Source organism: Accipiter gentilis, chromosome 15, assembly GCF_929443795.1.
Source record: "Accipiter gentilis chromosome 15, bAccGen1.1, whole genome shotgun sequence".
Lineage (NCBI taxonomy): Eukaryota > Metazoa > Chordata > Aves > Accipitriformes > Accipitridae > Astur > Astur gentilis.
The window spans coordinates 4,700,675-4,989,032 of record NC_064894.1 but is presented as its reverse complement, the minus strand read 5'-3'; the positions used below and the strand labels follow the sequence as shown (position 1 = coordinate 4,989,032).

Here is a 288,358-nt window from a genome sequence, read left to right as displayed (position 1 = left end):
GTCTTCTCCAATGCAGTGTTCTTCAGATCAGAAGGATATATATTATGTATGCATTGAACTAGAGGTTAAAGTCATGTCTAGAATGGCTATTGTTTGTCCTTACCATCTATTTCCAGGAGATGTGCAGGACTGCATGGTCTCAACACACTTGGAAAAGGTCTAATGAAAGTTCTTCTTTACGCTAAGAAGATTTGAAAACTCTACAGCCTAAGCAAGTAGGCTTCCTGACAAGATTATTCCGTATTATGTACTTGGTTTTATCCTAAACTGACTGTAATTTGTTAAGATATGGTACACAAAGAAATTAAACTATAAACTTTAAAGCATCCATCAATTTCAATTTGATTTATTTAAAAAAGCTAAATTATGGGTTAACTCAGAAGGTAATACAATTCAGAAAGAGAGTACTTGTGATACAAGGAGTCCCTTCATACATTAATTTTCATTTTTGGTGAGATGAAGTTTGAAATTAGATTCAGATTGCAAATTATAGCTTTGTATGGGCTCCCTATTGCTAGCTCGTGAAATACTTAGATTCCTGAGGATGAAGCAATTTTGCTTCCCACAATAGACTGCAAAAGCCTTATTTCCCACTGGTAGAATAATAGGTCTGCAGCTTGAAGTGAGAGTGAGCCATGCCTTTGCTCCTTGACTTGGTCACCAACAGGGATACATTAAACTAAAACACATAACTGAAGAAGAAATAATGTCATAAGGTGGGTTTCATTTTAATTCAAAGCTTATGCTTTTCACCTCCCCGCTGCAACTAACACCACAGCCTGAATTCTGTGAAGGAGGCTGCCCATCACTTAATGCCGTACACATACCTTATTTACCTTTCCCTATACACTGCTGACTTCTTGCTTTGTACCAGTTTTCGGGCTCCACAACGCTCACAGACATAGCGGGAGAAAGGTATTTGTCTCCTTGCATAAACTGATGGACTCATTTAGCGGAAAAGATCCATTCCATTTAGGGAAGGCAGAGGGAGTAATGTTTATGGCAACAAAGCAGATGTGTGATGCCCTGGAGGTAACATATTAAGTTTGAAAATGTCTTCCTGCTGTCTCCTAAGCATCCGTAGTTGTATTCATCTGTTATTATTACCTTTCTTGGAGCGGCAGGGAGGAAGGCTGCGTGGAACCGCACCTCAGCAGACACTGGCAAGCGCCGGTCGGGACCAGGTCTTTTGTTGGGCAGAGGTTCATGAGCTGAAATCATGATCAGCCAAAGCTTAAATACCAAATGAAACTGTTCTGCTCTCTCCTGCGGCTTCAGGCAAAATGAGCGCTGTGTGGGGAGAGAAATAAAATGAACTAAGAAAATTTCCCAGAAGAAGAACGGAGCAGATTAAAAATGAACGACAGTGAAATTCTCCAGAAATGTGGAAAGTGACTGGAGAAAGTTTGAGTTTGGTGTCTGGTGCAGAAGAAGACAGATATGAGACTATAGTTCTGACTTTTGCTCGTTCTGAAGCATTTTCTGTTTTTAATAGCTCACAATTAACTCAGACTGATAATGAAATTGTGTTACTGCATAAAAAAATGAAGAATAGTGGTGAAATGAAGCAAGTGTCAGATGTGCTTCCAGAGTACAAAACAGACTTTGCAACTGACCACATCTTACAATTGTAGCAATTTATATTTCTGAACAGAGACCAGATTGGGACTGGGAATTGGGACAAAAGATTTAGCGGGAAGTTTCAGCAAGACCCAGGATTAATCCCCAACAAAACAAACTTAGATTTTTCTAAGTAAAATTGAAATCCAGCCTGGTATGAAGCCTCCAGATGTGACTAGCTCTTTGACAGTCAAGAGTCACACATGTTAATAAAAAAGATGCAAAACTTGACGCTGGAGCTTTCAAAAAACAGAAGCTGTATGCCCTTTGGCAAACATCACAAGCTATGACAAGGTCTGACTTTTGGGAACTAATGCAAGCATTAAGGTGAGGTATATTGCTCAGTGAGAGTTTACAGAGAGCCACTATAAGGGTGCACATGGACATGGAGATTCCACAGCTTTGCTGGGTAACATGATCCCATGTGTGACCGCTCTCAGGACGAACACCCCATGTTCCAGCTTGTGTCCATTGCCTCCTGAGTTATTACCATGAACTCTCAAGAAGACTCTGTCTCTGTCTTCTCTACCCTTCCATCAGGTTTGATGAGATCCCCCCTGAGCCTTCTCTCCGCCAGGCTGAACTGTCCCAGCTCTCATGGCCTTTCTTCATGTCACAGATGCTCCTGTCCCTTAAACCTCTTAGTGGACCTTCACTGGACTCTCTCCAGTTTGTCCATGTCTCCCTTGTACTGGGGAGCCCAGAACTGGACCCGGCACCCTAGGTGTGGCGTCACCAGTGCTGAGTAGAGGGAAGGATCACCTCCAATGACCTGCTGGCTAACTCTTGGTTAAAGCATGCAAGTTTGCTCTATCCGTTATCGCACTCGACACAAGACCTAGAGGTCACCATCGCAACGGTCACGCAGCTGCCTTAACGCAAGCAGGAGGAAGGTCTTTTTCACAAACCACACCACATAACTGTGGGACTAATCACTGCAGTCTATGTTAGAAGCCAGAAGTATAAATTCGTTTAAAAAAAGGATTAGATGGATTCATTAATACAGGCCTATTGTTGCCCGTTCAACAAGATAATTCAGACACAAACCCCAACCCAGGATGCCGCTAAGCTGCCAGCTGCTGGAAGCCGGGAGGGCATGCCAAGGGGAAGGAGGACGTCTCCCTTCTACGTTTCCTCTTTGTAATTCCTCTATTTCATTGTCCTCACTGAATTGCCGTGGAAGGATGAGCTAACGTCTAGCCTGAAAACAGCAAGCTCTCATTGAATTGGAGAATAATAAACCTCAGGTGTATCAGCAAGGGCCAGAGGTTGGGTGGGAAGTGACAGGAGGAGAGCACTGAATGGAGCATATCTGACAGCATCACCACCCCTCGGAGGTGTTCAGTGATGCTTTCCTAAAGGCATGAATACATAGGGCCACAAAAATAACTCCAGGGTTGACTGGTACAGGTTGTATCTTTTTGTTTCTCTGTATGGCTGACTGCATAGGGCTTTAAAAAGGGTGTGAACACCGACGGGGTGAGGGGAAGGGTGCAGCCAAGTTCTGGAGAAATTGCACTTCAGTGCATTTATCTATGTTAAGATATTCTTCATGTCACTCAGAAATATGTACGGTGAAGGGCCCTTCAAACCACACTGTGAAAAAATATGCAACATCCCTGCACACCTTGGCAAAATGTGCTGCTGGAGGCAGGAGGGAAGGCTGGCTGGTGGCTGCTCCGACTTGCTGGGGTAGGCAAATTCTTACGCAAATAGAATACAAATTAGGGAGGATTTGGCGGGGGGGGGGGCAGGCACACTTGTAAAGCACTTGACAGGAATGAAGTGAAGCAAAGACCCGAGCAAAATGATGTTCGTGTCAATCTGATTTCCAAAAAAAAAAAAAAAACCCTCCAAACCTGTCTGGTCCCAGCCAAAACATGGATCGCTGATTGCCAGAGCTGTTGCAGGATGAGACTGCGGAGGGTGATTAAGGCTCATAGCAGGTGGCTGGGGTGGCATATTCCCAGACTTTTTACCAATGTAAAAAGAAGCCCTCAAAAGGAGACGTAATTTGGTTTGAAGGCAACAGGAAAGCAAATGTTAAGGTATTATAAAATCATTTTTTAAGGAAAATAGGGAAGTCGTCATTGCCATGTTTTATATTGGCCTCAGATGAACAGCAATATGGAAGGAGTTGCTTCAGTTTGTCACATGTGCCGAAGACAGGAGGTCAAGACACGTATAAAATCCTGGACTGGTAACAACAGAAGAAAATCAAATCCTTTGTGCAAAGTACATTTACTTGTGCTTTTGGAAAAACACAACCCAGTTGTCTGAGAACTGCTTCCCTCTATTTCTGCTAGGGCTGAGCTAGCTGGCAAAGTATTAGCTGCTTGAGCCACAGGTTAGGGACAAAAGGCCCGGATTAATGGCAATTTTTGGAATTATCAAGAAATCCATGTTATCCCCATTTAAGGGAAAGCAGGAAACAAAACTTTTCAGTCAACAGAAAATCGAAAACAAGAATGCCTGCCCGTTGGAAACCAATGCCAGAGCCGCAAGGAATCTGAAGAAATACAATGCAAAAGAAAAACGTGGGTATGACTTGGAACCCTGGAAAAGTCCAACTCTTTATCCAAATGAAGCTGCGCAGAGCCGCTGTGGGAACTAGGGACACAGGCAGCAGCCCCCTCACCGTCACCGATGAGGCTGCTGCCCAAACTGATGTATATGGTAGAGAAATGGTTGATACCTTCTTCAGGCCCCAAAGGGAAAGAAATAAGAGGTATGAAATTAAGCATTTTGTTGCAAATAACTCACAAAACCTCTTCAGGCTAGTACAGACAACAAACATATAATTCAACCCAAGAAAATAACAATACCAATCGCTGCCCTGCTACCACACAGAGGCAAAGGAGAATTTTTAAGCAGGACTTCAGGGAAGGCGGTAACACAATTTTTCAGTCCCTCCAAAAGCATGGGAGAAAGCATAACATTGTGTGTTAAAAAGTGGAAAAGAGCGAGCTCTGATGAAAGGTACTCTTGAGGTGTTGACGTTCTTCCTCCTGTGGAAGGGAAACCGTGAATATGCAGTCTCTCTTGCTTATTCCAATCCGCTTCACATGGTTTGTCTTTTTTTGATTGCTCATAAATTACTTCTCTCTGTGTTAATCAGTTTGTCCTGCTTTATTTACATATACTTTGCCTCCTCTCATTTTGATGCGCCGGTCCTCCTCAACCTGAAAGGAGGAAGGCGCAATTAACAGAGCTGAACCTAAGGAGGCAGCCATCTCTCCCTGAATCTCGGGATTTGTGCCGAGGCATCGCGACTTCGCTCCCGAGCAAGAGCTCAGTGCAGGTGACCTCCCAGGAGAGAAGATGCCAGGGACACGGAGTCAGAGTCTTCTTCAAGGATAAGCACCGAGGTGCTACCCCGAGTCCTGGAAGCATTCCCTTTTGCCCCAGCTTAATCTGCATTTCAGCTCCAGGCCAGCTCTTTTTGGTACCCACAGCAGACCTCTACAGAGCTGAAAACCAGATTAAACTGCAGCAGACAGCTTTCAGGAGCCGAGCTAGGGTTTTTTTAAGGCTTACTGAGGTATCTCTACATTACAATGCAAACTGCACTGTAGATACAGTTTAAGTATAAATCGCTTTATTTACACATATCCCTGATCTCGAGAAGAAAAAGCCAGAAGGCATGCAAGGCAATTCTTCTTGCAGGAATTTTACCAAAGAGCAAATCCCTATTTCCCAGGGGTCAGCTTTGCTTTAGGGACTGATGCAAATCAACACCTCCGGCAGAGAGCAAACTATTTTGCTGCTCGTGCAATTCCCTCTCTCTCTAAGCTGATTCTGCATAAAGTCATGGCATAACTTGAAACTCATGGTCTTAAGAACAATAACTTGAAGGCTGTGTTTAACACAGGAAGCGTGCGATGCCTGACATAATATATTTATTCATGAGCTATCTAATAACTGAGGAAGCATATTTTACCATAATGCTCAGATACAGAAAAACAAACACTCTTTGTAGTTTTGCACTGTTTTGCTTGCTTCGGTATATTGATAGTGCTAATGACCACAGTTTGTGCCTTTTTTTGCTAATCACAGAAAATCCCTTCTTTGATGATATTGTGCTGTGACGGAATGATAAGAATGAGGGCCGTGCACCAGAGCGCCGGGTTCCTCCGCAGAGCAACTTTGAACTGCCACGGCAGAGAAATGCGGTGTCACTGCCGCCAGCTCCAGCCCCAGGGAACAGACAATCCGGCTCTGCCAGCGAAACCAGGAGTAGCTAAAACTGGGGAGAAAGCAACAGCAAAGCATCATAGCCAAAACCCCTGGGCGACAGCGGTTTGGAGGACCTGTAGGTATGCATGCTGCTCAGGGCTAGGGGAAAACATGATCTGATTGCAGCAATTATGCTAAAAAAAACCCCAACACTAATTCTTTATCACTGTGTGATAATTTGCCCCTTTTGGAATAACACTGTAACATGGCACCTGTCCGTACAATTTGGGGGGGGAGTAGACCCTTTCTGTTCATCTGAAACACATGTAAGAATGGGCTGGACATAGTATGTCATCACCCCACCAAATTATTACTGGAGGAAACTCTGCAGTTTATTATGCATTTAATTTCTAAGTTGTTAACTTCTTTGCCGGAAATTTTGGGCTTTACCTTAACTCCCCAGGGATCAAAGGCCATTTTGCCACTACTCTCTATGGCAGCAAGTCTAAAACGTTTTAAAACATCCTAACTTGCTGGAGCAAGCATTCCCCTCATATCAACGTGCATCGTGCACAGAAGCTTGCTTTCAGAGCTGTAGGAGGAAAAATCTGCGTGATCTACTGATACAAGCTGCACTGTAGGAGCAGAGAGACAAGAACAGATTAGACTGGCGTATACAAGCACCCTCCCAAAGAGGAAGATAAGTTTTCCTCTGTGCTGGCAGTGAATGAGCAGAATTTTCCATTTGCTTTCCCAATAGACGGGTGCACCTGAGGTAAAGGTATACTACAAATCTGCCCCTTGGGAGACTGATGCTGTGTTTTCTGATGGCCCGTCACCTTGCTACTTTCCCTTGATTTATTTGAGCAGTGGTGTGTGTCTATCTACAGGGTGCATATTTAGAGACAGTGAGAGTATCTACTCAATTAATACGGATAGACATCCAGGAGCGATATTTGGCTGCTTGGAGGTACGCTCTCTGTTTACTCCTAAGCATCAGTTTGGATGACAATCTCTCAAAGTCATGGTCCAAAAGAAGTCATAGATGATTCATATGATTTTAATCTTATTCTTGGTTTCAAGTGCCTGTATGTCTTATTCCATATCTAATTAGCCTTGCAAAATCCCAGTTCGTAAACACTAATTGGAAGCATGCAAGGGTAAGTGTTCATGTAAATCCTCCTCTGCATCTTTGGATGTATCAGGTGCTACAGGCTAACAAATCTGACACTGGAAAAATGCCCGGGAAGTTTTGCCTATACAACTGGAAAATTTGAGCCTGTATGTGGAAAGAAAAAGGGTGTTGTATTAAAGCTGGTTTAGAATAGGAGTCAGAAAGAGTTACAGACAGGTTGAAAATTGCAGATAGTACAGGGAGTAAATTGATAGTAAACCCACAATTTGTAGACCCTATAATTAGCAGTGGTAGCATAATACAGAGATAAATTAAATAAAATTTGTTAGCGGAGCGGCCAGCTCAGGGGACTGATAATAAGACTGTATTTTGAGCTTAGTGTCTCCTGCCAGCGAGTCACTGAATCTGAAAATGCCAGACTGACAAATAGCAAAGATCGCTACTATCTGATGCGAAATTAGTTTACTGGTTCAGTCTAGTGTTTCGCATCCAGCATGGGCCCTGTTGTTTGCTGACTCCAAGAAGAGGCCAAAGGCTCAACGGATGGAAAATGAAAACTGCACCTCCCTGGAGAAACACTTGCCTGAACAGGTATGAAATAAACTGCTGAGGATTAAGAAGCAAATTTTCTTGTTTTCTATATGTACTAAATGTGATTTTAAATATACAGTTGACACTCCTAGTGCTGTCAGTCAGAGCTTTTGGGCAATTACTAACAAAACTGAGGACATGGCAAGAACTCATCACTGGGAAGTGGAAGACATAAAATTTAAACTCATTGTATTTTTAAACATCAGGTTGATGAATTCTAGTACAAAATACCAGGAAAATAAGCTTTTGATATCAAGGTGTAGAGAAGATACCTTCTGAAAGAAATGTTCATCCAAGTTACTGGCTTTATGTTATCAGCTTTCTGCAGGGGTATCTAAATAATACTGAACTGTATTATAAAGGACATCTGCCTATTGGTGTAGGCAGACTGTCTTTTAATTGTGAAAAATGCATGATAGTAAGGAAACTTCAGTTACTAAAGCATGATCTAAGTCAGGAGAGAAAGGGAACATCCTTCAATTACTACTGTATTATGCAGAAATTATTATGCAGAAAATAACTGAAGAACGACCTATGGCAGTGACTTGTTAAAAGCCTGGGGAGGTGCGATAATTTCACATACGTTTCTATTAAGAACCAATCAAAACTCAATTTAATGTGGCCCTCCTTCTTATCACAACTTTGGTCGGGTTCTTCTGTGGCAGGTAAAGCCCTAAAATTATTCTTTGGAGTTACTGCCACTCTACCTTGCACGTCACCTGGTCTATCCTTTCCGTAAGTTCTGCTCCTCAATACTTCTGAGCCCGTCAATTTACTTGGCTGTGCTATGCTTCGGCAATACCAATGATAGAGTACCCCTCCTGCAACAGCTATGCCTCCAATTCATCAGTCTTATTATATATGCTTCCGGCAACGTTTATTGTAATAGACATTTCATATTTCTTTTCTTTCTCCTACCATTCTCCTTTCTCTATCACTGCCCCTTGCAACCTGTGCCTACAGTTCAGGTCTTTATGGGCCTAGCTCTGATACCACTTTACCCTGGACAATTTTTCACTAGAAAATTGACTCCTGATTTACAGTGGGGTAAATAAAACATGGCCTCAAGCCTTTTGTCTCGAGATTTCTATCTTTCTCATCATTAACACTTAAAAATGCTATTGGGAGATTTCTGCTGATACCTTCAGCTCAGATGCAACACTCCCTCCTTCCCCCAGGCGTCCCACATTAAAAAAAGAAAAATAAAGAAGATGCATTGCCTTATCTTTCTATGATAATACAAGAAGCAGAAGGAGGGGTTTGAGATGCCTTGAGAGCATTAAAAAAGTTGTTTGTCATCTCAAGTGATGGAAAGGACTTAGTCACCGTAAAGTCTACTAACCATAAACCACACAAACTTCACACACATTTTGTGTTATTAGTATTACAAAGCATTTATATAGTGCCATACATTTCCACAGCCATTTCTTCCAAGCAGATAAAGCACATTCGCTTCCTCGGAGAGCCTGCAATCTAAATAAGTCAAGACAAATATTGTACGTGATAAAAATAGAGGACAAAAGTTCAGGGGGAATTGATGTGTGGAGACAGCTGATAAGGAGAAGAGTGGAAAGGGAAATGATTAAAGATTGCTGTTTGGGATCCTTTCAAAACTAGGGAGAGGCTCAGCACACTACAGAGTCTATGGCAATAAATGCAGTACTGGTAAGACCTTGGTTGCATTTATACTTTGAAATGTATTTTATATAGACGAAGTGCTGCCTGGCCAAAATGGCTCCTTCTAGTCCAGATGAATTATACATAAAGTGAGTCTGGATGAATTATACATAAAGCGGGCATTGGTTTGGATGTAATGTTTGTATATGCGACCAATTTGGGATTTCAGCGGGTCTGATTTTCAAATGGGATGTACTAATGCATACAAATACTGCCTTTTTGATAGGGATTCTCAAGCTGGACGCCCAAGACAGAGGCATTGGGTACCAAGGAGAAGGTCACAATTTTCCAGCAGGGTTTCATCGGCTGACGAGAGCTGCTGGCTGCCCCCATCCAGGAAACCTGCTGATCCAGGGGAAAGCAGAAAGTATTTCAAAAAGTGCTGCTTCGGCGTCCATGCCCAGCAGATGGGGGGGATGCCCCCCAGCTCGAGCCAGGGGGTGCACGCAGCCATAGCACCTGTGGGGCACCCAGTGCTCGTGGGGCGCCCAGAGATGCTCCAAGCGCTGGCGTCTGGAGCAGCCCATCCTTCACATCCTCCAAAGCCGGTGCTGCCATGCTTGCCCCACCATTTGCTCTCAAGAAATTCATGACAGGGCTCCACTGCACGAGCAGGGTCTCACTGAGGTCTGGCACCGTGATTTCTAACTTTGGTTTATTATTAATTAAGCTTCTTTCCGTGACTTGCTTCAGGCAGCATAAGCAGAAGCGCAGCTATTTGCATATGCATCCTCAGGGCATTTACCCAAAGTCATACGGGTTATTCAGAGATTCAGAATACCTACTTAAATGTCTCAGATGAAGCAAAACTAATGAATATCTTTAAAGTTTGTCTATATCTATAAATCAGTGATCCTTATATTGGCGCATACTTTAAAAAAGGTTTTGTGGGGCACATAATTTGCAATATGGATTGGGAAGCAAAACCAATGTAAGCACAGGAGAAAAAGGAGTCTTGCGGTTAAGTTGAATATGCAGAAACAAACACGAAAGGAGGACGTAAACAACATCAATACATACATAATTCAAGAAACATTGTCTGAAAATGCACATTTCACTTTAAAAAACACTTCTAATTATGAAAGCCACAGGGAGGAGAGGAGGAAAGAGAAGATGTCAAATACTAGCATTTGATTAGGCCTGCTTAAGAGAAGTAAGAGCTAATATTTGGGTCCAGATCCTTTAAGTGTATATTTTTTTGCATATTCTTATTATGCACATAGTAAGAATTATGCATAAAATACACAACCAGAACTAGCCAGATACTCCAAAATATATCTCCATAAGCATAAAGGGTTGGGACCTCCACCTTCTTGACGAGCCAAGCCAGCGTCTAATTGTATGAAGTGCTGATCTCTTCCTACAAAATGCTGATTACCTTAGGCACACCACAAGAGAAAAGGAGTCAGTGAAAACTCCAGCTAAAGAAACAAAATGGTCTCCCCTTAGATTGGACAGAGTGTTTTCAAACCCGCAGGGAAATAGTATTCCTCAAAACAGCAGGCATGACAAATGGGAACTAAGAGCCGGGTTTAATCCATTCACCTCCTTTTAAATAACATGCCTACAAGTAGAAATTGAAAAAAGAATGAGTCCAGAATGGATTTGTTTCAAAACTGGAGACGCAAAGAAATCCCACGTTTATTAAATGTGGTGTTCTTCTTGGGAGACAAAGTGGCAGCACAGTGTGGAAATGTAATAGTAGCATTTGACAGAGATGCAGTTCGTCGCTGTTTTCCTACTTTAAAGAAAGACCTCCCTCCAACTCGGATTGCATCCCAGCAGTAGATATTAGGGGTCTTTCCAATTTCTAAAGCTTTTTGAAATTATTTTCAATACCACAATGTGTTCAATTTTTAATGCAACCCTCCAGTTCATGCTTGCTTCTTTACATGTCTAATCGTTCCTGAGAGAGAAAATCCTGCACGTGATGAGTGAATCCACTGCAAACACGGACAAATCATACTGAGCAAAAGGTTTTGAGGTGGCATTTACCCCACGCAAATGGACACTACCCACCAAGACGCTGAGTTGTTTCCTGGGTTTCTAACTCATTAGGCTGAGGGCATTTCAGGGCAGGGACGGTCTCTCCCTTTTTGTTTCCAGAGAACATCTCTCAAGGGTGTTCTAGTCCCAAAGAGCGACTTTTGGTGCAACTACATGAAAAGCTGCTGAAGAGCAGTCATAGCTGAGGTAGTAGCGATTTGACCTTCTCCGTTAACAAGGCTGGTCTCAGGACCTTGCAGAGAAGGGAAGAGGCGAGGGACCCGTTAGCTGCTCCCTTTTCTTGCAGCCTGAGGTGTTGCCAAAGGGATGCTTGCAATGTGTAGTGAGGGACCATGTCAGGCATAACCTCTCCATCGGCTGTGGTATGCACGTCTCCCGTGAGAAGCTGGGCTTCTGAAAAGAAGGCAGGCGTTCCCCTCCCTTACACGTCTGCCATCAACCGTGGAGCAGCACAAAATGAAGTCCCTTATGGTGCAGGCACTATTATCAGCTCCAGCAGGTCCCAGCCCCGCTTTGCTCATTTTGGAAAGTCGTGTATTAGGGGTGTTTTGCAAAGCTGGAGCAGGCTTTTAATGGCATAGAGCCAAACAGGAATTTGCAGCTCCTTTATTTGGGGCACTGGGGCTGGATACAGGGAAGGTGTCTACATGTGAACTAGTCACCCTGGGGTCAGTTGATGTGATTAGAGTGAAATGGGAGGGGTGGGAGTGTTAAGATTTGTTTAGCTATGTGTTTCAGTATTAGAAGAACTGTGCTTCCAGAAGCAGATTTGTAGGATGGCAAGCAGTGTCCCATCTGCCCGCAGAGGTACTGGGAGTGCTGGGTACTGCAGAAGGGTGGGTGATCAGAGAAGACCTTACCGCGTGGGAGCAAGTACAAGACCAAGGACATCCACATGCACGAATGGCCCTGATGTGGCGTTTGCACGGCTTCAGAGAGGCACTTTGGACAACAGTAAATCCGAAAACAGTAACCCTTCCTTGTAAGGTGGGGGCTCAGTGTCCTTCTGTCCCAGCACCGGGCAGCTGGGACACCACGCAGGGCAGGATTGCTCCCTTTTGCCTGCTCCCTGCGCTGCCACACGCTCTGGCCCCTGGGGCTGCTGCCGTCTCGGTCCGGCTCACTGCTACGGAGGGAACAAGCACAGAGGAGTCCGCCGGGAGCACTCGAGCCTCCACAGCCGGGAGAAGTTCCTCGGGGAAAGGTAGGACAGAGGAGGGGACAGGAGCCGGGCAGCGGGCAGGCTGCAAGGAGCGACAGCAGCCCTATGACTTCATGGCTTCAGAAGAAAAAACTCTTCCAAGGAACCCAGGAGAGACTGGGTAGAGTTTGTTGCAAAGCAGAAAGCTCACAGAAGTTTTTGGACTGAGAGCAAGCCTCGATAAAGCACAAGGAGACAGGGGATAATTGCTTCTGTGTTCTTCACAGTAATCCACCTTACTCTGAGTTTCTTGATTTAAGACATTCAGTGTTTTTGTTTCTCATATGATTTGACCTGAGACACATAAAACTCACTGGTATCACTCTAAAGACACCTCTAAAGGCAGGTAAATTTACCTCCTCGTTCTGGCCAAACTGCAATCCTCTCTCAAGCACTCCCTCAGAAATGGGAGACACGGGTTCAGACGTCTCTTGACTTTATGAGCCTTCAGACCTGTTTTTCTTCTCTCCCTGGTGAGCACTGTCGCCGTTACTCAATATTAAGTCGGGAGCGTTATTTACTTTTCTTATTTGAACAGCTCCAAGTTGCAGAAGATTAAGTCAATAACCATGGGCCAAATGATATAATTAATTGATGGTCACTGAATAAAAACTTCTGGTTTCAATTCCAGTACTTATGCATTTTATTTATACCAGCCACTGGGTACAATGCAGAAATTTTTTTTCCTAGTGGAGACTGTCCCTGCACTATCCCCTGCTTTCATCTGAGTGTTGCAATCAGTAAAGTTGCAGAGTTATGATTTATTTCTCTGGCTAAAGCTTGAACTGTGTTTGGAAAAATGCAGGAACTTAGACAGTGAGAGATTTTTGGAGTGCACACGATATTTTCAAGGCCTACGTTCAGATGTGCGCTTCACTATTCACCTAATTTTAGGTAAGTGAGTAGCCTCATGTAGCTGAATCTAGGTGAAATGTAATTTGATTACTTGTAAATAACTTTTCCTTTATTTTTACTTTCTATCTGCTTGTTCTGAAATTACTTTGGGAAGAAAACAAGAGATGCCTCAACTCCAGTGAAGGTGGAAGCTATGAAATGATCTGATATCATTTTGTCAAAGATGGATGTTTTCAGTTACTACATTTCATACAGCTCACCAACACACTCAGTGAACATTCAATAAACCTAAATAAACAGACAAATAAAGAATTCATTACATAAAAAAAGAAAAAACGTGACACTGCACTTAGTTTAGCCCTGTGCACACTCCATCTTAATTTAGCACAGAAACTGCTTAATTGATTTTGCAATCTGCCTACACCTATTGTGGGTCCAAATGAGCATTTCCTTTCATGCTGTAAAGTAAATTCTCTGTAAATTCTCTTTGCTAAGAGAAGCAAATATGTGGGTCATAGACTTTCACAAAGATGGGAAGAACAGCACAGTGAAATGCAATCTATAGCGTTGCATACAAAATTCAAGAAGGCATAACACCTAGGGGAATGATGCACACAAGAGAGGAGAAAAATATCTGTGGTTACTGAGCGTTTGGTACTGGCAATGACTCCTGGGGTTCAATCTCACCAGTCTTCAGCCAGAACCAACTTCCACCTACAAATTGCCCAGTGGTGCAATAGTCACCATCTCATTTTCTGCCTTGGCAGGAGATGAAGACTTCATGAGGAGCTCACATCCCCTTTCCAGGAGGGGCTGATGGAGCAGCACCCGCTGCCCCTGCTCCTCTCCCCTTGTGTCTCTGAAGGAATTAGCTTGGGGTCTCTTACAGTAAATGTCCTAGAGAGCAAAAAGTCTGCACATCTGTGGCTGCATAGTGATTGCCCCTCTAACATTAAGCCCTGGCTCCTTTTGTGTCTGTACTCTCTCTCTCTACCTGCCTTCTTTTTCACACATCTCCCTCAGATTAACAGTGGTTTTAGGTACCGCTAGGTATTTTTAGAGATGCTCTCACCTATGCCCATGTTCTTCTGTTGAACTTAAAGAAAAAAGAAAGTCAATGTAGAGCTGGAGGCCCCACCAAATGACAACACAACTCTGGAGGTAACTAAAACAAATAGCGCATCTTTTGGATATGGCAGAAGATTCAGATTGCCTTCCTGTAGGTTTATATAGAGCCAATTGGACGGATTTATTTCAGAAGCCAGAAGCAGAAAACATTTATAGACATAGAAATGACTGATGATGCTGCAAGTGCTCTCTCCTGGCGTTGCTCCATTGTTTGGCTTAGAAAATGCTTTTGACAAAGCAGAACTACAGTCTGCGAGCAACTTTCTTCATGGGCGATCAATTTTAACAACAAATATATTGACCAGATTAAAAATCCAGGTAAATAAACTACAGTCATACTCTTATGAAACACAGGGCCATTGCAGAGCTGCCTCCTTGTCTTTTAGGTAAAACCTTTCTTTTGGTAATCAAGTTCTACTCGGACCATTAATGGTTTATAAGCCGGCTGTAAGCTACGTACAAGTTGTAAAGTCCCTATTCATACTGCACACGCTATCAAGAAAAAATTCACTAATATCTAATGTACACTTCCCTTTCCTGTAAGCCTAACCAGATCAGACCAAATGCTTTGATGAAGTATTAAGGGAAGGAAAGCTGTTCAGTTGTCTCTTCTGTTTGCTATTTAGCACATCGCTGCTCTAAGTTGGTAGAAGGTCTGTCTGGGAACAGACAGTGACAAACCAAAGTTGCCGATGTCTGATCGCAGAAGCCCGTGCAATTATGATACACCCTTTACTAGACAGATGCTTCGGTCCTCGCAGTTATTCTATGTGCAGGCTGGTCTCTGCATCCTTGCTTCTCCATGAAACGGACTTCATAGAAACACGATCGCGGTTTTTGTGTCATTCAAAAAAGTCATTTCTATATTCTGTAAAGACTCTTATACTTAACATACATGAGGGTTCAATTTTGCATCAGGGGCCTTGACTTCCACATACTCGTTCTTTACCACAGAACTTCTAACTATCAGAAGCACCATTTTATTATAATACGGATATGCTCTTTCATTATCCATATGTTGTTGCATATGTTAGTATTTCCTCTTTCCTCTCCCAGCTTTAGCGTGTGCCCAATCCAATTAGTCCATGCTCAGTTTGTCTGTGTTTTGGAGTATCACAGGAAGATCTTATCAAGAGCCAATATTACAGTATCATGTGTTAAAATGTGATTTCTTGTTGCTTAAAAAGTCCAAATAAAAATAGATTTTACAATCCACTTCGGAGTCTCCAGTTCTGGCTGTATCATGTAAGTGATAAATTATTCACTTTTATTTTATGGAATTTCTTATAATGTAATTACAAGAAAATCTCAAATTGTATTTATAAGTGATAGAGTGATTAAGATTTTAAATATCTCATTTACATGCTGGTGGTAATCTGTTCATGAATATAAGATAAGAAGTTATTGGTTTATGCATTCTGTCTGAACGAAAAGTATTCACAGAATTTAAAAAAATATCTATAAAGCTACCCTTTCTTCCCTGACTTTTTATCTCCAGATGTACAGAAACACAGTTTTGATTCCAGAACATGCTCTGCATTTAGATAATAATGGAGCATAAGATAATAATAGAGCACAAGCTCTGGCTGAAGCGTAATTCCAGCTCTTCTCCAGTTCTGGCAGACACACAATTTCCATACATGAAAATAATGACTGTAGGAGCCATAAAGGAAATTCTTACTGGTACACACTGTTACACTGCCATGACATACAACTCTTGAACTTTAATTCATTTTTCAGACATGTTAAATTTATGTCCCTACCTTGCAGTATCGCACGTGTTAGCCCATTCTGCAGCGTTAGTGTTTCCACATGCGGTACGTGACCATCACTACCGTAGCCTCAGCCATTCAGCACTGTCTTTGCCAGGTTTTAGGGTAAAGTCAGCTTTGCAGAAAAGGACCTCAGGTGCCTGGTGGACACCAAGTTGAACAGCAAGGTGCCCTTCCTGCCAAGAAGGCTAACAGTATCCTGGGCTGCATTAGGAGGAGTGCTGCCAGCAGGTCAAGGAAAGTGATCCTTCCCCTCTGCTCAGCACTGGGGAGGACAAGCCTGGAGTGCTGGGTCCAGTTCCAGGCTGCCCGGTACAAGAAAGACATGGACATACTGATATCTGGATACATGGACATATCTGATTCTCATTACCTGTTCACTTAGCACTCTGTTTATACTTTAATCTTTAGGGCTCTTACCACTTTCTCAGTCAACCTGTTGACCATACTCCAGACAGCAGTTTAACTTCACGAAAGAGAAAACATCATGATAGTGTCAGATGGCTTTAACGTAACTTTGTTTCCTCACCAAGAATAAGCTACATTCTGTTTCTCTGAGCTCGAAAGTAATGCAAGGAATGATCTGTCAATTAATGATCACCCCCTGACGTTTTATCTCTTGTTTTTCTTAGATTTTTATGTCACATCTTCCCTTGCGAGGCCAATACTGCTGCCTTCTCTCCAAGTGCTTCGTCTACAGCTTCTCTCAAAGACACAAAGACCTTCACAAAATGTACACGTATTAACACCTCCACCACCATTTGCTCTGCATACACCTTTGATTTGGATGGCAGCACAGACCTGTCTTTAAAGTAGAGATTGCTGTTGTTTTAGCTACCTTCTCGCCATTGGCATGTCAAACTTCTCTGAAGTGTGGCAGAGTGGTTACATGCCTCCATCTTGATCCAGAGATGTATAAGAGATCTAACCCATTCTGTAGCAAAGTCTGGCATACGGTGCATACTAGATCAGTTTGTGTTTTACAGTGTTGAATTTTTCTATCACTGTGGAAATGCAATAAATGAATTAAAGTTTTTCCTCACCTCCTATTTTCTGCTTTGCTTGATTTATGGATTAGAAAAAAAAAAAAAAAAAGCACAGGTACATTCTGACAGATACCCTTTCTCACACATTTTGTAATTCAGAGTGCTATGATGCAAGTGATAGGTTTTCTGGAAGAAGACTTTATGGTGAAATATGGAGACCATTCTGTTAGAAACGAGGGGCGCATTTCTGCTCTGGTGACAGTGATGCCAATCAGGACTGTGCATCTCCTTTGAAGCTGACAGAATAATGGCTAGAAACAGTGGAAGAGTGAAAGCCCAGGAATTACCCTAGATTAATTTTAGGGTGGAAAGTTCACCCTGCTGCACTGAGTCTTGCAACCAATGCAGGAGAACCCAGCACTTTCTTACCACTACAGATCTCCAACAGTTGATCAGATAAGAGACAATAGATAAACAATGGAAAAGAGTTTCTGAGGTGATAGGGTTGCAGTAGCCTTTTGGATGAGACCCACGGGGCAGTTTTTATTCCCTCCCAAGCTCAGATCCTGTCGTGCACCAATGGGCCGAACTGCCCCACAGTGCCATAGCTGGGCTGCACCCAGGTGTGGGGCTGGCTGGCCCCATGGCTCGGTGACCACTGCGGGGTTGGCCCCAACCTCATCGGCTTGCCAGCCCCGGCTCCCTGCAGCATCACCCACCCCACCAGAAACCCATCAATGGGGGCATTCAGCGTCCTGACAGATTGTCCCATTTTTAGGATCTTTAGCTCCACCTCTGTTAAGATTTGAATAACAAAACCAGTCAGTTTTAGAATCGCAGAATCATAGAATGGTTTGGGTTGGAGGTCACCTTTGGAGGTCATCCAGTCCAAACTCCCTGCGGTGAGCAGGGACATCTTCAACTCAAAGAATCCCCTCCCTCGACCTGCTGGTCACGTTTCTTCTGATGCAGCCCAGGACACGGTTGGCTTTCTGGGCTGCGAGTGCACATTGTAGGCTCATGTCCAGCTTTTCATCCACCAATAGCCCCAAGTCCTTCTTGGCAACCAGCACTTCTTTTACTTGTCAGGACTCTGAAACATTGCTGCTTTTCATGCACTGAGAAACCTTTGCTGGGATGATTACAGCAGAGTCAATTACTTGTTTGGGGGTAGGTGTTGCTATCAAATAAAAATAAAATGCTTGTTTCCACACAGACCTTCTTCTTACTTCCCCATCCTTATATTTCCGTTGCAAGTGGAGCTGAATTCACCACTGAAAAATGAATTTACCATTTGTCATAAAAGCAGCTTACAAGGATTACCTAAACCGGCACCGGCCACAAAGTGACCTGGACAGTGGCTTGCAGGAGAGGAAAGTCCAATATTATGTTTAATGGCAAAAGGTTCTTTATGTCATTATTTTAAATGGAATTCAAAGTAAGGAAAGTTGATAACACAATATGGTCTTTCACTTCATCAGTGTTTCTGAGCAAGAATTTTCTAGTACTTTCTTACTCAAGACATTTAGCCTGTTTTCTGCTGGCAAATCATTCATCAGCAAGCTTTGGTCTTAAAATATGGTGGGTTTGTTGTTCCAGAACAGTTTTACAAACAGATTTCATCCTCCTGAGTTCTTAATTTAGGATATTCGCTATTCACTTTTCATCCAGAGCCCACCATAATTTCAATTCCCTGACCAGAGTAGAAATTCAGCCTGTCAGCCAACTTCCTATAAAATAAACATATGTGCTACTTATTTTTTCATCTTCTTCTGCTTCCTTTTCATATTTTCTTATCTCATTTCATTTTCAGTGGCTTTTCCCCCTACCTCTCTTTTTAAGTGCCTCTTTTGCTTTTTTCTTTCTCCTTGCTCCTTTTTCATTCCATCCTCTCCCAGTCTCACATCCAGCATTTTCTTGAGTCTCACACAAGTTTAGAAAAATATGTTTTCAAACAAGTTTTCCAAACTCATATGAGACTGTTTTCAGAGGAGAGAGGGTTTCCCAAGTCCAGTGCCTTTTCTCTGGAGACAGCCACAAGGGCAGAGTTACTAAGAAAATCCAGAAAGCATCAATTTATAGTTGCAGACCCAGCAGTGCTGCATACAAATGTGCCTTATTTTAAAGAAAGTAGTAATAAACCTTTATCAGCTGCTGAAATCTGAGGATATATATGTATTGGTTGCCTATGGCCAACTAAACGTGTTTAGTACATGAAAATTCTCCTAGTAGGAAGAGCTCACTTGAACATATTACTAAGAAAAATACTTTGGCAGTTTCCTGAAAACCATCGGCTTGTTGATGGGCCATTGTCAGAGAGCAGAGGATCCTGCTGAGGACCTCAAAAAACCCCAGTATGATATGAATGGTTCTGGCGAACAGTCCTTTCCATCTGTCCAGCTAATGTATCTGAACTCAATAATGAGCGACACTGCATGAGTTGCAAGCAATAATTTATTAAAGCATATATGTCATGGGAAAAGCAAGCAGTGATCAGCTCTACTTTCTGATCAATTAACAGCACTCAGACAAGCAGAACTCAAATTATTTTGAAACCCCAAATGAACCGATCTAGTCATTAGGAAGTCTGTGGTGTTGCTTCATGCAAGCAGCTGTTCATTTTATCATATTTACTTTTACAAATTACTGTTATCATCCTGCAACCTTAGCTTTATGGCTCTTTGGAAACTACCCAAGGTTTGATTTTTAAGGACTCTATGTGCAGTTTAATCTACTTCAAGAGAGAATATTGAAAATTTTGAATGGATTGGAGTTGCAGTAGGAAATGTTTTAACAGCTATTTGCATGTAACAAAAATACTATGTAAGCTCGCACAGACAGTCCTTCCCCAGCCATGGACTTTTGGATCAGGTGGTTTGGGCTAGCATGGCAGGAAAACCCCTGTGAGCAGGAAACACCTGAGAGCTGCTCCCTTTTAAACAGCCTGAGATCCATACCTCAAAATGGCCTGCAGAAACCAGTCCCCGAGGCCAAACAACCCTTCACTGCACGCGTTTCCATTGCCTTCATGCTACCATCATTTGTTTAACCCTCAGTGCCTCTGCCCCTCTCCTTGCTTTCCCAGGATCTTGAGTAACCCTGCAACTTCCACTCATGGTCAGATGACAATCATCGTCGGATGACGGGAGGCAACACGGGATTCGACTTCCCGGAAGAATGGGAACAGAGCCTTTGAGATGGGATGTGTTTCAAGTGGGAAGGAGATAATGCATAAAAAACAACCTCTGTGCTTACTACAGCAGTGCCTAAGAGCCCTGGCAAATGGGATCGCGCTGCACGGCTGGCCAGTGACACCAGTGTCCTGGCCCAGCTGGAGAAGCCCAGACCAGTGCTGAACGTGGCTGTGAGCTACAGCACGAGGCAAATCCTACTTCTTTTCCAGGAGTACTTCTTTTTCTCTTGTTCTTACTTTTATCGTTACTGTGGTTGTTATTTTAAGAGCAACGACTGGAAGGGAAGAAGGAAAACGAAAGGGAAGGGCAGGTGGAAAGGCGTATAAAAGCCAAATGAAGTGAGGAGGGAAAGAAGAGAACCAGGGCAGAGGGAAGTGCCTAATGAACCTCTACGTGTTGCCTTCCCCCTTGGTGAAATTTAACTTTCAGGCACTCCTGGATCCTTTCTTTCCTTTCCTATGTGCAGGTGCCTTTTCAAGATGGATTGCTTGGCATTCACTGATTTTTTTCCCCAATCTCTTCATTTGGCAGCACTTGCTGTAGCTACTAATGCCTGTAGCCCAGGAAAAACAATTCCGCTGCAGAAAAGTAGCTTGTAACTCTATTATATTGTAGACAGACAGAAACTTTGGGGAAAGAAACTGCACTTTCTGATGTGTGCTCTGTCATCCCTTAGTGATGGGGGGATCCTGAGTTAAGCTAGAGGCAGCAGTGATGGCAGGAGGGACTTGACCTGGGCTGCCATGTAACTAACAGCAAGGCACAAGCCAGTGCACTTGTTTTATTAGATACTTTTTCATCCTGAAAAAAAGCCGTCAGTTTTCTCTAGGTAGGCAGCTAAAGCATGCCTGCTTGCACACGCTCTACTACAGGTGAGGTTAATTCAATATTATCTTTATTTTGTATGTGTGAAGCATTGGCTGCTGAAAAGACAAAAAGCTCTGTAGGTCTGGTGTTACCTTTTGCTGAAATGCTGGATGGAGCTGCACTTTGTTAAAAGAGACAGAAATTATCTACCCAAGGGAAGAAGTCCATCTGTCTGAGCCTGCGAGAGAAATTCAGTCTTTAATATGTGTCTTTCTAAATTATTTATTCCCATTTGGATACTATAAGCTTTCCAGTCACTGGCTGGCTGTGATTTCTAAAGTACTGCTCACTGCAGGGATCCTTGTTCACTACCTTATTTCCAGTTTTCTTGCTTTCCCTTTGTATAAGGGGAATTCATTGTTGAACCAACCTGCATTTCCATCCTCCCCGTGCCCTGCAACGAAGCGCTGCGGCTCTTCCAAAAAACTCTGCTCCCGCCCGTCACCTCCCAGGACCGCACAGTAACGTTGCCTTGCGCTCCTATGGGTGGTCTTTTGGTTTAATTTCCCTTAATGGTTTTTACACAATATGGAGTTATGCCAGGATCAAAACACACGCAGCAGCCCGTTCCTGTTGCTTATATGCCTCATAGCGATACAAGTCTCTAACAGAGACCCAAGCCACAGGCTACTTACAAATAGCTGGGCAGCGCAGGTCTGAGTCATATATGTAAAAATTTCTTTTAATCTTTCTCTTCTCCAGTTACGCAATTAAGAGCAGAAAGTGTGTTGACAAGACGACCATTCTCGCTGCCATGATAAAAGGTTTTAAATCCTGAGTGGCACTTGTATTGTTCCGCATACAGCCTCTGTACACCACAGCATTACTGCCCCTATGCCTTTATTTACTTCCTCAGCCATTTACAGTCAGCGGTGGCTTTGCAGACCGCTAGTAATTATTACTTTGGTTATTAAATGCCAGCAATATGCTTAGTGCTATGATGGACACCTGAGCCGCAGCCCTCCGAGGCGAAATCCTCCTCGCAGGAGCACAGCGCCCATCAGTCGAGGCTCTGCACTGCTGGGCTCACCCCGAGCTGAAGTTCAAGCCGTGTTGGTTCCGACGTTTGACCGAAGTAAAGGGATCAAGGAGAGGCGCAGGTCGCCTTGGGTAGCCAGCAGCAAGAGGAGGGCTGGAGAGGACCCCGCGCTACTCTCCCCGGTACCCAGGCAAGGGACCCTGCGGATGCTCCAGCAACCTGGGCCAAACCTTGGCAGAAACCTTGGTTCCACGCTGAGCTACGAGGAGAAGAGAGCACCAGGGACAACCAAGCGGCAACTCCGGAACAGTTTGTTTTGTTTGTGTACCGTCCTGAGGCAGCTTCGGCCAGCCTGTTTACAGGGTAAAGCCAGAAAAGTGCCTGGCTCCTAGTGCAATGGCCAGCAGAAGACTTCCTGACCTAGGTGACAAAATGCCAGCACAGACACGACTATATCGACAACGAACGCTGCGACACAGCCCCAGCTTGGCCTCAGTTTTGAGACCTACGCCTTGCTCTTACCAAGGCGAAGCAGCAAAAAAGCCATCATTCATTAGAACAGAATTTAAAAGACTTTGCATTTTCAACAGAGAAAACTCGAAGGGTTTTATATAACCTTGCAAAGGAAAAAGGTTTGGGGCAGGACAGTGTGAGAAATGAAATTCTGTCTGGGTAAAGCATCCTTGCAGGTGTGTGTTATGTGTTGGTCATGCAAGAAGAGCCAGTCTCACACAGCCTACACCTTACTACCTCCTTCACCTCTAAATAAGCTAACGGGCGTTTTAAAGGTTGCATTGCCCTGCATCTTAATAAAAGGGAATTATCCTCCCAGGCTGCAGGTTGTCCAGGCAAGCAATAATACATCTTCCTTGGAAACAAGGGCCATCACACCACAGTGTTACTGAAATGGCGTTTTCCAGCCACACAAAAAGACCCATGTGGGAGAGACTTGGCCCCCAAAGCTATAATCTAGAAAATGCATTGTCCTTCCAGAGTCTGATAAAAGAGATGCAAGGACAGATTTGCCTGGACAAGTGCTAAGCAATGAGCTGAGGGCGGGAAGTTCAGACATACGTGTGCCTACGTTTTTTGAGAAGCCCCACCATTCCCCATTTCCACTTTCAGCTCATGCATCATTCACTCAGCACTCACTTTTCCACATTCACATGATGCACTACTATAATATCATGCAATTGGAAAAGTTTTGACCCTTTTCAGGAGAAAGTAATTTTTAAAATGTATTATTTTTCAGCTGTTTACTTGGGTTAGCTGATCATTTCTGCTCACAAATTCTGCTCGGTCTGGACCTCCTGTGCAATCGTGTATAACCATGGCTGGAGAGTGGGCTGAAGAAAGAAGAAGTCCTAGAAATTAGCTGCTTCCCTGATCAGTCTCTGATTTGTATCAAAGGAGACATTTGCCATTTCCAGTAATTCATTAACTCTCTATTGTTTCGCAGTGCATACAGCAAAATCTTTGTACAATGTTTTACCATTAAATCCCTTGCTGCTATTTGTGGCTCTGCTGCTATTCAAAGGGGTTTTCAAGGCTCTAGCTCACATCCCCATGTACAGCTTCTTATAACGGCCAGCACTATGGGAATCAAAGACTCCATTATATCAATAGATGGTACCTGTCACTTTGTAACATGCTCTTTATGGCAGGATATTTATTTTTCAAAGATGTATTCCTCCCGCTGTAATCCTACATGTTCCTCCTTTACACTTGCAACGTGCCAGGCTTTAAAGCAAAGGACAAAGCAGCTGAAAATAGGAGTCTTTCCACCCACCCAGCCCATTTCTTTTCAGAGAGTGAGAAATTAAAACACAGGGCTTTGTGGATGAATTGCTGTCAGAGTAATTTGATAACTAGGATCCCAGTAGAAGCTTTTATAACAACATTAATAAAGATGCGCTAGCACTGAGATCCCTGCGTGCCGCATACCAATAACACCAGTTAGAATTATTGCCTTCAGATAATAAATCACACTTTTTCTAGGAGACAAAAAATTATTAATTCTGTCTTCCCTTCCCCACCTCCCCAGGATTCAATAACGGGAGGGTTTTTAAAAAAAAGCTGCTCAGAAGCACAATCCTGCTGGATCTCTGCCTGCTTGATGGCTGCACCTCCGTGTCCTGCGGTGCAGTTATTCACTTAGAAGAGGCAAAAAAACCACCCCCCCCGTAACTTTGACATCTGTTTTCTGCTTCATTAAATAGCGGGGCAGGTTTTGTTAGCCACCAGCAGTGGTGCGGGCTGGGGCTGGAGGGAGAAGTGCCTCCCAGCCTGGCTCGGGGGAGCTGGAGCCAGAAGATGCAGCATCTTTTCTCCTAAACCTCAAGGACGGGCAGAAGAAGGGGTGTCTGGAGGACAGCCCAACACATCCATCAACGCGTCCCCAAGACACGAGAAGCCAAACAGGAATGACGGCAGTCCTGCAGAGGCAAGGCCAGGTGTGTGTGCCGTGCGGGGGGGGTCTCCGATCGTCCCCTCCCTCCTCCTCCGCAGCTCCGAGCTGCCGCAGTCGAGCATCGAGCTAACCAAACCTTCGAGGTGGCCAAAGGAGCCGACTCTGGGCTGGGAAGGTCCGGCAGCGAGGAGGTGGAGTTTTGCAGGGTCTGAATCTCGCACCTAGCTCCAGGATAATTTTATTGGGCTTATTCTGGGATGTCTGATACGCCAGGACACTTTGCACAGCACGTGCTCCACAGAAAGCACGCTTGCTACCTGCAGCCTGGGGACGCAGCAGAGGACAGAGGTGCCAGGCTAATGCGGCGCAGGAGGAGGGATGCTGGGCGCTCGTCTCAGGGGGATAAACAGCAGCTGGGCTGTGAATAAACGAGGTGAAACCCATTTTGCTTCTCCTCCAATTCCCACAGCAACCACAGCTCTAATGAAAAAAGACCAGGATGGCTGAGTTTTAAGCAATTATAACAGCCTGGACCTGGTGTTACAGGCCAGCAGCATCGACTCCTCTGGGATATGAGATTCCCTATCTATCCCTCGCTTTAAGCAGTGCCAGTCAGAGGAATATAAGACTGGAAAGGAGCTCCTGAGCCTTTAATAGCAGTCACTTGCCAAATATGCTGGCTATACTATTTCATGAGCTGACCAAACTTCGTTTTAACGGTGACCGGGTTTTATGCCACCACTGTCCTATTCCAGATCCTCAGTATACACTGATAATCAGAAACATTTTATGAAATCCTGCTTAAATGTATTTCCAGTTGTTTCTACGTGCATGATATTCTTTGGCTTAAATAGCTTTTCTTCTCTTGTTTCTCCAGAATTTAGTGTCACACTGTGTTTGCAGGGAACAATTACCTCTTTTTTTTCAGCTTTGGAAAAACGTAAGAGAGCCAAGCCCCTGCCTTTCCCTCCCACATCCATCCCACCGTTTGTCCTCTGCAGCTCCTCTGTCTTTCATGAATGGGGGTGCCACCAGCGTGCACAATGCTCCATACAAGGTCTCATCATGGTCTTCTACAAAACCGCCTGAATGTTACTTTCGCTCCACTGGGAACAAGTCATCAGGGATATCCTCAGCCTGCATTTGCCTTTCATGGTTGGATCACACTGATGACAATATTTATCCTGACTGGCTCAGTGACCTAGTGCTTTCTACCCATTTCCATTTCCAGCTGATAAATTCCCAGTTTTTAGTGCAAATTCTAGACATGAGTCTAAATGATCTTGCTCTCCATTCCGCTGAAGTTTATCGCATTGTCTGCTTCTTTGGGATAGTTGTTTTTTCTGCCTGATGTCCTCATCTTCTGCCATACTGATGATGCCTCCCATCTTCATGTCACCAGCAAATTTCAAAAGGACCCTGTTACTATTAGCTTTAAGGATCATTCATGAACCTCTATCCCAACTTAATATTTCTATATTACACATGTTTTTCCATGTTAGTTGATAATTTACTTAATCAGATAGTTCCTAATTTTTTTAAGAAGAGCGTCAATATTTTATTCTGTTCCTTAAAGAGTGACAATTCCTTTATATCTGAGGCTAATTTATATTTTGGTCAATACAGCAGTTGTTTAGCCTCCCTGTTCTCCTCAGTATTAGCACTTTCCTTCTCCGTACTTTCCATCCTCCTATCTTCTGTACTTCCATTACGGACTGTCATATTGCTGTTTATTTGATTTTTTCCCTTTTTTTATATTAGATCTGCAGGCATGGATGTTAAAGAAGTCTCCTCCATCCATTTCCCTTCTTTTCCAAGTTAAAATTCTTGTCATCATTTACGTCAGCTTCACACCAAGAGAAATAGTGCCCCAGCAGAGAAACAACTTTCTATTTTTGCAGTGATACACAGAATCAACCATTCAGCATATTTGTGTGAGTGATAGAAATGAAAATGCACCCAAGTGGTGCTTTTTTTTTTTTTTTTTTAAATTCGGGGCACATATCCCAGGAAGACTCTGAAATCTGTACCATTTCCCTGCATACCACTGTAAACATGTCCACAATATGGTATTTCATTCACAATTCGCAATGGATTCAAGCGACTCTCAGTCCTGGAGAGGCTATTATGCAGCAGCATAAAAGGGAGTTTGAGGATGCAACTAGAGAGGGGCAGTATTTATAACACTTGCACAACTGAAAAAAACCTTTAGATTTTCAAGGTAGAGGAGGAAGACCCCTGTGAAACTCTGGGGTTGCGTCAGTTGTGGGGCTGGCCCAGGCTGCCAGCACCAGCTGAAATTGGGGTGAGCATGGGTGGCAAAGAGAGGGGACCCAGTCTTGGACGACAGCACGTGCCCGGGACCAAGAGGTCCTGGCCAAACCTGGGGGGGTGGAAGCCAAGTAGTACCTTTGACTCTGTTACTTGCCGTGAGTAGCTGTCATGCTATCCCATTGCTGTGGCTATTAAGAGAAGAGAAAGTACATGTGGAAGGACCCATAAGACCCTCATGCTGCGTTACAGACACAACTGCTGTTTGTTTGTATATACAGCCACTGTTACTCTTCAGCTGACAAATTTGATTTGTGGCCCTTAATATCTTCAAAGTAATGCTCTTGCTAATTGTAGTCATGCTATTGATTTTCATAGAGGCATTTTACTCCATATGAATCCATCGCTTTTAAGCCAATTAATCATGCATCGCTAACTTAACTGCAATGGTGGTTTTAATGTGAATATTCAAGTAGTGTTTCACTTCAGGGTTTGTCAACAGCTACCATCTGAAGACAATTTCAAAGCCTTAAGAAAGTGCTTAATATAGTTATTGGATGCTCACCAGTTCATAAGACCCTGCCCCAGCTGCCTCATATATTTTATGCAGAACAAAATCTTCTAATTAAGTAGATGAAAGAAAAGAATTAACATACCACCTAGGGGACTGAACATACATGATTATTAAGCAGTATGAAAAAAATGAAAAAGGCATACCCGTCTTAAAAAAGGGATTAAAAACGAGCTAACTGGGGGAGCAAACCTTCATTACACTGCAACAGGGAAATGAAAGAGAGTTTAGGCAGACCTATTGCTGCGTCTGACGCTGCAGGGATGTGCTGGAAGTAAGGTACAAGATTTTTGAAGCAGTTGTGTGTGCTCTTTAAATTCCTCAGTCCATTTCCGTTTCCCTTTTCGGGACACCGTTGGGGAGGTTTTCTCAGAACCCCCGCACGCTTGCCGTGGATGCAGTGATCCTCCCCACCCGGCAGGCACCAAGACCCGGCGTCCCACCCCCATGTCTGGCTGATGCCGTCCCCGTTAGAAATGAAGGCCGTGATTTTCAGTCCAGGTCCGACAGGAACACAGGGCAAAGATGCATTCCCCTGACCTTCCACAAACAGTCTCAGCAGCCCTCCCGTCCTGCTCTGTGTCTAAGGACTTCTACTGCTTCAGCAACTATATTTGCTACTGCATCAATGGTAGTCAAGTCAACTGCACCATCATGCCAACCCACGTCCTTCTCCCAGGCCATATGCACAGCCTATACGTCTGGGAAGCAGAGGGATGATGGACAGAGCCAGAGCATTGATTGCATCCAACCACCCCAACCATAAGCACAATTATAAAAGTGCTTGCTGGCAACCGCTTTGGGATGGGGACCACGGGAAAGAGGTATTTTCATTCCAGGTTTAACGTGACAATCTTAAAGACAGAAATGACAGAGCTACTGTGGTTGGTCCATCCCACCTTCCCTTACCTCCAGCTTTCCTTGCCTGACTGCAGAGGCCGTTACCTTCACCAGGACTTTTTCGAGCTTCTGCCAAAAGCAAATGTCTTTGACCACATCAGGATAGTTGTTTGCTCTTTAATGGGCAACAGTCACATTAAGGATATGCTCTAGTGTAACTCAAACACAACGAGGGAAGTAGCTGTCACCTCAATATCAGCAGCATAGCCAGAACTGGAGAGTTAGTCCATGCTAGACTGGTCTCATACAGTCACAAGTCTGAGAGTGGAGATCTTAAACTAACTTAAGCTAAAGAGGAGAAGACTAGAGCGTGCAATTCAGAGCATGCAAGACTGACTTGATTTGTATGTGCAGTCTTGGAGTAATTTTTGAAGAAAAAGTAATTAAACATACGAAGATGGATGGAAGATTAATGCAAGATACCTGTCAGACGAGCCTAGTATCTTTCTTGGAAACTATAATTGATATTTTTAACTATTCCTATTATGCATTACTAAGACCAAAAATCTCATTTATCTAGACATCTGTGAAACATCTGCTATACAGCCACCCAGGAAATTATTTTGTTTTGAGAAGAATAAGTACAAGCCATGTAGCATGAATAAGGATGCTTGAAGGGAAAATGTCAACAGGGTGGGCTGGAAGGGATGGTACAACGTTGGAAGGGATGGTACAAGGCTGGAAGAAGATGATGAGCAAAGTTTTTCAAGGACTGGCTCTGGTTTAGTTTTAGCAACATTAATAGTGCAAAAAGTGGACAAGTGGTAACAAAATTTGCCACGTACACCATCCTCAGTATGGGGGACACTGTCTGTCACACAAGGAGAGATAGTTCTGAGGACAGGACGAATCTCAAAGGAGTACCATAACTTAACCATAAGGCCATGCACTTCAGCAATAATAATAAAAATGTGCGCTGTAGTCTGGGAGTTCCTCAGCAGGCACCAAACATAAAATAATGTGTGGATACATATGTGTGTGTGCACATGCATACTTATGTAAATATAATATAAGTACACTTGTACATATACACAAGCACACGTGTGTATTCACAGATGTCCCCACGCCTTGCAGCCACGACAAAGGCAAGTGAAATGTTGTGGTGACTCCAAGAAATCATGGACTGTCATTGGGGTCTCATACAGTTCTAGTCACTTGTGTAAAAGAAAGTTGGATTTTAACTGGACTAGGCACAGGAGAGAATTTTTAGGATGAGCAGAGTTATTCACTGTATTTAGTAGAGAGGACTAGGACACCGTGGTTTGCTATGGTGAGCAAGACCCTCAGGAAGGACGAGGCTCCTCTATATTGGGGGGTAAACTCTAGGAAGGGAAAAGCTATGCCATATAAAATACAATACTGACACAACAAAAAAATGGCACAAGCCAGCCAGGAAAGAAATGAGACTGGAAATCAGGAGGTGGTTTCTGACCACGGGAGCCAGCAAAAGCCACAAAGTGAGGCTGAGGTGGTCTCAGACGGGATTTGTGACCCAGGGTGCTGGGGGACCAGAAGATGTAAAAACCCATTGTGGACTTGTACAGGTAGGAATGTCACAGGCCTAGCAGCACAGATGGTTTAGTGGTGAGACAGCTGTAGCTTGTGATGTTTGGCTGAAGGGTGCTTCGTTCTGTGATGACACCAAGACCGACTTCAAGTGAGCCCAATTCCATTGCAAACATCTCATGCAGCTTTATTATCCATAAATCAGTTAGCATATTAAAATACATTACAGGAAGAAATCCTTTGCCTAGGGCCTTTAATAAAGCTTTTAAATGTGCTCTCTTTAGTTTTGTTGCTTCCTGTTTGAAATATATAAATGAATAATCAGTACATCAATTATTTCTATCTATTTTCTAGTCAAAATGCAAAATATCTCTGGCGAGTACCCTTGTTTATTAATTTCTGTGTGATGTCCAAAATAAAATTAGATAATTAATAACAATTATACTTATTATTTAACAATTATACTGAAGAAAAGTCTTGAGGCCTCCACAGCAAATGTTACACAAAAATTGTGGAGAGATAAAGGAAGCATAAATAGCACTTTGCTGCAAGGGACACTAGAGTCTTCCTCAACATAAATGGTGAGAAATAATTAGGGCAACTTACCCAATTCTTTATCTATGTGCATAATAATACAACATCCCTGTTGTATTTGAGGCACACTGAGACCATAAACTTGTGGCTATGAAACATAAATACTGTGCACTTACATCCAGTATTGTTCATAGCAGTTATCCTGAAACTGTATACTCTTCTTTCAGACCACCCTTCTTGGACAGAAAGAGGTGAGATGCATTTGTACAGATAAGTAAGAATACAGGAATACAGGTTCATCACCACTGATTGTGTCTAACCCTCTAAAACATTTTTCTTCTGTGGCATTGGCAATTATTATTTCTATAATTTATTATAAAACTAGAACTATTCCAGCAGGATTGGTGAAGATACTCCAGGTTTACATTCAAGATTGAGAACAGAACCAGAACCACTATTTACGATAGAAAACAATTAAATGAAGCCTATTTCCTTCATATGAGTTATCCATGAATGGATTTAAATGTCATTGGTTTACCTTTATTCAAAATTTTCTAGTGATTTCAGTAGACCCATTTCAGCCCAAGGAATTTTGACAGACAATGGGTGGCAATTCACCTTTTTCATGGGGTGACTAGACACAAACCAAAGACAATATTCTTCTGCAGGCACAGGAGAAAATGGCACCTTTTAAATGCAGAAGGAGGGTCTACAAAGTCTTTATGCCAAGAGAAGCCTAAGCACACCCTCGCACAACTATTTAACTCTTTCTTCTTAAATGAACAAATGCTTTTTTATGTAAATATTCACAGAAAGTCAATTAAAAGTTTTTTACAAGAGGAAATTCTTTTCACTTGAATGAGTAACCACACTTTATATATAGATATAGATATAGATATGTGTGGGTGTGTATATATACATATTTTCAGTATTTTCTCAGTGTGAGTAGATATGCTCAACTCAATGGAGTCAATTTTTCCCAAGAGGGAGCTTCTGGCTCCTTTACAGATAGTAACAATGTTATGCTCTGAAGTGTTATTACACTTCCAGAACTGAAGACATGTCTTGATAACAAAAGTTAAGATTTTTGTATATATTTATGAAATTCTACTTATCTCTGTTGGTAGTAACATATCCTCAGGTACAGAAGAAAATGTCTTCAATGCATTAATATTGATAGTATTATTTGCGTCTCAGAATTATGAATGCAGGATGTTAAAAAATCTTAAGTACTAAGAAGTGGTATGTTGCTTCAAAGATAATCCTCCAGGGATAAATCCCAAATGTCAGCTTTAAAAAGCTTCACATAGTGCATAAACATAAGAGCAGGAGGGCTGCAGGGAGCGAGGTAAAGAAGTTGCATTGTTGCTTTGCAGATACAACTCTCGTCTAAACTTTTGTTGATTTATTTGGACTTTGCATTTTGCATCTTTCAAAGGGTGGAAGAAGTTGACAGGAGGCTCAGTTCTGCCTAGTTCGGTCTATGAAACTGGAGATGTAAGTGGATGAGAAATATAAGAAGGGACTTAAAAGAGATTGTTTTTCTTACTTTGTCTTTTTTTTTTTTTTTTTTTTTTCCCTAAAGGACAATTCGGCGCTGTCTGAGCTGGAGAACACTAAACCCCTACAGTCATAAGGACCTTCTCACATCTGAAAATATTGCTACTGCTGCTTATTTTTCTCCACACTTCCCCGTTTTACTGTTCTTCAAGGTTTGCCGCAGAGCCGCCAGAGAGAAGCATCACAGCTGGCTAAATTCAGACCATTTAAAGTTTTTCAGGGGAAAAAAAATGAAGGAAAAGGTTCCCCCCAAATTGCTGTTTCTTCTTCTATGTTCTGGTCAAACTCAAATAGCTGCAAACTGAGAGTCACAATATTATTGCACACTATTATCCACTAATAGGAGATGCTGAGATCAGCTCTGGTGCAGCCCCATGGATGCTCTCTTGGTGGCATCTAGAAGGTAACTGTGCAAGGCTCTCTGTCACCCCAGCACTGCCGGGAACACTCCCGGTTGCTTTTGGACAGTGGCTGAGACCAAAGGGCCGAAACATCTAAGAAAGGACTGAAAAAAAAATTTTGTAAAAATCAAGTAATATCAAGCTGGAGACGGACCAACACAGATGGGAAAGTAGCAGAGGGAATGACAATGAGATGGTTTGGAGCAGGAGGAGGAGCAGCGACCCTGCTGGGGCACTGCCAGGCATCGCATCCCGGGGGGGTGCGGGAGCAGCTGGCACCCAACCAGAGACCCACAGCAGCAGAGTGGCACTGGGGGGGACAACCCCCCTCCTCAGGGTGCACGCATGGCCTTCGCGGGGTGCCGGGCAGAGGCAGGGGTGCGTGCACGGCGGGATCACCCACATCTCCCACAGGAGGGTCTGCACGTGGGCACCTGCACCCACACACAGGGCATGGGGTGTGTAATCCACACGGCCCGGGAGGGGGGCTCTTAAATGTTGGGGTTATAAAAGGATGCTTGGAAATCTGCAGGCATTTATTAACATTTTGCTTGTGTCTAGTACTGTGGTTTATCTGATGTGTTGCTGGTTTCAGTCTTGAACATAGAGTTCATTGACTGCAGGTAAATACGTGCCGCTAGTAAATCAATAAATTGCTTTAATCCCAATTTGATTTAAACCACGTGAGCTGAGCAGTTTTTCCTTGCAGTAGGGCTGCATGTGCCAGCGACGCTGTATGAAGCCAGGACTGTGGTCTCCATAGCGGCAGCAGTGACCGTAACAGTGGGGACGCTGTCTTCCACGAGCAATTTTAGCAACTAACCTACCTTCCAATGTTCTCCTGATGGTGATCACCAGAGTAAAGCTATGCACCATGCTCTTCCTATTGAGGTCCAGGGTAATACTTTTTTTTTGTTTTTCCAGTTCCAAAGAAACATTTTATCCCTCTTTCCAGTTGCCTGTAATGGTTGTGCGGTATTGGATTATTTCAGATAGAAGTTTCAGCAGTGACTAAATGAACTTGTGATTCTTAATGACAGCTGTGAGAGCTCGTGTCTTTGCTTCTGTCATTCATTGTGTTGCTGGACCATGACTGAAGAAGCAACCACAATTTGATCAGTTAGAGAAATGCAGTGAAATGCAGAGTAAGACCGACTATGTGCATATTGAAAAGGTACCTAAAATAGGCCCAAGCCACCCTTCACTCTCTCCTGCCTGCTGGACAGTTAGAATTCAGATCCAAATCAGAGCATCTTCTACATCATGAAATTCTAATTTTCATACTAAAAAGCACAAAAGAACACTGGCCTGTTCCTATTATGCAGCATTATACACTGCTGACGCTGGGGTGCTCCTGATTAAATGTCAGCGTAAGCTCTGCGTTGTGGATATACTTCATTGACGTGCTTGAGTATATTACTCAGGGATTTTAGGACAAAGACTACAAAAGAATTTCAGGCCTTGAAATGTTCTGTTTCTGGGCAAGTTTCATAAAAGGGACCCAATTCCCAGCAGCTGGTGATAAAAATCTCCATTATAGACCTAGCTAAAATAAATAGGCAAATCCGTATGGTCCAGATCAGCACACGTCTGCCTGGGTGAACCATCACATTTAATCTATAGATAGAAGAAAAACGATCAGAAGACTGTATCTCGCGGAATGCTTAATGAACTTTTCCACTGGATTAAAAAAGAGAGAAAAGAGAAGGCTGCTTTGCTGACTGAATTGTGACAGAGGGGAACGAGGCATTTCTCAGGTCCACCACGAGTTGACTGGAAGTCAGCCTACCTCCATCGAAAATAGGTTTTTACGTGGAGTCGAGCAGTACGCCATGGCTTCCATCCTGCTTCCCAACACACCAGTGAATTTGCCCTAATTTCTTTAGCTACAAACACGAAACGTACCACCGCGTGTTTTTCCAAAGTGGGAGCTGCTCTATTTGAGCAGTGACCCCGGAATATCCCGAACCTTCCGCTGCGGATCGACTCCCTCTTTTGGGCCAGAGGTGCTCCCGGCGGCTCTTTACGGCTCGCCGCTTGCCGGCTGATGTACTGTGGCAACAGCAGCTGCCAAATCGATAATTCTTCGCTGATTAATAACTGATTTTCCACTGACCGCCACGCCGCGTTAGCCCCACTGGAGCAGGCGGCGCAGGTCACGCGCTGCCGCAGCTCCGCTTTTCGTGTGCCAGATGCGAAAACTATACGAAAACTCCCTTTTTTTCCTCTTTTTTTTCTTCCCCCCCCCCCCCCCCCTTTAATATTTTTTGCCCCCTCGTTCCACACAGCCCTACCAGCGCCCACGCGACGGCGGGAAGCGCGCATCCCCGGCGCCGCCGCTGGCCGGCAGGTGGCGCTGCAGCCCGCCCCTCGCGCCGCCCGCCGGCGGGAAGCCGAGCCCCGCCCCTCTCCCTCTCCCTCACCCTCTCCCTCTCCCTCACCCTCTCCCTCTCCCTCACCCTCTCCCGCTGTGGCGGCAGGCTCCCTCAGGGGAAGGGAGCTGCTGAGGGCGGGGGTTCCCCGCAGGCTGAGCCTCGGTAAAGGGCTTCCTAAGGGCCCTGCTGAGCGGCGGGGGCGGCTGTTGCCTCGGTTCGGGCCAGATAACGTTCTGCTGTAAGGCAATGATTTTCAAGCCCGTGGTTCGCGTCTTCCTGACAGACTCCACGGTTGACTTGCAGGCTGGGTTCTGTTTTGGACCGGTTTATTTATCTTCCTTTCGGTTTTGTCTCACCGTAGGGGTGAGGAAGGGGCTCCCAGTAACTCCGGGGAAGCAGCAGGACATTCCCCAGTCAGGCATCCCGGGGAAGTCTTAGAATCCTAGAATCGTTTAGGTTGGAAAAGACCTTTAAGATCATCGAGTCCAACCGTCAACCATGCCCGGTAAACCATGTTCTGAAGTGCCTTGTCTACACTTTTTTAATGCCTCCAGGGATGGTGACTCCACCACTTCCCTGGGCAGCCTATTCCAATGCCTGACAACCCTTTCAGTAAAGAAATTTTTCCTACTATCCAACCTAAACCTCCTCTCCTGCAACTTGAGACCATCTCCTCTCGTCCTATCTCCAGCCACCTGACAGAAGAGACCAGCGCCCACCTTGCTACACCCTCCTTTCAGGTAGTTGCAGAGAGCGATGAGGTCTCCCCTCAGCCTCCTTTTCTCCAGACTAAACTACCCCAGTTCCCTCAGCTGCTCCTCATAAGACTTGTGCTCCAGGCCCCTCACCAGCTTTGTTGCCCTTCTCTGGACACACTCCAGCACCTCAAAAGGACAAAGTCAAGGACAGAGGATGGTGTGGCGGATAATGCTGAAGACCTCAGATCAGCCGAGATGGGCTCTAGTGCCTCACTGCACTGTCTGCAACATGGGGACTGATACTTCTCTTTCATCATGGCCATGGGTCCTGCAAGGATGCTGGCCAAGTACTCCGGCATCCCCCAGCTCTGTGAAAACACACAGGGCTGTTCCTGCTCCAAAAGGCTGGAGAGCTCTTCAGGCAGGTAACCCAAAAGGAACTCCCGCATTTTGCAAACCTCTGCGGCAGGATTTCATGAGCATCGCTTTTGGAAGAGCCTGCCCCTGCTAACACTGCCGGGCACACGTATGCTGGAGGCTGCAGGCACGGCCGCTTCTCTCCCGGCCAGCCTCTGCCTGCATCTTGCCTTCACCCACAGGCCCTGTTCCAGGGCATCCGGCCAAGAGCATTGCCATGATGGACAGCCAGAGCAAACGGTTCACAGGGGTTAAAGCCAAGATTGTTAGACCATCTAATCAAATCTTTATTTAATACAAGCCCTTAAATTTACTCACGGTCTCCTCTCCTGAACCCTTGACACGTGCCTTGCTAAAGTTTGTCTTCTTGCACGGTGTCCAGCATGGATAACCAGAAATGGAGAGTTCACCACCCACTTCTGCTGCATCAACAGACTATTCAGCTTCACCATTTCAGATGGGCTTCATTTCCCATTTGATTTCATTCCATTTTATCCACCTGCCTGTGGTTCTTATCACACCTTTCCCCAGGTTTTTCTTCTCATGAAGGTATTTATAACCGTAACCAAGGCAGCTTGGGGTCTTTCTCATAACCCCCTCAGCGGGAAGGCTTGTCCTTTGCTACAGGGCAACCCCTCTGAGCCTTGCTTCAGCTTCATGAGGCTTTCTGCACTGCTTACAATTTTTCAGCAAATTAATGTGACTGCCCTTACTTACTTCTTGCAGAGGAACAGCATTTGTGTGTAACATGTCGGATGGAAACATGCACCGCGATGTAAAATCAAAGGTCCTGAGTCTCATTCACATTAGAGACCTTTAACTAACTCTGGCAAATTACATTTCATTTAGATCCAATGTACGGCTCCCCTAAAATGTTGGTGTTGGAAAAGCGCCAGACTGTAAATAAGGAGTTGACTCTCAATTATTTTTATTGACTTAATACTAAACCACTGACCATACCGTTAGGGTTACTGCACTTTTGCTTCTTTTGCATTATTAGAAGCACACACTGACTAGCACTTGCATACCCCAAGTCGACAGTGCACACGTCCTAGTATTTTATAGTGGAGTACAAAGATTTATTTCCATCTTCTTTTATTTAGTGAGAGCAGAGGTGGAGTTCCTGAGGGGGCTGCTGCTCCGTGTTAGAGTGGAGATGGGAGACCTGACCGACTTCTCTCCAGCGCTACTTTGGCATAACTTCATTCACTCCTTCAGTGGATACACGCCTGATTTATGTCAGCATTAATAAAATAAGAATCAGGCCTGCTGCTTGTGCCCTAAATTTCCATTACCCCGGAACACTTCACGAAGACATCTCTGCTTCTGCATTCAGAAATTTCCTTTGTTCCCTTTCAACACGCCGTTAGTAACAGCTAAACAGGGGGGCTGAAAGGCGATAAATACATCTGCATTTCTAAGCACGGCTGATGCTTTCTTTCCTTAAAATTACTTACATGTGGCATCTACTTGCCTGAGTCATTAATTCCCCTTTTACAGAGACTGCCTCCATTATTTTTATGCTTCGTCCTTGATGTTTGCTTACATTGTCCCTGTTTTCCATGTCAGAGAGCACAAGGTGCTGTACCCCATTAAGGATGACTAATACATGGACAAAGAGGAAAAAAGAGAGAGATTAAAACAGAAAGAAATGCATACTAAAAACATTGCAGAGTACTTAACAAAAAAATCCTGCTGCTCCCATGAAAGCAGTCTGGGAAAGGAGACTATTAGAAAGCGAATGCACACGACTGAGGTGGAACTACAATTAAACCACCAGAGTAAAATAACAGAAAATGTGGTAGTGAGGTTAATAATAAACTCCAGCCATGAAAGCACAAAGTGTAGAAAGGAAATTACACTGCCAGTCATCATCTCTTTATTAGGGAACTCATTAAAACCAGAGCAGTACCACTTCTTCCACTGGAAAATTTGGATGGGCACGAGCGGGTCCCTCCTGGAAAGAGGCGGCTGCATCCAGGAGAGCTCTGTGTGAGCGCAGAGGAGGGAAGATCCTGCTGCAGATGCTAATATAATATTTTCATTAATTGGTTTATGCGCTTACTGTGCATGTGCCTCACAAACACAGCTTATTGCTCACTACTACTCCCTTGGCTTCTTTTTATCTCATTCTGCCTCGCCTACCTTGCAATTTAAAGGCCCATATTTCAATTTCATGACAGGACAATCTGTAGCAAAATCTTCTCTCCTCTCTGCTTCAGTCATCCTGGCTCATCTTATTCTTGCTTCGCCAGTACTTGGCTCTCTTCATACTGCCTGTCTTTCCAGCTTCATGCTTCGCACTCCCAAATCCCCTCCTTAAATTCCTTTTTCCCCTTCTCTCCTCCTGCCTCTGCCTTTACTTAGAAGCGAACCTGCTGCCCTTGGCTCCGTCTGCAGCTGGGTCATGGTGTGTCAGGAGATGGGGATGTAAAAAGACTGGAGAAATCAGGAACCTTGTGGTGGGGAAGAAGGGGACTAGGGATGGGGATGTGCATAAGTGTGGCTGCCTGCACAGTTTTTGCCCAATAAAAAAGGCAATAACAGCGAAAGAAAAATCTTGATGAAAACAACACATTTGCAAAAACATTTCAGGTTTGTTTTTTATTGAAAGTGAAAGCTCTGTCAATAAAATTTGCTGAGACTCAGAGAGTTTTAAATAATTAGAATAACTTTTCTGCACCTAATTTGAAAAGTGCAAGGGTTGCCAAAATAGACGTTGCTTCCTTGTATTCCTCTGTGGTTATATTATATGCACACACTTAAACATGCATTCATATTGGGAGCTTGTAATCCTTAGCTGTAATTCTCCAACTAGAAAATCTCAAGATAAGGATACCGGTGCAAAATTTTACAATGAAATATTTTTTCATATTTTTCTGTTACAAAACCATTTTAAAACAGTATAGTTGCAATGCCAAATTAAAAGTCACCTTGAAATTGCTTTAAACACAAATGTTAAGCACTCAGGGAGGCTTGCAAATTCAGAGTTGGGGCTGGGTGCACCATTCCCAGTGACCTTCACAGCTCTTTTAAAACCTTGTTCAACGCTGTGAACAGTGCCTCTGTTTTGAATAGGAGATTCTTTCTATGAACTTCCTAGATGTAGAAACCTTCTGCCTCCATGCTTATTTGCTGTACAGTTCTGTATTTTTAGATGGTAAATAATTTGGGAGAGGGGTCCTATTTATGTAAAAATATCTATCTTTCTGCATGAATGGGACACTGCACTCACCATGAAAATGGGTAACTTCACACGTGGACAGTGGGATTGAGTGCACCCTCAGCAAGTTTGCAGGGGACACCAAGCTCAGTGGTGCAGCTGATTCACTGCAAGGAAGGGATGCCAGGAAGAGGGACCTTGACAGGCTTGAGGAGTGGACCCATGAGAACTTCATGAAGTTCAACAAGGCCAAGTGCAAGGTCCTGCACCTGGGTCAGGGCAATCTCCCATAGCGGTATAGACTGGGGGATGAATTGATTGAGAGGAGCCCTGCAGAGAAGGGCTTGGGGATACTGGTGGATGAAAAATTGGACTTGAGCTGGCAGTGGGCACTTGCAGCCCAGAAAGCCAATTGTATCCTGGCTAGCAGGTTGAGAGAGGCGATTCTGCCCCTCTGCTCAGCTCTGGTGAGACACACCTGGAGTACTGCGTCCAGCTCTGGGGTCCCCAGTACAAGAAAGACATGGACCTGTTGGAGCAGGTCCAGAGGGGGGACACGAAAATGGTCAGAGGGCTAGAACTCCTCTCCCGTGAAGAAAGGCTGAGAGAGTGGGGGTTGCTCAGCCTGGAGGAAAAAGCTCCAGGAAGAGCTTCTCACAGCCTTTCAATATACAAAGGGGGCTTATAAGAAAGACAGAGAGAGACTTTTTACCAAGGACTGTAGTGACAGCACAAGGGGCAATGGTTTTAAACTGAAAGAGGTTACACTGAGATTGGATATAAGGAAGAAATTTTATACGATAAGGGCGGTGGAACACTGGAACAGGTTGCCCAGAGAAGTTGTGGGATGCTTCAACATTGGAACTGTTCAAAGTCAGGTTGGATGGGGCTTTGAGCAACCTGGTCTAGTGGAAGGTGTCCCTGCCTGTGGGACTAGCTAGCTGATCTTTGAAGGTCCCTTCCAACCCAAACCATTCTATGAACACCAGATGTGTAATACTCTCTCTCCTGTCCTGAAGAGGGAAAGAAAAACTGAGTATAAGGATGCAGGAAGCCAGCTGAAGCTGTGGCCCCCCCAGCACTCGCAGCCCCATCCCTGACCGGGCTGCCCAGGGAGCGTGGCCCTGCACACCCTGCTCGTGCCCCAGCCCCAGCACAGCAGGCCTCGATGGGAGTCCACCAAGGGTAAAAGGAACAGGCACAGCCAAGGGAAAAGTCAGGAGAAATATTTATGAGAGCAGAACTGGCTAATGTTTCATGGTATCTCGTTTTCTGTTTGGGGGATACTTCTGAAGCAGGGGTGAGGGTGAGCGGAAGCTTCGTTTCCAAGAGCTGCCTTTTGTTCCAGCTGTTTGTTGGACTTGCCACTGGCAGGATTTGGGCTTGCATGCTGGTTTTTCTTTTGATTTTTGCTAGCTTGCCGTGTCCTGGGGGAGTCTTGGAGAGCTGCTTCCCTTTCTTCTGCCCTTATTGCTGCTGCTCTCTATTTTCCTGCAAATTCTTTTCTCTGCTGCCGCAATGGGTTTTCTCACTTTGAGTTTCTTTCTAAGGTTTTCAAGGCTGCAATGGCCCCCAGTACGAGGTCTGTGGAAGGAAATGAGTTTGTATCAACCAAACGTGGACAACAGGAAATGTGATCAATGCTTAAAGTCATCAACACCCAGCTCACAGCAGTGTAGTGGTAAAGCCAGATTTTTAATCCTCAGATCATCATAGCGCTATGCTGTGGGGCTGACCTAACTGAGCCCCCTCATAGAGCACATGGATTCCATCAAGTTGGGTGGGCCATGGGGGTCCTGGTGCTGGCAGTGGGCCTTGCAGCCAGTGGTATGGTCACCCCCCTCCTCCGCTGTACTCCTGGCCATCCGGCCCCTTGAAAGGCTGGCCAGAGAGGAATGGGCAGGGATGCGAAGGGGCATGGTGCGAGAAGATGCCTCCCACTAGACAGGCTGTGGACATGCGGGCCATCTCCCAAGAGAAGCACTAGAACCATCGGTTCATAAACTGAGGGGAAAAAATTAAAATGGCTGGAGAAAGCAGACTGCATATTTCATTTAATATCCTCACCATTAGTGAGAGCCTCACCTTTAGAAAGGGAGAAACACAGTGTCAGCGCTTCCACAGCCTGGGGGGGCTCCAAGCAATACCTGCTGCCGTCCCAGGAGGGAGCACCAGGTGACATGAAATCCCATTTTTTTCTCCCTCTCTGGCCCTGGGATTCCTGTTCTTACTGCTGTCCACTTGCTGGTGTCACTTCAGTCAGTGTATAGAAATCACAATTTCTTTCTTCCCCTCATTTCTGGCGTGACTAGCGTATATCCTCATGGAGAGGACATGCTTCTGGAAGATGACAAATGTGGGCTTAAGCCATCCCAGCTGGGTTTGGCCTGAAGGTAATTGCTGAGCTACTCAGTCAAGGAGAGGCCAGAGCAAAATGAGCCTGGTGAACGCTTGAGTCAGCACACAGAGCTGCATCCCCAGTTAGGTGGCTGCAGGATGGTGTTGCAGCTGACAGGAAAGGTTTGGAGGTGGCATTGGGTCAAAAAATTGGCCTTAAGAGAATCAGACCTTTCATAAGCTCTAGTCTTAGTAGTAGATGGTAAAAGGGGAAGAATCTCTGCTGTGCTTTTCAGCTGACTGTATGGTGGTATAGCCTCTGTATTTAATTCTCCTCCAGTTAAGCTTAAGCTCGAGGAGAAACACTTGAAAACATGTAAACAAGAAGTGACAGAATCCAGACCTTAAACACCTACCCTAATAGCCTAAAAGAAAGCTTTTAATAAAGGCGAAAATAATCTTCCGACAGAAAATAAACCTTAGGAAAAGAAAAAAAAGTAGGCAAAAGCTGAATATATGCTGAGATTCAGGGGAGGCAGGAGAAGGTTTTCCTTTGGGATTGGATGGGATCCAGAAATCATACTTGAAAAAAAATAACTGTCAAACCTCCTCCCGAAATTGTGCAAGCATTCTGCAGTCCCTGAATGCCTCCAGCTTCCCCCTCCTGCAGTGGACGAGGTTCTCACTATATGGCCTTCTTCGCTATGAAATTGAAATTACTTAACTATAAATTGCTTTCCAAACAGTGGCTGGCACCTTGTATTTTTGTCAAAGTCACTGGTGATGTGTCCAGGTTTCCTGGAAATGCATTCAGAAAGACTTCTATCGATTCAGACCTTCACACAGATCTGTTATTCCCAGCAAAAATCTCCAGGGGGTGAAGTTTGTGTTTTCAGACCATGCTCATGCCAAACAATCCTGTAGCACCAATCAGACAGGGCACTTGACAAAAGCGGTTTGGGGAAGATAGAGACATTTCATTTGATGGAGAAAATAATGTAAGAAAATTCTATTACTCTGGATGTTTAATTTGATTTTCTTCCTCCTGGTTTCACCTCACCCCTAGACCTTACTCTGGTGTGAGGCTGGGATAAGTAACTGAGCCTGACTATGGCACACGGTAGAGCTGTGAATTATTTTGGCCGCAGCCTTGCAATGAACCTTATGCAGGTGTAGAAGTCTATCATCTGCATTGCCGGATTAAGGAACCAATGTAAGGTGAACCCCTGTGCAAGCTGATGCAGGGAGCCTGCCAGTTACCTCTGAGGGTCCTCAGTCGTCAGAGGAAAGAGTGGAGGTATGAGGAGCTGCAGGGGCACAGAAGTCCTACAGAGGAGGGAGCTCTTTGCCAAGCCTCTGCTGGAGTTGGAGGAGAAGAAAGTGGGCTTGCCCAGGACCCATTTGCCTTTTATTTTTAAGACTAGTAGGAGTGCTTCTGGTAAGATGCAGATACATTTTAAATTTGAGGTTAATAAAATTCTATTGTCCCTTTATGCTCTGCGTTAAACGAGAGCACTGAGCACAACTCTATTTTGAACAGCTTTGATAATGAAACCTCAGGCAAACAAGGATGGGAAATTACAAAGGAAAAAGCTTCTCCTTGGGAAGGTGTTCCTTAGGCAGGGATGCGTGTCTGTCTGAGTGCTCTGCACCCGGGCATCACCTCTGGGTCACCACCAGTGTTGAAGAAAGAGGCAGCACAGCTGGACCCGGAGCTGCAGTCATGTCTGAAGAGCCCACCTTTGGGCAGGGCTCACTGAAGGAGGCAAGATGTGAAATGTAGGCAAAGCCCTGCAAAGCTTTGCATTTTGTCTTTGAATATTTTTTTTTCTGTGACTGGGGAAGAGTTACTTGTTGAGGGGACACAGATAAAGCAATTGGGTCTCCTGGGTTTCTGGGCTGAACCTTGAGCCAGTGCTGTTTAGATTATTCAGGGGGCACCACTTCAGTAATTTTACTCCATGAAAATTTCTGCAAGCAGCTCCCATCAGAAAAGTAACATCACTCCCCCTATACTTACTCTACCTAATCTTTATTTTTTTGAAATCTAGGAGACTGGACAACCTTTGTTGTTTGTTCTTATTTAATATTGTACATCTTCCTTATATCGCTTTAGCATCTGCTTCTTTTTTGTTGTTGTTGTTTTCTCCCAGTTGCCATGTTAAGAAATCAGGCAAGCAAGTTTGATTTCCAGAAAGCTATAAGCAGTTGAAGAAAAGGTTTTAATAATGAAAATGCCTGTTTTATTGCATTGCTGTCTAGAGCAGCAATATCTAGAAGGTATAAAAAGCACGTAGCTCCCTATCGAGGAGAAAAGGTCTGTTTATCACCAAAAAAAAGCCTATTTAGCATTGAAGGAAGTATCTTAGTTAGCTTCAAAACCTCTGATGCTTCCTTTAGTTTTCTACCTCTCTGCTATAGTCACTTATTGTCTGTGTCTGAAATTAGATTATGAATTCTTTGTGACTGGAGCTTCTTTATGTGCAACCAGTGCTGTGAGACCTTCATCCTGGTGCATTCTGAGTAATTATCTGTTCCCTGGAAAGAGGTAGTGCGCAAACGAGGTTGAATGCCTTTATTTACCCTACAGTCTTATGAATTACACAATAGGAATGTTCTATTGAAAGCTTTGGACAAACTGGCTGATGCTCTGACCCTGTTAAAATCAGTGGCAAAGCTACCACCAAACTACCAAATGGCAAAAATTTCATTTAGAAATTCTAAGGACCTTTAGCACCTGACCTGACATTGTGAACGGGTAAATCTGCATTGGTACGGAGAGCCTATGTGTGAGTAAAAGGATTTCAGGTGCATGTTTTGCATCTATCACAGGAAAACACTCTGGCATAAGAAGGAGAAGCCCTGTTAAAAAAAAATTCTGCATAACAAAAAAGTAGAAGCATAAATTTGACATCAGTCAGAGAAAGCTGGAAGAACAAGAGGAATATGAAAAAATAAGGATGATCATTGCTACGTGATGCATCCAAGTACAGATATTAACTAGCTTTCAAAAGTATTTTTATCTTATGTTCTGCCTGGGCAAACTTCATTCATGCACGCTATAAATACAGGTAGAGGTGAAGGCAATGAATTATGAGGAGAGAAAGGACTAGCAAACCCAGCGCTTAAAATGATACATAATTTAACACTTAATCCTTTAAAGGATTCTGAGAAAGAGAAATGATTCAGACTTTACAATAAATAGTCATCTATAAAGGACTGATCTTCTCATGGAATGACTTTGGTGACTGTGACTCCATCTCTACATTTTAATCTAGCCAGCAACTGTTATAATAGTGAAGTTAATATATTTGTCACATGGAGCTCAGGGTGGAATTTGAAATCACTGGGCTGTGCTTGGTCCGTGGGGGTTTATATATTGCATTGTAGATGAGGTTTTCTGAAAAGTCTACCCAAATATGCATAGCATTTCAAAAGCAATATGCGTGACTGACCTTCCATGAAGTTCCTTTTTTTCCTTTATTAATCACAAAAAAAGCTATTTTTGACCAGATATTTCATGCAATTAATTTCAACAAGAGCACAAGAGCAGAGGATGGACTATCTAGACAGGCTAGCTGTATTCATGTCAGCTGGCTTTGAGGAAATTTCTCCAAGAGTATTTTAGGACTTATTCTGAGCAACCTCTGAACTGTTAATGATGATTTCTGAAAATTGCAGGTGGACAGGGTGTCCCAGAGGGCTGGAAAATTTCAAACAAAATCTATCTTAAGAGCAAGACTAGGAAGAAATCTATGGGACATACAATGATGTATGAGTTTAGCTTCCATATCTGGAAATGCTGTCACTAAACAGTCACTTAATAACCAACAAAACAGACAATATATATTTTTAAGAGCAAATCACGTGATAACATTCTAACAAAATTCCTTAACCTGGTTAGAAACCTAGGAAAAACACAGAGAACGACAGGAAGAATTTATATCGACCATACCACAACTTTTGACAATCATCTCATACAATGTTCTTATAAGCAAGCCAAAGGAAAATGACCCCCCAAAAATTGAGGGGGATGTACAACTGATTGTGAACCACTGTTTGAGTTTGTCATTCAGTGGGTTTCTTAAACGTGATGATACAAGAGATGGGGCCCTCTAGAAGTTTGTTCTGATCAGTTTGGTTTTATTCTGCTGCAGAAAAGGATCCAGAAGATGACAATGGATTGCAGTTGAAAGTGCAAAATATAGCCCTGTTGCAAGACATTCAAATGCCCTTCTGGGATGCATTAACAGGTATAAAATATAGGAAGCGGTTCTTTTACTCAGCTTGGCACTAGTGACCTCAGCTGGAAAACTGTCTCCATTTTTAGGCTGGGTATTTTTAGAAGAATGTAGCTCTATGAATCACGCAGCTCAGAGGTGACCAACACAAATGGTAAGAAATGTGACTTCTTGGGAATGGGTGAAAGAATTAAGGCTGTCTTTTCTAGAAAGAAGATAAGGGTGATGTGAGTTTTCGCATGCACAAAATATGTACTCCTCCTCCAAAATCAGGAGGAAAACAAGTAATCTCAGTTGCTAAGAGCAAAGGTAATTTAGATTAGATGTTGTTGTTTTAACTGAAAGGACAACTGAGCATTGGTTACCACAGGCACTGCCGGCACCCTCTACACTGAAAGATTTTAAGAGCAGCTGAGGATGGTGTAAATCTGTTTGGTTTTTGTCTCAAGGATGGGAGAAGACTAAATCAGGGCTGCTTCTTCTGCTGACCGTCCGTAGATTGCTTGGACAATTTCCCCAGCCTGCTGCCAGCAAGAAGCCAGCATGACCTGGGTGAGCAGTTTGGGGGTGGCAGCCTCTGCCCAGCTCCGGGCTTCACAGAAAGATCTCTTATACGGTGGGTGCATGTCAGCTTCCCCAACCAGAGAAGGACCAGAGCCATTCCAGGAGGACAGTGGTTGGGAGCAGGCTGTTGCCAGGACTGTTTGTCTGCTTAGAGCTCGTTCTCTGCTCAGGTCTGAGGATTACCTTGAAAATGGGGGAGCCAAGTATAGGTTGTGTGAAATACGAGGGTGGCAGCAGTATACACCCAAATCTGTGACAGAAGGAGACGACTGAGCAGCTGTTCCTGGTCTCAAGATATGCATATTGAAGTCCTGGGACACCGGGTGGTCCATGGGCCTGGGGTTCAGTGCTTCATAATTGACCTACAGAATCATGATGCAGCTATTCCCCATTAAAGATATGCTAATAAAGCTGGATGGTAGCCGGGGAAATATTCTGAACTTTGGCACTGATCCGCTGGTTGAAAATGTGTGGAAATCATTAGATGGAATGACCTCTTGAGGTCATTTTCAACCTTACACTGCAGAGATTTCTGTGAAGTAGTGGAATAATTTCACTCCTCTTTGGAATAACAGCAGGACTAAAAGTGGAAGAACAAATAATAGATAAAAAAATTATATAGTTCCAGTATTCACTACTGATAGAACAAGTTCATGAGGCTTTTCTCTTTATGCTATACATAATAGAATGTCAATGAAGGTTTGGAAGAGCTGGTGTGTTCAACTATGCCATGTGAGAATTATACAATATCTCATTTTTAGTGAAAACTTCTGGCAACTAGCTAAACTATGTTAAACTGGATTACTTGAGAATCACAAATAGTGTCATTTGAGAGGAAGGTTGTGACAGGTACAACTACTTGCCTTGTCTTTCCACAAAGGATGAGATGCCTTATTCTTCTCAAATGCCAAAACCGGTCAAGGTTTTCTGAAAGAATAATATTCCTTAAAACAATATAATAAACCCAAATCCTTAAAGTTCCACCTGCCAGGGAAGAAAAGAAATGAAAGTTTCTGCATATGGTATCTCACTGATACATACTGAATTTCAAGCTGCAGGGCAAGAAATCTGCTGTGGAAAGACCTAAATTTCATGCTCTGGGACTTCACGTCTGTGAAAGCCATAGTATCATTACATTGACGCACACAGTTGGATAAGGGCATATTTTTACTCGGGACCTGCTACTTGTGTTTATCAGAGGAATCCCCTGGCATACAAATGCCTGGCACAGCCCCGCTCTCTGAAGGAGGGGACTGATCCCGCTGACAATATGCCCCAAGCACTATCTGAAGTTACAGTCCTACGTGCAAGCCTCAGCGAAGCACAGCAGGGGTGGCCCATCGCTAATGCAGGATGGTGCTTCAATCCAGCCCTAATTATTAAATTGCAGTGTATGCTACCATGCTTCTGTATCCAGCCTTCACCCTTAAAAAGATAAGAAATCAAAGTGTTTGAACATGGTGAATAGGAGTGCAAGCTGTTTACATAATCACTGTTTACATTCTGTTAGCGGTGACAAAATCATCACGAAAAAAATTGTCAGTGTTGATAAAGAGCATATCAGTAAACAGCAGATTAAGCAGGACACAGAGCGCCTTACAACCCAATTATACATAATTTGCCATGGACATGGTTTGAGAAAGAAATGCACACAATGACTTAGAGAAAATTGCTTAGCTTGGCCACATCCTTATTAACAAAACAGCAGTGCCTGAGGGCAAACTGTCCTTGGAAATAGAACTCCTGGGAATAATAGCATGTCCTCATCCTTTGCCTTGTGATGAAGAAGAGCCCTTTCTTCCCACTCCTGATCCCCGCTGAGGTATGAGACGTGCCCCCTCTCCTTGGGAGAGCCAGGGTCTACATCGCTAATCTGTTACAGGCATTCAGCAGCTTGTTTTTTGGGATCTATGCAGCAATGTCCTCCCACCTTACAGCCAGGGTACCGCAGATTTGGGAGGCTGCGATACCTTTCCCATCCCTGGTCTGCTGTTTTATCCAACGAGCATTCCTGCATCCTGCCCAAAGTCTTATTCCCACTTTTTCCTGCGCCCATGCATTGACTGCAAGCACAGAGTCAAATCAAATCGCCAGAGAAGTGAGTGTATGAGCTTACCAGCAGTCTCAGGAAAGTGTCTGCTGCTGTATTTTATCACAGCTGCCCGTGAAATTTGTGCGTTTTGTTCCACCACACCTTCAGCAATGATCCCATGGGGCATTTTGTTGATCGTATTTCAGAGTGACAGTCAGCTTACAATAAGTTTTCAAAATCGTAACTTACCAAGGAGGAGAAAGATCGTGACTTGTCCATTGTTTTCAGGTAATGAAAAAGGGATTTTAGAAGACTTTTATAATTCCATTAAAATAACAAGAATATTAAGAACAGATTGACAAAAATGACAGCCTAAAAAAGACTGAAATGTGCAATGTCTTTTCTCATGACATAATCCTTCCTAAATGGTGAACTAAGATCTATTGCCTAACAATCTTTAAAATGAATAACAAGAGAACAGGGTAGAACAGGAAAAGAATCTTTTAAGGAATATTTGGATGAGCTGGAACTACTCAAATTACCATTCCTGTGACAAAATCTCAGAAATCACTGAGCACTTTGTGAGTTTGTGGGGAATGGGGGAAATCCTGAAGAAGAACAAGGACAAGGGCAAGGACAAGAAGAACCCTGAGAAGGACAGCCTTATTATCACCTTCAGAAAGGAGGGAGTAGAATTATGTACGGAATACCTGGCTAGGGAGCAGTCCCATAGAAATGGACCTATAGTAGATAACAAAATGAATCTAACTGTTCCAAGTATCGTATGGAAGGCATGGGTGGTAAATACTGTCCTTCACATTACACTGGTTAGATCTTGATCAGAGCAATATTGGAGTCCAAACTTGAAGACATACACAGATGTAATGAGCAGACTTTATTTATTATGAATTAAAAAAATAATTTCTAGGAAAAAAATGCTTTTTGCAGAAAAGCAGAGATGAAGGGCAGCTATTGTTGCTAGTTGTGGAAAAGGTTGCTATAAATGGGAAAGTGGTCAGTTATTCTCCATTTGCACTGAGGCAGTAACTTGTGAACATACAGTAACAGTAAGGCTTATGTTAAAAATCAAGACAACATTCTTACCGTCAGGACAGTTATCCTGATGGCTGCTGGATTATCATCATGGGAAGTTTAGGCAAATGTCTCCTGGCTTGAGATCAGTGGTTGGACTACATGACCTTTTGTGCCTGGCATTTCTACAGCTTGTTTCTTCCTAGCACATACCTTGATTTTTAAAGCAATTGAGTTTGTGCCACATTCAAATTCCAGCTGCAAGCTCTTTGTTTTGTTGGCCATATGCTTTCGAGCACAAAGCACCGTGCTGTACTTGACAAGCTGGAAGGCTCCGGGGACATCCTGCTGGAACAATGCAGAGAAGAAATACTGGGAAGGTGAGTGAAAAGGGAAGGAGGAATATACTAGCTCTGCGGCTCGGCGGCAGTGTTACAAATACCTCCAACGTAGAGCCAGTTCCTCAGTGTCATTGAGCCCAGCTAATGATGGGCTGAGTTTGCAAGCTCAGCGCAAGGATACCGTGTAACGTGCATATTTACGGTATCATGACCACTGCTAGGGTTTAATGAGAATTTCAGTGTGGGAGAAGACACCATGAACAGATGGAAAGGCAGCAGTAATCCACAGACATATTGACGAAGCATGCAGGCCAACTGGGTGCTGACCAAGCCCAGCTGTCCCTTTTTATGGTCTGGTCTATTTGAGAGGAAAAAAAGAGGCAGAGTTTCAAGTAACACTCCCAGTGCCTGAGTTTCTGGTTGGTGTTGATACAGCGTGACCCTTTTTCCACCGCCTGTCTTATCCATAACAAAGATGCCATCTTCACTGTCTTTGAAGTACCACCATTCACAGCCTGCACCAGGATGCAGCAAATTCCTCTTTCTTTTCAGTGTTGGATCTGTACAGGCAAGCCTGTCTCAAGGAAAAAAATGTGAGCTTAGGGAGGAGATGGTCTGAAAAGGTGCCTGCTCTCCCCTAGCCATGATAAATACTCAGCTGTTCTGGGACTGTAAGGTTATGGGACAGAGACGTGCCGTTTCACATCGCCTCCCTAATGTCTCCTACATCTTATACAATTACTGCATACCACACATATAATAGTATATGGTAAGGAAATATCCCCAATTTGGCCAGCCAGCTCCCCAAACTCCCTGGAGGTTTGGGGAGGCAGGTATATGCTCTAGGTCTTTGAAGTGATCTGCCAGTCTCCAACTGCTCACACACTACAGTGCCATAAAACATTCATCACCTCAGAGATGCCGTAAACCACTTATCACCTCAGAGATGCACTCTGAACACCAGTTTTCAAAATACATCTTCATAAAAACCAGAGCAGTGTCAGCCAGTTATTTCCATACGGCAAGGGCCTACCCAGAACTAAATATACTATGAAACCAAGTCCCCAGCCAAGACCAAGAAACTTTCCTGTCTGCTGGTTCACAACGTGAGGTGTCACGCAGCTGCCTTGCAAGATGGCTTGCAAGCCTTGTCATAGAGTACCCACTTACCACGGTGATTGCTAGCTGTCTCGGTGTCACTGCTGTCAGCCCAGGTCAGGGTTTGGACAGTGAGATAGAAAATAGTAGATTCACGCAGGGCTGATTTAGTCTTCAAGTAGGGCAAAACGTGCGTGCCGAGAAGTTTCTTTGCATTTGACAATGCTGGTTTAAGCCCACATCTGATTATGCTAAAACAATTAATTCTGTCAACAAGGCTTCATGTAGGTCTGAAACATAAAGGTGTGGGAGGCTCCTTTATGATTTCAAGAGAAACTGGAGCAGACCCTTTGACTTCTCAAGGACAAAAAAACAAAAAAATCATCAACTTGAGGCTTTTACAAAAAAATCACAACATGGTGAAAGCAAACATTTTCTTTATGAGTAATAACTCCAGGGAATAACCTGGAGTGGTTCCTTTTCTGAGGGCATTTCAGTAAGTCGCTGTTTCAGACCCAAAGAAAAGCTTTATCCCTGAGCACTTGTCTGCTTGGGGTTTTTTTACTGTATCATGTAGTCTACTAGAAGATTTGTCTCCTTACAAGCTTGCTTGACATATGCTAGGACACTGGTGCTACAACAACATTATCTCATTAATATAACATTACATTACAAACAAAACATGGAATAAAACATTCAGCCCTCTTCGTATCAGGACCAAGGGTCAAGTAGCCTTTTTCAACCTTACGGCTTTTAACTTTAACTTTTTCATACCCAGGGCCTACTCAAAATATAAGCAAACTGACCAGGTGCCAGGACTCAGGGGGAGCTCAGGGGTTTCTGATATGAGTTATACAGATACAGGGGATGGGTAGCCAAACAGCGTAAGGATGATCTCTTCATATCTGAAAAGGTAGATTTAAAAAAGGATTGAAGGTACAAAGGCTGAATCGTAAGGCAAGTGCTTGAAAGACACCACTTTAAGGTTCAGCAGGCTATCTTAGTTGTAGTACTACGGATTCTTGAATGCCTGAGTTTGCAGTTCTGCTAATATTCCTGGAACTTAGGTTTTTTATGCGTGCCGTGTTCTAGGCTGAAAAGCAAATAAGCGCTTTCCCCTCTGTGTAATTATGTTACCCCTGGAAGTTATCTCCAGAGATTACATCTCTTGCTCTGCCCCACCGACTTTTGCCCCTTGAGCAAATGCTGTAGTTGTGAGATGTCGCCTGGAACATGGCTCAGGACCTCACTGGCACAGATTTCAGAGGTGTTTGCTGGCAGCAGATGTTTGGTAAGAGCATTGATTTCCATCCATACCCGTGCCTGGAGGACCTCCCCTGAGCAGATTCTTTGCACATCTGTTTCCCACCTCTTCCAGTCTTCATCACTGAAGCCTGTGGCACAGAGGGATAATTGAATCTTTTCAGCAATGAGGATTCAGCTCTGCATTTCAAACTTATTTTGCCTTACACACTTATTTTCAATTAAAACAATTTTTATTTTTGTGACGGCTTCCGTTAAGCTATGCATAGTCTTGTTCGCTCTGCATGTCCCCCTCGCGCTAAGTCACACCATGTCACGCCTGCCTCACCCCGCTCTATCCATACGTGGCATTTCAGAGCTCTGGGAGGCAGGTATGAAACCTTGCTCTTACCAACTGCCTGTGACCACAATGGTCCAAATGGGCATTTGCAGTTATTCTTTCCAGGAATCTGTCGCTGGTTGCTATAGTGATAAACAAGTTGGGTTATTAGGAAAGGGAACAAAGCACTAGAGAAAATTATTTCAAAATGTCCTGTGTGCATACATTAACATGCAATCTTGTTCTTCATTGTCAGCTCGGGCAGCTGGTTTCTTGTTCCTGGAACAGCACAGACCCCCATATACATTATTTCAGTCAGCCCAGCCCAGTCTCCACTGCCTGTCTTGTCTTTTCTGACAAGTGCGCAAGTGTGGAGCCCTCACTTCTGAGTTGGATGATTAAATTTCTTGGGGGCTTCCACAACTGGATAGTGTAGGAAAATGTGCTCTCTTAGAAAAAGTGTTAGGTGATCTAATGAGGCTGAAATAAGTCTAAAGGAGCAAAAGAGGACAGCAGAAATTATGCTTTTGCTGTGCTGCTGCTTCCTTTTTTTCCTCCTTTCTTTGCCCCTTGCTGATGCCAAGATACCTCTGTGCAGACACTTAGGGTGGCGATCTGTGCCCGTCAGATGGCAGAACATTGCTTTCCCTGTAGGATGCCTGGCTTAAGCATTGGTCTTTTGGGCCTTCACTAACATATAATAAACCCGTTCTCATTTGAATCCCTAGATACGCACTGACTCCACTGAGATCAGGCTTGTGCCCTTCAGAGTGCTCAGTAGACAGTGGATGTTCTTTGACACTCCTGTGACATGCAGCCCCAATGCGTTTTTCCTGGCTAATCGCACATTTTGATTGACTGAGCAATGCCAAAAGGTGTAAATTCAAACACTAGAAGCCACACTGCATATATTTAATTCAGACAGGCAGGCTAGTCTTTTGCCTGCTATGATTTGAGTCACCTGGTATCTGGTTTTACCGATCACAGAAACGAGGCTGATGAGCCACCTTTGCATGCCAGAGCTGATTACCCACCTTCAGTTATCACCAGTCACTGCTGTTGAAAGAAAACCACAAAACAGTCCAAAGAAATGAACCATCCTTGAGTTTAATCTATTCAATTACAGCCATGTGAAATAGGAACTATTTCTCTGCAGTTTTTTATCCACTAGTTAAAAATAATTGCACATTTTTATATCTTTATCCAACTGATTTTCCTTCTGCTTCCCACAGGACTGTAATAGTTCCATCAGCCGCAGAACCTACAAAACAATAAATTTTAATAGCTTTATTTCAAATGCTATCCATAAGTCTGACCATCTTTCCAATATCTGAAAAAGAACAGTCTGTAATGTTATACCTATCTTGAGCAAATCTTGGTGTTCAGAAACTGAGGGGAAATTCAAATGGGAGCAAGGAAAAGACTTGGCCAGATTGTCCCCCCCCACGCTGCCCCGGGCATGTCCAGCTGAGAGGCTGGGTAGGTAGGCAGGGTCCCAGGAGAAGCCTCTGGATGGAGCTGCCTGATGGGTGGGTGACCCCCAAGGGGTATGGGGGAGAAAAGCAAAAAAGAACTGAGTTGTTTTAGAGGAAGGGGAACAGTACAGCTACAGCAACTCTCCTGCCATGCCTATCCTTTTCTACAGATCTTGGGAAGACTGAAACCGATGAAGAAGAAAGAAACTGGGGCACGCGATTGCTGGCTAGCATTGCAATTCCTTATGACTGTGTCCAGCCAGCGCAAGACTAAGAGTCTGCAGTGTGCTCCAATTTGAAAAAAGCCTCCGTGGGCCTGCAGAGAATGTTCCCAGGGATGAGATTTCTTCTGTATATATGTCCATATGCACACTTGCACACACACGCTGCTTTCTAGCACTACGTCAAGCATTCTCCTGCCAGAGCCAGACATCCTCCGCTGGTAAGAAGTGCAAGAAACCGATATAGAGGTAGTTTTTTTTAAAAACAAATGAAAAATTGGGTGCCAAGTCCTGACACATCTCTGACAAAAATCTTTGGAGGACAGGCACAGCAACCAGCAATACCATAATAGATGAGCCAAGCCATAAACTACTGCAAACAAACAATTCTGGACCAGATCCTGAAAAGAAAAGCCTGCCCACACACTCTGATATAACCCAGAATATGCACTGTACTGCATATTGTGTGTGAAACCATAGGAACAGCCTGAGTCACACGATGATTGGTACCATCCATCACAAGTTAGAAACTCGTCCTTTGTTTCAGAGTCGCACCTGAGGCCTCAAATCAAATCTGACAATTTTTATAATAAGCAGTGCTAAGGTGTTTGGCAGAAAAAACTATCTCTGTAGACAGTTTGTCCCCACAAATGGAGTGGTTATTTGACTGGGTTCCTCCAGTTTCCAAAGGAAGAACATTTTGCTTTGCTTATCAAGAAACAACAGTTCAATAAATAACATTTGGCTTGTATGTAGTGCTTTCATTATCTTTTACCTTTCCATCTAAGATAATCTATACCTAAAGCTAACAGAAAATGCTGCTGCATTATTTGGTACCACACCCTGATGTACCTGACTCATGACCTCCGGAGTCTGTTCTGCGGCACGTGAAAACACGCTACAACGGTTCTGGGGTAAAAATGTAGTTATTGCGATTTGTGATCAAACAGCCAAGTGTCTCATATCATTAACGTTACAGATCTTGTGTACAGTTAGAAGCAGTAAATACTATGTTAGCAAGTGTACAGAAACATGTAGTTACCAGCTTTCAGGAACACAATTAAAGAGACGGAAGAACACCAAACAGTTCATCAGGATACCTTCCCGGTGCTGAGTTAGTGTTTGTGTTCCTTCCTAAACTGCTGCAATTACGTTAGCTATTCCTAGTGCTGGCTTTATTAAGGTCTTATAGCCATAAACTATTAAGTATTCTTTCTAGGCTAAGCTCTGAATATGACACGCAAGACCACTAGAGATAATATTTTTCGATGAAAAAGAATATAAAGCTAAAAATAGTATTTTTAAATATTATAATATTTTTGGCTATAAAGAATGTCAAACACATCAGCTTGCAATCCTCCATTTCTGGGTTCTGCCCCAGTAGCTTTTTAGGGTCCTGACATGGTGTCATGTAATATCTAGAAGTGACTAGCTTTGACTTAATATTTCCAAATGACTACTGACTTTCAAACGAGAACAGGCAATAGCTTCTTGGTATGTTGCTTTGATACATATGTTTGCATTATTTGAACGAATTATCTCTGTAAATAGGATTGTACTGTAAACGAGAAAACAATGGTATGTTCAGCCATCAGAGAGAGACGGTGTTTAAATGATTGTCCTCTAGATAAACTGCATCAGCACAAAATGGGCAACTGTAATTTCATGTCCGAGATGTTTTTGATTTGGATATATTGAACTATTTATGCTCACTGCGTTCCTCCGTACTATTTCATTAATCACATAACAACCCTTCCACTCCTCCACTAAACATGCTAACTCTAATTAGCTCTCTGCTACACAGATGTTTCCTCATTTAGATGTTGGGTGCCCGGTCATGTGTCACCTTCACTTTCACATGGATTTCAGCTTCTATTACATCACTTCAGCGTCCTTTCTGTGTGTGAGCCCTCTGGGTTAATACATCCTTTTGAATAACAAACGGATTGCGGATAGATGTGAATGATAGATACACATGGTGTCCACATTATCTGCATTTGTTATACACATGCAAATGTGAAGTATGCATATAAAACAGAAGCGAAAGCAGTACTTTTAAGCCAAGGAGGCTGGTGGGAAAACTATGACTGATTTCTCTAACCCGCGCTATTCCTACCAATAAGTCAATGTATCAGTGATTAGAATAATCACTCTATTTCTGATCTCAAATAGTCCACAAGTGGGCGAGACCATCGTCTGATCTATACAAGGGTAAATGTTTTAATCAGAGAATGATGGAGAATTCAGTAATTTGTGAATACCAGCGCTGTGCCTCTGTGTTTTTATGCAACACGCAAGTTTTAAAAGCATAACTCAAGCTGTAAGTAAGTGTTTAGTTATGACAGCAGGGAGCGTTGAAAAATGCGTCGGAAACTTCCCCGCTAGGAAAGGGTTCGTAAGAGGTTTTAGACCGTGCATTTCACGTGTGTTGCTGCACCTGCCGAATGCCTTTGTCTCGAAACGCAGACAGGTGGATTATTACGACATTCTCCTATACGACTGCTTTTTAAAAAGGAGCTCTCAAGTCCGTCCGATCTACGGGGAAGCAGCACGGTAGAAAAACGGGGAAAACGCGGTTCGGAGGAGGGCAGGCGCGCCGGGAGGTCGACACCGAGTGAGAGACACCGAAGGAAAACGAGGGGAGCCACACAACCGGCCGCCTTATTTACAACTCCTTACTCCTGCGGAGCTCAAAAATATTCCTCCGTTAAAAAAAAAAAAAAAAAAAAAAAACAAAAAAACCCAAACAAACCAAAACCAAACCCCAAACCCGAACAACAAAACCGAAGCGAGCACCGCTGCCCGCCGCTACTCGGGCACCGCACCCCTCCGTCTCCCGGCCCGTCGGGCGGCCGCCGCTGTCCCACCGAAGGCGTCCCGGCCCAAGTTGCCGCCGGGGGAAGGCGCCCCCCCACCCCGGCGCCCACCTCCCCGCGGGCGGCAGCCGGGGCGGAGCGGAGCGGGGCGGGAGTTCCCCCACCCCCGCCACACACCCACACCCCCCGCCCGCGGGGACCCTCCCTCCCGCCTCCCCGCCCTCCCCTCCCCGCCCCCGCGCACCGCCAGAGCCGCCCGGGGAAGCGGAGGAGAAGGAGCGTCTCCCCAGAGCAACCCCCGCCGAGCTCCGGCCGCGACGGCACCCCCCTACCCCTACCCCTGCCCGGCGATGCTGAGGGTGAAGAACAAGAAGAAGAAGAAGGAGGAGGAGGGGGAGGAGGAAGGGCGGCCGCTCGCGGCATAAAGAGGCGCGGCGGGAGCGGGGCCAGGCACCTGCCCCGCCGGGCTGCCGCAGGGCACCGCGGGGCGCTCCGAGCCGCCCCGCTCGGCGAGCCCCCGTCGGCCGCAGGAGGGAACGCCGCGCTCCCCGGCCGCCGCCGCCGCCGGCGCCCCGCGGAGGAGCGCGGACGGACGGGGCGCAGGGGCAGCCCCCGGCCGCCCCCCGCCGGCCATGCGCTGAGGGCCGCCGCGCCCGTCCATGGGGCGGCGCTGAGGGGCGGCGCGGCGGGAGGGCGCCGGGGGGGGCAAGGATGAAGTCGCTGCTCTTCAGCCGCTTCCTCCTGCTGCTGCCCTGGGTGCTCATCGTCATCATCGTGCTGGACATCGACAGCAGCCGGGCGCCGCTGCCCGCCCTGGCCCCCCGCGGCGGCGGCGGCGGCGGCAGCGGTAGCGGGGGAGCCCGGCCGGCGGCGGCGCGGGCGCCCGCCCCGCGGCGGCCCGAGGCGGCGCTGCCCACCATCTATGCCATCACGCCCACGTACAGCCGCCCGGTGCAGAAGGCCGAGCTCACCCGCCTGGCCAACACCTTCCGGCAGGTGGCGCGGCTCCACTGGATCCTGGTGGAGGACGCGGCGGCGCGCAGCGACCTGGTCAGCCGCTTCGTGGCGGGCGCCGGCCTGCCCTGCACTCACCTCCACGTCCCCACGCCGCGCCGCTACAAGCGGCCGGGGTTACCCCGCGCCACCGAGCAGCGCAACGCCGGCCTGGCCTGGCTGCGGCAGCGGCACCAGCACCTGCCCCCCCCGCAGCCCGGGGTGCTCTTCTTCGCCGACGACGACAACACCTACAGTCTGGAGCTCTTCCAGGAGGTGCGTCCCGGCCGGCGGCGGGGTGTGTGTGTGTGTGTGGGGGTGTGTATGTGTGTGGGCGGGCGCGGCAGCGGCGCTCCACCGCCGGCCTCCCCTCAGGCGCCCGCCGTTTCCCGCCTCTCTTCGCCCTCCCCTCAGGCGCCTGCCGCTTCTCGCCTCTCCTCAGGCGCCCGCCTTTTCCCGCCTCTTTTCGCCCTCCCCTCAGGCGCCCATCTCGCCTCTCCTCAGGCGCCCGCCGTGGCCCTCCTCTCGCCCCCACCTCAGGCGCCCGTCCCGCCTCGCTGCTCGGGGCTGTGCCCCGTCCCCGCTTTGCGGAACCCTCGGTGCCCCTCACCTAAAAGCCGAGCAGGGATGAGCCAAGCCTGCTTCCCGGCGCGGGCGCCTTGCAGCGCCCCGTCCCTCACCCGGGCTCCCCAGCGCTGCCTGTGTGTGACCGCCCCGCTCTTCATTTTGAGTTTCTTTTCCCTCCCCGCCACGTTCCCCCCCCCCCCCCCCCCCCCGCCAACTTTGTACTGCTGTTTTCTCGCTTTCCTGCCGAGCGAGGCAAGTTTAGTGTTGCTATAAGGGATCCTGCGGTTTTGTTAAAACTAGGATGAAAGGCGCTCTTTGATATTTGTTTTTTTCAGGCTGCGTCCCTCTCCCTGTAGGGCAAACTCGCATCAAGAGTCGCCATCCTTCGCAGTTTTTCCTTGGCGCAAATTAATTAATCCACAGCCGACTCCTTCATGTGGAGTTGCCCCGTCTTTTTGAAGCCTTTCGCTCTTAAAAGCAGCGAATCGTTTGTGTAGTAACTAAACACCCTTTCAGGAGTCTCTTTTGTGAAGGGACCTGGTTTGGTCTTTATTGCAGCCCCCCGGTGAAGGGCTTTGCTCCTTTTCGGTGGGAATTGGCAAGCGCTCGGGGGGGAGAGGATATCCAGCTTTCTTTCCGAGTTCCCCCTGACAGGAAGGAGGGGTGTTTAATAAGTGGACATAAAACAGCAGAAGAAAGATCATGTACATCCTCCGTGACAGCCAGAAGAGTAACCTTGGCAGGGAAACGAGGGAGGGAAACGGAAAAGTAGACTGGCTGCAGCTAGGAAACGTACAGGACTTCAGATAAACTGCGGTCCGTGTCTTCCGCTGGTGGACAGTACTGTGTTTAGTGGTGTACGCCCATATTCTGCAGTTTGGAGGCATTGTGCTTCCGCACGTGCATTACATTCGGTAGGTTAAAATGAACACGATGCACAGAAACGTGAAGCGTGTGAAATTCCCTAGAGCGAGTTATTTTAGAAATGCTTATGTTAGTTTGTGTTTAGATTTGTAATGCGTCCCTTTCCGTTTCCAGTATGTGGGCAGGTGCAGGGTCCCTGTTCAGCAGGAATCCTCTACTTCCTTTGCCCATTTGGCATTCAGCATTGAAACTGCTAATTTGAAGATCTTTGCCTGGAGGCTAAACCTTTGTTGTAATTGATTTTCTTAAAATCTCATGGCTGTGCTTGGCACATTATAATGAAGAGTAATTCCATGTACCTGTCTTTGATGTGATGGGAGTGTCCACCGCTGTTTGGGGATGTAGAACTAATATGATTCAATCTTAGAGAGTCTGGAAATTGATGCAGAAAATGTACTTTGCCACAATGAGTAGTGTGGGACAAAATATATTTGGAGATAAATCTCTACTTTTGTTTCGGGGTTTGGTTTGCAGGTTTTTTTTTTTGTTGTTTTTTTTTTGAGTACCAACATTAGGGACAAGCTAAAGGAACAGTATTGGTAAGCATATCACTTGTGACCCACAGCTACTGAAAGGGGCTTCAGTCAGGTTTATTCTTTTATCGTTTTGTGTATTATTCTTCTAATTGCTGTGAGTGATGAAACAAAAAAGTACAAATTGCCTCTCTAATCGGCTAGAAAATGCAGGAAAGCAAGGGGATAAATCTGTCTGAAGGGTTAATATTGAAAATTGCAAGCAGAACAGGCAATCTGTGTTTCCTTTTGCTAACAAGAATGGTAACCTCCGGCACGCAGCTCCGCAGTCCTAAGGCTTCTCTTTCACCAGGGTTCAGCTGCTGGGGAAGAGGTGTTTATTCTGAGCCTTGTGTTTGCAGGCAAATACAGGTGCATGAATGAGTTTTCCCTGTGAAAAGTGGTGGCTGGAAGGCGGCTCTGCTGGAGGAGTGGAGAAGGAGCTTTTGCTTCAGTTACCACTGCAAGTTCCCGTGACTGTTTCCTGGGGTCACTGACGAGCTGTACACAAGGTCTCTGGGATGCCACTGGTAGTAACATGGGGAATGCCTTGTTGATGTGGCAAAGTTAAGGGAAGTCCCTTGGCAGGCTTTGCCAACGGTATGTGCCTTTACGACGAGTGGGAGGTTGTGTTTGGAGGGAACCAGTAGTCTCGTTTTCAGTCAAGGCACTGCTTGGAGGTTGTTTGGTTTTTCTTGTTAAAAAAACTTCTGTCTCTTTATGGATTCTGGCTTGATGGGTCTGTGTAAATCCTGATCTTTCCTTCCAGAATTGACTGATTTATGAGGGTGAACTATGCTTGTCTTCTCCAAGCATGAAGAGAACAGCTTCAGAATGCTAGGTGTGCAGATGGAAACTGGTAGTAATTCCTGTCATGAAAGCAGTGGTAACAATACCTGAGAGGGATTTTTCTTTTCAGTTTGTTACCCTGCCAGGAACAATTCTCCAGACCTGCAGTCACGTAATCCCAAAGGAGGTCTGATAAACTGTAGTCTGCTCACTGGGGAGGGTAGTATAAACGTAGAGGGACGAGACAGGAGCTCTGAATTCTGGTCCTACCACCATCCTGTGCTGGCTGGCTCACCTTCAGCGTGTCACTGACACAGGCCTGGGGACGTGTGGGTCCCAAAGTGCCAGCAGCAATGTCTGCTAACATCTGCCCACAAGTAGTTAAGTACATTTGCTGGCTTATGAAATAGTAGGTCTGTCTTGTTTGTAATGGCTCTCTTCTGCGTCAAAGTTGGTTTCAGTAACAGCAGTGAGGGCTTGGGAAGGTGGGAACCAAGGCTAGTTAGGACCATAAAACCAACATGACAGAAGCATTGGTGTTAGGGGCACGTTTTGCTCAGAGGTCAAAAAAAGCGTGACTATGGAGCAGAAGGCGTGCCAGGGAACTGCATGCCAGTGAAGGGATATGTTTAAGGCAGCTCCTTTGCTGTGGGTTTCCCTAGTGCCCTTACAGAAAACGGAACCTTTTTAACAAAGGAAAATCAGCAAAGGCTTTATTGTGAGTGGAGGTGTATAAGCCGTAAGGGCATGATCAAAAAGGAGTGTGCTTTGACATGAAATGCCATGGGATACTTCTGAGAGTTTTTGATGAGGAAATTCTAATCTCTGTCCAAAGTACTTTTGTCTGGTACTTACAGGAATGAGTAACTTATATTTGATATGGAATGAGCTGGGCCCAGTAGACCTGGGCAAAATGTGTTTCATGGAAATCAGGGGGGGGGGGGAAAAACCAGTTTACAGTAGGTTTTGCTGGAAAATGTCACCATCTGTAGTACATCTGGAACCCCTGGTTCTGTTTATAATTTTTTTTTCCTAGGATGTACAATGGCATATGGGCATATAGCTTAATTTTTGACTGGAAAAACTATGTCTTCAAAGTCAAACTGGGCAGGGTGTGATCAGGTTTAGTTGTCTTTTCTAGAGTAAGGTGGAGAGCCTGGTTTGTCTCTCTGCTCAGCATGGGCTCAACTGAGCATTTTGTTATGAAAAGCTCACCTTCCCTGGAAAGGCTTCAGGGAAAGGACCAATTTGTTTAGTGATTGTGCAGTTCTTTAGAGTACTAAGTGAGGCTGCAGCAACCATGAAGAAATATTTCCAGGAGTGGAGGTGTGGCCTTTTAAGTTATTCCCAGTTGTTTCCGCTTGAGAGTATAATGGTGGTCAGGTGAAAAACGGTGCTTTTACTTCAGTGCTGGTGATTCTGGTATATTGTGTTTTGTCATTTATTATTTTGGGATCCAGACCTCAAAAATAATTTCTATTTTTTTCTGCTCAGGTATGATCTGTTCACTTGGAGGGGTCCATCTGCATCTCTCCATCAAAAACAACGGTCTGCTTTCTAAAAGTATATTTTATCAGTTGAACATCAGCCTGTGTTCATAAAAAGCCACTGAGAGGCCTGAAATCCCAACTACTGTATTTGATACGCCTTACAGATGTTTCTACATAAATCGTCATAACTTCTATTTTTTACTATAGGCTGTTCTTTTTGGAGTGACTCTGTTACAGTTTCTGTTGCGTTTGTGCTTCATCTTATTCCTGAATACAAGTTATTGTAATATTGTGACTGATGCCTAGCAACTGCCAATTTCATATTTTTAGACTGCCAGAAAGAAAACCTTACAGAAAGCTGGCATTCCACCTTCATAGGGAAATTTTAAAAACAAGATTAGCCGAAGTGCTTGAAACCGACGATAGACATAGTCAAGTTCCATTTCCCTTAATTCTTCACATCATTCATGCGTTTCTACATGTCGGGTATTTTCTCTGCCCTTTCCGTATTTCGAGTAGTTGGCCAAAGGCCACCACCACTTCCTTGGTCCGTGTATGGATACATATGCAAGTTGGAGGAATTAGTGTTGGAGGTCCACGCTGCTGTTGATTGTGCAGGCTCCCCTGAAGCTTTTGAGGGTGAGGGGTGAGCTGCGTAAGGTGTACAAAGAACTGGAGTAAAGGTCTTCAACATGTGTGAGAAAGTGAGCTTGCTGCATTCAGAAATGGATTGATTTTTAGAGATTCCTGCCTAGGTTATATCTGTCACCTTTGCTTGTATTTTGCTCAGACACCTAAACTGAGATATATGTGAAATTAAAATGCTCATATTTAAAACTATGATCTCCCTCACTGCCACCCCTAGCCCTTTGGTCATTGGTGTCTAAAATTTCATAACAAGATTCACTGGGTGCCTAGAGCATGCAAGTGTGACATATACCACTATCTGGTCTGAGTACAAGGCAAGGGTTTGCAGACTGAGTCTCCTTAGAGGAACCCACACTATAAGGTGTAATTTGAATACAGCCTTGCAGCGTGAATTGTCATTTCTAAGGGAAAAAACCTGCGAACTTTTGTTTTAAGAGCTTAGCAGTTAGCCCTGTTGCCCACTGAGTTGGGGACCAGAATGCAATTTGCTGTAGCTGTTGCCTGCACAAGAATGCCCTGACTATGATGGTAGAGTTGAAGCTGGAAAGGAGGGAGGAGGAGAGAGAGCTCAACCCCTGCTTCTGAAGTTGAGGTTTCTTTGCAGGTAACTCAAGATTCACGGAGCCACAGAGAAGGTAAGAATATGATCGGTGAAGAGGACAGTCAGCTCGATTGCTCTGCACAGGAGTAACTTAAACATCAAATTAAACAAAAATTCCCTAATATTTTGAAGGTATGCTATTGCTTATGTAGCGGCCTAAATTGTCCAGGTAGGATCATCCTCAAATCAGCCAGATGGGAACAAAGATTCATGAAGAACTGAGGGGAAAATAGGAAACATTTTGTCTTGGCTAATGGATGTGACCACCTCATTGAAGGTTAGGGCTGTCCAACTCTGGTAATTTTCACAGTGGCACTGCAGAGCAGAGGGCAAGTTGTGTGAGTGATTCGGACTGAAAACATTTTCTTATGCCCCCGTCCTTTGCTCTCCCGAAAGGTGTGTATGAAGGTAGCAGATATTCTCATGGCTCTTAACAGTTTGTAGCCTGGAAAAAAAATATTTGTTATTAAAAATAGAACAGAAATACTTGCAGGTGTTACATGTCACGCAGGCTTCAGTTTCCCCATGATCATCTTTGTAAAACATTTTGAGAGCAACTAAAAAACGATATTACAGAAAAGGTGAATATTTAGTATTTATTCCAGCTTTGACCAGGGAGGGGTGAGTTCTCCTTTAATAATTTTTACATAACTGTCCTAATCTTTGTACACTGTATTAAGCTAACTTCTGTGGTTTTTTTAATGGATATATTTATGCAAAAGATTTAGAAGTAGTATAAGTGAATCTGTTTATCTTTGAAAACATGGGGTTCTTTCATTGTATCTCTTGGATCTGGTTGGAAAAATCAAGTTTTTGCTGGAGTCTTAAAAATAACAGTAGTCTAGACAGAATTTAATATTAGCTGGCAGTCATTAGTTATTTTCTTCATAATAAAAAAGGATCTAAATATGAGTTAGCAGTGCATTAAATACCTTTCTAGTATATAAATGATTTAAGAATACATGACAGATTTTAAATGCACACTGACATTCCCCTTCCACATAGACATGTAATACCTATGCTAAAGAGGCTGGATTAGAAAAGACTGGTAGAGAAACAATGGAACAGCTTAAAAATGAGAGGAAACAGTGACAGAAAAAGCTGTTTGAAACAGATTTATCCAAGCGAAGGACTCTGGGTTACAAAATACCAAGCACACTCTGTTTCTGCAGTTTGACAGCAGTCTTTTTCTTACCTGTGAAACTGATACTGTTACTGTGAAATTAATTATGAGTGGTCAGCAGCTGTTCAGAGGTACAGTGAACACGACCTAGTAGAATAACAGAAAGTAGGATGAGAAAAAGAATTGGTAAGTAGAAGGGCCAAAAGGAAACATGAATAGCAAATGTTTTGGAAGTCTTCCCAATCCAGAGAAATTGGCTCCTAACTGCCTTAGTTAAATTTAGTACAGTTTTCTCCTGTAGGGAAGCAATATTGACATTTGTGCCCAAGGATGCTGGCATAATTTAGAAGCATTAATCATTGTATCCGATATGTAAAATGTTGCTTGAGAGAACGGGGAGTTAATGTATCCTCCCTCTGCAGTGTAGATTTGGGTACGAGTCAGCAGAGGAGGTTTAAGGCAGACGTTTGGAAAAAAGCTTTCTAATAGTGAGGATGGTGAAGCACTAAATCACATCACCTGTGAGGGTTGCAGAGCAGGCTAAATCAATGATTGACAATTTTTTTGACTTGTAGACCCTTTCTACAAGTTTTCCCATGGAGACATGCCTTTTACAGTCAAGTTCACTGACAACAAACTTGCTTTTTGAAGTTACTATCCCCTAAGCATCGCAGTCCCTGAACCACAAAAAACACTGGCACAGATTTTCTGTGACTCAGTACCTCCTTTGAAGTAATGGTAAGTAGGGCCAGAAGCTCCATTTAATGCCTAAGTAAACGGGCATAGCGTTGTTGCAGCTGAGCTAGTCCTCTGTCTTGTAGTGCAGTCACGTAAGTTTTGTTGAAGCAGAATTTGGCTTTAAATAACCTGTGAGTAATGCAGGATGCCTGTGTGAGAACTGACAGGGAACCTGGCTGTGCTTGTGCTTTTAACCCATAACATTTTCCCCTGTGGAAGGGTTGTAGTGAAGGAGCTCTAGATCCCATCTCTGGTAATAATAAATTGGAATTTTGCATAGAAATGTGTGTGAGTCCTGCGGTGCTGGGGAGTCGGGGGGTGAGCCTGTACGATAACCTGTAGCCTGACCAGTGCAGATCACAAATTACACAGGGGTTGAAGTGATAGAGAATGGGGAGAGAAAAAAAGCTTACTGGGTGTGGCAGCCAGGTTTGCATTTGCTGAGAGCTTTGAATCCCAAATAGAAACGCATCAACATCATGCTGCAAAAACACTAGGGTGGTTGTTCCAGTCTGGAGGCCTTTTCACTGTAGGAAGTATGGTCATGTTTCCTTCTGTTTGTCATTTGCCTTTGTTCCCCTTGGGCTTTTATATTTTGTTACTGGCTTGGTATCTTCCCTGTCCATCAGTCTGGTGCATCCCATTAAGCAGCTTTTCTTGATTGACTAATGAGATGTTATTTTTGGCAATGCTTTTATCACTGTCTTTTATGGCTCAGCTACATTTTCTGCATTTTCGTTTGTTATTCTTTAGTGGTTCCTCTGTTGCTACTGTATTTACTGTTACATGCCCATCACCTCACTGGGATTTCTTTGGTCAGTTTTTACTCCTCCCTCCTGTCGTTTCCTTGCCCGCTCCTTACCAATTGTGCCCCCCTCTGCTTCATTTGGGTTTGTTCTACCATCTTAGAGTCCTTTTCTCATCTTCCTCCATCCAGTACATCACTCTTCTCCTATGCCAAAGATCCCCTTTCAAATAACCACAAAGTAAATAAGAGGACAAAAGCATTGCTGGAGGGATATTCATCCTATCTTAAGATAGCTCTCTAAACCAGGCAGGATGAATCGCGTCAGTAAGTTCCTATCTCTGTTTGTTAACTATAGAAGTCTAACTAGGATAGACCAGATGCTTAACTTACAGAGAGTTAAGTGTAAGTAAGATGAATAACCATTCATGTAAGCTACTAGGGCTTAAAATGCTGAGTATTAAGACAACATGTGCTACTGCACATTAAAATGACAGATGGAAGAGTAATTTAGGAAGCTGTTTGTAAGTTATAGGATTTTGGCAGTTGTTTAACCCACAGCAATAAAGCTATTTAGAATTAACATGTTTTTGAATCACCTTTTTGTGTCCCAATGATTAGCAGCATCAAATTCCAGATGCAAGCTGGCCTTTTAATCCAAGTAATAGCTTTCTTCCCATCATACATAAATACAGCCTTAACGCATCAGTATGTTAACTGCAGTAATGCTATTCTCAGAAGATTAAAAGAAATATTCCTACTTTCATCTGCCTAGCATATCCTGCAGCTGTAAGGTATTTCAGAATTAGCATAAATACTGGTCTAGATGTGCTCGTTCAGTTTTTACTTAAAGGGATTGCTGTATTCTTGACACCCACTTATTTCATTCTCCAGAAATGTAACCTGTGAGAATAAAGAAACCCAAGGACAAAATACAGAGCTCTTTAAAGGGTTACTTACTTCCCTCTGATGTGTGGTGGCTTTACTGACTTAACTTGTAGACACTGAGATGGACCCAAGACTGTAATAATTAAAACTTTCTGGGTCGTTTCATGAGGTCAGTGAGATACTTTTCCTTGACAAGATTTTTCCTACGCATTGTGTATGGTAAAGTATTACCGTAAATCAGTCTGGTTCTCCTAGTATAAATGCTGGGGCTGCTATTGACCCAGTTCAGAAGTCTCCTGTGATCTGCCTCGTTTTGCAGCACAGCTGCCCAAATGCTTACTGTGCAAAAAGGCAGGGTACGGGCTTACTGCACATTAGCTAACCCTCTTGTAGCCAGAGCGTGCCTGCGCTTGTCTTGAGGCATTTTATGTTTACCATGGCTACAGGCAATTGGCATGGGGTAGCTAAAATGCTGTAAATCAGTACACTAGTAATTTGTTCAGGTATCCATACCCTCCAGAAAGTATTAATGGCAACGCAAAAAAGTTACTGGGTGTCTGTGTTCGTCCTGTGGTTAATATTGGTGTAGCACAGTTGGGTGTATGTGGCTTGAACATGCCTTTGAAAACCTATTGGAAACTTGCCTGTGTAGACAAGCCCAACAGGGTGATGCCCTGTGTCCATGTTTGATGTGTTTGGATGTTAATACAAATCACCGATAGAAAAATTTGCAAAATGAATGTATCATTCAAGCCACAGTTAAAAACTCTTCATAAGGAGATTTGACTGATTTCCATATCCAAGCAGTTAATTGCCAGCTCTGCATTTCCTAAATGGAGGAGTGGGAGAGATTGGAAAAATAATCTTAAGCAGGGAGAACAGTTACAGACAAACACATTTAACAATAATCTGTAGAGAGATTCATGGCAGTCTCTCACTGGCAATTAAATAGTCAATGGTTTGGATAGAATACTTATCACGAGAAATCCCTATATTGCCAATTGTATACATACCCTGTTCTTACACAGTATGGAGTGCTGCTGCTGAGTGAGAGGGTCTGACTTGCTGCAACAGTTACTAGGATGGAAGTGAGAAAATTTTGCTAAACAAAATTAGAGGTACACAAAGGGAGAAGGTGCTTGCCTCTCTTCTGTGTGCACATACAAGTTTGTGGATTTTTAAATAAGTATTGTATGCCTTCCCTATGTGAAGGTTCTCCTAAGAATCTGCTGATGTTTCTAGCTTAGAAATGTGAACAAGAGTGACGTGATGTCTTTGTTTTTTCTGGTGCATCTTCTGGGAGTCTAGATGATATGCATGATAAATCTTTCACCTTGGCAGAAAGAGAGGGAAGTGTTTAATATTTAACCAAGGTTGTCTTTTACTTCAACATCTATTGATAGGGGACTGCAGTTACAAATATGTAAAACTGTGTTTGTTTTTGCTAAGAGGAGAAAGGGATAACCTTTCCCTAAGGAATAGGCCTCAACTACCAACAGAAGACAAGAGATTGTTTTAAAAATCCATCAAATTAAGCCCACGTTACACTGAAATAGTTTAATATTTGCTTAAATAGGAGCATATTTAAACACAGTAGTTAAAACAGTAGCTTTTGAATCGGTGTTGTTAAATTGTGCAAGTTGGTGTGTCTGTGCACTTGTCTTCTCAAGTTCTCACGCCAGACTGTCAGTGATTTTCCCATGGGGATCAGCACATCAGGGTTCATGTCATGTTATCTCCCGTTTACTGAAGAAAATGGTCTACTAACCAGTGAACTGGATTCACTGACTCCCAGTCATGCACGCTTTTTACAAGAGTGATTTTTTTAGTATTTGTAGATTTCTCTAGGTTAGATGAGGATCACGTTTCCAGAATTGCAGTTAGTTACAGTTACACCATTGGGAAAAACTCCCATTACTAATGGCAAACTACCAGAAGCATCCTGCCTGACCTGTTTTCTGTCCTTCTCAGAAACTTAGCAGAGCTTTTCAAGAGAAAATGTAGAAGTTAAAAAGGCTTAGCTCAAACTTAATCTATTTTTTTTGTGAGCCTTTAATAGATCTGAGCTGCATCTGTTGTACAAATCTGGTATGTTGAAGGTAGGAGTCCTGTGTCACAATTTCCTTTACTCAGTGTATTTGTTACCAGTCTCAAAGTAATTGTACTTGTCTTAATGAAGTGTGTATTTGTTAATCATTATTGTAATATTCTCTCTTGCTGGGCTTGTATGATACGTCAGCAATCTATAGAAATAAGCTTACTGCAAGAATGCTATAGTCTTGCAGACGAAAAAGATCTACTACACCTTTGAAAACCCAAACAAACAAGAAAACAAATACTGTTTTTTCATGGCTTTTAAAGTTTTTGTTATAAAAAAATAATATGAATAGGATGTTTTCAGTAGAATTGAGGTGCCTCTGGGCTAGAGAGCTGGAGATTTCACAGAAAATGAGTGGGCACATGCAGCTTTCAAATACTTGCTCTGCTCGGCTGAAATCTGTAAGCTAGAATTGCTTTTAAATACCTAGTCTTGATGATTAATGTGTAGGCTTTCCACCAACATGTACAAAAAAAGCCTACTAGGAAAGCGTGCATGCAGTCACACTGTGCCTACCTCTTGCAGATGCGTACAACCCGCAAAGTGTCGGTCTGGCCCGTGGGACTGGTAGGAGGACGACGCTACGAGCGCCCAGTTGTGGAAAACGGCAAAGTTGTTGGCTGGTACACTGGCTGGAGAGCTGACAGGCCCTTTGCTATTGACATGGCAGGTAAGTACCAGGTTTCATGATACATGAATGTTTCTCATAATAATTGTTCTTACATTTTTTATGAGTGGGACAGAAACAGATGGCTCGGTGTAGGCAGCTTTTAAACTTCTGAAGCACATCCGCTGTATGTAGCCCTTCAGCACTAAATATCCTGAAGTCTTAGCTTGCCCATCTTGTCTAATCAAGTTGCTGCTTGATGATATCTGAACTTACTTTCACTTGTTTTTAATTTTATGTGGCAACTTGGCTTTTATGTTGTATAAATTGTTTTGTCTGAAACAAGTTAATTGTAAATTAATTCATCCAATTAATTTTTGCAAGGAGCCCCTGCCTTTCATTGTGTCATCAATCTACACCAGGCAGTATAAATGCAGATCCTTCTTAGACCTTGTGTTGCAAAATGCTACTTTATCATGAAATTACTCATTTTTTATTGTTTATTTGGAATGACGGTGATAACTGTAGATGGATATAGTTTGAAACACTGAGCTTAGGGGAAAAATCACTGACAGCTATAGCCTAGTAGATGAAGGCAGAAAAGCTTCAAAATGGATCTAATCAATCTTCTGCTGTGAAGTTAGCACACCACATAGCTCTGTCTTGCTGTCAGTCCAGGCTTAGACAATCTTTTGTATATATTCACAACTGCCACATGAATCACCACTGTGCAGAAGTCCAATTTCTGATGTAGCAGCAGCTAGTTTCCCAGCAAATGATACAATATTTGCATTTAAGCATTTTCTGTTTTCAGGAAGGAGAGGGAAGGGGAAAAGTAGGAATACAAGGGCAAGAACAGGGTAGAAATAGCCAGCCATTTTCTTTTTTCTGATACCCATGTGTTTTGGGGGAGGGAAAAGGACAGTGCTTTCTCAAGAGAATATTTTTATATGGATTGAAATGTTTGATTAAAAATATATACAATACTTACAGTACAATTAGTTTAAAAGAGTAAAGGAGAACTAATAGTTGTTAACACCTCAAAGATAGAAACATGAACAGGTGAACTTTTCTGCACTGTAGAAGCATTTGAAGTTAATAGTGTTACCTGGCATGAAAATAAATACTTGAGTGTCCAGCTAGAGGCATTCCTCAGGGGAGAAGTATGTATGTCAATCCCCAAACCTGTGCAGCCTGTTGAGGACTGCAGCTGTGCATTTTAACAGTCTCTGCCTGTGGATATATAGATACATACTGATATTATGCTGTAGAAGTGGTTACTTATGGGCATTATAAAGATGATAGCATGGTTCATAATTCATTAGCAGCAGGCAAAAAGCTGAGGGACTCTAACCCAGACACGGAGGGATATGTGAAAAGTTCTTAAGTTGTTGTTTACGCTTTGCAGTTGCTGGCTGAAACACTGGCATGAGGGAATAGCAGCTCCATTAGCAGCATCACCTGCTCAGACTTTTATCGAAGCCACGGAAGGGAGGGTTATAGAGACAAAGATACAAGTGTTGAGAGTGTAGGAGTTATTACAGATCCACAAACAAGGAGTTACTACTTTGTGAGAGAACTTCTATTAGCCTTCAAAAAATAACTGAAGAAATTAAATTACATTTTTAATTTCAGTAAGGAGAGAAATGGATGCTGTATAGGCTGGTAAAAAGTTATGTTAAATTTGTGTCTTCATTTCCCTCAGGAATACAGTGGAAGAGCACAGACAAACAGAACAGAACCTTTAAATCCAGAACTGCATAGGTATCTGAACAGGTGCAGTCTACAGGATGATGTGTTAACACTTTGTTTTCCACCCTTGCCACCCCGACTCCCCAACATACCCCCTGGGGACCTGGAGGACTTGCTAACAAACATAAGTCCATGCTGTAGTACATCACTGGCATTCCGCTATCTGCTGGCGCCAAATATACAAGCAGTTTAGGTTATACCATATGCTGCACATAAGGAAGATCAAGGTTCCCTCTTGAAAATACTACCATGGAAAAAAAAAATAGGTGCATATATTAAACTGCTCAGCTGTCTACAGCTGTCTATAATTAATGTTCTGATTCCCAAGACATTGGTAAGGAGGCTCCTTTTGGTTTACAGAACTATCTCTTCTAGTGATTTTCACAAGAATTTGATCATGAGGCTGGATGTGAAAAGAACGACTTTTTAAAAGGTTTGGGACCACTGATTTAACTTGTGCCTGTTCAGAGGAAGCGCATCCTTGCTTTTAAGCACATAAACTTGTTATTCTAAATACAGGCCCAAATTGCCTACTGCAAGTGGAGGCCAGTCCTGCTGATTTCCTTGGGATCAGCTCAAAGACCCTACCTAGCTGGCCAACTTCCCTAGTTTCTTCTTTGAAATGTACTCACAGCAATCCCATTAGATCAGTTCAGTGAACATTGGTTATTTCTTTTGAGAAGTTTGTGGATGACACTGCTATTCTCCAGTGCTAAATTGCATTCAGAAAGCAGAGTAGCTGTTTCCTGTGTTGCTTCTTGTCTGGCAACCAATATGCCATATGAATTAGTTCTGGTGGGTTTTAAGTTCCTTCTCAGTTTTAACTGTAGGTGAGTTCTAGAGTTTGACACAGACTTCCTTACCCTCAGGGAAGAAATGTGAGCGAGAACTGGGTGTTGTAAGCAAAAAGTGACTTGATTCTGAGGTAGGCACTGTGTTATTATAGACCTTCTATATTAAATGATGCCATCAGTGATTTATTTTTGGCTTGTTCCCAGTGTCAGAGTTTTTGGCCACCCATGAGAACAAGTGAGATTGTGATTCTCCTAATGTCAGGATTGTTCCAGGAAGACAAATGAATGTTTTACATTAGCATTCCAGCAGCTACTCCAGTCACAGAGATGAATCCATGGCTGTGAATCACTGGGCAAGCAGATTTTGGACTTGTGGTCCAGAGCTCATTCACTGTCCCCTAAGTTCCTCTGCTAGGGCCTGAGCAAGCACCCTTTTTTTTTTTTTTTTTTTTGGATTTTGCTACAGTTGTGAGATCTGTAGTGGATCTTTCTTATGGTTCCCTGAGAAAAAAAGCTAGTCTATTAATGATACTGCAAAACAGCGTATTTTGTCTGAAAGAGCCACTGTGGGAAGTTGCAGGTACAAACAAAAAAAAATTTGAGTGGCTATGGCAGACACCACACTCAACCCCTCCTCCCCCCCCCCCCCCCAAAAAAAACCCCAACCACCCCCCCATCAAAGGGTAACAACTATTTTAAATTCTGAGTTTGAAATTGAGAGCCTCTTTCATGGTGAATTAACTGTCAGCAGATGCCTTTGTTGTGAACTGCAAAAACTCCTGGTTGAGCATCTCTGCCTTACTGCAGCCCACATACATAGTATGTCACAGGGAGAAGATAACTTGAAAGAAGTGGATCCCAAGCCATGGCATGTTCAACAAGCCAGAGGTAGTACCTTGAACTATGTAGAAACCAGTATATCCATTTCAACATCAGCACTGAGCTGGTGCTCATTTACACACTCTGGAAATGATAAATGCTCTCAGTTTCTAGCTTGCCTTCAGCTAGTATCCTATCTAGAGCATTCAGGAAGTAAAGGCATTAATCACAGCAACAAAATCTTTAAAGACTGGCTCAGTCTAACCGGATGAAGAAAAATGGTTCTGCCTTTTAACAGAAGCCATTGGTCTAGCAGAAGTCAAGGTGTGAATTAACAGAAACAGCTTCCATAGACAGAAGTACAGATGTAATCTTTGCTGTGTCTCCCAGGTGTCTTGTCCTCCAACAAATTAATTTTTATCTAGGTGGCTCTTCAGCCAATTAGATTTAATGTACAGCCCTGCATTAAACACAAAAAACCCAAAATACCTCTTCATACTCCGGTTATGAAATTGCCCTGTGGCATTTCATGCGAACTTTAAGCCCAATATGACCTTGTAGGAATAACGGTCATGTAAAAGAATTGTATGTGTGTAGAACTGTTCAGTTATGCTGTGCTGGAGGCAGTAATCCCAGATTAATCTCTGTTTGGGGATAGAATTCAAAATAACAGTGTCTTTTCATCTATTACTACAGGATCATTATCTACTGAGAGAAATTACTAGTGCCAGTCTGGTCAAAACCTAAGCCATCTCCTCAGAACTAGACACCCAGGAGATAAGCCTCCTTGAACTGTTTTATCTTTTTAAGTGGCTGACTTAGTTACAGGATTCTTTTAAGAAACAAAGACTGCATGACCACTGATCAAAGAAACAACCTCAGGTTGGTCAGTGCGCTGTAGTCCATTTCCTTGCCCTGTGCAACACTCAGTTTAGTAATTTGACTTTTATTTGATGCCTGAAAACGTGGGGGATTTTTGATAGCACCCTAAAATGGCAGTTTGCAATAGCATGGTAGCAAGGGCACGTTACATGCAGGGGGCACAGCCCATCTGAAGATCTGTGCATAGCAGAAATCTACCCTCAGAACTGAATCCAGTTTTCTCAACAGAGGAGCAAGCTTTGCAACACCAGAACCTAGGAGAAATTAAGGTATGGGCTATGGGGGTGAGGGAGCCAAGCCGAGACACACCAAGATAAGCAGCAGAAAATCTGCATGTCTCTTCTGCTTAGAATGGGATTCCTTCTCCACTCTAAAAACTAGGGCACTACATTAACTTTAGTGTTTTCTCCTTTATGGATGACCAGCTTAAATCTTAAAAACTACATCTTAAATCTCTTTAAAAAGAAACAGCAGCTCACACAGCTGATCAGGGCTCCAACAATGCCTTCCCTTGCAAAGCTAACGTTTGTTTGAGGGGCCCAAAATACCAATCATACTAAAGCCCAGTTGCACTAAAAATTTATACTGAGGAAAAAAAAAAACAACCAAACAACCCCTTACCAAAAATACTGAACTGAACCAGGCCAGTTTGTTCATCAGTGGTAAGTCTATGGTCATCTTTCAAAGTGCAGAAAGCTGGCTTTATGCGCTGCAGCTGTCTGTTGCTGAGGGAGTTCAAACTCCCAACCTCAGCTCTTCACAAATGATTACGGGGCTAGGAACAGCCCTGGGATGGAGCCCTCCTTGTGCTCCCTCACAGCCAGGCTACAAGTCACAGGGAGCAAGAAATGCCTGTCGCTGGCTGAAGACAAACACCTACCTGGGAAGAAAAGTCCAAACTGCCATTCTTTTGCCTGGTACCACTTTGCCTAAACCCAGCAGCTGCAGCAGGGAACAGCTGGATCCCAGCACTGCTGCTAGCAGGTGGTGCAGGCTGCAGAGCTTAACCAAACAGAGTGAGGACAGGCCACAGCCAAAATCTCACACCTCCTGGAAGTCTTGTACTCACTGGAGTACTCTGCAAGGTGTGGATAAGCCCTTTCCATCCAGACACCTATTCTTCTTTATCTTAGGCAGGATATAATGTATAAACTGAAATGTGTTTTCTTCAACTGTGTCTGTCAGTGAATTGGGACCTCAGTTTACATCGAACCTGTAGTCTTCATCTGCAGTGTCCAAATCTTTACGGTAAAAAAATAATATTAAAATTTAAAAAATATCACTTTCTGGTATCTTCCTGTGCTTTGCTACAAGCAAGAGCACAATAGTTAAGATAAAAAGTGGTTTCAGTGTGCCACCTTTACATGTGATGCAGTAATTACTTCCTTGTATTTTCTTCTCTAAAAGGCTCCCATAAAAGCCATAGATACATTCAAGGAAAATAGAGCAGCAAGGTAATTCTAGTAAAAAAAGGGATAGATTTATACTCCACCAGAGAAAGTTATACTCATTTTTAAATGAGAAAATTTTAATACTGGCTTTGGAATTAAATGTTCTACAGTTTTCCAGAACAGATGTCAAAACTGTTACTACTGCTGTCATAAAGGGACAGCTGGAACCACTCTGAACTGACGAAAAAAAGGATTGCTTTGGTAGGCTTGGCAATTAGACATGAGGAGTCACAAACATAATTTTTCTTTACAAGTGTATCAGTTGAGTTTTGAGTCATACTTAAAGCAGCATATATGCGACTGAACCTTGCTGAATGAAAACTGGAGAGTTCTATAAATAATGGCAAGTTGGAGACTCATGAGAGCTGCTTCAGAGAGGGCGAGTTTGTTCAAACTAATGATTTCTCAGTTTGCAATCTCCCTTTGAGGGACCTGGCATATGTTATTAGAGGAACGCATGGCAGAGAGAGGCATGTGCACTGATGAAGCCCTTTCAGTCACGCTGTGCAATGCGCAGCTCAGCTGCAGGCTGTCCTGCAGACTGCTGCTGATGAAAATGATTTGGAAGTCCACAATAACTACATGGTGTACAAGGCAAAACATGAGTAGAACTTGTCTTTCAGCAACAATAACATCAGAACTCTCTAAAGGCTAAAAAAATCTCTGAAGACCACAGTTGTTACATCTAAGCAACATATTTTAACCTTTTTTTCTGACTCTCACCTTTAAACTTAGAAGTTTTTGTACAATATAAATTTTATACACTTTTTACCTAAAATACAGTTTTATTAATTAAAAGTAAAAAGAAAGGATAGTCTGAGATCTTAGCAATACCTGATTTTTCAGGCAAAAAAGCGTATATTCTCTGCACGATGGGAAATGGATTAAACACATTGAAAATACGGTGCAATTAAAAAAATGCAATTGCACCTTCAGGGCAAAACAAAACAAGATAGGATCTGCAAACCTACCAAATGTATCGTCTATCCATATAATCAAATCTGCACCTTTTTAAAAAGAGGATGGGAGATTTCTAGGCTTAAGTGTGACTTGCGTGAAAATGTAAAGCCTGAAGGTTTTTCTTAGCATTTTTTTTTTTTGCTCCCTCTCTCCAAGGATTTGCTGTGAGTCTTCAAGTGATTCTGTCGCATCCGAAAGCTGTATTCAAGCGCCGTGGTTCTCAACCAGGAATGCAAGAATCTGATTTTCTGAAACAGATAACAACAGTGGAGGAACTGGAGCCAAAAGCAAACAACTGCACAAAGGTACTGATTTCCGCACTTACTAAAACGCTTTCCTATCACCTCCATAGATGACTGTACTAACACAAATGTTGTTTTATAGGTTCTTGTATGGCACACGCGAACAGAAAAAGTAAACCTAGCTAATGAGCCAAAATACCACCTGGACACGGTCAGTATCGAGGTATGATCTGGAGACACGGTTACCCAGGAAGTACAGCAGAGCGGCTGTGTCAGAAGGTGTTCAAGTTCAGCCAGTTAAAAGAGCCTACTTCTGCGTGAGACCTTTTAATGGTAATCTGATGGACTTCTGTGGAAACAAAAGGAACTGGTCAGATACTCTAATAAGGAAATCAAGTGGGTGTGCTTTGTTCTAACTTGTTTGCATGCATGTCTGAACTCTCGTCTTAATAACTGACACTTACCTTTGTTTTAAGGCTGTTTCCACATAGTAAAAATAATCACGAGAAACGTGGCTGCAATGGAGTATTTTCAAAATCATCATTTATGTATATACTTTTTGTATTTATCCAGCTTAATGGTGTAATTATAAACTGATTTTAAATCACAAACTGTTGATCTAAATATTTGCATAAATGGATCCTCCAAACTGAACATGTTTTCCTTCATTAAAAGCAGACTTCTTGAAGAAACAGCAGTCAAATAGGTCATATGATAATGAAATAAAAACCAACAACCATTTATGGATTTATCCTTTTAATATAGGGAAATAACATTTTATCATTACGAGGCACCATAAAATGTAAACACAATCACTGTCATAAACCTGGATATCTCTGCAAGGAAAAATAGATCTGTTCACATTGCGTTCCCTTGTGTACATACTGTGCCACTAGTTCTCGGCATTAATACTGTGTACGTGCCTCGAGCGCCAGATTGGATACTTTATCACAGCGACCTCAAACGGCTCAAATGCTCATTTTTAAAAGAATAAACTATTGATTTGTAGAACTACAGCAACATCCAGGTTTATCTTTCTCCCGATAACCGTATTCCCTGTTATGCACACCATAATAACATCACAGTGAAATGTATGATGAAACAAAATTTGCTTGATACACTAGAAAACATTGCTCAGTGATACATTTACATTCTATTTATATATGATTAAACATTTGTTCATACAGTACCTTCTACAGGATTACTGGGTGATTTTGGGGGGGTCAGGGTTCATATTTTTGGATATTACTAACATGATAGCTACATCCCTTATATGCAAACATTTGATCTAGAATTTTGAGGGAAAATAAATCAATATGTGGTTAAGCAGCTTCTTAAATATATGGCCTATGAAATCATATGTATTGTATGAAAACGCTGCCAAGGATGTATAAATGTATTCTTGATCTGCTTTCACTACATCAAATTTAAATCAATATAGACCACAACACGGTCAGTCAGTTATATTCTTAATCTGAACAGCTGGGGAAGAAGAAAAAGAGTATGTACATGGAAGGAACAGCGAAAGTGAACGCATTTGAACAAGGAATGTTAGGTGGCCGTTCTGGGCGAGACTTCTATTGCAACTTTCATTTCCACAGCTGTGTGCTGAGAGTCTGACCGGAGGAGCTTCCCGTCCACCCTGCCGCTGTGCTGGGGGTCTGGCCGAAGCCCATCACGTTGCTGGAGCTGCTGAGATTCATTCCAGCCATTTGCTGATTCATCTGTGGGGCACACACACGAGCCTAGTTAGCACTGGGGCCGAAATGCAGCACGCTGCTAGCCAAAAAGCAGTCACGCCCCCAACTAGCAACCCAGTTACAGTACGTTTCCCTAAAATTAGTATTTCTCATTAAATAAAAATATTGACTCAGTGTAAGTTTCTCAGCATTTTTTAAGACAGCAGCTTTTCTGGAACCGTTCAGTCGCCATTATCCATCAGCTGACTGGCTGTAGTGCTTGGTCAAGTCCAAATCAACACTCCACTAGTGGATTTACAGAGCATGTGATGAAGGAGGCCCATGTGTCTCAGTTAGTAAGAGCTTGCTTTCACCGTTTCAAAGCTGACCAACAAAATTGTGGCAACCACGACAAAGGAACACCAAATAATATAGCCTTGTCTGCATTTGCAACTCCAGATGTTTTTTGTTCCAGCAATATTTCTCTGGTGACCTCAAGATCTTGAATACACAAGTTTTTATAGAAATTGTCCATTTAGGTGGCAATCAACAAAGAACGAGGTGGATTTGTAACCTGGGGATTACCTAAATCTAACTATTCTTGCTAAACAATCTACTCAAGATACCATAATTTGTTAAAAACAGGTGAAATCATTCATGTGAAACTAAACACAATGTCTAGTTAAAGGTGGGAAAGAGTTCAAAATTCAGCACATTCACTTCAGGCATGGTGCAAAATATTTCTACTCTCTACAAATATTATCTAGCCACTGTGATTTTCGGTGCGCAATTTAAAAACGTTCTTCAGGTTACTCTCCTTTGCCTTCCGAAAAATGAACACTTACTGACAAGCCAAAAACCTAGCTGCACAGACAGAGTAAAGATGATACCCCCTCTCATGAGTCCGAGAGCAAAAGAGCACCTGGAGCAATCAATAACCAGAGCTGGTGGATAGGGACGTTGTATCAGCAACATTAGATCCAGGTTAGAGACAGCATTAGGCAAAAATCGGAGTTTATGTAAGCACGAGCCAACAACACCAGCTTGGAAAGCAAAAATGGTGAAAAAAAATTGTGAAGTCACAAACTAGTATTTCAGGGTAAAATTCAGTACTGTGTGCTTTCACACGTGTATCTGCAAAACCCACCTATCACCGACTGTGGAAATTTAAAAAAAGCTGACGAACACATGCTTTACCTAAGCTGTTAATCTCTTCTGGAGTAGAACTCTTAGGAAGCAGACTATATAAAGCACGCTATTCTGGTAAGTAAAGCAAGCTCTCCCCCTTTCGACTGGAGCCAGAGATGAGATCACAGTTCCCCTACAAACTGTGGAACGTCAGCACGCTGGTGGCATCTGATGTGCAAGGCGTACAGAAACTCGTTAAGGGCTTCTTCTGTGAGCCAGCTTTTAGTATACACTTGATAAGAAGCCCGATTTTCATTTCAAAGCTGATACGGGTCTTTTGAAAGTTAGATACCTAGAAAAAAGACCTAGTAAATCCGCAGATTTTTCTGGTTTGACATTTTGAAATTCCCACCTTTTAAAAATTACTTTTCAAGGCAGAATGACAGCCTGTATTTTCGAATTAGGGCTGTTTTATCCATGTAGGAAATGCTGCTTACCTTCATCAATGTTTACACCACAGGACTGAGCAGAACAGTAAAAATTAATATAATCCAATTAAGTACATCACTAAGGTTCGCCTCCTGAGTTACTACAGTAAGCAGCATGGAATTATGATATTGTTCTTATAATTCAAATAATAGCATGAAAAAAAGTTGCTATCATCCATACTGAACTGCAAGGGAATCACTTAGGTTTGTCATCGCCCCCCAGTAACCATTAAAGTACCAGATTTCAAGGTGTTTCACTGGATGATGTACAAATACAGCACTAAGTCTCCACGAACACTTTGTGTTTACATCTCGGTATCCTGTAACAATAGCTAAGCTAGCTTTTTACCTGGCTAGCTCAGATGCCAGGATGCCAGTAGCTACAGAAGCAGAGAACTGGTCTACCTTGGCAAATTTATTCTCTGCTTATGTATTAGTTATATCTAATTGAATTATTCACGGTTTTTTTCCCCCCGGTGCCTCTGAGCAGTTCATACTCCAGCAGTCTGTAATGTGGCTACACCGCAACTACAGCCAAACACTTTGTGTCCGAAAAACAGCAGCTTTTCTAAAGCACTCTTGTCTGGGAAGACTAGCAAGTCTTTACCTGAGAGAGGTTCCATGGAGCTTGTTGGCTTTGTTGCAATCCATACTTATTTTGTGGCGTGACCATCTGTCCCACCATTCCACCTTGAGGTCCAACGACATTTTGAGGAAGTCCCATCACACCAGTTTGTGTAGCACCAGTAAATCCATTGGGCATTCCCATTCCTACCATCACGCCTGTGCTCTGTCCCATGACTGGCACCGACTGTCCCATCACGTTTCCCATCATCCCAGTTGCTGCAGGCACAGGAACTCCCATGGCTGGAAAGCCTTGAAAATGAGTGGATGGTTGTGTGGTAAATGGCATAGAGGACGACCCCATGAACATACCTGAACCAGAGAAGGGAAAACTTCAGCAAAAGCGTTTTGTCATTTTTCTCCCCCATCCCCTTAAGTCAGAAGCGCACCAAAAGGATTTTAAAGGGTAACTCTGTCCAGTTGTACGTCAGTGCTGTTAATTTAGTCTCTGGTGAGTAAAAAATGGCTTAACAGCTCTCAAAGAAAAGGGACTCACTGCCAGAGGTTAACTGCCAAAAAGAGTTTGGCAAATCCCTGCGGTGAACCAGAGTATTTTAGTCGCGGTATTGGAGGGTTTTGTTTTCACACAAACATAGCTAAAGTGAAGGTATGACAGCTCTGTGCTGATCTGGCCAGCCTGCTGTTGGCACAGCGGAGACCCAGACCTCGAGTGATGAATTAGACGGCAGAAGCTGAATTCACAAATCTTGCAGGAAATTGTATATTGATAATTTGAACAGCTATAAATAAATTAAAATCGCATACTGTTTTTTTCTTGAGCTTCTGTATTACATTTCAGTAATTTTCTCATTTTTACAAATAATAAAAATAAAAATCTTCGCTTGAATATAGGCAGCGGGGTACCCAACCTTACATTTTATACTTGTAGGACAAAACTCTTCTAGGTAAAGCTTAAAACAGGACTGCACAGAAACCTTTACAAAATTATTTACCTGGAGTGTTTTGCTGCTGCATGGTTCCTGTGCCATACAGTGATAAGATGGAGTCTTTGGAGAGCTGTTTCTTTGCTGATTCTTCGGATTTTGTTGTTTGCTCAGTGAACAGATCAAGATCCCCGGATGCCGCAGACAAGGTGGCAGCTGCGGGTTTAGTGGAAGTGCTCTGGGAAATAAAGGTCAGGACAGACGACTGAATGAAACCGGCAGAAGATGGTACGTTCAATATTTACTGCACATCCTCACTCCTGAACCAAATAAAAACCAGTTCATTTACAGAAATTAACTGAAGTAAATGAGGATTTTAAAAGCTGTGGTATGACCAAAGACAAAAAAGCAGTACATACGGTATGGAAAGAAGACCAGACGGAGGTTACAAAACACGCAAAACTAAAACCCCAACCAGCTCCAGGGTGCACACATACAGATTATCCACTCCTGTTGCTCCTACATTTTTCATCAGTGAGAAGCGTAAATCATGAGCTGTGATTAGATTATGAAAAATAATTAGGAAATCAATAAGGAGATTACAGTTCACATCTCATTAACCCTCTCATAGGCAGAATAGATTAGAGAAGAGCGAAAACAAAAGATTAAGTGCTCTGGAATATACTAGTACAACTAAGATGAACAGGTTTTTTTGGAGAAAAGGCAAAAGTAGAATTTCAGTTGATCTACTTAAAGCAATAACATTTCTAAAATACATTGTAACTGGCTGAGAGTTCTTTAAGCACATTTCATTTATTGAGAAAGCGTAATTATCTAAAACTTACTGTAGCCTACAACTGAAAAACTAAAATATGCCCAGACTGTCAGGCTTTTTACTGCTCTTGCACCGGAATGTTGGGTAAACAGATTACATCCAGGTGTCTTTCAGTGCTGCTGCTTCGCTGCTCATGCACTTACAGCTCCAGACGGGCGCTTGCCTAGGGAACTAGTCCGCACGCTGCGTTCTCGTTGTATTTCTTAAAATACACAACTCACCCTGTTACCAGTGGGAACTTTCGATACGAATCAACTGTATAGGCATTGAAAAAGAGCCAGGATCGCAATGCATACCTAAATTACGGCCTTATTTTAGTCCAGCTAAGTGCTGCCCAACTGCTTAGCACACACCTGCCTAATCCCGCAGCACCTCTGGGTTTCGACTCTGTCCTGCACTGAAGGAAAATCCTCCTTGCTCTTCCACCGTGAACGGACTGGATCTGCAACCAGGTCCCTCCGCTTGCTGTCGTCGCATACCAAAGTTCGTCAGACAGACAAGAAGCCACCACGACATACGCAGATACGGTAACACACCTATATTGTTGCCGAAAGCAACAACCTCCAAACCTTTCCTGGTTTTGCTGGCAGGCTGCTGACTAGGCGCTGAGAAGTCCATTACAGTCACACTGGGTTTGTACAAACACCACAACACAAACATTCAATACGCAGCTTCAGAAAACACATAGGACTTCTGAAGTGCTAAATAGCTCTCAAAAAAGCTAAAAAGCTCAGTGTTATAAATTGGAGGGGAAAAAAACCCCTGCAAAATAATTCTGGTACCAAGTAAATTGGCCAGAAACCATCAGGAGTGCAGGTTCACATGGTTGATGGTGAAAAATCTCTAAAACTGCTGTGGAAAGGGAAGAGAAAAAGAACAAGGAATGGAAACTCGGTGGCAACTGAAAACCCTGCATTTATACAACAGCTGATGTGGGCCAAGGTCACCAGACCGCAGTAAGCAACGAAAGGGAGGGGGGTGGCACTACAAAGGGAGAGCGGACACAACCAGGAATTGTTCAGCTCCTGTGACACCTTCTCTCTGGCCAAGGTACACTTAAAATATCAACATCCTTACGTACCTATTATAAAAGCTACTGCCTCTTGCCTATTACTAACAGAAATTTCTGGTTGCAAAGCAAGATTGACCTTTTTTAATGGGTAGTAGGAAGCCCCCTCCATTTGAGACAACTCTTTGTCCGTGTGGCATAACCAGTCTTTAAAAATACCAGAGTTGGATTCAATGATACATTCAGGTAAAAGCCCTCCTAAGTAGCGGTATTTGTTTTACTGTTGCATATACCCAGGAAGTCCCAATATTGAATTATTCCATACTGACACGGTCCTCCTACCGTGGCATCTGCCTCAGCCCGCCTCTGTACAACAGCCGTGCTCAGCGGACTGGAGAAATACACGGAAGCAGGGAAAGCCAGTTAACAGAGGCGGTTTCAGCAGGGAAGGGGTTTGTTTTCCTCTAGAAGGGAGAAGAGCAGACATGTCTGCTGGGTTTGTTGTTGGTTAGGTTTGGTTTGGTAGGTTTTTTTTAATAAATAACAGCATCAAAGAAACTGCTTTCATCTGGGACGAACCACAGTTTGAAGTGTCTCCAAATCTATGAAATACTGTTACTATAGGTGCTTTAACAAAATAAAGCAAATCACTATGTGCGTGCACAGAAGAGGAGGGAGAGCCAAAGACCCAGAGGACTGATCGTCTATTACATTTATGTCATGAGATAAATATTCACTTAACGTCTCTTCATTCAGTTTGTTTTTGGAAGATTCTGAGAGGAACCAAAGCACTGAACAAGCACTCCCTGAAGTATTCATCAGCTAATAAATGGAAGGTAATGTAAAATACATGGCAAGAAAACAGCAGGTGGCATTCAAGCAAAAACAAAAATCAAAAAACATTGACATGATTTTCACATATCTAACATTCTCACGCTATCCGAGAGCCCTGTAAAAACACACACCTGGCATACATATAATAGTTTTCCTTTAAGAAAGGCTACACGTAGTGCTCTCAACCAGTCATTATACCAAAACCAAACGCTCGTCAGGTGGTTAGGGAACATACTGCTGAGCGGCTTCATGTCAGTGCAACAGAATTTTTCAGAACTACTGGAAATCATCTCCAATATGCTTCGTGTTTAAACATAACTCATTTTTGTCATCAGTAGCTTATGTATTACCCGTAAAAGGCAATACCTATCCAAAGGAAGTTTCCACTGTGAAATATTGGTCAGATGTGTCAGGACCACAAATACAGGAGCTGAATCCATCACTTCACACGTGCCATCTGACCACACAGACAGCACATGGCTGACTAGAAGTTTAGATTAAGGCATGCGACTCAAAATAAGTATTTCCATTTTGGCTTTTAATTGCCAAAACGACTGCAAAACAGCAGGAAAAGATCCTGACAACCTCAATATCTTAAGTTGGTGTGACAGCTGTAGCAGTCCAGATAGCTTTTGCCCATTGCCTGTGGTCCTGTCACTGGGCACCGCTGGAAAGAGCCTGGCTCCGTCTGCTTTGCGCCCTCCCATCAGGTATTTATATACATTAATGAGATCCCCCTGAGCCTCCAGGCTGAACAGTGCCAACTCTCAGCCTCTCCTCATAGGAGAGATGCTCCAGTCCCTTCATCATCTTAGTGGCCCTTTGTTGGACCCTCTCCAGTATGTCCATGGCTCTCTTGTACTGGGCAGCCCAGAACTGGACACAGCACGCAGGGATCGAGGTGAGGCTCGCTGGCCTGTAGTTGCCTGGGTCCTCCTTCTGATCCTTCTTGGAGATAGAGGTGACATTTGCTTTCTTCCAACCCTCAGGCACCTCTCCCAATCACCACGATGATTCAAAGATTACCAAGAGTGGCTTCATAAAGACATCAGCCAGCTCCCTCTGCACTGTAGGTGCATCCCAGCAGGGCCTTGACCTATGTCGAGTTTGCTTAAGTATTGCCTGGCCCAAACCTCTTCCTCCAAGGGTATGTCTTCCTCGCTCCAGCCTTTCCCCCTGGTCTCTTGGGCCTGGGACTCCCGAAGGCTGGTCTTGCTAGTGAAGACCGAGGCGAAGGTGACACTCAGTACCTCAGACTTCACGTTCACATGTCCTGTTGCCACCAGGCCCTGCCCCTTTCAGCAATGGGCCCACATTTTCCCTACTCTTCCTTTCGTCACCTACGTACTTCTAAGTCCTTCTGTTGCCTTTGACATCTCTGACCAGATTTCACTCCAGTTGGGCTTTGGCTTTCCTAACCCCATCCCTGCATGCTCGGATAGTGTCTCTGTATTCCTTCCAGGTTACCTCTCCCACCTTCCGTATTCTTCCTTTTTGTGTTTGAGTTTGGCAGGAGCTCCTTCTTCATCCGTCCAGGCCTCCTGGCATCATTTGTCTGACTTCCTGCTCATTAGGATCGACCGCTCTTGAGCTCGGAGGAGGTCAACCCTACCCATTACGAGCGTTACTACCACTGGCCCGTTTATTTTAGGCCCAAGCGGAAACTTCACAATTCTAGATTTCAATTTACTCAATCTACACACCCAAATTGGATACATTAAAAAAACCTCAGTGAAGCTGGAAGTGGGCTACTGCTTTTCACATCTAGCTCTACAGGTAGGTTCATCTAGATCAATTTTGACATAAGGCAGTAGAATAGCAGATAATGAGCACTCAGATACTGTTCCTTCTGGTACTTTCAACAGAGACTTCCACAAGAGACGAGAAAATCTATACCAACACTTTCCTTCGCAATTCTAGCTAACACATCCAAACCTAAATGCCTGTATACAGCTCATTTCTCTCAGCATTTATGGGTGGCTTAAGGCATGGTGGGAAGCTTGCACTATTGGTAGTTTTATGTTTAAAAAGAAATGTGATTTCAGTCTCTACAACCCTACCTAGCATGTTGCACAAAGTCAGTCCTCAGCAACAAGTAGGCGAAGGGAGAGTAAAGGATGAAAAATAAAAATTACAATCGAATCTGCTGAACAACACAGATACGCTTTGAGGTGACCACAGCGATCAACAGAACATCTGGAAACAAAATTACAATATGCCAGTTCAATCAGAACTCCTTTCCATCATCATCCCTTCCATTTTATATATTATGAAAACTACGGGATAAAGAGGAACTAGTACAGATCACAGGTCTCAAACCATAAATTAAATACATACACTTCTTTCTGGTTCAGCTGAGTGAGACAGAAGGTCTTCTGTAAAAATAAGCTTCTGAATTACCTTTAAAGGGCCCCACAGATGGGGAGAGTAGCTCGGTGAGTACTCTTCCAAAGCCTCCCTCTCAGAAGCCAGTCTGGATAAGGAAGCCTGCACACGTGCATTCTGATCTGCACCAGCCACATTCACCACCAACACCTCGTTCTTCGAGGCTACTTTAAGAGACCTGCAGCTTTAAGTGGTTTCTCTGCGTCCCCAAAGCTGCCTTTTTCAGCTACAACAGGCACGGCAATGGGGTCGCTTCCAAACTGTCATGGCTATGAGAGGGAGCAGGCTGGGTGCAGGGGTTACGCTACCCTTCCTTGAGGAAAGAAAGGCATACAAGTTCCAAGATGAGACAAGAGACAGATTGGCCCAGGTAGCAATATCAGTTTTTCTTGATATCCATTCTTGATTTTGAGTATGAAGCTTGAGACCCCAATTTTTTAGCACCTTCTCTGAGACAGAAGTATCTGCTGTAGCCTTTCCTACATATCAGCACCACAAAGCAGTAAGAGGTCTTAAAAAGTCTGACTTAAAAGCCCAATAACCTGAGAACATAAAGTAAAAATATATTCAGCAGTACCTATTAAAAAAAGAACAAGACAAAAGAACATAAATTAAAAGGAAAACATGACTACCATCGCTAGGGTAAGACAGAACCCAATTTAGCTGGATACCCAGGGGGAAGCAGAAGGGGAGACCGCACCACCTCCTAATTCCATATCCAAGCAGTATGGAAGCTTGAAGAGGTGAGAAAACTACAGCCATTGCAGCCAGAGTCTCCAGCCACGAGTGTCGAGTAGCATACCTTCCTTCTGTGTGAATGAACAATTCCCTGAAGGAAAATATGCACGTGCGCACACATATTTACACACACATATAACTAAATAAATTTTACCTGAGCAGGAGGTACAGCAGCTGCTGGTAAAGGATTAGAGATCATTGGACCGAAGATATCCAGGTCATCACTCAGCGCTGTGATAGCAGCAGTGCCTCCATTTGTAACAGATGCTTCAGTTGGACCATCTTAAAAAGAGAAGAGAATCACATTTAAGTGAAAATTGTTAAGATCTTAACAACATGAGAATAATTAAAGCTGCTGATTCCCTCCTACCCTGCCCCCATCAAAGATTTCAATTTCAATTTCTGAGATAAGCCATCTTTCAAACTGTGATTCTGTTCAGATTTTGTAAGGACTTCTTTCCCTAAAAAGATGGTATACTAGTGTGCTTCAGAAAAAAAAGCAACAACAACCAATCAAAAACCTTAAAGACTTCCCTAAGAACAGCCACGCCAACTTACTAGTACACATTAATCATTTTTCAAGTGTCTTTTTCAAGCACACAAATGTTTTCAGTGGGAATTTAAACAGATATCTTACTAAGACTTACCAAACATGGTAGCCACGTATCAAAATACACCGATCTGTGCTCTTGAATTAAAATTTGTATTTTGGAATCCATACAGTTATTCTTGATATGCTAATTTACTCAAGGGTACCTAATTAAACTTTGCATGAGGAAAAAAAGTCCATCCTTCCCCCTTTTTCAAAAGTACTTTGCACTGACTTTATTCTATAGCTCCACATGAGCACCCCTGCCAGGCACACTGGGCTAATTATCCCTAAGAACCTACGGCTCTTGCGCTGTACAGAGTTAACCTTCTGCAGCCGTGGTGCTTGTAACCACTCTAACACAGGAATACATTTAGCGATCTAGGTGAAAGGGGGTATGTGCAGGACAAAAAAGGGCCGAAGAATTATGCTTTAAGAAGAACTGCAAGAAAATACTTTACAAGATGTAGGGACAAAAATATCATAAAATGTTTTTAAGGAATAGAGCAACCATTTCTCCTTTGATTTTAAGCTGTCTGAGAACAAGTAGAAAGAATTGGCTAATAAATTTTATTCCTAAAGTATATCACAAGTGGGTTGCCATTACACAGAGCTCAACAAACACAAAGGTGACTCTAGATTCTGATGAACACTATGACGACTGCACAGTGTTAACAGCATATTTAAGAAAGCTTTTTTAGGCAAAATAGGAAGTTAAGTCTCAAAGTATCCAACACTCACTGTGGAAGTGGGGCTTCTCTGGCAGAACAAACTAGCTGAACTAAGTCAAAACTTTCTCTCCAAATGAAACACCGCCATGACAACTGGCACGGCCGTTTATGTATCATGGGAGGATCAGTATTCTAAAATCCCTAGATTACAGTACACTGAAAAAACTAATACTAACATCATAAAACAATTTCTACCCGATGCTTTGGCATGTTTAAAGAACAAACATCCTTCTAGCTGCATGTGTTGTATCCACCGTTCTCATTATTCAGAGTAAGTTTCTGTAAAGCAAATTTTAACTTACCTAGCATCCTAATTAAAGGTTTTGTTTGTTTGTTTTTAAAGTCACACAATTACCCATAGGTAGCTAACTTCAAATATATCCATCAGAAACTTCAGACATACATTTACAAACCAACATAGCAATATATTCCAAATCTTAAACACAACAGAATACAGATTGCCACCTTCAAACTTGAAAATGCATCAAGGACATAAAAAAATAGTTGCTATATATTTCAGAAAAAGTCAATTCCTCCTTTTACTAAACTGTAAGAAGTTATTTTCCAGTATCCTGCACCCATGACAGTTATCTACTTGAGTGAAAAGATCCATTTCAAGAGCAGAGGTCAATCACGGGAATATCAGCATTAGCAGTGTAGTGATACCACGTGAAACATCTGTCTTACTACCTCACAGAAACACGTCAGGCTGAAGGCAGATGGGAGTTTTAAGCACTTAAAAGTTTCTAGAACTCCAATGCAGACAGAGAAGTGGCCCAATTAGTAAAGAGCATGGTCAAGATGTATTATTTAATTAAAATTAAATCATAGGAAGCTTCCAACACTTATTTAAAATAATACAGTGCCATCTCTCACGTAATTGCAACATTCTTTCCCATTTGCTGAAGAATAATCACAAAAGAATTAGTAGTTTATTTTTCTAAGAAAAAGGACATAATAGAACAAAAGAGCAAGTCTATTACTTAGAAAGAAGGTCTCTGCTCTCCTCTACTTTTTTATTTGACAAGACAAATAATTAGCAGACTATAGCAAGACTTGTCTCCCTGCATATCAAATGTTATAATTTTTCATTACTTTGTTCTGCCACATGCAAACTCACTGCAGTTGGAGACTAACCTTCCCAGTAGCCCAGGACATTGAACAAGTTGGAACAAAACAGCAGAAACAGTAAGAAGCACCAGTCACTTCACCAGCCTGGAAATCACTCAACTGAGGAAACTTATCACAGAAAACCAACAAGATTTTTGGCTGTTAACTCCTACAAGGCAGCACTGCATTCTGAAACAACCCGTTCGGAAGATCACCGCTCAGAGATGCTTTCTCATTTCCGTCTGCCTTCCAACTCCAATGGAAGGTGGCTCCTCTTTACTGCCTTGCATGAAAATATTTATTTTAAAGATACTGCCATACATCTCAAAACTTGACACGGAAGTCATGAATGTCAAAATCCGACAACGTGGAACGCGTCAGAAGCTACCACCATCCACGCATATCTGAATTCAGTCTTACTGTAGAGATGCTAACCTTTATGCCTTAGTACACACGGGAAATGTGGCACAGCTATAGCTGCTACAGAAACCACAACTCTGAACTGCCTTCAGTATATGTAAAATCCCCAGCATATTTTCTAAGCGCTTACTGCACCTTTTTCATACAGGGAATTATGAAACAACCAAGCAGAAGGGTGCTGGTTTGCAATTCTTTAGGAGCTATATGCTTGCTTTTGTGACTACTTCAGATACACAAATTATTTTATTCTCTAATTTAGTATGAAACATGAACATTTAATAGCTTGGTATTTGCCAATTCTCAAGTCCACTTCATGCCAAGGGGAAACTGAGACCAAATTGTGCATGCTAGTAATGGCAAGCAGAGCCAATAACAGGGACCAAAATACCTTGAAGACAGGGATACGAGAAGGACAAAATGAGTGGCATTTGCAAGAAACTGAAGCTCAGCAAGTATATTTATTGCCCAAACTTGTGCAAAGTTCGTGAGGCTAACTGTGCTGTCTGCAAGGACTAAGAAAGATCCAACAACTCCACAAAGGCAAAACAGCCATGGGAATGGCTTGGCTATATTGGATGTTCTGTGCTGAGTAAACAGTGAGTAGCTTGAACAATGACCACAGGAGTGCGGCAGCCACCTCAGCCAATTTTATTACCATGTCATCATTTGACTTTGCTGGGAGGACTGCCATTCCAACAATTCTGAAAAGTGAAGTTACAAACTCATCTATGATTATGAAAAAGCTACTTACACCTTAGCACAAAGGTCTCCTCCTTCCCTTATTTTTGTTCTGATGAATGGAAGTCAGTGGACAGCAAAATGTATAATCTGCTCCACCATTCCATCCACACCAGGACTTTAAGATGTGTATAAATAAACATACCGCCAAGTTAAGTAACAAGCTGCTTTTGAGGTCGTTCTGCAGACAGACAGTTCCAAAAACATCTCCCCAAAGGTTCACTGTTTCAGATAAATTTAGGAATGAACCATGCATAATTTTCATGCAAAAGGATTGCGTGGAATTAATAATTTAATGTTCTCATTTTCTCAGTGAGGCACATGTATTGAAAAAATACCTCTCTTGTCATATTCCAAAGTGGTTCAGTTTCACTAAATATAAAAAAGTTTAACATCTAAAGACTGAAAATTTAAATGTAATCATTTACTAAAACAAGCATTTCACATATTTAGAACATTCATGGGAGAGCACATTTGCAAGAACAAACTATTTTTCAAGTATTTAATATGCTGCTTATAAATTAATTCTATGAAAAAAACAGTTTTTTGCTAGATAGCTTCTGTAAGAGTGTTATTTGGTAATGTACATACCTTTCATCTCTTACTGAATTTTACACTAAAAATAAATATTTCCCTGTCTGTATCAGTGCAGAAACCAGACATTTTGAATTACTGTTTACAACACAGTTTTAAGCCTGTATGAATGGTATTAACAGATGGTCCTATCTTACTGATTTCTCAAAAATATAATAGTTGGAATACTCATATCCATTAAAAAGCAACTCTGGCTCTCCCCAGCCCCCAAAACCTGAGAGATTCCATAAAGAACTAAATTTCAGAATAGAGAAGAAACCTAACAGTGTTTTCACTCCTGTTTATTACCTGTAGCAATATTAGTATCTTCATTTAAATATATATCTGCACACACACATGCAGGCATACACAGACTTGTATTTCAACATAATAGTTCACACTTCTTCTATAGAGATTACAGATATTCTCAACTTCAAGGCACCAGGTCACGGATTAGGAAGCACCTCCTCCTGTCCCTCCTAATTTTAAAATATTTCTGTAGTATAACAAACATATTCCAGTGGAACTCTGAGTTATAAATTATTCTAAATATATTACTTTTCATTCAACTTGTGCCGCCTACCATTACAAACTGATTAGAAGAGGTGGCGTGTCTTTGACAGAACGAAACATGGCTGCAGTCTTTCCAGGGAATAGGTAAAAATCAGATTGAGTTATACAGACCTGTCTGAATATTTTGAGAAATTTATAGCTTCAACCATCGCAGAATTACTTTGAAACAACTAACTGTTCATCGAGAGTACTTCCATCACTTCTCTGGAGAACCCATCCGCAGGCAGGAACGACGCAGCAGATGTGGCAGAAGCCGCTGCAGGGAGAGCGGAGTCAAGGCAGAGCTTCCAGCCCGCGCCAGGGACGGAACGTGGGAAGTCAACGTGGGTTCTGCGCCGTTCCTCCTAGCTGTGGTCCCAAAACCTCTCTCCTTCTGCTTATGACAGTACGACAGGTAATATCCGACTGCTGTCCGCCATGCTGTGCAACAGCAGATGCTGCTTCTGATTTCAGATTAGGAAGTCTTGTTTAAATGTGACAGCAGAAACAAAAGCTATTTGCCAGGATATATTTAGTAAGTGAAGGGTTCCAGTGAAGTTTACCTTTACAGCGCTTTTCTGTACATATTTTATTAATGCCTGACACGATAATTTCCAATTCAGTGCTGCCTTTTGTTATGAAAGCTTTCATATACACCATGAATCCTTGGTATATTTATCTGCACCAACAGTGAGAATGACCAGCGGAAGAGCTTCAAAGGGACAGCAAGAAAAGGAAACAGCAAGAAAGATCTGCTCTTAAATTTTGCATTACATTTCTGAAACTCATTTTCTATGGGGCAAACTATTTACAAGAACTTTGTTACTAAGCTGCCATGTATTCTTATATATATCATCATTTATGACAGCCATGCCAAGACATGCAATGGAGGGAGAATACGCATATGATTATTACATCAAATTACTAGAAAGGCAGGACTGGGAGAAATAGTTTAATACTTTAAACAAAATCTGGGACAAAGATACAAACAAGGTATGTCTGTCTAAAATTATTATGGAATTTACTGCATTACTAAAATTTTATTTACTGCTAAAACCTTTGCAGAAGTGAAAAAGCATTCACAGGGAGGCCATTTCCATCCAAAGCAGCGTGGCTGGCAGGTCAAGGGAGGGGATTCTGCCCCTCTGCTCTGCTCTGGTGAGACCCCACCTGGAATATTGCCTTCAGCTCTGGGGTCCCCAACACGAGAAGGACATGGACCTGTTGGAGCGGGTCCAGAGGATGGACACGAAGATGATCAGAGGGCTGGAGCATCTCTCCTGTGAAGACAGGCTGAGAGAGTTGGGGTTGTTCAGCCTGGAGAAGAGAAGGCTCCGGGGAGACCTTATAGCAGCCTGCCAGTACCTAAAGGGGGCTTAGAAGAAAGATGGGGACAAAGTTTTGAGTAGGGGCTGTAGCAACAGGACGAGGGGAAATGGTTTTAAACTAAAAGATTTAGAGTACATATAAGTAAGAAATTTTTTTACGATGAGGGTGGTGAAACCCTGGCCCAGGTTGCCCAGCGAGGTGGTCGATGCCCCATCCCTGGAAACGTTCAGGGTCAGGCTGGACGGGGCTCTGAGCAACCTGATCGAGTTGAAGATGTCCCTGCTTATGGCAGGGAGTTGGACTAGATGAGCTTTAAAGGTCCCTTCCGACTCAAACTATTCTATAATTCTACAAGTCTATGATCTCTATATATGCATATATGATACTTATGTACTTAAAAATGCATCTTTATTATTTCTTAAATGCAGCTTTCCAACTTATGGCCAACCATGCTGCTCTGGTATTTACCAAACAGTACCGACAAAAGTATGTTTCTCAGTTAAGCAACATCCAGCTGTTTCATACAATGATTAAGCTCTCAAAACTTCACAGAATTCCTTCAGAGAACATTTCCTACACACAAGCAGATAAGCAGTATTTAGCGTATCATACTTTACCTCCAACCATGCTGGATGAATGCCCCACACATCACATTCAGTTAATAATAACACCACAATAAATCTCTTTTCTTCTGGTCATTCATTGTAACTTACAACAATGGTTATTCCAGAATGTGCAATTGTCTATTTTATGAAGGGCCCATCTAAACAGGGTAAATGATGCAGAATATGTAAAATGCACTTTCCTTCTTACTGGTAATTCTGTAAGGTAATGTAGTTTAAAAATAGTAATCTTTCATCTTTTTCTGTATGTTGAAATAATTTCTAAGTGACATACCTTGACAAACAGAATAATGCAAAACTGCCTGTGTAATATTCCAAGAAAAGATTCCTGCTATCGTACATAGATATCATAGAGGTTTTTTACAAGTATTTTAAAAAAACTGTATTTACATCAATCTGGCGTAAGTGGAGACATCTACCTTACAAGACAAAACCCCAAAACCCCAAAAGGGAGCACAGAGCACAAAGTTAACACCAAAGAGATGAAAATATAGCACTGCCAATAACTTAAGTGCTGAAGAACTATGATTTACACACTGTAACTTTCAAACTGAAAAATGTTTCCTATAATTCTCCTATTAAAAATTAATGTTATAAAATCTCATTATTATTGATTTTAGCATCATTTTTAAGTCTCCACATTTTCAATAGGGCACTCTTTCAGTGTGGACAAGATCCAAACAATTGTAGAGAACGCTAAAAAAGCAGCTTCAGATTTATCCTACAGAAATAGGCTGTGATTTCTCACAGCTTGGGAAGAGAGAGAAGGAACTGGGGGTTGCATGGCAAGAACACTAACACTATTGCTTGTGGAGAACATAAGAATATTTAGCTTGTACGTGTCCATTTCCCCACCTTTGTGTGTATGGAGTACTGAACTAAAATCTGCTACTCTGAATCAGAAGGCCAAAAGCCACAAACATTGTTGGATCATCAAAAAGTGAATATCCAAACAGCATCTCAATAATAAACCCCCAAACAAGAACTCGAGGGAACCACATGAATCTATTTAAAAAGGCTCAGAAGAAACACAAACACGACAGTATAGTCACTGAGGATATTACGCCTCTTCTACTATTACAAGATTTAAAGATACAATTTGCCTAGGCATATTATCTTGAAAATTTTGCCATTTGTAAAGAAAAACAAAAAACAATTTATTTTTAGAAGATTATCTTGTCTAGCTACAATTGTCACTGGCTAAAGTCCTATCTCGCAGGATGTTTACCTTCCGATGAAGTCACTACTACAAACTCAACTGAGACAAACCGAGCAATGACCCAGAGGTTAACCCCATATCCAAAGCTAGCACTGAGGCTTACTCAGGAAAATGCTTTGCAAGAAGCTGGGCTGTTTTGAAAGCCAAAATTGTTCTAGCATGAATTGTCATCCATTAAAATTACTTAATCTGCTATCAGAAGCGATTCTGATCTGCCCTAGTAAAAGCTACTACTGTTCTTCGTTTACAGAAATGAAGTCCTAAAAGGATGAATCCTCATTAGAAACACGCCCACTCGGGAAGAAGAATGAGCTATGCAATCATACCCACTTTAGTATTGTTTGATATGGCGTATAAAACATTTTAATCAGCAGCGCGCTGCTGCAGTGACAAAGGCAAATGGGATTCTGGCTGCATCCGCTGGGGCATTACTAGCAGAGGCAGAGATGTGATCATCCTACTTTACTCAGCGTTGTCCAGCCACACCTGGAGTCTGTGCCCCGTTTTGGTCCCCACAATTCAAGAAAGAGGTGGACAGACTGGAGAGGGTCCGAAGGAGGGCCAAGGAGACGGTCGAAGGGCTGGAGAACCTGCCCTGTGAGGAAAGGCTGAAGGAGTCAGGTCTTTTCTCCCTGGAGAAGAGAAGGCTCAGGGGGCACCTCATCCCGCTATGGCAGTACTTCAAGGGCAGCCACGAAGAGGACAGAGGCTCTCTCTTCATAAGGAGCCAGACGGAGAAGACAAGGGCCAACGGGTACAAGTCGCACCAGGAGAGGTTTCATCTCAACGCAAGAACGACATTTTTTACAGTGAGATGAATTACTGGAACAACCTCCCCACGGGTGTGGTAGGGTCCCCATCGCGGGAGGTTTTGAAGATGCTCGTGGACAGAACGCTGGAGAATCTCGTCCAGGCTCCCCTTCCCACGGGCTGGACCAGGTGGTCTTCTGAGCTGCCTTCCAACCTGGGGTATTCTATGGTTCTACAATGTATTGGGTTGAAGTGATCTTTCTTCTAATACTATCTGAAGTAGTCTACCGCAGGTATTAATTAAAGGACAACTCTCCAAATGAAATATGCAGGTCTGCTCTCATTAACACACACCTATCTCATTTGCAGCTCAGTGGATTCCAAGTGCTACTCGCTTATTACACTGCCTTTCAATTTGTTATTTAAGAGATCTTTAAACACTCTCTCCTCTAAAATTATGGGGTTTTACCATACAAATTATAAACTTTGCCCTTTGTGTATCTCACTGAAGAAACACAGCTGTTGAACACCAATTAGAATACTTTCTATTGCATATTACATCCCAAGTTAGCCCAGGCAATCTGAGTTCATTATCATATCATAACACAGCGCTACCAAGATTCTTTTCAAATATGACTAAAAGGATACAGAAGCCTAGCAATCTCAAAACCACATATTGATTAAATTTTAGTTCTTAATTAGGTTGTTGGTCTGCTAAAGGAAAATAAAGGAGAATCAGCTTTCCATGAAGTCTAAATTACTTTTTTTTTTTTTTTAATAGGCTCATTCTACAGCCATAATCTAACTTCTACTGTGTTAATTAAGATTTGCTTGCCTACAGGACCAGGTTACTTGGAATGAGATATGGACCACAACACATACATAACCGGTACGAAAATAATATTTTACAGCTACTCTGCATCCAGAGGGAAAACAACACGCATTTTGAATGACAGTGTGAATTCTAACCCAGAGAAGACGTTTATTGTTTTGTTGCAAGATTATTTGTACCTTAAACCCAAAAATTAAAAAACAACAAAGCATTTTTCTACAAGTTCAAGCTTTTAGAATAATGACATTTAGAAGACTGATCAGCCTCCTCCAATATCCTGTAAAAATTATGCAGAAATTTAAGAATAACCATTATATTGATATAAATTGAATACTCTTAATATCCACTCACAACTCTTAGAAAATTTTCCTAACACTGATCAACAAAAGGAAATAAAAATAGTTACTGTAATATTTCATTCTTCCAGTTCCATTTGAAGATTCTATCGAATGGAAAAAACACACTTGCAGTAACACTAGACACATGAAAGAGATTTTTATGAATATGGCCTTCAACAAGCAGAGAAAAAGCATAAAACCACAACAGTATAGCCAGACAGTGCAAATTCAATGATTTGGGTCCAAACCAGTTTATTTACAAGACAAATGCACAGTCACCTGCAGTCAGAAAACGAAAAGGTACATTAGATAAAAATGAACGATGGTCACAGTCAGTATGCAATGCTGAAATGCCCAATGTTTTAAGTTTTACAAGATACTAGTCAGCTGCAGTCAGACAGTTTAGTGTTCCTTTACCTACTATAGGAATTTTGTGATATAAGGTATTTTACGGATATACAATTCAGATGACCTCAGCATTTTCATTAAAAAGTACGCTTGTACCATAAACATTGAAATACCACAATCCACAAGCCCTTTGAAGATCACTTTGATAACTTCCCCTTCCCACAGGAGCTCATTACTCTCCTTAGCAAAACACAAGTATTGATATACCCAGATCCCCATGGCATTTTCCTTTATAGTTTCAAATTCATAGACTCAACCTTATGGTTTTCAAATTCATCTAACTATCAGTAAGCACAGAGAAAATAAAAGTATATCTGTTAAAATTTAAAATGATGTTATCTGTGTTTGATTTAAAAACAGGTAATTATGTATTGCTTACCAAGTCCTAAAAGGTCAATAGTGGGTTCCGATGACTTTTTTGGACTTGCTTTAGCTTCTGATTGCTGATCTTCTTTCTTCTGTGGCTTTAAAGGGGGAAAAAAACAAAAAACCAAAACACAAGTAACCTTTTTGAAAAAGATACAGTGCTTAAAAAATTCTCATTAAAGATGCTGCTCCAGTATCAGAAGTAAAAGCCCTTTTCTATATTTGTTTACCATAATGAATTTGATTTGTAAGGAAGTAAGCTGCAGTTATGGTCATAAGGGACATGGAACATGACTGTAAAAAATTATCCTTATACCTTCACTGGTATGTAATCAATTTTTAAATAAACCTAAGTTCCAGGATAGGTTAAAAATAAGATGAAATCTTAAATTGAACCACCATATATCACGCGCTAGGCAAAAAGCTCTCTATAATTTGATTTATTGACTAAATTAATCATCCAAACTATACAGTTCTGCAGCATTAAAGAGAAAAATCTTCAAGTTTTTAAAAGCTGGAATTTAAAAATTAGAAACAGACTAATGACATTATTTAGCCTTCCTGAAAAGAGCATCTGCAGAACATGCAGACTTTGTAGATGCTAAGCACCAATGGGCACAATCTGCGTTCATAATCTTTTCCTTTGTAAACCTGAAGGCAAATAACAGCATTCTTCTCCTTTGGAAAAGGTAGCTCCTAGTCTTTTCTTGCCTAGAGACTTCAAAACGTAAGATGGTATTGACATGAAATTTGATTATGAAAATTATTTCGTAAATCTGTTCATAGTTCTTCCCATACCAATATCAGGCTTATCACCTGAATCCATCAAAACATCAATTTTTAAAATGAATACAAACTGGTTTGTAGTAATGACATGACAAATGCATTCTCTTGCACGCATTTAATATGCATTTGCTCCATACTTATCACAAAAACATGAAGTGGATTGGTTTATCAATGAGTACAACCTTTAACTAGAACAGATTACCAAAACCGGCAGTAGAGCACTGTAAGGCTGGGCACCGGGCTGACACCAACAGAACCTACTTCGCTCCCACCTTTTTCACTCCCATTACATGGCTTTGACAGAGTCACCAAGACTCCTGAGGTTGCTGATGTCCCTTAAATCTTAGTATTTAGTATTAAGAGAACTTTATAGTTCAACACATGGGTATGAAGTTCTCATGTAGGTAATCCTTTACTTTCCTCTCCTGCAAACTGGGGATAAAGAGCAGCGAGCTTGGTGTTTATAAAGACCAGTGAGGAAACTCAAGAGTATTCAAAGATGGCCCAAGCGAACAGAAGCCTACCATCCTACTGACGCTCCTCTTTCAGGAGCAAGCCCCCGCTGAAAACCTCCAGAAAAGAGCTGCAATAAATTGAACTCCATTTCTGCAGCTACAGGGAACAGGTAACTTCCCATTCAAACTGATCTCGGCTAATGTCTCAGAGAAACACTTGCTTCCTCTTGCCAAAAATCCTTATGTTGACTTTACATACCTTGTTCAAGATCAAAATTGTTTGGAAAACCACCTGCTGGAAAAATATTCCATGGATTCCCTGATTCTGTATTGTATTACAACTTTCATCTTTGGGTATGTGATCTGAAGAATAGCACGCTGATTCCAAATGCTACTCAGTATTGCAGAGAAAAAAGCTTGTATTTGGTATGAAAAAAATAGGTTTCGAAAGTAAATTTTTGCATATCAAGAATTTTTTAAAAGTGACCGTTCAAAATAAAGTTTTCTACAACTGACCATACCTCAGCAACTGTGCCATAAAACTTAAATTATTATTATGAACATCTATCAGAATTAACAGTGAGTATTTCAGAACAGAATTTATCATAAAAATTTGCACTTTTGGTTCTTCTCCAACTCTGTAAGGAACACCACAGGTCACAGAAGCTGTAAAAAGAAGCGTTTCTGACATGTTGCTTGATTTCATGAAACTGACTTTTTTTTTTTTTTTTTTGCTTAAACCGCTTAACAATTCTGAATATAGAACAACAACTTATTTAAACTGAAAAGCAAAACTGTTAGAATTATATTAAATGTGCAGATTTTTATTACTCCAGATTAGATTTATGATAACTACCTAAAAGCACAGGTTTGAAATAAATTAAAGCTTGGCAGAGTTAGTTTAGAATGCAAACTGTTCACAGAAACCAAAACGCTTTTGCATACATTAGTAAGAACTAAACAGAGTTAAAATAGCACTCTCTTACTTATTACTGCAAGAAATTAATCTCATTACCTGAACTAAAAATTTAAAAATATAGTAGGAATAATCTACTTAAGTCCTCTGCTTTGCCAAATGAACACTTTCAGTAATTTTTAAATGCTTATTCTGTTTCATCACTCTCTAAGAAAGGCAATGAAGATACAAGGTATAAAAATATGAATTTCTATAAAAACAAGATCCTTAAAGATACCCCTTTCCAATATCATTACTATATTTCTTTATCAGCAGTTTCTTTCCCATTTGCTTCCTTGCCAGTACATAAACTAATAGGCTTTAAGGTTACTTCATAGTTACTTTAAGAAAGACTACAAAATTATTTTCAAGCTTGTTAGTACAGCAAATATTTCTAGACATTAAGACTGCATTTGTTTCCCTGATGGAGATTTTCTCCTTAAAGCACTATTCAGCTCCTTTACAGGTAACACAGTTTTCACCAACATACTAACCTTTGGTCTGAAAAATGAAAAAAAGCTTTTAGTCACCTAACAATTTACCAATACTTCATCTGTACAACAGTAGTCACACAAAGCAATATTCAGCAGCTATCTAGAACAAAACTCCTTCCTCTTACCCTTAATTTTACCTGCAATATTATGCTGTTCCCCCCATTCTCCCACCATAACAAAACCCAGTTGCTGGAATTTCCTAACCTCCTGTCTGTGATTTCAAACAATTTTAAAATTCGGTATGCCTTTATTTCTGGTTAAGATGTTTCATGCCACATATGAGGGAGGGCTTTTGTGCAAATTCAGAAGACGCTGGTTTGGTGTTTAAGGTCTGCCATGATTCAGAGATGGACAAGGACTTCTCTAAAGCCAACTACACTTAGGCATAAATTAAGCAAGGCAGGCACTAATGGGATGACTTAGAACAAAAAACTTGCATGCGTGCAATTATTGTTAATTTAAGAATACCTAAATAACCCCCTTTTACCATGCTGCTTCTTAAGACAGTCTTGTTCTCTCTTTAACCCCATGAATCTTGGGCTACCTGTCCGTACTGTGGTCCACTTGAAGGTGGTATAAAGGAAAAGCAATGCCTTACTGAAGCACTCAATAGCAGAGATCATGCCGTATTTCTGGGTCTGGACCAAAGGACCTCCAGAGGTCCCTTCCAGCCTATATAGTCCTGGTATAAACAAGGTGTTGAAACTTTCAGAAAAAGAACAAAAAGGGAAGACACACTGGAGCCACTTGAAAATTTTATTCCAAATCATAAAGAGAAATGGGATGTTTAATTTCTTTTTAGTAGTTTTGCTCCAACAGGACTCATAAATAACTAAGCTTTAAGTAGAGAGTGGTCTTTTGAGATGTTAAAGCTACATATTGCACACAGTAAACACAGAAGCGTGCAACAGGCAAAAACCTCCATAACAAGGCATTGACATTTCTTAAACTTAATGTTTAATTTAGTGTTGTGCTTTATCTAAAAATTACTGCATTTTGTAGAGGTGCAATATAGCATGACAAATGCTTGGGAATCCTGCTACACTAGGATTCATCTGTTTCTATTACTAGTCTGCTTGACTCCCACAGCAATTATTTTTAAGTATTGACACCAGTACTAGATAAACTATTCTTTGTCAAGTCCTTTGGAAAAGGCTGCATAAAAAACAGGAGACTAAGCAGCATTAAATAAACTAAAAATAGCATTAAAAATCTGCTAGGAACAAGCCAAGTAGAAGGGAACCGGTACATGATTTTGTGCATTCATTTTCAAGCGGAGCCTTCAAGGTTACTGGGGCTGCTATTTTGTTTTACAACATTCAAGGTTGGCTTAGCAACATATGTGGTTTTATTAAGTAAAGTACATGGTTATAGCAATTCCTAGATATATTTACTTCGGGTCGTATATTAACAGCTTCTCATTCAAAATCATCTTTATGGTACTAGTACATTCTTCTGAAACACTGTTCTCGCCAACAGCAGCGCATCAGAACACCTGGGATATGCAGCCTTACATTGTCATTTTTCACAGTTGTCATAATGGCCACTAGACTATTCTTCAAGGTTGTTCTCACGCTGGGAGTACCCGTTGAAAGCAAGCAATGTCCTCTGCCATAAATTATTCTGAGATTACTGAAAACAGTTTATTTGCAAATATCACGGAAAGAAACTGAGGCCAGAACAAGCTCCTAGGGAGTCCTTTCTTTTGCATCCTCCACGTGATCAGCTTATTATCTAGCATGACTTGGGATTTTCTGCCTTAAAGAAAAACTGAGCCCCTGTTTTGAAAAGAGCCACAATAACCCATTTAAGTCATCCCTTGTTCAGCAGGTATTAGGTATTTCTGCCAACTTAAGGAGGCAAATAAAGAATTAAACTGACAACCTCTTACAAATATTTTCACCTATAAAGAGCATCTCTTCTGTAGAGGAGCAGGGACACACTCATTATTCAGATCCAGTATGGGCATCATAAATTTTTGCAATCACATAGATGACGGGTAACTGGGATACAGTAACCCTTTACTGTTTGGGTTTGTGGGGTTTTTTTTTCTTTCCAATGCTGTCCTTTTAACCTTTTACTTAATTATATTATTCTGTCACTTCTGAATGACTTCTGTGATTTAAAGTAATTTCCAGTCGACCAGGTTTTGGTGGAAAACTTACAAAAATTGGTACCAAAGTTTTCAGTTTTACTTTGCTCAAATTCTGACTACATCCTTAAAGATCGAAAGAACATCATTGTAGAAAACTTCCCAATTTACATAAAATGAGTTTTCCATTCCAACATGAAAGAGTATCTTTTAATTCAGCAACCTGCATTTAATGTTGCATTACCATTACTGTCCCCCCTCCCTTTATTCTTTTTTCGGTCATTTTGTGCAACAATAAAAGTTATCTGAGCCTTAATTTGAAAAATAGGGTAAGAACATTAGTTTAGGCCAGAAAAAAAAAAAAAAAGGGTTTTTTTTGTCGCTACTAGGTCTCAATTTAAAAAACAAAGTTCAGTTTTATACAAACCAATATTACCTTTTATTGAACTTTCACAATGCATTGCTCTCAATATACCACTAGTGACACCATTCTAATTCAACCTAATTCATGTGAAACACTTTTCTTGAGTTAAATAAACAAATAAGCAAGTAACAGCGTTAATGACTCTATTGACACATGGAGTTCTAGACTTGATTTTACAGGCTTGTTTTTCTCTCTTACATGTTACTCTAAAGCAAATTATCTAGTAAATAAGGATGTTTCTTTGACAAGGACAAGAGGCTTGATATCCGCCTTATACTATGTATTTTGCAAACGAATTGCTTCTATGGGTCCGTTTGGGATAGTTAACTTTCTTCACAGCAACAGGTATGGTGCTATGTTTTGGATTTGTGGCTAAAACACTGCTGATAACACACCGGTGTTTTGGTTATTGCCGAGTAGTGCTTGCACAGCATCAAGACTTTTCTTTTTCCCCCACTCTGCATCCGCAGCAAGTGGGCTTGGGGCGAGTAAGAAGTTGGGAGGAGACATAGCCAGGACAGCTGACCCCAACTGACCAAAGGGATATTCCATGCCATTTGATGTCGTGCCCTCTAAACTTTGCCCCATCATCACATGGCATATTGATTTAATACTTCTGATAACTGTCTAATTTTAGTTTTGCACAACCATATTTCTTGTTTTGCTAATTAAAGCAAGCCAACCTCTAAGCACCTCGTTTAATAAATTCAAGGACCATATAAGCACACGCACATACATAAACACATAGAGCCAGCAATACTTCTCCACTGTTGGTCCATTTTCTTCATAACCACCTTCTCTTCCCTTTCTCTAGCATTCCATAGATTTTGCCAAGCAGATACTAGCAGCACATTAGTCAAGTGAATCAACCGATACATGGAACTTGCCCTACAAACCACAGTGAATTCCCAAGTTCTGTCTTCCCGCTGAAGCTTAGTGTACACAAGCCTCAAAGCCCTGAATCTGAGCATCACAGTTTTGCAGCAGACTCATCCAAAGGTAAACTCCCACTCCCTGGAAGAGGCAGCTATGTTTTCTCAGAGACTTAGACAGCAAGTCTGAAGGAGATGGGATTGTGATGAACGTAGAGTAACACCTGAAGCGTAAGTGGCGTACTGTAGGAAGTCCAGTGTCTCAGTTGGGCATTTCATCAGATTTTGTTCAGCCAGATATTTTTGGAGATAACCATTAAATGAGTAATTCATTCTGCTTCAGAGAAAAGAAAAATAAGGAAAGCATTGCCAAGTCAACCCTCCTCCTTCCTTTGTACAAAGATTACAGTACAGCACCTATGATGTTGTCTACAAGGGATATGGTTATCTCATGGGCAAGACAAAAAAGAGGGTCAGCATCGCCGTGACTGACAGTCACAGACCTATTACATTCACATAGATAACAGGATGCTATGAGGTCTGCTGCTGGTGTTACCGATGCTCCTGTTCTGCAGAACAACAGCTTGTCTTTTCCCAACTCTCAGCACAGTGCCCATATCCATGTCTGGCTACCAGGGGTAGAAGACAGGTAGGGGAAGACAAGAGGGAAGTGGAAAGCTTTACACCAGCTTGCTTGGTTGACAGAACAGACAACATACATGAATGAGGTCTTCTGATATGTGTTAGACTTTGAAGGAGAAAAAAATAAGAATATTCAGATCTAGCAGCAACTACATTGCTCTGCAATTAACCCACTCTCTGTTTTTAATTACTATTGTAGCAAAATCGGAAAATAACCCAAGTTTGTGAAATGACTAAGGACACTGCCAACCTTTCAGAACATTTTTTTAACGTGATCACACACTTCAGAGCCTATGGTCAGTCTAAACTCTGCATTTATGGGCTACTCTTCTGCACATCCCTGTTCACCAGATTACTCTCCTCATACAGAGGCAGCTGAGGGCATTTTGCACTGGAATTGATAGTGGTGAAACAAATTTGTTTGGTAAAGCCTGGTTCAAAAGTGCCAGCATACAGTGAAAATACTGTGGTTATTTTTCATTGTAAATGAGTGACTTTGGGAAAAAAGAATAGTGTTAGGTAATTCAAGTTTCCATTTTCTGCTTCTGTTACTTTATCCCAATTACCTTCGTATGTACAAACTTTAAGGGTTTAACAGTACTAAAAGACATGTAACACCCAACAGAAATGCAACCCCCCCCAAAACACTTTAAAAACAAGCGGAACGTTTGCTGAATTCACTACTACAAGCTATTCGTGTAAACAATTTAGCAAGTTTCAACACCAGCATTTAGGATTAACGTTGACTTTATTCTCATTTACATTACCTGAGAGTATTAGAAGGGGTACCATACATGGTGCAAGACGTAAGCCACATGACTAATAGCTCTGAAGTAGAAAAACTCTTCAGTCAGAGCAGTCATAAGTTAATACCGTAAATCTCTCTCCTACTCTGAAGCAAGATATCAGTCACTGTCAAAAATCTGATCTATCAGCTGTCCAGTCCAGTGACCTGCTCCTATTTTCTTTCGTACTTTACACACAAATAATACTTCTCTGCAGATTTTCCTCAATTTTCTACTTCAGTGAAAAATTCATATGAATCTAGAATTCAGTCTGTTTCATACACATCTGACTAGCCATGCATTTCTTATTTCTACACTCTACCTTAACTACAAGAAGCTTTATGAAAGCTGAAGATCCATCAAATAATTTAGTGAAAAGCACTTCTAACTTACTTAAAAGCAATTTCCAGTTTACTCACTAGAGCTCATAGACGCTTCTGTGGTTACTGAACAAAAGTCTTCCTTTGCTCTTATTAGGTAGGAATTGTATGCCTTGTGCATAAAGTAATCAGATTCCTTCCCTCTTTATTACCTGCTTGCAATAAAACTTCCAAGACAGCATGAACATTTGAGAATTCCCATATGAGAAAATAATGTCAGTAATTTACTATAAGCTTGCAACAGGTTTGTAGATACAATTTTTCCTGACAGCTCATATACTTCTACTATACAAGTTAGTTTAGTCCGTACCTATTTAAAGCATTACTCACGCAGCTATCCTAGAATTTTTAAAGAACATTTTTACAGTTTTCATATCTGACGTAAATAGGTAAAAAAATAATGCTTTCATAATACTGAATTTAAATCACATTAAAAATGAAACGTGTTATTCTGTTGCAGGTATCTCCTATAAGATACCAGCATTTTCTTTTCAGACTTGCAACTACATATGAAGAAACTCAGATATCAGACTAACTCTGCAAAACTTAGGATAATTCTAGCCAGTGATGAACTTCTATTTTGCCTAACTAGCAAAAAAGCCAGAAAACAAGTATACTATATTGAATCACGAGATGTACTACAGTGGTAGCATTATGAAGTTGTACAGACTGCAGCGACTCTGCAAGCAAACTCTGATGCATTTCTAATCAAGAGAAAAAACTGCATGTCAACCAAGGAAAAAAGCTGCACTCTTATTTATAAAACTAGAATTACCTCAAACACACACCTAACCCAAGGGCAAAATGTAAGTTTATTATTCAAGAGTCCGTTGTGATTATTCCAATGAATTGCTCTCAGACACTGAACTACTCACGCTGATGTGGGTAAGCTAATTTAAGCCATCTATACCAAGCAAATCAACAAAACCAAATTGCCTTTTTTTGTTGTTGTTGTTAAATAGGATTCTGTACACATGAAGGTCATTCAGTTGAAACACACTCCCAAAGGAAAGCATTTTTAAGTGGTCCTTGATCTACATCTCCACTTTAAAAACCTGGGTGTATGGTTTTCATTAGATTTTCACAGTTAGGGCAAGGTTCTTCCACAAGATTATGTAAAATGTGTTATATCTTTAGTCATTTGAACTAAAAACTTCATAGTAGAACTAACAGACAGCTGCACCATAATCTTAATACGATTTTATCTGGGTCTAGGCTAATACGCTAATAATTTCTATGGAAAGTGGATTAAGACTATTCCTTTGTTATTACTTATTGACCACCCAGTACTATCATTTTAACTGAATTTAAAATATTAGCTCAGATGTCATTTACTTTAGTCAATGTATTACAAGAAGGCTTAAAACCTTTCATGTCTCGTACTTAGCTGAATCAGTTTAGCTCCTTTCTAATGCATCAGACATTCTGAGAGGCCCTTTTACCTTGCTCAAAACAAGGTATGCAACTACAGAAGCATAATTTCCTAAAATGAAGTTGTCTTTCTTTTTATACTTAGTGCTGAGACTATGGCAGAACTTCAAAGTTTAAATCTTTCCCTTTAAATTCTTGTATTTCATGTATTAAATCTATACTATAACAACCATATCTGAAATACTAGTTGTATGCATTCATTTTCAAATATATTATGTTCTTAAAGCTGACAAGTTCAGAATATGGTCTGAAAAAAGAGGGCAAGCTCTTTCTCCTAAGTTTGGAACTTGAAGAAAAACGTCAAAAGACTGCAAGATGATTGCTAGGTAACAGTCACAACAAGAAGTAGGAACCTGAAGCCGAGCTAGAGATGGCAAGACTGCAGAGAAGGATAGGTAAGCAGTCTGAGTGAAGAGGTGTCATAGTTTTCTAGGGATTCTGGGGGCAAGGATATGAGCAGAGTTTGCTGCATCTCTAAATCTTTGAAATCATTGTGTTTGACCCCAGAAGCCAGGACCTGTTTACAAGGACACAGAAAGCAGAGGGTAAAGCTGTTTATCAACCCTTTTCCTACTTTGTATTATCTTGTCATGGAATTTGATTTAGATAAAATACAAGCATTCTACTTTTAATCCAATAAAACCTGTTTCTTTTACTCTTTTAGAATAAATCATTATGAAGTAGAAAATCTAGACAGATCCATCTTAAAGCTGCAGCTGATCCAGTGTCCCATTACATTATCCATAAAATGGATTAGGGCCAGAGTGTTTTAATGCATCTCAGTTTGCAAGCTGTGAAATGCAATAAACATGGGGGTTTATTTTTATAAGCTGTTTTAAATACATCTTCAGTTTTAGAACCACATAGTATGGTTACATGAACTCAGCTTACATATTTCTACTCCATTTCTATTGACCTCATTAGCCTGGGCAAGATTACAATAATGCAGCTATATTAGTTCCAGTTCCTCATTAAGTTGTTTTCTTTTGTAACTTTTCTTCTAAAAAAACCCATTTGAGTCATACATAATACAACATCAGCGTACCCAATCAGAACTAAGGGGTATGTATTTCTAATTCCTTCTTATACATCTCCAGACAAGAATGAGCTGTTTCAGGCATGGCAACTGACTGAGCTCATAGTAGAAAAAAACCCTCAATACAAGCATAGCTTTCCATCCCTATTCACGAAGGTATGCTTTGCAATCTTTTCCTTAACTATAACAAAAGTGCTTTTTGCTGAAAAATGCTTTTTGCATGAAACTTAACATCATCTAATATCAAGACCCTACACCCTTAGCCAGTCACCAGCTCAGACCCTGGATCTCTCTGGATGCTGATATCCTGATATCACTGGCTGGTCCAGCATCAAATTTGGTAGCTGTTACACACGTGCGTGAGCACAATACGGGTGTCTCCAGTAGCTGGTCTTAGACACGCCACCTTTGCAAGGGTTGGCTTCTAGGTGCTGGTCTCTGCAGCTGCAGAGCTCCTCTGGTCGTCCAACTGGAAGCTTGCTAGTGTTCGCGCACAGATGCGGCGGAGACAACGCACTCACGACATGGTTGCAAACAGAATTTGGCAAGAATATAGGGTAGCCTGCGGTGATCAAGTGCAGGGCTCAGGCAAGCATACTGCCCAGCAACCTGCGCATACGTGACTGCCCCTTTCTATCCCCTTCCCCACCGCTTCCTCATGCTTGTTCCACCCCAATCCACCTCGATTCCTCCGTTTCCCTGCCTTTGGTCTGTCACCTAAACATCCCATACTGACCTTCACACAATATTCTCTGCCCTATCCCTGAATTCTTTTCATTCTGCATCCCATAATAAGTCCCATAGCCTAGTATGCAATCACCCCTTACTTGCCTGGGGTTCCTGGGAGAGAATCTCCTTCCTTGACCCACCTCATCACTCTCCTTTGATGGACCTAGGAGAAGCAGATCCCTGTGCTCTGGTTTTACTCGCTAGGTTACTCCCGTTCTCCACTCCATTGCCGTTCCTCTGATTCTTGCAGTCTTTTAGTCACATAGTCCTACAGCATCACACTTAATACTGTTTCATATAAGCCGCCTCTGAATTAGGGCTTTATTTTAATTAATAAATAATTTAATTAATACAGATTTAGACTGGAAGACACCGAAAGTTGCATGACTGTTTGGAAGCTTGTTGAAACCTCTTATGGCTTTTTTTTTTTTTTTTTTTTTTAAACAATTTAAAGCTTAAGCTAATGTTGGAGCTTTTCATATTGTCAGTGGCATCTAAAATTATTTTTTATGGAAAAGAGAGTTACTATCTTTACTGTTAAGTAAGATTTGCGCATCTGACAGTGCCTCCCACTACCCCATTGCCCTATCTCAATGGTCACACTGCCCTGAGGAGTTTAAGCACGTTCTAGCTTAAGCACAGTAAAATGAAACAGAACACACAAAGACACTTGATTGCTTTGCTCATGCTCCAATACTCGCATTATTTTAGGAAAACAAAGGAAGTTTATTATTCAAAACAAGATAAGATTATTATTTTGAGTGACATTATTTAAATTAAATGTCTTTTTCCTGTTATCAACTTCATCTCATCCGACCCTTACACTTCTTTACATTCAGTTCTATGTTATCAGTACCACTTCTGTAAAAATGTCATGCTTTTTGTTCTTGCACATTTGATTGATTGTACACAATCTCCTAACTAGTACTATAATTTTTATAAAACTTTTTAGATGAGTCTGTATATTTGCACTTTCAGTCATGCATGCTGTGGTTTCAAATGTCTCAGAATGAGTACGTCTTGGTCATATAGATGATTTTATCTAAAGATAGCATCCATCCACGAATAAGGCAGATTTAGTTCACACTTATTTAAATGTGCCCACTTTTTTTTTTTGTCCAATATACACATAAGTATATGTAGATGTTGCCTTCCTAATTGTCTCAAAGTCACCAGGAAAAAGGGTGAAGCTTATCACAAGCATGCAGGAGAAACCTGAAAATGCCATCTGTTAATACATATTATCAACTGAAAACCCAGGGAAGTTTTAGGTTTTGACCCTGCATGGAGCAAAAATATAACTGAGGATCAATTAAAACTAAGCACAAACAATACCTTTTTGTTAAAAATAGTTTGGCAAGTTAAACAAAGGCCAATTTAACCAAAGCAGACCAAACCCAAGCTTGTTCTCATAGTTTTAAGATTCCATTTCTATAGAATTGAAAACAAAACCAAACAAACCACAACCCAACATTAAAATACTGTTCTGCTGCAAACCAGAGATGAGAGGATCAAGCTGATGCAGAGAACATGCACCGGGCTGAGGAAAAAACACGTGATACCCTTCCCGTAGGTTGACTCCTTTTCCAACACTAAAAAGACAAATACCCTTCTTCCCATCTGACAGAAAAAGGGTTTTCTTTCAATTGCTTCTACCTGCAATATCTATTTCTTAATTTCTTTGTCTACAACTCCCAATACGTAATAAGAGCCATGACAGATTAATTCCATTAAGTAAGACTATTTTTCAAGGCAGTCCTCAAACATAAGGAGTCCTTTGTTGCCTGCAAAAGGAATGAATTGCACAGTTTCGGGAAGAATCTAATTTGATTTGTCTTTCTTCAGATTAGCATTAGAAGCAACCAGAGAACCCAAAATAATCTGATCTTTTCCGTAAGGCTGAAAAGGTATGATTAGAAATGTAAAACCAGGCTGGGACAGGTCCATAAAAAGCAAACTGAGAGAACAAGAAGCCATAGAACCCTTCACCTTCTGTTGGGGGTAGGACACAGGGAAACAGGTTGTCCTACATCTTACCACATACTCCTAAATCCTGAGCATTAACTCATATCTACTTAGTCTGAATTTGTGAAAACAGGGACTGAGAGTATAAAACTGTATTCAACCAGAGGGCAAAACAGGTTTCTATTTTTCTGTTCCTGTGATAAACACTTGATTGCTTACATATTATAATTTAAATTTATATTACTTTTTATATAAAAATATAAAGAAAAAATTTAAAAATGAAATCACTCAGAAAGGCAAATAATGTTCAGAAGTCTAGGGAAGCATATCAACAACTATTCAAATGATACATAACCAATTGGTATCAAAAATAAAGAAAACATTTCAAATATTTATAATACAATTCTGTATTTAAATTATCAATCAGATCAATATTTGTGAGTCAACTTACTCCTACAACTTAAAAGTAAACCCCTAAATACATCACTTCCACCAAACTGGTGTTTAAGTGGACACCAAAAACGCTGCAGGCTTTCATCCTTCCACGCATTCTCACAATGCTACTCAGTTTTAAAGAAGCGAAGAACACTAGAGCACTATTTGCTCCAACTCATTTCTCCTTGTACAAAATGGTTAGGAAGATAATTTGGAATACTTTGGGTAAGTAAAAAACATCCCCGGAGAACTAATTGGGACTAATAGTTCCTCTCGTCTGACTTGCCCAGACAGGTTGATTTTTGTGGGAGTTTTGGGGCAAAACAAACGCCCTAATAGGCTACATCAAATTCTTCCTATTTGATTAAATGAGTATTTGGACACATTGTTTTTCCTATATGAAGGGAGAAAGCTGCTAACATGATTTGCCCTCACCTGTATTTGGGGGGTTCTCTAGCACTTTTCAAATGCAAACAAACCTACGCCCGTACCTCCGTAATGCAGGCTGTCTGGTGCTGGTTGGTACCAGGTGAGTGAGAGGCAGCAGTTCACTTTTATTGCTGAGTTTAAGCTGGCAATTCAGTCTCCAGTTTGGGGAAAAACAACAGCATTTGATATACTACCATTGAAAGATAACCTCTAACTGACCCATTCTTGTCACTTAAATCAACTCTACACAGAAAAAAGAGCCAATTTCAAACTCAAAATGCAATCTAATAAAACAAACTAAACTTACGGTGTCAAATAGTACTTCAGTTAATCAAGTTTAACTGCTGCGATCCTTCAGAAACATTCATCATCATGATATGTTCAGCAGAATGAAAAAAAGTCTTAACTTTAAATGTCAATATTAGTTTGCAAGAGCACAAGTAGTTTGTGAAGAAAAAATAGTTTGTTCTTTACATCCTAACCATTTAACTTCACTGTCCCAATACAACACAATCTGTCTTAAAGGGGCTTACTTTCAATAAATTAGATGCAGTTTCACAATAACTACGGCCCTCAATAAGCAGTATTTTACAGTGAAACCATCACAATGCTTTCATGAAAGTCTTCAACCGATGCAAAACCTCTAAAATAGACACCACAGAAAGCTACAAAGTGCTAAATCCAAGCACTGTCAAAGCATTCAGTGCCATAGACTTAGCTGAACTTTACCATTTTGGATATCAGAAATACTTGTCAAGTTTTCCAGGGACACTTCTGGCTTAATTCTGGATTGCTAGCACTGAAGCACGTCAAGGTTTTCTTTATTTAAAAATTAAAACTATATAAAAAAGTTGAATCCTACGAAAATCTGAAAATATTAAACACATGAATTCTCTCCCCCTTTACTTTTGGAGCGTGCCAAAGCCTCATTAGGTCATACCTAGTTCTGCCTTTTTTAATCTGAATTTGTACTGCAGATGGACATAAAAAAAGGTATGTTTTGGGGAAAAAAATCCCCCAAAACAACCCAAACCAGAATTGTCCTAGTTGCTCTGAAATTCAAGAAGTCTCATTCATACAACTCAATCCAAGTCCTCTGTTCTAAATCAAATATTGTGCAATGGAGGTACTTTACTAAATGAAGTACTTAACGCAACCCACTTCTATCAGCAGTCTTGCCAAGTGCATGAAGAGTTTGCTGTCCATTCCGTAAAGAGCATACCATTTGATCGCCCGCACACACAGTCTTCCTCACTCCATCCTTTGCAGCTCTAACGGCCTCGTTTATCCTTGGGGCACCCAAACTCCGCAACTCATGCGCCGGCCATTTCCCTTCTAGTCCTGATCCTCCAGCCCAGGTGACGGGACTGCTCCCCATCTCCTTCCCTTTATGCTTGTTTTCGGGGAAAAACAGGTACAAGGTGGATGGAGCGCACACAGACCCTGCTCCACCATGCTGCGTGAAGCGGCAGCACGGAGCTGACCTAAAGTGCTCCTCTGTGCTACGAGCAGAAACGCTACCTAAAATGGCTGCACAGTTTAAATTTTAATTCAGAAAACCACTATGAGGCTTCAGTAACTCCCTCACGCACCAGCAAAATAAGTAGGCTACATACTCTTTTTAAAGACACCAAATGACTGTAAATTGAGCACACTCAATTACCAAAGGATGAACAAAAATCCTACTCAGTAGACATACTAGAAATGGAGTTCAGTGTTTTACTCTGTTCCCAAATGGAGAACTTGTTCAGCCAGCTTAGGCAGAAAAAGAAAAAAAAAAAACCAGAAAATCATGGCTGATTTGGGAAATTTCGCCAACTTCAGCTCTGCAAAGGAGAAATTAATAAGAAGGAAAACCTTGTCAGCAGCTGATGAAAGGGTGGGCAGGATGATGAAGTATAAAAAACAGCTATTAAAAGCCTAGCTGGTTCTTCTCACCTACAAATTAAAAATTTTTATGTGTTACCATCAACAAAACAGGTAAGATTGGTGGTCAAACTACCAACCTTCTTTCCTCCCCACTATTGAAATGGGCTTTTTAAGTATCTGATTTATTTTTTTAGCCAACTTCGATTCTCTTAGTCTTAATTGGGTATACAGAACATCTAAAAATTGCTTTCATTGCATGACAGTCTGCCTTGTGCTATTATTCTTGCTATTGGCTCATAAGAATGATTAAGAGGCATGCAATCAGCTCAGTTTGATTATTTATTCTTGCAATTCAACAAATTTTATATTGCCAAAATTGGCATTTCTGTTGCTTGCAAACAAGCTGGGCTTTGACTGGACATCTTAGCTCCAAGTACCTGGCCCCAGTTTCCCTGTCATGAAGATGTGTATAATAACTGTTCCAGCACTTTTCTTGCAATTTGTGGGGTTTTTCCTCCAAAGTAACTGTAAGGATAAGGTTATTTTAAGCATGAGCACTAAGGAAACTTGAGGTCTGTAACTGTAGAAATGGCACAGGGAGAGGGGGAGGAAGGACCCTGGGTAGGTTATCCAAGATTCTCAACTTTCTTCAATTAGACTGAAAAAAACATTAGAGCTGCCAGTAGTTTTGCCATGTCACTTACTTTATTAAAGAATACTGCAGATCTGATGTGGTACATCACACTGTTGGCTGCTTCCAATAAAACTCTAATCACTGGACTAGACTCAGTCTGTAGCTGACATAGTAAAATCTTGTTATATTAAAAATTACCCAGTAATTTTGTCACAGAAAGCAGAACAGCCCAGAAAAACAGAGTTAAACACGTGTCCTTGCTACTCACTGTTCTGCAGTAGACCTCTCTGATCTTGAGGAAATTCTACTCTACATCTGAAATCATTGTCTCCAACTCGAACGTTCATAAAAAGTGTTTCCCATGAAACCCGCTTTAAGGACATGATGATTCTTACTGAAAAGCAGTTTCAGTAAGAAAGCCTACTATTGTTAAATCAGTTAAAAGGTGATTTTCTGTTCTTTTTACTTATAAAAGCATGCTAATCAACAAAGTATCTTTTATGCCATAATTACCTGACACATTAATGCAATATTGGAATAACACAGTTTACTAAATCAATGCTACAAGCTTTCAGCAATATTAGAAAACGCAACAGAAATCATGCTAGGCATTCAGCTTGTTAAAGGCTAAAGATCAGTTAGTCACCGGAGAAAGGCTCTTAGACAGATGTAGGAACAGATTAGTTGGTTCTATGAAGCAGAGATCAGAACATGAGAACTGAATGTGAACATTTTAATTTTTTAGGATGCTTGTTCTTGTTTTAAGAGTTAAGAAACTTAAACTCAATATAAGATATAAAAATGACAATACTAGAAACCTACGACTTGTAGGAGTACATGACACTTGTAAAGAGATCTGAAGTTCTCTATAGCTTCATTTTCAACTTTTTACTAATTTAAAGCCTGTCATTTTTTCCATCTTTACTGACTCCATCTACTCTACAGGATGGCTAAAACACTGCTTGAATTACCTTACTCAAGAGAAGTCTCAAAATTGTAGCAGAACTGCCAATAGCTTGGTCGTGTATTTTTAATTAGCTTCCCAAGCCCAGCATGTCTAGACTGGAGATATACCATGCCGGCAATAAAGGTGACCAGTGACTTCACATATGAAATCTCCAAAGAATTCTCATATTCTGTTTCCTTCTCCAGAAAGCTGAGAACAGGGATAAAGAGCCATCTACTGCTTGATGTAGTTGCTTAAACCATGATACTATGGTCAAGATGCCAGCATTCCCCTACTGATTCAATATACAAGATTTAAAATATCCTATAGACAGTCTCTAACCAGATGTTAAGTATATCATTATTAGTCAAACTAAGAAGAATATTAATGTTTATCAGCTCCCTGAAGCAGAATCACACCACAAAAGCAGCAATTTTTTATTACATACATAAAAATAAAATCTTTTGGTCCTCTATCTCACCAGCACTTGGCAATGAAAATGCGAGCATTTGATATAGGTCTCTTTCCTTTGGATTCGAGAAAGTGACTGCGATTTAAAAATATGTAAAGTTTACAGGCTGTGTCTAAAAATAGTTCATTTTGAATGATCTTTAAAAGCCTTGAAAAGCCTGAGCTTAAAGAATCTCTCAAATTAAAAAGATGACACATAGATGAGTTCCATTTGAGCAATCAGTGCTGACACATTATTAATGAAATAAAATATGCTGCAGTATTTCAAACATTTTGCAGCTGTTACAACAGCACTATTATTTAATGCAGATATATTTACCAAATTCCACATTTTATGGTACAAGCATTTAAAATCAAAATACTTCTTTTTACTTGCTTAATCATTAACTGGTAATCTAATGACATTTCAAATGTAAATCTAATCAGTGGCATTTGAATTGGTTTTTATTTCAAGTATTAGGGTAGTCCCTCAGCTGTAACTATGAACTGTCATCTTTTCCCATCACCTAACCAAGTATTCCCAGCCATGTGACAAGGTTCAGGCATCCTTGCAAAGGGAAACCCTCTCTCCCCCAGACCAAAACTAGACCTTTGGGCTTTAGAAAGTTAAGACTTCCAAACCACAGCAATGTTTTTAGCCTTTATAACTAAAGTACATTGTTCTAAGGACCAGAATAAAACATTTGACTGGATGCCCTTGTAAAACTTCAATAATCAACAATTTTAATATTTTTATTGTCATCCATACATATGCTTTAACCTCCTACCATATGAATAAGGATATCCTTTTCCAGTAGCTCAGTGAAGCTACACAAATTGTCATAACAAAGTTTGCTTCTGTGCTAACTTATTCCAAAACTGCTTTCCAATTTCAGAAGACAGACATTTGGTTTGGGGAGGGGCTTTCTTCCCCTCCATGTGTGCACATATATTTTTATCTTGTTTTATTATGCAAAATAAACAACTTCTATTTGAAAACTGAACTAGAAATACATCTGCAACCATAACGTATGAATACACAACATTTTTCATAATTGTAACACAGCACTATTGGGGAATAAACTGACAGATGGAGGCTCCAATGCGTTCTGTGGACTACACTGCAGATCAGAACATACTAATGGATTCACATCATCTGAGAGAGGACATCTGTCTTAGAAGGAATTATTGCATTTAATACTTAAATTACCCATTCAATTTTTGTTTACTATTAACTCTATACAGAAGTGTACGCGATTTAATTGTAGCTATGTTGCTAAGGCTGCTCATTATGCTTTAATATTGCTGCATAAGGAAGCACCTTAACTGGTTTGTCTGTCATGTTTTGTGACATAATCTGGTTGAATATTTCCAAGTTAGCTAGACTAGAGTTATTAATTCAATTCTATAAATTACACACTTAGGTTTAAAATGGATTCATTTATGAAAGACAGTATTAAGTGACCATACAGCGCTCAATAAAGTTGAAAATTTTCTGTGCGAGAATAGCAATGGTACACCTTAAACCCCTTAATTATCTGAGCTTAAATCTTAACAAATCTGAACTCACTTTCCTCTTCCCCCAAACACATTCCTCATCATACGGTCAACCAACCTCTGTATGCAAGCAACAGCACAAGTAAATCATTCATGTGGATTATCCGGATTACTAATCATACATACACACACGTGTATATATATATACACACATAGACAAACACACAATTTTTTTGTTTTTTTCAAATCTTTGTGCATATAAATACCATAATTTTTAAATAACTGGAAAAAATAAACTGTTCTTACCTTTTCAACTGCTAATTGTTTTGACGGCTTTTCTGATTCTCTCTCTCTCTTTTTCTCTTCTTTCTTTTTTTCTTTTTCCTTCTAAAAAAAAAAGGCATTTTGCTAGTACTCAATAACAATGCATTTGCAAATATATTGAATGTCCACAGTCATATAGAATATAAACAGAGATCTTCAGTTACTCCCTTTCAATTCAAAGTTTATGCTTCTATCTGCTCTGCTTCCAGAAGTGACTCATTTTGCTCAAATAGTACTACGAAAAATAGTGCAAACTCTGAGAATTCAAGAAATTCACTATTTCACCTGCTCATCTGCATTTCCTCTTATAAGCAGAAGGAAAAAAGAACCCGTGTTGCTTGTCCCAAGTTAAGCAGATCTGAAAAGAAAAAACCATCTACAAGTACTCCATTAACTCTGATAACCACTGTTGTTAGGACACATGTCAGTCTCTCTGGCCAAAGAACTATAGTAAGGTAATTTGCATGCAGCTTTCTGCAGAGAGTTACTGATTTTTAAAAGCTAATCTAGTAGTCTTAAAAAAAAAAATACTGAATGTAAAAAGTTGACTTGGGCCATATGACAGACCCACTGAGTCATAAGACGTTAAGTTGCTCCAGAAAGAGAAAACATAAGAGATCCATTAACTCTGAATGCATTATAATGACACTACAGAAGTTTTTTCATTTTAGTTTTGAATGAATAAATGGGGCAATATTTCAGACCCAGTCTCACTGAAGAAAAGCATAAAATATATGCCTGAAGGCATCATAACATACAGAAGATACAGACTTTTTAGGCCAGCAATTGCTTTGACACAGTGTTAATAGTGATTTTTAGATCCAGTAATCTGTCTACATTTACCTTGTACAACTACAGTATAGTACTAGTGAGTATACTTGAACATTAAATGGATGGAACAAGAGTTTACCATCTGTAAAAATGGAATGAGACTGTAGCTCCTAAATGTTCTTTCAGTCATTAGACTTGGATCCCTTTGTTCAAAGCTTTGAAACAGCTTTGTTCCACCAGACATTATTACAAAGTTTCCCAATATTAGGAGGAAGGTTGAGAGGTTAGACTGAGAGGTTAGATAACTGTCCATGCAGCTCCAGTTTTAAAAATAAAACAGCTTACTAGGCTATAGGTTTCTGTCAATAAGGATTGTTGGTTTTTTTTCTTTTTAATATCCAATATATGTGATTTTTAAAGCTGTGTAACATGACATGTGGTTAAAATAGTTCTAATACTAAAATGAAGGGGTTTTTTTCTGGTTGTGGTGGTTTTTTGGGGGGGGGGGGGGGGGATGGAGAAGGGATGGGGACTGGGCATGGGGGGACCCAAGTAACACATTCTTCACAACCTTAAATCAATTTTCAAAACTTTCACCATATTTAGTGGATTGGGGTTACTCAATTGAGGTTACTCAAGTCCCAGCTAACACCCGTGAATTATTTAGGCATTCACCTGAACACTCAGCTCCTGGAAAGTGAGACTATCACACCAAGCACCTGCCTAAATGCGGGTGCCACACAAGCAACAGAAAACAACCACCACACTCATTGCAACTGCAGTAAAGGGGAATTTGGAATGTCTGTTTTGAAGACAAGAAACAGAGACCAACTTAGATTTTAGTGAACATTAAGAACACAAAAACAAGCATAGTAGTCCAAACCAGAGGTCCAGCCAACACTGTATCTCACCTGTGGCAATGCCAGGTGTTTGTATGACTGGGACAAGTATAGAGCAGTGTTTTATTTTGAGGCCATCGTAATAACCTGAGACTTGCAAGCTTACTGAACTAAGACTACAAATGCATAGCCGTGCCTTTCAAGTGAAGCTTAGCCTTTCTTCCCTTACTGTGTCACAGCTCGTAGTACCAGCCTGCACTCTTAAAGACTCCCAAAATCCTGTGATCTTAATCACGTACGGCACACAAATACACTGTCAGAGCAGTAACTTTTCCAAAAGTCTTTCATTCCCTGTCCCTGCTCCCCACTCCAACCTTCCCAAGTTGAATAATTCAAATAAACCTAATCTCTTCTCCTGTGGAAGCTTTTCTACATCTTAGACAACTGCGATTTGTTTCCTTTCCTCCTGGGAAAGGTGGTTGGAAGTCTCACAACAGTACACCTACTTTTCAAACACAGTACCTTAAGTTTACTTGAACATTTTTTAAGTGAAAGCAGAGTTCAAGTTTTTGCATATGATCATCTTCAGGATGTCTGGATTTCCAGTTTGACTTCAACATTTTTTTTAAAATATGTTTTGTTAGAGAAACCTCGCTTCTAGAGAAAAAAGTATCTAGAAACTTTTATTCTTCAGGACTTCAAGAATGAGGAGGGCTTGCAGTAAGTTTCATGTGGCAAACACTCCATACAGGTGACCAAATATAAATAAACGCCTCTCACTGCCCTTAACAAATCCCTGACAGCCTCACAGTGAATATACGAAGACTTAAACTGTTCACGGGTGTTTCTGCCTCCACACCTCACAAAGCCTACAGAAACTCTCTTGATTCCCCGAGACTTTATTTCCATTCACTTCATTTTCACAGTGGACTTGCAAACCCACAAGTCCTTCATCTTCACACTTCACAATTTCAATATGCAAGCTTTCTGCTTCAGCTCCATTAGATAAAAATGAATTCAGACTAAATAAAAACATTTCTCAGATAGTGTATTCATGCCAGAACTTCAACTCAAGTGTTTCATTACTTACAAAAGCAGTCAAAAAAGCACTATGAAGATAACAAAATTAAATTGACTTTATACTGGTCTTAAATTCTAAGGAAAAATTATGCAAATTTTTTTTCCCAAAGAGTCATTTCAAACAACATGGCATACCAGTTACACAGAGGAACTTTCAAATTTGAATGCATCAAGAGAGGCAGGTAAGAAAGGAAAGGCAAGTTTCATTGTAAGTGGCTGCGGCTATTCCTGGTACAACTTAAAAAACATGTCAAATTCACCAAGGCCTGTGGTCCAGTTCATGACACTGACATATTAATTTTAATTAATGTTTAAATAATTTATAACATCTGTCCACATTTTCTGTATTTAGAAGAAAAAAAATATGATTTATGTTTAGATCGTAAGTTATTTCATATACTCTATACAGTCTCAATTTAGAGTTGAGTACCCAAAAGAGCCTAACATTGAGCATTCACATTCTAAAAAAATGTATTTCATTATTGTTGCAAATTGTGACATTTACTGAAAGTTCATACAAACGATGCCTCATCTACTATTTATTTGTGTGTTAAGTTTTTCAAAGGCCCTTCTAAACAGTAAATGTAACATCAGCACATACACATATATCCCAGGTAGAAGGATATTAAACCCAGTATGAATTAACAGAAGTGTCACCGAATTAATTCTGTATTTATCAGCAAGGAGATTGAACTAAAGGGCTGGAACAGTACTGATAATTTAGATTCTGAAACAAGCAAGTAGTATTAAAAAAAGATACCAAAAATTATTCCTGAGTAGACAGGACAATGTCACTCACACCCATTAGCTGGAAATGAAATGGTGTTTCCACAGTTTTGTGACACTAAACCATAGCAGAACCAGAATTTTGACATATAAACACCAAGAGGTAACAATCACGCATATGCTTTCCCCTGCTGTATCGGTTCTTTACATTTACCTAGTCCAGGAAGCAGGGAGAGAAGTATTTTAAATGCCTGAAGGATTACCATTCAAATTCTCTAGGTAACTCAGTGAAATTACTCTATAGAAATGTAAACATTTGTGCAAAGCAGCAACCTGACAAGAGTTACACCCAAAAACGATATACCTCTGCTTTGCTCTTCTCAGCAGCAGCTTGCAGAGAAGGAGAGGATGCCAAAGGCTGAGCAGCATCAGAAGAGGATATCTGTACAAAACAGAGGAAAAAAATGAGAAAGAAAATAAGCAAGAACAGCTGGGAAGGGAGGGGGCAGAGACAGCTGAGAGACATGATTTTCATTCTTTTTTTTCAATAATTTTGGAGGCAGGGGGAAAAAAAACACAACATAGAAGAAACAAAAAGAGGAGACAAAGTATTTCTTTTTTTTTCCCCTTCGTTTTTTATCAGTATGATTTTTAAAGGAAATCTGTCAGGTAGGAATAAGGGACTTATAATGAAATTCACTAGAATAGAATATAAGAAAATGAACCTAGATAAGATCATATCACAGGCCTAAGAAAAATAATTAGGTTTCATCCATTGTTCAATTTTATCCCATGTGACTATTGAAATATTAATGTCCTGAAGCACGAAGGCACACTGTCCCAGAGGAGGGGGAGAGAAGCGAGTGCCTTTGTTCTTGCTCACTGTAACAGAGTATTTTTATTAAGATGAATGCAAAATAACTCTGAAAGTTATACGTTAATTAAAGTTCTAATTAAGTCTTCTCTAAGAGCACTCCAAAGGAGTAAAGAGCTTAGGGTTAATATAAAGCCGCATTCTAGCAGTAGGTGCCAGACCTTCCAGACAGGTGCCACTTCTTTCCTAGGAATCTGTGTAAAATTGGTATTGGCACCACTAGACTTCCAGCACTTCCAGAATTATCCAAAAAGTCTAAGCTATATATGCAACAGATGCAGTTTGCTCAAGAAAATAGGATTTCTCTAAATGCATTTTCATACATCTTCCTATCCTACTTCTTTATGCATAGTTGATCACTTTAATGGAAACATTATCTTTCTATTCCCCTTACTGCAAAAATGCAGCTGGATTACATTTACCAAACGTGTAGAAGATCTTCAGAGCTATAAAGCCGACACTTCGACACTGTCTGTATTACCTCTACTATCTACAAAGAAAATTTAAAAATAAATGAAGCTATTACAGAGCAGGTCATTATGTTGGGTCAAAATATCCAATTTAGACGACATGTTTTTTACTTAGTTTAAAAAAACCAGCTTACACTAAATGGAAACTGAAAGCTGCATAAAACCCCCTACCTCACGTCTAAATACCCCGTATTTCTTACCAGTACCATAGTTTATATAGCTAGCATATTCATAGAATATATATATATATTCAGTACTATTACAAAGTCAGAAACTATGCCTATCCTGGAAGGTGGTATAGAGCTTCAGGGAAGATATTTATTAGGTTTAATTTTTAAACCAAATTTTACCTGCAAAAATATGAAACAGATCTTCATTTTTAAATTTACTGTTTTAAAATCCTCAGGTTATTAGAAGAGTTACAGATACATCTGCTGCAATGAAGCAGTTTCTCAAACTGTGGCATTCTGTTGCTATAGGAACACAGGGATCCTGTTTATTCCGATGATACCACATTGTAACCAAAGATGTCAGAAAAATGAGTTGGTAACTACATATATTAAACTATGAGCTCTAACACTATGTTCCTTACTAAGATTTCAATTAAATGCAAATGCGTGAAATTGTGATAATGGAACATCTTAGGAATACTTTCAAGTTTCTAAAGATGAAGTGGGATTTTTGTAGTTTGGGGTTTTTTTGTTGTATGCTTTAGATTTTAAGAGAATTTAAGCTTCATAGCTTTCACAGGTGAACAGCAGGTAACAGCTACTCACCACACAGAAGCAGGTAAACAGAATTTCATTTGGGGGCTGGGAGGAAATCAGCACTATAGATGTTTGCATCACGTTTCCATCCTCCCGTAACAGTTCTTATCAATCTGCATATCATCTTCATAAATTAAGGGATTATCTAACCTAGGATAAAGTAATCCTATGAAGGCCTGAAAGTAATTATTATAGTTTTGCCAATCAAGTAGTGGAATCATAGAATCTACAGCGAAGCGGCATGCAAGCTATAAGCAGGAGACAGTGAAAAGCAGTTGCTGCCGAGCCTGGAATATGGAACAGGATTTGCAAGTTGAGAATTGCCCAAGCGTAATGTTTAAAGACAAACAGCAACACTACATTCACTTCGGGCTAAAAAACAGCACTTGAAACCGCACTTCACATATGCAAATATTCAACTAATCAAGAGCACAAAAGGCATATGACTGAAGCTAATCTTTAAGAGAAGACACATTACAGTGTATAAAGAACTGATTAAGTTTATATAATGAAAGCAGTAGCATGAATTTGGGCTGCTGAACAGCTTTATCACCACTGCGTCATGTTAAATATCTTATCTACCATGCTGCACCAGATAAGGAAATCTGAACGAAAAAAATCCAATCAAGTCAAACTGAGTGGCCGGATAAAGCTGACTATAAAACCGGATTAAAAGAGGCTGGTGCAGTCCGTTCCGGCGACTGGTGAAGCAGTCAGAGCATCCAGAGCCGACCAGGGTACCAGAGAAGCCTGGAAAAAGACTTGCCACTGGGACAAACCGATGCTTAAGGGACAGCTGACCCGTTAACCCTGTTCAGGTTCCCATCTGGCACGGAACCAACCACCTCCTGCCCTGGGAGCGATGCAGAGCCGCAGCCAGACGCAGCACTCTCCAGCCCAAATCGAGTCCCTGCAGCGCCAACTATTCCGCTCCTCGTCCGCGCTCGGCTGTCATACTGGGTCACGTCCGTATACCAGAACTAGCACCAAGTAAAACTAAAAACTAGAGTAACGCTGCAATGTAAGGGTATTCTTTTGGTATCTTGGGATTTTTTCAGTTAGAAGACTGCATTTTCACGAATATCCAAGTCATTGTTGTGGAGGCTAATACTCTCTTCAAGCATGAAGAGAAACCAAACGCCTTAGTCATCAAGTGCTTGGTTTTCAGGAGATTTCAAAACTTTTCAAACCCAAACTAACCCCATATTTTAGCAAATCAGTGAAGTTGCCTGATATTCTGAGGCGTCAGTAAAACCTCATAGATTTTGTTTTCCCCTGTACCATCCCCCAACTCTTAACTTTGAAAGGTTGTGGTACGTTCATATTTTCAAACTGCAGCACGCTTCACAGGTGTAATGTATAGCAAAAACCTCAACAAATAATCCTTCTCATTAGCATAAATCAACCCTTAACAGCTTTGATGCTATTCTGATGACTTTGTTGCCAAAGCCCAGGTTAGACCATTCAAAGTTAGTATTAATACCTTCTACGTCCTGTTTGCAGCACAGACGTACCATTAGCTATGGGGAATATTAGTTATTGAACAGATGAAACACCGGTAAGGAACAGCGGTTGACAACAAGTTGTGCGCTGCTGGCTTTTATTTCCAGTAAATCTTTGTTTTCAAAACTCCTGCAGTGATAAAGCGGCTCATAAAGCTGTTCCCAGTTGTAGCCAAAAGAGATCCATTAGCCTGCCAGGAAATGGCAAATGAGAAAACATCTGCTCAGTGACCTATTTCTACATTCGTGGCCAGTAGTAGACTAACTCCCAGATCAAACCACTCACCCATGACAGGTACGTGCATCCAACTCTCCAGGAGTAAGTGCTGCACTCAGTCCTGGGGAAACTGCCTTTAATTAGTTGAAAGCCACAAATGCACTTTAAATATTTATAGCAGAACCCTAATCACCACTCAGGATTGCCAAGCAAGGTTTTAATAATAATTTAAAAACTGGTTTTTAGGAGACTGAGATCACTGAAAAGCAGCACTATGTAATCCCGCAAAGTAACATATGCGTTTTCTATTGGGTATTTATCAGCCTTTACTAACAATGACTTCTTTCTGTAAGACTAATCAGAAGCATCAGTAAAGGAAGATCTACTCCATGCTTGGGTTCAAGTCAGAGTACCTAAAATACTGTTGTTTACAAGCAGACATCCCCTCTTTAGTGTAGGGAAGAAAAAAAAAAAAAAAATCTGGTTTGCAAAAAAACCCACTATTCCACAGCAATAATTGTCTTCTGTTAACGCTTTTCTCATCTGTCAGTTTTAAAGCAATTGTTATATACCAGTGGAAACAAAGAGAAAAAAGCTAAGTATCGGTTTCTAAAAAAACAGGCCAATTATGAAGTCTGAAGAGCAGACAGCAGGAAAGGTAGAAAAGTATCTTTGTTTAATTTAGATCCAATGGAAAAAGACATTTGAGCAAGTAGGTACTAAGAGTAATATTTGTCATCACAACCACTAAAGACAAGCAACCAAAACCTCCCCCACTTTTGCCCACGTGTAAAGCAATAAATTAATCTAAATTTCTACATCAAAATCCAAAAAGAAACTTCCAGCTATTTTCCAGAATTCAAGTAAAGACGCACACACTGATCTACTCTGAGAACGCATGTTAGCACTATGCTCTGGAACAAAGACATCCTTGATTATTGGAGCTTTAAAGTTCCAGACAAAACCAATGGCAACCCCTGCAACCAGCCATACATGCTGCTAGAAAAAGAATAAAGTTGACAACCTAGTGTGCATTAAGAATGTACTGCAAACTGACAACGAGCATCTGAATATTTCATTTTAGTTGTAACTTAAGACTAGTCGGGTCTTTTGATTAAGAAGTGAATTTAGGGTTGCCTAGAAGAAGGAATGAAAGCAAGGAGCTGTTTCTTAAGTGCCCACATTTATACTCCTATTTCCACAAAATTTCAATTGTGTTTCAGACCAAAAGACTTGCAATCGTTTCATTTTTAGCAATTCTTGAATCTCTTTCCATTGTTTGCCTTTTGGGACTCCTCCTTACAAAGCTGATAAAGTAAAAATAACCATTTTGCATAACGAAACTCTATACTGTCTTTAAAGCATCACGTATGTCCAGTGCTGAACAAGAAAATACATACATATGCATTAGTACTGTAAGATTCATTTTCACCTATGCTCTGAGAGAGACTCTTTGGTTCACAAAAAATATAAGTTCCGAAAAGAAAGGATCTGCAGGTTTACAATATCACTACAGTTCCCTGCCCCTCTTACATGGCAATGTGTTACTTGTCCCCCTTTTCTCCATTAAAAACTTCTGTAGTATTTATTAAGTTATTACTTAGTAGTGGCATTATCCAAATACGCACTATATTAATATTTCATGTAAAAGCATCAATACAAACAGTATTTGGCCCAATACCTTCGATGTAGTCTGGGCACCAGACTACTATTTCAAGTGAAAAAAGTAAGCCTAAAAGAAGCATTAAATGAAGCTATCAGAGAATGTAAGACACAAAATCTCAGAATGATTTTACTTCAGTTCGTACTAACATATTTCTGATGGTAGATAAGAGTCATACAAACACTATTGGTCATTAAGGTCAATGTACTAAATAAAGTTTTCACCAACTTTCAGTTGTAGTTTCTCCAAGATCCTGCTCTTGATGTAATGCATGTTATTATTTAGCCTTTTATTAAAAAGGACTCAAGTGAAAGCTTTAAAAAATCCTATCTTAAGCTTCCATTTAAATATGAAATTCAGGGTGCTATCACTCAGAACATTCAAGAGATTAAAAAATGAGTGCGCTATCAAACCATGTCAATATATTCAGGAAATCAGCAGCTGAACCAAATACAAAGGTGCCCTCGAGTGGCCATTTTATATGCACACAACATATAGGGAAATAACCTAAAGAGGACTACTCTACACTCGCCTGACAGGTTTTAAGTTCAGCTACTACATACGTTTTTCTTATTTCAGCAGACTTTTGACTTTATTACTGCACATCTCTAACAAATGTTGACAACGCTAAAATTAGTATTTTAAAGCAGTAGCAATTACAGACTGCTAGTAGATGCATATAAACGCACAACCGATTGCTTGCCATTTTTTAGAGAGGCCTATTCTTAAAATACTGAAAGGAGTGTAAGAATACTAATGTACTATTAGTAACACGTATCTATGAATTTCTGTGGAAGTACTTTAGGCTAACTGGCAAGGCTTTTTTTAAAGTTACTAAAATGTCTCCCCTATTGTGTTCTAACTGCTGTGTACCGCATAAAAAAGACTGTGTCCCATGTTTCACAAAACACAGCAGTACCTGGCTTTTCAAAGAAACCAGTACTGCTTGCTCTTCCATCAATATTCTGAACACGCTCACCACTCCTCCATCCCTTCAGAGTGCCCATATCTCGTTACAGAAATACGGTGAAGCTTGTGCACAAGCTAGCTGTAGTTTTGAATGTGTGCAGAGCTATAGATGTTCATAAAATTTACATCAAGCAGAAATGCAATTACTCAATGTTCTGGGAAATACAGATATATTTAACAGTATTAGACTTGAGCACAAAATAATTTTTCCAAGTAACCAAGAGCATCCATACCTATTGTTGCCCACATTTTTTTTAGATTATTTAGCTTCTTTAGATAACCACCTCTTGAGATATTATGGAGAGTCACCATGGCTTAATTAAAGGCTGACACAGGATAAACAAAACAGATGCTTTTAATCTTACTTACTGGAGTGCCCTCCGTTTCCCCTGTCCAACCTAACCAATGTTTTCTGTGTTTGTTCCAGGGAAAACTGTCTTTAGTGAGAGCTTCCCAACACTTCAGAAAAATACTTTTTTTTCCCTACTGAATGGCTTGCCCTGCTGCATGCAGGTTCGTTTAGATTTTCATGATCCAGGTTAAACTGGCAATGCAGTCACTACAGATCTCAGCTTTGGCAGAAGTTTACTTGGACATAGTGACTTGTAGCTAGCTAGGCAGTCCAGCTGTGTGAACTTCTCCTCAACGCAAAGTACTTATAGAAGCAGGGAAAACGAGACCCTGCAACATGGGAGCTACTGGGAATGCAGCCAGCATACTGAAAATCCACACCCCGGCTTCTCCAACTCATTCATTTAACCATTCCTGGGCAAAGTCCAGCTCAAGGGCAGGCACTAGTGGTAGACCCAGGCATTCGTACCGCGGCCAAAACTATTTAACTTCTTTGCTAATGACCCATGCGATGGGACAGAGTACATCATCGGCAAGTTTGTAGGAGTGGCTGATACAGCAGGTAGGTGTGCTGCCATTCAGAGCACCGCTGATAGCCTGAGCCAACAGGGAGCACACCAAGTTCAACGGGAAGGGCCACATCCTGCACCTGGGGAGGAATAACCCCATGCACCAGTATGGGCTGGGTGTCAGCTGGCTGGAAAAGTGGATTCGCAGAAGAGGAGCTGGAGGACATGAGCTAGCAGCACTGCCACTTCTGGGCTCACAAGTACAAGAGAGACATGGGCAGACTGGAACAAGTCCAGCAAACCGACACCAAGAGGATTAAAGGACTTGCAGACAAGGAGAGGTTTAGTGAGTTGAGATTGTTTAGCCTGGAGGAAAGAAAGCTAAGGTGGGGGAAGAAGTCTTACTAACATGTATAAATACCCAGTGGCAGGGAGCAAAGAGCGAGGCGGACTGTTACCTGTGGTATCCAGAACCAGGACCAAGAGGCATTGAACATAAATTGAAACACAAGAAATTCCACTGAAATGGAACAATTTTTTTTTTTTTTTTTTTTTTTTTTTTTTTTTAACTGTCAGAGTGGTTGAATACTGGAACAGGTTAGCCAGAGAGGTTGCAGAGTCTCCAAACCCCAGAGATATTCAAAAGCCAACTGGACATGGCTCCAGGCAACCTGTTCTAGTTGACCCCACGTTGAGCAGGGAGAATTGGATGATCTCCAAGGGTCCCCTCGAGGCTGAGCTATTCTGTGATTCTATAATTCAACCCCTTCTAACAGCATGATCTTACAAAATAATTTATTGCACTTTCACTATCCCTGCCTTCAAGTCATAATTCCTGTACGGTATTTCAGTGCTTCCTACTGATGCCTATCTTCATTAGCATCTTTCAAAAATACTTCGTATCACTTGATTCACAAATTCTTCACACACCACTAAAAAAGCTCACTATCATTCTTGCAATATTGGGAAGGGTAACTGGTAACCTCTCTCCAGGCCAATGACTGAATGCTTCTGAATGCAGGCTACTATAAACTTACTGTTCACGTACCGTATCATACCCCAATTTATCCATCTTAAGGTGCCCAAGTGACATATTTTAGTGCAGTAGATGTATTATGGATTTAATGTCCTTTAAGATAACTTTCTGGAAAATGTGCCATCACAATCCCTAAATTCACATCACATTTTATTCAATTGCTTGTCTTAAATTCCTACTTCTTGAATTATACACAATGTCTTAGGAAAGCATAGAAAATGTAGACCCATTACTGTTTTCCTTCGGTGAACTTGAGTTACATGAAACTTCTGCTCCATACATAATTCACACACTTTCTTAAATATAGAAACTTTGTTTACTAGTCTCTAACCATTGTCAGGACATGATAATATATTCCCACTTCATGTAGTGGAATAGATTGTGCCAGTTCGAAATTTTTGAGACTGAAAGTATCTGAAATCTGCTTAAATGGATTCACCATCCACCCTGAACAAGGCAATTTCCATACGCATTCTGAGAAGTTGTGCTCTTTCTTCTCCTAGACACTTATTTATATTAAAAGCTGCAGAGAGTGTTTGTGATAATACCTACACAGCTAATCTTTAGCTACACTCAACACAATGACCTCACTGCTGCTCCTCATTACTTGTATGGCTTAAGGGTCATTGTATTAGATGCAAAAATATACAATAGTTTAAGAGAGATTGTCTTTTTACAGTTTTTATTTTACATCAAAGAGGAGGTGTTAAGTTTTAAAAAATGTGGAAAACACGATTGCTTCAAACGATTTCCTGAACCTCTGGGCAACTTTAGTGCACTTGTAACTTAGCAGCGTGTACAGTCAAATTAAATGATTTGGATTGGGTACCAGGAACCCCTTCATTAGTGCAGTCCTGTGTCTGAAAGAATCACCCCAGCAGCTGTTAGTTACTCAATAGCGTGTTTTAGACAGTTTTTATTCTTTCTGGAACTACAGTTCTAAAAATCACACATTTTCTCTTGGCTTATTGGTAAACTATGTAATCATCTACTTCAAAGCTTACTTCCTCTAACTAGTAATTTTGGGAGATTCTTACCAACTCCCAAAAATGTAGAACAAGCAACGTTTACTTGGCCATTGCATCTAAGATCATGAGCCTCATTAACAGCTGTCCCTCCACCTTACCAGTTGCATAGCTTTGATTACAAGTATTTGGGACTCAATACAGAGATCATCAGTCGAAGTGAAAGCTCTGTTCAGACATTACTTTCATGAAAACAAACATCCCAAAGTCTGTCTCCAACAAGGCTCATATTTGCTCCACTTGTATTTATGCAACAATTCTGAAAAAGTTCTTCAAGTCATTTATTTAAGCATACAAGTTCAGATTCTTGGGGAAAGGTGTTTGTATAATTGCAAGCTGTTCTCTTCTAAGTGTGCTCCAGGAGACAGTAAACAAAACGAGCACAAAGAGTTTAATGAGAGTCCAAAGCAAACAAAAGATTTAATAAGCAACAGTCTTTCAGGACTAAGACTGTTAGAGGAGAAAGTGCTTTGCATGCTTTACCCTTCAGTTCTGGGATTGTTGTGTACAAAAAAAACCTATGATGAATATAAAAGGATTTGCATATGCTTGAAAGTGATAATCGGGTACAAGTCTAAAGTGGAAAGATATTCCTGAACAGTTTCATGTCAGCACCCACCTGAAGAGGAGTTTCAACATACAGAATTACCTCACACCATTTGACCTATAGTAACTGTCTGTAGTTAACTACAGATGGGACGCAAGCTCTCAATTGCATTGTACAAGCTTTCAGGGATAAATGAACTCAAACAGTATAGCATATTGGACAGCAAATTGCTCATGCTACCGTATCTTAGATGCATCACATTTATAGAGATGCCCTAAATGTTTCACTACTATGTGAAGTTTGTTTTATTAGACTCTATGGTATACTTTGCATCATTCACAGCTTATGTATGCCTAAAAATCGAGAAGAGAGTTTGGCAGAAAATTAATTCTAGGACAGTATTATGCTGAGGATATTTAAAACAAGTTCATTTTACTAACAGCTACTGCTGCTCCTAAGTTGATTCCTCAAAGAGCATAAAAAGTTCCTGCTGTTAACAGTACCAAATCATCTGTTATTCACAGAGCAAATATATATCCTGTAATATCCTGTCAGCTTCAAGTGTTTTCATTTGTACTATTCCTCTTTTTAAAATTTAAGCATACATAAAAAGCATAAAAAAAACCATGAAGTCCTGAATGTTTCAAAATTACTTCATACCAAAGGAAAACAGGAAAGCAGCTGGCCAGATCAAGAGACTTGGGTTTCTCAAGCAGTCGGTCTTTAGAAGTCTTGACAAAGCAAGGTGTCACCACAGTAGGACTATGAACTACTTTCTGAGAAAGGAAGTGTTACCTTTTATACCGGTGTGACTCTTGTTAATGTTGGGAAAGAATTATGGCAGGCAGTGGCTTGAGAAATACTACTTCTAACTCTGTCATTGCCTACACTGCTTAAATGGAATATGCTTTAATAATAAGGATACATTTTCCTAAATATCAAATACCATACAGTTGTCTTCACAGTTTCAGTCGTGACAACCCTAAAACTGTATCTAAGCATTTACTGATCATTTCAACTATAAGTTTTTCAAAGGGCTGACATGCATCTGAAGGTATTTCCATGGAGTACAAAAAAAAAAAATCAGTTTGCCTCCCTACGTAGGCTAATTTATTCAAAATTCTCTTTTCATTGATCAGGATAAAAATTAAAAGTAAATACTGGTACTTTAACAGCAGCTAAATGGAAAAAAAATTTTTAAATGGCAATATTCAAATACTCTGGAAATAAAGTATTTCTACAAATGCATTGTTAGACATTTTCCTAAAACTTTTTCTTCTTGTCTTACAAGAAATGAAGCAGCAAACACATACATAACTGTTAAAAATTTGTCTAATGATTACAAAAAGGTTTCTGTTCCAATTAAGATCTAAAAAAGTATAAATATTCCAAAAAACCTGAAAGGCACCCATAAAACTCATCCACATCCATATTCCTTAAAATATCAGATTGATTTTAACTGTATTATCAGTGTTGGTAAAAAGCAAGGAATACATAATTTCCATTGATATTTTTTCCCAGGCTCCCTCCCCAGCTATGTTGTTTAATCCGAATTGGAGCTCCTACTTTTTGTTTCACCTAAAGTACATGTGAAGTAAGTACACCTGTGAAAAGAAGGGACAAGCATAGTGTGATTACTTTCATAAATTCCCTACCTACATCTAACCTGACCCAGAGCACCATAGTTTGCCTACCTGGGGCTACCATTCCTGCTACATTCAGAAGATTTTTCTTAAGGCTAAAGCCCAAGATTGTGGTAAATAATTAGGCCTAACTGGTACCAGAGTGTTTCCCAGTACCAAACAAAAAAAACCCACAAAAAAAAAAAACCAAACAGAAAAGAACAAAAACCAACCCAAAACAAAAAAAGACAAATATACCACTGTTTAAGGGTGTCAGCCTCTCAGGGCCTTCTATAAAATAAGTCACAAGCCTGCACTGAGTCTGAGCAAGAAAACAAGAGTAACTATTTACTGATAACCCACTTAGAACAGCTGAGTAAATTGTAACTCTCATTTAGTCCTGAGCAGTGACATAGAACCAGCATTTCACATTTTCCCAATAATGATGGATCAGAAAACTCTGAAATCTATGCATTTTAATAGATTTTAAATATTTTTTTAAAGTCAGGCTGCTTTCAGTCAGCATTAGATTTTTCTAATGTGTATCTGATTTCTACTTAAATGCATTATTCTATTTAAAATGTAACTAGCCATTAAAACCACAAATGCTTTTTTTGCCGATAACTTTATCCTGCATCGCTTTTCAGTGAACCATGAAAAAAATAATTTAATTTTTCATATTTGCCTACTTTTAGGCTGCATGTTTGATGGCAGTATTGGTCTCTGCACTAGCTAATTTTGTTATTATAGTGTGTATCTCTAAAAGCCAAATTTAGTAATACAACAATTTAGTCTTGTCAGAACACAAAACATCTCATAGAATTAACAATTATAAATAAAAAATTTGTAAGAAAAGAAAAGATACATGAATCCTAAGCATCACAGAACCAAGAAGTGAACCTTGACATATACTCTTGGGCTGCAACAGACAGAATACATTAACAGAGATGTTGTACTGTTAGACAAACTTGAAAAGCTTACGATCGTGCCAAAATTAAGCTAAGAGAAATATTGTACTGCACGTTTTAAGAGAATCTATTGAAAACAACTTTTATGATACAGGAAGCTTTTACCACAAGCAACTTGTAACAGTGGACAAAATATGGGAAAGACCCTTAAATTTTTAAATGCCACCTCAGTGAAATTACCTGGTTAAGGAAAGCAACCCTTAGGGCACAGCAAGCCTGTTTCTGCACTTCTGTAACCTGCTCCTACCCAGAAGGGATTCATTTTACCAAATGACAACATACGCATCTCCAAGTTAAACTGGTCCTAACCCAAGCAGAAGGCATTCTACACCTATTTCAAAGGCGATGACAAAATGTAAGTGTGCTAAAAAGCTCACAGGTCACCCCAACAATGCTGATTTCGATTAAAAATAGGACACTGTGCTCTCTGCAAAAGTAAGCGCGGTAAAGAGATTTTCCAGAAGAAGAGAGCTTGCCGTGACGCAGCGCAGACACCCCACCCGAACGGTTCACAAGACCATTACTCGTGGAGGTATCGTGCTAGCACTGCTCTGATGCTACCAAAACACTTGGCAGAGGGCTGAAAGTCCACAGCCGCCCCTCGGTTCCCAGGGAATCGTAGCCACCTCCTGGCAGGGTGGGAAGAGGGAAGGCGTCTCAGATGTCATCAGGACTGCAAAAGGAAAGCTTTTAGAAACCGTCACCACCCCCTGCACAGGGGCACAGAAATGCATACCTCCACAGAGTTCCCTTCCTCACCCCGATCTTCCCCAAATTCCCCACAGACCTTCATGTGCTTGACGTGTAGGGTAACATCCCCTCTTCCCTGCCAACAGTAGCCAGGAGCAGAAAAGCAGTGTACTGGACATGCAGAATGCAGGCTCCGTTCCCCCTTTTCTTCCTCCTCCCTGTCAGTCTCGGGGCCACTCGAAAGATGATCGCTGAGTTCCAGTCACAGCACTACACGTGGATGTGAGCTGGGCTGGTGCCAGAGCCAAGGAGGGCAACCCAGTTCAAGCGGTAGACTGGGACTTTTAGGATTTTGCCGTAACTGTGATTTCAGATTGCCTACCTCAAACCTGATGTTTGGTGGCCTTGAAGAAATGCAGGTGAATGTGAGTGTGTATGAGTTACTATCACTAAAATATTTCATGATCGAATTTTGTTCCTATCTCAGAGAGATTATGCCATTTACATTAGTCAATGAAAGAAAACCCCAAGTAGGAAGAAATAAAATGGTGTTCCCTCTCCTGAGCGGTAACAAGCATCTCTTCAGCTTGTCTGGATTCTATCCTTGCTGCTATGACAGGTAAGCAATTCATATTAGTCTGAAATACAATAAAGCAAAATCTGATTACTCCTTCAAACATATTAAGGCAGCAGTGGACTACTATATTAGACACCTAGGCTCTCTGTTTACAAAGATCTTGGGAATATTTTGAACTTTTAAAAGTAGTACAATTTTAAACAATTCTTCCTGTTTTCTACTTTGGAATAAAAGAAGGGTAACTGACAGCGTAATTCAAATCACAATTGTATTTTACCTCTTAAGTGAAGCAATTTTCCCCCTACTTCCACAATGCTTAATTAATGCAACACTTCTCTAGTTTCCAGGTTTGGGTTTTTTTCCTTCTAAAATGAAACTATCGTTCAAAGATCCATTTTCTCAGATGGGAAAGGCAGCATAAACTCTTACTCTTTACACCCACCCTTGCACTCATTCCCCTGTCAAAGTTTACTGCCTAGTAAGATGGAGTAGTAAGTTACATCAGGCCATACTTAAATAATGGAGGTATAGAGGAATGTGTGTTTAAGCATAAGTACACCTATATTAATAAAAATATATAAACTAGATTGTATGCCCCAGAAATTGCCATACCCCAAAAAAATGAACAAGGCTGTGAACTTCAGTAAAGGCTGACATTTTCAGACCAGCTTTGCCAGAAAAGCACTCACCAACTTACTGTAGTGAACACACAGCTACATGATGAAACGGCTGGTTTGCCATACTGCCTGTGGTCGCTACCAGAGCGCACCTCACTGCAAGCAACAGTCTGGAATTCGGCAGAGCAATTAGACCCTCAGAAAGAGGGGCCCAACGCACCCTAGGACTTCTCATCAAGGTATTACAGAGAATGAAGGAAGCCAAAGTCACCAGAAACAGTAACTATCTTACCCCTGTAACACAGAAGAATATACTCAGAAAGGACTCAAAGTATACTGTTGAAGAACTACCCATCACTGAAACAGAAAAAAACACAATATAAAGAGTCGGAAGCAAGCTATTTTTTGGATCATAACGCTTTCCTGTTATGTATGTAATAGACAACGTCTGTTGAACTTACAGAACCTAGCAATGGCTTTCAAGAGATACAAAAGAAAGCATTTAGTTCTGTATCAAAAAGGTTTTGACTGTAAAAGACATTTTAACATACGTAATGTTTTCTACATTTCTCTTACGTAGCTTTCAAAAAAGAAAAGTGACAGAATTCTTGGTGAAACTGTTTACTTACATTGAAGGCATTAACTGCATTTTTATCATAATACTTCTTCTTTTCGTACTTATCCCTGATGAAAAATTCCACAGCTCTGGAAGTAGCCAGTTTAAGGAAAACGCACATTCAGATAAATAGCAACATTAATCTAAAAAGCTGACAGGTTATTCAAATTAAAGAATTGCACCAGATTCTTGCTCCATCTCATTTTGTCATTTTAAAACAACAAAACAAACTGCTCTACACAGAAAAATTGCTACTACAGTATCCAAAAATAGCTTATTTTTACTACAGAGAATTAAGCAGTTTAATCTCTTAATGAAACAATATGAGAAAGATATACTAGAAGTAACTCAGTGTTCCAGTTAGGATATTTTCACTTGGTATTTGTAAGATACAGGGCTGCAGTACTGCAAATACTTGAACAAAGGTATGCATATATGGTAAACAATTAAAGTATAGTTATCCATCATAACATGGGGAAAAAACACTTTATCTTCACAAAAAAGGTGAAATATATGTACCTGTTCTCTGATTTGCACAAATTATATCATCCGTCAAAAGCTGATCATAAACAGTTCTCTGAGAACATTAAGTCCTCCACGAGAGCCTCCTATTCTAAAAAACATCTCTGTGGAAGGGAAAGAAAACTAAAACTAGTGATAAAAAGATACTGAAGCAAAGGTGGAAATAGCAGCAAGCATACTGATGTAGAAGACCAGAACTGACAACTCACTAGCTCAAACACAAGAAGAACAACTAGTTGTTTTCCTCAATTATTCTCTCAGCTGCATAAAGCAGCTCTTCCAAAGCAATGTGAACACTTTTAACTTTAGTAAAGCTGATTCTCTGGTACCTGTAGAATAAATTTTAACTAATTTGTTTGGCAATGTGATTATCCATTCAGAAACTGAAGTTGCAACTGTGGAAGCTCTGATTCATTGCATCTTAAACTTCCGCAGCAATTTTTCCTCAATCCACGGAAAGATACCTTAGCCCCATGTACTGCCTCTTAAGATTAACACTGAACTCTGAGCACTCAGTTCCTTCATTCTGTGCATCAAATTATATCAGCAACAATCACAATTAGTTTCAAATTGTATGCAAACATCACCTGAAGACATTGCTTCGTAAAAGTTGCAAAAACCAAAACATTCTTTTCTACTTCTTTCCAAATATATCTACATTCTCAAGGGCATCTTGAGCACTTTGAACATGCAACTATCTCAGTACTACTGTCGCATTATTCTTTACACATACCAAAGGACTGTCATTTTGCCAAAAAATCAATGTATATTATCAAATTACAGATGAATGGAACTTGTATAATATGCAACTCCCACAACTTTTGAAATTTAGCAAAGACTAAACAGGATTCCCTCAGAAAGTTTATTCTCAACTTGCAGTACAAATTACTGCGCTATATTATCTAAGTTGGGGGAGGAGACAGAAAAAGTGAATTTAATTTTCTCCCATGCTTTTAGGCTGTAACTGGATAACTGTATTAAATTATAACTAATTTAGACCTAAACAAAAATATTCAAAACTTGATTGTTATAAAATACCTTAGAGCAACCTATCCTTTCTTCAAATAAAAAGTCTTAGTTATTTGCCACAATTAACATTTTCAGATGGCACATTTATTTTGTAAAGTGTTCTAAGCTTTGGTTGCTCAGATTTCGGTGTTAGATATTTTAGTTCTTTTGCATAAATATTTCCCTATTTTTAGCAGTTTCCCAGAATGCACACTTGATATTTCAGACAATTAGAAAGTTTTAATTTGAAAATTATTAATACAGAACCATAAGTATTTAACTTTCATAGGGTTTAGTTTTTCAGAATGCTATTACACTGAGGTATTAAGTTGTGCATTTTGAAAAATATCCACTTTATTCAAGTTACCCCATTTCAATATGCATGCATTTCTTGACTACATAAGTTTCTATAGATCAATAACCTACCATGTTCTTGCTAACAACAGAATTTAAAACAACCTCAACGCATGCCAAAACTGTTTTAAGTGAGTAAAATGAAGAGACAAAAAAATGATTCACTGTACTCTTGGAAAAAAACACTTTGAAACAGGAAGCTAAAGATGCCATACAAAAAACCATCAAGATGATCCTCAAAGTTAGCTTCTACACCACAGCATCCCTGTGAAGTACAAGGGAAGAATAATAATAAAAAAAAAAATGCCCAGAAAGGTCAGTCTTGTGATTAAGAAGCAGAAGTGATGGGGGACCTTTAGCCAGAGATTTTGGGCAGATCCCACATACACGTTTCTCCTGTGTCTCCATTCTACTATCCAAAACCCCAAAATAAGTATATTATAGTGCTACAGGAAGTTAAGCGCTAATGTAGAAGAACATATACACAAGCGATCATTACATGCAAAGAGGTTTCAGAGTTCATCCAAAAGAATATTCAGAATATTGAGAATATTCATAACCAAAATATTGATGAGACACAATGCTGATTTTACAGTGATACAAAGGGCAAAGAGGAAAGGCAAAAAAGCCCATAACACAACAGCTTGTCATGAATGTCAAGCAGGTAAGTAGCTGCCAAAGTTATGGGGAAATTGAGAAATTAAACAAAAATGTTGGCATCCTCTCTCCTGGCACTGTATTTTTAATAAAGAAAACACATGCAATGGAATATATTCAACTGACCAAGTCCACTACTTAGAAACTGACAACTGTTCAAAAAGCTATATAATTATTTCAAGGTATACAGTGTCAAAGGAATTATTCTGAAAGTCTAAAAATGAAACTTTTGTTCTGATCTGACAAGAAAAGCTTAGAGTACAGCATTATTGCTTCTCCTGCAATAGCACCAGTGAATTCAAGTTAGCTGCAGTAAGAACAAAATATACATCTTCAAGATCCACTTTTGAATAAGTTTTAGTCAAAGTATTTCAGTCTTATGGCTGAAAAAGTTCTAGAATATTACAGCTGGAATATTACAGTGCTATCTGGTTCCAGTTACTTTGTTCTTATGCATATGTATGTTTAATTTAAAAGCTACTGCAATATGGAAAAACATATCTGTTTTTCTCAAGTGCATTTTATAATGGAGTCTAACCCTTAAAAAAAAAATCTTCTGCGCATAGCATATTGAACATAGTATCTAATAAACAGAAGAACCAAAATCACTTTTGGATATAGAAAAGGAAAATTCAGATCCAGTTACAATTAAGTCCGTTTGTCAGCCTCCATAGCCTGTATCATCATCAGGCTAAGAGAGTTGAGGAAAGATTCAGCTCACTTAACAGTAGGTGTTTAGGATCTCATTACAGTTAAAGAGTTCCAGTAAGATCAGATGAAGCAAATCCTACCTGTGGAGTAACTTCACTACATCAGGAGCTAATACAAATCTAAATTAATGCCATTAAACATTATCCTAATGATTCGGTACATTCAAAAAAGGTATTTTTTGAGGAAAGCTATTTATTGGCAGTAGACAATTCTTCTTCCAACCCTCTCCTTCCAGGTACATGGTGATAACCACACACCAACACAAGTGGTGGCTGTCAGGAAGGTTTGGTTTATTTAGATATTCCCGTGCTAGTTGTCTTTGCTCACCCACTTCATAGAATGTATACACTTCAACTCCAAAACATTACAGAATAGTTAATCTAGAGGAAAAAATCCATACTTCACTTGAGTAAGATTCAGTGGCTTATTTTACTTCACCATTCAGCTCATTATTTCCTGTTCAAATGCTTCTAACTTCAGCTGGCAGTTATTCAAGATAAAAGACAGAATATTCAAAAGCTCTCTAGTATCACTCTAAACTCCTACATACAGGGAATTTATGAAGTCACCTGTTCTGAAAGCAAAAATAAATGGGTCTTGCCAAATCTCATTACAAAGTAGATTTGCTATAACTGAAGTAATTTAAACCTTTCCTGAACCATTCCCAACTTCCACCGTCATTTCTTATACAACAATATCAATGAAATAAATAAGGTAAGCTGCCAAATGTACCAGTTCCTCGAAACAGTCATAACATCTAAGTTGCATTAAAAGTCATTTCAATGTGAAAGCTAAAACAAAAAGGATACTGATCTGTTTGAGGTCTTCGGAAGTTCTCTGGTAGATTAGCTTCATAGAGTAGTCTTGCTTTAGTATTTCCCATTTCCTGCATGCACTAAAGGAAAGTAGTAGAAAACAGTTAGTTCATGTCCATCAATACTTTAAATCCTGAAACAGTCAGAATGCTATTGGTGTGCTTAAAGGACACTGCAAGTTTTTCACTTGGAGACCACTCTGCTGCCCTATGTCTTGGGAGATGCTCCCACATGACAGGACGGCTGCCTGCCAAGACTTGCTGGACAAAAGCTAACAACATAGATGCTGTTTACAGTATAAACTAACCCTTCCAGTAAAAGATAAACTTTAATCTCTCAGGATAGCTCTTCAGACCAGGAGGAATAGGAGGAAGAAAATTTATCTGGTAGCAGAAAGAGGCTTCAGACTGGAGCATACCTGAAAAAGCCAGTACTCGGTACACTAAAAGAATGTAATCAAGAATCAGATGTGTGAACACTACCTTACTGTCACCTATAGAAAAGGGAAAGGCTTACAACATATCTTCCACAGATACAACAAAGAAGCAGTTTTCAGAGTCCCCATGGCAAGGTACAATATATCTACAATAAATAAAAAAAAGATAGCTAAACCAATTTAAGTGAGTTTTCAGAACCTAAACTCGTTACAGTAGAAATATAACACATTAAGAACTACTTTGATTATAAAATGTTTAAGTTGGGGGATCATGATAAACTCAAATCCTTTCAAAAGGACTTCTGGCATTCCCTCCAAACTGAAAATGTTTTAGGATATTTTACCTGTATTTGCTCTGGTGTCCATTGGTCCAAGTTGACAGACTTGACCCTTGATATATGGACCCCAAGATTTCGATGTATTCCAGCACATCTGATGCAAATAAAAACACCGGTGTTCCAAGAGGCCCATCTTGGACCTAAGGGAAGTGGGGAAATAAATTAGTTATTTTCAAAATTCCATATGCTGTGAAGATTTTCTTTGGCATAATTCTATACTGACAACAGGAATAAAGAAGTCTGAATAATGGCTCACAGCTCTTTGTCTAGGATATCTATTACTTCTAACAGTCTCCATTGTTAGCAATTTTATTTACGGCTTTCTACTTCTAAGTGATGTCACATAACATTAGAGTTAGCCAGATTAAGGTAGGAAGTCATATGTTGTGTCCACTGGCCTCCGCCTCCCACTTCCCCCATCTCCCCCCCAAAAAACCCAAACAAACTTTAGAAAGCTGGCTTACTACCAACAACAAGATTTTGCTTACATCTTCAATAATCTTTACAGCTATGTATCAGATGCAAGCATCAACAGAAATCTTGCCCCTTTTTCTCCAATTAGGAAGCTTCCTAAGACATGCATCTGTACTTAACTTGAAATTAAATGCAGGACAAGCTTACATTAACACAACAAATCCTTTAATACCTCATACAGCACAGACTTTACGACAGTAGCATACAAACTCTTACAGAATGGTTATACAGAGATTTACAAAACCAACTGATGAAAATATCCATGACTAAGAATGGCAGAAAACTGAATACATTCAGTACCCTTGATTACTAAACTACAGCACGAGTTGCCATTCACAGCCCAATGATTTTTCTCACAGAATCTGGCTGATTTATGAACATTAGCATTGTTTCTCATCTGTGTTGGCATGTTGAGACAGACCTAAAGCATGCTGGCCTGAACTCCCACTGTGACACGTGGGATGTTTGACTTAAGTTACTACAGAGTCTCAAATTAAAACACATTTATATCACTTTATTCCAGCTCTGTACACCACCATTATTAAAGGCACTGCTTTAAAGTCCATCTAGTTCTGAGCTCTAAAGAGGTAAGTTTTGATGGTTAAGTAATACTTAACCGTCAAAAGCAAGAAGGCGCATTGAGGAGTTGGAAAACATTTTGAGCAATTATTTCCCAACTTTGTATGACAGATGCGCATCTAGACCACTCATGCAACTGCAGCAGTTTGCATTCTGATATTAATATACTGTACAAACACCTTCCTAGAGCCTAGAAAAGAATTTTGTGCCTCCCTCTTCTGATCTTTAGCTTAGGACTTCGTTGGGTTGACCCCAGCCAAACACCCACAGAGCTGCTTGCTCGCTCTCCTCTCCTGCTGGACAGGGCGAAAAGAGAAGGAAGGTGAGAAGACTTGCAGACTGAGATAACAACAGTTTTAATAAATTAAGCAAGAACTCCACATAAGCAAAGGAGAAAAAAAAAAAAGGTATTTCTTCATTACTTCCCATCATTGGGCAGGTGACCAGCCACCTCCTAGAAAGCTGGGCCTCAGCACACACAACTTGCTTTGGAAGACACCACCATAACCAAGAATGTCCTTCTTTCTCCTCCTTTCCTTGAGCATTTATTGCTGAGCACATCATCATATGGTATGGAATGGTCAGAGTCACTAGCTATCCCAGCCATGTCTCGTCCCAGTTTCTTGCCCACCCACCCCTAGCCTACTTATCTGCAGGGGGGGGTGCAGAACAGGAAAAAAAAAAAAAGAAAAAAAAAAGCAAGCCCTGATAATGTGCAAGCACTGCTCAGCAATAGCCAAAACAAAGAAGCAGGAGAAATCCTTTCAGTTAGACTCCATTCTTTTGAATTGGTATTCAAAAATCCCAAGACACATTCACAGCTCCCGGGATTTGTTGCAAGAAGCCTTCCTCTTACTAGTGGAAATACTGGCTACGTTTTGGGTAGCCACCTTGCTTTAATTTGTCTTGAACAAGATCTCAAAAAGTCAGACTACCTGATGCCTATTGCTTGACCTTTAAGACCAAACTGATTAAGATGACTGCCAGTTCTCAAAATAAGTGCTACCATCATAAGATTAGATTTCAGGGTTCAAGAGATCTAACAGTTACTCATTGAAATCAACACATTTCCCACATGGCACTTCTACATTAAAACTACTACTTGTCAGGTAAGAATAAACAGTCAAGCTGTTTGCAATGTGTCTTAAAACAGTTCAACAGCTAGCAACCTGTTGACCTGCCTTTTTGTTTTCCACTATGAAACACTACAAACACAAAATAGTCACCCTGTCCTTACAGTCTGTGTAGATCTATAGTACAGGAAGATCCCATATACAATTTATACTGCTTTAAGTTTTAGTGCTCCTGGATAGAGTTTTGCAGGCCATTTGCCTCAACATATTAAGTTTCAGCTAAAGTAACACACCAGAAGAAACTTAAGCAAAAAACCTCCTTAGCCACTCCATTGTAGATAAAGTACCTCACCTTATGCAATTAATGTAGCCATGATGGTTTAGAAACAAAACGATAAGGCAAGGTCTTGTGTTCCCAACAGCTGCTCCAGTTTTCCCCCAAACTACCCAACCCAGGGATGTGCCTTCTAAAGAAGGAAGCCAGTTTTGGTCAAGTTGCTATAGGGACAGGAGGTGTTTACCTGTAGTATCTATATGCTGTCCATATTTTTGTCCTATTGGGTATTTACACAGCCACTATAAAGTTTTTACCACAACAGAGTTTGTACAACTACACATCACGTGATCTTCCTATTCTTCAGGTTCTTCCTCAGCTATGACATCCCAGATAGGCAAGTTCTACATTAATGAGACAAGACTGGAATGAGGGCTTGACATGACTGAAGACTATCTTAATAAATGAAGAGGGAGATCATTAACTCTGTCGTTTAATATTTTAACTTAGAATTTTGTTAACAAGAAGAAAGATCATAACACAACTTGTGAATTAGCTGGTTTTCTCCTGGAAAAGAACAGTTTCATATTTTCCCAGAAGCTCAGATTTCATTATTTCGTGCTTATTTCTGAAATAACACAGGGAAATCAAATATATTTAAGCAATAAAGTAACAAATTAAGCAGTGGAGTAACAGACAAACCCGAGGCCAGAAAAAATATGTTCACTTTTAATCTCTGAATTTATTTCAGACTAATGACAATATGCAACATTAAACACTTCAAATGAAAAATGTTTTAATTAATACAAATCAATTACAGCCACAGTTAATCAGTAGGCAAAAAGTTACAAAATGTTTTCTGTGTGGGCATCAAAGCAGCTGCGCTTCACTTAACCAAACAGTCAACTAAAGCTTAGTCTGTAAACCATCCTGTGTGAGAAATGTTTAACAGTAATTTGGACTGATTCAACACACAATCTGCAGTTATCTCAATTCTGTATGAAGTCAGGATCCTTATTTCTGTACACAGGAAATATCTTGCACTTAATAGGAATATTCACGTTTCTTCTCATTGGGTCCTTAAAGATACATTTGTTTTTCTTCATTAAAATTTAGAAAGTAACCTCGTTTATCTGCTGGATGTATTTTGCTAGCCAATTAAGACGAGAGACATTTGGCTTCAGAAAGGAAGACTGGATGTTAAGAATCTTGATGACTGCTGTTTTATGCTATTTAAGACACCTTTACATGCCAGTACCAATGCCTACCTATCAACAACTGCATTATACAGTGCAACTCCAATCAGCCAATATTAACATGAAATACTGCTTGACATAAATTTTAATGCAATTGTAATGTTATTCTTTTGAAAGCCATTTGAATACAAACTTTCTACTGGAAGAGCTGAGCAGCACTTCAGCAGCTTGATGCACCGCTATCAATGAGCCACTCTGATAGAAAAATACACTTGAAGTAAATTCTTCAGTCATTTAAGATATGAATAATTTCACTACTTAAAAACATTTTCAGCCTCTTTCGTCCTTTGCTAAAGTTAATTTAAGGAAAAAAAGCAATAGGACTTGTGCTGTCCTGAAAATGACCAATGCTTATACTAGAATATATACTAGGATACTGTGAAGTCCTTGAAACACTGTCTGGATGAACCAAGGAAAAAACTTCAGCAACCCAAAGACAACCATTACACATGCCAAGACCCTGCCTTCCAGGACGTAGCTGGACATCTGCCTGCTGATAGGAAGGAGTGAATGACTTTCTCTTTACGCTTCACTTGTGTCCACAGCTTTTGCTTTCCTTATTAAACTGTCATGATGTCAAGCCACAAGTCTTTCCACCTTCCTTCTATTTTCTCCCATTCCACAGGAAAGGAGAACACACGAGAGGTAGGGTGGGAGTTTGGCTGCTCACTGGGGTCAACCCACATCATCTGCTACTACATTAGTTTGCGTTCAGGAAGCGTACACCAAGTTTGGAATGGAAACTTGAATTCAATTAAACTCTCAGAAACAGCACCAGTTGTGACACATTTAGAGTATTTAAGGAGTCCTTTATTACAGACAATCTAGACTCTAAAAATGAAAGAAATATGTAGCCACAAGACAACGTTTCCCAGTATGTCTTTAAGTTTTTAGAATTGCTAGGTAACTTGTAAATTTAAGTAACGACCTGAAGAGAGCTTTTTCCAGTTACAGTAGACTTCCATGCCAGTATAGTTATTGTACAGAACAAACATTCTCCCTACTTGCAGAAATATCTACAGCTACTAAAATACCCTAGAACATTTCAAAAACTGACTTCAGCTGTTTAAAGCTGAAGCAATAAAGAGCTTGAAAATCATCTACATAATTTTAGATACAAGTCTTCACATAAGTCGATTTCAAGCCAACTTTTAAATTGCTGAAAAAGTTACCCATCTTCACATGACATTCTTTTATTCTAAAATGCACTTCAAAGTGTGAATTTTGTGAAAAAGGTATCATTTTTACATATTCTCTAGCGAGATGAAAGCTTTTGTCCTAATGTATTTCAAAAATTTTCCCACACTTCCCCTCTTCAGGATATCATTTTTGATGAGGTATTTCTCCTCCATATTATTTAAACTGGACTAGTACCTTGCATGTGCTTAAAGTGTGTGCGTATACTCTTTTATATCCCTTTCTTCCCCATCCACATAACTCATTCAGTTTGGGCCATATGTTCTACTCCATTATACTAGAAAGCTAACACTGCAAGAAAGAAGATGCTGCAATAAATGTTCACAGCATTGCTGACACACCCTGCTAATTTAATTAGAGCTGATAAAACCAACTTTTTGTGGGTACAGCTGATATAGATCTTTGGGCAAGAATAATGAAAGGAATGGTAATGCTGAAGCTAGTATAGTGCATTTCCAAAGGAAACACAAGACAAAACACATGAGTTTTTAGAAGTCCAAGGTTTAAGTTTTATTCCAAACTGCTCAAATTTTATTTTGATTCAGTGGATGCTGTCTTGTACTGTGTACAAAACAAGGCTTACATGATCGTGCTCATTTAAAATACTGAGAAAAAGGTACTATTACCTGCATTACAAAAACCATGGAAGCCTCATATACTAACTGTATATGAATCCAAGCAGTCAATACAGTGTGAAACATTGCTTTAGCTTTCTATTTGATTAGTTTGTATAAAAATCCTTTAACTGCTTTAAACTTCTCAGTCAACATTCCATCCCACACTCAGCTTCTACCTGCAGTAAGAAATTAGTGAGAAAGGCTATACACTACCAGAATGGGCAGGAGCAGCAGTATCTGTCACACAAACAAGTTAAAAAAACCCAACCCCCCCCCCCCCCCCCCAAAAAAAAAACCCCAAAAACCAAAACAAAACAAAAAAAACAGGCAGTGGAGAGCAGCACACAAAGTAAAAAGAGGGAAAAGGAAACAAAAGTACTGGGATATGACTGAATTGGGAGATGTCCACAAAGGAGCAAGTATAAGATTATTGCAGATATGACTACAAAGTAGGAAAATTATGGTGGTTGCCTCCCTTACCGCAGTAATTCAGATTTTCCTTCCCTCCATCACTCCACTACCATCTGTTCAGCTTCCTGTAACTGCGGGTTAATAGTAAAACACTTCCTTTTGCTGCAGCACAGGTGGTACCCGTTCTTACTAAACATCTCAACTTAGAGAGCAAACAGAGGTCAGAATTGGGGTAAAAAGAGCAAGCACACAGCCTTTCAATTTCATATTTGCCATCAAAGGGAAGGGTGACTCTTTTACACCTCAGCAAACTACTCTGAACCCCTTACACTATGTGCATAAAACCAGTTAGCCAAGAAACTAATAAGTTTGAAACAAAGTTTTAAATGAAGAAAGCTTGTCAAGCCTAAGTTTAAATAAGGTTTGTATTACAGAGGCACATAAAAACAGTTAGTTTTCACTTTACATTCTTGCAGTTACCAATTAGCAATTCTACAAGGAAGGAAGCCAGGTATTACATATAACACAGCACTAACTGCTTTGCATTTCAATATAGTCTGTAGTAAACTTATCTTGGGCCAACATCTTCAAAGACTTCTGACCGACTACAATTCTTCCTTTCACTCAACTGCACCCTGCCTGTCCTCCGACCATAAAGCACAGTGAAGTAATTTTAATTCTCTTCTGTTTCTCCAAATTCTGCTGCTGGTTGACAGACTTTATTTGTCAAATAACTGGCTCCATCTTGTGGAACAGAGAATTAACTGCAAGAAAATCTACACGACTCTTCTGATTCATCCTGAGGGGTTGCTAGCCAGTTCCTAAAAACTATCACTTTTTTGCCAAAGACTTACCAAAAAGCCCTAGTGGTTGCATCAGTACAAGCATGCCCATGCAGTGCTCACTCTCTCTGCATTACTCCCCCATGCAATTCATACTGCACAAGTGTTCTGCTACTCAAGATTTCAACCAGGTTATCAATGAATATTTTGCAGAAACTTCTGCAATTCCTACAAGCTGAGATACAGATAAAGATCATGAAGAGAAGACAAGCACTCTTGTACATCAGATACACAGAAAAGATGGAAAATGAGCAAGCAGCAGTTCTATTTTGTGTAATTCAACACAAGAAGAGCTAAGTAACACAGTCCCTCCTCCAGTAGCTACCCAGGGAAGAACAAAAGAACAAGGCAGAACTATAGTGACTCCTCTGAGTTTCTCTCCTTGAAACATAATGCACTAGAGACAGGGATTAAGTCAAGGCGATACTAAAATGCTCAAAAGCAATATAATTACTATCATCCATTTTCAGTCTAATCCTGCTGCTTCAAAGACCATCTCTTACTAACTTTGTTGAAGGCAGCTTAGTTCTCCCCCTAAAAGGTAGAATCACATCTACCATCTTCAACCATTTTTCACAGACTCTCAGTGGGGTGGGGAAGAGGAAAAAAAAATAATCCAAGAAAACACACACACCCCCCCAGCACAAAAAGCTTAACTGCAATGTTAGTCATGTCCACTGAATTAGAGTTTGTGAATTAAAGAACAAATCTTCTTAGAAAGAATAAAAGATCTTGCAGATCTTGCAATAGAGATCTTGAAGCAAAGGAAAACTGCACGAACCACAGCACAACAATCTTTATTCTCAAATAAAATGTTCTTCCAGGTCCTTGAACCTTTAGTCTTTTGAGACTACTGATATGGGACTATTTACCCATCACTTGATCCACTGAATTAGTTTCTGATTAAGCAAAACAAACAGCCTGAAGCACATTCTTGTGTCACATCTACTCCCCATTAAGCTTGATTTCTCTTCCTCTACAGTAGAACAGGCTTCCTTGCTTTACATCCACACCCAAAGACTAGGAAAACCACGCAATTGCAGTCTTTACATGCTTTTCAGATGTCAAAGTCTAAGTATGTTTATATAAACCAGTATTTTGCTGCAAAGGCAACAAAAGGCCGTAGCTTAAACGTATCTCTAGTCTTTAGAAGTCTCTTACAGCTGGCTTAGTAAGCCTGTGTTTTTATAGTCAAGGCCAGAATTTGAGAACTTAAAATTTGCCATATTAAAAAAAAGTGGGGGAGGAGTTCAACCAATAGGGGCTATTTTAGTAGCTATAAATAAAATCAAACTCAACAGCATGAAGTTGCACTGAAGGCAGACAATTCAAGCAACTAAACACACTGTTCCAGAGCCCAGCTTGACAACAGCTGAGATGTGTGGTTCAAGGTATATTGCAAGAACAGTGGGAAGACAAGCCTTAGAAGCGTCACTTGGCTATTTTTAGCCAGTGTCTGATAAGTGGTACAGAGTTTCAGGGACAGAATTCTGCCAAGTTTGTCTTTTCTATCTGGATAACCATTTTTCATTAAAAAGACATCAACAAATCCATTAAGCTCAGTCCTACTCATAACTCCAAAGAGGCTGTGTAGAAATATTCAGAATAAAACTCTTCCCCTGCACAACCTGTCCCACCTCTAGAAGTCAGAGAGAAGTATGTATCAACCAGTTTCAATTATTCCTTCAGCTTACTGAAGCATTTGCTTCAATAGCATCATTTCCTGTTAGCAGCACTTGGTACTTTCTAAAAAAAGACAAGGTTATGTAGTGTATTACAGTATTAGTAGGAAGCTTCTGGAGCTGGTCTTGACTGCAATTTTGCCATTGTCAGCAAGGAACTGCTAAAAGGCTTACTGTTTTAAGTGTACAATTTATATTCCTTTTATATGCAGAAATAAAAGGAAAATTGGGGAACAGTAAGCTCTTACAAAATGTTTTCTTAAGTTGATAGCTAAGCATCAAGTAAAAGCATCACTGATAAGAGAAAAAAAATATGTGTAGATCTATGCTACTCTGTCAGGATGTAGCAAGAGCCCCCCTGCATAACCAGGCACAGGATAAAGGTTATTAGAAGCATCTGCTGCAAAAAAAAAAAAAGTCTTCAGCCAGCAATTGAATTTCTTCCTTTAATGATGAGGAAAACCTCAGAAATAAAATTTGTTTGCAAGATGGGTTTATAATATAGCCTGTTTGCCATAAACAAGAATGAAAGGTTACCCTTCTCCATCAGAGACAAGTTACCTAGTAACTGCATTAGTCAGCTTCCTTTTACCATTTTTACTCAAATACAACCAAAGAGACTCTCAAGTAAACACTCCCCAAACTACACAACCTCTGCGCAGCCCTCAGTGACTTGAGAGATGCCCTTCCTTGTACATTCTGTATTACAAAGCAGGTACATGCACCTCCATGACCTCTCCCACGTGAACCTATGTTTGAAAAAGATACAGAGAGAGAAACCAGAGATCCAAGTCTGTAGACAAGAAGCAGAGTGCCAAATTTCAGGCTCTGGACTGTAGAAATACACCGAAACCATCTGTAAAGACAGGCCACTTAGTTTCTTGTACCAACCTTCTCTGCTACGCTGTTTTGTGCTGGGGTGGAGTTTATTTTCTTCAGAGGAGCCCTGTGTTTTGGATCTGTGACCAAAACAGCATTGGTAACACACCAATGTTTTAGCTTATTGCTGAGCTATTGCTCCGCCAGCAAGTAGGCTGGGGGTGGGTAAGAGTCTGGGAGGGGACACAGCTGGGACAGCTGACCCCACTGACCAAAGGGATGTCCCATACCATACGACATCGTGTTCAGCAATAAAAGACGGAGGAAGAAGGAGGAAGGGGGAACGTTCAGAGTGACAGTGTTTCTCTTACCAAGTCACCGTTAGGCATGATGGAGCCCTGCTGTCCTGGAGATGGCCAAACACCTGCCTGCCCATGGAAAGAGGTGAATGAATTCCCTGTTTTGCTTTGCTTGTCTGCATGGCTTTTGCTTTACCTATTAAGCTGTCTTTATCTTGATCCACGAGTTTTTTTCCACTTTTACCCTTCTGATTCTCTCCCCCATCTCACTAGCGGGGGGGGGGCGGAGCAAGCGGCTGTGTGGTGCTTAACTGCTTGCCGGGATTAAGCCACAACATCCATGTTCACTGCAGACTTACTCACCTACTCTCCTCCCCTACATGCCGTTTTCCCTCACTTCCTTCGTGGGTTCAAGAGACCAGACCAAGTAGATTTTTATGCTGCACTATTCACCCTTCTTGCCTACAGAAAGCCTATCTGCTCACCCCCAAACACTAATATACTGCAGTTCTCAGGCATGGGAACAGCCTACCATGCAAATGCAACCCCATTCTTGGACGATCCCCGAGTTTTACTGTAACATTATTAATCTTCAGAGCTGCACTTTCTGCGGACCTCAGGGTATTAACTTAACAAAAGACCATGGGAAAGAACAGGCTGGAGAGGACAGACAGAATCAAGCCTTTCCCCCACTTCAAACTCCAGTGGCATGGACATAAATCCTTTCCACAAGTGCCCAGGACTTGCATGGCAGCCTAGCTGCACCCCAGTACTGTACTCTCCCAAAGTCTCAGCAAACAGCTCAGACCTTGGAGTGCTTCAATACCCATCCTCGTAGGTGGGTTTGGGCCAATCCACAAAACACAAGGTATGTGCTCAGTGAGATGTTTAACATCTGCTATTTAAAAGATACAGCTACTGTATTTCCTCAGCCAGTGAGTAAAAACTGTAAAATAATTTAGGTGTGAATGGACTTCCTGAGGTTAGTTAGGCTAACTTGATGCTCCAAATTAGGTCTAATTAGACCAATCTGCTCAGGGCTTTGTTCAGTTACCTTAAAGGAATTCAAGACATGTTCCACCACCTCTATGAGGAAAGCTTGGTCCAGTATTTGACCACGGTTTAAAAAAATAAGACTTCTTTATATCCAATCACAATGCATCATGCCACACGAGGCTGAAATGTGCTTTGCATTTTTCTAAAGGCATCTTCTTGCTTACTAAAACTATGGCAGTCTGCTCTGAGATGATACCAAATTAAATATAATTCAAATTAACACAGTTAAGCATTTCAGCATGACAGACAATCACCAACACTCAGACATCATATGCCATTCTATCAGCTACATCCAAGTGGGAAAAGAAGAAACAAATTTACTTTTAAGTAGTGTTCTTCAGAGCTGTTTTAACTAGATTTGCGTTACACAAAGAAAACACTTGCTCTCCCTTTTTTTGAAAGTTATTTTTTCCAAAGTGACTGCAGAAGTTGTGGCTGTAAAATATTTTCCTCAAAATACCATTTCCTTCAGAAGCAGGAAGAGAAACTGAATACAATACCAAAGTACTCAGCTGCATTTAGTCTGGCATACAGAATTGTGACCAAGTGTTCAGAGTGGAATTAAGGTTGCTTGAGAAGTACCAGTACTCAAAAAGGACTCCCAAAACTTTGCAGGATCCTCTAGCATGTGACCTTGGATCTGTCGTATTTTATTTAAGACCTTATTTAAGACCAAACACTTGACAGAATCATTTCGCTGTATAAACATATGTTTGGAGTAACCTTTTTAAACAGGAACATGAACATCCAAACATCCATGAACATCCAAACTCCACAGAAATGGCAGCGAACAAGACACATGTGAAGGGGCATTTAGCATCGCTTCTTTCACAGGCTGCTTGCTATGGGCTACAAAACACCCAGAAAAGTAGAGCCAGGGCTTCAGAACCTTTACTAAAGGGAATGATAGTTACTTTTTACTGGGAACACGCAAGACACCCTCAGCAGTTGTGCTGGGTTAACCTTGGCTGGCTGCCACATGCCCACCAAGAGGGAGAAAAGATGAAAAAAATCATGGGTCAAGATAAAGGCAATTTGATAAAGAAAAGCAAAGGCCACGTGCAGAAGCAAAAGAAAGCAAAGATTTATTCTCTACTTCATATCAGCAGGCAATGTCCCAACGTCCGCCTCCTGGGAAGCAGGGCCTCAGTACACACAGCGATTGCTCTGGGAGACAAACACCTTAACAACGAATGGCATTCCCAACCCCCGTTCTCTTAGCTTTTATTGCTGAGCACAACATCATATGGTCTGGAACATCCCTTTGGTCGGTTTGGGTCAGCTGTCCTGGCTGTGTCCCCTCCACCCTCTTGCCCTTCACCCCCAGCCCAGAGGCCTTTGGGGGGAGGTTGGAGAGACAGCCTTGATGCTGTGTGAGCACTGCGCAGCAACAGCCAAAACACTGGGGTGTTATCAACACCCTGCTAGTTACAAATACAAAGCACAGCACTGTGAGGGGCTGCTATGGGGAAGTTAACTTTAACTCCTTCCCAGGCAGACCCAATACAGCAGTTCAGTACATTTAAAGTTGAAAATAACTCACCGAGGCATCACTTGGCAATGAGAACACAGACCAGAAAGCCTACACTTAATGTGTTATTGGCATGTCTCTTCAGTTTAACCACTGCTTAGGAGGGGAGCTCAAATGCACAAGCACATTTCTAATGAAGACGTAAAGGTGGACATTAAGTATGGCATTTACCATGTTTGAAGAAAAGGATGTTTTTGTCATCATCTACAGATAACTGGCAACTGAATAAATATCCCGTAAGTACATACCCTAACGGGAAAATCAGTTCCTATACTTAAAAGCATCGTTACTTGTTGATACACTGGTTGTTTCTAGAAATTGTTGCGAATGACAAATTTAAACACAAACGACTTGAACACACATTACAAGGAGCTTATTTAAAATAATCGCTCACTCACAATTGCCACTTTCTGCCATGTTTTGAATCCACCTGCAAGTTCAGCTGCATTCAAGAATAATAGGTTACGCACAATGAATCACTTCCATCTTCTTTTGCAGAAATTCTTATAGGACTACTACTGCCTTTAATCCTACTAATGAAGTCCTGTACTATGAAGCTTTATCCATTTTCATTCAAGCACTTCAGTAAAATTGCATTACAGATTCTTGTTCCCTCCTCCTTAAAGAGGAGGTAGTATACGAGAAGAATTTAGCAATCACTAGCCAAACGTGGAATATCACATTCCTTTTCTCATCCATACAAGAGGGACAGTTCCCCACTCCTTGTCAATATATCCATTTTATTACACAAAATCAGAGCCAGGCACAGCTTTGAGAAACAGAACTGCTCTTTTACCAAATCACAGCTGCAAAGTTAGTTGCTTGGCAACATTGCCTCCAAGTATCACACATGGCTGTCCCCAGCTCCACGCTGACAGGGACTGAGCTACATACAGTCTCTACCTCTTTTTCCTCCATGGTCAGCCAGAATTAAATACCTTTCCTCAAGAGAGAGGGCAACTGACAGTCTAGGTTTACTGAGATCGGCAGTACATTGACCTGTGCAGTTTTCAATTCCCCCTTAAAACTTCTCACCATCTCTGTAAGCTACAGAATTAGTGCTCTCTATATCCACACCTACCACAGCCTTGCAAGCATCAGGAGATTCTCTGAACCTCCAAGTTCTTCCTCCTCTTCAGGCTGCGATCCCAGAACACAAAAAGCGTCTAGCTCCTTTGGTGAGAGGAACACAGATCTACTCATAAGTATTTCAGATAAGCTGGAAACAAAGCAGAAATTCAGGTTCTCCAGAGCAGGTCAAGTACCATAACGCCAAGCGGGAACTCCATAACAGTATATACTCAGACATATACATTTATCACCTACTAGAAAGCAACAAGTGATCAAGACGAGAGTGGAGGATAAATAAGGGTTAGCATTATACCATGTAATCAGAGTCTACTGCAAACAAGATGAATATGAAACAGGTATCCATTCAAATCTATTTGCCAAGTTTTCACAAAGAAAATGAAAGTTGTATGTGAATATTTTTTTGTGAAGCATTTCAAGAGAAAAAATGTAAAAAGAGTAATATTGCTCATGTCCTCTTCAGATATTAATCAGATAAGAGGTCAGAATGAGAGGAGAACAGAAATCTGTAGTAGTTTGTTTTGCCCCAGCCTTCCAGGAGACATCATTTTTAGTCATAATACAGAGCTTCAACCAGCAGTTTTAAGATACAAGGAGATTTCTGACACAAGGGACTCCAGTTCCAAGCAACTTTCTACCAGCTCTAGGAGGCAGTTTAAGTTATGAAGGTATTCTAGATTTAAACAGCATTTCAGTCGAGAGATGTCAGTAACCTTTCTATGTAGCCACTCAATTCCCACTTGCTTCAAATGGCCAGATTTGGTTCTTTTTACCTCAACAAGACTTCTATATCAGCTAGTTCAAGAAAAGTCAAGACTCTACTACACCCTGTATTTACTGCTGTTTAATCACTTTTCTTTCTCATAAAGGACCTCAACTTCAAACAAAGAATCTATTTTTGATCTATGTGTGCAGATGCTTGCACTGGAAAAATAAAAACTTGAGTGATATCTGCAGTGGGCCTCCATACTGGCTCATAAGTGAAATGGATCCAAAGTAGCTGAAATTAGAAGGGGCCCCTGGAGATCATCTAGCCCAAACCCCTACTCAGAGCAAACTACAGCAGGCTGCTTAGGGCTGTTCCCAGTCATGTTTTGCATATGTCCAGAGATGGAGACTCCACAGCCTCTCTGGCTAACCTGCTCCAATATTCAACCTCTCCTAGAGTAAAAAAAATTATTCTCATGTTTCAGCAGAATTTCCTGTGTTTCAATTTGTGTTCATTGCCTCTTAGTCCCATCATTAGATACCACAGACAAGTCTGCCTCAGCCATTTTTGCTCCCTGTCACCAAGTATTTATACACATTGATAAGCTCTCCCCATCAGCCTTCTCTCTCCAGGCTAAACAATCCCAATTCTCTCACCCTCTCCTTGTATGTCAGATGCACCAACCTCTTCATTCTAGTGCCCCTTTGCTGGACTGCTCCAGTCTGTCCATGTTTCCCTTGTTCTGTGGAGCCCAGAACTGGACACATTACTACAGATGCAGTCTCACCAGTACTGAGGATAGGAGAAGGATTACCTCCCTCCAGCCCCTAACGATGCTCTTCCTGAAATTCAGTCCAAGACGTTGGCCGCCTTTGTGGCAAGGCTGCATTACTAGCTCATGATCAATTTGTGATCCACAAGACCCTCGGCACCTCTTCTGCACCCCCAGCACCCCCTGCCCAGGGGTAGGGCTTTGCATTTTCCTTTGTTACCCTTCACGCAGTTTCTGTTGGCCCATTTCTCCAGCCCATCAATTTTTCTGCTGAATAGCAGAACATTCATCTAGTATATCAACCACTCCTTCCAGTATTACCTCACCTCAAGCTTGCTGGGGGTGCAGTCTGTCCTGCCACATAAGTCATTAATGAAGAAGTTAACAAATGTTGGCCTCGGTATCAACCCCTGCGGTAGAGACTGGCCTCCAGCTCAACTTTAAGCTGCTGATCACAACTAAGCCCAGCATTCCAGCCATTTTCAATCCACTTCACTGTCTGTTTATCCAGACTGCACTTCATCAAGTTATCAGTGAGCATGTTACATGACAGTTTCAAAAGCCTCACTAGAGTTAAGGTAAAAAATACCCATTGTTCTCAGCCAGGGGACTGGCTTGGTGCGTCGGTCATTGTAAAAGGCTATCAGGGCAGTCAGGCATGATACCCCCCTTTATAAATCCACACTAACTATTCCCAGTCATCTTCTCCTTCATATGTTTTCAGGATTATTTGCTCTGTCACCTTCCCAGGGACTGAGGAAAGCTGACTGGCCTGTAGTTCCCTAAATGTTCCTTCTTGCCCTTTTCAGAAATGGGAATGACATTTGCTTTCTTCCAGTCTCAAGGCCCTCCCCTAGTCACCATGACTCTACAGTTATTCTGAGTGGCCTCAAAATGACATTGCCCAGATCTGTCTGCACTCGTGGGTGCATCTCAGAGCCCAGACTTGTGTACATCCAGTTTCTGTAAGCACTCCCAAACCTGATCCTCCTCTACTACTCAGAGTAAGCCCTCCTTGCTCCAGACTGTCCCACTGGTCTCAGGGACCTGGAATTCCTGAACACAAGTCTTACTAGTGAAGACCAAGGTGAAGAAGGCATGGCACTCCTCAGCCTTTTCCACATCCCTTATCACCAGGTCCCCTACTCCATTTAGCAGCAGGTCCACATTTTCTCCAGTCTTCTTTTTGCTGCCAATTAAAGCAGCAAAAGGTGTTCTTGTTGCCATTCACATATCCCCTGTCAGATTCAACTCCATGTGGATGTTGTCTTTCCTACCTAAACGCATGCCTGGACAGTGTCTCCATGTTCCTTGCAGGTCACCTGTCTCTGCTTCCACTACATATGCTTCCATTTTATGCGAGTTTTGTCAGGAGCTCCTTGTTTGTTTAAGCAGGCCCCCTGCTGCCTTTGTGCAATTCCCTGCTCATCAGGATGTGCCACCCAAGAGCTTAAAAGAGCGACCCTTGCGGAAAAAATAATCAATCAGTTCTTCTGGACCTCTCTATTCTCTAGAACCATCTCCCAAATGATTCTTCCAAGGAGATCCTTGAACAGACCAAAGTCTTCTCTCCTAAAGATTATGGTTGTAATTCTACTCTACTTTGTTCCCTCCTCTTCAGATCCTGAGGTCTTCCATCTGACAGTCTCTGCAGCCAAGACTACTCCTAACCTTTACATGCTCAGCCTATCTTTCCTTGTTCATAAGGAACAGGTCCATCAGGTCCACCTGAGCATCTTCCTTTGTCCTCAACCACTTGTGTTGATAAGTGATCATCAATGCACACCAGAAGCCTCCTAGATTTCTTGTTCCCTTCTGTTCTGCCCCTCCAGCAAATATCAGGCTGGCTCAAGTCCCCCATGGGCACCACAGTCTGTGAATATTAAGCTTGAGTTGTCTGAGGAAGGCCTCGTTAGTACTTCTTCCTGATCAGGTGGTCTGAAGCAGATACCCACACCATCACCAATGATGGTCTGCCCTCTAATCCCAACCCATAAACTCTCAACTGGCTCATCAGCCATCTCTGGGCAAAGCTGCATGCAGCCCCACTGCTCTCACAGAAAATGGCAACTTCCCCTCATCACCATCCCCACCTGCCCTTCCTAAAGCGCCTGTACCTATCTATTGCAGTCCTCCAGTTGTGCAAGCTATCCCAGTCTGTGATGCCAACAAAATCATAGCTCAGTCTTAACTCATTTTCACTCTTCCATAATACCTGAACAGTGAAGACTGGTTCAACAGTGTTACTCTTCTAGAACCTCAATGTGAGAATATCACTGAACAACTTTACCTATTCACGAGGCAAAGTCATTAAATCTTGGGGAATTTAGTTGTGGCCACAAGAGAACAAAACAAGCATCCAAGTTCCTAGCATAAAGCTGAATCATGCTCAAATGAACCTTAGTGAGCCACTCTAGGACAACATGACACCTGAGCTAAACCAATTGCTGACTACTCCCTGAGTAATGGCTGATAATTGACTCTTAAATCCTTTAGGGAACATGGATTAAAGAGGGAGTCACTCCTCCAGGAAAAAGGTACTTCCCTAAAAGTCTACTTATCACATACATGTATCTAATTGCTTCCTCTGTATTGTTGACAAAGACTTCTTAAGGCTGCAGCACAGTTGCTCTCTTCACAGCATTCAGACCAAAGAGGGGCAGATTCACAAGACAGCATGTTTCAGTTCCACAAAAGGAGATTTAGGAACAAAGCAAAGATCAACAGCTGGTACCAATGGCATCCTGCAGCGGCATCTTTTTCATGTCACTAAGGAGTAGCAGATCCACAGCTTAGGTACCATTAGGAGACATACACCAGTAGCCCCTGACCAAAAGAACTAGGGTGTCTCACACTTCAAAAGGCAAGAACATGGTCTCATCAATACTAATAATCACTTTTCAGGAACTGTCCCACCTTTATGGTTCACACAAAAGAAACAGCTTATATCACAAGGCCTATACTTCTGAACGTAGGGCAACAAGCTAAAGGATGTAAGGATTTCTGCATCTGTATAATCCACCTCAGAGAGCCTAAAAAATTACAACATAATAAAAAAAACCCACCACAAACAAAAACCAAAACACCCAAGTCCCACAAAATTACAACATAATAAAAAAACCCAAACAAATAAAAAAACACACACCCAAGTCCCACTAATATTTTGAATAGTGGTCACAGAAAAATTTAAGTTGAAAGGGACCTCCAGAGGTCATCTAGCCCAGCCTCCTGTCAAGGCAATGCTAACTTCAAAGCTACATCATGCCACCTTGGGTCTCATCCAATCAAGTTCAGTTAAGTCCTGAAGAATGGAGATTGCACCTACAAATACCATTTTAAGGGCTTTGGTAAAAAGCCTGGAGGCTGTGCACAAAATTTCAACAGCAGAAACCTGTATTTGCAAACAACCTTGTTCTATTACAAGCTAAGTAGATTTCCTGTGACTTATTTCAGAATATTTTTCTGCACTACAAGAGGCAGGAAACAAATCCCTTCCTTAAGGCAGAAAAAACACCACTAGAGTCACCCAGTACTGCAACACCCTGCCCACTTACAAGTTTTAAGCTAAAGATGCCACATCCTCCCAGCAAGAGAGGTGAAGATCTCTTTTCTTGGGCAAGAAAATTAATTGTAGCTCTTAGGGCCACAACAGCAACTAATTCCTAACAAAGTTTCAGTGTCATGCAACCAGCCTCGGCCACAGGTAAAAGGGTATAGTACAAAAACAAAGCATTGGGGTAGTTTTATTTATTAGCAGGGAAGCAGGAAAAAAGTCCTGGTGACACAGTGCCGAGAGAGACTGAAGGGAGTTTCTGGTCCCTTATGGTCTTTGAAGGTGCTATCCTTCACAAAGAGGCCAGAAAAATAACAGTGTAAGTACAAAACAATCACTAGGATTTCTAGTGATACAGCTTCTTACTATTATTACAGGTCAAGATATATCATTCCAGTTGCTAAGCTTAAGCAAGACCCACCCTGAATCAAAGCAGTTTGCCTTCATTATTCCTTGTGGAAGGATATCGCAAAGCCTCAGCAGACAGCTAGAAGCCTCCAGTTGTTGTACCTGTCCATTCATATTCTCGTCTGTTATGTTCATATGATCTTTACGAATCTGATCTCACAGCAGCAATACCAAACTTGCAGCAGAATCACACACAGAACTACTAGCAATTTCTTGATCCAAATAACCTGAAGTCACATCTGATATTTGCAACTATATTCACTGGTACAAGATATCTATAGAGCAGTTATCAGCTACTAGTTGGTTACTACTCTGCGTTTGAACTTGAGTACAGGGCTAGAAGTTGCACTTGAGCTGATGCGTAGAACCGACCTCCAACATAATCCAACTGTGTTCCATTTTCCCTGGCGTGCTACTTCAGCAGTTTCTCCACCTTAGGAGGAAGACAGGGAAGGTCTTCACCTGGGGAGGTACAGCCGCCGGTGCCTCGTCCTAGAGCAAGCTAATACTGTTGATGAACTGACCTGAAGCACTCTTACACTGACAGTCAGAGGCAAAAGCTGAAGCCTTGCACAGGCTGAAGGCAGTGGGCTATAAGAGTCATCTGTTTGCTTTAGGTTAATTCCTGAGGAAGAAGTACACTATTTATTAAAGTATACAGGCAAGATCAACACAGTGAGAAGACCAGCCATCAAAACAAGTAACACCAAAAGCAGCTTCACAAAAAGTGATGTTCATAGACATTTAAGGTAGTCTCCCAGCCGCAGAAAAAATCATATGCAAGACTCAATTGTCTACAAAAAAACCTGAGTCTGAACAGCTATAAAGATCCATGAAATATTTCAAGTTTGTTTCAATAGCTAGTTTGCCCATTTCAATTTAAACTAGATTTTTTCTCCCCCACTGCTAAGAGACTTTGTGTTTGAGATTGGCAAGTTGCTAGGGAAGTTAAAGTTAGGTTATTTGGAGCCAAAACTGTAATAATTGGTTCTGGCTACACAAATTTCAATACTGCAATCTTTCCTGTTCAGCCTCTCCCTACACTCCTAGGACCCTGTACCTGCTACTCTTTAGACAGAAAAGACCAAGACTTCAGTCTTATACAGCTATCCAAGAAGTATATAGTACAACTATAAATATTGGAAAGTATTTTCATTAATATTATAATCAAAGTAAGCCGATTTTAATCTGGTTGAACAACAGTGATTAACACATTAAGTGAGTTTTTGTACTAGGATTCTGGTAAGAGATAATTTAACTAGGCTTCAAGCACTACCAGGCATGAAGCAAACATTAAAAAACAAAAAAAAACAACAAACAAAAAAAACAGAGCACCTCCTCTGATACAGAAATTTATTCACCATTTCTGAATGCCCAAGACATCTGCAATTGTCTATACAAAGGTCTGCAAGCTTCCAATTATGTTATTTTAACTTTGTTACAGTTTAAAAAAAATCTAAAGCAGTTGACAACTCAGGTAATTGCCTTCTTGACAGAAAGATGAATTTACAGGCAGACCTGAGTAGTCAATCTGTACTGAAGCCAACATCCAAATGCAAGCATAACAGAAAAGGTACATTAGACAACAGTCACACTGGTTTCGAACACACCTCTTTTGTTCAAACATCATTAGAAACAGCAATATGAGTCTCACAGCCCACATTTGCAGAGACAGTCACACTAGACCAAGATTGATTGCCTTCAGTTTACTTTACAAGCCTACTTGCTTAAATGGCTGGTCCTTTGATACTGCTGAATATCTTGTCCCCTTCTAAGAAAAAAACCATGTCCTTTTGTGCTTCATCAAATTCTTCAACTTCCAAGTACTCGATTCAGTATTGTTTACTATCAGCGCCTAAATAATACCAGCCTTGCTGCCAAGCAGTAACAGAGGCCTAGGAGACTTCTGGCATGTTATAAGTAGATACTAAGTACATAGAAATAGCAAGTTATAGCCCCTATAGTCAAAGGGTTGCTGACTGAAATTAACAGTTTTTGATTTTGGCTGCATTTGACAAATCTCTAAGAGGCTTTACTGCTTAAGAGATTCAAATATCAGCTTTAGAACAACACTAAAAATGCCTTTAGTCTCCCTCTACAGTGAAAGGGGGGGGGAAAGAGTCACATGCTTTACAATACCTTTCAGCATAGTCTACAGACAAGACAGATGGACAAATCTATAGCTATTCCTTTCTCCCAGATCCTTCCAATTCTTGCTAGCTTTACCTAGTTACACACACAGAAGGAGCACAAAGGAATTTCAGTTGCTTACCTCTTTCAAAAATTCAGGATGACTTAAGTTACTGCCAACATGCCTTACTATTTCCTACAAATATTAGAAATAGTAGTATAACTACAACTCAGTAGTATAACACTGGGAAGATATCTACTGCCTTAAGTAGATGGCTCTTCAGATAGGGATGTAAAGAACAGTCAGTACACAGACAAGCCCTGCCTTGTCATCAAATGTCATTCCAACTTCATCACTCTTCCAAAAACCTCAGCGATTGCAAAGACAGTTCCAGAACCTTTGATTTTTAGGCATCTTCCCCACAGAGGTGCCATCTAGTCTTTCTGGTACCTGCAAGACTTACACTTCAAAGATGACATCTGGCAACTACCATGCGGCCCTACAGCAGGTAGTTTCCAACATTTTAGCAATGACAGTCAGATTCATAGCAGCTATTTCAACAGTTAAAAAGGCAAATACAGAATAAAAAGCACTACCAGAAACTGTGGCCAAAGTCAGCAATCTTCATTATTGCTTAATGCTTACTCTGGCAGATGTGTCCTCAGCTGTGGTCTCCACCTTCCAAAAGACTTGCAGAACAAAGCTGTCTAATGTATCTGCATACCTCATACCTGAAAGAGTAGGCCAGAAACCAAAGGATGGATTTGTTCTTGATACAAGACCACTAATAACAACAGCAAGATTACTTTGAGGAAGACCAAGAGGTAGCTTTTCTAATTCTTATACAAAGCAAGCATGCAATAATAGTTTCAAGCACGCACCTTTCCTATTTCTCACAAGCAATGCAGACAGTGGTCACAAGCTGAGAGAGCAAGGAGGACCAATTCAGTAATTTAAGACTGAATCAGCAGTAGGACAGGACTAAGTTCTGATGAGCTTCTTTTTGACGCGAGAAGTAAAAGCCAACCGAGAAGCTTTAATGATGTGAAGGAAGAGTTCAACAGTGGCTTTATAGTAGGTACAATCAAAGCAGTAAGTGATAAATATGCACGTAGGACCACATTAAGTTTTTTAGGGTCAAAAGGATGTTTATAAGATTTTAAATGATATCTAGCTACCTAAGAATTCCCAGAGCCTCAAAGAATAGCAGTTAAAACAGATAAACAAGTACAATCTGCAAGATTTCAACATCCCTTGGATGTGACTATCTGAACAGAAGCCTAGGGTAAATATAATACCTGAGGTTTAAGATGGACTACAACATCTATGGCAAGAGGAAGGAATTAGCAATGATAGCCTCTTAGCTTTGGTTAAGAACCCATGCTGAATTGCCAGCTATCTGAATGACCATACTGAAAACAACAGCTTTAAATATTTCCAGAATAAGACCCGAGATACAACTACAACTCAGTTAACACAAGCAGAGTTAACCATGAAGATAATGTTACCCAACAATTAGGTGAACAGGATTAAAGCAAAAAACAGAACTCAGGGGTTCCTACTGCACAACAGAAAGGAGGATGACAGACAAAGAAGCAAAGCTCACACAAAAGACGAAAGTAACAGAAACTGAAGTGGACAGCATTTCAAAAAAAAAAGAATAAATTACATGAACAAAAGGAAAAACATATGGTCTAAACATATGTTCTGAAGTAGGACTGACACCAGAGAATTCCTAAATATTTTGCCTTGAACAGTTTCATGTTCCTGTCTGCAGAACCCAGGAAGAGGAGACTCTCTAGTGGAACTGGCAATAGGGAACTCCAGACTAATGACAAACATGACCAGAGATGAAATGGATGCTGATAGTGATGCAAGAGGTGAAGGAGACTGTCACAGTCTGGGGAAAACCATGCAGACAGCTCACAGACTCTGGTTAGCTAACAGAGCCATGTTAAAAATTGCTGCCTCAGACATCACTGCATACCAGGACTAGCAAAACTACAACTTTGCCAGACACCAGCAAGTCATGAGCACTCAACCACCATGGATTAAGTGTGAAACACATTAGGAAAAAACAGCTGGCTGCAACTGAAAGAAGTATCCTTCACTTTTCCTTTTCTTTTGGTCAACAGGAAGTTTCAGCAAAGACTGATAAAAGGAGGAAGAGTTCAACAGTGGCATTAGATGCTCATGGCAAGCTTGATTTTCAACTAAACAACTGATTGTGTTTTTTCTTCTGAGCCACGTCTTCTGGAAGTATATATAAATCTAGACTTCAGGGTATAGCAGAGGCATCTCAAGATTGTTCACGCAACTCTCCTTCCTAGAAGGAAACTTCTTAAACTTAAGGAAAGGAATCTACACAGAGTGTCCATATATGACCATCTCTAAGCCAAGTGCCTCTAGACCAGCTGAAACTAAAATAAGTTCATCATTCCACACTCTCCCCTCCAACTATAGGAAAACCATACACTTTACTACAGGAGTACAGGCAAAGGCAGATGGCATTACAAAGCTAATACAACCCAAGACTTAAGAACTGCCAGAACAGGATGAGGCAAGTGCAAATTAAACTTGAAGGGAAAAAGAGAATAAAAATAAAACCAAAACCCACACAATTCCCTCAACATCGTAAGCTCACATCGCATCACACAGTATTTTCATGTCAGCCTTCCTGAGGGACAGGGTGAAAGCAAGCCATGCCTCTGGCATACAGAGAGACAGCAAGGGAAATGTGGGGTTGAGCAAAAGAAAAAACAGAATTCCTCAGAAGTGCAGTCAGATTTCAGTAAGGTGGCTAAGTAAAATAATTTACTAGAAAGATGGAATCCGAATTACAGGTACTAGCAAAAGACAGCCTGGTCAAGAGATTGGTAGGTCCTCCAGAACCTGAAGAGAAAAAAACCCACCAAACTCAAGATACATCAAAGCTTGAACTTATGAAAGAAAGCTCTTGTGACAGAAGAGAGATATGAAAGCATCAAAGAAAAGAACAGTGGATAAAGATACTCAATGATACAAATATAAGAAGTCGGAAGCTCAGAGCGTCAGCATTGCTGAACTGAAGTGCCAAAAGATACCAAGGACTACAGAGACTTACAAACGATACTTTGCCCAGGTGATGATTAGAAAGAAGGAACGCAGAAGACAGGACAAAAATTAGTTGGAGAATTCCAGACTCTGCTATTGAGCAACCCAGCTCCAAGGCCCACACTATGAACAACACACGTATGGAATGCCATCAGCAAGCAACTCAGAGCAGTGTTCAGCATGGAAATCTCAAGTGCCAAAAATGCACAAAACATACAAGCATGATTTTTCCAGAAAACCACCGGTTACGAGCCTTTTACACAGTGACCACAAGTCTGGGGGCAAGAACAGCTGTGCTAGAAAATGATTAAGAAGAGTTACTTGCCAAATATAAAGATTTATTATCTTTGGTGTAATCCCTACTATATACTTCTTACGGCTACATACTAGGAAAATGAAGTCTTATTTCTGGTGTATCAGATAACAGCATTGTGCAAGGCTCTGCACAATTTACGTCCGTGGCGAAAAAAGTAGCGTGCACAGATTGGAAAGGGACATTACATAGTACCATTTCTGGTTGCTCAAACTAGCTCACCATAGCTAACCTCCCGTTGAGGCGCAGAAGGACTGAACAAGGCAACTGTGGAGCTAATCATACAGTGCGAACACCCGGTTGTTGTTCAGGAAGTATTATACTTAAAACAATAACTTACTGTGCAATCATCTTGTTGAGGGTAACATCTTAATGAATCGACTCCAGATGAAAGAGGGATGTGCTACGTTTTTTCCATTTCAAAGCCACAGAACCCAAGGCAAATACAAACGCAAATACAGGTGTACTTTGGTGCAGCACAGAACTACCAGACCAACCCGAGGTTAAGATTTGACAGCGATACGATCTTTAAAATCCCATTCACCACCAAAGCTGGATCCCCGACACGATTAACGTCCAGATTCAAAGAGCCTGGCGCTGGCGGGACTGAGCCGACACCGAAGGGCATTGCTTCGGACGCCCAACACCAAACTCTTGGGGCACCTGCCCCTCGCCTCGGCCGGGCGAGATCGCCGGCCTGACCCACACCTGCCGGGGCGGGAGGAAGGCTCGGCCCGTCAAACTTCAGGAAAAAACGGGCTAGGCCAGCCGCCGCACGGACCCTCAAACCGCGAGGGGCTCCCGACCGGAGGCCGGACAAGCGGGAACGGGTCGGCGGCCGACCCCGAGGTCTCCCTGCCTCTCCCCCCCCGCCCCTCCGCTCTCCCCCCGGCCGCCGCCCCTGAGGGAGAAGGGCCGGTCGCCGCCGCCGCCGCCCCTGCGGACGTGGAGCCGGGCGGCGGCCCTTGGCCGGGCCTCGCCGCCGAACCCCCGCTCCCGGAGCCGGGACCCCGAGCTGAGGTAGAAGGGGGGGGCGGCCCTCCCGCCTCCCGCCTCCGGCCTCCCCCGGCCCCGCCGTACCCTTGGCCTCGCAGTCCGCGCAGTACTTGTTGTCCTCCTCCCGCAGCAGCTTGGCCAGGATGGCCTGGTGCTGCTCGTTCTGCTTCTGCGCCTTCTCCCGGCAGGAGCGGGTGGCCATGGCGGCGGGGCTGGAGCGGGGCCGGGGCGGTCTCGGCACCGCTGGGGACGCGTCGCTCCTGCCCTGGCGCAGCCACGGGAACCGGCGGCCGCCAGCGCCGACTTCCTCAACCGGAACTACTTACGGCCGCAGACGCATCCGCCTCCCCCCGCTGGCTGACTGACGGGCTCGCTCGTGCCCCCTCTCGCCGAAGATTGGGGGGGGGGGGGTAAAAAAATAGTCCTCCGGGTCCTAACGCCGCCGCTGACACACCGCCCTTCCTCGCGGGGCTTTCCCGAGAGGAATAGCGGAGGCGAGGAGGCGCCGCTCCGCCCTGGCTCGGCTTTGGGAAGCGGCACGGAGGGGATTAACCGTGGAACGAAGGGTCTCCTCTGCGAGAGAAATTGATATCCGTCCGCCGGCGGGTGACCCCGCCCTCCAGGTAGCACCTGTGCGGGGTGGGGCGGGGCGGCCCCGCCCCCAGGGAGGCCTGAGGGACGGCGCCTCGCGCCTCACTCCCGGCTGGCGGCCGCGGCTGGGCTGTGAGGCGGCCGGGACCCCCGGGACGATCCCCTCCCCCGGTTCCGACCCGGTTGGGGCGCCGGGGCCTTTCTCGTAGTCCCGGGGTTCGCCCTGAGAGCCCTCGGGCCCTGCCGGCCTCAAACCCGCCCGTCTTCGCCTCGCCCCCCCCCCCCCCGCTGGGGAACGCCAGGCGGGAAGACCTGCCTGGGTCGGGCTCCTCGGTGTGGTCAGCCTAGGCTCCGTCTGTGGGAAGGTGGATCTGTGCCTCCGGCTGCTTCAAGCAGTTGTTTTACCCCTTGGACTACGAGGGAGCGGTTAGTCCGTCCCTCTCCCCACAGGTGGGAACCCGCAGGTGGTAAATACCCCAAAACGCACGGCCAAGGGATCGGCCGGTGTCGGTGGTATGAGGTAGTCCTGTGTCCTTGGGGCAGGCGTCTCCTTCCCCACACCAGTGCTGGGGAGGGGGGGGGGAAAAGCTGTTACAGCCTCTTGATTGAACGGGCACTGGCGTAGCGTTAATTTGTCCTCTGAAATTTCTGCGAGAGTACATGTTTCCATCTGTAAAAAAAACATTATGGGTAGCAGAGACCTTGCAATAAGGAGGCCAGGGCTTTTTTCACCCCCGCTGAGGTGGTGTGAGTCTCCGAGGAAGGCGGAGTGGGATCCTGGGGCTGCTCTGTCAGTTGGACCCAAAGTACCTGCCGAAGTCGTAGCCCAGGCTGATTTTCTGCGGCCGAGGCTGCGCACCGCTATGCTTTCCCCCTCTTAAGTACCGTGCCTCTAGTCTCCCCTTTCTCCATTCTGTATTGGGTCCTTTTGCCTCTGCCGAGTCTTCTTTTCAGTCTGTTCACCGGTAACATCTTTTTTGTCAGCTCAATTCTAGCTTGCTTTGGTTTTTTTCCCTCTAATCCAACCCTTCTGGAAAGAGCTGAAGCCTATATATAGCCTATAAAATACTTAAGTGAGGCAGATGGAAATTCAGGTCTTTTCGCTCTCAGCCATTAAATTACTGAATCATTCTCTATATCTTTCTTTTTCTCAGATCCAATGGTGAACTAATTATCCCCTAAGTTTGGAAGAGTTATAACGGAAAGAACTGAGAATACTGCACATCAAGTTAATTAGTAGTTAATCTAGCATCTAACATGGGAGAATGTGTTTAGATCTCCCTCAAATAAAGCAGGGAGTTAACGTCTGCCCATAGGCTGAGAGTGTCCTGGCCAGTGAGTTATTGGGTATGAGGCTGCAAAATGAGGATGTGGTATTGATGCGTAATTCCAAGAGATGGCTTAGCATCCTGCTTGGAGGTGGGCATTAAGGGTTAAAGCTAAAAATACAGAGTGGCATAACAAAGTTGAGCTGCAGCTGCCTGACCGCCATGCCTAATTCCAAAGACTTACTGCACCAGAAGGAGTGTAAAACAAATGTTAATGTAGACTGATATTAGCCATACTTGGCTAGGGACTCAATTATTGGGGCACAGAAGTCCTGGCTGCTTAAACATGACATTAAACAGGACTGACTTCTTCTAGCTGAATACTTTACCTACGAGCATACAATTGTTTTCCTTTTCTAGCCCAAAGTGGTTTTAATTATTGGATCTTTTGTAGAGAAAACTAGCTTCAGCTAGAAGAGCAGCAAATACCTCTACTCCTTGCCATTATCCCAGGGCTCTAAGGAACACAATGCTTTTCACAAAGGCAAGAGCTGTGGGTAGGAATTCCCTGAGAGAGAAAAGTAGGTGAACTTGCCCCTCAAACACTAGGTAAGCAGCAGCACTGCCATTTTAGAAAAAAAAAAGTAGTTGCTTTTGCATGTTGTGACAGACTTGATGTGTAAATTACATGTAGTCTGACACTCTCTACCATATTGCCAGAAGGTATCAAATAGCTTTGAGCAATTAGTTTAATGTGCATCAGTTTCTCTGATTCTAAAATTAATACAGTGATACTCGCCATGAAAAGTGGCTATTGATCCAATTCCTGTGCTTGAAAAAACCTACACAAGTGCAGAGTAAGTGTATTGTTTGGTGTGTGCTTTGGCCCTTAGTGCCTTAAAACTAGATGTCCTGATTGCATATTTCCTGGGTCTAACTCGCGCTTTGTGCGCATGCTTGGGTGGGTTGATATGGGATATCCTGTTCTAACTGTCAAGCATGATGTGCTGCTTCTGTTCAGCTCTGCAAATTATCCTTTCCTTCGAAGTACTTATCCGTGCTTCTGTAAAGTAGTAGAAATATGAAATCACCTGCTTCACTATAGGGCTGAGATGAATAGCTGATTAATATTTTAATAGATAGTGCTTTGAAAACAGCATGCTGTAAATGCACTATTAGGTATTTCCGTGAGAACTCAAATGAATCTAGGGAAGATGAAAATGTATCCTTTCTGTGCCTTTGCTGCTTTTTCTAGATCCTAAAGAGAAATAGTGTTGTAGTTGAGAAGTTATTGCCTGAAGCATTTTTCAGAGGGAGAAAAAAAGAGAAGATGTCTTTCAGGATACAGTATGATTTATAGAATGGGTTAAGGTCTGCCCACACCATGCTGTGAAATACAGTGCAGAGAGGCCAGAGATGTCACCACCTAAGGCTCCTTCAGAAGGAGAAGATACACAGTTGTCGTGCTGAGCCTGTCAGCTTGGTGCCCTTTGCTTCACCTTTCATTAAGCCCTGCAGAGACAGCCTATACAATCCAGCTTTGGAATTGTTTAAGTACATACTCTTGTGTTTCAAGACCTGTATCTTCAGAATCGAGTGAGATTCATGTGGCTAACTGAATTTTCCGTAAAGTAACTTAAATACGGGAGTTCTGCAGTTTCCAATACTAGAGATTGTGTTGTGTTTGGTAAAAGCACAGATTTACCCAGTGTGAAAAAACTTCTTCCTAGCTGTCACTACTTGTCATCCTGTAGGCTATTCCACTGTTTTGCAGGGATACCTATAGATAATTTGTGAAGTTCATGTTGTCTTACAATCTGATAGCTGAAATCTGCTGAATATAATCTTCCTGGCTGAAATTCGCTGCAACTAGACACCTATCTTATTCAGAAATCATCCCATAAACCAGCTTTAAATAGTATTTGCTAATCAGGACATTATTAGCATAAATTTGACTTAATGGGGGAGAATGTATCAGGTGCAAAGTTATTAACTGCATTGAAACCAGGTGTTAAAATAGCTGTGTTTTTCTAACGCCTCATCCTCAAATATCGAAGTCCAGAAATAAACAGGGTTCCAGTTAGAGTTGTTGCATTCGAGAATTTCCGATTCATAAGAAACCTTGGTGCTTCAGATGTTTTCATGCTCTTAAGAAAACAAACAAACAAATATATATATATATAAAAAAAAAAAAACTTCCTGGGAAATGGACATTTCAGTAATGTTCCTGAAACTCAACTCTTCAAGTTGGCTCTCCAGGCCGTGGAGTCTGGGCAGCCTGTGGGGTCAGATAACGTGGTACCTGCAGTCCTTGGCTGGCAGAGAACGGCAGAACCTGAAAAGTTAGCCTTAACCACTGTATTTCAGCTAACACTTTAGATGGAATTTCTATCACAGACTTAAGAAAATCTTGAGCTATGAGCCAGTCACCCTGTCTACCCTTGATAGCCAGTGGAGGGAAACAGACATTCCTGGAGGTGGTTTGTCTTGTTCTCAGGCAGGTGTCTGACTGACTGGGGTGAGCTGAATTACCATCTGGAAGGGCCGGTGTTAGAAGGAGGTGAATCACTTTCTGGATCGTTTGTGTCTCCTCATTGACTCTAAAGGGTAGAGAGGGTGACCGCCTCTTACCTAAGCGTACAAAAGTTAGAGATTTAAGAAATGAATTCTCAGTGTTGTCTTTAATTAATGAGAATTTTTCAGCAATGTACTTTGTGTAGGAAAATTCCTGCCCAGCTCTAGTTCTGATATCTTCCATCAAAAAAAAGAGGAAGCTATAGTAACTTGACATCACATGAAAAAGCATCTGTATCAGGGAATCTAAAACTATACCAAAGGTTTCCTCATATTTTTATTCTTTGCTTAAAAAGAATCCAGCCTCACAAACAAATTCAACAGAGTGTTAAAAACCACAGTGTTTTTTTAAAAAAAAAAAGCCCCAGCCTTTGAAAATCAGAAAATTTAGTTTTCAAAGCTCAATTTTAATTCTGCTTTGATAAACCTTTTTAATGTTAATATACAAACTATGTGTATATTTGAACGTAATACATTAATTTATGCTTTACAAAACTTAAACTATACAGGACAGAATATACTGATACTATAAAAAGAATCCTTATGCGATGCAAAAGTTGTTAGGGACAAGACTGTCTAAACCATAGTTGAAAATACTTCGATACATAGGAGTAACAAGATTTTACCTCATCATCCCCAAAATGGGTATTAAATCTTTGACAGCCTTGTAGGGTCACTGCAATTGGAAGTCTGATCGATAACCATTGTGGGCTTGCTCCAGGAGTGGCATAAGTCATGTATTCTTACAGTTTGAGCACTTAACTGCCTGGTCAGTGAAGCAAACAGTTACAGTGTCAGCACCGAGATGGTTAAAAAGTGTAAAAGGAGCAAGATTTATAGGCGAGGCTGTGTTTTCAATGACTTCTAAGTTTCTGTACAGCACCTTGACTGGAGAGATATTAGGGGTATTAAATTTTTCTTCCAGTTTCTTGGTTCTTCCTTTACTTCTATGCAGAGACGGAGCACCTGGTATTCAGTGAATTATCGACACTATGACATGCCAGATAATGCAGTCTAATTTCTATAGGTGCTGAGCACTTGAAATACACTGAAATCGAAAGATTGCAGTGTGTTTGCACTCCTGAAAATGAAGACAGAAATTCTTGAAACTAGAAAGGGATCTCCATCTTTTATGAAGTGGCATCATCTAGTGACATCCCAGCACGTGACGATGCTTCACCAACAATCTTGTTTTCTTGAGAGTTATTAGTAAATCTGCATTGTAATTGTAAATACAAATTAGCACCTGGGAGGTGACTATAAATTAAACCGATGGATGCAAATGACTAAATACATTTCAATGAGCTTTGCTGTCAGTCATAATTGTGTAAGCTCAGAAAAAAAATACCATACTGTAGAGCTAATGTGCATATATACAATTATGTTTTAAACTACTGCATGTATTTGGCCACTATATTCTAGTGTGGATTATAGTGTAGGATAGTGTAGGTGGAGAATATAAGGAAATGGAAGCTCCATATGGTTCCAATGGAAGCTCGGAAGAGATCTGAAAAATTAAATGCTTTGCACTTTCCAAGCTCACGGCGTATTTTCAGCTATTTAAGGCTATGTGTATGTTTCAGCCTGAATCTTTTCATTTCAATTTATCTCATTCTAAGATTGGGCTTTTTGAACAGAGAGACTGTTAGATGGAACTTTGTGAGTCATGCCTTTGGCTTACTCAGGCTTTGAGGATAAGAATACCAGCCTTAGGTATCAGTAGTCCTTGATATCTAGCCAAGAAGAAGAGCAATAATCAGATGTAAAATCAGTTGCAAAATCATAAATTTGAAAGATTAGGGAGAAATCTGGAAAGCAAATACAAGGAGGGACAGCTGAGCTCCATCATTGTTACTGTTTCATGTGCTACTGTGGAAAAGGTAGTCTTTGAAGCTTAAAGTGTTTTGTTGACTGGGTAAATGACAGGATAGACACTAAAGCTTGGACAGTTTTTGGTCTTGGCTTCACGTGGAACAAATCTTAATTTTAGCTCTTCAACAATAGAAACGGTGATTCATTTAGCCCATTTTTTCACCCCAATGAAATCATGAACTTACAGAGAGTGCAGGTTAAAGACCAGCTGATGAATTGCAAGCTTCGGACTGTTGCAGACAGAAGAGAATTTATATATACATAGCTTTTGAGATGGTTTTTCCTCTGTAACAATATGTTTTGCCTTCTCTTTTCTGCAGTACTGTTTAAATACTAGTGTAAATAAATCAGTGTGTATCTTTTCAACACCCCTTATGATAAGGAGCAACTAATAATTGCATGTTAGATCTTGCCTGTTTGAAAGTCTGCAGTGGTCCTGCCAATGCTACCTACTTTTGTCTTAGTAGAATCTTCTTCAGAGAGGTGGAAATGTTGAGGAGAAACGTTTTAAACACTTTGATTTTATTTTTTCTCCTTCAAGATAATTTCATACTAGGGGAGACTGAGGGGGTGGGGTCATAGCAAATCATACTGGCTTCTGAGTTTCTCTGAAGTCCTGAGATGCTGAAGAAGGATCATTTCTACTTCAAAAGCTGGATATTTTTAGTGAGCAGTGAGTCTTTTATCAATAAAAGAATGTCCCTAGCACTCACAAGCTGAGCTCATATCTGCAGGAGAACATGTTTCTCCTCAGCCACTGGATACTCAAGAAATGAGAAAAGTGATTTGCTGTTAAAAAGAAAAAAAAATAAATCTCTTCCTTCAGCCCTTCTGTGATCAATCACCTGAAGAGAAACATACCTGGATATGTTCGCAGGGCAGTGGCTACATCTGGCAGCTAAAAAAATCTCCTGGGTGGCTGCCTCCTGAAGCATGAAATCAGTGATGGTTGCTGTGATGTTTTCCTTGTTTTGTGTACAAAACTTGCAGTCATACTGCACAGGAAGTGGGATGTCAGGAGAATATGAGCTCTGACCCCAAGAATTTGCAGTTCTTGAAGAGCTGCATGGCCCTACGCAGTGTATGCAAGAGAACAGGATCTCTCTGGACAAGTGTCTCACTGTCTGGGATTCCCTCCAGCTCGCTAGCTTGCTTCATCTTTTTCCTGCCTCGCTTTAGGCTGACTCTGGAATTCCCTCTAGATCAGGTTTTCACAGAATAGGGAAGTTTTTGTGGAAACCCCCTTGTAACTACATTGCTTTTCAACAAGTGTTTTTCTCTCTGTACAGAACCTATGCTGGTCCTTTGCCCCTCAGCTGTTTCCTTCTCCTGTTGTGCTGTATGGCACTGGTTACGCCTGACCTGGCATGTTTGTCTTTACTGATATGGGCCCAGATAGGTATGTCATGTAATAAAAAAAGAAAAATTAACATTGCAATGTCTGTGCTTTTATTACTATAGCATCTTTGACATCAAAGTCCTGCTCAAAATACTAGTACAGTAAAGCAACGGGGATTTTCTAAAAGCCATATTATTTTGATTATTTAAAAAATAGACTTCTCTCTCTAGAAAGTATATTGAATTTTCTCTTTTATGGCTTAATGATTTGCTGTTATGACAGACTTAATCAATCTGATGAGTTCATGTTCAACGTTCTGGCAAATATAATCAGCCCTGGAGTGTTTTCTTACTCCCCAAAGGCACATTGTTTCTGTGTTTATTTCATTCTGATGTTTTATCTGGAAACCGTATTTCTTTTTCTTGAAGAAAAGTATACTGTCCTGAGACGTATGTTGAAAGCCATGTGTTTAATTTACTGAATATGAAACAACCTTTTTACTTAGGAAGTAAAAGGAGAAGGTTATAGGACAAAAAGTCCAGCTAGCTAATGGGTGCAGAAGTTACAGAGATGAAAAAGGAAAAGATTAATCATGTAAAAATCACAGTGCAGATTTTAAAACAGTTTGTAGTAATAAAAAATACTGTTAGAGACTCCAAGACAAATCCTATGTCTCATTTCTAAAAACAATCTACACAATGTCCATTTGTTTGACTGCAAGATCAAGATCTACTTTCCATAACTCATTTATTTCTTCTGAATCTTCATTTTGTGTTCTTTAATGTCACTTGTCTGTCAGATTATTCTAGGGCCTTTGAAGTGCAGAAGGATGGTCTATTTTCAGGCTTTACTCCCATGCAGAGTTCCAGTATGCACTGCAAGTCTTTGAGGGAGGGATTTGTCTCCTGAAAAATATGAAGCATGTTACCGAGTACTATAAAATAATGAATAAAAAAGAAAGCAGAGAGATTCTAGGCTAAAAAAAAAAAAAAAGTAGATGTAAGTGTATCTTATATGTCATGTTGAGTCTACTAAAGAGGATCATTATTTGACAAGCGCTGCTTTTTTTTTTAATTTCCATACTTGATTCTGTGAAGACAGGAGTAAGTGCAGGGAGCAATAGAACTGATGGTTTCTGTTCCTCAGCAAGTGCAGGCCAGAGCCCACAGTATGGAGTGCTAACTACCTTTCCTATTGCAGGAAAGGCAAGAAAAACTTTTAAGTCATGCTGTAACCACTGCTGCTTCATGCAAATAGCTTTAATACCTTGCTAGACCCTGCTCACGTTCTTGGACGCTGTGCAGAAGGGGCCTTTCTTAATTGGACCAGTTGCAGGAATGACCTGGAACATGCAGATTATTGAAATCAGGTGTCCAGTGTAACACTTGTCAGGATAATTTAGACTCAGAGCTCTATTTAAATGCTGTTGTGTTAATACAGCACATTTAATAATAGTCTAGTGCTAGGCAGGACATAATCACTTGCTTTCTAAAGGATAATTTGTAACGAGCAATGTTGTCCTTACAACTCTGATGATGTGAGATCATCTCTGAATCTTCAGTTTAAATGACACACCCAAGGTCAGCCATTATCTCTATGTATTCTTACTATCATATAGTCTGATAGGAATTGTCTTGAATATCCACATGTAAAGCATTCATGTCCATGACAGCTTTTTACTGCCAGATAAGACTTCTGGTGTTCTCTTTATTATGAAGTACAAGCGGGCAGCCTTAGCAGAAGGGTCTTAATAATAAGTGAATTAACAATAGTTAAGGTTAAAATAAAATCGTTGTGTACTTCTAAGTGGTGTCAATTAAATGTATAGTTCTAACAAATCTTAGATCTTACCTAACGACAACAGTTCTTCAGTTCTGATAATCATGCAGTTATGTAAAATGTCATCCTTTTGACACACTATTCAGTAGAGATCCTAATTGGAGTGCTAAGATGGACTGCTGAACCCCTTCAACTCACTCAGGGAAGACTTATGATGATAGTATGACTTTTAACCAATGGAAGAATGCAAAATAAAAATGGATTAAAATTGCATCCAAGGGAAGGGTGTTGGACAGGTATCTTCCTCTGCTATTTCCATGGGAGAGGGTGTTTTTTAGTTTGATTAGACTTGGATGTTAATAAATATTTAATTTCATTTCTAGTTTGTGTCTGTTTTCTATGAAATCTCTCAAGAACAGCAGTGGGTTTTTCTGTCTCCCTGATGATTCTGAAGTCCCCTGTAAGTCAAAACACTGCAAGCAATTCACAGCTTCCGCTGGTTTCAGCTGAATCACCCTGCCTGCGCCTCAGATAACCAAGGAGAAAATTTCCCTGGGTGTCACACCAGTATTGAAATTTATCCATGTCAGTGTTATACAAGTTCCTTATTTTCTCTGTGACTTTCCCTCTTTGCATTTCAATAAAGACAAGGTTTCATGTCCCTCAAGTTGCAGCATTCAGAGACATGACAGATTAACTAAGCTTTTTAAGTGGCTCTCTAATTTCAGGGTGGTTTGCGTGACATTGATGGCATCATTTAAAACTACAATTCTGAGCTTTTTCATCTTTTTTGTAGCACACATTTCCATAACCTATTTGTATTGTATAAAAGGAAAGAAAAAATAATTTCCGCTGGCTTTTTTTGGACTGAAGATCTAACTACCCAATTGCATCAGCCTCACTTCTGCACCACGCAGGCAGATGTGTCAATACCTGTAATGTGGGTTTTCTTGTACTTTCCTGTGCTGTGCCTGGTGGTAGAGGTAGCATTTTTGTCTGGATGAAATGGGTCTAATCCAATACAATACAGGCAGTCCCAAGTCTGGTTTTAACTAAGTCGTTCCACCTCTAAGGGCTTAATTTCCCCATCTATAAGATGAAGATAAGGTACTGGCCTCCTTTAAAAGTGATATCAGATTTATAGAGGTGAAGTGCTGCTAAAGAACATTTTATTATCAAGTCCTGCATCCCTGGAGCTTGGATTAAGGTGAAGGCATTTGCCTTGTGCTCATTTGTTCTTCCTGAAATATCTATCTGCTTTGTATTTATTTTTAGAAGATGGCGTGGATTTTGAGGTTCAAGGAAACAGTTGCTTCCTGCACTGGAGAGCAGCTGTCTCGCCTTGTTGACCCTTTACAGCATCAAGCTCTCAGATACAGGAGAGTTTCTGGCATGACTCATCCTGGAATCGCAGCTCCCAAGAAGATACATCGGGGGAGCAGAATTGGAAGGTAAGCAGGTTTTCCCACATCTGACCCAATTTCTGGCTGAGACTAAAATACCCCATGTGTCTTAGATTCTGTATCTAGACTAGTACTCTTAATGTACCTAATTCACAAACCAGTTTGGGGGCATTAGTAAACAGCCTGATGCGTATTTCCAGAGTACTTTGTCTGTGAGACATGCTACAAGAGCCATCAGTATGAGAAGTAGCAGATGATAGAAAAATGCTACTGATGATGCATGGACAGTTTGGCCAGCTCAAGCAGCAGATCTATGGCAAGAGGCTTTGTGAGTCCCCAGGACTCTGAGGTAAATATCTGGGAGGAGGCTGCAGGACCCTAAGCTACAGCTAAAGCCAGTTTGCAGCCAGCAATATTTCATGAAGTTTGGGAAGTTCTTGCCGCTCATAAAACCAGGGTGAAGACAGCAGAGCCTGCAGAGCTGGTCTCCAGCTGAGAAGTGCCCAGCTGGTGCATATGCATGCACTGGGTGCTCTATATGCCTTGCTTTAGCTGTGGGACTTAGATATGTGGAGGCGCCTTCTCTTTAGTCCTAAAGCTACCTTCTTTCATCTGTGGTCAGAACCAAAAGGTCATATTTTCTGCTGTGGAAAAGCCCCTCTTTAGTAAACTAGAGAACAATTATTTTTTTTTTTTAAGTATTTTTGCTTTTATTAATTCAAATGTGGATGAAGGAAAACATTGAAAAATATATCAGATGTAATCTGCATGGTTGGTAGAATGTGAAGCTTTGTTATTAGTGAATGATTGATGTGAGGAGTCCTACTGTTTTGCTTTAAAATTTCAAAGATAAACAACTTCCATAGATGCAATTTGTTTAAATTGTACTTTTAGCATAAACACTATGAAAAAATATTGGCTGTTATTAGAAAAGTGAAGAAGTTGATAGTAAACTGAAATTAAGAAGAAATGGGATTTCTCTTCCTTCAACTAACCTGATTTTAATGATAATGAAACCCCAACAAAAAAAGAGATCTGCAGGAAGGGTAAAAACTGAGAAAAAGTATTGAGTGCTACAGGAAAGAACTGCTTTAAAGTGGTTAAAAGAGCCTAAGGTGTTGCACAAGCATGGATGAGATTGTTCCTTCTGAGAAGTTTTATTCCAGTCACACGCAGACATACTTGTTCTGAGGAAGACACACAAGAACTGACAAAGTATCCACATCCACACACTGTAAGAGAGACTGAATGTGACACACGTGGTTTGGTGTGTTAAAATCAGGGGTTTAGCTGATGTTGCCAAGAGGTCACTTGCCTGAGGACAGTGTGTGTTTGTTTTCACCACACTCTAACTGATAGATGCAGCTTATCAGTCTTCTCCTGTTTCTCTCTCCTCCTGCGTGGCCTCCAGCGGAGCCCAGTTACGTAGCTTTTTCTGACATGTGCCACTGTGCTGTATGAAATAGCCTGCAGATGTTGACGGCTAGGGAGTCTGAGAAACGGACTCCTTCACAAACAGGTTGACCTTCACCTGGCTGAATGGTGTTATCTCAGATTTTGTTCAGATGCCTCCAGTTGTGAAAACTGTTGATGTTATGTGTCATCCTGGCCCGGATGCTTGTGTTCCTCATTGATTCTTTTTGTGTATTTCAGCTTGCATTGTCTTGTATCTGCAATGAAAAGAATCCTTTCTTCTTACTGTAAGGGTTTAGATCAATAATTTCTCCAAAATTCTGCTGATACCTATTTCTTCATTGAGGGAGAAGACAGACACATGTTAATGTAACAATTAACCCACAGCAACAGTGTCAGCAGCCTGGACAGCAGAATGGGACCTCAGCACTTAGTCTTTGCTCTGATGCTTTCTCGGGCTGCACACAGTATCCACGTTTCTTTGCCTTCAAAAATATCTCAGATTGGTGTCCAAGAGTATCAATACCTGTACACTTTGTTGGACAGGTAAACTATGTGAATATATTGCATTTGAGTTGATTCTTACTCAAGAAGTATGTAAGGGGTATATCTACAAGCATATTTCCAAAGAAATTTTTAATTACTATTGTCCTCTGCAGACCCTGATTCCTTACTCCATGCAGTAACTGGCATTCCCCAGCATCAGCCAACTATAATAAATCCCTTCATACACAGTCTTCATTGTTCTTGCACTCTTCCTTGTTTTTCTTGTTCTTAAACACACTTCAGCTACGACTGACGTGGTTTAGTTCATATGACACAGCCCTCTGAGCACTGTTGACCATAAACTGAGAGAATGTTGATTACCGAGTATTAGGCTCTACATATTTTCCAAATTCTTCCCATTGTTTACTGATGATGCAAAGGAAGCATTTTGTGCCAGTTCTGTGACCGTTGCAGAACAGCAATACAGCCTACAGGTAGAAGAGCAAACACCACGAGGCACAGAGGCTGCACAAGCCTCAGCTGGATAAGAAGACTAAGAAATATGGGCTATATTTGGCCAGGAATTGTTTTTAATGTCAGGGATACAGCAAACTGTGCATACCTGGGGAGAAACCAAGAATGACGTAGGCCTCCAACCTCTTGTTTTGGCACATGCAATTAGAAGGTGGGATACAGATGATGGAAATTAGATGCTGTTCCTATTTGAATTTCAGGTGGAAATAAAAGTCATAAAAAATAACGTATATGAATAGGATTGAATGCTGTATGAATAGGCAAACGCAAGGATTCACCTATGAGTGTAAATTTTGAAAACAGAACTAAGCAAAAGACTGATATACTCGAGAGATTTCTCCACTGAGAAATATAACTGCATCTGACAGCATTTCAAATTTTCTTCTCCCATTACTCTAAAAGCGTAATGACGTTGTTACTACAAATGGGAAATACCCTACATGGCTTCAGTTGAATATTTGCAATGAGGAAAAAAAAAATCTTTATTCACATTGGATTCAGTGTCACATACACTAGAAATGTTACAGTTCATCAGGTCTCTAATTTATTCTCTATATTACTTTCTTTAATGATGTTTAGCTTTTTATTGACTATCTTTTTCCACTTAGGAAACACTACAAGTCCTCTTGACTAATCAGAGCATTAAAAAAATCAACTGTAAGAAACAATTTCAGAGGAGAAGCTGATCAAATGCTCCTTAAATTGTTTGCAAAGCTAATTTATACCTTTGTATATTAGTTCTGTCTCTTGCCAATTTTGTGTACAAGACATAGGACTGCTTGAGAAACACGGGGCCTGAAAGAGAACTGTACTGCAAAACTACATAGCTTAAAGGCTAAACTGTAAGACCATGGTAAGAGATAATGGAAAACTGAAACAGAAAATTGTCCCACCATTGTTCCAAAGTGCCCGCTACGAGGAGACTTTTACCAAAGCACTGGGTGGTACCTCCGTCAGGTGAAGGATACTGGCCTAACTGGATTTTGGGTATAGTTCCAGCAGATGCTAACAGTTCTTTTACAGGGTGGTGCATCCGATCAAGATTCCGCTTTCATGACCACAAAAAATGTGCATTTGCTAAACAGCTTCTCCATAGTGGAGATGAGACATTAGCATTTGCTTTTTACACTAGTCTTGATCTGCCTGTAACTTTTTCAGTTTTCAAAATGATATAAAATATTTATAAACTAACCAAACTCCAGAAGAAACACTATTAGCTGTAGTTTTACTACATAAAATATTTTATTATAATTGTTATCTATCAAGTTTTGATGCATTGTGAAATGGTTTCATGAAGCGCCAACCTCCCACACAGGGATGAAATCTGCAAACATTTCTGTATTAGGTGTATATATATATGTGAATAAGGATATGCAAATGTATGTAGATATTCATGTTCTAGAAACAGTTACAGTTTTCAGTTTCAGCTCTGTGTGGGAGGCTGTTATTGAAATAATTTCCTTCCATGGAGAGGAACAACATACACATTTTGTCTTGCCAGAGAAGACCAGAGGTCTAGTACTCAGCAGGAAATGCTATGAGTCCAGACTGCTAGCTATGTGGTGGCTGAGGTAGTTCAGAGGGCAACTTGCACATGGGGAGATTTAGGTTGGGTACTAGGAAAAATTTCTTCACCGAAAGTGTTGTCAAGCATTGGAACAGGCTGCCCAGGGAAGTGGTTGAGTCACCAATCCTGGAGGTGTTTAAAAGATGTGTAGATGTGGCACTTAGGGACGTGGTTTAGTGGTAGACTTGGCAGTGTTAGGTTTACGGTTGGACTTGATGATCTTAAACGTCTTTTCCAACCTAAATGATTCTATGATTCCTTACTGTTCAAGCAATCAAGCTGACTGGCTTCCCACAGAACTTGTTCTTGATGCACTGTAGTACATTCTGCTGCTCATGTACTAAGTAAAAATAACCCCTCCGTGCCAATCAATGTCAGCAAATTACCAAGGCATCAGTGGCCAGTCTCCAGTACACTGAACTCTTCCCAGAATCCACAGTAAATCCAGGCCTCTTGTCCTTGAGTCTAGCAAAGCAGTGTAGTCACGCTAAAACTGGCTGTGATAAGGCAACTTCCTTGGAGACAGCCTAACTTAAAAAAAAGAAAAGAAAAAAAAGGCCAGTAACACAAATACAGGCTTAGGAGAAGTTTGTTGTGTGTCCAGGAACAGTACGACATCCAGACCACTTCTGAAGTTTTATGAATATGTCTGGCTGTTGAAGTAGAGCAGATGGAAAGAGTTCTGTGGACTACAAAGTGAAATTTGGGCTGCTATTCCCAAATTAGGTTGTACGAGAATTTCCTACAGACCAGGCAGCCCAAAATGTCAGAGGGGTTTCTTGCCAGATTTCTCTACCCCCACTCATCATGTCATTCCATACCTTGCCATTTCTCTCCCAGCAATCAGCAGATGACAAAGCAAGTTTTCTTCCAAAGACCAGGAGCAATTGTTCTTTCCTCTGCTGAGGGATAACAAACCAATGTCATGTTTTCTGGTGCCACTGTGCTCTAAAATAATGCCAGCACCATCATTAATGCTGCTCTGCCATCGGTTGAAAGGACATAACCCTTTTTTGTTCCCATAAACCAAAAGAAAAAACACAGGCACTGCTGTGACAGGGAAAATCCTGGTACCAGTTTGGATGTGGAAACGTACTCCTGCCTCCCCTCCCTCCATGCCCGCAGCCAGCACCTGCTGGCAAAGGTTAGCCCACCCGCTGCTGAAAGTGCTCGTGGACCTCAGCGCTGCGCACGCAGGGCCGGCAGCAGAGGTGCTCCCACAACACTCCTTTGGTGAATGGCTGTGACCGCTTCCTGGGGTGCCCGTCTGCCCCGGCACAACTAAGCTGCCGCTGGTGGCAACAATCCAAACATTCTTCTTCTCTTCAGCCCCAAAGTAAATGAGGCTGCGGGCCAGAAAACACAAAATAAGGCATTTTAAGACACCAGTATTGCAATATGTAACAACTGGTTAGTTATACACAGACAGAGGGTTACCTCAGAGAGGTGTAGTGACACAGCACGCTACCATAATGCTCCGGTCATCTCATTCTCCCCCCTTGTTTTCAATAATATGGGAAGATGAAATACTTTTTATTCCCTTGCATCCCTGTACTGTTGTGCTTTCTGGCTTCCTGCAAAGCACCAAATCACTGCACGAATCCTGCTTAGAGTATTCCATTTTCTCTCCTTGCACAGGGTTTGCGGAGCACAGCAGGCCTCTGCGATACAGCTGGTATTACCCACACTTCACTACAAATAGTTTTACAGGAAGGACCATCTGGTGGTCAGCTGCCCAAATGCGCATTTGCTTGCCCTCCTCCACCTGTTCAGTGTGTAATTCAGCCTTTCCCTGCCAGGTGCTCTCCCATCAGAGGTCCTCCTGAGCGAGGGGACGAGAGGACGCAGCACATCTCCCGGAACAGCGGCAGGCACAGATGCCTCTCCGAGATCTCTGTTCTTAAGGAGGAATAAATCCCAGCTTATCTTCAAAATGGAGGCGATGTATAGGACCAGAAGGTAACTGCCTAGCTCAGAGATCAACCTCGTGTTATTCCAAGCAACTGCATCACTGCTCAAATGGAAAGGTCAGGTCCAGCGTCGGAGCCAACATCATGCATAGCAGGCATGCGCATCACTGATGATGTCACTATGTTCTGGGAAGCCCATTTTCCCGAAGCTCTGTGCCATTTAGGAGATGTTTCTACCCACAGCCATTCACAGGTGAGCCAACAACGTACCTGCCAGTCAGATCTGTACTGCCTTAGCACCGGGTTTCTCTGTGCAAACTAAGCCATCAACCTCTAAAAACCACCCAAGTGACTTGTTTCAGGACTGCCCCAACATACCTGTGTGTACATACTGGACAGACTGGGCCACAGCCACATGCTCTGAAAAAATGTTTTAATAACATAACTGTAACAGCTAAGCCACCTTCAACAATACCCAATTAAAGGAGGCCTTAAAATGAGTTTGGGTTTATGTGTAAAACTTTCAGGGAGACTGGTGCTGCTTGTTAGAGGCATCTCTTTCTCCCTCTTTGCACCCTTGCCTTCCCACAAGAGCTACATTTTACTAGAATAATGAACCTGAATGTGAGAGTCAGATGCAACTCAGGGATGGAGGAGTTCCAATCCGCAGGGATTACCTTTTTTATTTGACTGTCAACAAGATCTTCACATACAAAATACAAATTATCAAAAGATTTCCTTCAGAGAAAGGAGGGAGAGGGAGAAACATCTGCAATTTGTAATTAATTTTGTGACATATAGTGTTACTACTCCAAAGGAACTACAGGTACCTATCAAAAAATGGCTTCAAGTATGTCAAGAATTAAAAGCAGGATTAAATAATATACAATTTAATAATAATAGAGCTATAGCTGTCATTACGAGGCAGAAAAAAATGACATCACCATATACAGGGAGGATGAAGCAATATGCCTGCCAGACCAAACAGTTACCTGTCATTATACTGCAGTCCTATTTCAAGAAAAACATCTGGAAAAAAAAAATCTAAGAATCACACATACACACTGTAGAACTTCCAAGTGAAAGCCCTGGGGGCTAAAAAAAATAGGCGAGAAGCAGGATGCTCCCTGAGCTAAGCAACATTTGTTCATGTATCTTCTAGGAGACAAGTGAAATTTTCCCCAGCTTTCAAATGGAAACTGGAAACACACCATCCTCTGTTCAAGCTCTCACGAGGAAGTCACACAGTCTAAGGGTTTGCTGAGCAAATATGTTAATTTTTTTCTAGTCAGCCAGTTTTATCTTGATACTGGCTCCCTCTTTCAGCAGCACATTGGATGAAGACAGTTGTTAGTTTGACGCACTTTACCCTTTCATTGTTAGGGAAGAAACGCCCCCAAATTCCTAGGTCTGAGATACTTGCTGTCACCCGATATAAATATATCCAGTGTTACCCTCTTGGCTATATGATGCTTTAGGGAGCATCAAAGGCATGTCTGGGAGGTGGATAGGCAGAAGGAATTTAAAGTCTTCACTTCAGCCTTCTTCCTCTCACTTTAAGGGAAGCAAACTCCCTTTTACAAGGCACTGAAGAGCTGGCCCTTAACGTCCCCTTCGCTGCCAGCAGCGTCCGGGAAGGGCACAGGCAGCAAAAGCACTGCAGGTCCTCTGAGAAGGAAGCAAGTAGTTTACACCTCATGGTCACCCGCACCGCAGCTTCTCTGCTGTCAGCACCAGGAAGCTGACATCTATGTAATGGTATCTCGCTTAGGACAGCCATTTATTTACACAGCCTTGAAAGTTAATGGAGAGGATACACTTAAAACTTCCTCCCATTCACCATCTGTAGTGAAGAATTCATCTCCCCCTACTAAGACAGACTATTTTTTAGAGGCACATCCCTCCATTGCAACTAATTACGAAACAAGCACAGACAACTAAGTCACTTAATTTTAAAGCAGCTGATTAGGAGAGAGTCCCAGTGTAAATCATAGTTCCATATCTGGCTTGTAGAACTAACCTGACCACCCGTTCATTTCATAACTCGCCTAATTTTGTCAAAGACTAACGTTGATTTGAACTGCATTTTGATGGCCAGGTATGTCAGCTTTATTATGAATTAATTTGTTAAGTAAGGACCTTAAAGAGCTGCTTTGAACATTCTCATTCTAAAAATGGCAACATTAAAAAATGTGATTTTTTTACCGGCCCAAGACTATAGCTGCCTGGGAGACTTAATGCCTGGAAAATGCATGTCAAAGTCTTACTGCTGTAAGCTTTAATTGGCACTTTTGATGTTCTTTGAGGGGAAAAAAACTCCATTCTTACAGTAGAAAAATGCAGAGAGATGCTGAATATTTCTGAAGAAAATATATAGGGTTGAAGTTATTCATCAGCTTGATTTCCAAAGGATGGGAGGCCAATATCTGTGCAGCCTCATGACTTTAGAAGCCAGTGAGTAACTTCAACCTATTCTGAAAAGGTGTCAAGGAGAGAGAAATTTCCAAGGCAATTAAGTTCTTGCAAGCTCTGTGAAAATTAGTGGCTGGGAAAGAGGTCCAAATAATGCCCCCAGGGGCGAAACAATGGGCAGAAAGATGCCCTCTCTCTTGCCCTCTTCTCTTTCCAACAAGGAAACATGGAGAAAGACACTGGACCTACCAGAGGTGTAACACATTAATAGGAAACAGGACTTCCTTAGTTCTGCTCTTCACAGCACTCGTTTTAAATGGAGCTCTTTTTTCAGGATTTGCCAAAACCTAATTTTATAACTATGATTCATCTTCTACTATGCCACCCTTTCTGCATGAAAAGTCCTTGGGAAAATTACACGAGTACCCCCTACCACCAGCTACAAAGATGTAAGAGGGAGCACAGCCATACTGACATTAGAATGTAGGCTGCACATCTCAGCTGGTCTGACATGAAACACCAACCACCAGCTAAGTAAAGGTATTTTCATATTGTCTGTTATAAAACTGGCCACAAATTTTCATCACGGTCAGCACACAGAAACACATCTCACATCGTTTCCTTATGCTTTGATAAGCTTGATGCTGTGTTAGTGACTGATGAACAATTACAAAACCCACAGAACTTCCAAATCCTCCTCTTATAAATGATACACAGTTTTGCTATTTTCCTGACACTTCAGAACAAGGTGTTGTGGTCCATTTTAAATAACAATACCAAAATAAGTGTCATAAAAAGACATGTAACACATCTGTCACTACAGATCGCTGGAATTTGTGATCATTTATTGCAGTCAACTGAAGAAGTAGTAAAGTTTTATAACAATGTTATGGTCCTTTACAAACATCTGCTACCATAAAGGGTAATTTTACTCTGATTCAACTATATAATAAACCTTGTATTTTAACATAGTAAAATTGGCACTGAAATACATACTTTCCAAACAAGGCAATAAATAGCAAACAACTTCTTCAACTGTAGAGTGCAACTTTATAGATCTTGTAATAAAGTAATTACAGAGCAGTTCCTTCAAACAATAAATGCTTCATAATTTTAATAAAGTACCAAATGTAGCTATGCAAGCTAGCAGAAACAAGTTTAACTTTAAAAGAGAAAACCTACTACAGAAACGCAACATAGAGCTTTTTAGTAAAGAAAACGGAGCAAGCATCCTCCAGTACTACAAGAATTTGCTTACACAGGCAGAACAAATTTCCTTTGTCTCCCAGAAATTTAAAAGAAAATGGGTACAACCCCTGCTGCTTTACACTATTTTGCGAACTAAAAGAGCTACAAAAATAGATTCAATCAGTATTTATGATAAAAACATACCTGTAGCTAATCTAATGGCTACTGCCACAAGCCATCGCTTTACCCTAATGCTATAGCCCAGTGAATTGCTAATACTAATCATCTGGGAAGAGCAGGAAGACAGCACTGAAAAAGTGCTGAAGTGCTTCCTTCCTAACTGCAGACAGTGCAAGAAAACAAAACAGAAATGATCGTTTATGCCCTACGATATCATTGTATTGGTTGTTGCATTCAAACCATGATTGGTTTTGACAGGTACCAACAAGTGATTTTGCAGCACCACATTACGGGAGCCTAGGGCTCCCCTTTTTGGTAAATGCCAGATGGGCAGACCCCACAGAAACGCCCTCTGGCACTCACTCTTGGCCTGCTACGTGTTATTTTGCCCAAATGCTCAGTTTCTTATCTCTTCCTGACACACTCCCTAACCAAATTAAGCAGGTATTTGGTTGTTACTGGCAGGGGCCTGGGAGGTGGCAAAAAGGGCCTGAAGCTCCTCAGGATGGAAGTGTTATCCTCTGTTTCCTGAGTGCCAACCCCTTGACAGCTATTTACAACCCTGGTTAGCAAGAGCCATTTTAGTTTTTGGAAGAAAGCAAAATCCCTGCCTTCACGAGGCACTCTGTCTTGTCGGTACAGACAGTGCTCTCCGAGCTATCTTTCAAACCCAGGTCCTCCACAGATACGGGCAGGGACCTGCCCGAGCTCAGGGCAGAACAACTGCCTGTGGCTCCAACAGCGGCAGTCATCACCCACACGAAAGCAGAGAGGCAGGGGCCTGGACAGCGCTTGGGTCAGCCCTTCAACACAAAGCAGGGGGAAACTGAAGGTAACTAACCGAAACATAGGGAAAACCATGGAAAAGCGAGACCAGTTCCTTATATGCCAAATCAAAAAGGTGCAATTCAGCAGCCAGGGAGGACTGCAGGGGCAGTCTATGCTGAAGGGAGCAATCAGAACGGAAAATCAGGAACGCCAAGAAGTGGAACTGGGTAACCGTTCATGGAGTGCACGCTGGGAAGGGTAAAACCTGGTAAGAGAAGATAACAAACTCATGCAACAATCCATGGATAAGGAGAGTAAGAATTGGAATTCAAAATTAAAGTAACCATGGTAGCGTTACTGCCTCTTCACTAATTAAGATGTTAAGCCTATTAATAACGATGTAGAAAAGGCAAGTTTCCAATGAAAACTCCTGCTTCCTATTTGAAAAGGTGGTGTATTGTATGATGAAGCATCTTCCAACCCACTAGCAACCAAGGAGGCAAAGCATTACTAGAAGTAAGTATTTTAATAAGCAACATACATTAAAGATAGCTGATGCAGCATATCTTTTGGTAACTGAAAATGCCAGTAGATTTTGGGAAAACTCAAGCGTCGCACTACAGAAGGGAAACTAGAATGAATTGGGTATAAATACAGACCAGTTTTCCAATATCCAAACCATGCTGCAGTTTAAATTTATAGAAGATTAAAGGTTCAAAATGCAATTACCACCACTTAACATCTTTTATCAAAACCAGGCTTTAGTAAACCTCATTTTGCTCTTCAGCAAGGTACCTGGTTGATAAACCTAACTGAACAGTCTTAATACTTCTGCAGGGCATCATCGCAGCGAGTCAAACATCTTAACTCACAAGTAGCGTGATACTATGTCAGTAAAACAAACGCTGGGTACACAAACTGGCAGATCTCAGTGAGGAGCTCTCTCACTGGCTGCAAGTCGGGTGAGTTTTTGGGAGGTTGTACAGATTTGTGATAGGACTAGCACACTTTAAAGCTCTAATAAAACCATACAAAAGGCAAAGCTGGACAAAGCCATGCGTTCTTACACAGAGCCAGAGTAATGCAAAGCAACAGAAATCATGAAGTAAAGCTGAATTTCATTTGGGTACAACCTGCTTTGGCATAGCAAAAGGCAAAAATAGCCATAGAAGAAAAAGAAATGTAGGCGATAAAATGGGAGACTGTCCTGGGCTCTCCAAGAAACTTTTTTTCTGTCTTAATGCCCGCTGTGGTGCTCCAGCAAGAGCAGCTAATAGGAACTGTGAATACAGAAGCTGGAGCACTTAGAGTAAAAGAGAAGAGGTTAAAAAACAGCAAAACACCAGGAAGGAAACACAAAGGGATGAAGAAAACATTTACAGTTGAAGACTGGAGAAGATCCATTTGTTTAGGCTATCAAAAAGAACTTGCACAGAAACAGACCATATGTTCACACATTTTAATAATGACAGCTTATTCTTATTAATAAGTGCCCCCACAGGTGGTAGATTTACACTTTGCTACAGTTATTTACAACTAGGCAAATTCTTGAATGAAGAACTGAGCTCGGTCTGACTGAAAGATACCTAGTTCAGTGCCAGATAACTTAGTTTTAAGACCTGCAATATTAGATTATCTAATGTAATCAGTCTCCTTTCGACCATAAGGTGTCAGAAAGTAATGTTATTTTTCCCCAAGCAGCATTTAGCCAGTTTTCAAACAGGCATCTCCATGAATCAAGGAAAAGATAATGCAAATAGCATGTAATAAGCTAGGTTATAACGAACAGTGTTCTAAAACTGCATACAGAGCACCCCAACACTACTTGCAATCACGGGCTGACCCTCTTGGAATTAAGCCTGCATTTCTGTCATGCCATTTACAGCTGTCAGCCTGAGACGAGATAAAATGGCATTTCCATCCCTTCTCTACAAACAGGAAAGGAACCCCAACCCACTCTAACAGAGGCAGAGGGGATGGTTCTTGATTAAGGGGACTTTTACCAATGACCCACTGTGCTAAGATCAGCCACATATCGATCTCCTCCTCCTCCTCCTCGGAGTCTGTACTTTGGATGAACAGTGTCAAGGTTCATGAACTGTAAAGCTCTTTCAGCACTTTTAAGACACTACATAAATGCTTAAATACACAAAGAAATCCAAGCCCTTGTACATCTCAGTAAGATCCCAACTATCCATTTCACATCACTATACCTGCATTTATACTTGGATAGGGTAGACAGCATTACAGATCAGGTCTACACTGAGCAAAGAACAGCTCCAAAATTTGAGCTGCAGCATTATGTTTGTTTACATAGTATCTCTCAGAAAATTCATCACAAGCATGACAGAAACAAGAAGCTTCACAACAAATCCAGGCAAGATTTTTCTGTACATTATATTTTTTTAACAACTAGAAACATTAGCAATACAGACACATTTACGCATTAAAAATCTATACAACGTCCTTTTCTCTCCCAGTCTCCGAAACGTGTAGGTTCAGGGCCTCTAGGTCCACCCCTCTCTTTTGTAGCAGGATTGATTCCATCAGGGAACTCTAAAATGACAGGGAAAGTTCATTAAAATGCCTATAATGTTGACAAATGCAAAGATGTCACCATCTACAATGTTTGCCTCTTAGTTTAATTTTCAAATACAAAATTAATTCTCTTTTGTTTTTAAAGACAACCTGGAGTTAAACATTTCCCAGAGTCATCCAAAAGTAATTTCAGAGAGTGTTTCGACTACAGGCAGCAATATGTATGATCATATCCAGTTATGCAAATAAAAAAGCAACTCAATGCCCAAAGGCACGAAAGCACCGCAGTTTCTCATCAATTACTAGTGAGAATTTGTGTCATTCAGGTATGCTGTACATATGTTCACTATATCTAAAACACCAGGTCACTTTCTGTGTTTGTTTAGGTCTCTAATTTTAAGCACTCATGTTTTTAATTTTTAGCTTGAATTTTAGTTAAAATTCTATTATTCTTGTACTTAAAATACCATGTTTTCAGGGATACTGGTACGTTTTTCAAGAAGTAGCATGTTGATATTCATCAACACCAGACTAGATACCACAGTCACAGGAAGTACTGTAACATCCCAAATAGCTAAAATTAGACTTTTCACCTTCTAAAGCTTAAATTAAGCTCACTAAGTCACTCTGACACTCCTTCAGGAGAGGGAAACTCTTCCTAAGTGGGGTATGGATTGGACTTTCAGCTCTCTCTGTTAAGTGACGTGCTAAGGTTACACATTAGCAGTGCTTCTTTTGTTCCCAGCACCCTACTAGCTTATGCTGCCTACTCGGAGCTTTCCGCACCTCACAGTCAACATCCTTATGCTACTCAGTGCTCCCTTACTCAGGGCTGTCTCTTAAGAGTAGTAACTCCAGCCACCCATGCTGTGCAACGGCCACCCCACTGGGCATCGCCAAACCACGAAGTACGTTTTGGCACGGCAGCATCCGAGGCCGAGTGTTTTCTCACCCTGCACCGGACTGCAGGTATCCCTGAAGCTCACTGTACCCCACGCATCCCCTTGACACGCTGATTCTCCAGGGCCTCCCATATATACATGTAACTCAGGGCTCCCTCAGTCATATCCCTACTTCAGCCCTGGTGGGCAACACAAGTAATGAGGAACAGGGCTGAAAATGAGGAAAGACAACAGCAGAAACCCTGGAGAACAGAGAAAAAGGACAGTGATGGAGGGAGACTCACGTAGCTACAGGCTATACAGAATGACATATTGGGATGCCTGTTTAAAAATTCATGCAGACCAGGATAGGAAGTGTCACTATTTGAGCACCTCTGGCAGTAGAAGGAGTGCAAATGCATCTAATATTATTTTGTCAATGTCATCATCCCAATATCCAAGCACTACTGATGTGCTGACAGTGGATGCAGAAGCTCAGAAGATTTCTCCACAATAGCTACACAGCAGCGGGAATTCAAATAGCCAGCTTAAACTCTTTAAGTTTTTTCCTAACAACACAATAGGCAGTCAGCAGTCTAGCAAACTACTGCTGGTGTTACATGTGAAGAATATACAACTACATTTGAAGCCAAAAGAAACCTTGCGTCTTGCTCTAAACCTAGAACACCCAAGCGAAAAGCAAAAGATAATAATTATGCATTTGTTCTAAATGAAGCAGTGATGGCATTTATTTTCTTGGGAATAAAGGACAAGAATTAAATAGCTGCTTATACAGTAACTCCAACTCTGAGTCAGTTCTCAAGTGAGTCACAACCTGAAATTGCTTGCAACCATTTCAGAGATGATACTATAATTTTTCAGTCATTTTGTCATCTGGATAGTCATAGTAATCTATTGATATATTAAAAAAGCTTGTCCTAGAGGCCTCGAAATAGATAAACATGGTTATCACTACTGGTAAACAGTAGCAGAATATCACACTATGGTGAATAAGATAAAGCATGACTAGCACTTTTAGTTAAGAGAAGATGGCCAATTAAAAAGAAGGAAGAAAATAGATTCTGTCTTTCTCCTGTCTGATAAAAAAAGTATACGTTCCTAGTGACTTCAGCAGCAATATATCTGTGCCCTCAATCCTGTCAGGTCCTCTAAATGCAGCCCACTAAGGTCACTGGAACGCAACACCAACAGCAGTTCATTAGGTCTCCCCGGACCCCACCGAGTGGCTCAGCAAACTCATTATCTGTTGCTGCTTTTCGAAACACTACCTGCAAGACTGAGAGAAAGACTGACCACGAAATACAGCATGAATCAGAAATCTTTTGTGGACTAAGGAACAGAACAGGCTTTTTGGATAATTAAAAGTAGCTGGTGCCCTCATGAGTTTACTACCACCATTTATAGCTGTACTTAATAGACCAGTACCAGCTACATTTCTCAGAATCGTGCAGCGGTTTACGGTGGAAGGCACCTTTGGCAGACACCTGGCCCCAACCCTGCTCAAAAGGCTGGTGTTAGGTCAGGACATCCAGGCGAACTGGAGTATCTCCAAGAGGAGAGGGGTCACAGATCCTCTGGGTGACTTGTTACAGTGTTTGACCACCCTTGTTCGGAAGACTTTCTCCCCCATACACCATTTGCTGTAACCTGTGCCCACTGCACTGCCTCGTTTTTTTCAGAACCAGTAAGCTTAGAAAGCGATTCTGAAGTGCTGAATGCCTACGCCTCTTCTTAAACTGACATCAGCACTGCATCTCAGGGTCTTGCCTTTAAAACATGGCTTTCAATTTTGTAAAACATTACTTACTTTCCAGGGGTTCCCTCTCTATGCTGGACTCCTCTGGTTCATCAAATCGACCTACTGGTAACTTCGGTTTCTTAAGTGACTGCTTAGCAGGTTCAGATCTTCCTCCCGTCTTAGAGCTGGTGCTCCTCAGAAAGCTGCAAAGCAGCGATGACTCTATCAAACAAACAGATATGTGTAGCATAAATGTGAGAGTTTAATACTGAGTAGCTCTGTGACTGTTCAGAGCACCTCTGAAAAACCCTCTCTTCAGAAACTAGGGAGCGGGGGACAGGAAAACAAACTCCAAATATTAGTTTAACATTCAACTCACGAACACCTAAGAAATCAGCACAGATAATTATTTTTGGCCCTAGAAACATATGGAGGCAAAACTGTGTTAGTTGTATAACTTAGTTCACATAAACAGTGTATTTTAAACTGCTTGAACTTATCTTCACTGTTATCTTCTTGTATTTTAGACTCTGAATAGTAATTATGCTAACATAGACCAGTACATTCTGTTTTCCTGGAGAATTCCTAACCTCCCCCAAGAAACCTGCTGATTTCCAGGGCTTGGCTCATTTCCAGCAGCGTTTGAGTCAGAAAAAGCTTCTGCTTTCCCAAAGAAAAGTTTTAAAAAATAAAACGTTGTTCCCTTAGTAACAGGTTTTCCAGAATGTTGGTAGAGAATAGTTGGGCTTTCCTCATGATGGTAAAATAATTCAGCTGGTAGTCAAAAGCAGGACAAACTTCGAGCACTTTCAAGTTCAATTATATAACTGCATGCAAATGCTTTCATTAAAAGCATAAACTTTTTTCCTTTAAAGTTCCAACATTTTTTTAACGTAAATGTAGGAGAAAGCCTATTAATACCCATACCCATACAGTTCTTTCAAGCAGTATAAAAATGGAGGTGCACAGATATCAGAAGTCATAAATAATTCAAGAGTCATAAACTAGTCAAAAATTACTTATGAAGATATCTTAAAACGACCGATACTTCTGCATTTGGTTAAAAAGCCAAATGTCCACAGTGAGCATAAACTACCCTCTAAAAATTTTAGCTATTATATTTAGCTAAGACACATGCCTAAAGCAGCTCTGACTTTTCTTCAGAAGGAAGATTCAAACAGAAATCCTCCCTGTACCAGCTTGGGAGCAAAGTACTGGGAAGAACCATTATTCTACCTCACTGAAGAGATCGTATCAGGAAACCTTCTCAAGCAATGTGGATTAAACTCACCCATATATACACCAACCAACAATCCACCTGTATTCCCAGAATCAGCATATTCATTCATCTTAAAATACCACAGCCTTAAGATTAAACCCTACAGTCAAATAAACTATATTATGCCTGCCAACTGTTGCCAATGCCCCAAAGGGATTTTTTTTTAAATTATTTTTGCTTTAAGCATGACATAAGGGACTACCAACAGCGAAGAATCTAATCCTTCTGCAAACATTGGATCTTTCTACTCCTGCCAAACATCCTGTCATTCTTCAGCAAGCTGAAAGAGAACCTAGCTAGAAAATCAAATTAAAGCTGATATTCTAGCCCAAGTTCAAATAAGTCAGATTAAGGTACTGAAATGAAATTGATTATCTCAGTCAGCAGAGAAGAAGCAAAATCTATTTTCCTATTTGCAATACTTGAAATACTTGATATTATTGACCAAAATACATTCTTAAGATGTCAGAGATGACAGCTCACTATTAAGTACCTCTGAAAAACATGAAACGAACAATCAACTTTATCAGTAAACCATATTCTACAAATTGATCTTTGACTCCCTCATCCTTTATGGGCAGTTACAAAGCCATCCAATTTATTAATTATATAGCTGAATCTGAAAAGAAGTTGAAAATCCTGAGTCTTTAAAGTTGCTGCGCAGCCAACATCTGCAACATCCAGTCTTTTGAAGTGGCCCACAGACCGTGATTTAGCATAACAAAGCCAATTTGTGCAGCTGGAGCTGGGCACTCATCAGGATGCTGAGGGGCCAGAAGCATCAGCCAAATACTGCCATGAACCTAAGAGCCAAATAGAGCCTAGGAGGGACCACAAACATCTAACAACATTTTTTTCCTGGCTCTTCTGTTAACATATACTGTACTGGTCTGTTTCAGGAATATTCCATCAACCAGCTCACAGAAATCTCAACTCTGGATGGGGAAGGAAGCGTGGCCTGACCTGCAGCCCTACAGAACAGCCTAAGCTGAGCGTGCCTGTGGGGACAGACACTGTTATGCAGGCTACCTTATTTGTTCTCCAGCCCAGGTTTCTCCATAAACAAATCACCCGAGTCTCCTCACATAAAGGGCACAGACCAGTAACTTTCAAGGCCACAGTAAGTTCCCTCCGGCTAGTCTACAAATATTAAACCACAGCTTAATATTTTACTACCGTTTAGAAGTTCGCAGCAACGACAGGGAAAGAAAACCTTCGGAACAGATAGTAAGCCCCGATAGCAGTAGGTTTGCAATACAGGGGAGAATATTATTACCGGGGGGGGGGGGGGAAGCAGGAAACCTGTAGAGAACTAGGGGGGACGACACGACACATAAGCTGTGGCACCCCACCGCTCCTAACAGATGCCGTGGGCTGAAGAAGCGGGGGGGGTCTCACCGCGGGCGGCGCACGGCCTCCATCACCCACCGCCATCTTAGGCTCCCCTCAGCAACCCCAGCGCCAACAGTCGCGGCCGGTAACCTCCCCTTTCTCCCTCCCTCCTAACTCCCCGGAGTGAGAGACGGGAGGAGAGTCTGGGGGAACCCCTCAGCGGCAAAGCCGAGCCCCCTTTCCCGCCCTCCGCCCGCCTCTTACTCGCTGCCCTCGGCGCGCCGCGCAGCAGCCGCAGAGCCATAACGGCGCCGAGCCGGGACGCGTGAGGCCGCTACGGCGCAGGCGCCAACCGCCAGCGGAGGGGCGGGCGAGCGGGGGCGGGGCTCGCGCGGCGTCCGTTGGACGCCGCGCGAGCCCCGCCCCCGCTCGCCCGCCCGCCTGAGGGAAAAGCGGCGGGAAACGCGGTTTTAGTCAAGGCGGCGGTTTCGGACAGGACAGCTCACACCGGCCTTAAAAACAAAACCCATTCTCCCCCGCACCGCTCTCCGGCGAACGGCGCCTTGGGAGCCAAGCTGTCGATGAAGGTGCCTCCGGGCTTTTCGAGGTGCTCGAGAAATAAGCTACAACTCTCCTCTCCCCCCACCCCCCCCCCCCCCCCAAACCCGGAGCAAAGGCGTCTTCGGCTTTGCTCTGCAGTGAAGTTTACCGCTGAGAAGACCTATTTTTTTTTCCCCAATGTGTAGCGGAGCCCCGCTAGCCTTTTTTTTTTTTTTTTTTTTTAAATAATGAAACAAATTGTTGAAATAATACACAAAGACTGCTTACAACATGAAAGAATTTAGGCTGATGCCATAATGAGGTACAGACCCAGTGTTTGCCCTTCCAAACTAAGCGCTGTATAACTTCAAAGTTATCAGAAAATTATTTAACTATCATAATTATTTATTAATAAACTTTATCCCTCTCAGTCCTATACCCCTGCTGTTGCCCCTTCTGCACTTGAACAGGCATTATTCACCCTCCCAGGAAGAAACAGCAACCAAACCCAAGTGCTGAAACAGAGGACTTCAGAACCCATCTTTTCAGTTTCCCAGTTTACCCCATGAAGGTGCTTTTAACATTCTCTACTCTCTCTCAGTATAAACCTAACCCTGGGATGAGTTAACACCTGGGCTCATGGGGTGGAGCTCCAGTTAATTAGCTCCAGTTAATGTTTTGAATATGGCAATATTTGTTTTTTGTCACTCCTCAAACTGCTCCAGCTAACCTTGCTCTTCTGTAAAACAGAATTCAAAACACTGTCCACAGATACCAAACGGAAGAAGATAACTTTCACTCAGCTGTTCTTGGAGATCAGAGTCTAAAATAGCATTTTGTGTTCACAGCTGAAGAGTTTAAGAAAGTAAATCTCCTCGGTAAATTAACAGCAGCAACGCTCTGTTGAGTTTATTGCACTACATCTGGCAATGCCTACACACTGAGAGTGATTAAATTTAACTGACTGCCTTTTGTGTGACATTTTCTCAATCAGCTTTTTATAACACGGTTAATTGGACGTTAGAGGCCGAAAATAATAGGAAACCCTTTTCTTTATTCTAGTAGCAAGATGCCAGGCCTCTAGATCAGAGAGAATAAAAAGGAATATTGGTAGCTCATGCAGAAAAAACATTCTTCTGCCCAAAAGCAGTGAGAAAAAATAACCAGATCTATGCCAGGTCAAGAACTGATCATGCATGTGCTCAATACAGTAAAAACTATTAAGAAATCCTTACCTTAAAAATACTCATACCAAGTTGTCTGCAGAGACCAAGTAACAGTAAGCTCTGTTCCTAAACAGCTTACTACAATCCATGAAAAATCATGCTTATGTGCAACCTCAAATAGTAAGGATGAAATAGCAATGTAAGATTAATTAGGAACTGTTCTTGCACCTAAAATTAAGCTGAGGTCTTAAAAACTTTTTTTTCCCTAGTCTTCATTTACTGTAGTGCTATGAAAATGCAAAATTCATTTTTAACTCCTGAATTATGTATTTCTAGATCTTGTGGCTGAGGAGGTAATAAATCTGAACATTGGTAAATACAAATGTAGCACTCGCCACAGGAGTTTTCCACTTTGTGACTAAATGCAATGTTTTCTTTTTTTTTTTGTTTTCCTCCCTCTTTTTACTGATCATTTATCTCTTACACTGCATCTTACCTTGCAAGGAGGACTCAGACGATACTGTACTTTGCTTTGCTGCTCTAAAAAGCAGGGAATAAAAGACCTGGAGCTACTGCAAACTCTGCAGGAGGTCAGTTCAGATGCGCCGAACGTAAGCTGGCCATGGGGGCTATGTGGAGAGTACCACAACCAGCACTGCCCTGGGCAGCAAGCATGCTGCTTTTGCCTAAATGCCCCCTCTTCCTCTCTGACCATGTCCAGCAGCTTGGTTATCTGAACAACACACCTGGTCAGGGCTGTGCAAATAAGATTGGCTTGGAATGACGGGTGTTCTGTAGTTACAGAGTAAGTTCTCCCCCAATGTGAAATCTCTTGGCTCTGCTGCAAAGCCTGGTGATATCCACAGTAGGACATGAGCTCTTTTTCCAAATTAGCAGTTTCTAGATCTATAGGATCAGAAAGTTTAATTCTGATGGAAGATTCAGACAAACCATGGAATTAATTTATATATACTATGTGCAAGCAGAAGTTTAGACACTATCTCATTTTATGCAGTGACCTCCTAATAATATCACTGAGAGCTTTGCGAAAGAACGGTAGCAGCCTACTGCCTTCAGGGAAACAAGAGACTGGCAGCTCTCTAAAGGAATGTTAAGACCTTAATTTTTATCTCTTGTTCTGTAAGCAGCATAATTCTCTTTCAAGCAGCTGTAGGACACCTGCGTGAAAGAGAGGTCACCATCACTACAGGAAGATGAAGCCCTGATTCAAACAGAAAAGGGGTGAGATGGAGCACTTCATAGCTGCCACCGCATCAGATGACATTGAATTACGTATGTAAGAGTCCATATTTCTATCTAGTAAACAGAAGGCAGAAATAGGTGGGAGTAGGGAGAGTACGCCATGCAACACATGCACAGTTGTCCAAAACATCCAAGATGGCATGTGTTGTTCTTAGAGAAACTGCAGGTGTACCACGCAGTCTGCAACTGCAAATAGGAACTTCGTATGCTTCAAGGACACGTTGGGATCATCATGCCACTCGCTACTGTCTTACGGCTCATTCCTTTGGGGCTTCGAGGGCTACCAGACCACACAGGGACTGCACTGGGCGATACACATTAGCAAGGAGAAAATGAATTTAACGTTCTCTTAATTTGCCCTGTTCCTTGATAAACTTACATGCAAATATCACATGATTTCCTGCACCATCCATTTTCCTCAAAGCACAAACCAAATTCAAGCCTCCTTAACTGGATGTGATCTACTATAAAAAAAAAAGAATCATCTGGTTATTTCTGCCAGGATATTTCTGCTTTGCTAATCACAAAAGCATGCTTTACACTGTCAGATTTCCAGAGAGACACAACAAGACAGACATCTTTCAACAGTGACAGAAACATCTAAATACTTATGTACTGCGAGTAGTTTAACTTCCTCATTGTGAATCAAGGAAAATTGTGTAGACCTACCTCCCTAAACTGATATTCAAAATTCAGCCACTGGCCAACTACTGTTAACACTGTTAAATAAAAGACAGTTGAGATGTCAGAACATAATTTAAATATTTAGAACTTAGTAGCACCATTATAATAAAAAATTATCAATAAAATTAGACATTGTTATAGTGGGAATGTATTTAAGATATGTTTGTGTCATAAAGACTTGCCTAACACAACTCTGATAAAATACTTTCAAGTGTGTACATTGTCAAACTGTAGATGCTCATTTGAGCATCTTGTAAGCTCTAAAGAAAAAAAAATATTACAAAGACTGTATTATACAACAAATGCAAAATCACTTCATTATGAACTATTATTGCTATATTCATTTCAAATAATACAAAATTATTAATTATATACAAAAAAGCCTCCCCAGAATTTTCGTAATTAGCAGAACATTTCGGTTTCTTTAATTGCTTCCATTAGAGTCATTTGTTCATTTTATTAACACCAGATGCAATAACACAATGCTAAAAATAAACATGCATTATACAACAAATTTATATTTTTCAAAAAATGTTCATTACAATTAGTGAATGCACATGTAACTCTTCCCCCCCACACCTTTAGTGAATTATTGTTTGAAACAGAGAAAAGGGAAGGAAGGAGAAACCAAACTTAATGCTATTCAGCACCAGTAGAAAGTCAATAGACCTTTAACATTCCTGTATATCAAAAACATTTTATCTGTATCACTAAACAGGTAAAGTTTACAATATTGTCCCATTTGAAGATCGATTGATTTATATTTACAATACTTTGTAGTCAATAAAACATTTTAACAATATTTAAAAATTGCTTAAATTCATAAAAGTATTGCAGAAATTTATAACATTTACTTATTTTACGTACGTACAAGGAAGTCCATGTAAAACTGTCCACGTTCATCTGAAGAACTGACAGAGTAAGGAGCAATTTTAATACAGTTTGCAAAACCCCAATTATTTGAAGGCAGCTATCATTAAACATTCAAAAATCCTTAGTTGCCATTTGCTTCTGAAAACTAAAGTTCCAGTAATAAAATTGAGTATGTAAACTAACATGTTTTTGAGATCAGTAGAAAATATATTCCCACAGGCATAACATTTAACAATGATGATAATGATTTTGTAGAAAACTCTTAAGCTGTAGAACAGACAACTCGGTAACGGTCTTTGTGAGACCCACAGATAGAGTAATTGCCAAATAGCCAGTATTTTAGCAGCTCTTTGTGTTTCCAGTTAAACTTCCTACAGTGCTAAAATATGACAACTGAACGTGTAAGACCTTATTAGAATTTTAAAATCCAATTTATTTTGGCATCTAAAGCCTCTTTTAAAATGTAGCCAAGTAACATTGACTTCTGTAGTCTAAGAGTCAATAATAAACGAACCAAAAGTACGCACTGTGCTTTAATCTCCAAATAATTAGGTACCCAAAATTAAGAAAAAGTAATAGAAAAGTAAAAAGAACAAAATAAAAAAATATTGCACAGCCACGTTACCTAGAAAGTAAAGTTGATGTTAAAAAGCCCTAAGTGTGGATGATATAAATTATCTTCCATATAAAAAGTATAAATATCTCTTAAAATACAGCTGCAGCTATACTTTAATACCACACATTATTTGATTCTTCTGTTAATGAGGTAATAACCAAGTCTCTTACAATGCTTTTCTCTACTGAAAATATTTTAGGGCAGCAACAAGAAAGAATTTTTCTAAAAATATTTCTGAATCAAGAACAGCAATGTGTGCAGCTCTCCCGATGAGAGAATCTGCTGTATTGGGTAATGCATTAATTACATTATAACGAACCAAATTACATTCCTTATTTTGAAGAACTGGCAGAAGCAGGTTCTGGATCATTTCAGCATAAATTGGTCCTGCAGAGGAAAAGAAAAGTTGTACTGTGTGAATCACCAGAAACAAATACAGTTCTTTGACCTTGAACTCAAAACAAATACGGTTCAGAATAAGAGAGGTAATGATATATGTTATGCTGTTGTTCTGTCAAGACAGAATGTACAGGAAGTTTATTTTCCCCAGAAACATTGGAAAAATAATTTTAAGCTATGCATTTTAGTATTTGTATGTTTATAGTCAGAATGTGCTCATCAGTATTAGTTTATGTAATGGCACTACATAAAAGGTATTTATTTGTCAATATACAATGCTAGAATGCAGTTGTGCTGGGATGTCTCAACAGTAAATACAACTAGCAACCACCACTGAAAATGGGAAAACTACCTTTTCTTTCAGTGCTAATATTAAGCCTCAACTAAATACAGCCCACGTGCTCAATGCTGCAGCTTGATGTCCTCAAAAATCAAAGCTATTTGTCCTCCCTCTTCATGGAGTAACACATCAGGGTCTGTGTTCATCCCAGCTAACCTTCAGCAAAGTCTGTAAGCTAGAAATTTATTCAGTCTCATCTCCTTCTGCATGTCATAGAACAGGACAGATCCAGAAAGCAATTCAGCTCCCACATGGATTTTCTCTCTGTTACTACAAAGTAAGCCCAGAGTGTCTAAAGGCATAACAGAAGTGCCGCAGCTAAGAACCCAAAATTAAATGGGATGAATCTGAGACCTGTGAAGTTTAACCCAAGTCATCTGCTTATTTTGCAGGATATTTATTACCTGATTGTTTATCCTTTAAAGCTGTTTTACACATCTCAATGCGAGCGGAGTGATAAGGAACATAACGATCCTGCAGAGATCCTACCAACACAATGTTTTTGAAGTAATGAAGACCTACAGGAAAAGAGAGAAAAAGGTATCTATTATAACCAGTCCCTTGGAAATTACTACAGAACAATGAAACATTTTACAGCTGAAATTTGGCACCAATCTATTACAAGATCTTGCACAAAAAGGCAGAAACATCAATTACAATAGGTAGTGCTACAGAATAATGAGATGTTGGGTACCAGCCTTTCCTCTGTACATATTTTAATACATATGGGCTTGACCCAATTGTGATGTTTCCCATTTAAACAGAGTTTGGTTCAAACCTTTGTCTTGCCTCTTGTGAATAAAGTGGTTGGTTTCTGCCTGACAGAAGGGAGTAAAGCCTTCGCATTGCCTAAAGAAACCTGAAGATGGATGGTGCCTTGTCTTCAGTGATGTGTCTGTCAACAGCCCAGCTGCACCAGGATTAATGCCTAGCACCAACGAGTACCCAATATAGCCCACCTAGTATAGGTGTCTGTATTAGGCACCGCCTCCCTGTAAAGTTTGGCCAGCTCAAGCACAGGTGCGAGGTCCACCCAACACAACTCCCCAAATATAGTTAAACCTTTATAATTAAACCCAGACTTCCTTTCTTGCACAAGCTCTTTAATAGTAAGAAGATGCAAAGGTAGGAACCCCCAGTAATGGTGGAGTTACAGTCCTTAAGACATTTAATTGTTACGTTTTCTCGAAAACGCTTTAGCAGATTTCTGATGGTGCCCACTTAGAACAGCCCCTTCTGAATATCATAGCCATCTACAGTTAAATACAAAGGCAACTGTTAGGCAAAACCAGAAAATGCTCAAACAGTTTACATGTATATAAAGGTAAGCTATACTGAAAAGCAGCCCGAATGGCTCTCTGGCCATCTCCTAGGTGTCAGGTGCTTACATCTTATCACTGGTAGATTTGATCCAACTTTTTGCACCGGTGCCAATGAGTTTTACACTGGTGCTATTAGCCTGACTTTTCATTTCCAGAGAATAATGGTCAGATCCTGTAACTGTTGGGTTTTAATTTACGGAATGTCCTTAGTCCATTCTGAGAATTACAGAAATACTGCAAACAAAGTCATTCTTCAAAGGTGCTTCTGGAATCTGCAGCAAATATTTTCTGTGTCAGACTCCACAAATCAAACTTTCATTGGGGGGGGGGGGGGGAGGGAGAGAGATCTGATTGTGTAGGAAAAAGAAATTACTTGCTATCTGCTTTGCAGAAGCTATACTGCCAGGACAAAGTTCTGGATTTAGTTTCCCTGTTTTGTTCAGGCTGAATACATACTAAGTATTAATATATACCTGTTCCTAAAGCCATCAGTGGAGCCCAAAGTGAAAAATCTTTCCTTTTTTCAGAAGTTGTTTCCTAGTTTTCAATATTTTGTACACTCCATGTGATGAAGGCTACATCTCCAAATCAAGTCAGTTACAGAAACAATGCTGAACAATTTTAGCATGTGAAAAAGTAAACATATCTTCCCAGATTTCACAGGAAAATTGAAAAACAAAAAAAATTCTGTAAATCTATAAAAACATACAGTGCATCCAAACTAGATCCTGGTTCCAGTCCTCTTCAAATAGAAAATCTGTTTGGCTTTTCTTTTTTTTTTTTGCCTGTGCCCACTGAAAAACAACACTGTCTCCAAAGATCAGCTAAATCACTGGAGTATTTTATTTGACATCTGATGAAAAATGACTGCAGCAAATATTACATGAAGATGCAGATGCCAGTTCCAAAACTTTGTACTGAGTTGAAAAGAATGCATTTGGAATAAATCAAGGACAGGAATTCTCTGCAGGCTAATCTGTAATAGTTTTGTAAATTCCTTGGGACTCTGTCTATCTTGTATTAAGTTTCTTTTGATATGCACTTCCCCTACAGAAATATCCATTAGCATTCATGTAAAAGGTACAAAGGAAGTGGTCTGCCTAGGTCTTTTAATCAACCTGAAGAAGGAAGAGATATCCTGGGGAATTTTTAGAGGAACATCAGTCTATATCAATCAACATTTAAATAGACTCTCTTCATTGTCATATGCTATATAATAAAACCCCAAACAAACCAAAAACCCAAAAAACAGGCTTAGGACATGACAGCCTAATAAATTAGGCATCCCCTTTTGGTCACAGTGAGTCATTTTTATGCTTTATATTCTGGTTCATAAAATAGCATCTTGGGCTTCCCTTCATTTTAGGCAAGATAAATATCAGGAATATTTCATTACAAAAAAGTGTTTGAGGGAACTCTTCAGTCAGTGCAAAGAAGGCATACAGAGTATTTAATAAGCATGAGTTTTATTGTTTAACTATTCTTGGGTAGTTTCTCTTTGGACGACTCTTTGTGCCTATTTTGAAGAAAAAAGTCCAAGTCTTATGTCTCGAAGTTGTTTATTCTGACATGGTTCATGTGATATATATAGACCACATATGACTATATGGATGGGAAAGAGAGGAGTCAAAATATAAATGTACAGAGGCTAGCAATCCCTTGGATTTCTACAAAATGAGAAAACTCAAACCATTTGTCAATGAGAAGGAACTGCATGGTGTTCAACAGCATCCTTTCTGCTCTCCAGACAGGCTATGGGACTACTCACGACACAGGCAGAGAGTGATCTCTAACATGGAAGTGTGCAGTGCTAAACTGTGCTGCCTAAATTAAGTGTACTTGTGGACAAAGAAGCAACTTATCACAATCTTTCATATAGCAGTAAAAACTGGCCCACCAGTCATCTTTACACGTTGTTCTTTCACTTAGTTCCTAGACTTTAAATACATTCTGCCTTTAATTAAATTAAAAATTCAGGAATAAATTGTGAACAAGGACACAGCTCAGTTAATTCCTATGATCCACATCTTTGTTTTTCCCACACCACACATAACACAAGATCTGTCACGCATACTGTAATATCCCAAGCTTAAAATTAGTCTAAGGAATTAATGAACCGTTTTTTCTTGTGCAGCAAGATTTTCAGCTGCTGAATTAAGAAACCAACTCCAAAATCTAATCAGGCAAACATTTCCAGATTGTTGTAGCTAGGCAAAAATGCTGGAATATTAAAACCTAATTCTATCAGAACAAAATACATTTGAACTCATCACATCATCTACTGAACAGATCACTCATTTTTGCAGAGCCCTAGAAAAAACACTGATTTTGTCATTAACTAGAAAGTATTGATTAAATTTTTCAACAGGACTTGAGATAGCTTGGAAAAGAACAATCCAAGTGAAAGATCACTGCTGAAATAACAAGCTTTGTCCCATATAACAGAACGTTCTTTCCTGTAGTAACGAACCTTTAATGGGCTTTCCAAATTTTTATGATGATCCTTATCACCTAATGGAACTTCAATCTCAGTCAAAATGAATTTATGCATACACAGAGAGCACAATTGCTATCATTTAACCATTGTGCCATTCATGTCCATCAGCGAATTCTGAATAACATTAGTCATTATTGAATTAGTGGTATCTATAAATTCATGAACAATTTTTCCAAATAGTATGTCAAATGGAAAAATGTGCTGGAACAGCCGGTGTGGAGACCTGGTAACCCATAACTAACTGCAATTACAGAAGAATATTTTTTTATATACATTCAGGCACCAGAATCAGAAGTTAAGTCTGTCCTCTAGCTATAGCCAACATCCAAGTAGGGAATGTGAGATGGAGCCACTGGTACAATGGGCTGCTGATACTCTCTGAGACTTGTATGACAAAAAGGATGACAAAATTCCATGCCACCCCCTTTAATTCAAAACAAGGCTTCAATTATTTGCAATGGACAGTATTCACTGTGGATACCACAGAATTCTTGAGCATAATCACATCAAAATCACTTATTAAATAGTACAACAATCTGATTCCATTAGTAAGCTGCCATTTACCTTAGGAATATACTACTCACAGAATACTAGAATAGAGTGTTTTATGTTGGAAGGGACCTTTGAAGATCATCTGATCCTACCCACTTGCTCAAAGCAGGGCCAACTTTGACGTTAGATCAGGTAGCTCAGAGTCATATGTGATTGCTTTCACTTGAAGGCAACGTCTCAGTTTTGTCCAGGTACAATACTCCCAACGCCTTCTACAATTCTGTCCATTTACATACTTGTTTGGAAATAGGGATCTGGAAGCTTTGGCATAAATGGAGTCTGGAAATAAGGACTTCAAAAATTATGCCCTGGAAGGCAGCCACCTCCTGCAGTTGGTCTTCCACACTGCTTTCCAAAGTTAACACATCACATACAGAGCCAAAATTCAAACACTGAAATCCTGAGTCAGCTGAGGTCTCGCATTAAGGTGCTACAATACAGATGCAAGGAAGCTCAGACTTTCAGCTGCAGTCCCACAAGAAGACTGATTAGGGAGCTAGATTTACATCAACTCAAGACTTTCATGTCAGCTCAAACTCCACCTTGAAGATTTTACTTTAAAGAACTTGGCTCCAGATGCTATAGAACCTACCAGATTCTTCCAACATCGTTGGAACAGAGCTACTGAGGGCTGGGAAGTCCTTCCTCTTAGCAGCACTGATTAGGTTAGTCTCCATGCCATGCTACCAATAGGGATGCTATTTCAATTCTAGTTTCATCCTCACCATGAGTTATAAACAGGCACTCCCTCACGTCCAGAGCTGAAATGCTTTTTCCCTCCACAAAGCCAAACAGCACCAAGCAAGCTAAGCTGACATCCTGTACATAATAGACATGTCGAAGAACAAAATGTCAACCATGCTTATTCACTGCTGATCTGTTGTTAACATAGACATAAACAAAAACCAAAATGAACGTCTTTTCCTCCTTTCAGAGATTAGGAAAATGCACATTTTTAAAGGGGGGAGGTAAGGCAAGAAACAAGTACATCATAATTCCGCTAATGAAGACCTGTGGAAGTACTAAGAGATATGAATCTAAGCCTACCTACGTAAGTACAAAACCATCCTGGAAGAGACTATGGCTGTACATTCACATTTGTGAACTCTGGCATAAGAGGAACAGAACTGCAAAGCAAACCTGTCGGTATTAAGAATCCCTCATCCATCATAATGCCATTTTCAGGAGAGTTTACTTTGGACTAGCTCTAGTCTGATCCCGTGGATGCAACGTGCATTGGCTGCTAAAGCTCATTCATTGTGTTCTGAAGTAAACAGGGATCATGAAGAGACTTGCTTCCGAATGCATTCCTGAGTGCTAATGTGGGCACGTTCCAGAGCTGAGAAATGGGACTTAAAAAAAGGCTCAGAACTAAAGCTGAGGCAGAAAAACTTGCAGGCCCCAAATTTGTTGGAGGAAGCAAATTTGTTGGAATTCACAACTGGGACAGAAAACAGCATTTTGAGGTTTGCTTTATGGAAGCCCATCTCAGTAAGCCATGCTTCTGACACACATCATTATTCATTATAGGCGAATGAGTTCTGTTCAAAGTTTCAGAGTCAGTCTACTTGCCAAGTTCTTAATTGCAAATGATCAATCACAATTTATATCAAATTGGGATCTACGTCCAGAGTCTTCAGTTAATGTTGTTTCAGGTGACTGACAAGCTCAAGTTTCTGCAGGCAAAGACTGATGGAACTGGACTCTGTTTTTAATGCTTGTCCTGACCAGTGTATTGGTGTTCTAAACAAGGTATTCACACACCAAAGTCTTGTCTGAAACCAAACTAAAGTCAAATGTCACATGTCACTGACATTTTTCTTAGATGATTCAGAATGTCAAAAGCAGCCTACATATAAATGAAACTGTTCTCTCATTGCTAATTTCTTAACACGTAAGGCACAGTCTCTGAATCCATCAAAAATGACCACCTGAAGTGCAGATTTGGTGGGTGGCAATGGCTACAAATTAAGAATTTACAGTTTATTTTCCTGGACTCTCTGGAATATGTTAATTTTTATGAAAAAAATGTAACTAGCTGAGTGTAAAATGTAAATAAGTTAAGAAACTAAATACTCGAAGAGAGAAAGGGGGAAAAAAAAGAGCTTCTCTTGTTTACCTTGCAGAAAACAAAGTGAATTAAGGAAACTGGGAGAAGTGTTTGGGACAGTGCTCAAGTTACACCTGAAAGCATCTTCAGTTTCACTGGAGCTACTGCCTTTCTGCTTCCGCAGACAAAAATTACAATGTGCTCCAACTGGAATCAATTAGGTATTTGAATACCCTGATCAAATGTGTATCCCTTCTTAATCTCTTAAAAGAAAAAACTTCAGATTATTATTGTTTTGGTGATGTGCCAAAAAATCAGTTGGCATTTCATAACCTATCTGATTTTTACATTTGATGTTAGAAAGTAAACATGAAGGTGCAGTTATCGCTTGTAGAAAATATTTAAGCATAACCAATAGATTAAGTGGAAACAGAAATCAGGAGCTGTGCAAATTCCAGAACTTGTCACTGAATCCCTACATGGTACTATGCTGCACAATGCACTGGTTTCAAATAATACTGAACTCATTCCCGGTCATCCCTTTAAGGACAGGTCTGCATAATTACCATTTTCTAAGTTTTACAGCAAATGTCAACTGTTTGGTTACAAAAAGTACTCATTTCTGCTAAGTGGATAGACCATTCTAATGTCTGAAAGCGAAGCAATTATGAAATAGAGGACTATATATTTTTATTTCTCTAAGTAAATTTCAAATAATTAAACTCTTTTTTGTTGAATCCATAATACTACAATATGAAACATTATTTACACATAACACAGAAATTTTCTTTTTTTTTTTCATCTGTGCAACTACAGTTGTATTTGTATTGAACACGTCTTCATAGCTGGCAACCTGGTGTGATTTCTTTTCACAGTATGAAATTAACAGTCATTTCCAAGACCCCCAGAAATTAGCAGACAGACAGATTGAGGCTGCTGAAGACATGACAAGGAGATTTCAAGGAGATTATTGTCCAAGAACACAATTCTAAATATTATCATTATGAAGAAGCAACAGAAAACTAAGTTTTCCGCTGGGTTAAAGATGGTATAAATGCCTCATCTGCCAACATACAGTGACCACTGCTTAAAATAACTTCAAATTCAAGGAACAGCATGAACTTCAACTCTCTTCATTTTGAATAAATAATCCTATTACCTTTTGCTCCTTATAAGCAAATAAGGTCAGATTTTGCTCCTTATCAGCAATTAGCAATGATGATCATTGGAAGAGAGAGAATAGCTCTAACATACTAGAATTTTGAACGGTCAAGTACAGAAAGAAAACATCCAGATTGTTTTTTATTTAAAAAACAATCCAATCAGAAATGGCAAATATTTAAGTCTCAATTTCTTCCCACTACCTGCTATTATTCTCTGACGTAAAGATTTATTTTCATAAGGTAACCTATTACATGGCCTGAAAAATTATTTTGTTTTCATAATTCTGAACTTGAAGATAATATATAACTGGGCCTTTTAAAGTTGCTTTAACAAGTTAACTTTTTAAGGTCACTCCTTCTGCTTTAACAAGCTTGATACCTGGGCAATGAAAGAGTTGTGCTTGACTTTTAAAAAACACTTTACAACTGTAACACTTTGTTAAGTGTAACACCATTAAGTACATAAAAGCAAAAGCAGTTTGACAGACAAACCACATACAATGCTACAGAAAAACAGACTTAGAAAAGGAGACGCTTAGTTAACCATCATCATCACTTGTCATTTGCTGTAATTTATTGAATCAATCATTTCAAAAAGCATTTAAAATTTTAAGAATCAATTCCTATTTATACAGCAGAAACAGATAAGGAGAATTGTTAAAATAAGTTATCTATCATCCTGCCTTGACAAATTAATTGAAAATGAAACTGAAATGTTCCTAGAGTTCACTTGCTAAATGAGAGCTACCTGTATCTCCAATACTAGATCTAAGGAAATTCTGCAAACAAAACTCTTATCTGGATATACTTCTGAAAAAAACAATCCGATGAACAAATTCTAAGTCATAGACACCTATGTTGCAGTGAAGGTATTCCCTTTTAATTTAAGGATACTAACAACATTAATGACAACAACAACTTTGTAACACAAGTTTTGTCACGTAGATGAATCACTGTTCCTGCCTACAGTTGTATTTACCAGGCACAACATAATGTTAACCAATTTACACCAAGTTTTCTGGCAAATAACAAACTTGAGTTGATACCAGCTATTTTTAAAACAAGTAACCAAGCAAACAAACAAATAAAAAATAATCAGATCACGACTAATGATAACAAGCATCTACTGCTTAAGTATGAACCACATATATCTCCCACTTTCAGCTTTTATCTCAGAACTGGATAATTATCATTCACTCCTGTCAAAGGATGAACTACAATACACAAATAGCATCACTGTAACAACTGTTAACTGTTAGGAAAACCTATTTGTTTCTTACTGTCTGCTTAAAAAAACAAATCCTATGCAAAGATTTTTACAGTTCAGGAAAAACGAGGTAGAGAACTTAAAGAAACTGAAAAGAACAAGTTCTGGGTAACTACTCCTTCGCAAGTAATGACAGATAGCCTGGAATAAAGCGGTTTCGCCTATGTTTAGAATCCCTGTAGAGAACAGTCTGCAAATTCTCTACATCAAAAATCTGACAAGAGAAACTGTACAGTTAGGGGAAGCCCAAACTCCTCTGATCTCGTGTTTGAGAGTCAAGCACAGCCAATACTGTATGTGCACTGAATGAACAAATTGTTGGCATGACAGAAGCATGCCTTGTACAGATCAAGAATTAAAGACACCAACACCTACAGTGTACATACAGTATAGTAACTCACGCCTCAAAGGAAAACCTTCTTCCTTCCCTTTTAGGGAAGCGTAAGGCTTGCTTTCTTTTCTCCTTAAATAAAATAATCAAGTTTTCACATCTTTTTCTCCTTCTCCCCCAACCTTTCCTTCTCCCTTGCACCAAGCTCACTGAAGGACCTGGAAACAAGACAGCGTGTAAGGCTGTGGCCCACGATAGAGCTTTTTCCATCTCTTCAGTAAGAAGGTAGAAAGAGGAAACTGAGCCCTATGACTTTTAGGCTCCTTCTACAGTTTATGGGGAACAAAGACTGAAACGCATGTGGTGACTCTTAAGACAACGCTATCCAGGTCTTTCAAAAAGCCTGTCGTAGAGGCCTGTCATAAGGAAATATGTCATATTTCTAGAATAGGCAACAATACTCAAATAACAGTGTCTCTAGTCGTGCTGAGATATATACACATAAAAACAAGGAATACCAAGTTCTTTAAAGCCAACTGATAAATTAATCTGATTATCTCCATAACACAGGTCCCACAGTCTTACCCAGCATCCATTGTGTAACTTCTCAGAAGCTTGTAACTTCTGTTTAGGATCAAACACTTATTTTTAAAAGACTGCAGAGCTAGATTGAGAGCACTTCAGTTGATGGTGGTCCAGTTGCTCCAGTAATTTTTAACTTCACAGTTCACCTTTGAATACCAGTTCAGCATTACATATTACCTTATCAGCAACAAAACCACTTTGTGATAGTAAATTTTGAACAGAAGGGGAAAAAAAGTCTCAATTTTTTCTAAAATCCGTTTTTGATCAACATTCATATCTTATCCATGGTTTTTCTTTTTGCTCCTTATTCTCTTCTGCATCTTCCAAGTCCTGTAAGTTTTATATTCAAACATCTCAAGAGCTTGATGTCAGTCTTTTCCTGCCTGTATCTTTGTATTGCTTTGCTCTCAACAAAATTTCAGCTGTGACAACCTACAAATATTTTGATGGACAATGTGCCCGGATTTTTCACAAAACACCATGAGCATCTCTGGCTCCACAATTGCCTGGCAATGCATTTAGAAATACCTGTCAGATGAATCCTCAATATCTTTACAACACTTAATGGAAACTACCCCCAACAAGCACATTATCCACTGACAAAACTGGCGCTCAGCCAACAGCTGAAATAAGAATATTCAAACCAGAGAAAACTGTATGAACAATATCACGTGGTTTTTAGCTATCATGATAAGTACAACTTCTCCTTCCTTTATCAAAATGAGTTTTTGTTTTCCCTGACCATCTTAATGAGGTAATAAAATACTAATTAGCAAAGCCTTTAAAGCAGAATTTTACATTTATAGAATAGATAAGACAGACACAGAAACAGGTAATCCTTAATGAATGTATATGTACTTGATGCATCACACTGAAATCACTAGCTTCAGTGGCTCAAGAGGAAGCTGATATATGTACATATATGTATCAGTATAGTGGCTGCACTCAGAACTTCTGCTTATTAGTTAGGAAGGAAAGTCTCAAAGTAATGGTCCACCTCTGCAATAAAAATGGTTTACTGTTTATTTTACTTGAAGAATACAGGACTAAGGCAAAGTAACTCTTAAATAAACTTAAACAAGAGCTTGTTGGAAACAATTTTTTTTTTCAGGTTTCCTATTCACATTAATATACAGTGGCCTTTAAAAGTCATTAAGTATTAACAAAGCTTACCTGCTTTTTTACTAAGTTTGTATAAGAATGTTTGTCGTGGATCCGAATGGTCTCGACATGTCAATTGCAATAAAGAACCAGACTTCTTCCATTTCTGCATAAACCACAGTCCTGCATTGTTAGGTACAACATGAGTATAGATCCACAATAACATATGAAAACTAATTAACATAAGTAAAATATGTAAAGACCATAAATTCAGCCTCTCGGATGTTAATTTTATTTTTCATGTCAGCATTGTCATGTCCAGAAAAAGTCTAAATTTTTGCTGATTATTATTTCCTGTCTATATATATAATAAAGCACGAAGGCTATTATTTCCATTTACGTACATGCCTGCCTACAAAAAATAACTATACTTCCAAAAAGTGAGAACACATGAATATGTTAGCTATGAGGCAATATACAAGCTCTATTTCAAGAATTTCCAGAATATTAAAACATTTAGATGTTCAAATATGTATCACTAAACAACAAGCATTACTTCTCAGATTTCTAAAAGTAACTTTATAGAACCATCAAATTAATTAAATATAACTTGAAAAAAGGAAGCAGAATTTTCTCAGAGGAATACCATAGTATTAACATTTTCTATGATGCTGAATCCTCTTTATTAGTCAATGAGCCAGTTGGCTAACTTTCAGAGAAATAGTTATCTTTTAAATAGCAATTTATTGGCAGTTAATAATGTATACATACACTATGGTCATTTAGACTTCAATACCCATTACTTATTATTACCTTGGTATTTTCCAAAATCTTAGAGAGTGTGAAATGTAGAGGAAGACTATTATATGAAAAGGGCATTTTGTACAGTCTTCAACTATAAAAGAGATTAAATATTCCATAAATCCTTATTTTTTCAGTTAATATATTCTGGATTATACTTTGATAACTTTAACCTTAGTTAACTGAAAGTCATTTGCTGGTGATTATATAAATAAGGAAACAGCCCTGCCTCTTTGTATCCTGGGAAACTGCAATTTCTAAAAGCAAAGTAATACTAATGCTTTTGGGTGATTTGGGTGAGAATCAGTTACAGATTAAAATACTTGAAAGAAACTGTCCTCAGATGTACTAGGTTTAACACCCAGTAGGTGCCCATAGCAAATTATATTGTAGATGTCTTAATCCTGAAGTGAACCTCACTGGTAGCATAGTGAGGGCTATAAACGGTACCATTTAAACCAAATTCAAACAGCTCTCATGTTGCCCCTGCTTCTATAAACTCCAACAATAACTCCAGTTAGCCACCAATTCCTGTCCACTTCCCTTAAGCTCAACACATGTGAGTTAATTTTTTTCCTCCTCATTTTTGTATGAAAGAAAATAATAATCAAGAAAGAAACTGGCACTCAACAAAGTAATTCATGACTTTTAGAGTGTTTCTAAAGAGTTTAATGAACATGTTTCTATTTAGTGAAAGTGTTACTCATTTTGGGTTTGGGCTCTCCAAGGTAGGGAGTAATCTCAGAAAGAAGTTTTCTTTTGATGCTACCTGAAAATATTTTCTAACATTTATTTCAAAAGTCAGCAGTTTCTACAAGTTCTCCTAGAGCTACATTTAATCTTTAGAAAAACAGACATTCATAAGGTACAAACACATCTGCAGAAACGCACTGCAGGCTGTAAGACATTTTTGAGAGAGAAAAGACACTACTAGTAGTTCAGAATTCTTTTAATGCATCTTACCTACTTGTTTTGCAGATTAAGTAGATTAAAATTCAGTTTATAATAAATTGAGCTCAACATAGTAAAACTGGAGTTTATTTATGGTGCAGTAGAAAACCTGAATCAAACATACTGGGAAATACTTATGTGAATCACCTCTTGCACATCCTTCTATTGACACTTTATTTTTAGAACCCTTCTCTCTTCTAGTGACCGTGAAACATGCACTTTCTCATAAAAAAAGTAATGCAGAAATGTGCACCCCACATGAAACTGCTAAGTGCATTTCAAAGACAAAAATCTCCCCTAAACTTATACTACTGAAAATAATACTTTACCTGTATTAACAAGAGCACTGCTGTTGTAGAGGGTACCAAGATGTGGTCCAGACAGAGACAGGAAGGTATGAAGTTTGTTGAGGTAATATTTAAATCGAGGTCTCGTAAGCACTGAACGGATTATTAAATTACCCAGTGAGTGTCCAATAAAGCTGTTTAAAAAGAAAAAACAGTATAACATAGAATTTGATGGCATTCTGTTTGTCTTTTAAACAGAGAAAAATAAAAACTGGTGTCATAAAATGCTGAAAGAGCATAGGGAAAAAATTAATTAAAAGTTTCCATTCCGAAGCCTGTATTTTAGGTAACACAGAAAAAACAGCTTGTCCAAATCTCCCAAGCTGCACAAATTCATAACAAACATGTTCTGAGCTCCTCTGGAATTATTTTATAAGTCGCTTTTGAAAAATCTAGTGAAAACAAACTATCCTTCCACCAGCATCCCCCACCCAAAACTAAGATTATTTCTGGGTGTATTTCCCTTAGCACCAAGTATTTAGAAAATATTTTATGAGCTGTGCATGACTGAATAAATCACTACTTTGGCATGTGATGGCATTCAATATGATAAATGCATGAGAGTTACTAAAACAACCTAGAGGATTCCAACAGTACTCCTATAAGGGGGAAAACCATTACTTAACTGAATCTGATTATTTTAAAATGTAAGCAACATCTCAAATCGGCTTAGCAGTTGGACCAAAATAACTGATTATCAGCTTGAGTGAGCCAATTGAAGAATATCTGTCTGCCAGGAGAATATTACACTTAGTTGGTTCCCTGGTTAAGTGAGTTGGGAGAAAGATGGATGGGACTCTTTAGCTTCATGTATCTAAGAATAATTATTAATTAATCTGAGGTGCCTACTGTCTTATCCACAAGTCTGTATAAAGCATTTCTTTAGAAGGAACACTACAAAATAAAGCAATTCTAGTTATTACACAGTTATGCTTACAGATCCCTGCTGAGGTAGGGACCGCACCATCCTAGGCACTGACTTAAAGAGGATACGGTAGAGACAAGACTTACAAAATTAGAAGGAAAAAGTGCCTTCCCATTTTACAAATGTAATCTCAGGACATAGAAAGAACAGACAACCATCCAAAAATATATAGTAGAAGTATCGTGGCTGGATAATATATGTGCCACAACATTATACCCATAAGATCATCCTTCCCGTCTGCTCTGTATCACTACATTCATCAACAAAAATAGCTAAAACAAAGCTAGCAGTAGTATCTGTAAAATACAGTGCTAAAGAAATACTTGACTATTTAATTGCTTCCCAAGCAAGAATTGACTCTGAAAATTTTAATTTAGAGCTAAGTGAAAAAATTCAAACATTAGGTTATAGAATGGCAGGGCCACCCCTGAACTCCTAAACTCTGACATAATTGTACATTTCTGTGACAGAATAGGCTATTTGTTCCTTACAAATACACAGTTTAAACATGTATGTATATTCTTCCCATTTGCTTTTACTACTACATTTGCAAAATTGCTACAATATCAGAAATTCTTTGCCATAGCTTGCTATGTTTGCCTAACTAATTTAGAAATGAAAGATACATCTCCTCTGTGCTGTCAGCACAACAGCAGTGCATTTGCGAAACAAAATATTGAGCTGCCGAACTCTCTTGAATACTAAAATTTAAAACCATTCTCTCAGAGTACATCATAAAGTCCACACAAGAAAAACAAAACCATAGATTCTTTAGGAAGAAGAAAATGTCCACAGAAATTGAGTGAGTTTATCCTACAGGTGATCTGCATGACATAATTGCTCTTGAGTAAAAGAGATTATTTTCTAAAGAAGATCTAAACATTAGCAGAGATGTTCTCTTGACAGTTCTCTGACTGTTCATCCACTATCTACTAAGCATCATAAAGGGATGAGAAACTCTTACGTTGCACCACAACAAAGGACAATTTCACCACTGGAAAAAAACAGTGATCCCTTGATCAACACTCCTCCATCAATTCTATCATCCTCAAGAACATGGGCACACCTGAACCAAAATTTCAGAAACATGAAAGTTCCATTTGAGGGAAAAAAGGTGCTCACAATTACCTATGTGAATGTACCTCAAAGATTAAACATTTGTTCTTGATTTGGAAAGACTTACAAAAACAACAAAGGTTATAGTAATATACTGTGTTCAAATTCAGATGTTTAGGTGAACACATAATAAGCCTTTAATATTTTTTTCTAATAGAGAAGGGTTTAAGGATCTGTTCAGTTCAAAAAGGAAAGGAGAGCAAAAGGAGAATCCTTCAAAAAGGGTTTAGAAAGTTTAAGACAAAATGTAACCCATCCTACTCATTGTTTCAGATACCTGCAACTGTGGGATGCTCTGCAAAACCAATGCATTTCTGAACAGTAGATGGCAATACTACTGTCTTTTGAATACAAGGTATCATTAACTCAACACGGTGAAATTATAGAATTATACTGTAGTATTTATATGCACTTTATGGCACAAGTCTACCAATTCAGATCTTACTGGAAAATTAGGCAGAGCAAAACCTCATTATTCGGTGCTTACAAATGAAAAATCCTGTCCAACTAGAAAAATTTATGACAGGGGAAAAAAAAAAAAAAATCCATCAAAAAGCCATAATCAAAAAGGTGCTGAAACAATGAACAGATGTTTTAATATATGCATAGCTTAAAAATTATCTTTTTTTTTTTGTGAGTCAGTGTTACTTAGGGAAGAGGAAGACAAGCTGAATAATCCAACTGAGGTTAAAGTCCAATACAGGTAATCAGAAATTTATGTAAGACCTGACATGAGGAAAATGGTTTCCGAAACTACACTGTAAGAGCATGTGGTTTATTTCCTAGCTATGTGATGACCTGGAAAGGCTTCCATCCCCACAGATACTCCAAACTTGAACAAGTATGACTGAGCAATTTGACTTGCTTCACGGTTGCACTAACTTTGAAGCTGGCACTGGTATGAGTGGGTAACTGGTCCAGATGACCTCCAGTGGTCCTCTCAACCTAAAGTATTCTGTGATTCTTTACCAAACAGTTGTTTTATAGACAAATTGCTGTTGGTTTGAATCAAGCTTCCAGTTCATGCTTGGTACACACTTGTAGTGAGCACAAAGATTTTGTTCAGAGGAGATTAACGCACATTTGGTAGCGTACTGGTGCAATAACTGGTATTAGCTTTGGCAGTACCAAAAATGTTGGTTCGCTGAAGTTGATGCTGTAGTATGGCTCTGGGTTCTGATAGTACAGGGAGTGCCTTTTCTTACCTCTGTACAAGAATGTAGCACAATAAATAGGATTTTGCCATTACTTGAAGGCACAAGGCTGTGCATTGACCTGACAGCGCGGAATCTCAGAACTTCTCTTGACTCGTCTTGGCCTGAGCCAATTTTCCTTTGTTTTAGCTGTGACAACAATCATCTGACAGTGAAGTAACACGTCAGGCCTAAAGTTGCTTTAGTTTCACTATAGCTTCTATTAATAACAAGTAGTTATTCTGTATGGCTTGAACTGTGTATCGCTAGAATAAAGCATGGTGTGGAAGAGCACAGACATGGGCATCATATGCCAGAGGTCCCCAACAGTCTTTTAATGGTCACTGCAGAAGCACAACTCAGGAAAGAAAGCCAGTATTAGGGATAACAGAGTAAATGGGAAACAAAAGAAAGAGCACGTGGGCAGACTGAAAATATGAAAATAAATCCAGGCAGACCCAAGGCGAAGGAGGCAGAAACCCCCACCGAGAACATCATTCTCCTTACACTGAAGCCCCAGGATGCTGATATCCCACTGCTTAAGGAAGACAGAAACCACCAATCTTAGGACCTAGACAGCTGCTGGAAGGGGAGCCTACCACCTGAGAAAAGATACTAGAAAGTTTCTGTATAACAACTTTAGACATACTAATAATGGGACTTTTCTGCATTAATTCGGACTATGAATTTTAGTAGTACTGTAACTAGCCTAATAGTGATTCTTTTTAAAACACTAATTGGGCTAACAATAAATTCTTAGGCCTGCATACGAAGTGTGTTCCCTTTTGCCTGTAACAAGACTTTGAGTGTAAAAGAGGGAACGAACAGGTATTTCCAACACAATGCTGTCAGCTTTTTTGCCATACAAAATCATTATAGGTCTGGCAACTGATTTCTCATTTGACTCACTTGTACAGCACTTGTACAGAGAATATTTCTTTAAGTAGACAGGGAGATTTTATGAGGAGAAACTAGGATCGTTCAGGAGAGCACAGCTAACTAGCACAGAGTCCGCTTTCTTTACAGTGGGACAGCCAAAATGAGGTAGGAATGCATCAGCTGCTTGAACAGAGAGGATTTCTCAATAGCACTTTCCTGGGCTTTCTGGATCATCCCTTCAAGGACTTGCATATAAGCACATCTCTTTCTGAAAGCTCTCTCGTGCAGCTACCAGGAAACAGCTGCAGGATTTGCTGATAGGTTTCACTTTCTCATAAGCAAAGCTAAAGTTCAGAGATGGAAACTTCTGCTTCGGCAGGGCCAAATACAAGTATACACCTTGAAAAGGAAACTAAAATAAAAATGGGTCATTTCTTTTTTCTTTCAAGTGACAAGTAATAAATAAACCTGAAAAAATATTTACAAATTAAAAGTCTTATGAAAGAAGCAAACCAAAAGCAAACCAGAATTCAGTTCTCAGGTATGAATATCGGGAAGGTAACTGGGTGGGTTTGCTCTTTACAGCCTTCAGACCACAGCATGGGAGAGAAGATACCAGTGTATGCTGGTGGGTTACAGAACTCCCCTCTCCTGTACCGAGAGTGCTAACGTGCAGTCTGCATAACACAAATACAATCACACAGTGCCCTATTTTTTTTTTTTAAATCATTGATTTAGATAAAATTAACCATGTCAAATCTTGCCTAGCTCAAAATAGAAACATTTGTTTAAAAAGTGAGATTATGTTTAAACATGTTAGATGCTTTCTCTAGCTAAGCAAGGCCTACCAAACACATGAGTATGCAGAAACTTGTAGGAAATGCATGTGACTAGCAAGTCAAAGAAACCTTCCAGATGCATAATTTGAGGATCCGTAAACAAATGGATGAAGTCAGGCTTGAATTTGCTCCTTTCATCTATCGATGAGCTAACTCCAGCAACACAGCTGAGTTAGTAAGGTAGTCTGCCTAAACGGGGTACTCTACTTTGAGAAAATAAATGGAACAGGTATTGCCTGGAAGTAACTGAAAAAGGAAACAGGAATGCGTAGACTGGGGTGAGCCTTCTATTAAGATGTAAAACATGTTTTTTAGCAGATGAAACAATCAGAAAATGTCAAAATGATGAAATATTTTTTTCATGCAGCTGCCTTTCAACATCACAGATAAGATGGAATTTCCCTGTAGGAATGACAAGCTGGACAGTCTGCTATGTCATACTTGGTAAAGAGAGTATTAAATCAGAAGAAAGCTAACTTTATCTTGACATAGCACTATTAGAGTTTCCTTTGACTTCCTCAAAATATCTGTTTTTTCTGCAGAACCCTACCATGCAGGATCTGAGGAAGCACAGGACAGCAGTTCTTAAATGTAATGCTTAACTCTGCCGTAAACCCACCAACAGGACTAGGTGAGCTTACAGCACTGTTCAGTCTTCTTTCAGCCAGGAATTCCCTCTCTTTCCTTTGTCCTCCTTTCCCCTACTCCTCCCCCTCCCTGAATTTCTTTCCCATCTCTCTATTGGCCTGCTCCTGAGCATCACAGTTCAGAACAACAAAGGGCTCTAGTTTTAAGTTTAGGTCTATAAATAGTATAGAACAGATATTACCTGATTTTTGAAAGGGTTAGATTATAAATTTGTATATACTGTATAATTTCATCTAAAAGGCGATCTGTCATGGAATCAAAATCAGCAAAGGTATCATTCTGTAAAATAAAAGAAATAAAAAATAATAACTGTATTTTCTAATGCAGCAGTATACATTCTGCATTCAGTCTGAATTCTTATTCCCCAGTGTTTTGATCAACAGCACACAAATAAAAGCATCCATATTAACTTTGAATACAAACACTACAGCTAGTTAATTATAATTATTTCAAGTTTTTTTCTTGTAACATGGAATAAAGCGATACACATTTTACTGTAACACTACTTGCTTCTAATACACCAAAACAAATCTTAACATTACACAGCCAGCCTTATTTCTAAGCCTTCCCCTACACATAATCTTATCTCTAGTGAAACAGAAGACCAAACTGCATATTCAGAACTAAATCACACTGCCCATGAAATAGAAACGAGACAATTACTGCAACAGCAGAAAGAGTCTACATTAGTACTGTTTATTCAAAACAAAACAAAAAAAATCCTTAAAGCCTTATTCACAGAGGATCAGTTCATAGCCGATTCTCTACAATGATTAGCAGTAAGAAATTAAAAAAGAGGTAGACAAAGGCTGCCTAAAACTTTTCACCACAAGTTCCAAAGGATCTGTGCTAGAAGGGTTCAACATATTGATAAATGATCTGGGAAAGGGAAGAAGGAGATGAGATGTCAGAGTTTGTAGACAAAACCAAATATCCAGGATAGTCAAATCTAGAACCGACCAGAATTTCAGAAGAATCTTATAGTACTGCACGCCAGGGTGATAAAACGGCAAGAAATGCAAAACAGTGTTACATAGGGAAAAAAAGCCCTAAACATATATGCGAACAATAATCTATACATCTGCACTCTATATAATCAGCTACATTAGGAAAGCAAGGAGAGAACAGAAAATATCACCATCACATTTTCTAAGTCCATAGTGCACAAGCATCTTAAATGCCCTGTCTAGTTCTGATCATACTATTTTAAATGACAAGAAGTTTGAAAGTGGGCAGGGAAGAGTATCATGGATGACCAGAAACTGTTTCACATGTGATCCTGAGAAATACTGAATGGACTAAGTCTCTTCAGTTGCCTCCTGAGGGAGAAATTATACTTGTTTATAAAATAGTTGATTAACTGAAGCAGAAAATGGGGAATGATTATTGACCATTTTTTTCCCAAAACAAGCTGTAGGGAGATTTGTTTACATTTCCTTGTTTGCAACTGAATTAGTAATGTACATGAACCATAGAATTAATCTCAACTGTATGCTGTGGGAACTGGAAGTAAAAACATTCAAAAAGAATCAGCAAACATTAAGGAGAAAAGTTCGTCAGTAGCTATTAGGCTCAGTGGTCTCAATGGAATTCCCAAATCAGAAAGTTTCAGAACTGCTGACTGCCAAAACCTATAGGGCTAGAGAAGAGGAAGCATGGCTTGGTGCCTGTCCAGCCTGCTTCACAAAGCATCCCAGCAGCTATCGCCAGAAAAACACTACTGCACTAAATGAACCTCTCATTTGAGCCATTGAAGAGACTCTTTGTTCTAATTCATCCCTGAAGTATGCCTAATACAATATGTAACACACACAAAAAAAGTAAAAATTGGTCTTCTGTGCTGTGCCAAGTTTACTTCACCTGAAAATAATAAAATTCACAAAAGTTTAACAGAGGTAATTTGATGTTGGTTCAGTGCCACGATGCAGACCTCACAGTACACTGACAAAAGAACAAGAGACAGGTATTTTGTATTTCTCAGATCCTGTGAAATAACACATCTCCCTGCTTGCCACACCAGTTTTCACTATCACCATTTTTACCATTAATGTCGAGGAGGGTATTTTACCTACAATCCTAACTGATTATGCTGAGAACTTAGGAGATATCAGTACACGCAACAAAATGGTAGCAGCAAGCATTACTCTTTATGTATCTACCTTCAATATCATACCAGGTTGTGTAATTACTTTAATGCAAGCCACAGATCAAATAATGGATTCCGTGAGAATACAATGAAAATATACCAAATGTGGTAAACTGCAACACAATAGTGCCATTAAGTAAACATGTCTGAAGTTGTACACTGTTTATTGCTTTACAAAAATTCTTTTTTTTGTTGGCAAATACCTGATTCCTTTCGGACATAAGAAAATCTATTCTCCCTCCAGGCAGCCCTAGCTCAATGTAAGTCTTCACTAATCTTAGATCTGCGCTGTTACCTTAAAAGGAAAAACAATCAAGAGATTAGATACTGCAAAGTTAACTTGCAATAAAAGCACTTAGAATACTGAAATGAACCTATGGCACAACTTTATATTTAAACACAGCTAACGATATTCTCAGCCCTAATTAAAATTCAGTAAGACTTGGGAAGATAAACTGCAATGCCAAATGCAGTGACAAAACAGTCTGTAAAAATGACATTCAATGCAGACACCATTTTAAAAAGGCAAGGATTTAGGAAGTCATGTTTGATTTTGTCTTAGCATCCAACAGATACATAGCACTGTGAGTATTACATTCTTGAAAACCTAATTACTTTTGATAAAAGTCAATTAAAGAACTCAGAGCTAGCTTAAAGAATTCAGTGAAGGAGCAAGGAATAAGGGCAAGTCATAAACATTTTCATAGAATAAAAAGGCAGAGTGGACTGTTAGCAGATAAAGATACATTTAGACTGGTACCCAAGGCTACAAATGCTAGTTTAACTAGCATCCTGAAGACTTCTCTATATTAATGAACATGTATGCTTTTGAAGAAAGAGTACCCTTTCTGCCTTAATTAGAGAACAAGGTTTTTGTTTAAATCTGTTATTAATAGGAAAGAACTTGTATGAACTTGTCATTTCATAAGAAAATTCTAACTATATGAAACTTTCTAAGGCTTCAAAGACTTTTTTTAAACAACAGGTTTTTTGGCCAACTTTTTTGTCAATTCTAGGCATGCAATAGCACTTGAACATCTACGCTAGTAAGAAGGAATACTTCCGAGTTGTTTTAAAAGCATTTAACAAAGGCTGCTTTCTGCCCAGAGGAAGAGAGGAAAGCTATTCTGTTATTTTAATATTTTTTTTAACTTAGAAATCTGAAAAATGAACAAGAAGGCTGTGCGGGTCCAGTCCAATATTCTATCCTACTGCCTTCTTGTATTTCCTGACATTGTTAATTTAAGAAGTTTCTCCAAAAAAAGACAAAAATATTTGATGGCAGAAAGCTCTGAATATCTTAACTAGAGGGGATATTATTTCTTAACATGCACCTATGCTTTCAACTAAAAGCAAGTGAATATACTCAACCTATTTAAGCTTTCCGATTCTTTCAATTACCAAGAGATTTTCTCTACTACAATGGAGTCTCTGTCCTTGGAAATATTAAAAAACCCAACCGGTTTGGGTCCTGGACAACCTGCTGTAGATGACCCCGCTTTGAGCAGGGGAGACAATCTCCAGAGATTCCTTCCAACTTCAACCATTCTATGATTCAGCAATCTAACCTTTTAGAACCTTATAAACACTTAACTGCATTTTACATACACTATTTTTTTCCTAACAAGATACACATACTTCCCTTGACAACGTAACATTACAAATCCTAAACAAAATTGTTTTGTTAGTAACTCCATTCTATTACCACGATACGGACAAATACCTGTATGACATAAAAAAATGGAAGATGTATCTAATGTGAACTATGGCATAAAATTGGTTTATGTGCATGAAAGTTTTATTAAACACAAATGTTGCATTGCGCTGGTTTTGGCTGGGACAGACTTAATTTTTTCCATAGTAGCTGGTATGGGGCTGTGGTTTGGATTTGTGCTGGAAACAGTGCTGATAACCCAGGGATGTTTTGGTTCCTGTTGAGCAGTGCTTGCCCAGAGCCAAGGGCTGTTCTGCTTCTCCCCACCACCCCACCAGCGAGGAGGCTGGGGGGGGCACAAGGAGTCGGGGGGGGGGGAACACAGCCGGGACAGCTGACCCCGAATGACCCCAGGGACATCCCACACCAGAGGACGTCATGCTCGGCAATAAAATCTGGGGGAAGAAGAAGGAAGGGGGGACGTTGGGAGTGATGGCGTTTGTCTTCCCAAGGGAGCGTTGGGCGTGCTAGAGCCCTGCTGTCCTGGAGATGGCTGAACTCCTGCCTGTCCATGGGAAGTGGGGAATGGATTCCTGGGTTTGCTTTGCTTGCATGTGTGACTTTTGCTTTACCTATTAAACTATCTTTATCTCAGCCCATGAGTTTTCTCACTTTTACCCTTCTGATCCTCTCCCCCATCCTGCCAGGGGGGAGTGAGTGAGTGGCTGGATGGTGCTTAGTTATTGGCTGGGGTTAAACCACACAGAGATAAAATTCTTAATTTAAACAATTCTGTGGAACACATTGTCAAAGGTAGCAGTACAATGTCAGATTCCCATTTCCCTCCAGTGAACCTACTTCAGAAGCATTCAGTTCACAGTTCAAATGACAAAAGGTAAACCTGACTGGTAACATGAACTGCTATCTCATTCAGTATCACGTTTCCCAGCGTACCATCTAGGCCATGAACGCAGACTATAAGATGTATTCCTTCTTCTGAACAGTCATCTTCTTCCATACTGAAATAAGGTATTGAAGAAGCCAGTTTGAAAACATCACTATACATAAATCCAGGAAGTTTAAGTTGCTTCAATTCTTCTTTAGCCTGTAGGAAACTGGAACGAAACCGTATTTATGATAAAGCAACATTTACTATTGCCAAACAAACATAAGGTCTCCTAGGATACAGTCTTCTACAGTCTTTTCGCTTTATCTTCTATGTAACTGATATCAAGGAAACTATATTTATCCAATTACTATCTTCACAAAACAAGCCAGTTCCTCAAAATATTTTTTATTGCAGCTTCCTACAGCCCCTGTGTAACAAAATCCATATCCCAAGCTCTACTCTCTTCTCTCCTTTGAACGTCTCCACAAACTCTGAAGTATTTCTGAAACCACTGAAGATGCTGGGTTAGTTCTAGTCTTGAGCAAGCAACAGCTTTGTTTAAATGCAGTAACAAAATTACAGGAATTATTACCAATCAGAAGTCAAGGTAAAGATTTCCACTGCCTTTTGATGATTGTTGCCAAATTTCAAACCTATTTCCTAGGTCAGAGAGAGCTGGAGCCAGTGCTGTAATTGCTCACCAGAAAGCCCCTCTGGTGATCCAGACCTCTATCTTTTACATATTATATGAAGGCACACGCTATACAGTTTCTAATAGCTGAGCTCCCCACATGCTAGGAGTTCCTTTGTCTTCCTCCCTTTCTTCCCCTTCCCTTAGTTTTTTGTGTATTACCTTCCTACCTAATGAATAGCATATCAGTTGCCCTGCAGCACTTCAAGCTTTATGTTTCCTTATGCTTCTTTCCCTCCTTAATCCATCTGTTCTGTGTGATCCCTCACAGCGTCACACTGCATCCCATCCTCTTCCGCCTGCTCACCGTTTTCCTCCCATTCTACTTTTTGTTCTCTGTTTTCCCAGCTTTATGTTTAGCTCATTCCTCACTAACCAGCAAGAGCAAGCCTCAAGGAAGTTAGCCTAAACAGAAAGCACTGCAGGCGGTTGGTCTTATCACTCTGCAGCAGCAGTTACTTAGTTGGTACTCAAGACATGTTTTCTGAACTGAATGTACCAAGGTTGGCTCTCTACGGAGCAGATCGTGCCCTCTGGAATCCCAGTTATCCCACGCTCTGGGAGACTCTGCCTGCCCCAAGGACAAGTCCTTGATTTTACTCTAAGCTCCCTCTTTCTTTCACTGTTACAGAACACGCTAAACAGTCTCTGCTTTTCACCCCTCCCGCTCCAGCACCCACTCTCCAGTATTTCAGAAGCTACTTTTCTATCCACTTCTAACCTGTTTTCCTCCACCACTGCTCAATCCTTCCTCTTGTTCTCAGCTACCCTCTACCTCTCCTGCCTGCTTGGCATTCTCCTTGTTTCTACCTCCATTCTAAGCTTTCTTCTTTCTGATAGCAACTTTTTACCTCCAATACGACACATTAAGCTGCTGCTTCCCATGTTCAGTTAGCAGCAGGGGCTTACCAGGGACTCCTATGTTTACTGCAAAAGAAGGTGCAATCTGGGATCCCTTAGAGCACTGTGGTCTCTGAGGCGTTACATTTTGGATATTTGAAGTTAAGATTGAAAAATAAGGCCATCACCTTGGCCTGTATTGCACATTTCCTTCACTTAACTAAGTAGATGGACAACGAGTTACAGAATGTTTTTGGTTTTACATGTTTAAACTCAAAGCATACTTTCCTATGCTTGCTATTTTAACAGCTTGCATTTCATAAAACACCATTTTTATGCTCAGTAGCCATTATGACATCACTTTTCAGCCTAATGTTTATTTTTTTTTAAAAAGCAACATATTAGAGAAACAAAAAAATTGTGTTTTGCTTGAATTTTGTCAAACCACATGAAATTACAAGACAACTGATAGAAGGAATTCAGTGCTAACACACTTTCTGTCTGAATATCTAAAATGTGATGTTACTTGAACATGCAGAATCCACAACTCATAGTCCTGGGGCATTCTAGAGCCTAACCATGCTTCTTTTCCCCTTCTATACTACATTAACATCATTTCTAAAAGTAAAAAAAATTATTTTAAAACAATCACTTACGCTAACATTTGAGGTTTGGGGGAGCTTTCATACCAGGAAACAGAAGAAGATGAGCTGTAGGATGTGCTGCCTGGCTGTTGTGTAATTGCATCATATTTATTCCTTGAAGAACAGATAACATTGCAAGGAGAGTCTCTCAGAGAAGAGGGAAAAGACAGACAACCAGGAGTACAGACAGGAGGCACAGTCATTCCGTCTCGCAGATGTCCACTATCAATCCTTTCAGGTCTCAGGGCTCTCTCTTCTGCTGAGCCATGATCCTGGTCAGCACTGGAAGCTCCATCCAATATACTATAGTCTGTTTCTTCATAATACCCGTTTTCAATCATTTCTTGATCCTCCTCTTCTTCGTCATCTTGCTGGGAAGAGCAAATAATTTGTTTTTCATATGTTTCCCTTTGAGGGCTAACAGGATTGCTGTTATCCATAGGCCAAATATCTGAAATATCTGTGCTGCTTCGAGAGCCAAAATAGTTTTCGACAAGCCCTTGCTTTACCATGTCAGTACTACTGGTTGGGGAAGGATTATCTGTACCAGTTTCACTTTTAGCTACTGACAGTTCTTCAGTTGTCTCCTTCAGTTCTAAAGGCTCATTATGTTTTCCTTCATTTGTTTTTTCAACCTCATACACTGCATTTACAGATGAAGAACCTGAAACAACAGATGGCTCACCCACACAAGCAATTTCCAAACGCAATTTAACTGTTTCTTCTGTAGTGTTAAGATGCCTTTCAAGGTCCTGAGAGTCCTTGCAGGTTGTGCCAAGGCCTGCCTGTGGGCTGTAACTTTTCACATCAGTAGACGTATCCTCATCTGAAACAACTAAGTGTAAAAGATCTTTTGTTCCTGAGAGCGAGGAATGTATAGACAGAGCTTTGTTATCCAAGTGCCCTGAAAATATAACACACTGTTGCTGCAAAGTGGTGTTTGATTTTTTACTGTCATCACATTTTGGCAAGTCAATTGCTCCAAGATCCAATACCGTTTTACTGTCACTTAGCTGGCATTCAGGTACAATAGATATCTTTGAATTCTCATCAGGTGACAGCTCATCATCATCTGAAGGCAGAGAATTTATGGATGTCAGGGATGACTGTATTTCACTTACAGCGCTGGTACTCTCAGTGCAGTGGCTTTCTATTGCATTTTTTATAGCACAGTCCGGTTTTAGTAAAAGCTGAGGAAATACTCTTTCACCATTGTATGCACTTTGCCCTTGGACATTTTCAAAAACCTGATCAGGGTTGGGGTGAGTTGCAAAAGAACTTGGTTCACTTTCTACACCGGAATCTGAAAACCTAGAAGAGGCATATGTCATGCTAACATCTGGTAATTTAGTCATGTCTCCACTTGCAGAAAGTTGACTTTCTTTTGTAGAAAGTGTGGGCTGATTACTTTTCATTTTTGTCAAGACGTCACTGGTATGTCGGAAGTTTCTTTCGTGGACGTCTTCCTTTTCAAGCACTGGTTCCTGTTCTCCTGAATTCAACTTATTTCCAGATTCTGAAGACTGAATATTGGGTGTCTGCAGATTCTCTCCTTGTACTCCATCTTGCGGAAACTCAGCCCAGGATCCAATGTGTACAGTTACTTTCTCCCCTTCATAGGGATTCTTATTACTTGGTTTGACCTCAATTGTCCTGACTCCTGAGGAAGCTGGCTGACCGCCATGACAACCTTCAAGTGTACCTCTGGGCTGTAGACCATTATCTGCGTGTACAGTTCCAGAACCTGTCTGGGAGATAGTAAGTCTACCAAAAATAGCTGCATTTTCACAGTGCACAGGGCTACCCGGACCTGGCTGGACACCTTCAATCTTGGCAGTCTTTTCCTCAGTTCCAGATGGCAAAAACAGAAGTTCTCTTTGACTTATTTGCCTGGTGCAGGTCTTTGTATCACAAGGAAATCCACCTAATGTAGGGTCCAGCCCTTCGTTAGCATTGTATGAAGGCCTGCCTTCTGAGCTTCTAGAGGCATCTTCCAGTGGTGCACTTTTCAAACATTTGTAGCCTACTAAGACCACAGAGTCCTTAGAGTTCTGTTTTACGACTTTTTTTGTGGTTTCAGGTTTCATCGTTTTCATGAGCTTAGTAACCTTAACCTTGGATTTATTTGCATCTTCATTTTTCCCTTTCAAAGTTTTTGTTAGCATCTTTTCACTTTCTGAATGCCAAAGGTTGGAGGCACCTGCAGGTCTTATTTTCAGTTCCGGGCTAGTAAAACCAGCTACAAAACTTTCTTCAGCTTCAAATTTATCCAGTTTATTGGACTCTGACCTTGGAAGACTCTGAACTACCAACCAGGGTACATCCAGATCTTTCACCAAAAAAAGAGATGGGGGGGGTGGGGTGGGGAAAAAAAGGATTGTTTACAACAAGATTATGCAGGTAACTGAAGCTATAAAACACTAGTAATCATAGAACACCAGGTTGGAAGGGACCTCAACTATCATCTGGTCCAACCTTCCCTGGCAAAAGCACTGTCTAGACAAGATAGCCCAGCACCCTGTCCAGCTGCACCTTAAAAGCATCCAATATTGGGGAATCCACCACTTCCCTGGGGAGATTATTCCAATGGCCAATTGTTCTTGTTGTGAAAAATCTTCCTTGTGTCCAATTGCAATCTCCCCTCTTTTCCATGTGACTCCTTGTAAAAAGGGAGTCTCCATCTTCTTCCTAGCCACCCTTTAAATACTGGAACATGGCGATAAGGTCTCCCCTAAGCCTTCTTTTCTCAAGGCTGAACAAACCCAGCTCCCTCAGCCTTTCCGCTTATGGCAGGCTTCCCAGTCCTTTCATCATCTTTGTGGCCCTTCTCTGGACCCTTCCCTTGACACATCCTCAAAACTCCAAATAAAGAAACATTTCCTAGAAAATAAATGCACTCCTTTAAAGCCAGCAAGAAATGTAAAGAAAAATACTCAGGTTTTACATAATTTTTGTTCATTTCTTCAAAAAGGAAACTGCACTGTGAAGTGTGTTTACCTTCAGTAATCGAATCTAAATATCGATCTTCAAAGATTATAGGCAAGGAGTTCATATCTCCATCTAGTTCACTGCATTCAATAGGGAGGGGTGGAAGAGAACTGCAGAAGGAAGTGTTTTTGATAGCTGCACACATCTGTAGATGACTCTGAGCACTGAAAAAAAGGAAGTAGTCCTACATGAAAAGAATAGAACTATTCATTTTTATATTAACAACAATCAGCAGTAGTTTAATTCACTTTAGTAGAAGCTGTTCTACTAATTAGTTATTTAATAGCTTTAATAGTTATTTAATAACTTCTTAAACTTCCATTAAAAAACTTCAAATCTATATTTAGAACGTATGTTTCTCTTGAACTTGTTATGCAAGTATTTTTGCAAGACAGTACTTCTACACAACATAAGGTGTAGAATAATAGCACTTAATGCTACACACTGTGCACTTCAAAAGGCTACTCACTGTAGTTCTTGATAGGCAAGGGCAGCTTGTCTTGGATGCTCAAGACAAAAGAATGCTTCTGCAAATCTGCGCACCTGCAAGATCCAAATGAAGTTAGAGCTTATTTTATATTATATACAATTTTTGAAAATCCACAAGCATTCCTACACAGCAATGTTATTAACTTTTATGTCTTATAGAGAGAGATACTTTTTTTTTTAAAAAATGTTCAGTCTGAGTGGGAGGGAAAAGGATGCCACAGACAAGACTAGTGACTGAAATGAGAATTTTAATTTCTGCACTGGATAACTTAGGGGAGTTATATTAGATTCAACTGCCTGCTAAAAACTTGATTACCAAGAAATCAGTCATCCAAATCAGGCTCACCTGAAACAATAACACAAAAAAATATTATGAGATATTTCAATGAGAAGAAAGGCAATGACTGTTTGATGGACACTCCTGAACATGCTTGAGGATTACTTTCAGAAGTAGAAACCCATGAGATATTCTGCAGTCTCAAAATACAGAGAAGTATGTGTTTCAAACTTTGCATGAATACTCTTTAGCCCACAGTAAACCACTGTGCAAAAAAAATGTTTGTAAAGATTTTGACTGCAAACGACAAAGACAATAAAAAAATCTATGCTAATTAGAAGCACTGTATTCAAGACTTAATTGTATGCCTGAATTCAATAAACCATACAATACTAAAATGGTATTTTATAACATAGGGAAGCATACTTTTTTTATTATCAAATACATACTGTGGAAATAGTGTGAACTATACAGCAATTTACTACAAATAAAAACATAATCAATGTATTGAAAATACAGTATCTAGAAAACCCAAAGTTAAGATTTTCGCAAGATGAGATGTCTCACATTTCCAGTATTTTAAAAATATTAATTCAACCTAGATGCATTTTTTAGAGCATTCCTTTTTGCAACTGCCCATTTACCTGCATCAAAAAAAAAAAAAAAAGGCAATTCAATGCAGTATGATAGTACCTTGTTTGTTGTAACAACACATACAAAAAAAGAGAATGTGCTGTACAGTGGCTGTTGGCAACTGTTTGTGCATTAACGGGCATAAACATCAATTTGTTTATATCAATTAAAATAAAATTTCTATCCCACTTAGAGACCACATATGTGGCTAATCTACTTAATTAATCATTTATTTACCAACCATCTCCTGGCCCCCTACTCCTTTATTTCTTCAGTCTACCCTGTGTCTTCCTCTTAAGTTATCTAATTCCCCAAACAGACCGTGCAAGTTTGCAGTGTAGCTGGTGGAGCAGATATCAGACCTAGTTCAGTTCCCTCAGCTCATTCACTTCACTCAGAGCTGCGGCCAGCATCAGCATCCGCATCCACCCCGAGCAGAGACGTGGCACTAGGAGAACCCTGTGCATTAGCTGGCAAACATCGGACTCTCAGGACCAGGTGAACTTTTGTTCAGAGATAAGCACTTGCAGGGAAGTTAGCTTTCCCTCCCGATACACTGCCCAGTATACTTTGAGAGAGTACCGTTTGGATGAAGTTTTATATTCTGTAGCTTCTACTTCTTTTTTTTTTTAATAAATGAAAAACTGGGGAAAAATTGCTCCAAGAAAAAAAAAAACAACCCCAAACCACAAACATTAAAGCCCCAATCTCTCTCTAACCTGGACTAGAAGCTGAAAGTTCTGTCCCAACCTCCCAGAATTCATTTTACGGTATTATAGGAAATTAATCTCAGTCATAACATCATCCATGAATAGTCATGGAAACTGTTTTGAAGTAAAAAGAAAACACTAAATTTGATACTTTCTTGCAAATGCAACTTCCAGTCTCAGCAGTGAACAGACATACACACAAAAGACCTACCCACTTTCCATCAGAAATTATGTTAGAAGTTCATGCATACACGTGTGGGATTAGAATCAGTGTTCCTAAGTAGTCCTCTGCATTCTCCCAGCTGGCTTTTCTAAACAGACATCTACCTTCCAAATATGTGATTTTGTCAGAGCTAATCCCCAACCTCTCCCCCAGAAAGGGAGAAGACCGTTATAAAATAGACTTAAAGACAATTTTACAGGTTAAAACCTAGATTTTAGAACAATTGATCATGAAGAGTGGACTGGTTATTGGTCTAAACCAAGCAATTAAAAAATTAATTAGAGCCTAATCAATCAGGTAATAGGAAATAAAACAGTAACAGGAATATTGCCCAGTTAGTAGATGTCTGTCATTCAAGTCAAGAAGAGAGCATAAAGCTGTTTCCCAGGAGGCAAGCAAGATGGTTTTGACTTCAGATGCAAGCAAACACTTTACCACGTACGGTAACTGCTGTTACATGGAGAACAGATCTTTAAAATTCTGCCACTCTCTCAAATAGAAAAGGAAGGCTTTTTTTGTTTGCAACAAATCTCGTTTATAATTGTTTAAGTAATTCTAGTGCTTTTGAAGAAAATCTGATTACCAGCTCCAGACAGCTTTTAGCATAATAGCAACAGTATAAAACTAGTTCAAAGCAAGCTCCGAAAGCCCACATAAATCAATGTTAAAGAGAGCAAAAAACCCAAGCCAACAGTAGTTTGTTATGTTTAATCAGTGCTTAACTTATGGAAGGACCATGACATTTGCTAGGATGCTGCTAAACAGGCTCTGCAGAACCAGAACGACTACGGGCTGGTGCCAGGGACTCCGGTGGTACCGACTTGGGCCGACCCTACAATGACTTTTGCAGGAGGAAATTGTATCAGCTATTCCTAGTCCCTACACACTTCCCAAAATTACGTTTTTATGGTCCTCCCAATGTAAACAGAAGTGGAGGAAAAATCAGATAGAAAAACTGCTGTGGAATATATATTGAGTCCCTGCACGTTTATGAGTAGCAGTCTGAGATCTTAGTTCTTAGTTCTCGTGTTTTAGGACTAATCAAACTGAAAGAAAGAATTTTGGACCTACCAGAAGATGTCACTATGGAACAAAGAGGTGAATTAGTTCAGTGTGCAAACTTTTTGTAATATCAAATAACATATTCTAAGCATTTTTTTCAATAAAACGCAGTTGTAAACCTTATCAGTGTGATAATGTAGTTGATGGATGTTCTAGTATACCTAAGTTTATGTAGCTTTATATTCAAAGTATTTGAAAATAGTTAAATATTTAAATACTTAAGTAAATGAAGTAAAAAATAAGTAAAATTATTAAAATAATAATTTTTAAAACTTAAAAAACATATTATTTCATTATAACCTTATTTTCTAACAACACTTCAGCAGAAATACCTGTTTCATAAGCATCTACACAAAGAGGGTGAAAGTCCTTTGACCAAATACAGATGACAGGCATTTCTAGGGGGTATTTTAACACAAATATCTAAACCAGTCAGATTAATGACTCTCTAAAAGAGTTCATTTATCTTAGATTAATACTAAACTTTCCCAGGGATGAATTTCCCATGGAGGGTATAGTCCGTAAATATTGCAAGATGAAAAGTTATAAAATCCAGTTGTGAATGTATCAGAGTATCGATTTCCAAAATAGAAATGATTATTTAGAAGAATAGAATTTTGTATAGTGCAAAAACTTTATTCCAGAAAGGACAGATATTCTCTCAAGAGGAGAATTAGTAGGTCATCTCTCAAATCTCAACTAAATTCAGTAACCAGAAAGCCTGCATCATTCGGTATGTGCGGATAATGCCTCTAGTGAAACATGATCATTGTAGGTTTCCCAAAAGAAGTTTATACAAACCCTCAGAATATAAATTCTCCAGAGATTATTAAGACAAATTACAAATTATTATACTAAGCACTGAAAAACAGGATCCAAAATCAACAACCGAAAACGCTCTTAGATATGACAAGGCTCAGATTTACCATCTCTTCTTAATTTAAAGGTTTACTGAATTTATGGATTGCTGGCTCCTGCTCTACTGCCATGTGGGAAGCTCAGTGGAGCTATGGTTTCTCATTTATATTTTAATTACCTATATTTGCAAAGTATTTGCACAAGCTCTTCACATCTTGGAGTACAGAAGACCAGTGTCACATTTGCAAATTAGTGTTTGCAAAACTAAGTAACATCACATTGCTGGTTGTCTGTAAGTTGGGTCAGATAAAATTTCCTTCCTGATGCCATATTACTCGATTCTTAAAGAATCGGCCTGCTTGCTCTTCGCTATCAGGCCCTAAATAAAAAGGTAAGTTTAAGATTACCCATGTCTTGCATCTCCTTTTAAGTCTTTGATGTTTGGGTACATAATGAAGTATCCAGTAACTGCAGAACTCAATAAGAAATAGCAATTAGCCACTTCTTTCAGAAATAAAATAAGCTCAACTGTTTCAATTATAAGAAGGGTCACCTCTGAGCTCAACTTAAAGGAGTTTATTTATGCATAGTGACGTATTACAAAAGAAGTGGGCATAACAGCAACTCAAAAGGATAATCATTAGTCATATCTTTTCTTTCATTTAAAACATTGGAGCAGGTTTTATTAAATATATACTGGTACAAACACTAACATACCAGCAGTTAAATGCAAGTGCAGGTTAAGTGAAACAGTATTCTCATTTCATACCTTCCACCAGTTAACTTGAAGGATTCCAGAATTCATACAAAAAGCACAGAAAGCTAAGATTCATAGATAGCCAGTAAAATGATCACACTTTCCTACAGCTAGCACGTCTAACAAATAAGCCTTGCGATATTTCTGAAAGATTCCATTTATTCTCCAGAATAGGCCACTTCCACAGCCATGATTCCTTCATCAAACAATGTGATTTATCAAGTCTGTACATAAGACCACAGCCCAAGTATCCTTCACAGGTTTCCCCTCCAGAACCAAAAGAGAAATGGTTTTGATGCAAGTGACAGAAATGCTGGTGAGACAAATCAACCCCCTGAGAACTAAAGCCTTAAAACAGACTTTGTTTTGGCCTGTGACTATTACAAAGCACTACTAACATGTATTCACATTAACCAGACCTTCTAACAAGCTCTCTGTAAATGGTTGTACAAGAAGCGCCTCCAGATAATCTCTGAAAATGACCTATTCTATAATGTGCGTGAGAAATACACAGATGGTGATGGCAGACAGTAAAGATGCCAGGTCCACTGAAGATCATGCTGTGTGTTTGATGAGTAGGGGTGGTGGGTGTAATTGTTTATTTGTTTTTGGTTTAATGAATCTTACTCTGAAAACCTTAAAATGCTAGGTTTCTTCAAATCCTTGGCCACAAAAGACAGGAGGGAAAAATATCTTTATTAGAAAGTAAGGGTAATGCTTTAGTTCATACTTGAGAATATTTCACTATGGGAACCAGCATTGCTATAGTTTTGCGTGTAGGAAGTCCACAGCAACTGTGTATACACAAATACAGATCAACTGTCTGTGTCGGTACTCACTATATATATATTTATACATATATACACATAGTCACATGCCAGATAATTTCCAATACATCTCTTCCTTTTTAAAAATCCCACTTAAGAGACTTTTCAAAGGTTATGAATGTTATAAAATCTTAATTCACAAGGAAAGTACACTTTGGTTTATGATGTAAGCAGCCAGCCTAAGTGCAGGAGGGAAGTAAAATGCAGGGTGGGCACTAGGCTTGGCTCCTGCAGAAAAACACATCATTCTGCACAAATACACCTTATTCTACAGACTGCAGTTTGCCTTCTGAACTACATTTCTTATTCAAAAGATCAATGAATTTGTTGGTTCATAAACATAACTAACATATTTTATGTATTATATCCCAAGAATAAGCTCTAACAACACGATACACAAGCTAACAAATGCCATACAACTGCTCCCTTTATGATTCCAACTAATTTTCCCAAATAAAACTAGAAAAATTAGAATCTGGAGTCTCATTTTCATACACATTTCCATAATAATGTGTCCCAGTAAAGGTACGAATGTGCCAGAGTTCCTAAAGCCACAGGCAATACTTACTCTTAACGTGTGATGCTCTTGTGCTAGCAATGCTGTGACCTCCTCTTGTAAGGTAATGACCTCCAGAAATTGCCCCCAGAGAGCCATAAGAAGTGAGCAAAGCTGAGCAAGATTCATATTTATAAGTTCTGCCAGTTCATCAGGATTTTCCATTTTCTGAAGTCAGGAAAAAATATTTACATGATTAACAGATGAGACTGTAATGTACAGACAAGAATAAAAAAAAGTATACTTTATCTTAGTGAGAATTTTAATTTAAAAAGTAACTTCCAAATGAGAACTGTTTTGTGTAAGTATCAGAATTGAATTAATCTATGTTACAACACTAATAGATTATTTTATGTTGCTTTAAATATTATCCAGTTGCCTTTTAGAATTAGGACTCCTGAGCTTAAATTAAAGCAACAATTCCATTTATGTCAACAATAACTGAGTTGCTAATGTTGTATTTTCTAACATGCAAAAATACAGCATGCCTGAAAGGAACAGGAATCAGGAAAGAGAAAATCAATACTCGTTATGTTAGTCCAACTTTGATACAGTCGTAAAAATTTAATAAAGACATCTCCATTTCAGAATAATCATAACTCACAATAACATTTATATGAGGCTATATACCTACATAAACCTTAAGCATAATCAGGAAGCAGTGTTACAGTAGAGGTTTCCTAGAACCAGATCACACCAAGACAAATTCAGTGCGAAACAAGTTTTTATTTCTTAACAATGTACTGTAATCCTGTGATATAGTCCCACGCCAGCCAACTGTAGACTGCTAGGCTTATGTTCTCTGCCATTATAGAATAAAAAAAAATAGTTTTTCAGAAACTCATTGCAGGCACATAAGGCACTGAGCCAAAGGGTTTAAAAAGCAAAGATAGTAAAGATGCAACTCCAGCAATATTAAAGAGCAAGTAGAAAAAAGGATTGCAAATACTGAAACACCAGCTTAACAGGCGAGAGTGGATATAGAGGAACTGCACAGAAGAACAGAAAGGAGAAAATGGAAAAAATACTAATATACTTTAGCAAGCTAAGGGAGAAACTAAAGAATTCACAGAAACTATGCAAATGCAAAAAAACTTCTGATATATAAAGTAAGATTATCTTATTAAGCAATCTCTATTGCCCATAGAGAGCTAACTGTGCTGGCTTTGTCTCCAGTTATACAAATGATATCCTTTTAAAACCAGTGTTACATTTCCTTGCAGTTATATTACTACTACAGTAATGAAAGGTAAGCCTACTGTTCTTCAAAAGCTGGTCAGATGGCCCACTCCACAGCAAAACATGGACAATCTTTAAAAAAAGTTTTAACCTGTGCTTTAAACTTAGCTGTGACAAGGAAATTAGCTATTCAGCTGGAGCTAGTTCTGACTAAGGAAAGAGTTGGGGAGACAAATTTTAAAGAATCTGAAGTAGACAGTGTTTCCTTGAGAATGTAGGGAAAACAGGAGAAGGAGACAGCATCAGGACAAGTCCTTCCAGATGAGGGGATGACTTGGAGAATCTGCTTTTGTACAACTTACTACTACTGCTTGATCTTCTAACATTGTTATTTGATACCATAAAACCCAAATAATTAAAATTATAAATGCAGAAAATTCAAAATGTGATTTTAATACAAGTAATCCACCTTTCTATAATCTTCAGTTTCATGACATACAAAAGTTACTATGGCTACTTCTGACATGCCAAGCCACCAGATCAATAACTAAGTTTTGGAGTCAGTTGAGGAATTTCTCTTTGAATGAGGAAGAGTTGAAGTAAGTGTTGGCAAACCACATACAGGATGTTATCACTGAAACAGTTTATTCCCAAGTAGCATACGAAATGAGCATACTCAACTTTTATAGTTATTTAACTTAATAAATACATGGAAATATTGTACCTTTACTTCTTCACACAATTCTGCAAGACGAACTTCTACATCTATGTTTTCTGGAAAGATGAGAGGACATATTCATGAAAAATGTACTTTATAAGTTGCAGAGTAAAACCAGTTATCTCACAGAACAACTTTAAAACACAAAAAAGAACCCACCAAATAAAACTTGAAGCCATATTAAGTGCCACAGTCAACTTTAAATCAAGTAAATTATAAACTCCCATTAAAATAATTTCTTAGTAATTTCTGAGACTGAGGACGGGGCACTACTAATAAAAAAAAGTTTTGCAATTGAGTATCAAGGATACCAATTTTCCATTCAGAATTATAGTTGAAAATACTGTAATTTAGATGATACAGCTTGCAGATTATCCATTGACAGTTGCTCAGCTATTCAGCAGCAATGTCATTGTTCACAACCAAGGTAATACAATTCCTCTTCTACATCAGATTTTCCAGAGATATCTTATTCCAATACCATTTTTCTTAAGGTATATTATTTAACTGATTTGCAAGCTATATGCATATAAATTCAATTCCTTAATTGAGGAATTAGATTTTGACTAAAATAAAACTGTTGTTCAATTGATCTTTTAATAGCTCAATGTTAAGAGCAAATCAGTCTTTCATAGTATGGCAGCTTAAATGGATGTGAACCTTGAATGACTTATAATGAAAACAGATTTATTCCTTTATGTACGATGTTTTTCCTTGTTAATCATTCCTAGTCTACTTAAGGGAATCTGATCAATTAAGTAATAATTTAGTACTATGTTTTGATTTCCTTCTACATCTGAGGTACCAGTAATAAGGGAACAATTTATAAAGCCTAATATTGTCTGTAACAAGTATTCATATTTAAATCCGTTTTTGAAACACAGTATTAAGGAAAAAACCTACAATGTTCTTGAAAACATACACCAACCAAACATGCCTCGAAACCCACAAAAATACACTTAGGATACAGATAATGAACATAGGTTTACAATGGCAACAGTGTTTACTTAACTTGTCTTCAAACGATACCACCTAGATTTGGTAAACATATATTGGTTTTCAACTAATTGCATCCATTATACTTAGGTTTAAACTTAATGCCAAACAAATTAACTCGCACAACTCAAAGTTCTGAGAAAATATGCAAATTGCAGAAATGCATGAAGTTCTCAGAAACAAGTTTGGAAATGTTTTTGAAAGAAACTACATACACCTGTGTTAGCTAAACAGTACTTTATGATAATTATTCTGAAAATATATGAAAACATTTTAAGATAAGGTACTACTTTTGGTGTATTTGTGGCCACACAAACTTTGTCCTTAGTGAAAAATTAAATGGTTTACTTATGAAACACAATACTGATTATTTATCTTATTTGTCACACTGCAATTGAGAAGAGGCTTTGAAAAACACTGAAAACTCTGAAGTCTAAAATCATTAGGGAAAAACCCAAATTACAATGTTATACTTAAAAAAAAAAAAAAAAGACAGAATAGACAATACGAGATAAAAGGAAATTAAATACTAACATTCTACAGCAGTAATGTTAACCCAGCAAACATCTGATGTAATTTTGCAGGCTCTGCTAAAAAACAGTTTTGTTTTCTTTTTAAAACAAAACCAAAATGCAGTTATAGATGATTAAGCTGGTGACCTACTATGAGACTGAACTGCCTTTTCATTCTTTTCCCATCACAAACTTGCTTGTGCTTAAACAGCACTGTCGTCTTTTGTCCAGCATCAGGCCAACACTGACACTCTCCGAAGGGAGAGCTGGCCATTTAGATATGGACAAATGCACGTTAAGCTTTGAGAATGTCTTGTGTAGTGTGTAGAAGAATCAAGCCTTGAGATACCAGAAGCAACCTGAAGATTTCTCAGGAAGAAAAGGTATTAGTCTTTAACTATCTAAAAATATAGAGTGTGATGAATTAAATGAAACTATAATTTTTAGCTATTTTATTTAAATGGTGACAACTGACTGAACTCTTCAATCATTTTTCTTTAGTAAAGTAGAACACCACTAAACCAAAAAACAGTAATGATTTCTCATTTTATTATCTATATTCAGCCTAGAAATAAGTAGCTTAATTCTGCAGACTTCATCAGAGTTCAACATAGGTTCACTATGCCTGAATAGTGAAATAGTGATCCTGTTTACAAAAGAATGTAATATTTTGTATTATTAATAAGAATATAATATTTTATATTATTAATAAAAATCTGAGGGGTTATATCACCTGCTTTGGTAACATACCTAGGTAGGCGTCTCTCTGGGTTCGTGGATATTTTCTTCTGAGAAGGCGTTCATAAAGGACCTGCATGCTGGCCTTGGCTAGTTATAGGGATTGCACACACATGACTAGTTACTACACTCCTTTTTTTCATCTGTGATTTATTATTTGCCTTAAAGTTAGTAAAAAAGCTTATTGCTAGCCTAGCAATTAGTGCAGTTAGATCAGTACATGAAAGCATATAATTTTAGTGTAGTTTCCAGATTAGATATCACTCGTGATATACATTACGCTAGTATTTTTTATTTCCTGAAACCAATAACGCTTAAATGCTCAATTACAGTTATCGAGTCCAACAGTTGTCTGCACATGCTTCTGCAAAATCACTGTCTTGCCTTAAAATTATATGACAGAGCAATAGCAAAGCAAACAGAAGAAACAAAATTAAAGATATCATAATTTAATTTAAAACAAAAAAGTGACGATTCTGGGATTCAAACAGGACTTGAGATTCTCTTCTGCAATGGCCATTTAAACTTCACACATAAAATCTCCACTATAAAACAGTTCATTTATTTAAAAAATTAAAAATAAATGCAAGTAACAATTGTGTACTTTGTAAAGTCCAAAGAGCTTCAATCTCCTTACAGACATCACAGAAACACAGCTTTTTTTTTTTTACTGTTGACGGATTTTAGAAAAATTAGTGTTAATGGTAGGCATTAGTTATTTTTCAAGAGCAAAATGTGAGTAATAGTAGCATTAGTCCTTTTTATTATATCATTGTCCCAATCAATGTATATACAAAATAACTGAAATAAATAAAAAGATTTACAAATAAGAAAACAAAGTAATTCTAGCAGAGACTTAAAAAATAATAAAAAAACCCAACCCCACAGGAAACAAACCATCAGCAGAATACGTACAATGAATGCTAAATGTAAGTAGTAATTTTCTCTTCATATATTTATTTTGAGTGTTTCTGTTCAAGCTTGCATTCCTAAAGGTAAGCTAAATTACCCACAGAAATGACAAAAGTTGATAACTCAAGTTCCACTGAAGCTTATGAAAATGATTTTGGTGACTTCAATCATGTTTGAAAGATACAACCCAACTATGCAACTCAATGGCTGGCTTTTTTCTATTACATATATATTTTGTAGCAATGCCTTAGGGGAATTGAAAGTCCTATCTGAAACATTTAAGCATCGTGATTTAGTCTAAGCCTACCCTTACAACAACAATAGTGCCAACAGATTGCGTTTGGGAAAAAAGCACATTTTGTCCTTAAAAGGAAGACTAAGAGTTGAGTCATTCCTTTAGTAGGGTGTTCCCCTCCATATCAAGATTAAGATAACTGACACAGAAATATTCTTTGCACCATAACTGTAGCAGTATTTTTGCTTCTGTAAAGAAAAAGCCTCAGTTTCTGGTATTTTTCTATGCAGAGATTTGTAATGCACTCTCCCTCTCCAAAAAAAAATTTTTTTTTCAAAAAGTAGCTTTGTATTTTGTAATATACAAGTGAAACTTTGTTTGAATCACTAATTGACCACATCACATTTTTAAAATAGCTTTCATATCTCAATTTCCAACCTTATTGTTTCATAATGCTTAGTTTTAACATTGGTAAAATTAAACAATACAAAAATCAGTAAATGCTGTCTACAAGCAATGTAAATTCCAAAAGATCTATTTTTTGCATTTAAATAGAATTTTACATGATTAAAAGTTATATGCTGGATGAGGAAAAAGTCTAATTCATCCTTTATAATGCCAATGTATTTTCCTTTTTTACTTCTACCGCTTTCCTAGTTCACAAGTTGAGGCTAGGCTCTCTAATATACCTGCATTCTACAGAAATGTAACATATGTTTCCATACATTACATTTTATGTAATATTTTCACAGTTAATGTAGCTAGTAGAAGTCTTCACTGCCATAGAAGTTAAATTTCTTTCTATAAGACTGTCCTGTAAGAGTTTAATTTTAACTTTAGTAAAGACACAGCTTCTCTGAAAGCCTATTTTAGCTGCTCAGTTTTATAGAAACAGTTCTTGCCTATTCAGATAATTTCCTAATTCTTAGGTAACTAAGTCTGTTTAAAAAGCTACACTGTGAACTGAGCCAGCAGCAATTTCTTCTTGTAGGTCTTTTTTCACGTAAGTTTCCATTGTAATATTCATCTTAAATCAAAGCTTACAGAGTTCCAATTTCTATACAAATATACAATGTTTCCTTATAACAAACAAGTGCAGCATGTTACTTGGATTAAGAGTTTCTCTAATTTTCTCACCACTAAATACAGTGATTTGAAATAAAAGGGCAAATCAAGACCAACAAGAAAAAAATGTATTTCCATAAATTCAGTCTCTTATCTCCTAATTTTATTAGTAATGTGACAGTACTTGTTTCTTTTTTTTGTGAGTTATTAAATTCCAGCTCAGTTTGAGCAAAAAGATTTTAGATATACAAGATGTATGAAATCAGTGCTAGTTTAGTCTAGAAGAGGGGTAATCTTAATAAACATCGACAGGAAAGTGATACATTTTATTAAATTCAACATACCCAGTTCGATTCGGTGAGAAGAGGGGAGCTCCTTTGTTATCATAATGAAATAGCTATGTAACCCTTTGAAAGCAAGCAGCAAACTGGCACAGAGAGTGTAGTGGAAATTATAGGCATGGCTGAGGAAAGACTCTGAAACAACAAAACTGCAACCCTAAAAAAACAGGAAAAAAGATGAGGCACAGATTAATTTTGTACAGTAAATGAAGTGTTAACACTAAGTAACTAAAAAGACAGATAAGCAAATTGCCTCTTTTCACAAACCTCATCTGTATTTTTGCAATTTTCAATGGATTGCAATATATTAAAAAAGAAACTTAAACACTTAATATTGTAAGCTTTCCATCTGCATGTTCCTCAAGCATGTAACATAGCCTTTTGGAACAATTTTTCTCATTTCCTGTATCACGTTGCACACCAAAGTAACTCTAACAGAGTTCATTCTTTATCTTTTTCTGCAGAAAAGATAAAATTCGCACTGCCCAACAAAATACAAATAAAATTTTAAACTGATATATTCTTACATCTGCTGATAACTGTTTTGTGTAGTTATTGCCAAAGACCACACTTTCAAGAGAAGGAATCACAGAGTCCCTGTTTTGTGCTGGTGCATTCCTGTTCAACCATGTATTCTTCACTGGGCGAGGAAAACTGCAAAAAAGCACAAATGAATTGATAATTTGAACATACCATATGTCACAAAACTATCATAGTTAAAACAAATTCTTGATTTTTCTTGAAAAGCAGTAGAGACAAGGACCCTCACTAAGATCCTGGAAGTTCCTAGCATGGTGGGCTGCTTTTTTAAAACCCCTCAGGATGGCCCAGATACCTCAGTTAAGTTTCTGGTGCTGTGCTAGGGGAGCAGTGTTTCTAAAGCAGTTCTCTTCAAAGCATGTCTCCAGCTAGTTGGAGAAATTTAAGAAATTATTACCCTCAGCCGTTCTGTTGCCATCTCTCAACTAATTTAAACAATATTCCTGAAAGTTTAAGCCATAGAGATAAATTTTGAACTGTAACAGGTAGAAGCATTCATTTTCTGCCAACTTTGCTGCTGAAGCAGTAGCAAGCACCTGGAAAGCTGTCACACAAACTGCCATTACTCTTTTCCTAAGGGATGCCTGACTTCTGGCTGCTGAGGAGGAGAGCCCATCCTGAACCCCTGCGAGAACAGAGCAAACTGCAATAGTAGCCTTGTGAGAAGAAAGAACCAGGAAAAATGAACGAAAGACGAATGAACGTGGAAAGTGCAGGCTTTTAGGTAATGGGCAGAAATAAGCAATGACAGGTTAATAAAAAGAGTAGATTGTACAGGACTCCAGCGCTGTAACCAAGTGGAATTATCTTCTCTCTTTCAAGGAAGGCATTAATACTGGCTGTTCCCAAGAGAAGGTGAACCTGGATGCTACTCTGAAAACACTCAAAAAGTAACTCCCTCGGAAAGGAAGGGGTGCCCAATAATGTGAGTGTGACGCAAACAAAGGAGCAAACTGTCACCCAGGAATGCCCGAAGGACAAAGTAGAGTGAAGTCTGCAACGTTCAGGTTTTTCAGAAAGAGGTGCTCCAGAAGAGCAAGCCAGATATGGACAAGGCAACTATAAAGTATTTGCTAAATATTACAATATGGGGTAGCTCAGCTGAAATGAAACACTGTAAACTTGGACGTTTCTTCCTCTCCCCACACCTCAAACTGATTGAAATGACAATTTGGATCCTTAAAATAATTTTGTGGACACCAGTAACATTCTGCTCTAAAGATAATAGAAGCAGCATGGAAATTGCTATTTTGTTTCAGTATCTCCTCACACAAGCTATGTCAAGTTGAGGTTTAAAATCAAATAGCCTTATTGTTTCATCACTTGAAAATCCAGAAACAGGAAAAAAATGTGTGAAAACCCTCAGATTTTCTGCGACCTTTTAAAAAGTCAGCAGGGACAATAACATTTCTGACGGATAGTTAGTAACAAAACCTGGTTTTCCTTTTTTTGACAACGAAGGGAAGTTCAATTCTACAGCTGTGGGATCAATACAGGTGAAACGCCCGAATTTCACTTGTGGTACAGTGTGACAACTTACGCTTTACATACATGCTGCTACTTTAACTGCATTATTTTATCAGATGAAGTCTTCAACAATACTAGCTTAAGATAATTCCCACCTCCTCAGTACTTGTTCCTCTCCCAAATAATGCTGCACCATCCCTTCAGATGTGCCGGTTCAGTTACTATATAACCATGCCTAAAACACATCACCAAAACAATCCAACTTGGAGGGGGAAAAAGACAAAAAAGAAAAAAAGCCAGTTGAATCCTCCAAACCAGCACGGTCCTACTGCACAGAAGAGCCGTCTAACATACACAGAGACATAGCTTTCCATGATATGAAGACAGGGACAAGCAGTGGGCTAAAAGTTTGGACTGAATTTGAATATGAAGAAACCTGGGGGAAGTAGCATGGAGTATTTGAAGAGCATGAAAGAAGGCAAAGATGGATATGCTAAAGAAAAAGCTATGCAAAGAACACGTCATATGTGTGACTGACTGTATGGCCCTTTTTCACGCTTACTTCTGAGATAGAGAAGGGAGGTAAACAGAGATTGCAAAGGGTGACACAAGTGAATGAAATAAAAAGGCTTCAGTAAAAATTAAGCAAAAGCTATTTTAAAAAGAAAATTAAATTCTCTGGTTCCATTTACTTAAGAAATTGCTAAGTGCATCATTTGCAGACATCATTGCCATTACAGTAGTAACAGAAAACTGTGAAGATAGCAACAGAAGATGCCCTAGTTGTTGTATTAATGGCACCTATTTCAGTCACTAACTAGAGTGAGCAGCAGATCTTCCTGATTAAGAAAATGTTTAAGTATTTATACATGTAAATATAAATGTATAAATACAGATATTTATACTCTCCTCATCTTCTCTGGTTTTGGGTATTATTCTTCTATGCTACATGCTCTTATTTGTAACAAAAACAAACTCAAAATTTGTCCCAGGTAACTTTGAAACAAGAAGTTTCTCATCCCTCTGGGTCCTGAATTCCAATACCATCGTAAAGAAAACTATATTGCCCATAGATTTAACTCCTTCCCAAGTATTCTATTTTTATAACATTTCCATTTGGACACTCAATAATTTATTTGTATTTCATTAACAAGAGATTACCTTATCAATGGCTGATGCAGAGCAACCAAAGAAGCATGGACTATAACTGATATGACAGAAAGGTGGAAGTAATCAAACATAACATTGACATAATGATGAAGGCCCCGGTGTAAGTTAAAGTGCAACTTTAAAGTTCGGCTACTAATTGGCTGTAGTGTGCTCAGGTCATCGGGTCTAAAAAGAAATTAAAACAAAACAACATACAATTAGAACAATCATATTTAAAGTGCAAGGTAGCAATTTAGCATAGGTCTGTCTATACTTTGGAATGCAATGACATCTCCCCCAGGAAGAAGAAAAAAAAAAAAAAATCAAAATGAGACAAACCAGTTATGAAATCTTAACAGACTTCAGCATTGGATTTCTTTTTTACTCTCACATATGTCTAATATGATCACACTATGCCTATATATAATACAGATTTAATCAGTTTAAAGAGGTAACATATATCATTGCTTTAATAAAATCTTCTATATTTAAACTTACGAATAGTCTGTATCCGTGAAATGTAGATCTAATGTTAGCAGAAAATTCATTTCATTAAGAGACTCCTCAATCTAAAAAGAAATTGTAGAAGCATGAAATCTTTTCAGGTCCCTTGTTTATACTAATCCAAACTGTACACAACAAAGACTTAATTATCTGAATATAGTAAAGTTGAATGGCAGATTACCTTCCTCTCATCTAACAGCATTTTTATTTTGAAAATCATCACGTCATTCACAGAAACCTCCTCATTTTTGTAAAGAATCTGAAATGTTTTACTGCAAACTATATTGTCATGGATTGAAGCAGGAAAGGCAAGATCTGCACCTGAAAAGAGAAACAAGTATTAATATAATTGGCCTAGAATTTGGAAACCCCAGAGCAGCTAATAAGTGGAACTATCATTCCTATGAGTTTCATGACCACTATTAAAACTGTAACACCAACAATGTCAGCAGTTCCTGTTTCAGTCAGCAACTGTTTGAAGAAGTGCATTTTGTTTCAAAGAAATACTGTATCAATATTTTTAGTGTAATTTGCTTATAATGTAAGTTCTGGACTGCAGAATTTTTGCTTTGTTCCAAATTGCAGTAAGACATTCTAGGCATCAAAAATTCTAATAAAAATCCTGAAATCTGTCTTGTTTCATCCAGCATTCATGTTGATTTGCAAGGTTTAACCACACTGAGAGCTCTTAATTACCTACAGATGAGGCAAAGAGGTTAAATGACATATACCATTCCACTGAATTAATCAAGAACAAAGGTGGTTCCTTCTTTCCTTCCAGATCTTTGCATACTACTCTGGCCAGACCAGTTCCAAGCGTATGACCTAAACCTTACATTTCTCATTCGATATGACACTTCTGCTTTCAGTCCAGACCCTGCTCATCAAAAAGAGTTCAGAAAAGGGGGATAAATGGTTGGGGAATCTTTTGCCAAAAGGGTTAAAAGGCTTGTAGAAGAAATGAGAAAGGGCATGGTTTAAAACAGTTTTTGAGGAAGTATTTCGCATAATAGCAAGGGTTTACCACACAGGAAATACCATGACAGGCACTATCCTGTGAAACAACAGGAAGATGTTGGAATTTGGAAGAACAGAAGTAACAGAAATACCAACACTTTCTTATCACTCCTCTAACAAGCAGGCTCAATAACATTAACCTCTTCCAGAATACAAAGTCTTAGAAATTGTGTAAATGGGGGTGCAAAAGATTTTTTTAAATTCTTTTGATTCTTAAAAGATTACTTCAAAGGAATCCATAAAATAAGAGGGGAAAAAAAAAAAAAATCTGCAAAGTTTGCCCTTTACAGATTTGGGGTCTGCAGGCCTCTGATAGAAAAATCACTGCACCTAACAAACATTCTCACTCTATAGTCTTCAGAACACCTTGGTTCACCTTCCCTTCAGAAACTAGAAACAAGTAAAAATACTGGGTTTTGCTGAAGTGCTTTCATACGTATCATCAATTTAGGTGTCCTCCTGGACAAAATGCTTACAAAGGTAGAATCATTAAAGTGTAATTCCCCTATGTACAATGCCACTTTCAGCTCATATCCACCCGTGTCATCTGTTACAGGTGAAGGGCAGAGCGGGTATGGTTTCACATGACACGTAATCTGAAACAACTGCACAGCATCAGCAGAAGGGATCTCCCACTCCAGTCTGACACAAAAGAAGTAACGGAGACACGTGGCCGAGGTCCCACTTCCTAAGCAGTGTCCAACTCCGAGTTACAGCCCTCGGTTCTGCTGACTTCAGTGTAACATGAAACGGCACCCTCAGAAGCGAGAGAGGAGTCGGAGAGGAAAAGCTGACGCCAGGAACAGGCTGAGCCACATCTACGTGGGAAGCGAGGTCTCACAAATGTGAGGTCAACAAGGCAGAACTACTATTTTTTAAGTCGACTACGCACTGACTAGCCAAGACTATTTCTAGGTTTCTATCCACACAAAAAGCCATCTCAACAACAGAGGGGAAAAAATAGTGTGGAATTAGTTTATTCTTGCATCGTAAAAACAGACACCTCGTTCCTAGCCTGCTTTTTGGGGGCTTTGTTTTGTTTCAGTTTTTTTTTCCAAAAACCGGACATGAGTTTCTCATAAGAGGAGGAATTCAGAACAGCCTTAAATCTGAAACAACCTCATACAGGCTAGAATTACATACGTTTTTCTTTTAACTTTCTAGAGCATGACTACATCTCCCTTCAAATTACAAGAATGTAGGCCAGGAGACCTTCACAAGGCTGGAGCTAAAGCAAGTGGCTTGCTGTATCACTTCTGTAATGACACTTGTTCTGGGTCCTGAGCACTTCTAGTGAACTACTAAAGGACATAGGAAATAGAAATGGAAGAAAACTGGATTTCAATTACCACGGGACCTCAAATTGCAGTCTTAAATGTTTACATCCCTTATGCCTAGTAACAGAAGACAAAAAAGCTAACACATATGTCACAATTTACTAACAAGATTGCAGCTTTCTGAAAAAATAATTGAAGACCATTCTAAAATATACCATGAAATGGAAAAACTTTTTTTTCAGCAATATTAAACATATCATTAAGTGACACTATCAGAAAAGTATGTTTTACTAAAGGATCACTTTAGCAGAGCTAAATTCCCTAAACCACACTAAACTTTGCCTTTGAAGTTGAGTAATTTATTTATTTCACACAAATCCAAGAAATATTCAGGAAGCTTGACTAAAATTCAGTATCTACATTGTTGTTCTACTCAGAGTTACTTTTAAAATAGCCTCAAAAATTCAGGTTTCAGTAATCTCGTATCACATTTTCTCAGACTGTAGTAGGTTTTTCTTCCCTGCAATTCCAAGAATTCCACCTGACAGTTGAAAACTTAATTCATTTTTTGCTTTTCACATTTTTACAGCATGCTGAGGTATGGGCTTCACAGAATTAGGAGAGCACCAACAGGTTTCTCCAGGTTCAGTTTGCCTGGACAAAGAAACCAAAAGTGAGCGCTAGGTTAAAAACAGAAAAAAAGATGAGGGAGTGGGTAATTCTATTCAGGAGGTTAAATCAATTTTCAACATTACCATCAGAAAGCAAGAGAGCAAGTTTGAAAACAGCAAGACTGGATCCTTTCAAAGTTGTCTTTTGGGGAAAAAAATGGGCTTAGCAATCTGTGTAAGAGCCTGTATCTTAAGTCCTCCACTACTTTGAGGTATCTACTTCAATGAGATCTGCCCATGGTCATCTTAGCCTGAAACATGGAGAAGGCTGAGCAGATCAGTGGAAAAAACAGAAGACACTAATATAAAGGAATCACCATGTTTTGCTACCAGCAAAGGGAACTAACAGAGGAAAAACAGTAACACAAATTCTGAGATCAACTTTTAAGTCTCATTGCTAAGAACAAGGTAGTTTTTCAGCAGGTCATCATGAAACAACTTATATTTTTATTGTGTTAGTAACAAAATTAGAAACACTTTTATATTAGTTATAACAATATAAGACAAAAAGCACACTCCTGTAATCAGCAAGGCAAGATAATGACCTCATTCACTAAAAGATTTTGCACTTACCAGTTGCATGTAACAAGCTAGCTTCTAATTTGTGTGGAATTCTTGGAGGGATTTTCATGGATGCGCGAATCTGGTAAAAGCTAAAGCAAAAGACAGTGGTTTGCAACACATGCGTACATCTCATTTACCATATACAGATATGTACAATGAAAAAGGCAGGAATGGAGAGTGGGAAGGAGGAGCAGCACAAGGAAGTCTACAAAGATTAAAATGGTCTTATTTTGACTCTTCATCCTGTTGGGTTTTTTTCTTAATCATTAACTAGAGCGGCAGCCAAATGTGAATAAAAGAAGGAAGCTTCAACACAGAGCTAGCCTTTCCATGCCGCACAGTGTTGGGGCAAATATTTATGGAGATACATGGTAAACTACACTGGAGAACTGATACGCATGAAAAATCAGGATTGGCGCTACACTACAACCATCTCGGAAGGATCTACCATGTAGCACGTCTACAGGGCTGCTGTCGCCAGTTCTGTGGCTGAAGGAGCTATTTGTGAAACTGCAACATGCCTGCCCACCCCACCTCTTAATCCCCCGCCGTGTATCCCCAGAAAACACACTGCTTACCAGACACTCTCTACATTGCTTGTGGCCACCAGATATTAAAAAGTGCAAATTAAGGATTACGCTAGACAAAATATGAGGGTACTTGCAGTGTTAAGACACAGTACTATTGCCTTTAGGCTATCAAAGGCAGGAACTGCAGGTTTAAAGCCTAAAATTAAAAAGGCAACACAAAAGTCTTCTGGGTCTCTGCCCCCATCTTTAAACAGTTTTTAATCTTATTCAGCTCCATACTGTTTCCAACTTTGATTTTCATCTATGAAAAATCCCTCATTGTCACCCATACTGATTTTATGGAAGTCTTTACATAACACAAGCACCTATAAATACACTTAGGTGACACATTCTATTCGTCTGATCCCATTTCAGATCATTTATTTTTGTTTGAAGGGGTTAGCTTCAGCTCCTCAGTGAGCTGCCGTGACCTACCATACCCACTACACAACTCCACTAACACCAACGAAAGAGCAGGAGCAAGAACATTCACAAGTAGAGAGTAGGAAGACAAAACCCACCTTTTTAGGCAGAAGCATGGTCCTAAATGCCCTTATGAGTATGCAATTTACCCTTTGTATTCCACTCATGGTGTACACCCACACACGGTCTTATGGTTCATTTTTATCACCCCCACTATCCAAATCCAAACTACTCTATTGTGTTATTCTGATTTTGGCTTCTAACACTTCACCTAAAGCTGACCATCCAGGACTTCGCTAGCAACTGATACAACCGTGTACTAGCCTAATAATCAACAAATAAAAAATTTTTTAATTTGATTCTTCCACAAAATTAAAAAGTCAACTTTAGCCTGGTCAAAACTATATATCAAAGGATGCTTTATAATAGAAGATACTTAACGAACCAGTGATATTGCTAGACATAAGAGATGACAGCAAAATGACTGCTACCTTTTACAAATTGAATAAAACTTAACCTATTGCAAACTAATAATTATATATTTTGTTTTTAGAAACCCACAGGTCAAACAGGATTCCATATACACTTAACTGATTCATAAACAGTAAATGAATTCATTTTGTATTGGATTAAAAAAAACACATCAAAACATTAAGCTTTCATTGTCATCTTCTCCAAGAGAGTAAGGAATTGAGGAGATTAACACAGCCCTCTCAACAGTAATCCAGGAGGATGCAATCTAGTACACTGATTACTCCTTTTCTCTGGGTCAGATGTGATTTCTATCATTCAATTAGTTCCTCATTTCACCTATACTGAGGACACACGATCCACTATAATGTATAACAGCTTCAGCAAGGAGATACTTTCCACCAGCCCCACTGTCATTTCTGGATCCACAGTAAACATTTATCAAGAGCCTGACACCCTACCGCTACAAGCTGCATCTTCCCATGATCCAAATGACCAGCCTGCCATGGCAGAGCATACTGCTTGTTACTTAAGGTATTAAGAAAAGAATGCAAAATAGTTGGTACAGTTATACTAAGTATTATGTCTCAGTAGTTCAGAGATATCATGCCAGATATTTTACTTTATTTCACCCTAACTTACCAAACTGGGTTGCTTTATAAGACTTTAAAATATCCAAAATCTGCATAATTCTCAGTTCATGTTTAGAACCATGTGACAGCTCTACAGAGCATAAATTTAACTAAGGCTTAACAACTTTACCGAATGTGGATAGATTAATGAATTAGGACTGTAACAAGGTAAAATGAAAGGCAAAGGCAAAAAAAAACCCCTGAGCACTGAACAGAAAAAAACATGCAACATGATATTCCTATTACTTAATGCAATAAGAGTCGTTTGCCCTAAAGATGCTATTAAGTGACTGTTTACAATCTGGGCCTCAAAGAAAGCAATCAATAGAATTATTCGTGCTTAGAATGTAATTTGTGAAACCAAAAGGCTGTTAGGACATCCTTCCTTTCCCTATTATTACTTGCTAGCAATTAATCAAAAGCAGACTATTCTACCCTTTATCCAGTAAACCCTTTACCTGCCCGATACATTTTAACTCGGGTAATGGGGAGATGAAGGTATACTGTTCGCTAGTTTGAGACAGGTGGCTTGATTTTCAGCAGATTTGTACTTTAAGCAGTTTATAACATAAAATGTTCACCTGTTAATCTGAATAATAAAATCCTGTAGAAGTTCAGCTCAGGGCAAATATGTAAACTTTAATTCAAAATCTTGTGTCTAGATCTTTGAAACAATTATTTAACTGCATCAAGATATTTAAATAAGAAAAACAACCTCCTACACAGTATTTACCCAAATTATTCACTGTCACTCATCTTAAAGCACTGTATATATTAAGGATCTATCTGCAAACGAAGAGCTATGATACCGAGAGTACTTTATTCACAAAGGAATTACATTTGTAATACATAAAATAAGGAATTGCTTTCTGAAGTTAAGGTACCCATTCCTCATTTGACAGCAAATTTCAAAAGAAATGGTAAAAAAAAAAAAAAAAGCATCAAGCCTCGTCACACTCTTCCCCCCCAAGTCCTGCCTTCCTCCTCTTCCTTCCATCTCTGGTTCAACTCATTGATCAATTTATGTCGCAATGTGTCCTTTCCTATTTAAAACAAACAAACAAAACCAAACCAAACCAGAACCAAGTCACTTTCAACTACTTCCCAGCTGTACCATAAACACTGTTTAGTTCTCATATATACAATAACTGGCCCATAAACCTGATCTATTCTATTGCATCTGCTTGGGCTTGTCACTCACCTATCACATTCAATTATCCCTAATATCCTTAAAATACTCCGTAAATAACATCTGAATACAATGAACTCTCCATTATCTTATGTAATGAGAGAATGCAGGTATCTTGGGTAGCGGAAAATCCCAGACAATAACAACATTACAGAACATGCCACCAATGGTACAGCAAATGTGCCCAAACAGACGAAGTAGCTTGGGTCTATCAAGGCTTTCAAATCCCAGTCCAGCACGTTCCAAGGGGTGGCATGTGCAGACCTAATCAGGCATTTTATAAGCCTAGGCTACAATGGCAGCTAATGAAGTAAAGTCTTAACGTGAGTCACTGCAGTACGGGCAGTGCAGAGAACAGCTTTCCGACAACCAGCAGACTGACATCTGGATGAAGGTCTGACACCACACAACGAAAAGATTTTGAGTGAGTCTTTAGCACTATTTTGTCAAGACAACAAGCAGGTTGCAACTGCTTGATGTTCATGTTGCTGATGCAAGAGTGATGTGAAGTACAGTCTCCAAAGGGAGACTGAGCAAAGTGAGACTTGAAACAGCCTTAAGGATACTTAAGCATTGGAACAGGTTGTCCAGATAAGCTGTGGAATCTCCACCCATGGAAGATTTCAAGACCTGAGGGGACAGAGGTCCAAGCAACATGGTTTGGATTGAGTGCTGACCCTGCTTTCAGGATGAGGGTGGATGATATGACATGTTAATATCCCTTCCACGCTGAATCAGTCTGTGATCCCAGAGGTTAAAGGAAACCTATAATAGAGGGTTCAGCAATTTACAACATGATGACCAAAAGCCAACACAGCAAGAAGTGCATATGGTTGGGAGCTGGTACACCAAACAAGTTGGAGACACATCTGTGAACAGAGCATATTCCAGCTCCTGGCTTTTCCAAGTGTAAGCTCAGGAAGACATTCCTGTGTGTACACAGGCAAGTTACTTCGCAACAGCCGATTTGCTTGCTTCTCTGAAAGGCAGTATCTTCCAGTTCCTATCAAATTTCCAATGTCATAGACTTGAGGGGAAAAAAAAGACAGACAATCTACAACACTACCTCTGAAAATTTGCCAACCTCTTCTGCGCTAAATGCTTCCAGCATTTACCCTTACTTATCTTGGCCACAGACACAAGGTGAGGATGAACACCAGATCTCCTGCTCTGGTCGCACTGCTTAAAAGCTTTGTCCTGCAAGAGTTCCATATCCATCCCCCAAGCAGTACCTTTGCATTTGCTTCACAATGTGTGAGATAGCCTAAATAGTTGAGATGTTTACCGAGACAGCATACACAAGCAAAGCTGAAGTCACCAGTGGAAAGCTTATAAATATCCAGGAGATTTCTGCCAACCCTAGTCTATGCAGTCTTTCTTCAGTAAATAAATGCGTGTACTTGCTGATGTCCACTTATCTCATTTGGTCCCCAATATAATCACATGCAAATCCATAACCACGCTATTAAAAGGTTCAAGGATATCTGGAGCTTAGCGTCCTTACTACAGACCTTGTAAGAAAAGGTCTTCTGAAAAAGGCAGTTAGAATTACTGCTCTCCTGTAGGCAGAGGAGACCTCTATTGTCCGTCCTGTATGAAGGATTAAATCTTTTCCATCGAGCTGCCTTAAAATCTTGAAGATTCAAAATCTGACATGTGCCAGAAAATGCTTTCCCACACAGGAAAACTGACAGGTTTCTTTTTAAACTGGGATCATCATTTAGATGGTCATAAGTAAGTTTTTTCATCATGTTTGTTGAAAAACATAATTTATAATCTGAGTAAGAAGTAGGTTTATCAATAACCGGAATGTATCTTGCTACCAACAAGAAAGGAAATGTAGGAAGTAGTGGTTATTTGAATTTTTAATGCTCTCACACGGAACCACAGATAGTAATGTGTGTAAATGCAGTCATAAAGGATAACTATTATTAAAAAAAAATAAATCTCATGCATTAAAAAAGCATATGTGCTTTTACAGATAGCTGCGTGAGCATTTACTTGAAAAACCACTTACTTTGCCAGCTAAAGTACATTCCAAGGGAAATGTATGCCCTGAAAAAGCTTCATAATATAATTCATTGTTGAGGTGAAACTTTTTGCAGTTCCTCTCACCAGGCAGAGGAAAGGTAGAAGCGCACACAGCAGAGTTTGACCTTTCCTCTTCCCTGAATCCCACTGCACTCCCTGCACACTTAAAATATGCCCTAGTCCCATTAACAAGAGCAAGCGTTGAACATGGTGGACTGCAAAATTCACAGGCATGCTGGGTCACCTGCAGGGCAGCTTCTAAATTTATCAGGTCACCAAATGAATGAACACCTGTGACCCTGCATAGGCAAAACCCCAGGAGAGCTCTTGGGATTTACCAAATGCAAGGCCCCATTGAAAACACACCTTCTGCTGCAGACCACCAGTAAGACTTCTCTCTTCCTTTTTCCAAGGTGAGCAGTGGCTCATGCACGTATGCTTCATTTGGCACACGGGGAAACAGAGCTGGGGATGCAGCACTACTTTGTAAATATGGAATGCGGCACTGAAATGAGGAACTGCGAGAAAAACAGACAGAGGAGCAAGTCTCTTGAGGAAGAGGCAGCTCTGGAGGCAGCAATGCCATTGTAATGGCTGCGTCAGACTGATCCTGGCAGAGCTGTGTCTTCTACAGATCTTTGACAGATCACACCTCTTCCCACAGAAGCAAACATGTACTAACAGAAACTCCTGCTGCGGTGAGAGGTTGAGTCAGCAAAATACTGAAAGTATCCAATGAGAGAGAACATTCTTTTATTTCTGTACAACACCCCTGTCTCCTACAAGCTAAGCCCCTTGCTACTGCAGAGACCCTACATTACTAATTCTTTCCTGGATTTATAAAAAATCCATCTTAAGAGCAGTAAAGATATTCAGCATTTCACACAAACAGTCACAAGCCTGTACCAACAAATGCCAGCATCCATGCACTTTTCAAGGCAATCTGAGTATCATTCTGATGTTTCAAGCATTTCAAATGATCATGGAACACAACTACTCTATTTTAAACATTACCACAAATTTGTCAGAATTTTTTTGTAACCTCATAAGTATTCTGCAAAAAGGCAATCCAGGCAAAGGCACACAAATAAGGAGCAAAGAGGAAAATCAGAAAGGGAGTAAAATAAGGTGTAAGGGAACAGAAATAAGAGAATATAAGAAGACACAGAATAAAGCACAGACAAGGAAATGCTGATTCTCGAAGTGACAAATGTAAAAAGAGAAGAGAATTGGTTAGACTTGTTCCTTAATTTTCCCCACCAGGAGAAATGCAGAGCCATCTATAAAAATTCAATCCTACCAAACCCAGCTGGAGGCCACAGACTACCAAACGGCCACCAAACTAGTTACAGGGCTTATCTAGACAAGGAATTATTTAGCACAGGTATAGAACACACAAAAAGATTCTTATCTTGCAGTCACTTTGTAATAAGTACTAATATGGACCAACTTGAGATTACACTCGGCTATAATTGTGGGGTTTATCTCATTTAACAAATTCTAATTCAGATACTTGAGCAGCAGGAAAATTATCATGCCCAAAAGACTTTGTTTAAGATCTTCTATCACTCCCTTCTATGAAAAATGCAGGTATTTCCCAGCTGGCTAACATATTTTTATTAAGATAAATAAAACAACAGGCAAACTTAGAGGAAATAGAAAAAGGTTCCCATTTATTTGAAAGCAAGTTTTCTTGTAAGTGAATTACTTTTGAAAAGTACCTCACATGTCTATGGCACACATTACTTCTGACAATTAAAGATATATATAACCAAAAGAGTTATTAGACCAAAAGTTTGATGGGAATTATTTGGGAGACTAATACCTCAAATAAATCACTGCAGCTTGTTATGAAACAGGATTAAGTACATAAGGCAGGAGAGAGGGGAAAGTAAATGCAGCTGGGGATTTTGCCTTATTATTACAAAAGCCTTTTCTCCATGTTCTTACCACAGGCATACTCAGGCAGAACTCCTGCAGTGGTTATGAACATTTATTTCAAAACTTGAAAGGGGAATACTCTCAAATAAGTACTGGTTTTTTTAAAGAGCCATATAAACATACAATACTAGATGAGCTCTTACTTAATCAAGTATATCTTAACTTATATTAGTCTATGTTTATAGTTTTAGCTTCCCTTTTATTTCCTGTTATTACTGAAGGGAACAAGAAAGAAATCATACTAAATTACCTTGCATCTTTCAATGATAACAGCTCCGTGAAACTCATCAGGGTTAACGATTTCCCATATTCTCTTAAATGACAACTTTTAAGCTCTATTTATTTAGCTTGAAAGTATTTTTCATTTGACTTTTTGATTCAGCACACTAGCCTCGCAAATGACATATCACAAGTGTTTAACCACTGAGTGGCTTGAACATTTCAGTTTTCTGGGGAAAAGGGTATGGGACATTAGGTTTTCCTGGTAACCAGGGTCACAATTTTTCAAAGTCCCACCCCTTGCAAACAGGCAGCAGTTTATACTCAGACACATCATAACATGTTAACTTTGAAATCAAGGTTTAGCAAACACAACAGATGGGAGACCAGAAGACAAGTCTGACAACTCATTTTCTGGCATTTACTGGTCTTTCCAATTTTTTAAGTTTTGCAGCTGTCCAATTCTGTTCCTCTCATCTGTCAGTAATCACATATACAAGCCTTACAATTCACTTTACAGCTTATTTTAATGAAAGGCAATCTCTGTTTTAAGAGCAAATACATCCTACACTTAACCAGAGATGGAAATTCAGGTACAACAAAGAAAACTGTTGCAAAAAATCATGACAAGAAAGCCCATGTGAACTGTTGTGTCTTATGCAAGATACATCAAATAAAGGTTATCACTCTTATCCCTTAACAACATCTTCATCTTTCCCCTGTAGAAAGCTACGTCATTCAAGGAAGTAACATTAGCTCCTCTAGTTCAATTTTTTAAATTGAATCACTATAGTTTCAAATATAACATACTGCTCTGAGATGTTATTATGACACTAAGAAAGAAAAATAGTCTTTCAGAATCAGAAGCATCTATCTTTTTTCCTTCAAGCAAGACGCAGTTTCACGATTCATTTAAGTCAGCTTAAGACAGTGCTGCCACCAGTAGGAGCAATTTGCAGTCCAAAACCGCTTTTGTATGTTTTTACCCCTCCTGAAACAAGTTTTGACGTTCCAGCAACTGTAAATCAGATCAACATGCTCATCCACCTGGAAAAGGAGAAAAAGAATCCAGTATGGGCTATTAGAGAAGGCAGGACCACACAGCCAGGGAAGAAACTGGGACCATTCCCTTCAGTGACATGACACGGGCTTAGGTCAGGTTGAGCTACTGGTGAGACTCCATGTTCAGAAATAATTTGAAATTGTACTGCCACTTCCTGTAAATTATTTTTTTCCTCAACTTCAAGAATTTCAACTCTAGAAAGACTGAGAGAAGCAGATCTGCTCACTGTGTACTGTATTTATGCATTTACTATTAACATAATTCTTAAGGAATAATATCAGAAAATATTAGGAGAATAATGTTACAAGCATGCTATGAAGAGTTAGCAGCAGAAGTCAAGACCTGTTTCTCTAAATTCCAAAATTAACATTCTTATTAAGATGATTCTAAAAGCTCATGAATGTCAAAGAGTAAGGTGAGCATTCAAGATTTGAAAGCAAGAGACTCCCAAACACTCCACTTCTTACCCCTTCATGAAAAGGAAAAAGTTGGTGCTCTTGACTAGACAGTAGAGCCACTTCCTACACCAAAAATATCTTCGATCTCCCAACACCTACCCCATCTAGTACACGGCAGCAAATATATCCTTAGAACAAAGTTAAAAATCTGAACTCAAAAGAGTTAACCTTCTGATGGCAGTTTAAAGAAACTAAACAAATTACATGGGCACAAATAAAGTAGTCAAACCCCTTTTTCTCCTACCAGGTTGCACAAGCTGGATACCCCAAAGACACCCAGTGCCCACTGAACCTGCTTGACGAGTCTAAAAAATGAAACAAGCAAACAAACCAACATAATTATTTTTCTAAAGTCTACAGTTTGTCAAAGGCTTTTATTTTGAGAAAACTGTAATGAGCACTGCAGAAAACTTGGTATCCAAAATAGTTTGAAATAAGTTGCATGTAGGAATGTATTCAGGAAAGGTAGGAAACAAATTGCTGAAGGTTAGGCATGCAAAAATACTACGAGATGAAAATTGAGAAGGGCATAACAGTATCATGGGGAAAAGGAAAAAAGTCCATAGAAGAAGCACTAACCACAGTAATAGGATTGAAGTGCAGAGATGATCATCAAGGCGATAGTATGATTTACTGTATACGTACACTGAGGAGCCTCAATCTTTCCATGGGGATGGGTATCTGAAACCTTGTGTTCCCCTTATGAGGCTGACCTCCCACCACTGCTCCCTCTAAGCTGGGATCTGTAAAACTCACTGAAGAAGAATCCAAGTTCTTGGGGAGTTGGAAGCTGAGGGGTCTCTGCTGCTCTGGATGCCTGCAGACTCACCTTTCTACCACCTCCTTCCTCCTTTCAGAGCTGACGTACAGCAAGGGATTTGGCATTCTGGGGGTGATTAGGGCCCTTTCCCCAGCAAATATCAGGGGTGGGTCCCTCTATCTTCTGCAGTTGTCCGAGTCCTTCTCTTTGTAACTCAAGCAAGCTGGCATCTGGGAAATCCTGCCCCTCCTCATAATAAAGAAATACCAAGAATAATGTCTTGAAAATGAGACTATAGTTTTACAATATAAGGATTTTTTAAAAAAATCAAGTTTAAGGAGTTCTGTTTTCCCCTTTTCCTCTGCACTGTCCTCCCAGGCACTCGCTCTTGCCCCTCTGCTGCAATACATTGCCACCTTTCTCAATTACACCAATGCACTACTTGCAGAGCAATTCTGCAAATTGGACCGATTCAGCAGCTCAATTTACAGCAGGCCGCTACAGCAGCTCAGCCAGCACAACTGATAGGGCAGTGCACTGCAGCGGCACGAAGCAGCCAGCAGCAACGAAGGCAGAAACTCTGCAAACTGGCATTGCCAGGCAAGCTCTGTATCTCTACATGAGAGCTTAGGGAAATTAGAATTGACATACCTGACGTCTGTCATAACTCTGTATCCTACGGGCAGGGATGCCAACCGAGATGAAGGTGGAAGTTCAAACAGAGGTTTTGTTTCAAAACATACTAATCTCTGGGCTGCTCTCACTCAGCAGATCATACTGACATAATGGCCTCTCCTGTTCAAGAGACATCTTCCTAACACAGGAGTTGGAACTTTTACAGACATTTCTCTCAGGATGCATTCCCGTATTAAAGTTAAACCAACCCAAAAGCTAGGTGGTAACAGAAGTAGGGATCCCATTCCTCCTGTGTATTTCATACTACTCCTGCACCAGCACTGACAGAATATCTGATCCTGATGTGTGCCAGGGAGATAAAACTGTCAAAACCAGAATCATATTCTGTGGGGTTTATTTATTTTTCTGCTGGCTTACCGTCTTGAGCTGACCAACCGTAAGGTAGAAGAGCATTACTGGAGGCACACAGAAAGCACTAGAAGCACACAGAAAGCACTAGAAGCAGGACCACCTTGTTCAGGCAGCTGCTATCCAAAAGATCTCCCTACCTGTAACATCTACACCCTTGGCCCAGTGTTCCTGCCAGCCTAACCCCATTCTCCAACTACACTGCTGCCAAAAGCAAGCCTGTCTTACTGACCACAGAACTGCACGACTGCAAGAGCAAACAAAACAGGAGAAGACCATGCATGTCACACTTTTTGGCAGATACATGCAGTTGTACTGGCTCAAGCCAATTACAAATCCATAGATGAGAATGCTGTTTCACAACAGGTTCAGGTTCATGGTGCCAACGGTATGCCATAAAATTTCCAAAAGTACTACAAAGGTCTAAGAGCTAAAATCTGAACAAAATTCAGGTGATTTGGAATTTGTACCCAATATCTGAGAAGTCTAGAATATGCAGTACCCATCAACATTTGACAAAATTTAAGGTTATTTTTTCAACCAATATGGGGAGGATGCAAGAAAAAAACCCAAACCACCCAAGTTTTTGTAAAACATACCTCCAGGACAACTGCAATTACCAACTGTTAGCTATACATCTATGAATAATGATTGAAGAAATAAGCACCTGTATCATCATCTTTACACATCAGAATACATACCTGAAACAGGTAGCTTCAGGATCTGATTTAGTTTCTTAAGGTGAAGGCTAGTCTTCTAGGAATTAACATGGCGGGGAGGGGTGGGAATTCTCTAGGCTTCAGAGTAGAAGCCCAATTTAGAATGGCTCTAGGTGACTCCTAGATAAGCTTCCCTGCGTGGCTAAAAGTCTCCTAATACAGACATTGTACTCAGATATCTGCAGACAAGCAGTACAACCTCCCCACTTCTTCAGTTCCACTCACATAGCTAAGGCAGAGTATACTTCAAAAGCCTTAATTTATCAGCTAACTGAAAGGAAGCAGTGCTTAATTTTCCACTTACTTTTTCAAATCCTATTCTCAACAAATGCAAGGCTTTTTATTTTTAGAAGACAAGATTCTGAAGTACCATCATATGGTACTTCAAATTGTTATTGTTCTTTGGGACCAGACCACGTCACTGGTCTCTCAGACATCCTGCATAAGAAGGGCTAATGGGATATTTGATGATACTAACTTTTAACTTCCGAAGCAATGCCAACTTAAAATATGGCTTCCCCACTGCTCATTCCCAGTCTTACACACTCTTGCCTCGAAGCAAGCAGGACCTGTGTGTGTGCATCCTCTGTTGAACTGGAATCAGAAACTGATCCACTTTTAAAAAATAAAAATAAAACCAAAAGAAAAGTATTCGCATTATTTTTCCTAGACAGACTACTCCCTTGAGTTTACATCCCAGCCCTCAAATCTTAAACCTGTATTACTGCTATTTGTATGCTTGTAAAACCATAAGCTGAAGAACAGAGCTCATCTTGCAACTGTTAAGACAAATTTACAGCTTGCTTCTCCCTTCATAAAGACTGTATTACGTAAAGATCACAGTACAATACTTCAGAAGATAAGCTACATGTCAGGAAGCAATTCACACCACTTATCTCCAGAAACTATGTCATACAGAACCGTAGTTTGAAAGTAAAAGTATGACTGGGCGGTATGAATTAAAAAGAAAACCAAACAGGTAAGCCTGAATGTTCCTTGTCCATTAAGAGTTTGTTATTTGATAATATGCTAACAACACAAAACATTAGCAGAGGCTACTTCTTTATTTAAGGACAAAACCTTTTCATTCCTCATGTAGCCAGGAGAAAGAAAAGTGATCCTCTATAAGGGTACTCTTAAAATTTTAATTTCCTGTTAACAAATTATAAAACTAATGTAGACAACTCACTGGATCCAGAAAAAAATAAAACTTTTCATATAGTGCATTATTTCTCATGAAATTACTGTGTAATCATATTAAGATTAATTAAAATTCATACTCTGATTGAGCGTATTTTCTTTTATGATACACTACACAACCACACATGGAAGCATAAAATGTCAATGCTGCTCAGAATTATCAGTAAGTATCTGCACATGGAAAAAACATAAATCTATGGAACAGAAGAATACCATAAGACTAAATTTCCAGCAGTCTCTGAAGCTTAAATTCCTTTTACTTCCAGTGGGACTTAGGTTCACAAGCAACTTAGTGCTACTGAAATCTTACCAATAACCTAATTTCAGATATCATATGCCTCCAAAAATGTGTTTTATGTTAGAATCTGCTAAAGTCTCTTCTGTGGAAGGTATTTAATATTCTTCTTCCATCTGTTAACCAGCATTTATAAAGCAAAAACACTTTAAAAAGTGTGGTAGACTTACATTACTAATGTAAATTCTTCATATGCTTTTGCAAGAATCTTTTAACCGAAAACAAAGTCGAATAACAGATTAAACTAGACACACTGAGCACGAATGTAAACCTGCAGCTATAATAAACAGCTACTGTCAATACTTTATTTTACTTGCACCATTCATAGTCTGCTTGAATTAACAAATTCACACTTAGCTGAAATAACCATCACCAAGTTATCTTTCTGAAACCCACAATGAAACAGCAGATATTCTACTTCATAAAGAAAACTGCTACAAAAAAATAAAGACAAAGCACATACGTAGAGACATTAATATTGAAAATTGTCTAAATCCAGCTTTGGCCAGTTGTGTACATGTGTATTACTGACAAAATAACAAATGATTAGTGACAAAGTAAGAATTTAACATTGGGATTATAAGAATGCAGAGAGAGAGGGAAGATGTAGACTAAAGCTGTTTTCAAAGCATATCTTGCAGCAATGTGTGCGCAATGCTAAATTACAAATCATCAGCTAAGTTTCTTTAGCATATTGGGTTTGCCATTTCACAGGTGAAAAAGCAACACACAGCTCCAGAGAAATGAAAACCTCATCTTCTCACAATTGAGGGTTACCCGGAAACTTCTCTTGCTACCCACAAGAAAGGTGTAACTATTCCAAGTTAGACATCACGATTCATCATCGGGTGGTGGAACACTGCAATTTAAACTGAGCACTACAAAGTACTGGGGCACTTTCAATAACCAGTTGTTTGAATTCAGAAATGCTCAATATATTTACATCTCTCTTTAGGATGCTGACACATACAAAACACACATGTAAATGTGGAGGGTAAGCATCCACAGTCTACAACAGAAAAATGAATAAGAGACAACTTGCTCTTACAGTAACATCTTTGAAGAACAGCATTGTAAATAACATTCATAATCATCAGGAGGCAGTGGCAGGAGGTTGAGTAGGAAGTGTTCTAAGTATCCCAAACTTCTGTTACAAACAGTGCTAAAATTACCACTGGTGTCCCCCAACCTCCTACCCACTTTTAAACATCAGGAAAATACAGGTCAAAATCACATTACCAGGACATCATATATTCTAACTGTCCATCTAGAGCTGATAACATCACCACTACAAAAAACAACCATGCAATGCTCTTAAGTGCTATGAAAATGTTTCAAGAGGACATTGTCATCTGTTCTACATCCGAAACTGATTTTCATTTCAGTTCCCTGGAACAAGCTTGTTGACAAAGGATTAAAAAGTTATTCTTATTAATGATTATTATAAGTAGGTAGTATAGGGCTTTCAGTAATGAACTAATAAATTAACTAGCTGTCTGTTGTGCAAACAGAGAAGAGTCCTTATGCTAAAGGACTTCCAGAAATAAGAGACAAAATGTGAATGGAAATATAAATAGGGAAGCACAGTAACACAGACACAGTATTTGTCAGTGTGGCAGAAAATTATTTCAGGAAACAGCTTGTGTCCAATGATACTGGCCAAACAGAAAAAAACCAACCAAACAAACAAAAAAAACTTTTCCCCATCTCCAGCACAGAAAGTAATATTAAACTGATCATACATGTCCAGAAATCCCAGATTCTGGTCTCATCACAGAGAAACCCTGTATCTCTAGTAGTTCTCAAGCATTTGTGGCAATATTTTTGCAAAAAATACAAACATATTGACTATCTATTTTGCAGATTTTTCAAAGAGGAAAACCAGTACGGAGAGACGAGTATCCTGCTTTGAAAATTGATTAAGTGGGAAATACAGCCTGACAGTACTGCTAAGCTGCTGGTAGGAGTCAGGCAGTAAAACACAGGAAGGATGGAGACCTTGCTTTTCCAAACTATGACTGCTGCTATACTCTGGCTATTACAGCTCAGGATGCAACTGGCCTTCTGCCACAACACCCTGCTGGTTCATGGTTAACCCGTTTGTCTGCCAGGACTGTCTGTTTGGGTTTTGGGTGGTTTTTTTTTCAAAGGTGCTTTCTAGCCAGCTGATACCCAGCCTGCACTGACATACAGGGTTATTCAACCCCATCTGGAGGACTTTGCATTTGCCCTTAACTTGATAAGATTCCTATGAGCTCATTTCTCCAGTTTGGCTAGATACCTCCAAAGAGCAGCTCTGTTCTCCAGGGTATCTAACCATTCCCAGCAATCTGTTATCATTCAAAAACTTGCTGAAAAGGCACTCTGTCTAGGTTGTTAATCAAAACACTAAACTGATGACTCAGTATCTATCCATCAGGGATGCCATCAGTCATCACCTGCAAGTTGGATTTTGCACCACTGACAACTCTTTGAGCCCAATCATCCAACCAGTTTTCCTCTCAACTCATTCTGCATTCAACTCTCCACTTTTGCAGTCCACATCTCACTCAAGCTTATGTTACATTTCCCTTTGCATTTATAAAAGGTCAGCACTACGGAGCCCAAATTTAACTGCAGCTTTTATGAGCTAAGATGACAAAACAGCCTGAAGCCTCGCTATCTCAGACCATCATTCTCACAGGTCCCAAACAACTGCATTTCTTTTATTCATTTTGTCACACAATACTCACATATCGATCACAGTTTGGGAAAGAAATCCCATCCCACTAGTTCAAAAAGGAGAATTATGTGAAGCCTTATCTGAATGTAACAACAGGTTAAATTAAACCAACAGAGCTACCTGGAACAAGTTGGGTTTTAAGGAAGTGCCACAGAGTTGTATGAAAATGTAATGAAATAGCTGTATTAGATAAGGATACTACTTAACTATATCACATACTTCTGCAACTTACAGCTAGAGTGCAACTTTCAGAAGAAGCTAACCACCAGACTCACCACAGACATAGGAACAACCTTTCTTGAACTAGATGAGAAGCAGGGAGCCACACATACAGACAAGTCTCTTGTATTAGAATGAAGTGTCTGCTCTGTGTAATTCTCCTCCACTTAGAATAACAACACTTATCTAAAAGTAAAGAAAATAAAGAGTCTGCTTTAAAGGGTCAGTTAGGAGAATAACATGGTTATAACAGTGAGTCTGTTAGAGGACCCTTCAGGTAAATTTGACCTGGAGTGAAATACTATGAGAAATTTTGGCTGAGTCCACACTACTGATTGGTTTAGATCAGCAGAGTCATTTTGAGGCACTTTCCCCAATGATCCTGGCTTGCTACATGCTGGTCCATTTCACTGAGAGCTTTCCGTGTATATAGCCTAGATGTCTCCTGGAGAAAGCTAAACCACAGGCTCTGACCTACATGTCACAAAATGCGCTTCAACCCCCAGGGGACACAAAGGTCTGAACCAATTACTGGTATGAACAACTTCAAAATACATTCACGATGCAAAACATCTGGTCCAGAGGACGAGATTAAATCTAGTCTGAAGTAACCCTGGAACCACATAGATATAGGGATGTCAACACTGCTTCTAGTAATTAATCCCTAAAGTACCAAATTAATTGTTAATGTAAACACATTCATAAGTGCTTCTGGCAATAGTGTCACTACAGACCCAAGATGCCATAGCTAGCAGATTTCTTCAGATAGTTATAAAACCATGAAGAGATAATAATGATTTTGACTGGCTATTGGGATATGTGGACTCTACAGAAGGGGGGGGGGGGGGGGGGATATGGATGTGCCACAAATTCAAATGACGAAACTGACTTAGTTCATATTTAATGAAAGAGACAAAAGACTGACATCTAAAAATACATCAGGGTGAACACTCAGACCGATAAGAGTAATTCAAAGCATAGGACAGAGCTGTTAAGAAAAACACCTAAAAACTGAACAGAAGGAAATTTAGGCTGGAAATTATGCTGTCTCCAATAATCAGAAGAGTGAGAATCTGGACTCACTCTCCAGCCAAACAGTTTGGATAAAAATCTGCAAAGTTTTAAGAAGGAGCTTGATCAGCTTGGTGTGGTTACTTGCAATAGCCAACATTTTATTTTAAACAATTCAGAAGGTCGTTATGCTTCTAACACCATGAGACAGGCATGCTAAGTTGGGTAGGCTTGAATGCACACAATCCTAAACAAAACCAGAATAGAATCAATTCTACACCTGACTTTTGGTGAGAGAAACCATGCTAAACACAGTGGTAGCTCAAAAATAGGAGGCTAACAATGAAACTAAAGATTTCCTGTTCTGCTGATTCAGTCCACCATCCAAGAGCTCCTCCAGCAATGTAAATATTACATCCTGTCTCCAATAAATACAAAGACAGTTCCCTAGAAAAATACTAGAATTTACCCAAGTTGACAGAAATTATTTCCATAGTCACCTATACACTCTTTCAAATTATTCTGGAAGCTCCCTCTCCTTCCCAACATTGTTGTCTAAGGTAATGTGTCCAGAGTTAAAGGTTCAGCTTGAAACCAGAGAGGTAGTATCTGCTCATGTCACTTTCCACATTATGTCAGCTTTCCACCTCTCTGAACTTGCCCTGTGAATTCACTGCTTTTTAATCAGTAAGCTAAAAAGAAACATGCCAAGTAGAGCACTGCTAATTATACTGCTGTGCTTTGCTTTTCAACTGCCTTTCTGAGGACTTGTTTGAATTGTAAGGTTAAGACAACCCAAAGACTTTCTTCTCTTCAGGCTCTTCTCTCTTAGAGTTAACATGCTGCCATAGTCTACCCGCTCCTTCCTCACCGATTTCAGAGATTAAAAAAGGCTACAGTTCAATAGACTGTGCTTTTTGTTGAAGTAATTAGAATATTCTCAGCGTTTTCCCAGACCTCTTAAGCCTTCCTTAATCCTCCTCTTCCAATAAAGACTGAAATTACAATTTTCCCTAAAAAGAGGACATAGACAGTTTATTGCATATTCTTTGACTGCAAACAGTAGCAAGTGTAATGGGTAATCACTTCTGTCAGTACCAGCTTCAGGTCAAATTCAGAGAAAAGCTAGCTTTTATAAAATATAGATGAAAACTAACAGTAACATGGCAAAGATAGAGGGCGAGCTAGCCAAGATATGTTTTATAACAGTATTTTATGCCTCTCTCTGCTGAGCTCCTTCCCAATCCTACTTTTTTTTTTTTTTTAAATATCACTCTTCCCCAAAACATGTACCTCAGAGGGTTAATGCAAGGTGGAGGAACTATGTGCATCCCAAAGCAATGAAATTTTCCTGTTACTTTACCTTCATCAACTCACCCTGTCAAAAAACCTCCACAACCAACCAAAACAACCCAGCCCTACCAAAACCAATAACTGCCCCCACCTGCCTTGAATGATGACAAGGTTAAAAAAAAAGAATGTATTTTCCTATTACTAAAATGTTTCCCAGGAAAGTTATTCTACAATGTTTTGGAAAAATGAGCTATTATAAATCAACAATGACATATATTGTTCCCTGTCTGTAAACACTGACACAGCCTCAACCAGATTTATCTAAAACAAACATCATAGGAACTGCAACACTGACATGTATTTTTACGGTAGTCTGTTAGAAGATTGACAGAAGGGCAATGTACCACAACATGATGACAAATAATCTTTAATAACTTGAAAATAAGCTACAAAGGATTATTTCCTACATAGCCATGGGAAAAGAGGACCTTAGAACATAATCTGGGGACAATCGGGTAGTATCAAAAGACAGGAATGTGAAAAAGCCTTCTACAGAGACCAGGTGGATTAAGAACAGGTCAGGAGAGTCTAATGAGGCAGTATGGAGTCTTCTGTAACTGTGGAGGCACAGCACAGTATGAAGAGGAGAGAAGCTGTTCTCCAGTGCCAAACTAATAAATGAATAAGTTAATTGGGGCAGCAACATTTTTAAGATTCAAGAAAAACACCTATTGTATTTCAAATAAAAGGGATTACAGAAATTAAGATATGAAAGGGTAAAGGCTTGGGTAAGAATATAATCTACCCTCCAAGTCGACAGAGCTTCCCCTCCTCACCAATTAGACAAAAAATGTTTTATTACAACTTAAGTTTTAGGCCAAATTATTTGAGTATTTAATTTTAATTCCTAGAAAATATATGCCTTTCCATTAATGAATAAAAAAATTTTCAAATCACTATAGAAATAGTCAATAACACATGAAGCAACGCTACATGACAGTACCCATTAAAGTCTTTCAAACATCAGCCATCCATCACAGTTAAGTTTGAAAGAACGCACTACCTACCCTCTTTGAAACAAATCCACATTGAAGAATTTGTGGAGCTCCACGGAGAATTCTACCATAGCCTGAACTTCACTCATGTTTATGAGGATGAAGAAGTCAAAACTTGTCAGCACCTTAGTTACTGAAAACAAACAGAAAACAAACTTTTTAGAACACAAGCTGGGGATAATGTCTATCTGGTCCTTAAAAAGGACAACGCTATACACAATTTTGTGCAGCTTCCTTAAATATACAGGCCCTGAGGTAAACAAGAATATAGGATGTACCAAATCTGGCCCACAATAACTTCTATCTTTGTTGTGAAGGAATCAAATGTTATCAGAGAAGTATCACAACACACCATCAGCATAATACAATCCTGGCACTTACTGATACCTATGCACTGCAGCTCTGCTCTGGCACTTGGCTGGAGAGGGAAAAATACTGCCGACAAGGAGAAAAAGAGCATAGTCTGCTTCCAGCTCTTGTTGAAGCAGAATGACTGTGCAGGCAGCAGTGCCTCAACTCTGACGTGAGGACAGGACAGCTGAATTACTGCGTGGCCAAACAGTGCAGAAAAAGTGCCAGACCAGGTCATGTAGGGCTTTAGATGGAGAGATCCTAGAGGGAAGGCAGGAGTTAAGGAGGGCAACATGCCCATTTTTAGTCAGTCTTTGTTAGCACTAAAGTGTTAATTCTCAATGCCTTCTTCACAGTCACAGACTGGCACCTTCCTGCTAGTTTACAACTGCCTGCTGATACTTATATTACAATCCTACAGACTTGTATTGGGATTATGCGGCAAATGCCAGAGCAGCGGGATGCCCGAAGGAGGCTGTGACCCTGTGGGAAGCCCACGCTGGAGCAGGCTCCTGGCAGGAACTGTGGCCCCGTGGAGAGAGGAGCCCAGGCTGGAGCAGGTTTTCTGGCAGGACTTGTGACCCCGTGGGGGACCCACGCTGGAGCAGTTTGTGGAGGACTGTCTACCATGGGAGGGACCCCACGGTGGAGCAGAGGAAGAGCATGAGGAGTCCTGCCCCTGAAGAAGATGAAGCGGCAGAGACAACGTGTGATGAACTGATCCCAACCCCCATTCCTCATTCCCCTGTGCTGCTGCAGGGGAGGAGGGAGAGAGAACCAGGAGTGAAGTTGAGCCCAGGAAGAAGGGAAGGGTGGAGGGAAGGTGTTTTGAGATTTGGTTTTATTTCTCATTACCCTACTCTGGTTTGATTGGCAATAAATTAAGTTAATTTTCCCCAAGTTGAGTCTGTTTTGCCCGTGATGGTAATTGGTTGAGTGATCTCTCCCTGTCCTTATCTCAACCCATGACCCTTTTGTTGTATTTTCTCTCCCCTGTCCAGCTGAGGAGGGGGAGTGATAGAGTGGCTGCGTGGTGCTTAGTTGCTGGCTGGGGTTAAACCACAACAAGACATCAAGTTCCGCTGTTTTTCCTCCAACAATATCAACCAGATTAATAAAATAGACAACAGTTCTGCAAACACTTGTCTTCAAACTTCCCAGTTCCTGCAAGCATTGTCTGGTTTGAGGAAAAAGCAAACCAAAATACCTAAACCAGACTATCCTTCGTGCACATTAGTCCATCTTCTGGGTTTAATGCAGAAGCAGTAAACATAAAAAAGCTAGCCTGGCTGGAGCTTGAATGGATTATGGGGTTTTTTTGTTTCCAAAATTTTGAACATGCATTTGGGTGTTTGTGAAGCAGCAGGCAGTACTACCAAGACTGAAACCGAGTAGCTGGCAAAAAAAGTCATCACCACAGCAGATATCACTCACCTAAAAGCAAAGGTGCCTTTAAGGACTACCTCTAGCCTACTAAGTATATTATCTTGGCATATGACTCAAGATAAGATTTACCTTTCTGTACTCACTCTAGAGGAGCTGGAAGGCTTCAAGCACCATAGCACAGGTCTAGATTTTTAACTATAAACAAGAAGTTAATTCTGACCTTGGTTTAACAGCCAATACAAGGACTCTGCAAGCACTTTACAAAAACACAGAAGCAGTATGTTAGTGAAGTAACAGAGGACAGGGTAAGAGGAATTTTGCTTCTGAAGCTGAGTTATGACAATAGGAAGAACTCAGATCAAGGGCCCTTACTACAAGATCAAAACTACAGCATCTAGATGATGCTATTAACCCAGCTTGTCTAAAATCCTGTCATCATTCAAATTTCAATCAAGGGACTTCAACAGATTAATTGAATGATGCCACAAGTTTTGCTACAGTATGCAGCATTAGGACTGTCACTGATAACCTACAGGTTTTGCAACAGATCCCTCTCCCACTACTTTGTCTATAGGATTGTGTAGGGATGTCCTCAGTGGTCTTTAAAGCTAGAATCAAGGAGTTCTGCACTCTAATTCTCTGGGGTTGCCATGCTGCATTATCACATGTGCACCACCTACCAAAATGCAAGCTTATCTTCTGCAAATGGAACCTAACCTGCCACTGAGCAGAGATCCAAGACCTGTCATGACACTTGGTCACTGGGCAACAAACCTTGTGGGCTGTGCATAAAACCTGTGATGAAACTGTCCAATGCCTCAGAAAGGAGCCCACTTTAAAACACTCAGGAAAAAAGTAAAAGGACTTAGACAAAGGATGCCACGGGGCAGTCTCATCCAGCCTGCATTTTGATGAAACTACATTTTCAAGGGAGGAAGACATCACACCCCTCTGACTCCACAGCGCAACAAGCGGCACCATCTACATCCCTGAACAGTTTGCCTCCACTAAGAGAAGGGAAAACTCTTCCTGCAGGAGTTGTTGGGCCAAGCAGTCACCCCCAAATGCTTCAGGATCCCTCAAGTCCCCAGTAGGAAAACTCAGAACAATCCAGAACTAGCCCAGTTAGACTAGTTCAAAGGTCCATTTTATGAATGAGTTAATGCAACAAAAAAAGCTAGGAGAGCCACATCTTGCATTACTGCCAAAATGGCTGTCCAGTGAACTTGTTGTATTTCTATTGTGTCTAACAGGGCTCTAGCTGGGGCCACTCCCTCCCTCCTTTGTTGCGCTGACTTATTATCCCAAGCCAGCCCACTAATAATTGCCTAGGCAGGCCATCCCTGCAGAGCAGACACAGGGCCCAGCAAACACAGGCCTGCACAACACAGCAACATGTGTTTTAATCCAGTTAACACAGTCCTTGCTCAGCTACCAACAGTATTTGGAAAAGTGGCACCCATGCCTTGCTTCAGTATCAACTGCAAAACTAGTAAGAAATATTGAGCTACAGTTCACAAAAAGGTGCATCCAGAAAGCAATGCTGCATGCCACCGCAGGTAGCCGGGATTGCGGTCTGTCAGCGGACTGTTGAGGATGGCTTTTTCTTTGCCAAGCATCAGCTTGTTCCACGTGTACCTTAACCTGGGTGAAGGGGAGCATTCACTGCCCTGGGCTGACATAAACCAAATCACTACTTTCCTGTCAAAGTCCTTCATATCAGTGCAAAGGAAAACAGTGTTCTTTGAACTATATAATAGAAAGTGTTATGCAGTGATTAAATATTTTAAAGGAGAAACTCAAACTTGGACAATGTCTTTAATTTTTGTACGCTAATCATATAAAAGCCAACAAAAAAAGTTAAACTCATGTAGAAGTATTTATTTGTAGAGATTCCATTTAAATTTGCAGCTAAACTTCACTAACTTCAATGACAATAAATGTTCACAACTCATTTCAATACTGTGAGTTTATTGTTGTATTTTAAAGTATATAATTAGCATTCAGAAACCGAGCTATTGAACTGCACGTTTGCTCTGTCTGCTGTAAGAAGCAGAAGAATCCTTCAGCAGGAGATCTCTACATATGAGCAACAGAGGTTAATGCAGCATATAAACATGTATCAGAAGATCTGATAATAAATGAGAATACCCCAATACACAGGTTAGAACAGAGGGTTTCGTAACTTTTGGTAGTTACTGAACACTTACAATCAAAACAGCACTTCCACATTCAAAAATACTTAAGCACTGAGACTGAACATCTCCAATAGTTAAATTGTCAGTTAAAGCCACTTGATCCTATACTGAGGTCCAAAACTTTACTTTTCTTCACATTTCTGGCGGTTTATCTATTTTCTTAAGTTAGAAAGTCTCCTACATATCCTAGGCAGTTGAAGCTGTCCCCATACTAGCTCACCACCATGTCTTCAGTTATCTAAACCAAGCTTTTCTGAGGCCACAATACAAAATGGATCACAGGGTATGAGATTTTAAAAGACCATCAGAAGGAAAAAATGTTTCTTGATTCTGTTTTTTTCTAAATTGATCATTTTAGTGATACTTTACAGCTGCTGCATCAGAGTACCTGAGAGTGCAATGAAAAGACAGATGGGGGTGTACAGAAACCTCGTAAACCAGCTTTGTTCTCAGAGAAATGCTTGTGTAACAGTGCCATTAATCTAGCTACTTGTATAGGGAACTGCAAGACAATGCTAAGAAACAAAACTGCAGTATGTTCAAAGAATGTCTTACCTCCACTGGTAAATACTCCATTTTAGTATGTTAATTAACCAGTCTTCCAGTTCTTCGCTATTGCTGTCAAAAACATACTGCTTGAACTAAAAAACAAACAAACAAAAATGTTTTACTAAGAGCAGTATCTCTAGAACTTTTCAGTACTCATGTTCTTCATTCTCTTTTACTGCATCTGAATAACAGCCCCCATCCTGTCCTCTCCAACAATCATACATGTACTGCCTACCAGCATTCTCCAATCTGCCCTTGGTTCCTGCACTGCAGTTTTCACCTTTCTGCAAGGGTAGCAGTCTGATACCTATTTTTCCAAAATCAAGTAAAAAAATAAAATTTCTCATGAAGCCCATGCTCTGGCAAAGCTGACATTGCCATGTTCAGCCAAACTATGCCTGTATTCACCAAGGAATTCTAAAATCCAGCTCCCGGAGGACTTCAGTACACCCACAGCCACCCCAATCTCCAGAGAGGCTCTCAGCTCACCACCAGCAACGTAGCAATGAGGAGGTGGGAGGATATTCTGGCCTGAGTCATCAAATACAGCTCATGCCCCCACGCAGTCCTACATAGCTACCAGGGAGGAGACAACTTACAAGAATAGGTCAGATGAAATTCTCCTGCTAAATCTCATGTCCCTTCTCCTCAGGAGACAAAATTCAGGGGAAAAGGGGGAGAGCCCTAAGACTAAAAACCCACTTTCTTAGAGCAAACGTTACAGGTAGGTCAGTGCCACCTAATATTCTGAAACTCTCCTTGAAGCTCCTGCTAAACCACTACCTTAAAAATGTTTGCTAAGAATCAGTCTATCTCCCCTGTATTCTTAAAACATTAGGGTATTTAAAAAAATACCCTAAAAAATAACCGAAGTCTCCCTTTTATCTGATGACCTTTAGATTTCGGACACAAAAGAAAAGAGAACGCTTAGTTATCCCTTCTTAGAGGAACTTTGCATCCTTTGTGGACCTATGTTTCAGAGAAATACAAACACAGAATCTATCACAGCTTGTGCAGGCAAGCCATGAAACTAAACTGGTTTTGCCTTAGCTTCAGAGAGAACAGAGAAAGTAGAGCATAAAAAATACATTATCTGGAATTTTTTAAAATAGAATCACTTGTGCATGTCACGTGTGAAACTACATCTTTGATACCACAAGTTATCAACAACGCACTGGTAAAATCCTGATACCATAATGCCGCATCAAAATGGCACCAACATTTATTCCATTTGTTTAACAATGCAATACAGCCTGTGTCATATCAGTTCTCTTTTAATAAGGACTAAGTTCTTTTTTAAGAGAGAGAGAAAACACAGAAAATTCTGAGTAGCTGAACTTGTTCTAGCCTTAAATTTAGTATTTTATATTCAGTGGAAGTCAGAAGCAAAAATACAGAATCCTACAAATGAAAATAGAACAAAATGTTTATTTTCCTCCACTTTTCTTCTAGCTGCTCATTTAATACAGTCTTCAGATAATTTTCTTCTTATAAGTTGCTGTAGGAGCTTTGTACACCTTCATCCCTGACCTTTTTTTTCCTGTCCTCTCCTCCTTTATGCTCAGAGATCCACCAGCTGCCAACAAAAATTCAGCCACCATCTATCTCTGTGCTGATGACTCACAGGTTTGTCCCCCCACCTGAGAACTGCCTTCAATTCCAATTTTAGCTGTTTCTTGGACACAGCCTTCAGCTGAAACGCAATGTGGTGAAAACAGAGTTCCTGACCTGACCTGCAAGGCTATTCCTAATACCTACCTTCTAAGCATGCACAATAACATAATCGGACTGTAAACCTAGACAGTATTTTTCATTTAGTTTTCTCTGGGTTCTCATAGACTTTGGCAAGCCTATGAACAAGACCTGCCAAATTTTTCTGCATGTGATTAGAAATACGTCCCATCTATCCATACAGCCAAAACTCATCCAAGCTAATATCCTCTTCTGTTTTAATTACTGTGAGGCTGAAAAAGCATAATTCACTGCATGTATTAGTTCAGCATGATGCTGCGAAGAACCAGCCTGTTATTTTGATCATGTCACCTCTCTCTTTGCATCTCCTGCAGAGAGAGCCTGGACTACTGCATCAAGTGTAACCTTCTTGTCTTCCTTTGAAATCCTTTCGCAGCTGTGCGGCACCCGGTATCACAGTGTTCTGGTTGAAGACTAGAGCTTCCCAGCACTACAAATAAACCCTGGCTTTCCATAGTGATGGGGTAGCAAAAGAAAAGCTAACTTAATTTTGGATTGCATAATCATCATGTTGTAAAACAAGGAAACAAAGAAACAAAAAATCTCCTTAAGTGGAGGTATCTAGGATACCTTATCCAAACTGTTACCCCAATTTTAAAAAGGTAACATGACCATCACTCAGAAAAAGACAGCAGAATAGACTGCTTTATGTCAGGATTTATTCATTAAATTCTTTTTAAAGCTTCAGAGTTATAAATAATTGTATGAATGTAAATAACCACAGTTACTTAAATATAGTTAAACAATGGCCTAATTTCATGGGCTCAGAGCAAAACTCAACTATTACAATTTTCTTCTTGCCTGGTTCTCTAAGCCTAGATTACTTCCCAGACAGCCATTACAAGGTTTGATTCACCACTTCTAACAAAGCTAATGCAAGATATCTATGACATTTTAATGGGCTAGATAAACAACCAGCTTAATCAAGCATTAAAATTCAAATTTTCCTACTTTTTGCTTTAAATTTAGCACTGATATCTGGTCCTCTATGCAGCACACTGATAAAAACAACATACTCACTACTTTCAGCTGACAACTTGATTATTCCCACTGAGCATGGAATTCATTAATATGTTGCATTTATTTCTTTTCTTCTCCCCTACTAATAGATCATGTATGTGATACAGTAATTCATCTTGAACATTTATTAGGCTTATTCCCTTCTAGCCTAGCATTGGTCTTTGTCTGTCTGACAAACGACATGTTATTTCTAAGCTTCCTCATTAAAAAGTTTAACAGGAAAAGTGAGCAGCACAGTTAAAAGCTTGCTTTCCTACCGATGTGTCCTCCTCCCTCCACTACGATAACCTCCTACCTTTAATGGCCCCTTGACGAGGCAAAAAATCACACATCCCGCAGGTACAGTGAAGCTATATCCACAGCGACTGGCCAGCTGCTGCAAAACAGACCTCATGCTAGCTGACTTTCTGTATTTTCCTCCCTCCAGTATGGGCACTAACTTCAGTGTCTTCTCTCTTAAGTCACCAATTCACACTACACAAAAACTTCATCACCTCCGAGGTCCCTTCTCCTCTTCCACATTAGGCTGAATTGAGCAATGGTTTCAACAGTAATTTGTGAAGAAAGAGGAAACAGAACATGAGCAAACCAAACTGAGTGTTTTATTTGCTGTTTACAAAGACTTCCCCTAAAAAGAAAACCCACATTTTAAAAGTTATGATTAAAAGGGTATGAAATAACTGGCACAAATGTGACTGTCTTTGAGACAGAACCAGCAAACTGCAGCATTTTGATGAAAAGCAGTGGCAGTTCAGGGTATGTGCTACCACATTAAGCCAGCCCTTTGTCCCACTTCAGTGCTGCATACTGGCTGAGGAAGAAAAAAAGAACCGAATACTACTACACTCTCATGCTAAGAACCAAGGAGAGTGGACAGTGTAAATCAGCAGTTAAGCCATCCATTCGCCATCAAGCTACCTCAACAACAGTGATGAAAATAAATACTTCTAACTAAAGCAGAAGTAACGTATCTAGAAATACATCTGTAAATCAATTGCTTTGCTTATAATTTTCAATTAATGCCATCAATCTTTTCCTAACAATCTCTTCAGAAGAGCAATATAGAGGTGTCCTGGTTTCAGCTGGGATAGAGTCAACATTCTTCTCATATCGAACCCAAAACAAGAAAAATGAAGTGCTTACTCTAAATACTTAAAGTCTTCTGGAACTTTTTATATAAAGTATATAATCATCTTAAAGTAAACTGAAAAAAATATAAATTGCAAGCTGCAGTATTTTGGCTTAAAGAACAAATTGCATAGCTTAATACATCCACCTTCTCATAATCTCAAGAATTTATGAAGGACGCACTAGCTAAGAATTAATAAAGTAGGAGAGGGAAGCTTACTAAAATAATATGATTCTGCCCAAGTGAATAGGTTCTTCATAAAATATTAAGGAGTGTACTTAAAACATACTTCATTTTCCTACTTACACAAAGGAAGAAAGTGATACCTCTTTGAATTCCACGGCCCAAGCAATGCCATTAAATGAAAAATAACTCTCACATGGACGGATGAATTTGGCATTAAAATGTCTGCAAGACTGTTAATGTCATTACTCTGCCATATTTTATGAATCAGAAGCATGTCCAAAAGTTGTTGCAACTTCTCTCTCACCCACCTCAAGTAAACTTATTGTCAAAAAAATAAAGCTTTGATTTCAAGAGAAATAAAAATAAATCTAACTGTACATGCTCAGTAAATTATTTTTAATAGGTAATAATTCCATATTATTGTCCTCTGTAAATAAAACAGAGCACAATTTAGAGTTGAGTCATTGTTCCAATATCTGCTCTGAGGTCATGGTTTGATAAGACGATGAATACAGTTTAGATTTGACAGGTTGATTTTGTATGGGAAGGCTTTATGCCAAACAGTACTGTCTTTCCTCCCACAGTAGGCATTAAGTCAGCACAAATGATACATTGTTGTACTCTTATTAACTTAAGAAAGGTGATAGTTTGCCTGCCTGATCAAAGTTACATTAGGACATAATCTGATAGTAAATCTGATCCAGGATCAGTGGTCACAAAACCATTTCCTTGGTAGTTCCTACACTAATATCATCTGTGGTGATAGGCTGGGTGTGCCAACACGGAAAAACAGTGACTCTGCTAGGACATTCATACAGATACTAGCTATTTTAGAAATGCATGGCAGTACTGTACCAAAGCCTGCTTTATTTTTCAACACCTAATGTTAATAACCTAATATAAATTGGGGCCGGTTTTACAGTACGTCTTTAAAAACATAATCCTTTATTTCACTTTTTTTCCTTGTGGTTTGGCTTCCAGTTTCCTACCACTTTAACAAAACAAATCAAGACAAGCATTATAGCACATAAATTTAGATTAAAAGTTTGATTCTTTGCTTTTCAATGCAAAAAAAAAATAAAATCTAAAAACTCTGGAAATATAAAACATTGTTTTTATCTTGTAATTTCTGTCCACTGCCTTTATTCAATACCCACCAGAGAAATGTCATGGATTCTTATTTTGTTCTTCCTTTATTAATGATTTTCTGACCACAGGTCTTCTAAGACCCTCCCTGCAACTCTTCTGTTATGCAAAACATGCATTAATTTCACAGTCAAATCTGTACTACTCTAGTACAAAGTGCACTTTAGTTATTGTTTTATGACAGAAGCGTAAATTTGAAGGACAATTAAGCAGATTGCCATTGCAAGCAACAACCTAACGTGGTCATGGGAAGTATTTCAGAATGTGCATTAAAGCTTTTCAAAAACATATTGTAGCAAACAAACATCTGCACATCAGTTTGGTCTAAGACTTTAAACTCTTGCTGCTTGCTTATCTTCATACTGACCTGGTGAGGAAGAGCCATACTTTTCTCTGCAACCTCAGGCAGCACCTCCAGCAACTTATTTCCTACTCGCCTCCAAATCTAAGAGCAGTTAAGTTGAAACATATCTAACCCTTTAAGTTTACTCAGCTATTTCCAAAACCAGTCAAGCACCGGATTTTAATGCTCTATCCTTGATGTCCCCTACTCTATTTTCTACCATTGAAGCCTGGAGCAAACCAGAGCTGACCCAATAGCTACTAGCAGAAAAAAAAACAACCCCAAAACAAGTAGCTCCCCCTCTCCCCCCCCAGAAAAAAAAAATAAAATTAAAATCACTCCCTGCTTTCCTTTATCTGTTTTAGAAGAATGGGGACTAAACACAGTACACAGAGTACTGTGTGTGCTTTTTGATCGACAAATGCTCAGCACAAGAAGTTTCTGAAGAAACAAGCGTCAAGTAAAGACGACGTTTTTCAGCAGTGGTGGACAATTGTGATGGCAGCTTGAACAAACTGAGCTCAGCATATACGCTACAGAAAGAATCGACGTCAGTAAGCACCATGAGAAAATAGCACATTCTATATTATCAGCAGCAAAGTCTTTAAAGGATTTCCCTCCAATACCTCTGGGGACTTGCTCCTACCCACCCCACAAATAGCTATCTCTGCAGTTGTGCTGGCAGTTGCAGGGGGAAAAAACCTACCACCACCAAAACAAACCTTGACAGGTATTTTGGAGGTTACCTTGTAAGTTTGGGGGGTTTGGGTTTTTTTATTTAAACTGCAACACTTCACTGATTTAAATACAGCAGGGCTCCACAAACAGCTGCACTGATACATCTGAAAGAGTATGCCAATATTAGTATCTAACCCTGAAGAAGTGAGCAAGGGCACGCCAAGAATTTAAGCCAACTTTGCCCGTGAAACTACATGAAGTCTTCCACACCAGCAACAGCTTCAGAAGTTTCTGCCCCAGGTGCTCATTCCCATCTTCACAGCACCAGTACATTGCCCCCGCAGCACTGCCAACACGGCGCTCGTGGGACAGCATTTTAAAATGAATTAGTTACCATTTTAGAATAATCTATTTTTGCAGGGCTTGATCTGAGCACTTCCTTATCCTGTTTCAAAGCACAGCTCCACAAATAGCGGTGCCATCGCAGCGGTGGGAAGGGAAGGTGAGCGGCGGCACCACACGGCAGTTCCTCTGGCTAGCTGTCCCCTCAGCGCGCCCACCTCCGTAAGCCGCGGCCCAGGTGCGGCAAAGCAAAGAGGTTTAAGTGGCGGAGCGAGAGAAACTGCCCCTTCTCACGGCCATTCCTGAGGTAAAATACCCTCCGTTCCTTCCTTATATTCACCTCAAAAGTTGGAAGAGGAAGGAGACAGCACTCCTGCCCCCCTCCCGGGAAGGACAGAGCCCCAGAGCCCAAGCGCCAGCCCAGGCCAACCTCTCCCTGGCTCGGCACGGCGCGTCCTCCTCCCTCCTCACAGGCCTGGCTTCCCAGAGAGACAACCGCTCACCCAGGAACCCTCCCCGGCAACCCAGACCGGGGCTATTTCTTTCCTGAAGGAGGCACGGGAGGCTGGAAAGCCGAGCAGCTTCCAGCGGCGGCAACCCGGACCGGGGCTATTTCTTTCCTGAAGGAGGCACGGGAGGCTGGAAAGCCAAGCAGCTTCCAGCGGCTTTGTCCCAACAGGGCCAGAAACACGCTCCGCTCGACCGACAGATCTGGCATCGGGGGACAAGAACAATTTTTGCTGAAGAAGGCTCTTCCACTCCCCGTCATGGAGGAAGAGAGGGATGGGGCCACCCTGCTCACCACAGCCTGCTCCAGCCCGGCGCCCCCCCCGAGCTCCATGGGCTGCAACCTCACAGCGCTGGCGTTGCTTCCCCCCTCGCTACAGTGCTGAAATAAAAGTTAGAGAGTCCCTACTAAACAGACAAATGTAGCAGCCTTATCAAATTCAAGTTTTGCTTTTGTTTATTTTGCAGCTTGAAGGCTTTATTGCACCTCTTACCTCCCCCTCCCCGCGTGGCATTTAACTGACAGAACAACGCTGATGGGTGAGGAGCTGCTAAAAAAACTGACACAAACCTAAAATGGCATCGCTCTGTTTCTGAAATAATGCCTTCAAAATAACATAAGTCTAATGATCACCCTTCAGTAGCTTCAGCAGGTAGACTTGAAGGGTTACATCAAAACAAAGCAGTAAACTGATTTTTGAATTAGGCTGAACCGTCACCAACGCTATTCAAACAATTTTTGACAATGTTTTATATGGAACAGTTTCTGTTCGCTCCTTTTCTCCTACCATTTACTTGTCATATTTAGTCAGAAATTCTTGTAACAACGTTCTGTAATCATTAAATCCTTTATACGCTGCATTCAAATTTGCTACAACTAGAACAAGCAAAAACACCTACTAAATACAACATAACACGTCCAGGGGGAAAAGGTCCAACAACCAGGAACCAAAGCCATGGGGGGCTTTCCCTACCCTGCTGATAGCGTTGCTGGTTTGTTTTCAAACAGGTCCTTGTTCCCTCCTGTCCTACCCGAGAAGGACAAACCAAGAGCTGACCATATTGACTGGCCGTGAAAATTCATCTTTCCACCTAAACTCTGTCAGTTTTTACACCTTTCACCAGTCAAAAGGCAGGTACCCATCTGCTAGAGGTTCTAGTCACCGGCCCAAGTTCAGATCAAACGTTTGTAGCACTGGCTGGTATTCAAATTAATTTCAGAGCCATACAACGTACTTTCCACAGAAGAGGTCGCATACTGAAGAATACACAAAGTAAAATTAGCAGCAGGTAAAACCCGATTGCTCAGAGCTTCTGCTCCAGCAGCAAGTGCTTTCGTTAGAAAAAGAAGTCCAGCCTGACAGAATGGCTGCAAACTTGGAGATCAAGTCTTGACTTCCACTTATAGGTCTAGTATTGACCTCAACCATTTTAAGGTTTTTTCCTCTACACTGTTTTACATCTAAAGCAGTAAAATGTATGTTTTCTGCTACCTATGCCTCATTGTTTTGGCACTTAAAATATCCTCAACACCTTGGCACATTTTGATCTGAATTATTTCACTGAGGTGAGGGGTTTAAGGTTAGAGGTGCACGAAAGCATAGGCCGTAGAATTAGCTGATAGCTGGTATAATCTCAGAATTTTCCCAGAAAAATCTTTAAAATAGATACATATGCAGTTATAGAAAGCTAGATGGGCCACATATAAATAGGCAGGCAAGCAATATATACTGTAGTTTAAAAGTACTAGATATGCAAATACCTCTACTACTAAAAGACAGCAGCATTAATTACACTATTTAGACGGACTTTTTTTACATGGAAATATACAATGATTATGCAGAAAAATCATCAAGTGACAACTGAACTGACAGCCTGGGAAGAAAGTACAGTTTCTTTGAGTAATACTTCTTAAATCTGCAGAAGAGCAAATACTATTACGTTTCTCTTGTAAGTTTAAATAGAAAGAAGAGAAAAGATATACTGCAAGCTATTCTGATACCAAAATTTAAAGGGAAACCGTGCTATTAACTTTAGAAAATCAACTAAAGCATAAAGACAATCAATTTCTTTTCTAGCTAGAAAGCGGGATAAGCGTTATCTAGCTTGACATCCTGCGTGCAACAGGTAATGAATGATCTATGTCATGATCAGTAACAGGGATAGATTCAGGAGGTTGCAATACGTGAGCAAGGTTGTGATTATAGTAAGCAGACCTAGATCTGAGAAACAAGCCAGTTTATTATTTCAAAATGTCAGAAGTCAAGTGTAAGGCTTCCTGCACAACTGATGAATGCTGCAAATTTTTTCTTCTTAATTCTAGGAATTTGGGGGTGTGGTGTGCGCAGGTTTGTGATTAACTATACACATACATATATATATAATTATATAGTATTAGATGTAACAAATTTGTGACTTCTCACTTGAAAATTAAAAATAGTAAAAGGTATATGCTTCCAATTTTCCTGATACAAGCCATGCAATTCAGAAATGAGGGAATTTTTTATTTATTTTTAGTGAGAAATATTGATAAGGGAGACTTTGTATCTTGTTTCCAATAAAATTGCTTGCAAAATATAAAGTTCAAGATTCTTAGCACTGAAAATGTTCCCAAATCCAAAACCTCCAAAGAAAATCAATTTTTAAAAAATAGCACTGAAACCATCTAACGAAAAATAGAACTGATGTAATTTCAATCTGCTTTAGCATTTTCAACTTTCGTTCTGCTTGTAAGCTGAACTCTGTGAGGTTTCATTCTGTTCCTTATTTCTCTGCCTGTTCTTTCCAAGAATAGCATTGTCACCGATTTCCTGCTTGAAGTAAACACAATTTGCTCACCTGACTTCTCCCTGACCCCAAACTATGGCAAACTTATTTCCTCCCTTTCAGATATTTTTTTTTTTTGTATACTCTTTGTTGTATACTCTTGTTACCACAAATGTTCCACGTATTGTTCTTTGAGGAAGACAATTTGTACGACGGACTTCTACAAATATCAGGAACACCGCATTACCAACATACCAACTGCTTTTGCTAGAAATGAATGCATAAATATTGAACTGCTATGTTCATACTTCTACAGTGACGTAGTTTTGTATACACAATACTTCATGATATGTAGTCCATGAATGAACGTGATCAAAAGGTGCTTAGTAAAAATGCCAGACTAGGCCAAAATCAGCAGATGCTCAACAAACGTAAAAGCACATGTCTTGCCATGCAGAAAACACACGGCGCATGAACATTGACAGAGTGTAAGGACATACTTTACTGTTTTGCCTAGCTGTGGCAGAAAAACACAGAAGTAGCTATTCAGAAACATAGTCTGATTGTAGCAAGCACACAGGGACAAGAAAAAGTGGATTTTGAGCGGATTTAACCAGTCAAACCCAGTCCTCTCACTCCTGATTTAAAACAGCAAGATTGTGACTTGAAGGTTCCTATATAGGATCCTATGTCCTACGTATAAAGCATGTGAAAGTTGCTATATGAACAAACTTCACATTTAAAAAATAAAAAAGAAAATTATTTTAAAAAAAAAATATATCACATTTTCCAAGCTTTTTCACTAGGAAGGAAAATGAATGCAAGATTTAGTAATTTGTAATTCAAGAAACTCTTAAATTATGCTCATAGTTTAACCAAAAGAGAAATTGAATGTGCTGGTACTTCACAGGAATACTTATTTTGGCTACAAGCTCTCTGAGCTGATGGCCTGTCAGAGGTACCTGACATACAACAGCAAGCTGGCAAAATGAATATTCATCACAAACAATTGCTGGTCCACACGCAGATGCTACTTGTCTATCCTGTCATGATAACACTTAAAGCACTAGTGAGACTGTATTTTTCCATAAGGGGGAAAAGGGGAGGGGGAAAACCCCACACAACAAAAATGCAACTCTTCCTCCTTGGTTAAAGAGAGGGTATATTCTGCCAAGCCCTACAGCCCATAGTCTGTAGGGATTGGGGGCTGAAAAAGAACAAAAGGATTTCAAGACAAAACACAAAGCATTAAAGATGAATCATTTACCAAGCAAGGATGAGAAGCACTAGTCTGTATCAATAACAACTTCAAACACTGAAACAAGGTCAACAGTAGCAAGAATTCACAACCATTTATTATAATTCTCACACTGATGTCCATCTTTGGTACCAGTTTAACTTTTGCAATTGCTCAGGACAGCACCCAGGCCAAGAGAGAGAGACACAGGCACCAGTACTCTCAGCATTACATTAATAAACACTTACGTACCTGCCTCCTAGGTTGGCGTAGACAGGTAGGTTCTCTTCAAAGAAATAAAATAACAGGACAAGAGTCAGCGCTCTCAGACAGGGCTCTCCTATCTTTACCTGCAGTAGGTCAAAACCTTGCCACTCACAGTAATCTGCCTCATCCCTCTGGCAGAACTTGCTTTTCTATCCATCTCCACAGCCAGCCAGACGGCTGCGGCGTACATATCGCACCCTAATCACTTCCAGCACCCTCGAAGAGAAGCTTGCACCAAACAGCAGACCATAACCTGTTGAGAGCGAGATACTGACAGAAACATCCTGTCGCAGGGTGCTCACATCTTAAAACCACAACAGTCAAGTCCACCAAAACTTTCTCAGAGTCTTCCTCAGCGGAGAACTGACTAGCAAAGTCAACAGTGAATGCCAGAGAGAGCGAGGGATCTCGATTTTCACATCTCTCCCTGCTTGGGAGCTGTATGCACTAATTCTTCTACGTGGGATAAAAATGGAAGAGACAATCCTAGAACCGAGCTGTGGAACCTAGGTACTTCCAAGGGAAATGTTAAAACCACAAACCTAAAGTGCCAGGTAACAGTTTCACTCCTCCATCACTGGGGTTTCAGAAGAGACACCAGGGCTTAGTTCTTCGAAACCTGAATGGAACCCAAGGTGTTATCTTTGAGGTTTTACTGAACTCAAAACAGAACTAAATTCTACAGCAATGCAATTAAATTGAATCAACAAACGCGTTGGGTTGTCTGGCACATTTTGAAAACCACACTTTTGAAGACATGTCGGTTGCTGTGTGCGCTTTACTATTACTGATTACTATTCATGCCAAACCTTACCCAGGCCAGTCGTACCGACTGTAATTTAAAGTGAAGGTAACAAATCAATTTCATTAATACAGTGTTAATTTAAGAACAAAAGTAGTATTTTCACATATTATATCAGTCAACTTTTACCAGTTTTGCAGGATTGTATTTCACACAAGGGAAATTTAAACCATTCCAAAGAATGAGCTCGAATTCATATTCTGTGATTTTTTATCGATTACTGAAAGAAAGCCGAAGAATTGACTTATGCTACTTACAGGGGGAAAAAATGAGAGGCAGGAAAAGGAAAACAAGTTGGTCCATCCAAGGAAAACATAGACTAAGATTTATAGCTGTGTTCTGACATACCAAATGCAGGTACTCAGACTGTGACTACTGGCACAGTCGTATGGAAGAAACAGAGCAAGATGACGATCCTGTGTTTCATTCATTTAAAGTATTTACAAAGATCCAGGCAGAGCTTGGATTATTGTTCACTTCCTACAAAGCAGTATTTTCCATTCTAATGGGCAATGAATTGTTGAAAGGAATAATAAAAACTATGCCGAAGTACTTAATTTGCTCCTCCACGAACGCAGAATTCTTTCATCCTGAAAAAGCCGTAATGTTCCAGCAAAACACCGCTTTACTGAACCAGGTTTGGACTCTGGCAGTTATCCTTTAGCAAGGGCCAAGTAGTTTTTTTCTTCGCAATCAAAACGCTAAGTAAGAGATATTTTATGGATGAAAACGTAATACATTCCCTTCCAGAGTAATAAAGATCACACCAGTAGTGTTCTCTACTTGTTATTGGCCCAGCAAACTAAAAGGCGGTAAGTGTGTGTGGATTTCAGTTCAGGCTTTACCCACCTATAAGACCACAATTAAGCTAGTTGACTGAATTCCTTAAAAAACAAAGCAGAACCCAGTAAAACAAAATAGACATTTACGCCCACTTACTTGATAAAGTGTAAGACTTCAAACAGAAGTCTGTTTACCTTTCAATCAGAAAGATCCACTGCGACCAGCAAAAAGGGGAAGTGGGCTTAAACACTCTGGCACGAACACCTCTTTAGCTGTAATAGCAACATGACCGTAAATCACCCCCCCTCCCAATTATAATTTTTTAAAATCCGTTACGCTACGCAATTTCTCTCCAAAGTGGCACGCCTGCACCATACAATCATTAAATACAGTTTTCAAACAAGTCCTGTGGAAAGTTTCGCTTAAAATAACACACGACAGAAAGGAAAGATGATTTCCACGGGAGCTCCTAACCGCCCGCCCGCATTCTGCCGTCGGCGTCCCAAGGTTAACCCACGCCTAAAGACATTCTAGGGATGGAAACAGGACCGAGGAGCGCCCGACTGCAATGCCCTGCCGTACACGGGGCAACGGGGCCTCGGGGGGGGGGGGGGGGGGGGAGAACGGGCTTTTTTTTCCCCGCTCGGACACCGGGGGGGGGGAGAGCGGAGCCCGGCCGGCCCCCCCCCGGGCAGGGGCAGCCGCGCTCCGCGCACCAGGAAATAGCCGGGAGCTATTCCTACCGCTCGGCCAGCAACTTTCCACACGACAGACGACAGAATGCTAACATAAATGAAACAAGCGTTTTCAAACCCAGGGAGAACCCGGAGGGAGAAGGGCAGCAAACGCCTCCGACTGCCCCAGCACCCCGGCCGGGACGAGGTGGACATGATTTCTGACCTATTTTCGGCGCCGCCTCACAGCGATAAACAATCAACAACGGGGGCCAAACGGCTGCCCGGACACAAAACTTCCCCAGCCGCAAGCTGACCCCCGGACGGGGGTTTGAGAGGGGGGAGGGAGGCCGGCTGGGTCTGTGGGGAAGAAAAAGCCGGGGGGGGTGGCGGTGGTGGTGGTGGTGAGAGGTCGGCCCGACACAAACAAGCCCCCCCCCGGCCCGCCCCGCGTCCCCTCGCCTCTCCCCGGCACCGACCTGGGACACAAAAGCAGCGTCCTCCGCCGCCCGCCGCCTCCTCCTCGCCCGCGTTCCCCGCGGAGTCCAGGCCGCGGCAGCACCGGGATGGCGTAGCGCAGGCATCCGAGGCCGGCGCCTGCTGCTCCCGCGGCGGCCCGTGCCGCCGGCGCCCGCTCTGCGCTGGGCGGGGAGCGGGAAGGGAGGGAGGGAGGGAGCGGGGTGTGTGTGTGGGGCGGGGGGGGGGGCGGGTTGGACGCTGCGAACCTGCTGAACGCCGCTTCCTGCTCCCCGGCGCCGAGGGGAGCCTGGCGGGTGCCGGAGCCTGGCAGCTGCCGCAGCCTCGCAGCTGCCGCCGGGGGCGGGCGGAGATGGAGAGAGGAGGAGGAAAAGCGGGGAGGGGGGGGGGAGCGTTGCCGCGCCCGCGGCTAGGCAGAGGCCGGCGGCCGCTGCATCCCCGGCTCTCTGCGGCGGGCTCTCCGCGGTTCCTGAGGCGGCTGCCTGGCGGCCGCAGTCCCCCCCTCGGCTCGCCCGCCTCGGGCTCTCGCTCCCCCTGCCGCCCCGCCGGGGGTCGGGCTCGCCCTGCGGGAGCGACGTGACCCACCCCGGGGCTTCCCGCCTTGGGTATCCGCCGCCCGCCGCGCCGTTCTCCTCAGAGCCCCCGTCATGGCGCGCAGGGGAAGGCGGAGGAGGCCGCCCTCCTTCGCCCCGGCCTGGGCGCGGAGACCCCGGGGCGGCCGGCGGGGCTCGGCTCGGCTCGGCAGGCCGGTGCGGGGAGCTGGCCGCGGGGGTTTGGGGGCGAGCTGTGGGGCACCTGGGCGGGCGGAGGGCTGGAGGTGGTGAGCTGCTTTTAAAAAGCGAGGGGGGGGGGGGTGTGTGTGAAAGTTGTCGTTTCTGGAGTAGGACGTTGTGGCGATATGTGGTAGCGGCTGTAAGAGGCACCAGTAAAACTGACCGTGTTTAACGCTGGGGGGGAGGTACAGTCTGATTAACAAGTGCAGCACGTAGCTGGAAAATTAGTTGGTTCAGAGAACTACTGAAAATGAAATGACGGGCTGCCTGGAAACAACAAAAAATCTTATTCTTCCCCTTCTATCTGCTTGCCTTCATCTGAAAAACAAAAATATCTCAGATGTGAAGAAAACTTGCATAAAGATAGATAGGTTTGCAGACTCCCAAAGGAAGCTTCCCATCCGAAAGC

At 40.5% G+C, this 288,358-nt stretch overlaps 4 protein-coding genes across 16 annotated transcripts; 1 reads left to right on the top strand and 3 right to left on the bottom strand.

Moving 5' to 3' along the window:
* The first annotated feature begins 56,984 nt into the window (after positions 1–56,984).
* B3GAT2 (beta-1,3-glucuronyltransferase 2) lies at positions 56,985–77,055 on the top strand. Its single transcript, XM_049818195.1, has 4 exons — positions 56,985–58,002; positions 69,375–69,519; positions 76,271–76,419; positions 76,499–77,055. Exons 1-4 carry the CDS (start codon positions 57,445–57,447, stop codon positions 76,583–76,585), a joined length of 939 nt encoding a protein of 312 aa, XP_049674152.1. The 5' UTR covers positions 56,985–57,444; the 3' UTR covers positions 76,586–77,055.
* Positions 77,056–77,095: 40 nt separating this feature from the next.
* On the bottom strand, positions 77,096–165,964 carry SMAP1 (small ArfGAP 1). Of its 4 annotated transcripts, none has more exons than XM_049818194.1 (11): positions 165,946–165,964; positions 140,452–140,585; positions 139,666–139,751; positions 135,618–135,693; positions 120,949–121,026; positions 117,151–117,231; positions 97,552–97,636; positions 87,115–87,242; positions 81,229–81,397; positions 80,259–80,587; positions 77,096–78,080 (listed from the first exon to the last, which is right to left on the bottom strand). In XM_049818194.1, the coding sequence occupies exons 3-11, from the start codon at positions 139,746–139,748 to the stop codon at positions 77,946–77,948; spliced, it is 1,164 nt and encodes a 387-aa protein (XP_049674151.1). In that variant the 5' UTR covers positions 139,749–139,751; positions 140,452–140,585; positions 165,946–165,964; the 3' UTR covers positions 77,096–77,945. The 4 variants fall into 4 exon arrangements, with proteins under 4 accessions (XP_049674151.1, XP_049674148.1, XP_049674149.1 ...); XM_049818191.1 differs by lacking the exon at positions 165,946–165,964 and adding an exon at positions 165,704–165,939; XM_049818192.1 differs by lacking the exon at positions 165,946–165,964 and adding an exon at positions 165,704–165,939 and having other exon boundaries at positions 80,259–80,527.
* Positions 165,965–188,348: 22,384 nt separating this feature from the next.
* SDHAF4 (succinate dehydrogenase complex assembly factor 4) lies at positions 188,349–195,063 on the bottom strand. Its single transcript, XM_049818196.1, has 3 exons — positions 194,957–195,063; positions 192,151–192,303; positions 188,349–189,459 (listed from the first exon to the last, which is right to left on the bottom strand). Exons 1-3 carry the CDS (start codon positions 194,994–194,996, stop codon positions 189,350–189,352), a joined length of 303 nt encoding a protein of 100 aa, XP_049674153.1. The 5' UTR covers positions 194,997–195,063; the 3' UTR covers positions 188,349–189,349.
* Positions 192,195–287,520, bottom strand: FAM135A (family with sequence similarity 135 member A). Of its 10 annotated transcripts, none has more exons than XM_049818177.1 (25): positions 287,179–287,520; positions 286,220–286,297; positions 273,074–273,159; positions 268,596–268,716; positions 249,279–249,358; positions 245,922–246,061; positions 245,735–245,805; positions 245,249–245,422; positions 242,608–242,734; positions 242,084–242,237; positions 239,540–239,617; positions 237,288–237,337; positions 235,397–235,552; positions 229,462–229,535; positions 229,002–229,156; positions 226,017–228,333; positions 223,895–224,055; positions 221,490–221,581; positions 219,322–219,419; positions 213,523–213,674; positions 211,514–211,624; positions 200,978–201,091; positions 198,331–200,221; positions 198,041–198,125; positions 192,195–192,303 (listed from the first exon to the last, which is right to left on the bottom strand). In XM_049818177.1, exons 4-23 carry the CDS (start codon positions 268,670–268,672, stop codon positions 200,016–200,018), a joined length of 4,587 nt encoding a protein of 1,528 aa, XP_049674134.1. In that variant the 5' UTR covers positions 268,673–268,716; positions 273,074–273,159; positions 286,220–286,297; positions 287,179–287,520; the 3' UTR covers positions 192,195–192,303; positions 198,041–198,125; positions 198,331–200,015. The 10 variants fall into 10 exon arrangements, with proteins under 10 accessions (XP_049674134.1, XP_049674137.1, XP_049674140.1 ...); XM_049818180.1 differs by lacking the exon at positions 286,220–286,297 and having other exon boundaries at positions 198,331–198,380; positions 199,213–200,221; XM_049818183.1 differs by lacking the exon at positions 286,220–286,297 and having other exon boundaries at positions 198,041–198,122; positions 198,331–198,380; positions 199,213–200,221.
* Positions 287,521–288,358: the final 838 nt, after the last annotated feature.

Excerpts from the sequence above, each read along its gene's own strand:
- B3GAT2 (XM_049818195.1), top strand. The coding sequence starts at position 57,445 with ATGAAGTCGCTGCTCTTCAGCCGCTTCCTCCTGCTGCTGCCCTGGGTG. Across the intron at positions 58,003-69,374 it reads GTCTGGAGCTCTTCCAGGAG|ATGCGTACAACCCGCAAAGT; the intron begins GTGCGTCCCGGC and ends TACCTCTTGCAG. Across the intron at positions 76,420-76,498 it reads AAGCAAACAACTGCACAAAG|GTTCTTGTATGGCACACGCG; the intron begins GTACTGATTTCC and ends GTTGTTTTATAG.
- SMAP1 (XM_049818191.1), bottom strand. The coding sequence starts at position 165,821 with ATGGCCACCCGCTCCTGCCGGGAGAAGGCGCAGAAGCAGAACGAGCAG. Across the intron at positions 140,586-165,703 it reads CGCGGACTGCGAGGCCAAGG|GTCCAAGATGGGCCTCTTGG; the intron begins GTACGGCGGGGC and ends CACTTCCCTTAG. Across the intron at positions 97,637-117,150 it reads AACAATTAGCAGTTGAAAAG|CCACAGAAGAAAGAAGATCA; the intron begins GTAAGAACAGTT and ends CCCCCTTTAAAG.
- SDHAF4 (XM_049818196.1), bottom strand. The coding sequence starts at position 194,996 with ATGGCTCTGCGGCTGCTGCGCGGCGCGCCGAGGGCAGCGA. Across the intron at positions 192,304-194,956 it reads CGGCGCGCCGAGGGCAGCGA|AGTCATCGCTGCTTTGCAGC; the intron begins GTAAGAGGCGGG and ends TTTGTTTGATAG. Across the intron at positions 189,460-192,150 it reads AGAGAGGGAACCCCTGGAAA|AGTTCCCTGATGGAATCAAT; the intron begins GTAAGTAATGTT and ends CTGTCATTTTAG.
- FAM135A (XM_049818177.1), bottom strand. The coding sequence starts at position 268,672 with ATGAGTGAAGTTCAGGCTATGGTAGAATTCTCCGTGGAGCTCCACAAA. Across the intron at positions 242,735-245,248 it reads CTGCATCAGCCATTGATAAG|TTTTCCTCGCCCAGTGAAGA; the intron begins GTAATCTCTTGT and ends GCTTTTTTGCAG. Across the intron at positions 211,625-213,522 it reads CAGTGCTCTTGTTAATACAG|GACTGTGGTTTATGCAGAAA; the intron begins GTAAAGTATTAT and ends CTAACAATGCAG.